The sequence below is a fragment of the Symphalangus syndactylus genome, chromosome 20 (genome assembly GCF_028878055.3).
Source record: "Symphalangus syndactylus isolate Jambi chromosome 20, NHGRI_mSymSyn1-v2.1_pri, whole genome shotgun sequence".
Taxonomy (NCBI): domain Eukaryota; kingdom Metazoa; phylum Chordata; class Mammalia; order Primates; family Hylobatidae; genus Symphalangus; species Symphalangus syndactylus.
In genome coordinates, this window is record NC_072442.2 from 25,322,893 (window position 1) to 25,566,685 (window position 243,793).

The 243,793-nt window shown below is 46.1% G+C and overlaps 3 protein-coding genes and 1 long non-coding RNA gene across 12 annotated transcripts; 2 read left to right on the forward strand and 2 right to left on the reverse strand.

Annotated features, from left to right (window-relative positions):
• Window positions 1-52,774: 52,774 nt before the first annotated feature.
• On the reverse strand, window positions 52,775-111,239 carry LOC129469882 (uncharacterized). Of its 7 annotated transcripts, XM_055257067.2 has the most exons (3): window positions 110,825-111,239; window positions 101,974-102,079; window positions 81,422-81,966 (listed from the first exon to the last, which is right to left on the reverse strand). In XM_055257067.2, the coding sequence occupies exons 1-3, from the start codon at window positions 111,237-111,239 to the stop codon at window positions 81,948-81,950; spliced, it is 540 nt and encodes a 179-aa protein (XP_055113042.2). In that variant the 3' UTR covers window positions 81,422-81,947. The 7 variants fall into 7 exon arrangements, 5 of the variants coding, with proteins under 5 accessions (XP_063484691.1, XP_055113042.2, XP_055113043.2 ...); XM_063628621.1 differs by lacking the exons at window positions 81,422-81,966; window positions 101,974-102,079 and adding an exon at window positions 52,775-52,823; XM_055257068.2 differs by lacking the exon at window positions 101,974-102,079.
• Window positions 111,015-119,611, forward strand: LHX1 (LIM homeobox 1). Of its 2 annotated transcripts, none has more exons than XM_055257058.2 (6): window positions 111,015-111,601; window positions 111,999-112,626; window positions 114,541-114,767; window positions 114,864-115,141; window positions 116,411-116,576; window positions 116,962-119,611. In XM_055257058.2, the coding sequence occupies exons 2-6, from the start codon at window positions 112,457-112,459 to the stop codon at window positions 117,339-117,341; spliced, it is 1,221 nt and encodes a 406-aa protein (XP_055113033.1). In that variant the 5' UTR covers window positions 111,015-111,601; window positions 111,999-112,456; the 3' UTR covers window positions 117,342-119,611. The 2 variants fall into 2 exon arrangements, with proteins under 2 accessions (XP_055113033.1, XP_055113034.1); XM_055257059.2 differs by having other exon boundaries at window positions 111,015-111,506.
• A 3,437-nt stretch (window positions 119,612-123,048) lies between these two features.
• AATF (apoptosis antagonizing transcription factor) lies at window positions 123,049-235,398 on the forward strand. Of its 2 annotated transcripts, XM_055257053.2 has the most exons (12): window positions 123,049-123,431; window positions 124,430-124,621; window positions 127,135-127,545; window positions 128,019-128,156; window positions 163,657-163,771; window positions 165,556-165,757; window positions 166,288-166,452; window positions 168,101-168,184; window positions 197,752-197,819; window positions 199,682-199,762; window positions 209,973-210,044; window positions 235,128-235,398. In XM_055257053.2, the coding sequence occupies exons 1-12, from the start codon at window positions 123,341-123,343 to the stop codon at window positions 235,189-235,191; spliced, it is 1,683 nt and encodes a 560-aa protein (XP_055113028.2). In that variant the 5' UTR covers window positions 123,049-123,340; the 3' UTR covers window positions 235,192-235,398. The 2 variants fall into 2 exon arrangements, with proteins under 2 accessions (XP_055113028.2, XP_055113029.2); XM_055257054.2 differs by lacking the exon at window positions 209,973-210,044 and having other exon boundaries at window positions 123,071-123,431.
• On the reverse strand, window positions 224,131-225,547 carry LOC134735212 (uncharacterized). Its single transcript, XR_010118049.1, has 3 exons — window positions 225,449-225,547; window positions 224,529-224,607; window positions 224,131-224,217 (listed from the first exon to the last, which is right to left on the reverse strand). It is a non-coding gene; the product is annotated as an uncharacterized lncRNA (long non-coding RNA).
• Window positions 235,399-243,793: the final 8,395 nt, after the last annotated feature.

Consider the following 243,793-nt stretch of genomic DNA (forward strand, 5'->3'; position numbering starts at 1 on the left):
TGGCCACACAACAAATTAGTGGCTGAGCTGGGACCAGGGTAATATTTAGACCTTTGGAAGCCTAAACAATGAAGAAATTTTGTTTTCTCCTGCTGATATAGGTGTTTCAAAATAGAAACAATATGAAGCTGTGAAACAGAGCTAATAAATATCAGCTCTGTCCAATAGAACTTTCTAAATTTTTCGTGTGTGTGTGGGTGTGTGTAGACAGGGTTTAACCATGTTGCCCAGGCTGTTCTCAAACTCCTGGCCTCCCAAATCGCTGGGACTACAGGCATGAATGCCACTGCTCCTGGCCCAATAGAACGCTCTGCAATGATGGAACTATTCTCTGTTTGTACTGTCCAATACGATAGTAACTAGCCACGTGTGGCTATGAAGCACTTGAATCATGCCCAGTGTGACTCAGGAGATAAACTTAATTTCATTTCACTTTAATTGACATTTATATAGCCGCATGATATGTGATCATGCTAAGTCGACATCACTTCTTTCTAGATTTTTTGCTTGCAAAATTCTGGTTAAGTTTATCAAAACTGAACTTTTTGGTTTGGGTTTTGTTTTTTTTGCGGGGGAGGGACCCTAAACTGCTAAGTCTAACTATTGAGAAAACATGTCCCGTCTAGAACCCAAATTTGGGCCTGTAAAAAGGAACAAATACAAAGAAAAATCCTATGGGATGATGCCAAAAGAGAGATAGATTACATCGTGGTGGGCATGGGAGGGCCACCTAAGGGGGAGTTTCATAGAGAGGGCAGTGAAGTAGACCTTGGAGGATCAGTGCAGGGGAGGTTAATGAGAGGTAGGGGCATCCAGGCAGTGGAAACAGCATAAGCAAAGGCACAGAGGCAGGAAAGGCAGAGTATGCTCAGGGTCAATGTCTAGTGCACAGGATGTATGTAGGATCAGCAGGACACGAAGATTTCCCAGTTTTCTGAGCTGCAAAGATTTCCCAGTTTTCTTTCACCTTGTGCTCAGACCATTGTCCAGTTTTCCCAGAGGACCAATGGTGGCCATCTCTGCTGGAGGAAGAGAAGACCCATCTGAAGCCATGGGGAGGGAAGGGGCAAACAAGGAAGGCAGCCAGTGTCAATGGGCCATGGTGATGGAGGGGCTCTGGGTCTCCCCATCCACATTCTAACTCTGGCAGAGACACCCGGAGGGTAGGACAGATGCTGAGGCCAGGTAGAATCAGAACCCAGAGGACCTTAGAGCCCCAAACTCCCCACCTAAGTCTGTGCCCCAAGGTCCTCAGTAACAGTATCCTGTTCCAGGTGGTTGGGAGTGAGAAGATATCCCCTCCGTGGTCAGGTTAAACATTTATAAATTAGGGATCCAAAAAACACAAACTATAAATTAATATAAGAAAGAAAAAATAGTGACCGTAATATGGGCAAAAGATAGGAGCAGGCAATTCAAAAAAAAGAAACCCAAATAAATGATCAACAAATAGAGAAAGATGATCCACGCCATTCGTTCAGGACAGTGCAATTAAAACAGCAGTGTGAGGCCAGGCACAGTGGCTTATGCTTGTAATCCTAGGACTTTGGGAGGCCGAGGCAGGAGGATCACCTGAACCAGAGTTTGAGACCAGCCTGGGCAACAAAGAGAGATTCCATCTCTACAAAAACTCAAAAAATTAGCTGGGCGTGGTGGCATGCACCTGTGGTCCCAGCTACACAGGAGGCTGAGGCAGGAGGACCACTCGAACCCAGAAGATTGAGGCTGCAGTGAGCCATGATGGCATCACTGTACTCCTTCCTGGGTGACAGAGTAAGATCCTGGCTCAAAAAAAAAAAACCCAAGAAACAGATAGCAACACAAGAACGACAAACAACAGTGTGACATCATTTCAGATCCATTAGATTGGCAAAAATGAAAGTCTGACGATACCCATGTATTGGTGTGGACGTAGAACAATCTAACACTGTTGGAAGGAGATTATTCAAGAGTTGGGAGATTAGGCCAGGTGAAATGGCTCACGCCTGTAATCCCAGCACTTTGGGAGGCCAAGGCAGGTGGATCACCTGAGGTCAGGAGTTCGAGACCAGCCTGGCCAAAAAGGCGAAGCCCCATCTCTACTAAAAATAAAAAAAAATTATTTTTATTATGGTGGTGTGCCCCTGTAATCCCAACTACTTAGGAGATTGAGGCAGGAGAATTGCTTGAACCCGGGAGGCAGAGGTTGCAGTGAGCCATGATCGTGCCATTGCACTCCAGCCTAGGCAACAGAGCCAGACCCCATCTCAAAAAAAAAAGAGTTGAGAAATTATAAATGGGGCCAATGGGTTATTAGCAAGAGTAAGGCAAGCAAGGCTTAATGAGCACTTCGCACAGGGTGGCTTGTTCTCTGGGACCCGACCTCTTGAATCCTGAGGCCACCACGCTGTGAGAAAGCCCAAGCTAGAGGCATGGAGAGGCTATCGAAAAGAAAACTGAGGAACACACCTGACAGCTAGAACCACAGGCCCACGCATAGGGTCCCGTTGAGCTGCTTCAGATGTTTAAGTCACCCAGGATGCAACCCCAGACATTGTGGAAAGAGACAAGCTGTTCTCATTGTGCCCTGCCAAATTTCTAATGCATAGAATTGTGAGCAAATAGAAGGGATGTTGTTTTAAGCCACTAAGTTTGGGGGAGGTTTATGATGCAGCAATAGATAACTGATAGACCTGTCACCCAGCCATTCCATTCCTAGTTATATGCTCCAGAGAAACCTCTGTATGTGTGCACAAGGAGAAATATACAAGGATGCTTATTATAGCCTATCAATAAATGAAGGACAAATTGAGGCATATTTCTTCATTCAATAGATATGGCACAGAGCTACTTGTAGGAACAAGAATAAAACCCAAAAACATACTGAACAAAACACCCAAGGTGCAGAAGTTTATATATGGGATGCCACTTATATAAAGTTTAGAAGTATGCAAACTCATTCAATATAATGCTTACGTATTTATAATCTGTAGTTAAAACTTGCATCAAAAGAATAAATCCTAAATTCAGGAGGGTGACTACCTCTGGGAAGGGAGGGAGGAGAATCAGTCTTGGGGGAAACATACAGGGGGTTTCCATTATACTTATAATGTTTTGTTTCTTTAAAAAGATATATATCTGAAGCAAATATAGCAAAATGCTAATATTGAACAAAGCTGAGTAGAAGATACATGGGTGATCATTATATTATTGTTTATTTTTCTTCGTATGAGAAATATTTCATAATAAAAAAGCTAATTTAGAAAATAAGAACGGGATGGGAGGCTCTGAATGGTGACAGACAATTTAAGAAGATATAGAGACCGGGTGTGGTGGCTCACGCCTGTAATCCCAGTGCTTTAGGGGGTCAAGGCAGGAGAATTGCTTGAGGCCAGGAGTTTGAGAGCAGCCTGGGCAACATAGTGAGACCCCATCTTGACAAAAAATTAAAAAATATTTGCTGGGTGCAGTGGCGTATACCTGTAGTCCCAGCTACTCAGGAGGCTGAGGCAGGAGGATCCCTTGAGCCTGGAAGGTCAAGGCTGCAGTGACCTATGACTGCACCACTGCACTACAGCCTGGGCAACAGAGAACAGTGCCAGACCATGTCCCCCCAAAAAAAGGGAGAGAGATAGAAATGGATAGAAGGTTCTGATGCCTCCTAGGCCTGGACCCAGGCACCACCTCCCCAGGCCAGCTGCATTCCTGCCCATGGTTTCTTAAGTATTCTGTGTATCCTTATCATAGAAACCCCTCTTTTATTTAAAATTTTTTTTTTTTTAAATTTTTTAAGGCTGGGCTCAGTGGCTCACGCCTGTAGTCCCAGCACTTTGGGAGGCCGAGGTGGAAGGATCACTTGAACTCAGCAGTTCCAGACCAGTCTGGGTGACAGTGAGAACCTGTCTCTACAAAAAAAGAAAAAATTAGCTGGGCATGGTGGTGCACACCTGTAGTCTGAGCTACTTGGGAGTCTGAGGTGGGAGGATCAACTTGAGCCAGGGAGTTCAAGGCTGCAGTGAGCTGTGATTATGCCACTGCACTCCAGCCTGGGCAGCAGAGAGAGGCTCCATCTCTAAATAAATAAATAAATAAATTTTTAAAAAGACTGTAAATAGTCAAGTTGCTTCAGCCTGGTGGAGAGGGTGCAGAGAAGCGGAGTGGTACTAGAGCATGCAACCAGGACTTAGAAGACCTGAGCGTGAGTCAACTCCCTCATAACTCTCTGCAGGACCTTTTGCAAATTGCTGTCTCTCTCTGACCCTCCATTTCCTCCTCTGAAATCTGAGGCTGGTGGATTAGATGAAGGAAGAGTTGACAGACAGAGCTATCAGAGCCAACAAGGAACTCCTCCACACTCAGCCAAGGGAAGGGAGAGCAGGCATTTGAAGAAGCCCCTGGGGATTGTGCTACCCACACCTGGCTGAGATGATCTTCAGGACCCTCCACTCCCAGCATTCTAGAAATCCATGATATGGCGGGGTCTACCTAAATTCTGTTAACATTGTTAGCAAAATTAATAGAACACATCTGAGGGATCTGATGGACACACTCTCCCTGCCTCTCAGGCTAGCCAGTCCACCCATCCATCCACCCATTCATGCATCCACCCATCCATCCATGCATCCACCCATCCATCCACCATCAATCCATCCATCCATGCAGCCATCCATCCACCATCCATCCATCCATCCATCCATTCAGGAAACATTTATTGAGTGCCTACTATAGGCAGGTACTGTGTAAAGTACAGTGAACAAAATAGATGTAATAATAATTAACACATTAATCTCAGGCTCACTTCTAAGTACTTTACTTATTTATTCTGAAAACAGTTACATAAAGTAACCACTCTAAGGCTGGGTACAGTGGCTCATGCCTGTAATCCCAGCACTTTGGGAGGTCAAGGGGGCAGATCATCTGAGCTCAGGAGTCCAAGACCAACCTGGGCAACATGGTAAAACCCCATCTCTATCAAAAATACAAAAAATCAGCTGGATGTGGTAGTGCACACCTGTAATCCCAGCTACTCAGGAGACTAAGGAATGAGAAATGCTTGAACCCAGGAGATGGAGGCTACAGTGAGTCAAGATCATGCCACTGCACTCTAGCCTGGGTGACAGAGTGAGACCCCATGTCAAATAAATAAATAAAAAAGTAGCCACTCTATAAGTAGCCATCTGTGTTACAGATGGGGTAACTGAGGCACAGAATGGTTAAATATCTTGTTCAAGACCACCAGAGTAAGTGGCACAGCCAGGCTAGGAACCCCAAGTTCCCACACGGCTAAGCCCTCTGCAGGCAGCTGTCCACGCTTCAGGCCTCTCTTCCCGGGCCTTCTCCCCCACAGCTATCTGTGCAGATATAGGCCTTTCTGTCACCTCCTACCTCCACCTCCCACCAAGCCAAGGCCTTTCCTCGTGGCAGGGAGGAGGGACTGTGAACCACACAGGAGCCAGGTGGGCCCACTACGTGCTGGAGGGAAAGAACGTGGTCCCTCATGTTTGTGAAGTTAGAGAGGGCCACTCAGCTCTTGCAAGGAGATGGAAGGGCAGAACCATGATTTCCAATTGATCCTGGTGGGAGTCCTGGGAGGTGGGTGGGATGGGACCACGTAAGACCCAGAAGTCATCAGTCATAGTAACTACCACTTATTGAGTGTCCAGCACTGATTCAAGGGAGTTCATGACAAATATCTCATTTAATCTTCATAAAACTCCCTTAAAGTAAGGGTAAACATTACTACTCCCATTTTATAGATGAGAAAACTGAGTTTAGAGAGGCTAGGTAATTTGCCCAAGTTGCTAAGCTGAAATTTGAACCCAGGTTTTTTAACTTATTTCATCACTCAACTAATGTTAATATTTGCGGGAGCCAGGTGCTGTTCTAGGTGCTGAGGACAGCAGTGAGCAAGGCAGCAAGGTTCCTGCCCTCATGGAGCTTCCATTCCAGTGGGAGGACGCAGGGAGTAAACAAGTTAACAAATGACAATCATCATCTCAAGTATGACAAGTGTTATGAAGACAATAGAATTGGGACTTATGATTGAGAATGCCTGAGAGACTTCCATTCCTTAGCAATACGATGGACTGGACACTCTGCAGACAACCTTCCAGTACAAAACACCTAGAAATGCTGGGTAAAAAAATATAACAAATGAAGGGCGACAGGCTAGTCAGAGACGACACCGGTGGCAGCCAAGAGATCTTTATTGGAGAGGTAGAGGTCAGGTCACGCAGAGGAGAGAGAGAGAGAGAGCTGCTGGGGCTGAGTATTTATGTCCTTTGGGGTGATGTAGTGATTGGTGATTGGTCAGAGGGCGGGACCTCGGGGCTAGCAGGAGGTGTTTCCTTTGATTGGGTGCTTATTTGGCGGGCTGTGCTTGGCGGATTTAGGGGGCGCCAAGTGGAGGGGAAAGAACCCGGAACCGATGCCTAAGATGGCGTCTTTGATTTATCCAACAACAAACATCTCACCACAGGTACAGTCAAGGTGGCAAAAAAATTGAGGGAAATCTCCAGGAGTCAAAACCAAAGAAGGCTGCTCCTGTCTTCACCTGGACTCCAGTGAAAATGAAAAAGCCACCAGGCGTGGTGGCATGTGCCTGTAGTTCCAGATGCTGAGGAGGCTGAGGCGGGAGGATCTCTCTCTCTTTTTATTAAAAAAAGAAATTGTAGAGATGGAGTCTCACTATGTTTCCCAGACTAGTCTCCAACTCCTGGACTTAAGCAATCTTCCTACCTTGGCCTCCCTAAGCAATCTTCCTACCTTGGCCTGCCAAAGTGTTGAGATTACAAGCGCAAACCACTGCGCCTGGCCAGGAGGGCCTTTTGATCCCAGGTCAAGGCTGCAGTGAGTTATGATCGCACCACTGCACTCCAGCCTGGATGACACAGCAAGACCACATCCCTAAAATGAAATTTTTTTTAAGAAAATGTAGGCCAGGCGCGGTGGCTCACACCTGTAATCCCAGCACTTTGGGAGACCGAGGCGGATGGATCACGAGGTCAGGAGTTCGAGACCAGCCTGGCCAACAGGGTGAAACCATGTCTCCACTAAAAATGCAAAAATTAGCCAGGCATAGTGGTGGGTGCCCGTAGTCCCAGCTACTCGGGAGGCTGAGGCAGGAGAATCGCTTGAACCTGGGAGGTGGAGGTTGCAGTGAGCCGAGATCGCACCACTGCACTGTAGCCTGGGCAACACAGCAAGACTCTGTCTCAAAAAAAAACAAACGAACAACAAAAAAGCCCCACACATATGAAGAAAAAGAAACTAGCTGGGTGCGGTGGCTCATGCCTGTAATCCCAGCACTTTGGGAGCCCGAGGCGGGTGGATCACGAAGAGTCAGGAGTTCGAGACCAGCCTGGCCAACATGGTGAAACCCCGTCTCTACTAAAAATACAAAAATTATCTGGGCATGGTGGTGGGCGCCTGTAGTCCCAGCTACTCGGGAGGCTGAGGCAGGAGAATCGCTTGAATCTGGGGGGCAGATGTTTCAGTGAGCCAAGATTGTGCCACTTTACTCCAGCCTGGGTGAAAGAGTGAAACTCCATCTCAAAAAAAAAAAAAAAAAAAAGAAAAGAAAGAAAGAAAGAAAAAGAAAATATAAAAAAGCCTCTCCTGGGAATTCTATAACCATCGATCTGTCTTCATATGGGGTGGGTCTTAGCTGTACACCACCCATGGAGAGCAGAAGAACCCAAGGCAATAAATGAACTAAAGCAGACCTACATTGGTAACAGCCTTAGGGTTGAGATAAATACAGATCCTCTCTGGAGAGACAAACCTTCAATACAGGCGTCTACAACTCTCCTACATAAAGCTCTTTGAGCCTGAGCCCACATTTCAAAACCACACAGCACCCAAGGAAATACACAACCATGAGTGCACGTCTGCCAAAACAGTGAGCACCCGATGGGGAGCCCTGTGTATTTCATATTGTGGAGTCATCAAACAGAGAACCCCAAAAATGTGTCTATCTCCCATGTTTAAAAAAGAAATGACATGAGACTGGTGGTCAGGGAAGAGGTTTGGAGGAAGACTCTTGAGATAGGACTTGAATGAGGAGACGGAGCCAGCCATGCAAAGAGACGGAGAAGAGTATCCCAGGCAGAGGACACAGCAAGTGCAAAGGCCAAGGCCGGACTGAATTTGGCCTGTTGGGGAACAAAAGGAAAACAGTGTTCTGGGCAGTGTGGGTGACTTTAAGGGAGGGCAATACAGGATGAGATGCCAGAGATAGGAAGGGGCCTGACCACAGTGATAGGCCCTGTAGGCCCCATGAGAGGCTTTTATGGGAAGTGGTGTGGGGGACTTTAATCAGGAGCTTGACATAAGTTGATCTGCATTTTTGTGTATTTTTTTATTATTATTTTGAGACAGAGTCTCTCTCTGCCACCCAGGCTGGAGTGCAGTGACGTGATCTCGGCTCATTGCAACCTCCACCTCTCAGGTTCAAGTGATTCTCGTGCCTCAGCCTCCCAAGTAGCTGGGATTACAGGCACCTGCCACCACACCCAACCTATTTTTGTATTTTTAGTTGAAATGGGGTTTCACTGCATTGGCCAGGCTGTTCTCGAACTCCTGACCTCAAGTGATCTGCCCACCTCAGCCTCCCAAAGTGATGGGATTACAGGCATGAGCCACTGCGCCCAGCCATTAATCTGCATTTTTTAAAGGGTCCCTTTGGTCACCATGTAGGGATGGATTGTAGGGAGGAAGCATGGTGGCAGGGTCCCTGTTAGGATCTAAGATTCCAACTCTTCCAATCTTCTCTGGAAGAAGACCCTCTTTGCCCAGAGAGGGGTCCCTGAGGAGTGTGTGTGTGAGGTGGGGATTGGTAGACAGGAAGAAACCATTGATCAGCGAACTCAGCCAGAGAGGAAGAAATAAGAAGCTGAGCCTGGTTAGCCCACTGTGACTCAGCCCCATTGCCCAAATTAATGATTTCATTGATTCACTGATTCATTCAGTAAAATGCTACTGAGTGTCTCCCAAGGTGCCAGATTCTAGGGATGCACTGGGGCTGGAGGGTGAGAGGCCTGGTCCCTGTCCTGAAGGGATTTGCAGTCACTGACAATGACAACCTGTGGGGAAAGTTCTGGGCCAGTGGGAGCGGAAAGGAAAGGTGAGTGCCCGTTCTCAGGGAGGGAGCAGCGTCAGGAACAGCTTCTCAGATGGTGACAGGAACTGCTCCTCCCCTGGATGTCAGGGACCCAGCCCATCTCCAGCTGAACCTCCTTGTGCCCCTCCCTGTAGAAAGGCAGAGTGTGGGCTGGGCGCTGTGGCCCACGCCTGTAATCCCAGCACTTTGGGAGGCCAAGGTGGGTGGATCACCTGAGGTCGGGAGTTTGAGACCAGCCTGGCCAACATGGTAAAACCCCATCCCTACTAAAAAATAAATAAATAAAAAATTAGCCGGGTGTGGTGGCACGTACCTGTAGTCCCAGCTACTCGGGAGGCTGAGGCAGGAGAATCTCTTGAACCCGGAAAGCAGAGGTTGCAGTGAGCCAAGATTGCCCCACTGCACTCCAGCCTGGGTGACAGAGTGAGACTCCATCTTAAAAAAAAAGAAAGGCAGAGTGTGGGTGGTCGCCCCTGTCACACAGAGCTCCCAGCTGGAAAGAGACCTTCTCTGTGGTGCCCTGAGGAAGGAAGAGCAGAGACAGCAGCTGATGGAAACAGCCACAAGCCTGACATCAGGACCTCCCTTCAGTTCCATTCTCTTGTTTGATCATCACAGCAATCTGAGGGTGTCAGCAGGGTGGGCACCACCACCCCATGTCACAGATGAAGAAACTGAGGATCAGCGAAGCTAAAGACCTTACCTAAGGCCTCACAGATAAGGTGTGGCTGGGCCCACACCAGAAATGTTCTCTGTTCCAGTGCTGTTGAGAGGAACATCCATCTGCAGCCTTCCTCCCGTGCCCACTGCCCTCAACCCCACTCCTGCACAGGCTCAACTCCCCTTGGCCATCAGGGCCCTGGCAGCAGAGGGAGTGGCAGTCAAGACACAGCCAGGAGCAGAGAATCTCAGGGCAGCCGTGCCCGCTTCCCAGGCTGGGCTTCCCAACTTCTCCGCAAGTTTCCTGGGAAGAGTCCCCTGGAATGGGGCACCGGGAACAAACTTTATAAAATTCTCCACAACCAGCCAAGCAGAACCTATTTTCCCTCACAATGCAATTAACGGCACCAACATTTACAAAATATGATTACAAGCACTTTGGTTAAGTAGAGGAAAGTATATTAGATAGCAGCGAGGGGTTGATCTTAATGTGCATTTTTTCGAGAGACTTGCATTTTCTTTGTGCAAATAAAGGGGCCCTAAATTCTCCATAGGCACTAAAATCAATGCAGTGGAACCATGATAACAAACACAGGCTCCACTTTTTGCTACATCCCCCAATTAATTAAGCCTTTCACGGGCATGTAATTAGGAACATTAGCAAGTCATAAAATTGCCGTGCGTCTTTAAATTATGTGCTGGCCCTCAGCAATTTGTTTTTAATTCCTTCTGAAGACAATGGCACTGCGGGGCCCAATAGATCTTCATAGCACCTACTGTGCTCTTCGTAACAGCCCTGCCCCGGCTCCCCTCCTGGCAGCTCCGGTGCCCGCATTTCAGCTCCCAGGGCCCAGGAAGTGCCTGGCAGCTTTGCTTCTCTCTTCTGTCTCTCTCTCCTGCTTCAATTCCTCCTCTTCCTCTTTCCTTGTGCTTTTCTCTGTCTCCTTTCACCTTTATTTTTATTCTCCTTTTCCTCGGCTTCTTCCTCCTCCTTTAATTCATCCTCCACTCTTTCGTTTTCCTTCCCTTCTTTTCTCAGCTTCCTCCTTCCCCATCACACTCTTCCTCCTGCCTTCTTCCATTCTTGCCCCTGGACTTGCTCGTCTTTGTTTTTACTTCCTCTTTTTTTTTCTATCTTCCCTTTATTTCTCCTTTTTTCCTCCCTGCTCTTTTTCCTTCTCCTCCACTGTTTTCTTTTCTTTGTTTGAGACAGGGTCTCACTCTGTTGCCCAGGCTGGAGTGCAGTGGTGCAATCACCGCTCACTGGAGCCTCAAACTCCTGGGTTCAAGCCATCCTCCTGCCTGAGCCTCCTGAGTAGCTGGGACCATAGATGTGCCCCACCACACCTGGCCAATTTTTAAAAATTGTCTTGTAGGCCAGGCACGGTGGCTCACGCCTGTAATCGCAGCAATTTGGGAGGCTGAGGTGGGCAGATCACTTGAGGCGAGGAGTTGGAGACCAGCCTGGGCAACATGGTGAAACCCTGTCTCTACTAAAACTACAAAAATTAGGCCAGGCACAGTGGCTCAGGCCTGTAATCCCAGCACTTTAGGAGGCCGAGGTGGGCAGATCACGAGGTCAGATGTTCAAGACCAGCCTGCCCAACATAGTGAAACCCCGTCTCTACAAAAAATTAGCCAGGAGTGGTGGCAGGCACCTGTTAATCCCAGCTATTCAGGAGGCTGAGGCAGGAGAATCGCTTGAACCTGGGAAGTGGAGGTTGCAGTGAGCCGAGATCGTGCCATTGCACTCCAGCCTAGGTGACAGAGTGCGACTCTGTCTCAAAAATAAATAAATAAACAAATAAACAAACAAACAAGCTACAAAAATTAGCCAGGCATGGTGGCAGGTGCCTGTAGTCCCAGCTCATTGAGAGGCTGAGGCATGAGAATTGCTTGAAACAAAGAGATGGAGGTTGTGGTGAGCCGAGATCACATCACTGCACTCCAGCCTGGGCAACAGAGCAAGACTCTGTCTCAAAAAAAAAGTAAATAAACAAAAAATAAAAATTATTTTTTAGAGACAAAGTCTCACTGTGTTGCCCAGCTGTGTTACTTGAACTCCCAGCCTCAGGTGATCCACCCGCTTTGGCCTCCCAAAGCACTGGGATGACAGGCATGAGCCACCGCGCCTGGCCCTCCTTCACTGTTTTTTTGTCTCTCTTCCTCCTCCATCCCCTCTTCTTTCCCTGCTTCCCCCACCCCCAGCACAAGGCTCCTCCTTGCCCTCCCTGTGACCCCTCAGGAGTGAGCCGGGCACAGGGGCTGCTTCCCCTCCCTCACCCTCCCACCAGACCCCGCTTCTGGCTCCTCGATTCCCATCCGCATTGTAAAGAACTAGCCTGACCTGCCACCCTGACCTGCCACCCTGTGATTTGTGGCATCAGTTATATCCCTAGGGAGGCAAACCCTGAAGCAATCTGGAGGTGTCTGAGGGGATGAGGGGTCGGGGTGATGACCCCTGCTCCCACCACCCTTCCTCCTCTGCGGGCCAAGCAGAGGACTGCGGTATTTGCCTTGCTGGCCAAATGCCCTAGAAAGGATCTATGTCTGCCTTGCACTCATCTGCCAGGGCCCTGGCACCCATGGGAGTGGGAGAATCCTGGCCCTAACTGCTATTTGTGGCCCTTCCAAGCCTGTTGCCACTGGCTTCAGGCCTCAGGGGAATTAAGTCTTTGGGCTCAGGCCTTCTAAACCCAGCCCCGCCCTTGCCTCTTCCACCCACGTCTCCCTTTTCTACCATCCAGAGGTTTCTTTTCTTTTCTTTTCTTTTCTTTTCTTTTTTTTTTGAGACAGAGTCTCGCTCTGTTGGCCAGGCTGGAGTGCAGTGGCACGATCTCTGCTCACTGCAAACTCTGCCTCCCAGGCTCAAGCGATTCTCCTACCTCAGCCTCCTGAGTAGCTAGGATTACAAGCATGTGCCACCACGCCAAGCTAATTTTTGTATTTTTTTTTAATAGAGACGGGGTTTCACCATGTTGGCCAGGCTGGTCTCGAAATCCTGACCTCAGGTAATCCGCCCACCTCGGCCTCCCAAAGTGCTGGGATTACAGGCGTGAGCCACCGTGCCCGGCCCCATCCAGAGGTTTCTAACATGAATCAAGATCTACTGGAAGATGTTGACCTGAGCCTGGAATAGCACCCCTGTCCCCCACTACCAGCCCCATTGGCCAATCAAACCGTTTTCCAAGGTGTACTGAAGTTTTGGTTAGAGAAGGACCGACTTCTGTCTGGGCCCCTGTCCCCTTCCTTGGTACCACCAGTATTCCACCCCATTCCTGGAGGTCACAAGACATCTGTGAAATCTTAGAATCTCCAAGTTTTAGAGCCAGGAGGAACATTACAAAAGAGTGTAGTGGTGCAATCACAGCTCACTGTAGCCTTGAACTCCCGGGTTGAAGCCATCCTCCTGCCTCAGCCTCCTGAGTAGGTGTCTATGGAAACTCTTCTTCTCAGTCTCTTCTCAGCTTCTTCTCCCAGTGAAAACCAGCTCTTTCTGTACTTCCCAATGGTGATAGGCATTGCAAGCACTGGATTCTATTTTGAGTTCTACTTGCCTTCTGCTCACACAGCAAGATTGTCTTCTCCACCCCACTGCGGTTAGTCATGGCCTTTGTGTTATGTGTGAACCAATGAAATGTGAGCAGAAGTGGTGTGTGTCATTCCGGTGGAAGTATTGAAGAGCCGAGGCACAACTCTCCATGTCTTCTCCCAGCTACCATGGAAGCACATGTTGATATGAAGATATCACGGTGGAGGTGGCCTGGAATCTCTGTCATCACATGGTGGCAGCTTCTCTAGAAAGCTGCCCAGACTCACAGGAGATTTTTTATAAGCAAAAAGTAAACTTTTGTTGTGTTAAGCCACTGAGATTTTGATGATGTTTGTTACCACAACATAACCTGTCCTGTCCTGACTAATTCACCAAGAAAGAGCCTCTGATTGGTCCAGCTTATCTTTTTGCCCAGGCTTATCATGTGAACTTGTTTGTTTGTTTGCTTGTTTATTTTCTCCTCGACCATTCACTGAGCCAGTGTGGGGATTAGTTGCCTTTAGGTCAGATGCCTACACTACCCCAATTAGGGAAAACAGTTCTTCAATGTGTAAGCTTCCCCTACTCACCAGAATAAATGTAACTTAACTTCTTCTTAAATGCAATATAATTTCTTAGGTTGGCCTACAAGGCCCTCAGTGAGCTTATGCTCTCTGTCTACCTCTCTTCAACCACATTTTCCTCTTCTCCCAACCCTCTTTCACATCTCAGGCCCCAGAGACACTGAGCTTCTCTTCATTCCCTTATCACATCAGCTCTGTCACAAGCCATCGCTGTTCCCTCTGTCTAAAACGCTGTTCCACTCACGTCTCCTCCTGAGGAGATACTGATTTTAAAATGTTTAAAAATGTTATTGTGTATATTTAAGGCCTACATCATGATGTTATAAGATACATTATCTGGCCGGGCAATGGGGCTCATACCTGTAATCCCAGCACTTTGGGAGGCCAAGGCGGGCAGATCACCTGAGGTCAGGAGTTCAAGACCAGCCTGGCCAACATGGTGAAACCCCATCTCTACTAATAATACAAAAATTAGCCGGGTGTGGTGGCGCACGCCTATAATCCCAGCTACTCAGGAGGCTGAGGCAGGAGAACTGCTTGAACCGGGGAGGCGGAGGTTGCAGTGAGCTGAGATTGCACCACTGCACTCCACCCTGGGCAACAGAGCCAGACTTCATCTCAAAAAAAAAAAAAAAAAAAAAAAAAAGATGCATTATCTATCTATCCAGATGTAGATATAGATAGTAAAATGGTTACTACAGTGGACCAATTAACATATCTATCATCTCACGTAGTTACCCATTCCTCCCCTCCCTGCCATGGTAAGCGCAGCTATAATCTACTCATCTAACAAAATTCCTGAATACACTATTATTAGTCTTCATGCTGTTTATTAGATCTTTCAACTTGTTCATTCTACAAATTTGCTACTTCCTCTCCTTTGACTTACATCTCCCATTTCCTTCCCCGGTCCTGACCCTGGTAACCAGTCTTTTATTCTGTCTGTATATATTTCACCTTTTTTTTTTTTAGATTCCACATATAAGTGAGATCGTGCAATATTTGTCTTTCTGTGTCTGGCTCATTTCACTTACATAATGTCCTCCAGGTCTATCTATGTTGTGACAAATGGCAGGATCTTTTCCTCATTAAGGTTGAATGAGGTTCCAATTGTGTGTGTATGTGTGTGTGTATATATATATGTATATGAACATCATCATATATAGAAATACACAGTGGCTTAACACAAAAAAAATCTACTTTTTGCTTTCTGTATATATATGTGTGTTTATATACATATGTATACACACACACACACACACACATATATATATACATCATGGTTTCTTTACTCATCCATTCATTGAAGGACACTGGTTGTTTCCAAATCTTGGCTATTGTGAATAGTGCTGCTGCAGTGAGCATGGGAGTGCAGATGTCTTTACAAGGTGATGATCTCATTTCCTTTAAGTATATACCCGGAAGAGGAATGGCTGGGTTATATGCTTGTTCTATGGTGATCTCATTTCCTTTAAGTATATACCCGGAAGAGGAATGGCTGGGTTATATGCTTGTCCTATGGTGATCTCATTTCTTTTAAGTATATATACGGAAGAGGAATGGCTGGGTTATATGCTTGTTCTATGGTGATCTCATTTCTTTTAAGTATATACCCGGAAGAGGAATGGCTGGGTTATATGCTTGTTCTATGGTGATCTCATTTCCTTTAAGTATATACCCGGAAGAGGAATGGCTGGGTTATATGCTTGTTCTATGGTGATCTCATTTCTTTTAAGTATATACCCGGAAGAGGAATGGCTGGGTTATATGCTTGTTCTATGGTGATCTCATTTCCTTTAAGTATATACCCGGAAGAGGAATGGCTGGGTTATATGCTTGTTCTATGGTGATCTCATTTCTTTTAAGTATATACCTGGAAGAGGAATGGCTGGGTTATATGCTTGTTCTATGTTTCATTTCTTTAGGAACCGCCATACTGTTTTCCATAATGGCTGCACCAATCTACTCTTCTGTTTTTTAAAGTCCCAGGTCAAAACACTACATGTTCTCACTTATAAGGGGGAGCTGAACGATGAGAACACATGGGCACATGGGGGAGAACAACACACACTGGGGCCTGTCAGGGGGTGCGAGGGGAGGGAGCGCATCAGGAAGAACAGCTAATAGGTGCCGGGTGATGGGTTGATCTGTGCAGCAAATCACCATGGCACAGGTTTACCTATGTAACAAACCTGCACATCCTGCACACGTACCCCAGAACGTAAAATAAAAGTTGATTAAATTAAAAAGTCCCAGGCCGAATATTACCTGCTCTTTCTAGCCGTCCGTGGTCAACCCTATCTGTGCCCGCACAGCACTCTGCACATATGGCTAGTGTAGACTTACCACGTGCACTTGAGATTATTTGCTTATCTGTCTGCCCGCCTGGTCTTTCCAAGACTGTAAGGATCTCATGAGATGAGCAGCACCTCTGTCATCTTTCCATCTCTCTCCTCACCCCAACACGTTGCCTAACAACAATGATGATGAGAAGGCCAATATTTATTGACTGCCTACTACTGCCCTGCACTGGGCGAAACACCATTCAGAGCTGATCTCTTCCAACAATCACTATTACTGCCCTTTTGTAGATCCTCCAGAACCTCTATATTCGATTCCTCCCTATGGTCTTGCAGAGGGTCTTAGTAATACTCTGTTGAATGAATGAATGTTGCCTTCATGAAATTACTAAATGAATAAATGAATAAATGAATTCTGACTTATCCGCAAAGAAGAGACCAGGAATTCATGTAACACAACCAGAAAAAAGCTAAAGATTACCTCCTCCCTCATTCACATAGGCCTGCTTTGTAAACTGCCTAGGCAGCTGTAAGCCTGTCTTCAGGGAGTCTGGACGGTCAGGGTGTCCCCAGTGAAAAGGACACACATTCCCCCTCTTGCTGGCACATGCAGGCATTCCCTGGCCCTGGCCAACAGCCCCCTTCCAGCCCCAACCAGGACCCACTCGCAGTCTCAACGCCAAGGCAGGCGGGTGCCCCAGGAGCCCAGCCTGGAGGCAGCTGCATTCCCTCAGGACAGACAGCTGTGATTGGAAGCCTGGCGAACGGAGGCTAACCTTGAGTAAGTGTTTTCTTGTTGTCATCCGCAGATCTAACGCAAAACCTGCAGAGAATGCGCGCTGGAGACATATATTACACCCAGAGCTTTTTATCTCGCACATGTGACCCTGCCCATCATGAGCTGTGCATTTTATTCTTGCTGGTGGGACAAAAACCACCTCCCACTGCAGCATATATCAAGGGAAAGAATGTTGAACTTTCTTTGCATTAATATAAATAGCTGTTTAGGCCTCATTCCCCAGCCTGGGACCCTCTGTGCACTTGTCCTTCATCTACTCTATTTGGCATCTGGTTCAAGTTTGGTTTATTTAGAGCCCAGGTCGGCGGGCTTTTACATATTAAAGGTGCATTTTAAAAGAGCATTTTCTATTCTAATTTGGGGGAGCCAAGCTCTTTAGGGCTCTCGGGAGCGGTGTCCACCTGATTTGCATTTCCCCCATTGGAGCCGAGCCACAGATGCACATTAGAATGTAAATAATAGTGATGGATACATGTATCTTTAAAGATCCGTTTCCTCTCCATTTTTTCTTTCTTTGAGGGGAGGGGACAGGCCAGGGAGAAACTGAAGTATTCAGGCTGTGGGGCAGAGGAAAGAAAGAGGAGGGAGGATGTACTGGGTTTCCTGGGAAGGCTGCAGTTCCCAGGGGACAGAAGGCAGCAGTTCAGAGGGCTGGGGGGCCAGGGTCTCTGCAAGAGTCAAGGCCAGTCCCTGCTTTGTCTGGGGAGAGGCTACTGCACTGCGATTGAGCCGGTGTTCCAATATTGGCTCCAGGCCGGGCACAGTGCCTCACGCCTGTAATCCTAGCACTTTGGGAGTGGGAGGCAGAGGCAGGTGGATCACTTGATGTCAGGAGTTCCAAACTAGCCTGGCCAACATGGTGAAACCCCATCTCTACTAAAAATATTTTAAATATTAGCCGAGCCTGGTGGTGGGCGCCTATAATCCCAGCTACTCAGGAGGCTGAGACAGGAGAATCGCTTGAATCCAGGAGGTGGGGGTTGCAGTGAGTCAAGATGGCGCCATTGCACTCCAGCCTGGGCCACAAGAGTGAAACTCTGTCTCAAAAAAAATCGACTCCAGTGTGGCTTTGGGAAGTTCCCTTCACCTCTCTGAGCCCACCAGGCCAAGGGATCATAGAAATCATCCCACACAGAGTGGCCATGAGGAATAAGTGAAGTGACACCTAGGAAACCCTGGCACAGTGCTTGACCCACAACGTGTGAGCAGCTTTATTCATGTTGGCTTTTGTTCGTTATTATTATCCTTGTAAATCTTGTCTTCTATCCCAAGCGCTGGTGCCCCGCACATGGCAGACACTTGATTAGTGTGTATAAGCTGGACTCCATTCAATGGCAAGAAATTTACCTGAGCCTGGTGCAGTGGCACACACCTATAATCTCAGTTATTCGGAGGCTGAGGTGGGAGGATTGCTTGAGCCCAGGAGCTCAAGACTGCCATGAGCTGTGATCATGCCACTGCACTCAGCCTGGATGACAGAGCGAGACCCTATCTCTAAAAAAGAAAGAAGAAAGAAAGAAAGAAAGAAAGAAAGAAAGAAAGAAAGAAAGAAAGAAAGAAAGAAAGAAAGAAAGACATTAACCCAGCTCCTACCATGGGCTGGAGGAAGATGATGATACAGATATGGTTCCTCGCCTCTACCCACTTGCCACTCCTGCCAAAGGCAGGTCTTACCCCCCTCCTGGTGGTCTCCATCTAAGCCATGCTCTCTCATACTTTCCATGCCCTAAGCCCAGGACCTCCTCTCCCCTCTGCTTCACCTGAATAGATCCCATTCAGCCCCATTCCAGGAAGCCTCTCCGACCCTCCGAGTTGGGTCAGGTGCCCTCCCTGAGGGTCTGGAGTGCCCATTACTTCCTCCCATCACGCCGCTTACCATCCTACATGGTAACTGGTACATCTGTGTCTCCTACTAAAGTCCAAGCCCCAGGAGAAGAGGAATTGTGTCTGTTTTGGTCACCTTTATATCCCCAGCCTGGCAGATATTAGGTGCTCAATACATGCTTGTTGAATGAATGAATCTCTTTATAACCAAACCAACACCTAGCACACACTGGGTGCTCAATACTTGTTTGTTAAATAAAACGATGAAGTTGATGCTTTCAAGGAGTTCACAGTCTTATCAGGGATCAATGCACGTGCTGCTATTTTGTGCAAATGGAGCTCAGAAGGAGCAGCTGGGAGAGTCAGGAGGACTTCCTAGAGGAGGCGGCAGGTCAGTAGGGTCTTAAAGAATAAGTAGGGATTGTTCCAGAGGAAGAGGGAGAGATGTTGAGCAGAGTGGAGATTTTGACAGGAGAGAGACCCTGAATGGGAACACCAAGAGAAGAATTATTTCCTGGATCTTGGGCCAGGATGCTATTGTTAAGCAATTCGGGATGGGATGTGTTCAAATGTGGGCACAGGTAGAGCTAATTGTGGGGAGCAGGGAGAGGCTGGAGCAGTGCGGTGGGGAGGTGTCTGGCCTCAGCTGTAGCTGGGAAGTGGGAGAGAGAGTAAGGAGAGAATGCCCACCCCTTATCCCTGAAAGGAGACCCAGCTTAGGTGCTCACGGCCAGGCAGGGACCAGGCCCGGTTCCCAGAGCCTCTGAGGGGCTGGGATAGTAAGGATGGAGGAGGAGATGAGATGAAGGTACCCTCCTGGCCTCGATTTCCCCAGCAAGAAGCTTGGGCTGATAGGATTGCTTCAGAAATCCAAGGGGGACAGCCTAGAGCCATCACTCAGGGGCCATGGTGGGGAGCAGTGCTGATGTCAGAAGCAATGACAGTGCAGAAGGGAAAACAAGAGTGGGGAGAAGGAAAGAGAATCAGGGACCAGAGGACCCCTTGACCCAGAGAAACAGGAAGTTAGGGTGGGGGGAGTGGGAAATGGGTGTTGGGACAGCAGGGCAGGGGTGCAGAATACTGGGGGACAGGGGAGCGCCTCCCAGGGAGGGAGGTTCAGAGCTCGGCTATAGCAGTGCTGGGAGGAGGAAGGTGGTGGGGACTCTGGAGGCGGAGGGCAGATGAAGATGTTCTTTCATCTTCTTCCTGGCAAGAAGGGGCCAGACCGTGATAGGGAGAATGACGGAAAGTCTCATTGGAGCTGTTGTTTTGAAAGAATTTGTCTTTGGACAAGCTTTTTATCAGTCAGCTTTAAAGATCAGCATTCCTTAGAGGCCGCTCCATCTTCCTCTCTCGCTGTTTCTCTCTCGCATCCCCTCCTTCTCCTGGTCCCTCTGTCTCCCTTCGCATCTCACGGTCCCTTTTCCGGCCCCGCATTTGTCTGTGTGGTTTTCTGCTCCTGGAAATCCCTTGCCCTCTTCTTCTGCCTCACTGCTCGCTGACAACAGGTCAGGCCCTGCTCCGTGTCTCCAGGTGGTCGTGGGGACAGAGAGGGGAGGGGGCAGGGGCAAGACTGGTAGAGCCACCAGTCTGTGATCTGGGCTGGGCTGTGAGGCCCTGGGCCCCAAGGAGGAAAAGGGCTGGGGAGAGCTGCAGGCCATGGGGTCCCTTGCCCCCGCCACAGCCCCCCTCTCCAAGCCAAAGTACCTTTGCTCATCACAGCCAACTGCCCAGGTATGGCCCTCACTTGTCACATGTCCACAGCAGAGCCAGGTTCGAGGAGCCGAGGGAGAGAGGCTGGTGCTTACAGGGTGTCAGGCTCTCTCCCATGTCAGCCAGAGAGGAGTCTGGGCCTCATTTTCCCCAGGGGAAACTGAGGCATCCCATGAGGCAAGTGAGGGAAGTGCAGATGGAACTGATGGCAAGGTGGGGGCTGGCTCGAAGGTCAGAAGGAAGCCAAGCCAGAAAAAGTGGGGGGCTGGGCCACCCTCCTTTTCCAGTCTCTCTCCTTTCTCATTAGCATTTTATGTTCCCCACCATCAGCGGAGATAGCCTGGGCCTTATCTCATCTCCTGCCCTGGCTGGGATGGCCTGGAGGACTCTCATTTCCCGCCCCTGGGTGTTCAAGCTGAAAAGTTAATGATTTGTTTTTCTTGCATGGGATAGGGCTGGGGGGCAGGCATGGGGTCACAGGTTTCCTTGGAGCCACCAGGAGCTTCCTTCTTTCTTTCTAGTCCAGGAGGGGCTGTGAGATAGGGAGGAGGGGAGTCCATTGGTGGCCTAGGTGTGAGGCCTGAGCTGCAGCTCCAAGAAGCCCCAAACTGGGGCCAGCAACTCTAAGCCATTTCTGAGGTGCCTCATCAGCACCCCACCCTCCAGAGCTTGGGGGTGACCCTCCGGGGCACCAGGCTCCCTCCCCACGCCAGGCCCTGCTATTCCTAGTGTCTGGAATGGGAGGGGTCTGTGCTCCGTGAGAAACAGGGAGCGAGCCAGGCCGTGTGTACAGAGAGGCATCAATTTCACAGGGCTTGCTCCTGAGTGGGTTTCACATAAAAGGATTAAAGCGAGAGGAAGTGCAGAGGAAATGGGATGTTGGACACCTTGTTAAACGGGCTGTCAGGGCTCCCAGAGCGTGGGTGCTAACTCTATTCCCTGTCTCCACAGACAGCAGGACAAGCCATTACCTGAGCGATCAAAGATAGGGCGTGTGAGTCCGGAGAGTTCTGATAGTGCCTGGAGGACCAAGAGCAGGGCCAGGCAGGAAGATGAGGCCTGGACTAGCCCCACTGCCACCTCTCAGGCCTCATTCCTGAGGGGTCAGGGGAAATGGAGGCTCAAAGCTTCCGCTTACCTGTGCCTGGGGAGCTCCTGGCCCTGGGATTAAATCACAGCACGATTTGGGCATGCGGAGGGAGGTGGGAGGGCATTTGACCTAATGATGTGTAGATTACCATTTCCTTCCTTATCTTAACACCAGGGGACATTCTTTTTCCTGAGCCCCGGAATTGGCTCAGTTTGTGAATGAGTGTGATGGGATCAGCACTTTTCCTGGAGAGATAAGGGGGTTATCAGGGTGGAGGGAGGTCTTCCTCTGGGAGGAGCAGCGGAGAGAAGGACCTGGGGGTGGGGGGCATGCCGTGGGGAGAGTCCGAGTGACCTACCAACTGGGTAGCTCACCCATCTATACCGGGACCCCTGGCCGTTCCCCCTGGTTGTCTCTCCTCTGTCTGGACTGCTTCCTGCCCACTTCACTCAGCCAATTCTTGCTCATTCTTTATATTTATTTATTTATTTTTGAGTCTCGCTCTGTCACCCAGGCTGGAGTGCAGTGGTGCGATCTCACTGCAACCTCCACCTCCACCAGGTTCGAGCAATTCTCCTGCCTCAGCCTCCCAAGTAGCTGGGATTACAGGTGTGCGTCACCATGCCCTGCTAATTTTTGTATTTTTAGTAGAGACAGGGTCTCGCCATGTTGGCCAGACTTGTCTCGGACTCCTGACCTCAGGTGATCCTCCCGCCTCGGCCTCCCAAAGTGCTGTGATCACAGGCGTGAGCCACCGAGCCTGGCCAATTCCTGCTGATTCTTTAGACACTTCGCAGCCCTGGCTGAATGTTCAGATCCCCTGGGAAACTCTACACACTTTCCCAAGCTAGGACCCACTGCAGAAGATGCAGCCGGAATCTCTGGGGGCTCTGGGCAGGGTCTTCAAAGCCCTCTTACAGGTGCCCCAGCAGGCTTTCCCTAATGCCTCAGGCTGTTAGAGACCCACCCCCTCTATTGCCTCAGCTCCTGAGGCAGATCTGCACAGGTCACACCTACCACAGGACAGGGTAGTTTTCTGTTTACCTTTCTGTCTAGACCTCCCACCCCAGACAGTGAACGCCCTGAACTTAGGGCCAGGGGCACTCACCATTGCCCCCTGGGCTTAACCCTGCACTTGGTGGGCTGCGGAGGTTGGGAATGAGAACAAGTCTTAAGTCATCTTCCCATCTCCTCTACCTGCAGCAGAGGCTGCGTAGAGCTGGTCCTGGTGTGCACATTGAATGTGTGATGATCGCATTTCATTTCACCCTCTGAGATGTGGGGATGGGAGGAGTTAGCAGAGGTCCCCGCGTCTTACCTAGTGGGGATGCAAATGGGGTTTCAGGACAACTCCTCCCCTGTCCCCACCCCAAAGCCTTTGATTTTTTTAATTTTAGTTTTTGTTTTTAGAGACAGGGTCTCACTCTGTCATCCAGACTGCAGTGAGATGATGCAATCATAGCTCACTGCAGCCTCGGAACTCCAGGCTCAGCCTCCCAAAGCTCTGGAAATATAGGAGTGAGCCACCGCACTCAGCCACCCACTGACTTTTTTTTTTTTTTTTTTTTTCGCGATGGAGTCTCGCTCTGTCACCCAGGCTGGAGTGCAATGGTGCAATCTTGGCTCACTGCAACCTCCACCTCCCGAGTTCAAGTGATTCCCTTCTCGTGCCTCAGGCTCCCAAGTAGCTAGGATTACGGGTGAGCATCACCATGCCCGGTCAATTTTTGTAGTTTTAGTAGAGACGGGGTTTCACCATGTTGGCCAGCCAGGTCTCGAACTCCTGACCTCAAGTGATCCTCCTGCCTTGGCCTCCCAAAATGCTGAGATTATAGACATGACACTGTGCCCAGCCCACCCACTGATTTTTAAATGCTTTCAACATGGGGAGATGAGAGTTTAGATCAGAGATCAGCAAACTTTTTCTGCAAAGAGCCAGGGTAGGCCGGGCATGGTGGCTCATGCCTGTAATTCTAACACTTTGGGAGGCCAAGGCGGCTGGATCACCTGAGGTCAGGAGTTCAAGACTAGCCTGGCAAACATGGCGAAGCCCCATCTCTACTGAAAATACCAAAACTAGCCGGGTGTGGTGGCACACACCTGTAATCCCAGCTACTCGGGGGGCTGAGATAGGAGAATCATTTGAACCCGGCAGGTGGAGGTTGCAGTGAGTCAAGATTGTGCCGCTGCACTCCAGCCTGGGCGACAGAGTGAGATTCCATATAAAAATAAAAGAGCCAGGGTAGTAAATATTTTAGGATTGATGGGCCATAAGCTCTTTGTCTCAACTACTCAACTCTGCTGTGGTTGTTTGAAAACAGCCAGAGACATAACATAAATGAGTGGGCGTGGCTGTGCTGCATAAACACTTTATTTACGGATGCTGAAATCTGAATTTCATATAAGTTTCACATGTCACAACATTTCTCCTGTTGATTTTTTTCAACCTTTAAGAAAGTCATCCTTCACTCGTGGCCATATACAAACAGGGCCAGGCCACCTGGAATAGGCCAATGGACCATGATTTGCAGATTCCTGGATTAGGTGAAGTTCCCAATTCCAGGCTTGTGGCCCAGCTCTGCTCTCCCCCGTCCCCTCCACCCCCACTCACTCCTGAGGTTACCAGGGACCTGGGCCACACCGGCTACCCCTCGATAAGATAAAGGTATGTGTGTGAAGGGACTGGAACAAGTGAGCGGAAATCCTGATCCCTCCAGGGATGGGGGCGGGAGTGTGAAGGCTGTGAATTTGAGAGACGTGCTGATAAGTAATGTGGTTTCACTTCAGGTCATTTCCTGAAAGTCAGATCCACTTTGCACGTGAGGACAGGAGTGGGAGCTTCCGAATTCACTCTCGGGGCCTCCAAATTAAAAGCCAAATAGGATGTAGCTTTTGCCTGGGCTGCGTCTTCATCTGTCAAGAGCAGTTATCTTCAGCGTGCCACCGGGGCCTGCTACTGTCTGTCATTCACCCCCACCCCGTGCCTGTGGGGACATGCACACCCCAGCAGGGGGAGGTATCCAGTAACGGGTCCAAGATACCACTGGTTATTCCAACAAGGAGGGAGGTGAGATTATGGGCCCCTGAGGGAGGACTTACCCAGCCAGGTCTTTAGAGGAACCTGCCACTTCTGGCCCAAACTTCTAGCCACAGTCTTGCCACTTAGGGCCTAGGCTAGACTCTTGGAGGTTCTCTCTGGAAAAGGGTTGGGAATGCTCTACAAAGGCCCAGTTATCTAGAGAGGAAGGAAAATAGCAGAGTCGGATGCTCAGAAACTGCCAGCTTCAGGCCTTGCACTGTGGCTCACATCTGTAATCTCAGCACTCTGGGAGGCCGAGGCAGGAGGATTGCTTGGACCCAGGAGTTTGAGACCAGCCTGGGCAATATAATGAGACCCCGTCTCTACAAAAAACATAAAAAATTAGCCAACGTGGTGGCATATGCCTGTAGTCCCTGCTACTCAGGAGGCTAAAGCAGGAGGATCACTTGAGCCCAGGAGGTCAAGGCTGCAGTAAGCTAAGATTGCACCACTGCACTCCATCCCAGGCTAGAGTGAGACTCCATCTCTAAAGAAAAAACAGAAAAACATGCAACAAAACTGCCAGCCCCAGCCCCTGCGGGGAGAGATGGGAAAAAAGGCAGGAAGATGGACTCAGAGAAGACCCAGAAAGGAAGGGCCTCTGAGTCACATACTCAGATTCCTAATCTCCGTCCAGACCTTGACTTGCTGTGTGACCTTGGGCCAATTGCTTTGTCTCTCTGAGTTTAAATGTCCCCAACAGGGACAGTCTTACCAGCTTTGGCCCATCTCAAGCCTGTACAGTTTAAGGCCCACAGGAAGCCCAAGAGAGCATCTTGTAGACCCCGAGTGTCATTCCTGTGCAAGACTGAAAGTCAGTGTGTCCCGGAAGACAGCCTGGATGCAGTGTGCTCTGCAGTAGGACCACTGAACTCATGGCACCCTGTTCTTTCCTTGCTCTCCCCCACAGCAGCAGTCTGGGGGCCTAGAAGCTGAGCTGACCTGTTTCTTTGTCCTCCTTCCCCCCAAAAACTCCACAGGAAAAGACACCTTTTGTAATCAGAAGACTTAGGTTAAGACTCAGCTCATCACCAGTCATGTGATCGCTGGCAAATGACCTCTCTGAACTTTGGGATTCTCATCTATAAAATGAGTCTAACAACATCTCATTGGGCTGTGGTGACAAGTTGTCTTAGGAATGTGAAAGTGCTTTGTAAAAATAACGGGCCACACCTGATACCTATTTACATTTTTCCCTCTCCTCACAGCCAGTCACAGGGGTCTCACTGTGCTCTAATGCCATCCCAGCCATGCTGCGGAGGTAGAACCAGAGTGGGCAAGGACTCTGTTGACACCCTGCCCCATCCCCACCCCCTGATTTGTCAATGCTGGAAGCTGCAATGCTGGACTCCTAGACTTGATTTTTTGGAGAATGGGGCTTTCATTCTCATTTGCTTCAACCAGCCCTGGCTGGGTCCCCATACCCTGGGTAGCTGAGCCAGGCTGGGATGTGGCCTCCTAGCCATGCTGTCTGGGCCCCATGGCCCTGGTCTGTCTCCTCTGCTCCCACCCAAATCATCCAAGGCCTTGAACCTGGCCTCCCTGCCTTGCTGTCTGAGAATCAATGGTCCCACACCTCCCAAGATGACTGAGAAGGGGAGCGCTTCTACCCCACCTTCTCCCATGTATGGGTGCCATGCCTTCTCTGTAAAAACAATCCAGTATTGTTTGAAAAATTACAAGAGCAGAATATGCTCCTTAGAAGACACTTAAATACAGGAATATATAGGAAAAAGAAAAAGAAGAAAGAAATGTGGTCTAATATCCAGAATTTACAAGGAACTTAAACAAATTTACAAGAAAAAAAACCCATCAAAAAGTGGGCAAAGGATATGAACAAACACTTCTCAAAAAAAGACATTTATGCAGCCAACAAACATATGAAAAAAAGCTCAACATCACTGATCATTAGAGAAATGCAAATCAAAAGCATAATGAGATACCGTCTCTCACCAGTTAGAATGGCAATCATTAAAAAGTCAAGAAACAATAGATGCTGGCGAGGCTGTGGAGAAATAGGAACACTTTTACACAGTTGGTAGGAGTGTAAATCACTTCAAACGTGGAAGACAGTTTGTAGATTCCTCAAGGATCTAGAACCAGAAATACCATTTGACTCAACAATTCCATTCCTGGGTATATACTCAAAGGAATATAAATCCTTCTACTATAAAGACACATGCACACCTATGTTTACTGCAGCACTATTTACAATAGCAAAGGCATGGAACCAACCCAAATCCCCATCAATGATAGACTGGATAAAGAAAATATGGTACATATACACCATGGAATACTACACAGCCATAAAAAGGAATGAGATTATCATGTCCTTTGCAGGGACATGGATGAAGCTGGAATCCATCATCCTCAGCAAACTAACACAGGAACAGAAAACCAAACACCACATGTTCTCACTCATAAGTGGGAGTTGAACAATCAGAACACATGGACACAGGGAGGGGAATATCACACACCAGGGCGTGTTAGGGGGTGGGGGATGAGGGGAGAGAACTTAGAAGATGGGTCAATAGGTGCAGCAAACCACCATGGCACATGTATACCTATGTAACAAACCTGCATGTCCTGTACATGTATCCCAGAACTTGAAGTAAAATAAAAATAAAATGAAATAGAGAGAGAGATGAAAGAGAAGAAAGAATGAACGAAAGAAAGAAAGAAAGAAAGAAAGAAAGAAAGAGAAAGAGAAAGGAAAGGAAGGAAGGAAGGAAGGGAAGGAAGGAAGGAAGGAAGGAAGGAAGGAAGGAAGGAAGGAAGGAAGGAATAGAGAGACTCACTCTTGGCCTTCCTTTCCTCTGTGTCTGTGCCCTTCTTTAGGAAACCCTGTGGACTTGCCCCTACTGGAGCCCATGTGGCTCAGCCCCTCCAGGCTCGTAGGCAGTCAGGGCAGTGATAGTGATAGGACCTCCTTGTCTGTGGCCCTCCTAGCAACAAGCCCTGTATTCAGTGGGTGCTCAATAAATGTTGCTTGGTTGACCAGGTGAGGGTATATTTCCTGGGATGTTAGTACAGTCTTGTTGAGAGCAAGAGGAGGTAGTTTGTTGCCCGGTTCTTGTGAGGCCAGGAAGATTTATATAACATTAGGGGTTCAGAAATTAAGATTTGGGGCAGAATGGCTAGATATCAGCAAAATAATGATCCTTTTAATGACAAGATGAAGATGGGAACTCTAAGGCTCTGTTTCTCTGCTATGGGGTGGAAAGCAATGTCTCCTTTGAATGGAATTTTTTTCATTCATTCATGCAGTCAGCTAATACTCACTGAATTCCTTCTGTGTGTCAGCCTCTGGGCTCAGACATGAGCAAGGAAGGCACCCAAAGAAAAAGTAAGAACATTTTGTCTGTTGATGGATGAATGGAAAAAGAAATGTGAGATATAGATATAGATAATATTAATTAGCCTTCAAAAAGAAAATCCTCCCTTCGCAGCAACATGAGTAAATGCAGAGGAGGTTATGCTAGGTGAAATAAGCCAGACACAGAAAGACAAAATACTGCACGACCTCTCTTACGTGTGAAATCTGCAATAATCAAACTCATGGAAATGGAGGTAGGTGGAATGGTGGTTACCAGGAACTAGAGGAAGGGGGAAATGGGAGATGTCGGTCTTGGGGTATAAGGTTTCAGTTACATCAGATGAATAAGTTCTGATGATCTAAGGTACAACAACGTGACTCCAGTGAACAATATTGTATTGTATACTTCAAATTTGCTAAGAGGATAGGTCTTAAGTGTTCTTGCCGCCAAAAGAAAAGAGAAGAAAATGGTACCTGTGAGGCGATGGATGTGTTAGCTTGATTATGGTGAATATTTCACAATGTATACGTCTATCAAATCATCAAATCAGACACCTAAAATATATGCTTTTTTTTTTTTTTTTGAGACAGTCTCGCTCTGTTGTCCAGGCTGGAGTGCAGTGGTGCGATCTCGGCTTATGGTAACCTCCGCCTCCCGGCTTCAGGCAAATCTCGTGCCTCAGCCTCCCGAGTAGCTGGGACTATAGGTACGCGCCACCATACCTGGCTAATTTTTGTATTTTTAGTAGAAACAGGGATTTCACCATGATGGCCAGGCTGGTCTCAAACTCCTGACCTCAAGTGATCTGCCCCCCTCGGCCTCCCAAAGTGCTGGGATTACAGGTGTAAGCCACTGTGCCCAGCCAAATATATGCAATTTTTAATTGCCAATACATCTTACTAAAACCGGGGGAAAAGAAGGACGTTTTCCTGGGGGAAAAGGACTGCAGGTGGGGGAGGTGGGGAGGGGAAGGTAGGGAGGTGAGAAGAGGAGGAGGGAGCTGAGAGGCTGCCTGTTTCCAGGAGGTTGGGAGAACAGTGTGGCCTGAGTCCTAGATGCCCTGGCAGTCCACAGTGAGTGTAGGGGGTGTCCTGCCTCCCATGCCCTTTGCTGGTCTCCTACATATGGAAACCGCCCTAGCAATGGGCGGAGGGCTGGCCAGGGGATCCCTCAGCATCCTACTCCAGGTAAAGGAAGCTGTTTCTGTCTCTGTGCCTGCACAGCACCTGTAAATGCCATCATCTTAGATCAAACTTAGATCAGACCAGTCCCCCCATACCCCTAAGCAATTGGCGGGGACTGGTTTGATTTAAGTTACCCATGGTGGGCCTGGAGGTGGGTAGAGAGAGGAGGGAATGTAGTTTAAGTTAAAACAAAACAAAGCCAAAAAACATTTGTGGCTGAGAGCTCTCAACTGGAACAGCCTGACTGGCTGGGCCCAAAGCCAGAAGACAGGTCCCGGGATCAGGTGACACCGCCATGCCCTTGGGAAGGCCCTGGGGGGTTGAGGGGTTAATACCACTTCCTCCCCAGGCCACCCTCCAGAGCCCTGCCTTTTCCTATCTTCCTCCAGCCTCATCTTCCATCGGGATCCTTAGTTTGGGGTCTGAAGGGAGGAAGGGCCTAGGCCCAAGGACTTCCAGAATGGAGAGGAGGTGAGGGTTCACTCTACAGCTAAGCCTCAATGCCTACTGCCCCTAACCCCCGCCAGGCAGCCCATCCTGGTCCGATGCCAGGACCAAGGATGCAAAGAAGGTTCTGCTCTGAGGGAGCTCAGCAGGGCACAAGAACCCCTCAAGGGGGTGCAATTAGTGCCATAGCGGTGACATTTCCAGGTGCTATGCAGGCACAGAAATGCAAACAGCTCCGTTTACCTGGAACCAGAGAGAAGAGAGGGTATTGAGGGGGGTCTTGATGGTTGAGTAGGAGTTTGCCAGACAGAGAAGTGGTTGGAGGACGTTTTCAGCAGAAGCAAAGCATGAGCAGAGCACGCAGGGGTGAGGAAGGCTGGGTGTAAGAAACAGCGGGCTGCTGTGCGGGAGTGGAGCCAGAATGCCTGGTTTGCATCCAGCATTCCAGTTCCTCTCCTTCTTTCTCTTTTCTCCCTTTCTCTCCCTCTTTCTTTCTTTTTCTTTTTTTAAATTTTTATTTATTTATTTATTTTATTTTTGAGATGAAGTCTCACTCTGTCTCCCAGGCTGGAGTGCAGTGGTACAATCTCCACTCACTCCAACCTGCACCTCCCAAATTCAAGTGATTCTCCTGCCTCAGCCTCCCAAGTAGCTGGGACTACAGGCATGTACCACCACGCCCGGCTAATTTTTGTATTTTTAGTAGAGACAGAGTTTCACCATGTTGGCCAGGGTGGTCTCGATCTCCTGACCTCATGATCCACCCACCTCAGCCTCCCAAAGTGCTGGGATTACAGGCGTGAGCCACCGCACCCAGCCTGCGTAGCTATCTTTAGATACACAAATACTTACTATTGTATTACAACTGCCTACAGTATTCAGTACAGTAATGTGCTGTACGGATTTGTAGCCTAGGAGCATAGGCTATGCCATACAGCCAAGGTATGTCATAGGCTCTACCAGGTAGGTTTGTGTAAACACACTGTCTGATGCTCATAGAGTGATGAAATCGCCTAACAATGCATTTCTCAGAACATAGCCCCATCGTTAATCAACCCACGACTGTACATGATAAAGCACGTAGAGCAGTGCCTGACACATAGTGAGCATTTGATCAGTGTTAGCTGCTATCGTTATTATTATTATCAGAGAGGTGGAGGGGAGTGGCCACAGAACAAGCTAGAAAGGGAGGAGGAAGCCTTCGTAGGAAGGGCCTTGAACACCGGGCTCAGAAGCTTAGGGTTGATACTGAAAGCAGCAGGGAAACGTTTTTTAAATAGAAGAATGATACACTTTACAGACAGTTTACTCCAGGACCTGGCAAACAGCAGGCATTTAATAAATACCTCTTGAATGAATGAATGAATCGAGATTGGAGGAGGAGAGATCAATTAGGCGGCCACTTCAGCGACCCAGGTATCCCATCATGAGGGCTGAACCCAGGGCAGCTGCCATGAGTTTTGGGGGGACCCTCAGCCAAGCACTGGGCTTCCCTGCCCACCCCCACCTGCCCACCCCCCGCCTAACCAGGACAGGCAGCTTCGTGGTCCCCACTGCTCATGTGCAGCACACAGCACCGCCTCATAACTCACTGTGCTTATGATGAAGCGGAGCGGTTGTTTAGGAAGACAGCCACTCTGATACCCAACAGCCCCCAGGGCCGTTCCTGATGTTTCTCTTCCACCATCCACTGCTTAACATGCCAACTCTCCCTCCCCCACCCTGCTCCCCACACCCCTCCAATGGCACCGATCTCTTCCCCCATTCACACACACCCCTCCGCCTGCCTCTCCAGTGCTGCAGCCGGGAGGAAATTTATTGCAGCTCCAGACTGCTATGGGCAAATACTAATAAAATGCTGTTTTGCTGCAATTTGTTTAATTGGCCACAGAAGAGACGTCGTGAGCATGTGCAGCCTCTGCCCGCGCCTGCCTGCCTGCCCGCCTGCCCAGCTCACAGATGCTCTCTCCTCCCTCCGCCTTGTCTCCCTGGCTGTGGCTACCAAGAACAGGACGATGCAGAGAGGAGAGACAAGAGCAGAGGCCAAATGAGCCCATCTCCATCTATTCTTACAGCATTTTACTGAGTGAACCTTTCACCCATGAACCTTGGGATCCTGTGAATGGCCAGACTGCCTGGGTTCAAATCCCACCCCTTATTTCCTCCTCTTACTGACGTCACCTTAGGCAAGTCATGCAACCTCTCTGTGCCCCAGTTTCCTCACCTGTAAGATGGGAACGATAGCAACACTGTTGTGAGGATTAAATGAGCTACTTCGTGTAAAACACTCAGAACAATGCTTGGTCCATAGGAGGCACAAAATCAATGTGAAAGACTTGGACTGCTTGGGTTCTAATCCCAGCTCTGCCACTTAGCAGCTGTGTGCCTTGGGCATGTTACTTAAGCACTTTGTAGCTCCGTTTTCCCATCTGTGAAATGGGGATAGTGGTTACATCTATCTCATAGAGTTGCATGAAGATTAAAGGAGTCAATCAACAGAAAGGGATTGAGAACACAGCCTGCCATGAAGTAAGAGCTGCAAAAGCATGAACCGTTGTTGCTAAACAGACGGTGGCAGTGGCAGGAGCTAAGTGCTCTGGGTGGGGGTGCTCGGGAAGACTTTGCACCCCGCGTTCCTTCTCTGGAGTGAGTTATGGGGCAGAGTCCCCAGAGATGGGAATTCCCAATGGTAAACAGTTCGAGCTGGTTCCTTGTGTCTTGAGGCCAGCGAAAGACCCTCACAGTGTGTCTCTTGTGGGTTAGGAGGTGCAGTGACCCTGCTACAGCTCCCCAGACAGAGCCTGGGGCTGTGCTGCTGCTCATGGGGTCAGCTCAACCTCCCAGCTGCTCCCCTCTTGGCCTCTGGCACCCACTCCCCAGGGGTGGGCATCTTGCCACCCGCCAGATGGCACTAGCAGAGGCTGGGGCGTGGGGGTGGGTGGGGAGCGTTAGGCCAGGCTGCAGGAGCTGGGCACAGGGGTCTTGGGACAGATGGGCTTGTGTCTGTCCCGAGAATAGCATGCCTGGGGCAGGGCGGAGGCAGCCCCATGAGGCTTTTGGGAGCTGGCTGAGGCCTATAAGATACAGCGCACATGTGCATTCATACATTTACACACACCCACGCACAAAAATGTGTGGCGTGTTTCCAGCAACCTTGACTCAGCTCGCTCAGGCACCTTTGTCCAAAGGAAACTCAGCACTCCTAAAGAAACCTTGCGCCCTGACCTCTAGATCACGAACGCTAGAGCGTGCCACAGGTTACAGGAGGCACTTACACCACTCCCACTCCGAGCTTTGCTCACCTCATCCGCAAAATGTAGAGCCAGCTTCCCTGTCTCCTGGGGAGGAGGTCAGTGGCATAGGCCTGAGAAGAGCACCCTGGAGCCAGCTGGCCAAGTTTGGATTTAGGCTTTTCTCCTGGGGATTCAACTGTGTGCCCTTGGGCAAATAACTTCACCTCTCTGTGTCTCACTTTCATTATCCATAAAATGGGGATGAAGACAATAGCACATACCTCAGAGGGGTGTCATGAGGGTTAGAAAGGAGCTAATGCCATGAGTGCAGGAAACGGGGCGTGGAAACGGGGCCTGGCACCGCAGGCGTGCCCTCTCCCTGGGCCACTTCATGACTGCTGCCCAGCGGCAGTTCCTGTTGCTGTGCTGGACTCTCTGATGGCCAAGTGTGGGGACTTGTCTCTTCCCTGGCACATGGTAGCATTCAGCAAATGCTTCTTGGCTTGTTGGCAGGATGGGTGTCCTGTGCGGGGGGTCCCGGCCTGCTAGGGTGGGCAGGTTGCTGGAAAGCTCCCCCAGCCAACCCTCGGAGGCCCTCCGCCCTGCCGTTTCATCTAGAATGGTACCGTCTGCAGCCACAGGCAATCCCATGCTATCCCTGCAGCCCTGGGCCGGATGCTCTGAGCCTCCCTCCTCTGCACTCCACCCACAAATCGAAGCCCGCCCTGCCTCTGACTGCTCCCTTTCCCAATTCAGGCCTAATCTCCCCCAAGCAGGGCTTTGATTCCGCCTCCCCCACCTGGAGCCTCTCCCACAACTCCCTGAGCTGCTCAGCGAAGTGCATATATCCTTGCTGTACTTTCTAGGCTCTTCCCCGCAAGGTGGGGGCGTTCCCAAAGCAGCCTATCTTCCATTGTACGGAAGAGAAAGCTGAGGCCCCAGAAGGGAGAACGGTGCTGCCTCTCACAGTCCTGAGGGGAGCAGCCAGGAGAGCCGGGGCTCGGGGTGTCCAACAAGGAAGGGACCATGTAAGTCAGGGGCTGGCACTGAACACCTACGTCCTGCCCCCACCCATGAATGGCCCCACATTCTGTTGACCCTCTTCCAATCTTGGGCATTCAATGGAGCAGGGGGGTCGGGGTCTGGGAGTGGGGTTGGGGGTGGAGGAATGAGGGAGGTGGGATGGTCCGGGGCAGAGCGTGCCCTCCCTGCCTCTGCTGAGGCCGATGCAGCCAGCTGTGGCGAGCAGCAGCTGGATACACACACCAGGATGCACAGTCCCACGCCCTCTGCCAGGGCCCAGCAATCAGGGGAGAGGGAGGCCAGGGAAGGCAGTGAAGTGGCTGGTGAGGCTCCCAGGAGGGGGGTGGGAAGAAGGGGAGGCCTGGGGAACGCTCAGCTGGCCCCAGGGCCCCAGGTTTCCCCCAGGAGGCCTCTGGTACTCCTCACCCCAACTCCACCAGGAGGTGGAGTAACTTTAGGGTTTCTGTAGAGGCAGACCCAAGCTGGAGCCACTCCATCTCTGGGGAGCGGGCTGCACTGTGATCGTAGGAGGGTGGTAGGAGTCGACAGGGTAGCCACAGGCCCCAGCATTGGGAGGGAAAGATCATCGTTCAGAACAACCCAGGAAACCCAGGGGCAGAGGGGTGGGCTCCATGCCCTCTGTTCCCCAGCACCAAGGACTCTCTGAGTTCCTTTGAGGGGTTAAAGGAATCAGGAAAGAGAGGTGATGTCAAGCACTTGCTCCTTCCCAAACACTAACTGAAAAGCAGCCTCAGTGAACAGGAGCACAGCCCTTGCCTGCATGAAATCTGGAGTTTAATGGAAGATATAGAGGACAAGTTCACAGGCACTTCCCCGTCCGTGTTTTCAGGGCCATAATAGGTTCGTGCAAAAGTTGGCTTGGACCAGTGGGCACCTACCTCAGTAGGGGATAGAGGAGGCTTCCTGGAGGAGGTGACGCCAAGCGAGACCAGGAAGAGGAGGAGGAGCCGGCCAGTGAGGGGAGCCCGTGCAGGGAGGACTGTTCCTCCCACTGACAGAACAGCACGTGCCATGACCCAGGGCAAGGTGTGGGGGTCATTTTGAAGAACCCGGAGTTCAGAGTGGCCAAGAGCACCAGCAGTAAGGCTGGAGAGGTGGGCTAGGACCAGGTCATAGGAGAGTTATGACCTAGGAGCATTTATTTATTTTATTTTATTTTTGAGACAGAGTCTTGCTTCGTCGCCCAGGCTGGAGTGTAGTGGTGCAATCTCAGCTCACTGCAACCCCCGCTTCCCAGGTTCAAGTGAGTCTTGTGCCTCAGCCTCCAGGGTAGCTGGGATTACATGCATGCACCACCACACCCAGCTAATTTTTTTGTATTTTAAGTAGAGATGGGGTTTCACCATGTTGCCCAGGCTGGTCTCGAGCTCCTGGCCTCAAATTATCAACCCGCCTCAGCCTCCCAAAGCGCTGGCATTACAGGCTCACACTACCGTGCCTGGCCGACCCAGGAACATTTAAGTAGTGGAGGAACAAGCTCAAGTTTGCATTTTCAGATCACTCTTATTGCAACTGGAGAGTAGACCAGAGGCAAGGAGGCCAATCAGGAGGCAGGGAGGCCAATCAGGAGGCAGGGAGGCCAATCAGAAGGCAGGGAGGCCAATCAGGAGGCAGGGAGGCCAATCAGGAGTCTGGTGCAGTAGTCCAGGGTGCGCAGCTGGTGGCCTGACTGAAAAGAAGTATTTCAGATGCAGAACTGATGGGAGCTGGGAATGACCGGTTGGTGGAGTGAGAGAGGAGGAGGTGCCAAGTGGCTGTGGTGCCAGTCACCAACATATAGGATGCCAGGGTTGGCCAGTGGGGCTGGGCCAGGCCTTGGGTCTAACCTTGGTCCTCTAGAGTGTGAGGAGCCAGTTCCTCCCGTGTCCCTGCCCCTGTGGCTTCTCCCTGGCGATGTGACAAGCACCAGGTCCCAGTGTGTGCATTCGCTCGCCAAACCCCCTCAGCGTGGCAGCAGTGCAGGGAGAACATGGAAACCTCTAGCCACCTGGTTCTTGCCCTCTGAGCTCTTCCAGTCAGTAGAGGAGGTGGGCCGTGTGCACAAACGACAGCCACACGAGGTCTGATCTGTCCAAGTCCGAACTTTATTGCTTTTGACCACAGGCTGTTTGCAAGGGCAGTAAATGATTAAGGGCCACATGAGTGGTACGGACTGTAATTGCCTCAGAGAGTCTGAGGAATGGGAAAGCCCTTCTGGATGTACAGAAGACAATTCTGGCCAGGGCTTGGGAGTGGAGAGGGACAGGGCTGCAGGCAGATTGGGAGCTGGGAGACTGGGTTCAAAGTCTCAGCTATGCTCCAACTTGGCTGACTGTGGCCAAGGACTATATCTCTCCAGGTCTCTGTTTCCTCATCTGTAAAATGGGGGAAAAGATAAAGCTTAATTAAACTCCCAGTCTCCCAGTCTGGCATGGGGTTGTAGAGTGAATGGACCTAAACAGTCTCTGAGAATGTATGTGCCACTCCTTTGAAAGGGACTGGGGTCCGCTCTGCCAAGGTCATAGGATTTGTTTTGGAAGACCAGTGTTTTTGGAGTTCGGCAGACCAGAGTTCAAATCCTGGCTCTACCATTTACTGGCTGGGTGCCTTTAGCCAAGTGACACGACCTGTCCAGGACTCGTTGTCTGTAGAATGGGTTGGCTCCCCCCGCACACAGGGTGAATAAGATTACTGACCCCCATTGGCATGGGCATGACACTGAATCTCTAGGGCAAGTTCACACCAGCCCCAAATGTCCCAGGGTAAGGAAGCCTGGGCCTGAGGCCTGCGGGGACCTTGGCCATTCTTCACCACAAATCTTCCCAGCTGCACAAGAGGGTCTTCACTGCCCACTTCCCTCCCCATCCTAAAACTTCCCACTGACTCTGCCGAGTGGGGGAGTGGGGCCAAATCTCCCGCCGCTCCCCCGCTGGCCCAGATAACACACACACCAATGGGGACCCTGGCCTGTGGAAACTGCCCAGATAAACACTGCCTGCCTCAGATAACCGAGGCCCTATCGGCTTGGCATCTTGTTCTCCAAACCACAGGCGCTGGTGATAAAGGGATTGTGTAGGGGGCTGCATCTGCTGGGGCCCAGGTGGGAGCTTTTTGCAGGTTTTTTGGTTTTTGTTTTTCTTCCTCTTGCTATTATTTACAACAAATGTTTGGCCCCTTCAGGGACAAGCCAGTCCTCTGGCAGCCAGAGTCTCCCAACTAGCTCCCCCTCCCTCTCTCAGCAAAAGCCAGACGGCCATTTGTCCCCCCTGACGGATTTCCAAGGGAGGGAGAGGAAGGCATTGGAGATGGGATTAGCGGGTGGCAGACAGGCAAATTCTGTTCAGAGCTTTTGGTGATTATAAAAAGCCTGGGAGGGAGGGTTCCTCCTTCAAGGACACCTGATACTAACCAACATTTATTGAGCACTTACTATGTATGAGGTGCAGCTTATTGGATCCAGTGGGAGCGCTAACCATCCCCTTTGTTTCCATTTTACAGGCAAGACAACTGAGGTTCAGAAGGTCACGATACCACTGGTAAGAAAGACTAGAATCAAAGGCCAGGTTTGAAGCAAAGCCTCTGCTCTTGCCCTCTGCACCCTGTTCCCAGGGGCTGCCCCTGCTCCTGGCCCTTTCTAGGGCATGGAAAGGAAACAGGTGGCTGCTCTCCTAGGCACAGAAAAGTCTGAGCCACACCTGGAAGCTGGCTTTGGGCCAGAGCTGGGATGCTGGGCTGGGAACCTGGGCCCAGAGGGATCTTGCTGGCTCCCTGGCTCTAGGGTTGTCACATCCTGGGTGGCCTTGGAGGTCATCTGGAGCAAAGGTCTCCTGGGACAGACAAGGAAACGGAGATGAAAATAGACATGCGACAGGCCTGGGATCAGCCAGCCAGTGGGTGCTGCTTGAAGACCTTGGCTCCAGGCGATCCCAACTCACTGATTTTACAGATGAGGAAACTGAGGCCCGGAGCAGGAAAATGACTTGCCAAAAAGCTACATAGCTAAAGTCAGTAGAGCTGACACTCGGGAGGCTGAGGCAGGAGGATCGCTTGAGCCCAGACGTTCGAGGCCAACATGGGAGGCTCTCTTTAAAAAAAATTAAAATAAAGTTGAGCTAGGAATCCAACCCAGGCATCTTGACTTGCAGTGCAGGGCTATTTTCACTCTCCCATATTAGCCATACACCACCAGATACAGACACAGAAAACCACAGCCACAGAGGCTAAGGCACAAGGGGCCACCCGGGGGGCACAAGACATGTGCCCACTTCCAAGTATATGTGCTCACACCTGGCACTCCCACGACACTGTGTGGGACCCGCTGTCCATCCCCCCACCCTAGGACCTGAAGGAGACCCAGCTGGACGTGCTCTCCCCTCCCCTCCCCCTCTCCCCCCACCTCTAGAACAGCACCAAGCCAGGGAGCTCCACGCTGTGCTTAAAAAGGGCACTTAATTTTTCATTCTTAAATGCTGGGATGCTCTTGTCTTCCAGCTTCCCCCAAACCCCTTGGTGGAGATGGATGGAGGTGCGGAACACAGTTATCAGAAAGATTAAGCCAGGACTTGTCATTTTTTTATATCACAGAGCAGTCAGCTTGACGAGTGATGTCCTCCAGTCCGCCAGGATGAGTCCAGAACCTTTAGTGCCAGTAGTAAAAAAGACTATAAAAAACACCATCGGAGAAAGGGTAATGATGAAATTTAACTGCTCCCGATCACACACCTGGGGTCTGCTCGCCGTGGAACCAGGGGGTTCGGCCACATCATCCTTTACTGCTGTGTCCTTGTCTGTGCATTTAAGGTCCTTCCACTGAACCAGAACATGTGTCCACGGTAGGGAGCCTGGGGCTGTCTGCCCACCCCACCCTGCATGGTGCAGAGCACAGAGAACGGGAGGGAGCAGGGCAGACTCTGTCCTAGGAGGCCTTGGGCCTGGAAAAGGGGCCGTAGGGCTGGATACCCCAGGCGTGTTGCTGAGGTGCAGGGTTACAGAGGAGCTCCAGCCACAGGGCTACTGAAAACAGCATGGGGCTAGACTGTGGTTGGCTAGAATCTTCCTTCCTTCCATTTACCCTTCCTTCCTTCCTTCCTTCCTTCCTTCCTTCCTTCCTCCCTCCCTCCCTTCTTTCCTTCCTCCCTCCCCCCTCCCTCTTTTCTTTCCTCCCTCCCCCCTCCCTCCTTTTCTTCCTCCCTTCCCTCCCTCCATCTCACTTTATGTGCCAGGTACTGTGTTACCTACATGATTGTCGCCTGAATATTCTCATTGCTCTTAGAATGCAGCACTCCGCTTACCTAATTTCTAGCCATGTCTCCCCACCCCAGCCCCTCCTGTCCCATGACCCCATACCACTCTGCCCACTCGACCCTCCCAATGCTCTATTCCAGCTGTATTGAAACATTCAAAATAATTTGCTCTCTCCAGCCTCTCTGCGCTTTCACGCATGCTGTTCCCTCTGCCTGGAACCCCCGTCTGGCTAACTCCTACTCACTAGCAGGTCAAAGCCGCAGCTTCCTCCAGGAAGCCCTCCCTGACTCTCCAATCAGCTCCCTTGCCAAGAACTCCCTGCATCTCCCCTTTGTTGCATATTTCATCACAGTATATTGTCACTGTTGGTTTAATTGTAAGGCATGTGAAGGCCCCTATTGAGGACACTATTCTGGGTCTGGGAATTTAGCAATGAACAAAACAGATAAAATCCCTGGCCGTCATGAAGCTTATATCCCAGTGAAGGTGGGCAGACAAGGACCATCTGTCTCTTTCAACCTTTGTGGACATGTCCCTAAAGGTATGGCTGAGTTTAAACCTGAAAAGGCGCCAGGTGCAGTGGCTCACACCTGTAATCCCAGCTCTTTGGGAGGCCAAGGCAGGTGGATCACTTGAGCCCAGACCAGCCTGCGCAACATGATGAAACTCCATCTCTACAAAAAAAACACACACAAAAAAATTAGCTGGGCATGATGGCATGAGCCCATAGTCCCAGCTACTCAGGAGGCTGAGAGGGGAGGATCGCTTGAGCCTGGGAGGTTGAGACTACAGTGAGTTGAGATCGTGCCACTGCACTGCAGCCTGGACAAAGAGCAAGACCCTGTCTCAAAAAAAATTTAAAAAAGGCCAGGCACGGTGCCTCATGCCTGTAATCCCAGCACTTTGGGAGGCCAAGGCAAGTGATCACTTGAGCTCAGGAGTTCAACACCAGCCTGGGCAACACAGCGAAATCCCGTCTCTACCAAAAATACAAAAAGTAGCCAGGCATGGTGGTGCATGCCTGTGGTCCCAGCTACTCAGGATGCCGAGGTGGGAGGGTGGCTGGAGCTTGCAAAGCGGAGGCTGCAGAGATTGCACCACTGCACTCCAACCTGAGTGACGGAGGGAGACGCAGTCTCAAAAAAAAGCCTGAAAAGGACTTTTGAGGTAGGTGGGATTATCCTCCCTGTGCAACAGAGAGCCCTCAGGTCACTGGTTAGGGAATAGCAGGACCAGGGTTCAAACCAAGGCCAGATGGGCCCCCTAGCTTGAGCTTCCTCCTTGCTCAGCCTGCCTGGCCTCACTGGCCCCTTTGCTATTCCTAACATGCCACGCGTGCTCTCTCGTCCAAGCCTTTGAACACGTTTCCCTCTGCCTGGAATACTCTTCCTGCTGACAACCTTAGGCTCCCCCCGGTCTCCTTCAAGTCTTTGCTCAAATGTAATTTTCTTAATAAAGTCTCCCTGACACAATTCCACACACACGCTCCTATGCGCCTCATATCCTATATGTTACCTGTTTTATTGTGTCTACCTTCACTAGAGCGTTGGTTCCCTAAGGGCAGAGCTTTTGTCTTTTCTGTTTGTTGTCATATCACCAGTGCCTATCATAGGTGCTCAGTAAATATTTGCTGGGTGAACTGATGGACACAAGAAACAGAGCTGAATCAGGCTGGGTCCCTGCCTTGAAAGGCCTGAGTCTGGCCAAGGGAGACAGTCATTGTCATCTGAGTGAATCATGTTCTAACACAGCAAACTTCCTCCTATCCTTGTCCCCATACCACCTCAGGACACAGCCCTCTCCCAAGACTCAGCCTTTCTCTGGCACTCAGATTGTCAGTCTGTGGGCAGAGAGTGCCCCGATCGGCCCCAGGGAGGGTGAGCTGGGAGGGGCGGCGTGAGCGGGACCCACAGTGGCTGACCTGGCACAGCCGGCATGGTCTCAGTTCTGGAGCAGCCCTGGGGAGAGCTGGGGAGAGAAGCGTCAAGCAGACTGCAGGAAACAGAGCCCCAGCCCCAGCCCCAGCCTGCTGATGGCATCGGCTCCTGTCCCCACAGTGCCTGTAAAGGGCCATTCCTTGGGACCCAGGAGTCCCAAATGCCAGTCTGAAACTCCACACCTGACCCACCAAGGGACCTTGAGCAAGTCACTTTCCCTCCCTGAGTCCCAGTGTTTTCTCCCCTATGGATTAGAACTGGCTGGGCAAGGTGGCTCACATCTGAAAACCCAGCGCTTTGGGAGGTGGGCAGATCACCTGAGGTCAGGTGTTCAAGACCATCCTGGCCAACATGGTGAAACCCCATCTCTACAAAAATACAAAAATTAGCCAGGCATGATGGCAGGTGCCTGTAATCCCAGCTACTTGGGAGGCTAAGGCAGGAAAGTCACTTGAACCCAGGAGGTGGAGGTTGCAGTGAGCTGAGATCATGCCATTGCACTGCAGTCTGGGCGACAGAGCTAGACTCTGTCTCCAAAACAACAACAACAACAACAACACAACAACAACAACAACAACAACCTACACAGATGGCTCCAAACCTTTTCAAGGATAAGGGCCCCTCTTTAGAATTTTTTACTGAAGCATCATAAACATACATGGTGATTTTTCACAAAGTTCATCAGCATCTTGACCGAGAAATGAAACACTACTGACCCCCAAGAAGTCCCCTTATGGCCCTTCCCAGTCCCTACTTCCCCAAAAGGTAAAGATTGTCCTGATTGTTAACACTAGATAGTTTCCCCTGTTTTCTGAACCTTGAGGCTCCCTTCGTAACTCTACAAAATGTTCTTTTGATTTTAGCCCCCAAGATGATGCTCACCAGCTGGAGTTCATGCCCATGTTAATTCCCTCCCACATCGAATCAGGGTGATCTTTGTGACAAGTAAAGTATGGCAGAGGTGACACTGTATGGCTTCTGAGGCTAAGTCATCAATGGCAGGTGGCTTCTGCCTTGCTCTATTGGATCACAGCTCTTGGGGAGCTGGGTGCCCTGTTATGAGCCATCCTATGGAGTGCTCCACATAAAAAGGAACTGAAGCCTCCCACTGGCAGCAGGTGGCAACATGCCAACCACACAAGTGTGCCATCTCGGAAGCAGATCTTCCAGCCCCGGTCAGGCTTTCAGACGACGGCAGTTTCCGCCAACATATGACTGTAACGTCATAGGAGACCCTAAGCCAGAGCCACTGGCCAAGCTACTCCTGAATTCCAGACCCATGGAAACTGTGAGAAATAGTAAATATTTATTGTTGTTTTAAGCTACCAAGTTTTGGGATAATTTGCTACACAGTAATAGATAAGTAATACAGTATTCATTGATTGAGCAATACTCAATGAACGAAGCCCCTTTGGCGTTCAGTCAGCCTTTAAAGGAATTCATTTTTTAAATTATCTGAATAGTATCAACTCACACTTGAATAAAGGACTTTCATTTTGGTCCTTTTGACAAAGACATGGTTCAGGCTAAGGACTGGCAATAACTCTAAGGTCCCTGCAGGATCTGAGGCCCCAAGTTTGGGCCAGAGTGTGGAACTAATATTGACTCAGTTGACCTCTAAGGCTCTTTTTATACAAAAACCCTGGACTCAGAGACTTTCAGGGACCTGTCTGCCAGTCCTCGCTCCTTCCATATGGTTGGTCAATGGAATGTGATAGTGAGGAACCCAGGCTTTGGGGTCAAGCAGGTCTGTGTTCAAAGCCTGGCTCCTCCTCTTCCCAATCTATGTGACCTCCTCAGACAAGTAGCTTCAAATAAGTATACTCTGAATCTCAGTTTCCTCATCAGAAAAATTGGAGAAGAGACGCCTGACTCCTAGGCTATCGTATGAAGAGGAAATAACACATAGCTTGTCCTTGTGATGAGGCAGCTGTGATGATCATCAGACCACAGACTGGCTGGGCACTCTCAGGGGTGTTGGGAGACTGTTCCCCTTTCACCCGGCCTGCCCTGTGGGTGGCTGCACCCCTCCTTTGTGAGTTTGAAGGGCCAGGTGAGCATATGGCCACATGGCAGGACTTGCATGGAGTGGAGCCTGCTTCCTCTCCCTCGTTAGCGTTGCCCGGGGGCCTGCTCTCTCCTTAGCAAAGGCCTGGATAACGAAGGCCACAGCCTATTAATTGCGGTGACAGTGATAAAGGAAGAGGGGGAGGCTGCTATTTGTCTTGCCCGTAACCTCTCGCATCATTCCAAGATGAATGAAAACTCATTTTCTGCTTTGATTCAGTCTAATTTCTCTGGGCCCCTTGAGCCTCATGGGGGGAAGGGACTCACAGCCCCTGCTGAGGAGGAATCAGGGGAGGAGGAGAAGGGGTCAGAGGTCACAGAGGGAGGAGGATGGGCTCCACTGGGGAACTAAGATCTTGGTGGGGGCAGTGATTAGAGCATTCAGTCATTAAGCGGATGGCGGGCTGGGGCTTACATAGGTGCTGACTGAGTGCATTCACAAACTAATCTGGTGAAGAGGTGAATGTGCTACCCACTTCACAGATGAGACAATGGTGGCACTTGGGAGAAAATGGCTGGCACAAGGTCACACAGCAAGTGAGGGCCAACGCCCAGCTTCAGCAGGGAGGAGAGGCTGGCCAGGGCCTTCGCTGGCTCTTTCCCGGTCAGTCACTCACAGCATGGCGTCCCGCCTGGATGAATGACTTCATCAGCACGGAAGTCCCATGGACGGGAAAGGACCATCCAGTAGGGAAGCTGCCAGCCTACCTGTCCTTTCTCCCTAGGGGACTGGAAAAGGAGAGGGTTCAGGGGATGGGGAATGGACCGTGTTGTCCATCAAGGAACAAAGACTCGCCTAGTAGGGCCTTGTTGGAATTGCCATTTTCTCTGCTGTAAGATGGAGCCAACAGTCCCTGCCTCCCAGGACCACATGGTGGCTGGAGAGGGGGTGATGGGCATGTGTGTGAGGGTGCTTCACGCCCGCTACTTCCTCTCTGTCGAAAGAGAGAAGGAAAGCAGTCGTCCCCAGATATTTGACATGCTTTGTCCTAGGTTAACCATCTCCGGGGGTCAATCTGCCCCTGAGTCCCTGCACCTTCCTGTCCTGATCTATCACCTGGGTCCCCTTTGATGGTCCAGAGGTCCCCTTACCACCTCAGGACACAGCTCTCTCCTAAGACTCAGCCTTTCTCTGACACCCAGGCCATCAGCTTGTGGGCAGAGAGTGCCCTGATCGGCCCCAGGGAGGGTGAGCTGCGAGGGGCAAGATGAGTGGGACCCACAGTGGCTGACCTGGCACAGCCAGCACGGTCTCAGTTCTGGAGCAGCCCCAGGGGAGGTGGGGAGAGGAGGGGCAAGAGACTCAGGACCCAGAGAGTGGGAGGGGCCTGGGTCTGTGATTTCCCTGCTAAAGTGGCCTAGCAGCCCCAGGGGAGCTGCATGGACTGTGAAGAAGGTGGGAGATACCCCCAGGCCAGCTGCAGGTTCACAGGAGAAACTCAGCTATGTGTGTCCAACACGCTTCACACAACATCCTCCGGGGTCTTTAGGCCACAAGGTGGAGGCGCTGTAACTGGGAGGAATTTTCTGATGGTGCAATGCATGAGTCAGCATGGGCTCTGGAGCCCGGCAGCCTGACGTGAGTCACAGCTCTACTGTGTGACCCTGGGTGAGTTGCTTTGCCTCTCTGGACTTCACTTTCGCTATCTGTAAAATAATCTTCCTCATATGGTTATCAGTTCACTTATGTAAAGCACTTAGAGCATGTGTCTAAGTGGGTTGGGACAGGCCCAAGCCTGGGTTGTGCTCTGAGGGGCTGCAGCCAGGCTAGGAAGGGCTGGTGGAGGATGTGCGTGAGAAGTAAGGCAGCTGACTCGACTCGTGTCCCCCTCGCCCCCCACCAATCTATGGCATCCTCCCATCTGCCCCAGATCTGAATTGCAAATGACCTTCCTTTCCCCACCACTCCAGCTGGAGACAGCTGAGTCCAAAGAAGATGTGTCCCTGCCCCTGTAGGGGGCCCTAGCCTTGCTCTGTCTCAAAGGGTCTGCAGGCGGAGCCCTCAGACCAGGGCCCCTTTCCAGGATCCTGAGAGAGTAGGCAAGGCCCAGTTAGAACCACCTAGCCTGGCATTCAAGGCCTTCACTGCCTGGCCTCACTCTCTGCTCCCATGTCCATCCCCATCCCCTACCACCCACCCCACACCCTTCTCCGTAGGCTCAGCCTAAGTCCTATACTAACGTAGGGAAGGTAGATGATCTTTGTTGAGTGCTTACAGGTGCTTACAGCACTGGGCGCTCTATTATAAGCATCAGCTTGGATACACCTTCTACAACTCCATGAGGTATGTGCTGTTGAGAATCCCATTCTACAGATGGAGGGACTGAGACTCAGAGAGGTTACATACCTCTAGCAGGTGGCAGAGCTGGGACACAGACACACAATCACATCTTGCTCCCTCCAGAGCCCAGCTCTTAACCATTACTCTGTCCTGCCATGAAGCAGACCTTGCATAAAATATATAGGAGAAATGAAGTCAGGGAGCCAGGACCTGTAATGAAGGAATAAAAGGAGCTTCTAGAGATAGTCATTCATTCACTGATTTGATATTTACCAAGCATCTACTAGACACTGAGCACTCAGAGATAATTATAATGATGATGAGAATAACATCAATGGTAGTAACATTAGTGATAGTGGTAAGACAAAAACTATTGCTGACATTTTCTGAGCTCCTACAATGTGTTCGGCACTGTGCTAGGTCTTCTGTTGCAGACTCTAATCCTTACAGCAGCCCTGCAAGACAGTTATTATTATTATTATCGCCACTTTATAGATGAGTCCACTGAGGCTCAGAGAGCCTGTGTCTAAATTCACTTAGATTTCAAGCATCTGAGCGAGAATTTGAATCCCCAGACTCTCTTTGAATAACGACAACAACAACACTCATGAGACTATCTAGCATTTATTGGATACTTTCCAGACAGTCTGCTAAGCACTCAAAATGATCATGTAAGCCAGGTGTCGTTATCATCTCCATCTTAGTGATGAGGAAACTGTGGCTTGGAGGTCAAGTAAACTGCTCAAGGTAATGGACTGAGGACACAGTGCAGCCAGGATTTGGAGCCAGGTCCACCAACCTGTGTGCCTTCTATTTCCCCACAATGCCCCTCAAGTAGAGGGCTGTCTAGAGTAAGCAGTTTAAGTACAAGGACTTTATTCTCTCTCTTCTGGGCTAATGCAATAGCCTCCTACTGGGACTTCTCTAGTTGCTTCTCCTCCAAACCTTCGTTCATAGTTGTTACTCTACTGACAGAGGTACTGTCCTAAAACTCAACCGGTGGCAGAGGCAGCTAACTGTCCACCAAAAGTTCATGCTGCACCTTTCAAAGGGGGTATATATCACTGGAGGGCACCACCCTGCCAGGTCCTGCATTTCCCAGAGCCCTTTGCAACCGCTTGAGGCCATGTAATTACTTCTCGTGGGTGGAATGCAGGCAGAAGTGATGTGTGTTGCTTCTGGGCCGAGTGATTAAGAAGCAACTGTACCTTCTCCACCCTCTCTTTGCCTTGTCCACCAGCTGGAAGTGGGAGATTCCAAGACCTTCCAAGATTCCTCACTCTTAGGGGTTGTTGTGGACTGAAGCTTGGGACCCCCCAAAAATCGATATTTATAATTCATATTCATAATCAAATTCAAAATTCATATGTTGAAATCCTAACCCAATGTGATAATATCTGGAGGTGGGCCCTTTCAGAGGTAATTACGAGTAGCTATCAGGTCATGAGGGTGGGGCCCTCATTATTGCCCTTATGAAAAGAGGGGACACAGTCTCCCCTGACCCACTCTGCTCTCTGCTGTGTGAGGATACAATGAGAAGACAGCTGTTTGCAAACCAGGAAATGGGCCCTCACCAGACACCAGATCCACAGCAGCTTGATCTTGGACTTCCCAGCCCCTAGAACTATCAGAAATAAATGTTTGTTGTTTAAGTCACCCAGTCTATCCATGGTTGGTTGTTATCACAGCCCAAATTGACTAAGACAGGGGTGTAAGGAGGCTGGTGGGTCCTGAATCACCATGTGGAAGAAATGACCCAGCAATCTGGAGCACCCCTATTGGACTGCTATGTAAGTAAGAAGGACACCTTTTGGGGGAAGCCACTGAAATTTGGGGGTTTACTTATTACAGCAGCTAGGCTTACCTAAAGAATAATATATTCACTCCTGGTTCATAACTTTTTTTCTTTTTTTTTGAGACAGAGTCTCACCGTGTCACCCAGGATGGAATGCAGTGGCAATCTTGGCTCACTGCAACCTCCATGTCCTAGGTTCAAGTGATTCTCATGCCTCAGCCTCCCAAGTTGCTGGGACTAACAGGCATGCATCATCACACCCAGCTAATTCTTTTTTTTTTTTTTTCTTGGTTCTTGATTTTTCATTTTTTTTTTTTTTATTATACTTTAGGTTTTAGGGTACATGTGCACAATGTGCAGGTTTGTTACATATGTATCCATGTGCCATGTTGATTTCCTGCACCCATTAACTCGTCATTTAGCATTAGGTATATCTCCTAATGCTGTCCCTCCCCCCTCCCCCCACCCCACAACAGTCCCCAGAGTGTGATGTTCTCCTTCCTGTGTCCATGAGTTCTCATTGTTCAATTCCCACCTATGAGTGACACACCCAGCTAATTCTTTCTATTTTTAGTAGAGACAGGGTTTTGCCATGTTGGCCAGGCTGATCTCAAACTCCTGACCTCAGGTGATCAGCCCTCTTTGGCCTCCCAAAGTGCTGGGATTACAGGCATGAGCCACTGCGCACGGCCCTGGTTCATAATTCTAAATGGGTTCATACTTCTAAATGGGTTCATACTTGTAAATGGTTTCCTCCATCTGAAGAATAAAGCCTAAACTCCTGGCCATGGTCTATAAGACCTTTCACAATCTGGATTCCGCCACCTTTCCAGTCCCATCTCCCACCCCCACCTTTAAAAAGAAAATGTGTTCAATCACAGAACTGCTCTATTCCCTGACACAGCATGGTCTTCATACTCATGGGTGTTTACACAGCTGACCCTCTGTCTGGAACACTATCCCGCTCTTCACTTTAGAAAATGTTGATTCACCTTTCAAGACCCATTTTCCATATTACCTCCTCATTGAAATCTTCCCTTTCTGTAGCAGAGGACATTGCACCCACAGAAACCTCCACAGATGCACTTATCAGAGTGCATTGTAATTATTCGTTCCTATATCTGATTGTCTGACCAGACTGTGGACTCCTCTGGGGCTGGACTTGTGGCCCATCAATTTTTGTATCACCAGTGCCTTACAACATAGAAGGTGCTCAGCAAAGACCTGGATTTATGGATAAACTGGTAAACAACCACAAAGTCTAAAGTGTATGCCCCAAGTTCTGCAGGGCTTAGCCTCAGGCATAAATCCCTCCACAGAGATGAAACTGGGAAGTCTGTTTCCTGCCCTTCAAAGACAAAGTGAGTCCTGGCGCAGTGGCTCACGCCTGTAATCCCAGCACTTTGGGAGGCCAAGATAGGTGGATCACTTGAGGCCAGGAGTTCAAGACCAGCCTAGCATGGTCTTGACATGGTGAAACCCTGTCTGTACTAAAAAAAAAATACAAAAATTAGTCAGGCATGGTGATGTGTGCATGTAATCCCAGCTACTTGGGAGGCTAAGGCACAAGAATCGCTTGAACCCAGGAGGCAGAAGTTGCAGTGAGCTAAGATTGTGCCACTGCACTCCAGCCTGGGTGACAGAGCAAGACTCTGTCTCAAACAAACAAACAAACAAAAACAAAGTAATACAAGCCCAGGGCCCCAGAGGGAGAAACAATCCTCTGTCCTCTCTTGTCTAAAGTCCCTGAAAATTCCTCCCATGGCCTCAACCCAGATGACCACTTAGGGCTCATTCTTAAGACAGGGGAGAGGATTGAGGAGAAATGACAGGTTCTAGACTTAAGCTGATTCATTCACCTGCTTCAAGGCCTACTGAGAGCAGAAGGCCTGGCCTCAGCCTCCTCCTGAATAATCATGGGTTGTCTCCAGGGTTAAACAGGCCTGGGTTCGAGTCCTGGTCTTGCCATTACTCATGGAACTTGGACATGTTGATCATATCCCTGTTTGAAAACAGGAAAATACCACTCTCAGGGTTGTTGTGAAGACCTACATTTCTTATTGGTTAGGTCTTACATTTTCTAACCTAACGATGGGCCTCCCAGCCAGGACCTGGGATCCAGGGCATCACAGTCCCAGGACGTCCTGTCCCCCTCCCTCCTATCCCCACCTCCACCGCTGCTGAGGCCCTCTGTCTCCCCAAGAATCTCAGCTGCTTCTGCAATGAGTTCACGCTGGATTTTTTTTTCTTTCACCAAGTTGTGAGTGGGGACATAGCTGAGACACTTGGGGTTTCAAGTAAAGAAAGAGTCTGAGACTTGGAGAGATAGGGAAGGGAGGGGATGACAAAGAAAGAAAGGAAACAAAAGTAAGACAGGAAATTTTAAAAACAGAGCCGGCCGGGCAGGGTGGCTCACACCTGTAACCCCAGCACTTTGGCAGGACAAGGAGGGCAGACTGCTTGAGCCCAGGCGTTTGAGACCAGCCTAGGCAACACGGTGAAACCCCCTCTGTCCAAAAAGTACAAACATTTAGCCGGGCATGGCGGCACATGCCTGTAGTCCCAGCTACTCCCAGCTAAGGTGGGAAGATTGCTTGAGCCCAGGAGGTTGAGGCTACAGTGAGTTGTGATCATGCCACTGCACTCCAGCCTGGGCGATAGAGCAAGACCCTGTCTCAAAACAACAGCAACAACAACAAACAGAACCAAAGACCAAGACACTAAGGAACGCAACAGAGACAGAAAGATGAAGACAAAACAGAGAAAGAGCAAGAAAGACAGAAGCAGAAGTGGAAAGGTGCAGCCATGGAGAAAGTGAGTCAGAGGGGAAGGGGAAGGAGCCGTTGACCAGCCGGGCAAGGACAGGGACAAAGTGAAGGCCCCTCGGCCCCCAGCTGAGCACGGCTTTCAGCCTCAGAGGGGTCTGCTGCTGAGAAAGCAAAGCCTCTTCTTCCTCATTCGAATGAATTTGATATTCAATCAATGAAGATTAACTCGCCTAAGGTAAGGGGGTTTTTCCATCTGTAAGGAAGTCGAAGACGATTATGCAGATGAGAAAATTACCCTGAGATGAGGAGCCTCTCGTATATGATAATTATGTGAAGGGTGGACTCCCACACTGATTAGCATATCTCCAAGACCAGACCCAGATGGAGGAGGCAGGAGGAGCAGAGGTCACCAGGAATCCCCCTCGGAGAGGTGGGTTGGAGATGTCCCAGCCCCTAATGGTCGTCTTTGGAGAAGAGGACACGTCGCCACCGTCAGTAAAGAAGAACTGGAGCCTTCTTCCCACAGTGTCCATCTAAGCTGCTTGGGCCAGAGCAGGGCCGGTCAAGCTTTAATATGAGTACGAAGCCCTGGAGAACCTCCTCAGACGCAGGCTCTGATCTGGGGAGTCTGGGTGACATTCTGCCTTTTTTTTTTTTTTTTTTGAGACGAAGTTTCGCTCCTGTTGCCCCGGCTAGAGTATAATGGCACAGTCTTCGCTCACTGCAACCTCTGCCTCCCAGGTTCAAGCGATTCTCGTGCCTCAGCCTCCCAAGTAGCTGGGATTACAGGTGCCTGCCACCACACTCGGCTAATTTTTGTATTTTTAGTAGAGATGGTTTTTCACCATGTTGGCCAGGCTGGTCTCGAATCCTGACCTCAGGTGATCCTCCCAAAGTGCTGGGATTACAGGCATGAGCCACTGCGCCTGTTTTTGTTTTTTTTTTTTTTTGAGACGGAGTCTCGCTCTGTCGCCCAGGTTGGAGTGCAGTGGCGCAATCTCGGCTCACTGCAACCTCCACCTCTCAGGTTCAAGCAACTCTCCTGCCTCAGCCTCCCAAGTAGCTGGGACTACAGGTGTCCGCAACCATACCCGGCTAATTTTTTGTATTTTTAGTAGAGACGGGGTTTCACCATGTTAGCCAGGATGGTCTCAATCTCCTGACCTCGTGATCTACCCACCTCGGCCTCCCAAAGTGCTGGGATTACAGGCATGAGCCACCGCGCCTGGCCAGGTGCTGCATTTCTAAGAAGCTCCCAGCTGATGCCAACGCTGCCAGTCCACAGGCCATACTTTAGAGGTCCTGGCTCTGTGGTTCTCACCTCTGGTTGCATCCTAGTCGCCTGGGGAGCATAAAAAGTGGACCAATGCCTGGGGCTCACTCCAAACCAGTTCAATTAGAACCTCTGCAAGAACAGCCTGAACACTGGAATTTTTTTTTTTTTTGTAAAAAAAAAAAAATGATTCTAATATAGAGCCAGGATTGAGAGCCCCTGACTTGAATGGTGCCTGGAATCCTGAGAAGTCCACGGATCTATTCCAAGTCTCCAGGGACGCTCAGGCCCTAAGACCCTCAGAAGCCAGAGGCCTGGGCCAGGGCCAGGGCAACGGCTATGGAAGAGGCAGGAAAGAGCAAAAAAATGGAGTGAGTAACCCAGCTTGGGAATGGACTGAAGACACCGCACTGGGTGTGCTGGGGAGCCTTGAACCACAAAAACCAGCTATGGTGTATGAAATACCCGCTGTGGACTAAGCCCTGCACATGTATTCTCTGTGACTCTTAAATGGAGTTATTTTTAATCCCAGTTTGACAGATGAGGAAGTTAGGCTCAGAGAGGCAAGGTGATTTTCCCAAGGTTGTAGAGTTGGGATTTGAATCCAGCTGGGTCTGACCCCCAAAGCTCAGGCCATTGCCTCCCACCCACTGGGGAGGGGCCCTGGGGGTAAGCTTATCCAAGGAAGTTAGTGGCTGGCCCTGGACCCTAAGGCCTGACTGAGCTAGGGGGTCCCTCCGGCCTGCTATGCCAGAGGAAGGCCGGCCTCACGTGATGGAGGGGAGTGAGCAAGAGCTTGGAAGTCAAACAGCCTTGGGTTCAAATCCTGGCTTTTATGAGCCATGTAACCTCAAGCAAGTCATTGCCCTCTCTGAGCATCTGACGGGCTCCTCCTTGGCCAATAGGGATGACAGAACCAACTTCACAGGGTTGCTGAGAGAAGGAGATGAGGTCAGGTGTCTCATGCGTGTGCCATGCAGTTTGGGCAGGGTTTTCTTCTTTTGAGGGAATGGAAGTTGGCTGAGCCAAGGCTCAGAGGCTCTAGGACTCATCAGAGCCCACCTCTCTGGGGCTTTGGCAGGGTTGCCACACGCTCCTCCTCTACTCTGATGCGACACCAATGGTAACCTAGGGCTTTCCAAATGACGCGCCGGGCCTGGGTCCAAGCCTGTCTGAGTCTGGTCTGGCTCATCAGCAATATCCCTCCATACAGACAGCATTGAGTGTGGCCCCTCTGCCTGGGAGACCTTGGGGCGCGGGCCCCAGCATCTCTCCCATAGCAGATGCCCCATAACCTGTTGGTGGGCAGGGGTGGGGAGCTCTATAAAGAAAGGCAGTGGGCTTGGAACCTTCCAGCACTAGCCAGTCTTCCTGTCCTCTCCCAGGAATTCCCCTTGGAGAACCACCCTGTCTCCATGGCTGCTGAGTAAGGGTGTGCCCCACCCACTTGGCCCTTGTCCACTCACCAAAGTGTGCACTCTGCCTGGAAGGGGCTTCTTTAGTTAACTGCCATGAAAGCACCCTGTGTGGCATCAGGGAGGAACTTGCCTTCTGAGGGCCTCAGTCTCCAGCTCTGTAAAATGGGGACAGTAATGGGTGCTCAGTGAAGGTTCAAGGCCTGCTCCCTCTGAACACACAACCTCTCCTCACCACCAACCCCACCCCCAGCACCCTTCTGGCTACCATTCACTCAAACAAACAGAAACCAGGGGCTGGGGTGTACTGACTCAGAGGTGGGGGGCGCCCCAGTCTTCACCCTGTGTTTCTATTTCTATATTGTTCCCCACAATCTTCCCCTCCTAGCCAGGCCAACGGAGGATGAGGATGAGGAGATAAAGAAGGGAAAAGAAAAGGGGGCTACAGTGGTGGAAGCTGGGAGTTGCACCCATGCCGCCATGTCTCTGTGAATGCTTTTCTCTGTTTTCTGTATCTGTGACTCTGTCCTGTTTCCGTCCCTCCCTCCCTCCCTCCCTCCCTCCCTCCCTCTCTCTCTCTCTGTCCATGGATGTGTTGGTGTACTTGTCTGGGCATCTGCATGTGTGTAGAAGTGTATCACTGTAACTTTGTGCCTGTGCATGCTGTAGTTGTGTATGTCTCCTGTTCCGTGTGTGTGGGTGTGCGCACCCCCGTCTCTGCATGGATGTGTGTATAGGTCTGAATGTGTGTGTGTGAAGCAGGGGGTTGTGTCTGTGTACATATGTGTCTGGACTGGAGTCTATCAGGGTGTGTATGTTTGAACGTGTGTATGATAGCATCTATGGGTGTATCTGAGTGTGTGTCTGTGTGGGTGCATATCAATGGTGTATGAAGATCTGAGTGTGTCTAGGTTAGTGTGTATCAGTGTGGAGGGGTGAGTGCCTGAGAAGGGATGAGTCAGAAGTGTGTATGTGTATCTGCATGCACCTGTGTGGGTGTGTGACAGTGCGTGGGGGTATCTAGGTGTATCAGCATCTGGGAGAGAGGGGTTATCAGCATGGAGGGTGAGTGTGTGCATATGACTGTGTCTATCTTCTCAGTATATGGGATGTAGGGTGTGTTTGTGTGTCCGTGTCTGGGAGGAGTGTGTTGGTGTAGGGGGAATATGTATCCCATGTGAGACTTGTGAGCGTATATTAGTGTGCTGGGTATGAGTATGTGTGTGTCTGTACGGGGGTGTCAGTGTGTGGAGTATGTGTGTGTATCTCTGTGTAGGTCTGAATGGGTGTGTTTCAGCATTTCAGGAGTGTGCATATCTGTGCACAAATCACTGTGAGCGTGTCCATCAGTATCTTAAAGTAGGGCCGATGTGTGTCTGCACAGGGTGTATGGGAGTGTGCAGCTGTGTCTGTGTGTGTGTCTCTGTCTGTGTATCTGTGTAAGTCTGCACCTCTCCAGCTTGGCTGGGCCCCGGCACTGTAAATCCATCAACTCCACATGATTTTGTCAATTCTGACAGCTAACTTCAACATGACGACAAATCTGGCCCCAGAGGATATTAAGCAAAGACACATGAGCCTATAATTTTCTGCTTCCACGTGTGAGATGCTATAATAATCAAAAGAAAATGAGTTTCTAACTACCCCAGCTCTTTGTGCTGTTGCCTTCATGCCGGCTGCACTAATTGAATCACCCGGCACCACTGTATCAATGGTAACTTGGGTATTGGGGGGTAATCAGGCGTGTGGGGGGGACCAGCTTGGAGAGGTGCGGGGGCTTTTGTGAAGGTCCCATCTGCCTCATGCACCAAAGCTGCCTGCCGCCCGCCTGCATTTGGCTGGACAAGGGAGTGACTGAAGGGCAGCCCCTCACCCAGGGGAAGGCCTGGGAGGGGATGCCTGGGGGAGGGGGCACCTGTACCCAGATGCTGCAGCTCAGGCCCCTTGGTACCGGAAGGAGAATTGTACAAAAATAATAAAGATCCAGGCTTTGGAGATCGGCCTACCTGGGCTCAACCCTGGCTGATAGCTGGTATGCCATTTGATTTCTGGGGCTTAGTGTCCTCATGTAGAAAGTAGAACAGCCAGTCTACCTCACAGGGACATAAACACAGATTAAGCACCCTCAGTTGCCTTGCAGAGAGGAGGCACTTGGAAGTTGTCATAATTTTTACTGTTACCAAGTATTGACAGTACTTTCCCATGCGTTATCTGCTTGTCTCTTCACAGTGTGAGATAAGGCTCATTATCCCATTTTATTTCTGAAGAAACAGAGGCTCAGAGAAATTAAGTAACTTGGCCACTTGGGAGAGACACATCTTTCTCTACCTACAATTGCAGGGGCTTGATCAGGATGTATGTGTGCTTTCTAAGAAGGAGGAGGAACAGTCCCTTACAACTTCTAGAAGTCCCCCTGACAATCCTGTGACTCATTAAAAGTCATAATCACTCACCTTGAGATAGCAGTTGCCGGGGGCACTTACTGTGTATTAACTCATGTAACCCACACAATGAGTTTATGAGGTAGAAACACAATTATCCCTGTTTTACAGATCAGAAGACTGAAGCACAGGGAGGCTAAGTAACTCTCCCAAAGGTCACGTGGTTCGTAGGTGGTAGAATTGGGCTTCAAGCCTGGAAAGTCAGTCTCCACAGTCCTCATTTTGATCTATCATTTGTCCTTCCTCTTAAAGATCCAGCTGTGCCCCACACTCACTTTTGCCCCTCAAAGTCTTCTAAACTGAATCCCATGTTTGTCTCTAAGAGCTGTCCTCTCTGTACCCAAGGGACCATTCCTCCCTACATCAGGCTGCAGAGTGGAATGGAAATCCCTCCATCCCCAACCTCACTGTGCACCCCCACATCAACGCAGGAGATTACCCCATCTTGCTCTCTAGCTCATGCCTTCCACTCTAGCTCATCACTTCCAATCAAATAGCAAGCGTTCACCAAGCAGCCGTTTATATTCCTGGACCTGGTTGGAGAACTGAGGGCTTCAAAGAGGAAATTATTTTAACTCCATACTTTTGTACAACAAGGCTTGAAGCAGTAGAAAGAGCACAGGCTTTGGAGACAGGCAGATCTGAGTTCTGATTTTGGCACTGGCACTTACTAGCTGGGGTCCCCTGGGCATGTGGCTGAACATCTCTGTGGCTCAATTTTCTCAACTATAAAATGGAGACATATTTCCCCCAAAGATCTGAAAAAGGGCAAGTATGTCTGCTTTTGTCACTCCTATTTCACATGACCTGGAGATCCTGCCCAGTGCAATAAGACAAGAAAAAGAAATAAAAGACATACAGATTGGAAAGGAAAAATAGAAACCATCTTTATTCACAGACAACATAATTGTCTTCATAGAAAACTCTAAGAATCAATAAAAAATAAAACTAGAACAATTAAGTTCAGTAAAATTTCATAATAGGTCAATATACAAAAATCAATTATACCTCTACATGCTAATAATAAACAATTGGAAGTTGAAATTAAGAACATTAATCCCACCTCACAAGATTCCTAGAAGGAGTCAAATGAAGTAATATTTATCTAGAAGTATTTTGCTTGTGTGCTTCCTGGTAACCTTTCTTGAGAGGGGAAGAAAGAAAGGCTGAAAGAGAATCACACCCAACACCCATCCCCTCCTGTCTGCACCAAAACCACAGAGAGGGAGTATTTCTGATGCATCCTCAATGGTTGTGCCTATTACAAATCTTAGGGCTTTATTTATCCACAATTTGGGAGAGGCAGGACCTGGGGAGATGGTTCATCAAAATCTGGGGCTCCCTGGAGAGCATGTTGTCATGAACACATGAGCATTGTCCACCATGGTGGTCTGCCCAGAGAGGGACAGAGAGCCACAACCTGTGTGCACTCCTCCTCCTGTCCCTCCACCTGCTCTTTTGTCTCATCTTTGTATTATTCTGCATACCTGCTGAGCTGGGCCCAAAATGTACAATGCAACCTGAACAAATCTTAGGCCGTTTGAAGCCTGGGTCACATCCAGAAGAAACCCTGATAGTCTCCAAGTGCATTGATCGGCAACGAAGCCTTTGCAAAACTCCCGAACAAGCGGCAAGGTGGGAAAAGAAACTATGTCATAGAACAGACAGCAAAACTCTCTCCAAATCCTCTTCAGGCCTGCCTTTCCCCAAAGTGTCATAGGTCGCTACACTCCCCACCCCCTTTTTTCTTTTTCCTTTGTCTCTCCTAAAACTCCAGCTCTGCTCTCTCTTGCCTCCACCTCTAGCTGACTGGATTGATTCTATTCTGATCCAGCTTTTGCTGCTAACTTTATGCTCTTTCTTCAGTGAAGCATCTTCCACTTTGTATCCGTATCTATCACCTTGATCAGCTCAGATGTGGGAACATGGCAGGAGAAGAAAGGCTGTAAATATTCACATCTTAATATTTTTGCTCGGGCTTCATCAGAAGCCTTCAAGTGGCTCACAGCCTTGTAGGAGGAGGACAAGTGTATATGGCTACACCACACCACAGTGACATTCTCCTCAAGGCTGGTCTGAAGCACTATAGATGCAAAGTGGAGGTTCAATTCCTGCAGCAGGTTGGCATCAGGAGGAGGCGACATTGAACTGGGGCTTGAAGAATGAGTAGTTATTCCCCTGATGGAGGGACAGAGAGGAACGGGGAGAGGCGGGAGCAGCTACACTTCACCTCCTCACTTTGTATCCAGTATCTTCTTTTATTTTTGAGACAGAGTTTCACTCTTGTTCCCCAGGCTGGAGTGCAATGGCGCGATCTTGGCTCACCACAACCTCTGCTTCCCGGGTTCAAGTGATTCTCCTGCCTCAGCCTCCCAAGTAGCTAGGATTACAGGCATGCGCCACCATGCCCAGCTAATTTTGTATTTTTAGTAGAGATGAGGTTTCTCCATGTTGGCCAGGCTGGTCTCGAACTCCTGACCTCAGGTGATCTGTCCGCCTCAGCCTCCCAAAGTGCTAGAATTACAGGCATGAGCCACCGCACCTTGCCCAGTATCTTCTTTACTACCCACCCTCCCACCAATAGTCTTGCAAGGTGGGTATACATGAATATTCCCATTTTACTGAATTGGAGACTGAGGCCCAAGAGGAAATGAACTCGTCGAGGTCACCCAGAGAATAGTTGGAGCTGGTAGGACTTGAATTCTGGACTCTGTGGCTTCAAAGCCCTTTTGGTGGGCAGGTGAAGGGAGAGGAGAGAGAACTTCAAATAGCCTCTGTGGTGGGAGGGTGGGGGTGGAGTGAGGAGGCTCCGGTCACCGGGACATACAGGTGAGACCAGTGAGGTACAGTCAGTGTGTACAGCACGTCACCATTTGTGGCAGAGGCAGGAAAGACTATACATATTTGTTTATTCTTGGATATAAGGTCTCTGGAAGGACACCCAAGAATCTGGGGACATTGGTTCCCCTTGGGATAGGAACTGGGAGTTAAAAGGGAGAACCAGGATACTGGGGTAGAGGTAGAGGGAGACATTCCACCCTCCCTTTTATGCTTTTTGAAATTTGTTGTTGTTGCTGTTTTGAGATAGAGTCTTGCTCTGTCGCTCAGGCTGGAGTGTAGTGTCATGGTCTCGGTTCATTGCAACCTCCGTCTCCCGGGTTCAAGCAATTCTCCTGCCTCAACCTCCCGAGTAGCTGGGATTACAGGTGCCCGCCACCACGTGTGGCTAATTTTTGTATTTTTAGTAGAGACGGGGTTTCACCATGTTGGCCAGGCTGGTCTTGAACTCCTGACCTCAAGTGATCTGCCTGCTTTGACCTCCCAAAGTGCTGCAATTATGGGCGTGAGCCACCAAGCCTGGCCTGTTTTTGTTTGTTTGTTTCGTTTTGTTTGTTTTTGAGACGGAGTCTTGCTCTGTTGCCCAGGCTGGAGTGCAGTGGCACTATCTCAGCTCACTGCAACCTCCGCCTCCAGGGTTCAAGCGATTCTCTGCCTCAGCCTCCTGAATAGCTGAGATTACAGGCGTGTGCCACCATGCCCGGCCAATTTTTTGTATTTTTAGTAGAGACAGGGTTTCACCATGTTGGCCAGGCTGGTCCTGAACTCCCGACCTGAAGTGATTCACCCGCCTCAGCCTCCCAAAGTGCTGGGATTACAGGCGTGAGCCACTGTGCCTGGCCACTTTTTGAAATTTGAATCATGTGAATGTGCTACGTATTCAAAAAAAAAAAAACTAAATTGTTCTTAAAGTAAATTTAAAAATAAACATTACACAGTCACATTAAAATCCAAACTAAAACAGTCCCCAGCCGCTGACCATGCACTGGAGGGTCACCCGGAAGTCTCGGCTGTAGCCCCCGTTGGGGCCTGGTTCCACTGCAGAAGGGATATGTGTGGCGTCTAAGTCAGCGGCAGGGCCCTCGGCTGGCTGCCACCACGGCCCGCTCCCCCTCCCGTCTGATGGGTGAGGGGTTGTCAAACGGAGGAGCAGGGGGGGCTGCAGGAGAGTCGTCCGAGATGGGACAGGACATTTGGGCAGTTGGGGCCGATTTGTCGCCATTTTCACGGGCAGACTTGTGAATTAAGTGGCATGAAATTGAGCACAGACCAGGCTCCCCCCCAGAGACGGGGCAGCCCCCGCCCAGGAGGGGAGAAGGCAAGGGGGCGGGAGCGGGAGGGGTGGCCCCGCTGCACGCTCAGCTGCTTCTGGGTGCAGATGGAGAGAGAATGGAAGGGGGAGGGGCTCAGCTCCTCCTTCCGGGCCCCTCCTCACCCTCAGCTCTCCTCCTCCAAGCAGAGGGCCTGCCGGACCCCAGCGATGGGGTAGCCTGGACTGGCTCTCTTGCGCCCAAGCACCCCTAGGAGTCAAGGCTGGGGTGGCAGCCCGACCAGACACCCATTCGGGGGGCCCCTCAGCATCTCTTCTGCTTATCTCTGCGTCTCTCTGCTGCCATTTTTGCTCAGTACTGAGAAATGACGACTAAAGGGAAGCAGGGCCTGACGCTGCTTCTCTAGATGGATAGAGAAGCTTTTGTGCCAGGAAGAGTTGGAGGCGGCAAAGCCTCCAGTGGGAGATACGAGGCTTGTGGGTTCCGGTTTGGGTTCTAACCGGGTGGCTTTGAGTGAGTTCCTTATCCTTTCCTCAGCCTCCATCTCCTTATCTGTAATAATAATGATAGCAACCCTGGGCCTGGTGTTGTTCTAAGTGTCTTGTGTACTCTGCAGCAATTCGTTCCATCGTGATAATACTTTATCCGGTAGCACTGTTATCAGTTACTCCCCCATTTTACAGATGAGAAAACAGATCATCCGGCCAGTGAGTGGTGAAAATGGGATTTTTGTTTAACACGCTGTCACCTCGGGGAGTCGAGGGGAAGATTAAATGAGATAATGAACATGTATAGTTTACCCACGGTGCATGTGTAACAAATGAGAGCTGCTGTCATCACTGCTCTGTCTGCCTCTCGGCAGGGGACAGGTAGCTCAAATGCAAAGTGTTTTCAGATCACCCAGTTTACATTTCACGGACTTGACAGACAGAAGACGAAGGCCCAGGGAAGAAAAGTGACTTGCACAAGGTCACTTGAGCTGGGCTAGGACTGGACAGACAGCTCAGTGACCTGAGTCCTTGCTCTCCAGGCCCCTAAGGACATCTCGGGGCTCTGCTGGTGGGCGAGGGCCTACTTTACTTGTCCATGAGGAGAGGCACAGCCTGGAATTTCAATTCTCCTGGGCACCGCAGGCTCCGAGTTCCTCCCCGGGCGGGAGTAGGACCTAGCCCCAGCCTGGGTGGGGATGACAAGAGAAGACAGCCTTGGTCTGCCAACCTGGGCACCTCCCGCTGGGCAGAGCTTTGTCCCACAATTAAGAAGGATATGTTTGCCTCAGTGCCAGGCCCAGTGAGCCCATGAAAGCCACAAGGAGCCCTGCAGGTGGCCAGGGGGAGGACAGGCCCCATGGTGCTTAATAGGACCTAATCTCCGCCAGTGTTGTCAGAAATGAAAATGAAAAACAGCCGCGATTTTGTGGTTTAAAAATTAGCATGTGTGCCTACATCGTAAGCCCCTGGCCTGCATTACCATACAGATTTATCCCAGGCCCAGCACGCGGCCAAAATATGTAATTACACACAGGCTCGGGGTAGAAAAGTTGCTCTCCTCATTGCTATCTATATAATATGGATTTTAAAAAATGAGAGCTAGGTCTGAAATGTTGTGAGGGACTTACTTCATGAGGTATGCTGCCCATGGCATTTGAGGAGAGGGAAGGTCTCACCCCCTCAGCAGTATGTGATGGGGGGACACGTGGATATGCCAAGTTCAGAGCCATCTCCCCGGGCTGGGGGAAGAGAACAAGGAAGGGAAAGCCTTGCTATGAAGGATGGTGCTCTCTACGCCTGGGTCCCATTCAGTGCTCTCATTTACATTCCCTCCTCCAATCTGCACAGGAAACCTGAAAAGTAGGTATCCTTGTCTTCACCTGAAAGATGAAGACACTTTGGGAGGCTGACGTGGCTGGATCACTTGAGGCCAGGAGTTCGAGACCAGCCTGGCCAACATGGTGATACCCCATCTCTACTAAAAATACAAAAATTATCTGGGCGTGGTGGTGCACACCTATAATCCCAGCTACTCAGGAGGCTGAGGCACAAGAATCGCTTGAACCTGGGGGACAGAGGTTGCAGTGAGCAGAGATCAAGCCACTGCACTCCATCATAGGTGACAAATTGAGACTCTGTCTCGAAAGAAAAAAAGAAAGAAAAGAAAGGACGAAAGAAAGAAAGAGAAAGAGAAAGAAAAAAGAAAAGAGAAAGAGAAGAAAGAAAAAGAAAAGAAGGAAAGAAGGAAGGAAGGAAGGAAGGAAGGAAGGAAGGAAGGAAGGAAGGAAGGAAGGAAAAGAAAGAAAGAAAAAGAAAGAAAGAAAAGGAAGGAAGGAAGGAAAAAGAGAGAGAGAAAGAAAGAAGAGGAAAGTGAGGCTGGCAAGTGGCAAAGCCCAAAATTCAAACTCATGACTCCAAAGACTGTGCACTTTCCAATATGGCTCCCAACTTCAACTGATGAACACAGACCTTAGTTGAAGTCACTAAGGGAGGCTGAAGGGGGTGATAGATGCAGAAGGTGAGTATCAGTGTTCAAATATGAAGACTGAAGAGAATTGGGGTCTTCACATAGGGATGGATGGTAGGAAAGAAAAGAAAAACAGAGATCCCAACCATTAGCACAAAACTGACGCATAGTAGCTATGAGAAATGAATGATTGGTGGAATGAATGAACAGAAGCCCTAATATAAAAATCAGCATCCTTGTTCCCAGCTGGGTGGGGGATAATGCCCAGATACTGAGAGAGAGGAATAAATCAATGTCCCAATGTGGGATCAATGTCCCAATCCAGAGTTGGACAGGAAAGGGAGTTCCAGTGTTGAAATCAATACCCCAATGAAGATTTGGTTGAGGCCATCAGCATCTCATGTGGGGATCAATGTCCCAATGGAGAGTTGGTTGAGAGATATTGATGCCCCCCACCATACAGATGAGTAAGAACGTCAACATCCCAATGTAGAGATCAATGCCCCAATTCAGAGTTGGTTAAGGAAAATCGATGTCCCAATGTAGGGAGCACTGTCCCAATATCCGGATCAATGGCAGTTGATGATATACAAAAGTGGTGGTAACAATGTTCCAATGTGATATCAATGATAGCCAAAGTCCCACTATAGAAATGGATGGGAGTTCATGTCCCAGTGTAGACAGCAGCTTGCCAATATGAAGATCAATAGGACACCTATTTGTGACTTCTAGGCTTCCCATGGAGCTTTTCTACTATTTGCGCTAAAGGGGTGACAATTCCCAGGGTCCCTACTCTGGCTAAGTCCTCCACTGCAGAAAATTTGGGCATCTGCCCCAACACACCCCAGGCTGGTTATCCACAGTAGTTCCTTTTGGAGTTCCCCTTGGACTTCTGTAGCCAATCTCCAGAGACAGCTTGCAAATGAGTCCAAAAGATCCCAGCAGCCTGGAAGAGGTTACTTACTTTCCAGGGATTATTTCCTGCAGGGAGACCAGGCCTCTGGCTCTTCCAGACTCAGCCCAAACCAGTAGCAAGTGAGATACAGTCACAACCACTCACGTTCTCACCCCTTGGCTTGATATGTGTCTAAAATCCACAGTTATCCATGTTACTTAACATTGCATCTGTCATTTGAGTGATTGCTTCCCCACATTTTATAGCTGAGAAAAGCAAGGCCCAGAAGAGTAAGTAGGTGGCCGCAGAGAAGTGGCAGAGATGAAACTAGAAGCCTGATCCCCACCTGCCAGCTCAGCCCTTTTCCAGCTGATCTAGGTTGATGTGGCAGAACACACCCCGCCCCCAGCCTAAGTGGGTTCTGGGAGTGCATCACGCAGTTTAGGCAGACAGGTTCAAGGGATCTCTCCCCCAAACCTTCACTTTCCTGTATCTTTCCCATCACCGCTCAAATTCCCCAAAGTTGGGAGACAAGAAAAAGGCCCCTGTTGCTCTCCAGGGTTGGCGATGGAGTTGAGGGGTGAGATGACTAAAGCCTCCCAGCTTCAGCTGCCCCAGGGGCTTAAGGGGAGGGTGCGATTTTTCTCTTGCTCAGACAAAGGCTGGGGCTGTGGCATCTGTCGCCGACTCTTGTGTCTTGCAGCTGCTCTGACAGTCAGACCCAAGGCAGGTGCCAGTTTGGGGAGGGAGGGGCATGAGCGCCCTCAACGTGCACTCAAACTCCACTTCTTCCCCTCACCCTCACGTGTAAATGCAATGTCTCCTGCCACCCTTCCCCACCCCAACAAGCCCACCTTGTCCCTCCAAGACCTAGGGTTTGGGGGATGAGACCCACATTCCCCATGGCTCTACTACCCCTTCCCCTTGGCTTGTCCTGCCAAATTCTGCTGCCATCGCCCTTGGGCACCTTTGCCCAGCCAAGGAGGAGCTGGGGGGAGGGGATGCCTGGCAGGAGATAGGGCACCCTTGTGCCTGATGGGATGTCTCTTTACTCAAGCTTCTCTTCTGGGACCAGAGAGTTTTCTGCAGGCCTCCTGAGAGGCTGGAGCCTCCAGTTCTTCACCCTGGGAAGGGGAAAGGCCAGGTATACAAACTCACAGAGATAAGCAGACACTGCTGGAAGGGGAGAGAGAGAGCCTGGGGTATTGTCAGACTAGGTGCGTGTGTGAGAGAACATGAGAACACATCCCCCCACACACAGGCATATTCATGCACATTTTTGCGGACACACATGCGTACATGTGCACACGTGCACACACGCACTCTCATGAAGCCGGGTGACAAGTTGGAAAAGTGTTTCAAATACCCAATCAGCACTCTGTGTTCTCCATCTTTTCAAAAATATGTATTTATTCACGTATTTATTAAAATCACATTACAACCCCATCCCCATTTTCTTTTTAATGTGTAAAGAAAAGCTTAAGGCAAAAAAAAAAATTTTAATTAAAAAGAAATGTAAAATTTTCATTTAAGAAGAAAAAAAGAAAATGTCTAAGGCAGCTGAGACTCCTCCATTTAGGTGACTAATTGTAAAATCTGTGATCATACATGTATTTTCCTTTTAATTCTGTGAGCAGGGAGAATATGGTCAGGGCAGCAGTGGAGCCAGGAGGAGGAAGATGAGGGTGGTGGTGAGAACGTCCCTATTAAGAAGATGATACAGGGGAAAAAGAATATTTCTGTGCAAGCTGCTTGGTGGGGAAAAATGTAAATTTCATACAAAGATGCTCCCGAGCCCCCTTCCCAGTGCAAACCTCTAGACTTCTTGCTCCCACTCCCAACCTCCCAGCCACCTCCCTCTTCTCCTCCCTGCCTGTCCCAAGCCTCTTCTTCCCTCCCTCCCTTGCAGCCCCCACCCCTCCCCAGGGCCCCCTCCTCAGATGCAATCCCCCTGCTGTAATTTCTGGGGGAATTGCTTCATCTCGGGTGCAGATATATTTGTGTCAAGGTGCAGCTGCACAGATAGCCTTCCTCTATGCATAGTAAGAGGGTTTCAGAGAGAGAGGTTGTGCCCAGAGCAAGGCCTTATCAGAGCAAGCTGCCTGCCATTTATCTGATTCCCCATCAAATAGGAAAACGGGCCTCAGGCTGCTGCTTCCACTTTCCTTGGGAAAGCCATGGGGGGAATAATAATTTACTCCAATCTTTTTGTTTCCAGTGCTCACCTTCAGCCTGACACAGCCCCTCCGCCACTCCCCGCTTCCAGCATTGCCAGCCTGGGGGTACAAGGTTGAGCCCCAGCCCCCAAGGGTCCACCCCAGGGACACCCCCAGAAATGCCCTTGCTGGTTGAGTGGACCTTCATAATGGATTGGCACGAGCTGGAGAAGATCCCCTTTGGCATCAGGGAGTGTAGGCACAGGAGAAAGGAGGCAGAGACCCGGCGGGGAGCTGGGGAGGCTTGGCCTGGCTGCAGGGGGCCTGGCTTCCTTCCCAGCCCCCACACATATACAGATCCCCCACGAACTCTCACTGTGTGTGTGTGTATGTGTGTGTGCTCACACGCCCAGATGCACATGCAGTCCTTGCATGAGGACCTGTCGGTACCTTTATCTGTGTGTCTGTCCATCTGTCTGTGTCTGGGGAGGACGTGAATGGGGGACTGGGGGCGGTTTCTGTTCTATGTCACAGACTGTGACCTCTCATCTCAGTTCACAATCCCAACAGCCATGAACAAGTCCAAGACAGGATGACAGGGACTGTCTGAAAGGGAGTGAGCAGTGGGTGAGGGAGGGGTCCCAGCCAGGCCTGGCGGTGGGTCATCTTGCCTCACCCTCCCTGGCGAAGGCTGCTCCAGGGAGCAGCAGGCAGCCCATCTGGTGTAGGAGCTGCAGAGAGGTGGGCAGCGGGGAGGGGGCTGCTCCCCACAGGCCAGCCATAAATCACAGTTATGTGGCCAGGGGGCAGGGGGCAGCCGTAGCAGCACACGCAGGACGAGGCAGAGAGGCCAGGGTCAGGAGCAGCTGTAAATTGTCACCTAAATGCTTCCAAGTGAAGGCTAATCAGAGCACGGTGACAGAACACACCCGGCCCCACCCTGCCCCGTGGGCACACTTAATGTCTGTGCAAGCACATACACACTCACAGATACAAAAGCATGCTGGGACATGTTCTGCATACAAAGCTGCACACGCAGAGGTGTCACACCCATACCTGGATACACAAAGACACACATGCTTGCTAGTGCCATGTGTGCATGTGTTCAGACACATACTCCCAGGCAGCCCTGTACCCATCGTGTTCGTTCAGACCCAAGGACACAAAGATCTACCTAACGCCCCTGGGTGGATGCGCCCATGCACAGGTGGGCATGGAGAGTGGAGAGCAGAAACTGTCCGACGCCCGGGGCTAGTATGATCTGGAGGGCAAATCCCCCAGCGGGAAGACGCAGGAATGAAAAGAGGTAGACATGCTGAGTGGAACTGGGCCACCCCAGCCCTGGAACCCCGGTGACTATGCTCTCCTCCCAACCTCTCCCTGGCTGGGCCTTCATGCCATTCACCAGCATTTCTCTAGAAGATCATTCCTCAAATGTGAAGAGCTCACACTGCACCCATGCTGGAGTAAGATGGAGTTTGGTCTCTCCCTGCACCCATGCTGGAGTAAGATGGAGTTTGGTCTCTCCCTGCACCCATGCTGGATTAAGATGGAGTTTGGTTTCTCCCTGCACCCATGCTGGAGTAAGATGGAGTTTGGTCTCTCCCTGCACCCGTGTTGGAGTAAGGCTCTTTCATTCATTCACTGCCATCTACTAGGCGTTGTGCGAGGCTCTGGCAATAGAATGCCCCACCCTCAAATGTAAAACCTAGCAGAGAAGAGACAAATGAGCAGATGCTTATGGCACATGGGGATCCTTGCTGCAAGTGAGGCTAGCTCAGGGCAGTGAGGACATGGCAGAGGGGGACAAGGAAGGCATTCTGGAAGAAACTATGCCCAAGCTGAGGCCTGACGCGTGGGAGCCAGCCAGGTGGAGAAGCAGAGTGAAAGAGGGAAGTGCCCAACCCTCCCAGAGAATGTCCATGGCAGCAGGTAAGGAAGGCAGGTGATAGGATGGCCCTTGGCATGTGCTGAGGCACCCCACAAGGCATCCACCTGTGAGCCTTGAAACCAGCAGTGAGACCACTACACTCCCTTACCTGGACCCCTCAGGGGACACCCAGCTTGCATCTCCCAGGGCTTCCCTGGTGACTCCTGTACCCTGTTCTCCATGCAAAGACAACCTGACCCAAGGGAGAACTGATAGCTGGACCCAGCCTCCAGCAGATGGCATCATCATTGGTCAGTGGAACAAGGATCAGAAGCCCTGAGGGGCGCTGAGAACAAAAGCACCGAGCCCCCTTCCCCAGCCCTCTTCTCTCAGGCCTCCTGGAAGTCCTCGGAGTTTCAGCAAAGTCTTCTCCGATTCATTCTCCATGCAGAGGCTTTTCAGATGTGCTCAGGGTAGCTCTGCGAGTTCCATGGAGCACCTGGGATTGAGGGTGATGAGGATGGGTTGAAAAGCAGGACTCCGGGACCCCAGCCTCAGTTCAGCCCTTCATCCACTTGCTCTTTTGGGCTTCCTAACAGGACTGCATTTGAACAAAGGATTCAGTGTGGGAAAAGGGCCAACCCATAGGACAAAGTCCAAAGGTAGTTTGGCATTCAGCAACCCCCAAACTTCACCCTATCTGCCCTTACTCCTGTGACTCAGCCCAGGGGTCTCTCTGCAGCCCTCAACACTCCCCTGCTCCCCCATCCCACCAGCCCTCCTATACACACCAGTCCCCTTATCCCTCCCACCCCTGCCCCACCCTGACCCTCTCCCCAAGCCAAAATCCAACTCTTCATTTTCATTTCCAAACACTCCGTGAGTACCTGCAACATACACGCACTATCTCTTGTAAGTCTCCTCTAGAGAAGTCTGGGAGATGTAGCTTCATTTTACAAATGAGAAAACTGAGGCTTGAGAACTTAAACGATCTGTGACCTTAGGAAAGCTGCAGGAAAGCTCATTCTGGGCCTGACCTAAGCCTCCAGGCACAGAATTGATTCCCCTCTCTTCCCTCCCACCTACAATGACCATAGAGCAGGGGCTCTCCTCTCCTCATTCTTGCACCAAGGCTTAGAAGAAGGCACAAGTTTCTGGGGGTCAGTGGTCAGAGGTGAGAAAGAGGAAGAAGAGGACCAAGGCATCCTCAGAAGCAAAGAGTAGGGACAGGGAGCCCTGCCACGGACCAGACACAGGGGAAGGGGTGCCTGTGGGTCACATGTTCATAAAGGGAGGCCTGGCCTGGCCACGATGGCCATTGACATCTTCAGGTGTGAGTGTCCTGTCTTTTTTTTTTTTTTTTTTGAGACAGAGTCTCGCTCTGTTGCCCAGGCTCAAGTGCAGTGGTGCAATCTCAGCTTACTGCAACCTCCACTTCCCAGGTTCAAGCAATTCTCTTGCCTCAGCCTCCTGAGTAGCTGGGATTACAGGCACACACCACCATGCCCAGCTAATTTTTGTATTTTTAGTAGAGACAGGGTTTTGCCATGTTGGCCAGGCTAGTCTCGAACTCCTGACCTCTGGTGATTCGCCTGCCTCGGCCTCCCAAAGTGCTGGAATTACAGGCATGAGCCACCGTGCCCAGCCAAGTGTCCTGTCTCTCTTAAGAGGGTGGCTCCTTCCAGTCAGGTAGAACAAGAGAGAAGAGAGCAGAGGCTCGGGCTGTCAGGCACATTTCCAAAACTTTTGGAGCCCCAGTTTTCTCATCTCCTCAATGGTACGAGAAATATTAAATAGTATCTGTCCAGGATTGTTGAGAGAACTCAGTGTGACTGTGCCAGGAGCCTGAGCAGTGTAGGCTCTCCACACATGCCCGTAGCTTCCTCCTACCCTGAAGCATGAGGGTGGGCTACGTGCTTGTTAATTGATGGAAATGCTTGGGTGGAGGACATCACATCTTGAGGTAGCTGGAACTGCACAGGGCCTCTGCTCTGCGCCTGGCCTGCACGTGACACGGTGTGAGTGAGGAGTCCTTTTTTCTTCTTCCCCTACCCACTGCCTGTCCTCTCTTGCCCTGGGGAAGGATCAGCCCCCTCAGAGCTTAAGCAGATAAAGAATGTGGAGCAGCCCCTGCCCAGCTGGTTCGGGGTTTTTTCTTCCTAGGTAGGGCTGCCCCTCGACCCACACCCCAGCCCAGCCTCGCAGAGGCCTCTGATCCCCCTCATGGATCACTGCAAATGGACCCAACGCTCTCCATCACCACTGCAGACAACAGCCTGATACAAATTGGCAGGCAAAGGAGGGGGGCAGTCGATACGGATTAGAAGGAAGGACCTCCCCTGGCCTGGAGCCTGGGGCCCCCATCGATCAGCATCTTCACTAAGGAAGGCAGCTTGGCCAGCGGCCAGTGGGCACTCTCAGGTCGGGGCCATGGCCTCAGTCCGCCACCTTACCCCGCCGAAGAGTCCTGAAGAACCGGGGACGCCCAAGTGCACTTTGTAGAGGGGGAGACAAAAAATCAAGGAGAGATCAGGGATAAGCAAACAGGCCGCCCAGCCCCAGCCCCAGCCAGCTCTGCCCCTCCAGCAGAGCCAGTTTTTCTTGGTGTTGAGAAAATGGTCAGCAGCTTGTCACAGTCCAGTGAGTCTAAACAGCCCTCTGGAAATGTTGAATTTCAGTCCCAACGCAGAGATACCCATATACATGCCTGCCTCTCCTCCTGCGCCTTCCTCAAACACAAACAGTTCTCTCATGGCTGCATACACGCCATGCGATCCAATTCCATCTGAGAGCATTTATTGAGTACCCATGTGTGCTAGGCTGCAACTATAGACAGCTTCATGCCCTAAGGAATATACATCTAAGAGAAAAGACAAACGTGACAAGAGGTCATCATAGGGCTGGGGGAAAGGTGCACCTACAGAAGTACAAGCAGTGTATAGAGGAAGAAGTGATCAACTCGGGTTGGGGATGGCACTTCTCACAGGAGATGTCTCAGCAGGGTTTCTAAGGATGAACAGGAGTTTGCCAGGTAAACGTGGTGAAAGTGAATTGTTATCATGTTGCTTCCCACCAACATTTGGCCACACATTGGGCTCTCCTCCCTTTTGCTGCCTGTGCACTTTCCATTACGAGCTTCTTTCACTCACAACACCCTCTATGCTGTTCCACTTGCCTGCAATGTTCTTCCCCTTCATCCCTGACTATTCTCTATTCAATCTGCAAGGCTCACCTTAAAGAACTATCTCGCCTCAGAGAGAGCTATGGCCCCCCTAATTAGAGGCAGCCATAGCATCCTACATCTTCCGTTTTCTAACTCTAACACACTTGTATTTGCTTGTTTGCTCCATGAGGGCAAGGACTATATTGTACCTTACCACACCCAGGACAGTGCCTGACATATTTCAAGAGCTCGCTGGTTGGTTGGTTTGCTGGCTGGCTCGTTGTTTGGTTGGTTGGTTGACTGGATGGATGGATGGATGGATGGATGGATGGATGGATGGATGCATGGATGGATGGATGGATGGATGGATGCATGGATGGATGCATGGATGGATGCATGGATGGATGGGTGGATGGTTTGTTCAAGAAGCTAAAGTAAAGAGAAATTAGAACTGCAGAGATATGTAGAGTACAAGGGAATGGGATAACTATGGTAGAATCATGGGAGATGAAACTGAAGAGTCTGCCAGGGGTGGGATTGTGGAAGGTCCTGTAGCCATGCCTAGTACACATTGACATACAAAGTGAATCCTAGAACCTTAGCAGTATGTTCTGGAGATAATAGCATCTTTGAAGGGGTAGAAAGGATATAATAGCTTTCCTCCCCATCATAAGGGTCACAGCCAAAATTTCTGTAACAAAAACCAAGTTAATAAGAGAAAAGCATTAAATGTTTTTAAGCAAAGTTTTATGTGACACAGGAGGCTTCAGAAATGAAAACCCTAAGACTCAGAGAAAACTGTCTGTTTTTACATTTAGGTTCAGTGGAGAATGGACAGCCATATAGAAACGTGATTAGACAGAAAAGATATGACCTTACAGTAAGAGACTGAGTGGGGGAGCCCAGCAAGTCCTGTCTGTTCAGATTCTTCTCGGCCTCCCTGTGTAGCGTTCCTTCCTCGCTGGTATAGGGCAGGACCCCTTCTAGAATGAGGGTCTTATGACCTACTATCAGACAAGGTAGGTCAGAGAATTTCTTTATGGCCAACTCCTACACAGAAAGGCAGGGGAAGGGTAGAGTAATATTTCTAGTTTCTATGACCCGTCTTGGAGAAGAGGAATTCTAGTTTCCATGGCCTGCCCTGGGGGAGAAGAGGGAGCAGGAGAAAAAAGACCAGGAGAAGGTCAGAGAGAGACTTTGTTTCTGAGGTCCCACCAGTGTCCCCAGTTCAAAGTACTCGGCATGCCAAAGCGCCAAACTGCGGGGTATCATTTTCTAATCCCCAATACCTTCATTGTACAAATGAGGAAGCTGAGGTCCAGATAAATGGGGCTTGCTACGAATCCGCCAGAGGGCAGAAGCGATGGCTCTGCCAAGATTATACCCCTGGGCTTGGGCTCCAGGTCCAGGGCCCTTTCCATGGCACGCTCAGCCTCCTATATCCCCGGAGGGATTAGATGTGATAAGATATGCCGTTATTTTTCATGGGTCTCCTAGGTTGGGCCTTCCTCTCTGGATATACTGCCAAAGGCCATGTGCTGTGCTCCCGTGCACACAGCACCTGTATCCATCAGAGCAAGTGACTGAAACCCAACTGAATCTAGTTTCATCCAAAAGGGGAGCATTGGCCTGTGTAACTGGGAAAGGCAGGTGCGGCTGACTTCAGGTGCAGCTGGATCCAGGCACTCAAGCAATATTGTCAAATCTTACAACTCTGTGTCTGTCTTTGTGTTGGCTACATCCTCTCCTCCTGATGGGCTTCCTTCATCTGGGGTAAGAAGGATGGGTGGGGACAGATGGCATGACCTCATGGCACTGGTAAGGTAGAGCGAGGGAAAACTTGTCTCTGTATATAAAATCCCAGCTAAATCTTCCAGTGGTTCCAGCTCAGGTTCAGTCCCTGTGATTAGAAAAATTGGGCACTATGATTCGGCAATCCTAAATTTCTGGATCTCATGTCCATGTTAGAGGCCAGGAGAGAGCATGGTACCGTGATTGACAGCTTATCCATTGAAATGGAAAGGAGAGGACAATTGCTTCTCGGCCTTTTGGCTAAGACCAAGTGAAAGGAGAGAACATTACTTCAAAGGGAAGGGGTGCTGTTCAGAGCAAGGGAGGGATGCTGAGCAGTCAAAAATGACAGATGGCCACAGCAGTCCTATTCCAGTGCCGGATAACAGGGCAGCAACTGGATGAGTCCTTGAATATAATAATAATAATAGGCCAGGCACGGTGACTCACGCCTATAATCCCAGCACTTTGGGAAGCCAAGGCGGGCAGATCACCTGAGGTCAGAGGTTCGAGACCAGCCTGGCCGACATGGTGAAACCCCATCTCTACAAAAGTTAGATGGGCATGGTGGCACCTGCCTGTAGTCCCAGCTACTCGGGAGGCTGAGGCAGGAGAATTGCTTGAACTCGGGAGGCGGAGTTTGCAGTGAGCTGAGATTGCACCACTGCACTTCAGCCTGGGCGACAGAGCAAGACTCCATCTCAAAAATAACAATAATATAGCTTTTAGAGTATCTTATGCAAGTACTCTGCATACGTTGTCTTATTTAATCTCATTTAAATTTGAAGTGAGCAGGTTTGAGTCCCAGCTCTGCCATTTATCAGACCCTGGGCTTGTCACTGAAACCTTTCGAACCTGTCTCCCGTCTGTAAAATGGGAAGAATACAGCCCATTTTCCTGGAGCCGTAGGGAGGGTTCCCTGGAAACTGTGAAGGGATACACAATGCTAGGAGTAGGAAAGGCTCCCAGTAATGCTTGCTCACTGATCCTGGGTGCAGACAAGGAACCAGGAGACACTTTGAGCAAACCAAAATGCGTTCAGGCCAAAGAAGCGATGGGCTGACTTCCAGCCCGATTCCCTGGAAGCCCTGGGCTGGGTGGAGCCCTCCTGGCCTGGCCACTCTCCACACAGGTGAGAAGGGTGGAAAGAGGAGTTAATGCATCACAGGGCTGGGCAGGAAGAGAGGCTTTTTCATTTTAAAATGTTCTGAAATAATTCATATTTGCTTTGCAGGATGGTGTTGTGCGCTGTCAGCTCTGTAATAACTTTTAGGCCTTTATTTATTGTTTTGCCTTAATGATTTCGTGTTGCTCCAGTGTCGAGAATTCTCAGTGTCTTGTAACACATAATGGCAGAGAAGACTCAGGCCATGGCAGGCATGGAGGGAGGGGGTCATGCTCCCCCACAGACCCCACTGGTCTCCAGGAGATGGCAGAGCCTAGAGCAGAAAGTGTAGGCCGTCAACCTCTGTGCAAAGTTATCTGCGAGCACTAATTCTCAACAACACCCTAGGGAGCTGGTACTATTATCCCATTTTACACAAGTGAAAACTGAGCCTTGGAACAATCACAAGACTTGCCGTCTGATCTTGTGTGACCAAGCCAGGATTTAAACACAGGCCTGTTGGTGGGTCTTCAACTTTAGCACATATAGAAATTACCTAGAGAGGGCCAGGTGCAGTGGCTCACACCTGCAATCCCAGCACTTTAGGAGGCTGAGGCAGGTCGATCACAAGGTCAGGAGTTCAAGACCAGCCTGGCCAATATGGTGAAACCCCATCTCTACTAAAAATACAAAAATTAGCCAGGCGTGGTGGTGGGCGCCTGTAATCCCAGCTACTCAGGAAGCTGAGACAGGAGAATCACTTGAACCTAGGAGGCGGAGATTGCAGTGAGCCGAGATCCCGCCACTGAAGGGATCCCACTCCTGGTTGACAGAGCAAGACAAAAAAAAAAAAAAAAAAGGAAGGAGGGAAAGAAAGAAAGAAAGAAAAGAAAGAAGAAAGAAAGAAGGAAAGAAAAAAGAAACAAAGAAAGAAAAGGAAAGAAAAAAGAAAGAAAAGAAAGAAGAAAGAAGGAAAGAAACAAAGAGAAAGAAAGAGAAAAGAAAAAAGAAAAGAAAAAAAGAAAAGAAAAGAAAAGAAATCACCTAGAGAGAATCTAAAATATGGGTCCCTAGGACCCAACTGTGGAGATGGAATTCAGTAGGTCTAGGATGGGGGCTGAAGCTCTACATTCAGAGGTGCCCAGATGAGCCAGAGCCATAGGAACTTAGCTGGTGGCTGGGACCACACTAATCACATAATCAGTGGGACCGAGTTCCTCAAGAATTATGGTCCCATGACTGGCCCATTTCTCTCACAAATGTCCCATCAGCTACTCCTGTTCCTCTGTCATTCTCCAACCTGTATCTCTGAGGGCTTGAACTGCCCCCCCACCCCCAGACCTCTAGCCCCTTCTGTGAAGCCGGGAGAGGAAGGGGAGAGGAGGGGAGGAAGGGGAGGCTTTCTTGGTTGCCATGGTGATTCTCCACCTCCCAGTCTGTGGGGGGAGGCAGCTTCATTGTGAGCCTCCAGCCAAGGCCTGGAGGGCAGCAAGCTGTCCTGGGCTGGGAGGATGCAGAGGGGTGGGAAGAGGACTCTAGTCACTGGGGAGAGGGGAACAGGGGAAGACAGGCTGGGGAACAAGGAGGAGGACCCTCGGCCCAGGGCAGCCGGAGCAGAGAGCCAGCCCCTCCAGATGCTGGGGCTGCCAGCCTTCAGCCCAGGGGGCGGAGAGGGGTGTGTGCAGGAGCTGAGGCTGACAGGGCCTGATGCTCCCTGAGCCCAGAGCTGGCAGAAGACCCGGGGCAGGTGGTGGCAGAGATGCAGGGATGGGTGAGACAGCTAGAGAGGCTGGCGCAGGACAGAGTCAGAGCCACAAGGGCTGGGAAAGACCAGGGCTCAGAAAGCAAAGAAGAGATAAAGAAAAATAAAACAAAGCAAGAGAACCCCTCAAGGACCCCAGGCCATGGCCCACTCCCACCCCCAGCGGGGCCAGGGCTGGCACAGCCTGGGGTCCCAGCCTGCTGGGCTGGGCTGGCAAACCGGATGGCACAGGCTGCGGCAGAGGCAGATGGAGCAAGGAGGGGCCTGACCCACGGCCCGCTGGGGAATGGCTGGGATTGTCTGTTCTTTGGAGCCCTCCCACTGTTCCCCAAACCTCCTGCCTCTGGGAGCCTGCTGGGGAAGCAGGGAGAAAAAAAGCAGCAACATTTCGGAGCCAGCGTCTCCACCTCCTCCTGTTCCATGTTGGCCTTCTTTCCCTGCCAGTGGCACGTGCTGCATGCTCCCAACCTGGCCCTGGCAAAGACCAGGACATTGTTGGGGGGCTGGAGAGTGATGTAGGGGAGAAGGAAAGAGGAGGGAAAGACGCTGGAAGGTGACAACTGAGAGGGGAGGAAGAGGAAGGAAAGGAGAGCCCTGGCAGAGGCCATCCCTCACCAGCAGTATTTTCGAAGCAAGCACTTACTTGGTACCAGGCCCCACTGAGTACTTCATGTGTATTCACTCATTTACTCCTCCCAACAGTCCTATTTCATAGGTGCTGTTGTTCTAATCCCCATTTCATAGATGAGAAACTGAGGCAGATAGGGGTTGAGTGACCTGCCCAAGTGACAAGCTGGGAATCAGCAGGAAGAGGGTTTGAACCTAGGAGAGGTTCAGAGGTTGCTGTCTTAGCCACTACACTCTCCTGTCCTTCATGCCCCTCACCCACGTGTTGAGTGTTTCAATATTTTTTTCTTCTTACCCATCTTTTCTCAGCGTTTCTCCAGCCAGCCCTTGTTCCTTCTGGAGGTGTGTCCCAGTTTGCCCGGGCCTCTAGGCCAGCACCAGGACGTGAATGGCTGGGAGCAAACACATCACGTGTGTGGACGCATGGACACACGGACACACATGCACGACTGCTGCGGAGTCCACCAACATGTGAATGTATGTACACATCTGTACAGAACAAGTGCGCATACCCATGTTTCTGTGTACATGCACAGGGGTCCATTCGCACATGTCCATTCGCCACCATTCATACCACACCCTGGGTGGGTCTTGAGTTCTCACCCACAGAGCATTAACTGCGGCAAAATAATCCCAAACAATGGTTGAGCCAAAAAAAGTCTGTTTGGCTTTGTACTAAAGTGCTGCTTGGCATATGGGGTTTTTGGCAATACATTTACCTTTCTAGGTTTAGCTCAGGCTGATGTGGCTTCCTGCATGTCAACCTCTGAGAACCTGCCAGATGCCAGGCCCTCGGCAAGGCACTACCCAGACAGTCTCTCCATGCCTCACGGCAGCCAGGAGGCAGGGCTTGCCATCCCCATTTTACAGACAAGAAGCTTGAGACAGCGAGTTCCCATTTGCACAGACTCACAGGGAGAGTGAGGATTCGAACCCCAGGGCAGTTCAAGGGTCGGTAAAGCTTGAGTGCCTGCAGGTGGGTTGTGAGCCAGACATGTGACCTCCCAGGCGTGCCTCATCCGTCTGGAATGTGGCTGCCTCACCGTCTGGTCACGTCTGGGCCCCTCTTCTGCAGCCAGGCTGGTGGGTATGGAGGGGCTGTGGTGGCTCACGCTGAGCTGCTCTACAGAAGGCCCCACACAGGGCCGGGTGCAGCGAGGTATGAAAAAGGCTTTTCCTCAGCGATGACGAACACGATAGTGATGGCTCAGACTATACAAAGAACAGACAGACTCATCACCACCACATAGACACAGGCATATCCATTCCTTCAGTATTTCTCAAGCACCTACTATGTGCCTGGCATTTATTGGGCTCTGAGGACCATGCAAATAGGAATCAAGCTTGGACCCTGCCTTCCTTCCAATAGCTTAGGAGAACAGTGACCAGGTGTGGAAACAGCTTTCATTACAAGGCTGAAAAAACCTGAATGCTATAAGAGAAATGCAGATGAAAAATGAGACTCTACTTCCCACTGGGGACATCAAGGTAGCCCTCCTGGAGAAAGAGGCTCCTGATGGGTCTTGGAGAGTGGGTATGATTTGATGCAGTAATGAAAGTGAAGGGGTTCTTGGTTTTCTAAAGAGCACAGTTCAAGGCATAGGATGGGATATTGGCGGGTGGACATAGGGAAAGCAAGTAGCTCCATTTGTCTGTGGCAAAACTGTGTGAAGGGAGTGGCAGGAAGTAAGTTAGGGTCAGATGACAGAAGATCTTGAGATGCTGGACTAAGAGTTTGGATTTTATAGATTTAAAATTTTATAGATTTAAGAGGGAGCCATCAAAGACTGTTGAACAGGGGAAATCCTTGGGACCTGTTTCATTTAGTCTAGACTAATCTGCAGTTGTGAACAAAGTAATAGATTGGAAATATACATGCATGCACACATACACATACATGCACATCTTCAGAAATGTGCAGACGTGGCGGACCCAGTGGCCCACACTTATAATCCCAGCACTTTGGGAGGCCGAGGTGGGGGGATTGCTTGAGCCCACAGTGAGACCTTATCTCTACAAAAAATGAGGATCTCTTGAGCCCAGGAGGTCAAGGCTGCAGTGAGCCATGATCATGCCACTGCACTCCCACCAGGGTGACAGAGCAAGATCCTGCCTCAGAAAAAAAAAATGTACAGACACACATGTATATGAATGTACACTTCAAAAGCAAAGGATTAATTCCTGGACCCAGCTATTTTAAAATTCTGAATTGTATTTGTTTATTTAAACATGGCCGGGTGAGGTGGCTCACACCTGTAATCCCAGCACTTTGGGAGGCCAAGGCAGGCTGATCACCTGAGGTCAGGAGTTTGAGACCAGCCTGGCCAACATGGTAAAACCTTGTCTCTAACTAAACATACAAAAATCAGCCAGGCATGGTGGTGAGTCCATAGTCCCAGCTACTTGGGAGGCTGAGGCAGGAGAATCGCTTGAATATAGGAGGCAGAGGTTGCAGTAAGCCCAGATTGTGCCAGTGCACTCCAGCCTAGGCGACAGAGGGAGACTCTGCCTCATAAATAAATAAATAAATAAATGTAATACATCACAGTATCTAAAATCCAAACGAAATATAAGGAAATGGCTGGGTGTGGTGGCTCACACCTGTAATCCCAGCATTTTGGGAGGCCAAGGTGGGCAGATCACCTGAGGCCAAGAGTTCCAGACCAGCCTGGCCAACATGGCAAAACCCCGTCTCTACTAAAAATATAAAAAATTAGCCAGGCGTGGTGGCGGGAGCCTGTAATTGCAGCTACGCGGGAGGCTGAGGTAGGAGAATCGCTTGAACCCAGGAGGCAGAGGCTGCAGTGAGCCGAGATCATGCCATTGCACTCCAGCCTGGGCAACAAGAGCAAAACTCCTTCTCAAATAAATAAATAAATAAATAAATACATACATACATACATATATATATGCGCAAATATGCTGAAAAATTAAGCTACTTCTCACCCCATGTTCCAGGGCCCCAATTCGTTCTGTCTAAAAGCAAGTACAGTGGCCAGTTTGAGACCTTCCTTCCGGAGACATTCTGTGTTTAGACAAGCAAATACCCAGCTACATTGTTATTACATACGTTTTTCTGCACCTTGGTTTTTTCATGTAATATACCTTGGAGATCTTTACACATCAGTGCACGGAGGGCTGTCCTGGTCTTTTTAACAGCAGTATACTCCTCCATAATAATGGGACATTTACATTATTTCTGCTCTTTTGCTCTTACTAAAAATGTTGCAATGAAAAATCTTGAACATATGTCATTTTGCTTAGTCATTCATTCAGACATTTATTGAGCACCTACTATGTGCTGGGCAGCATTCCAGGTGCTAGAGATAGAGCAGTAAACAAAACAGGCAGAAGTCCCTGCCCTCATGGAACAAGACTTCTATTGTGAACGTGTGAGTACATCTTCAGGTTACATTCCTAGAGGTGGAACAGCTGAAACAAGGCATCTGTGCATTTTTAAAATTTAGTAGATAAAGCCAAATCCCCATCCCTGCCAAGACAGAGTCTATCAATTTACCCTTGCAATGTATGAGAGTGCCTATTTCCCCATACTTTTACCAACAAAATGTTTTCAAATATTTTTATGTTTGCCAAGGTGACAGGTGAAAAACAACTGTGATGTTAATTTGCATTTCTCTTATGATGAGTGAGGTTAAGCATCTTCTCATATATTTGAGAGCAATTTCAAGGCTGGGCATAGTGGCTCATGTCTGTAATCTCTGCAGTTTGGGAGGCAGAGGTGGAAGGATCAATGGAGCCCAGGAGTTCAAGCCCAGCCTGAGCAACTTAGGGAGTCCCCATCTCTACAAAAAAAAAATACAAAAATTAGCTGGGCATGGTGGTGTGCGCCTGTAGTCGCCTCAGGAGGCTAATGCAAGAGAATCACTGGAGCCTGGGAGGTCAAGACTGCAGTTAGCCATGATCATGCCACTGTACTCCAACCTGGGAGACAGAGCAAGACTGTCTCAAACAAACAAAGCAATTTCAGGCCCTTTCCTGTCAACTTTCTGATATCCTTTGCTCATATTTTTATTAGATGTGGATATTTTTCACACTGAGCTGTGGATTTTTTTTTTTTTTTTTTTTTTTTGTCTGTGAAAGAAATTAGCTCTTTGCCTGTGGTGTGAGTTGCAAATATTTTTCCCCTAGTTTGTCTTTGGTTTTTGGACTTTGCATATGGTGGGTTTTTTTTTTTTTTTAATGCAGACTTGTAAAATGTGAAATAAAATTTTAAAGAAATTCTGCTCATGCACTTTGCCTCCTTATGGTGAAATATTTGTTAGGATTGAAAGAGATATAGGCTGGTGCAGTAGCTCACACCTGTAATCCCAGGACTTTGGGAGGCCGAGGTGGGTGGATCATTTGAGGTCATGAGTTCGAGATCAGCCCGGCCAACATGACGAAACTCTTCTACTAAAAATACAAAAATTAGCCAGGCATGGTGGCACGCTCCTGTAATCCCAGCTACTTGGGAGGCTGAGGCATGAGAATCACATGAACCTGGGAGACGGAGGTTGCAGTGAGCCCAGATTGTGCCACTGCACTCCAGCCTGGGCAACAGAGCGAGACTCAGTCTCAAAAACAAAAAAAGAAAAAAGAAAAAACCAAGGTATATAGATGCCAACAACATAATCTTGGGTTCCATTAATAAAAGCACATGTTCTGGCTGGGCGTGGTGTCTCACACCTGTAATCCCAGCACTTTGGGAGGCTGAGGCGGGTGGATTATCTGAGGTCAGGAGTTTGAGACCACCCTGGCCAACATGGTGAAACCTTGTCTCTACTAAAACTACAAAATTAGCCGGGCATAGTGATGCACGCCTGTAGTCCCAGCTACTAGGGAGGTTGAGGCAGGAGAATCGCTTGAACACAGCAGGCGGAAGTTGTAGTGAGCCGAGATCGCGCCATTGCACTCCAGCCTGGGTGAGAAGAGTGAAACTCCATCTCAGAAAAAAAAAAAAGCACACGTTCTAGAAAAGGAAGGTGAGAGTCCTGTCCTTTTCTGGTGCTCCATCTTAAGAGGTCTTTGGACAAAGAGGGGCAAGCTCAGAGGAGGGTAACCAAGATGGTGACTGGGTTTTAAATCAAGTCACATAAGGAATGCCAATAGAACTGGCATCTTTGAGCCTAGAGCAGATCGCTGTCTATGACTATCATCTGAGGCAGTGGGACTAGCCTGATGATACAAAACCGGTCCGTATGGTGGAGATTCTGGGAAGCCAAGAGTCAGACAATAGAGCTCTTTTCAAGGCAGAGCTGTCTGAAGGTGGAATAGCCTATTTTGTGAGGAAGTAGTTCATTACCAGAGATGCACGAACCGGAACTCGATGACCACCTCCCAAAGATGCCAAGGGTTAGGCCACATCCCTTTCAAAACTCCTTCCAATCCTGAGACCTCATCATTCTACAGGAATACAAGGAATAGGCCGGGCATGGTGGCTCACCCCTGTAATCCCAGCACTTTGGGAGGCTGAGGTGGGCAGATCACGAGGTCAGGAGTTCAAGACCAGCCTGGCCAATATGGTGAAACCCCGTCTCTACTAAAATACAAAAATTAGCGGGGCACGGTGGCGGTCACCTGTAGTCCCAGCTACTAAGGAGGCTGAGGCAGGAGAATCGCTTGAACCCGGGAGGCAGAGGTTGCAGTGAGCCAAGATCGCACCACTGTACCCCAGCCCGGGTGACAGAGCAAGTCTCCATCTCAAAAAAAAAAAAAAAAAAAAAAAGAAGAAGAATACAAGGAATATTAAAATTCCTCGTTTTACAGATGAAGAAAAGGGGGAAACTGACACGCATTGTGCACCTACTTTGTCCTAGGCACTTCAGCATATATGACTTGATTTTAAAGAATGAGAACCAGGAAGGTTGAGTGGTTCACCTAAGGCTGCACAGCACTCTAGAACTGGAAACCACGTCCCCAGTCTCCAACTCTAGAGCTCTCTCCACTGAACCTCCTGTCCCTGTTGAATAATTAAACATGTGTTCATTGTATGTTTATTGCATACCTATTCTGAGCGGACACTAACGTGGACAAGAAAAGCACATTGTATGCAGAGTGTTAATAAAGTCATGGAGTCTTTGCTCTGCAGAAGGTCACTGCCTAGTGGGCAAGTACAGGTGCCATCTCTGTGTTGCTTGATTTAATGTAAATTGTGTCCCCTGGAGTTGTGCAATGTGGTAGCCCCAGATAGACCGATAAGGAACTATGAAGCAATTTGGCAAGTGTTGTAATGAAATCACACACAAAGTGCCATGGGAATGTAGAAGGCATAATTAATTCTACCAGGGAAGTGAATCCAGGAAGGCTACACAAAGGAGGTGATGCCCGAGCAGGGCCTTGAAGAGTATGTAAAAAAACAAAAGGCAGAAGAGAATAATATGTATATTCACACCACAAACATTTATTGAGCAGTTCCAGGTTTCCAGGGACAGATGAATAATTCACTATTGAGTAGGGGAGACAGACAAATCACCAATAAATTGCCATAGCATATAAGTGTAACCGTGAAAACGTACTCGCCAGGCAAAAGTGGCGATAGCTCCTTCTGGAATAAAGTGAGGCATCTGGGAAAGCTCCTGCAGAAGTGATATCTGAGATTTTAGGAACAGAAATAAATATTTTTCCAGGCTGATTATAAGGCGGTTGGGAGAAAGGGAAAAGCATTCTAAGCAGAGGGAATGGCACATGCAAAGTTTCTGACTCTTGAAAGATGATTCACTCTGTCTTCAGGTGCCCAAAGCAGATCTGAAAGCCTTGAGTGGAAAACCCTGGTGTGGTGGGCAGCCAAGCAGGAGGTGGAATTGACATACAGGCGTTTAGGCAGGACCCACCAGGTTTCCAGATGAGTGGGGAAATGGCATTGGTGTGTATCGGGATTTAGGAGGCTTAGCAACCTTCCCTTCAAAGTCATGCCCCAGATTGAGAGCTGGAAGAGAAAAGTGTGAGCTATAAATCCCCGGCTCCTCCCTTTGTGCCCAGTACTACAGAGCTAGGAGTCTCCACCAGCTCTCTAGTGCCACTGCTGCGACCCTGGCTAATCCAGCCTCCTGGCCCATCTGACACACACTTCCACTTAACATTTTGTTAGCGACTCTATAAACGAGCTCTCCCTGACCTTCAATCCCTGGCTAATTGCTGGTTTCATGTACAAGACTAGCTTAATTTTACGTGATAATTACCTGAGAGTGGCAATACATATGGCATTGCATGTTCGAAATGTCAGGCCTGGAAATCTACCAAGTGGCCATAGTCAGGGGCAAAGGGAGGAGGCAGCCAGGGGCCATGAGAAGAGACAAAAAATGTGGACACCCAATGCAGACAGAACTCCAGAGAAGCAGGGTCCTGGTCTACAGCAGGACTCAGAATGCTCAGCTGGCACAGTACACCCAGGGGCACAGGCCAGAGGAGCGGCACGTGCCACAGCCTCATATGCACATGTGCCCATCTCGGAGAAGCACCAGCCAGGTCAGAGGCACGGCTCATACACACTCTCAGTCACCTTTTCAACACACGCTCACTGAGCCCCTACTATGTGCCAGGCAGTGTACAGGCAATTGCACTAGTTTCAAACTCCCACCCCACCCAGGGAAGGTAGGAAGATGTGGAGGGTATGTTTGGGTTGTCGCAATTATTTGGGGGGTGCTACAGGCACTGAATAAGCAAGGCCAGGAATGCTAAATGGCCCACACAGTCCCGTTCAATGAAGAATTGGCCTTCCTGTTGCTTGAGCCCAGGAGTTCGAGACCAACCTGGGCAACACGGTGAGACTCCATTTCTACAAATAATAATAATAAGCCAATTAGCCAGGCGTGTTGGTGTGCACCTGTAGTCCCAGCTATTCAGGAGGCTGAAGCAGGAGGATCCCCTTGAGTTCAGGAGGTCAAGGCTGCAGTGAGCTGTGTTCTTGCCACTGCACTCTAGCATGGGCTACAGAGAGAGACCCTGTTTCAATTAAAAAAAAAAAAAAGAATTGGCCTCCCCAAATGCCTGTGGTGGCCCCACTGTGAAACACCCTGTTGAAAACCATCACATCTAAGCCAGGACCCCAGCCCGGAAGAAGCCAAGTGTCCTCTGCCCTATTGGAGATTACAGTTGGGGAAGGAAGACAATGGCAAGGACTTGTGCTGCATGAGAGAATAATGGAAGGGGACCCAGGAACATGTGACAGGTGAACTGACAGAGTCCAGGGTTCAGAAAAGACCTCCCTTTAAAAGTGACGGCCGGACACGGTGGCTCACGCCTGTAATTCCAACACTTTGGGAGGCTAAGGGCGGTGGAGCACAAGGTCAGGAGTTCGAGACCAGCCTGCCCGACATGGCGAAACGCCGTCTCTACTAAACATACAAAAAATTAGTCGGGCATGGTGGTGGGCACCTGTAATCCCAGCTACTCAGGAGGCCGAGGCAGGAGAATCGCTTGAACCCGGGAGGTGGAGGTTGCAGTGAGCCAAGGTCTCACCACTGCACTCCAGCCTGGGTGACAAAGAGAAACTCCATCTCAAAAAAACAAAAGTGCCATTTCAGAACTAAGCTAGACACAAAAGGATTAACATGGCAGGGTTCCACTTCCATGAGGTACAAGAGGACCGAAATTCATGAAGAAAGAAGTAAAAGGGTGGTTGCCAGAAGCTGAGGGAGGAAAGATGGGGAGTTATTGCTTAATGGGTACAGGGTTTCAATTTGGGATGATGAGAAAGCTCTGGAGATGGACATTGGTGATGGTTGCATAACAATGTGAATGTACTTAATGCCGCTGAACTGAACACTTTAAAATGGTGGAAAATGGTAAATTTTATGTTATGCGTATTCCACCACAATTTAAAAAAACAGTGTTTACAAATCTTAGTTGTGCGCCGCCGTCTCCTGCCAAAAAGTGTCATTTCAGCTGCATTCTAAAGGAGGGGCAGGACACACAACTCATCAATTCATTTGCTGCACAATAGTTAAACAGCACCTGTAAGGCACAGGTTTTGAAGAATTTCTGTCTCCTGCATCTCAGGTTGGATAAATAAAGCAAGGTTTCTGCCTCACAGTGCTTCAGTCCAGCTAGCAAGAGAAGCACGTCTCTCTGGTACACAGAAGAATGAATCGAGAGGAGGGACCCACACAACTCAGTAGAAACACACCGAGGAGAAAGGCAGTGCATCTGGAGGACACAGGGAGATAATGCTCCTTGGAAAAGTGGCCACAACATGATATTGAGAGGTGGGGGCACTTGTATAGGCTGAGACAGGGGAGAAGCCAGCCCAGAAACTGCCTCTTTCCTGGATGACCTCTGTCCCTGAGGCCATTTGGGGCAAAGGAGCTATTTACTATAGGAAGTGAAGACCCATTTTTCTCCCAGCACCTTTGGTGCCTAGAACAGCACTTGGCACGAAAATAAGTGAATACGAAACGGTATCTGTGTGCGTCTGCACCGCATGCCACACACCTGGGCACACACATCCACTGCAGAGGGACAGCTCAGGTTCACTTTTTCCTCATCGCTCTGGGGAACAGGCAAGGCAGGGAAGGTCTAGAGCCCTATGGCAGTGGGGCAGGGGGGCATGGGCAAAGAATGAGAAAGGGTGCTCTTGGTCCCCTCGGGGGACCCTTCTGTGGGAAGCCCGTGTGCACACACGCTCAGAGGCACACAGGCCACGGGATCAGGTAAGAGGCACAGTCCCCAGATGAAGGCAAGTTCTAAAAACTCCTTTAGCCTCCTCACCCATGGAACTGTGGACTCCTAAGCTGTGTTGGAGTAAATTACTTGCTTAATGAGATTTCAATTAACAAAAACAAATTAAAATCACTTTGGTAATTAAGCTGCTGTAAACCTCGCCAGCAGCTCTCCCTCAGACCTCAGATTTCCATGGGGAAGGAGCTGGGAACGGGGGTCCACTTGGACTCAGGCAGCGGTGCTGCTGGGACCTAGGCAGGGCAGGGGGCTCCCTGCCTTGGGGCTTCCACCCCGGGAGCCACAGCTTCCTCAAGCCAGAGGTGGGTGTAAGGGAGGGTGCAGTACACAAAAGGCAGCACAGGCTCTAAACTTCCATTCACATCGAAGCCCTGCCACTTGGTGGCTGTGTGACCTAGGGCATGTTAATTAACCTGTCTGAGCCTCAGTTTCCTCATCTGCAAAATGGGTTAATACTAGTAACCTACATCATTGGGTTGTGGGAAGATTAAAGGAATGAACGCATGTAAGAATATAGAAGAGGGGCCTGTCCCACAGCAGGGGGTCTTAACTCACTTTACCCTGTGTGGTGCTATGGGGGGACTTTTCCAGCCTTTATGATTTGCCTTGTCCTGAACCCCAAACCCCTCCAGGGAAGCCCTATTTCTCTGAGTTAGGTGAATGAAGATCTACCCACAGAGGTTCCCTTGGAGGTGAGGTTTCTCCAAGTTCTGTCCCACCAGGCCCCCATCTCTTTTCATCAGAGCCAGCAGCTCAAATCTGGGAGCTATAACACTCAAATCTCTTGAAGAACAAACACTCCTGTCTCTGGGTCACAAAATCACCCCCATTCTCCCACATGAGAGGCCAGGAGGGTTAAGTAGTGCTGATGTCACTGGCCCCATTCCGCAGATGAGTAAAAGGGCTTAATGACTTACCTGGTGGCTCAAAGAGAGAAGTAGTGCCCAGGGCTAGCTGGAATCTGAGGAACCCCCATTCTTATCCAGCGCTAATGGAACTGTAAACAAGTTCAGCCTTTCTGGAGGGCGCAATGCTAAGTGTATAATAATTTGAAATTATTAAGGTTTTAGATTTTTTTTGTTCTTTAAAGTTTGTAGCATTTACACTTTTGAAGTTATTAAAGCAAAAACTACACTAAGCCTTTTGGGACAGCCGTGTGTGTGTGTGTGTGTGTGCGCTTTACATATGACATGCTTTATTTGTAGATATTGATATATATATATATATACACACATACACACACACATCCCAAATGTCATTTTTCTCTGTGGTGGTAGAAATTACAGATGGTTTTTGTTTTACTCATTCATTCACTCATTCGTGCAACAAGTATTTTTATTTTTATTTATTTTTAATTTTATGAAGACAAGGTCTCACAGTTGCCCAGGCTGGAGTGCAGTGGCATGATCTCAGCTCACTGCAGCCTTGACCTCCCAGGCTCAAGTGATCCTCCCACCTCAGCCTCCCTAGTAGCTGGGACCACAGGTATGCACCACTGGACCCAGCTAATTTTTTATTTTTTATAGAGACAAGGTCTCTCTACGTTGCCCAGGCTGGTCTTGAGCTCCTGGACACAAGCAATCCTCCCACCTCGGCCTCCCAAAGTGCTCAGATTACAGGCATGAGCCACCGCACCCAGCCAGCAAGTATTTTTATTGTCTATGAAATAGCACAATGAACAAGACAGACTTAAACCCTGTCTTCGGGAAACTCACAGCGTCTTGATGAAGATGGGCACTGAACACAAAACGACAAGGTGAATATTATAGAAGAGGAAGGGCGGGGCCTCAGAAGCCCATTACAGAAGGAAGCAATGGAGAGGGTGAGGTCTGCAATAAACATTTATTTCTTTTGTAATTAGACTAAAATAAAACAATGTATATGTTTTTTTTTTTTTTTTTTTTTTTTTAAATGAATCCCAAGGGTCCCATAATTAGTAACAGAACTGAAAGTGGAAACTAAAAGCCTTCTGGCTCTCAAGCAAATGCCTTTTTTTTTTTAACTGACACCCATACTCTGGGAAGTTTGAACAGCATCCTAGTCTTCAGTAAAAAAATATCTCAAAACTCTCAAAGGAGATGTCTGACAGAGGTGGTCCTATCATGTATACACCTCGTGTCAGATGGAGGAGATATATCCCCATTCATACATCCATGTCAGATGGAGGAGGCTTTGTGCACACACACACACACACACACACACATGCCCCTCTGACTCCTCCTGGCATGCCCTCCTTCATCTGCGTGGCCTTTCTGGATGATGAGAGATGTCACTGGGATCCAGAAAGGGTCACTCCAATTGGCCACACACATACGCCCCATGCCAGATGGTACTGGGTCAATGGGCAGTGGGTAGCTCACCACCCCTCATCTCTGGAGGAGGAGTCCCAAACATTCCTTGCTCTCAGTGGCCCCAGTCTCCCCACCAGCTGACCTCCAGTCCTGCTTCAACCCACCCTGGCTGGGTCTGCCATCTGGGGGCCAGGCAAAAGGGAGAACATCTCAGCACCCAGAACCTCCCACCATCTGCTCTTTCCCGCTCCCTGAGAAGTGCTAATCTTGCAGGGCCCTTCCCCTGCAGACCCCTTTTCCCTGGGGAAGGTCAGGGTGGTGCCATCCTCTAAGTGCCCAGCTTGGGTGAGGACTGCTGGAGCCGTGATGCTCTTCACTGGGAGATGCCACCCGACTCCATGCACCGTCCTCTCCTCTCCTCAGACTTCATGTATCATATTTTGTGCTGACTTCAGACAATAAAGGAAGGAGGACACAGAGTTGTACTTTCCAAGTAGCTGGCAACTCTTAATCAATGTTAATTGGCTCTAATTAGCATATGTTAATTAATGATATTTACTACAAATTAAAGGTATGAGTGCTCCCAGAGGGTTTCCTGTTCATCCAATTAGTGCCAATTAGTTGCAATTAACACGTGTAAATGAGATTCCATTGAACCCAAAACAAACAGCACAGAATCTCTCAGATTCCCCCTTGCACCTTTTCAATCAGCCAGAGGAGGGGGTGGAGCGTGGAAGGTGAGGGAGAGACAGGAGAAAGAGAGACCCCCCGAGGCTGATCTCTTGCAGCAAGCTGACCCTCCCACCCACCCGGAATGAGAGCAAACAGAGCCACACTGGGCAGAGCAAGCCCCTGAGCACACCTTGCTGCCCCTGGCTCTCCCTAGGGAGGGCTCCCTAAGGGCCCTGGCCTTGAGATGCTCTTTAGAGCTAAGGGCCATCCCTTGGACATCTCTGAACCTGCCAAGGCTTAACCCAGTGCATGGCACGTAGTAGGTGCTCAGTAAAAATAAAATTGGGGCTGGGCACAGTGGCTCATGCCTGTAATCCCAGCACTTTGGGGGGCCAAGGTGGGCAGATCACCCGAAGTCAAGAGTTCGAGACCAGCTTGGCCAACATGGTGAAACCCCATCTCTACTACAAATACAAAAATTAGCCTGGCATGGTGGTGCATGCCTGTAATCCCAGCTACTCGGGAGGCTGAGGCAGGAGAATCACTTGAACCTGGGAGGTGGAGGTTGCAGTGAGCCGAGATCATGCCACTGTACTGCAGCCTGGGCGATAGAGTGAGACTCTGTCTCAAAATAAATAAATAAACAGGATGAATTAAAAGTTGGTTTCCTTGCATCAAGGTCCTATATCTTTATATATATATAATTAAAGGCTGTAATGGTTTTTTTTTTAAAGCATGCAGTGTTCTCTTCTCCATAAGATCTTCCCAAGGGGCCTACCAAGGGGCAAAGTAGGATTTGCCGCTATGACGTAATTTTAATATAATCTATATATGTCCACAGAGATTTTACTTCACTGCTAATGCTATTTCTTTTTTACTCAGCTACTCTCTGAGGCCCAAACCTCTGTCATGGCCAGGGAAACCACTACCGTGAACAGTCAACTGCTACCCCTAGCCAGCCCAGAGGCTCACGCAGGTAATCCCAGCCCCATGGCTCACACCTGTAATCCCAGCACTTTGGGAGGCCCATTCGGGAGAATCACTTGAAGCCAAGAGATCGAGACTAGCCTGGACAACGTAGCAAGACCCCATCTCTATCTTTAAAAAGAAATGTCACCTCAAATTATCCACCACACAGAGCCCTCTGTAAAACGGTGATGTAAGATATAGCTCCTAATAACTTTTTTATTCCTAGCTCACTTTGGCTACACCAAACTTTTACATGAATGTTGATGTTCATTATTTTATTTTAGAGACACAGTATCTCTCTGTCATGCCCAGGCTGGAGTGCAGTGGCGTGATCTTGGCTCACTGCAACCTCCCCCTCCCAGGTTCAAGTGATTCTCCTGCCTCAGTCTCCCAAGTAGCTGGGATTTCAGGTGCCCGCCACCATGCCTGGCTAAGCTTTTGTATTTTTAGTAGAGACAGGGTTTCACCATATTGGCCAGGCTGGTCTCGAACTCTTGACCTCAGGTGATCCGCCCACCTCGACCTCCCATAGTGCTGGGATTACAAGTGTGAGCCACGGCACACAGCCAATATGTATTATTTTAAAATATTGACTGTTGACAGTGTCAGGTGCTGCTTCAGGGGCTGGGGGATACAGGAGTGAACAAATCGTCTATGAATCCCGGCCCTCATGTAGCTCACATCCCACCGTGTGCTATTACCTCCCACCTTGGGATTCGGATGTATCTAGAGTCAGAGTGACTTGGGTTCATATCCCAGTGCTGCCTCTCAGCAGCTGTAGGGTAGGGTTATTTAATCTCTCTTGGCCTCGGTTTATTTATCTGTAACATGGGTACGCTGATACCTATCTCGGAGGCATATTATTGGGAGGATTAAGCTCCTTCCCTTGTCCCATTCCCTGGTGGGGCAGAGTTTGGAGTTAAGCCACAGGAAGGTAGAAAAGAGGGAGGTAAGGGTGCAGCAAACCAACATGGCATATGTATACATATGTAACAAACCTGCACGTTGTGCACTTGTACCCTAGAACTTAAAGTATAATAATAAAAAATAAAATAAAATAAAAAACTATTAACAGAAAAAAAAAAAGAAAAGAAAAGAGGGAGGTAAAAGCCAGAAGCTCACTCTGGGCCCGCAAATGAATGTCTGATTAAGTCTCCTCTCGATGTCTGGGTTGGCTATCCGGGCTGGCCACGACAGTCCCTCCTACCTGTGCGGCACTTCACAGTTTACAAAGCTATTAAGCAACTAGCCTCCCAGCAAATTCTCATCAGCCACACGCTGCATTAGGAAAGTGGGTCCAGGAGGAAGCTGGTTTAGAAAGGGGGAGTGTTTCTGCTATAAAGACACATGCACACGTATGTTTATTGCAGCCCTGTTCACAATAGCAAAGACTTGGAACCAACCCAAATGCCCATCAATGATAGACTGGATAAAGAAAATGTGGTACATATACACCACGGAATACTACACAGCCATAAAAAAATGTCGTTTGCAGGGACGTGGATGAAGCTGGAAACCATCATTCTCAGCAAACTCACGCAGGAACAGGAAACCAAACACCGCATGTTCTCACTCATAAGTGGGAGTTGAACAATGAGAACAGGTGGACACAGGGAGGGGAACAACCCACACCAGGGCCTGTCGGGGGGTAGGAGGCCAGGGGAGGGATAGCATTAGGAGAAATACCTAATGTAGATGATGGGTTGATGGGTGCAGCAAACCACAGTGGCACATGTATACCTATGTAACAAAGCTGCACATTCTGCACATGTATCCCAGAACTTAAAGTATAATAAACAATAATAATAATAATAATAAAAGAAAGGGGGAGTGCTCCCTGCATCATGCAGGGCTGAAGCCTAGACATCTGACTCCTCCCGGCATGCCCTCCTTCATCCATGTGGCCTTTCTGGGTGATGAGAGATGTCACCGGGATCCAGAAAGGGTCACTCCAACTGGCCAGAAGCAAGGATTCACCCACTTATGCCAAGACTGAAGGTGGGTCTTTGCATGTTGAGGCGCCAGGGCCCCTTCAGCTGGAGCAAGATTGCCTCCAGGTCAGAGGCCACAGCACCCATAGCTCTTGTGTCCCCTCCTTTGCCATCTCAACACTGCCCCCACTCTTGGACACTCACACAGGGTGTTTGATCATTTCAGATTGCCTCAGCATCCCCTTCCACAAAGCAAGGGGGTATGCTGAGATGGCCCTAAAATCCTTTCGACCTGATGTTCTAGGATTTTGGAGGTCCTCTACAGAGCGCTGGCCCCACTTCTCCGCTGATAGGCAACCATTGAAAGCCTTGGTTTTCCTCCTCCTTGGGGGAGCTGTCCCACCTGTGATGGCCTAACAGGTTCTGCTCACCCTCAGACCTTTCTCACTGATTCAACGTCATCTTCCACCCCCACCCCGACCTTCCCTGGGATAGTGATGAACCACCACACATGGTCCCCAAGAGACCCAGCCTCGGAAAAATTTCTCCATCACCCTAATCAGACCAAAGTTGATCTGGAGGCCAGGGGGAGGATGGGAGCCAATGGCGTTTAGTAAAAAGAGCTCAAGTGGGTTATCTTCAGGGAGGGGCGTGTGGCTGCAGAATGGATGTCTGTCCTGAGGACTCTTGGGGCTCGCTGTTTCTTCCCTACTGCTGCACCCCATCCCAGGGCCAGCAGGGCATGTGGGAGGGAGTCTGGAAGCAAGTGAAAAGAACCCTCTGCCGAGTGCTCTTCCTCCCAGCAAAAATAAAACTACCACGGTTGGAGGCCTTCCTGGGCCAGGCACAGTGCTAGGCCATTGACTTGCATGATTTCCTTTTAAGGGGGTGGCATTTGCTCCATTTTTTATCTCTAAGTGCTGTGGGCATCTTGGGCTGGGCCTGGTCAGCTTTGGGACTGATGATCAGCCAATTCTGGCCATGGAATAGGAAGGTTGCAGTACATGGTGAGGAAAATGCTGCCCACTGTGTCCCACTAATCAGCACACACATGCACATGCGCACACACACGCACACACACCCACACACATGCATCCCTCTCCTCTCTCTTGGCCAGGTGGATGCTGGCTCCATCAGCCTGGGCTGAAGCTAGATCCAGGGAGAGGAGGCTACCACTAGGAAGGCTACAGGTGAAAAACTAAAGGAATCAGGGACGTGAGTGGGGCAAATTCTCAGCTTTCAATGACAAGAACGTTGCCTCCAAACCAGCAATTCTGGCTGCCCATGAAACTCGAGGATGGAGAAAAGGGACACTGGTGAAGTGTCTGCTTTTTGTCCCACTAATGCCTCTTGAGAAGTGATATCCCTCTAAAGCCAAAGTTCCTGAGATGAGGTTTAACATGGCCACTTTGGAAGAAAAAAAAAAAAAACAACCCTCGGCTCCAGGAATGTAACAACAGAAGATAATTAAGGTCTAATAAGGTCAGTGTTCCACCTTAACACCTTTTCAGTTCCAGTTAAAACCTCTACTAATTTGCCAAGAAAAACCAGCCTCACTTGGGTCTTATTATTTGAATCACGTCCTGTCTCTTAATTTAAACGAGAGACTCACATAAGGATTTTTTTTTTTATTTTAAATTACAATGCCGACTTTCTTCCAGTTGATTACGGTATATGACTCTCTGTTGGAAGGCCATTATTTTTTGCTATGATTTACAAAGCATTTAAAGCGAAATCAATGTAATAAATATCGAAGTATTGTAATAGATAATTCCACATATTTAACCGGAGACACAGCACAGCCCTGGTTCAGGCAGTCAGGAGATGAGCAGGGTGAGGACGGGGTGGGGGAGACACCTGGTATCCACTCTTTTCTTTTCTCCCCTTTTCTTTTCTCTGTATTCATTTAGCCAGGATTCACCCAGCCCTCCCTAAGATTCTGCACACTGGACTTGGGACTGTGGGGAGTCATGGGTGCTCAAGATAAATCATCCAGGGGCCGTGGACTGTTTGAAGAAATTCCTCTGCAACAACTGGCTCATGAATACTGGAGGCCACCATGGGCAGGAGGCCACACTAGCACCCTCTAAGGAGTTGTGAAGAGAGAAGATTTCTCATCACAGTGGAGGAGAGGTCTGGGTGGGGGGCAGGTCAGCAAAGGCTTTTGCTAGTATCTCCTCCTTTATTCTCCCTGCTCCTCCCCTCCCCTTAACTCCTCCTTTCCCTCCTTTTCCACTCCTCTGCCCTCCTCTCATTCCTGTCTCTTCCGTCCCTGGACTGAGCTATCTCTAGGCCTCTGGCGGCAACCAGCACATACTGGCCTCTGACTGGACAAGCTCAGCTTGGGACAATCAGCCCAGCATTTGCAGCCATGAAAGCCCCCGAGGAGGGGAGAAGTGTGAAGGTGGATAGGGTGCCCAGCCTTCATCTGCCCTCTCAAGTGTGTGACCTTGTGTTCACCCCTAGTGACAGAGCCCATAGCAGTGTTTGCAGGGCCAGTCACTTTGAGTCTGCCTGCCCCGGGGCAGGGAGTAAATTTCAAGCTGCCTTCCTCCCTGTGCACCCCCATCTCAGAAAGGACCCAGAAGCAGGTTCCTTTCCAGCTAGCCCCTGACCTGCCACTCCGTGAGGAGCACCCCCAGCCCCGCCACTTCTTCCTGGCCTCAGCTATCGTGTGGGGGTCACACATCTGCTCCCAGTGCGCTCTGTTCCCGGGTTCCTGGCTGGATTCAGAAACTCATGCCCACCAGTGAGGGGGCCACACATAGGCCACCAGCCTGTGGGTAGGTCCAGATAACACATCTCCGCTGCAGGTCATGTGCTCTGTCTGCAGAGCTATTCGAGTGCCATGGAGATCTTAATAAGGGCTTTGTGGACTCAATGCTGCAGCTCATGATGGGGCGTGGATAGCACACTTTTAGCAGATCCCAGAGAAGGAAGATGTATGGTCCCTTGCCGTACCACCCCAAGCCTGAACTCAAAGCCCCAAGTCCCTAGCTCTGAACAGATTTCACCATAAATCCCAGGAGGGGACGCGCAGAGGGAAAGGGAGCAGAGAAAAGAGATTTACAGCGAACTTGCTTCCTGACACCTCTTTGGCCCATCCCATAAAATAACAATATCATCAGATAAATCATACAGAGGCTCAGGGGACCTTCCCCTTGTCTTTGTGGGGTCTTTGAGGGGAGATGAGGAGACATGATCAGGTCCACCCAGCTGCGTTCTCCCTGGCAATATCAGTTCCAGCTGCCATGAGAACGCCTCAGATTCAATCCCTGGGCTATGTATGGGGTGGTGGGGTAGGAATGAGGTAGGCAAGAAGAGTGTCGGCTATGGACACCCAAGAGACAGCATGGCATAAGAGATTCAGCATAAGCTTTGAGCAAATCCCGGCTCAAATTCCTAGCTGTGTGACCTCAGACAAATTACTCAACCTCTCTGGGCCTTGGTTTATTTCTCTGTAAATGCAGGGCATGGAATATCTACATGACAGGATACGTATGAGGAGTTATTGAGAATAATACAAAGCTGGTGTATCGTAGGTACTTAAAATTCGGGAACTATCGTAGCCACAAATGTTTTCTCTCATCTAGGATATAAAATGCTGTGGCTGTGTTCCCAGCAGAGGGAATCAAACGCTGAGCCCTCTGCAGAGACACCACACTCCCTTGTCCTCCCTGGCTATTGTCTCAGCCTTGGTCTTAGAAAGGCAGAGCGCCCCATTAACTCACAATGTGACTGTAAACAAGTTTCTTCCCCTCTCCAGGCCTGTTTCGCATCTATAAAATGAGCAGGTGGAAAGTACTTGGTCTTTAAGGCCCAGTCCATCGTAAGATAAAATCTCAAATCAGGAGAAATTTCTAACTGTAACCAAAGGGAGCAGGCAGGACCCAGACGCTGCAGGTGGTGAAGCCAGCTGAGACTGGCATGGTCATGCAGCCTGGGGTGGACGCTGTTGACATCCAAGGAAGGGACCGTAGGGCTCCATCCAGCCAGTCCCACAACTCTGACCACCCCAAGTGAGAGATTCCTCTGCCTGCAGCCTGCATGGCCGTGGACACAGTCTGTGGCATTGCACCGAGGGACCTTCGTCCAGAGGGAGGGCTGTGTTTCCAGAGCTGGGAGCTGGGTGGGTGAGGCTCCATCCAGGCTCATGCGTCGTACCTGGAGCAACCTCGTACTTCCCATCCTACCTGTGCGGTCTCCTCCTCCCGCCAGTCCTCCCCAACCCTGTTTTTTCCCCTCCCTTCAGCATCTTCAGCTATTAAGGATGATAGCCTGGGCTTGGGCTCCAGCCTTCCAGCCTCTGCTCTCTCTCTCTCTTCGTCCTTCCTTCTTTCCTTTCTCCTCTTGCTTTTCCATCTTCTCCTTGTACTTCATTTCCTCCTCTCTTTCCTTCCTTCTCGGGTTCCTCCCTTTCCCTCCTTCTCTGTTTGATTTTTTCTTCCTCTTCTCCACTCTTCATTTATTTCTTTTCATCCTCCTCCAGGTCCTTTTTTCTGCTTTGTCGCCTCCTTCATTTTCTTCTCTCTCTGGCTGACTCAGGGGAATGGAGGTGGGCCTATCTGGAGGGAGTGAGTGTGTTGGGAGGTGAGGGTGGAGGGCTGGAGGGGGCAGTGATCTGGCCTGAACCCCTCCGGTATCGCTCCAGCCCCAGCCACGGGGCGATCAGGAGTTCACCCGCAGGGCAGCTGTCAGCGGCTCAGTGGATGGATGGGTGAAAGTGGAGGGGGTGGGGAGGTGAAGTTGCTGGAGAGGGGGCCCTTTTTAAGTAAAAATGAAAGGAGCTTGGTGGATGAAGTGACTGTTTCATAATAAGCCCCGCCCAAGGCACCTCTGCCAGGGGACCCAGCCCTGTTGCCCACCTCCCTCCAATCCTGTGCCCTGTCTCCATCCCCAAAGTTTCTTTCAGCACAGAGCCTGTTTGTTTCTCTGATCTTCTGGGCAGGCCAGAGAGCAGGCAATCCCCCACACTCAACTCCCAGAACCACCTCCCCTCCCAGCCTTCCCCGTCTCCCACTGTGGGGCGGCTGGGATTGGAACCCTGGGCAACCTGCTCACAGAGTGATGTCTGGGCAGATTAGCACCCCAAAGCTGGCAGGCCTATTAGGAGGCCTTTGTGGGGGAGGGGGCCAGGGGAGGTGAAAGGGATTTTCCATTCTCTGAGCAACTGGATTACACAGTCAGGGGATCAGGGAAGAACTGCTACTTAAGCTGCCTCTGCCCTGGCTCTCTGCCTCTCACGGGCTCAGCGGGGATCTTACCAAGCCCTGCCTTGCCTGCTTTTGAAGAATCTTTATGTAACTTGGGTCAGGTTTAGGGGCAAAACCAAGTCTCCTCTCCTCCTGCCCAGCCCTGAGCTATCACACCAAACAGGAGCCCAAGAGGGCTCCTCTTGCCACCGCCTCCGCCAAGCCTCACCTTCCACAGAGCCCCCAGGTCTGGAGGTGGATCTGGAAGGTGTGATTCAGAATGGTGAAGTGACTTGCTCTGAGTCACACCATGAGTGAAAGGCAACCAGGATAGCTACCTGACTGTGGACTGGATGCATGGGAGCACGTTCTCTGAAGAGTGAGCCAGGTCTATGCCAGGGACTGGAAGGGGCCCAAGACTCTGCTGTTCCCCCTACAAGAAGTAAGTTTGCAGTCTGGGCACGGTGGCTCACGCCTGTAATCCGAGCACTTTGAGAGTCTAAGGCAGGAGGATTGATTGAGCCCAGGAGTTCAAGACCAGCCTGGGTGACACAGGGAGACATCTCTATGCCAGGCATGGTGGCATGTTCCTGTGGTCCCAGCTACTTGGGAGGCTGAGGTGGGAGGATAGGTTGGACCCATGAGTTGGAGCCATGATAACGCCACTGCACTCTAGCCTGGGTGACAGAGCAACACCTTGTCTCAAAAAAAAAAAAAAAAAAAAAAGAAGGAAGTTTGTTCCTGAGTTTTTTGTCAGCCCAACGTATGCTTTAGAGGGAGGGGAACCCTACTCCCATTTGTTCTCTCAGGCTGCAGAAGACCAGACCACAGTAGATGGTGAAGAAGAGAAGAGATGTGGAGAAGATTAGGTTGAAAGAGTCCCAAGTCTTAAAGCCTACTCCCAGCCTTATCACTAACTTGCTGTGTGACCTTGAACAAACCACCTCTCCTCTACGAGCTTCAGTTTTCTTATCTGCAAAATGGAGACGAAAACATCTCTTTCAAGCATTGTCTCGAAGGGTGAATAAGACAAGGTACTAGAAGAGCACCAGGCACACCCCCTGGCACATACAGCTGCTCCATCAATAGCAGTGGAAGAAAAGTCTTTTCCCCAGGAGCTGCTGGAAGCAGAATCTTCCACCCAGGAGCTGCGCCCGCTCCCTAGGATAGGAGGCTCTGCTACACAGCCAAGCAACTGGTTCTTCCCACCAGGAGGGCAAATCCATCAGATGCAGCAAGATTGGCCTCCCCGGCCTGGCATAAGGTTACTGGGGGGTCATGACCCCATATCTTAGGTCCACTTTCTAGAAAAAGTCCACACACAAGAGGCCCAACGACCCCCACCCTAGCCCTGTGTGGCCCCTGAAGGCCTTTTGCTGACAAAGTGGTCATCTCTGACCTTCCTGATGGCCTGTGCTCCTTCCAGCCAGAAAACGTCTGTGATCCTGTGACCCCTAGAAGCCCTGCCTTGCTAATGGTTTTATGATCTTCCCCACAGAATTCTCTTTGCCTTCTATACCTCTCAGTCCCTTTCAGTAGGTCCTAGTCAAAATAAACAACATTTATGACCAGAGCAAGATTCAAGGTCTGCATTGCAAACAAATGCAGAGCTCTTTGAAGGTGCCTGGGGAATCCATCACTTCCTGGGGTGTGACGTTCCCCAGGCCCAAGGGGAGGTGGGCCCTGGGAAGGGACTCAAGCCTAGGAAGCTGGGCCCTGGATCAGAGTTTAGAATCTGAGGATCCCCTGCTGCCTCTCCCTCCTCAGCACCAAACTCATCCTCTATGCAAGAGGAGAGGGGAGGGGAGAAGAGGGACTGGGCATGGCATGAGAGGTCCGCTGTGCCCAGCAACCTCTCCTACACTATGTTCAAGGCCACCTTGGTGGCCAGGACTTGACTCCGTATGTCATCAGGGGAGAAGACAAAATGAAAGGGAGGGGGGAAAATACAGAGATAAACAAAGACACAGGCAGCAAAGAGGAGTGAATGAGAGGGTTAGAGACCAAACCCATGGGTCTCAGCCTCGATCCCTACTCTGTCACTCGCCTGGACAGAAGAGCCGCCACTGTGGCCACGTTGGGACAACTTTCCTAAAGAAAACTCATCCAAAACTCTGCAGGCCAGTGGAGCTAAAGGGAGAGAGGGAAAGAGAGAAGCAGGCTCCCGTCTGAGTTTCTCTCGGAGGCCTGAGTGAGTGATTACATGGAGGGAAAAGTGGAGGCCCTCCACGCAGAATGAAAACCCTCTCCTCCATCCCACCGCAGATGAGAGGCAGAAGCCCTCCCCCATACTCTCCTAAACATCCTCCAACAGAGAAGGGGCCTGCAGGCGGCAGCTCAGGCTGTCTTGTCTCAGTTTTGCCTTCTGCACGCTACTGTGGATGAGAGGCAGTCTTCTCTGGCAGGTGTGGTCACGGAGCAGGTTTGTTTTCAAGGGGGACTGGCCCTGCCTGGGAAACTGTTAGTGGAGAATATTAATGTGGGATTCCCAAAGGCCCAGGTCTGAGAGCAGCTTTCTAGGACACGCAGCTCAATGCGTTCTTCAGCACCATGCCAGCCTCCAGAACTGGGGCATGGGCCTGGGGGCTGGTGTTCTCTCACTCACAGCTGGGCTTGGGGTGTGGGGGGAGAAAACTTTCCTCCTGGAGCCTGTGCCTTATCATTTACCCTGCTAAAAATATTATGCCATCCAACAGCTTGGGTGAGAAGCTAGCCAGGAAATATGTGTGGGTAGCAAAGGTATCTATCACATTTATCAGATCCCCACGTATAGTATTTGTATATGTGGCATATAATTAATGCTTGATGAGTGAGTCAGAGAGAGATAAATTGGAAAGAAAACAAAGACACAGAAAGAGAGCTGGAAATGCAAGTATGAGTGTTTCCAGGATAAATATACTTTGTTTGAAATTATTCTTTGCCTAAACTGAAAGAAGAATAATTTTTAATAACTTTTAATGACCTTATACAAGTAAATGTAGATGTTTCAGCGGGTGCCCTGGTACCCAGTACAGTGCTTTTTGTATGGAAAGTCCTCCATGTCATAGAGCTTTTGGTCTAGAAGAGCCTTGGAGACCATCTCAGCCACTGGGTCTCAACCTTGGTTAAACATAGAATCACCTGGGGAGCTTTAAAAAAAAAAAAAAAAAGATGCAAGGGACTCACCTCCCAGAGATGCTGATCTAACTGGTCTGGGGTGGAGCCCAGACATCCGTATTTTTTTAAAGCTCCCCAGATGATTCCTCCGTGCATCCAAGTTTGAGAACTGCACATCCAGGCCCATTCTTTTTTTTTTTGGCGGAGGGGGACAGAGTGAAGTGGCGCGATCTTGGCTCACTGCAACCTCCGCCCTCCGAGTTCAAGCAATTCTCCTGCCTCAGCCTCCCAAGTAGCTGGGATTACAGGTGCCTGCCACCACGCCTGGTTAATTTTTGTATTTTAAGTAGAAACGGGGTTTCGCCATGTTGGCCAGGCTGGTTTCAAACTCCTGACCTCAGGTGATCCACCCCCCTTGGCCTCCCAAAGTACTTGGATTACAGGCATGAGCCACCACGTCCAGCCTGAGGCCCGTTCTTTACAGATGTGGAAACTGAGGCCTAGAGAGCAGGTTGTCTAGATCCACACAGCTAACTGGCAGTAGAATCAGGATCAGAGAAGCTGATCAGGCATCCTGACTCCTATATACCTCTCTGACATGTTTGTCAAATGAGCAAATAAAAGGTCGATCCTCTTTTGGAGGCATCTGTCTGCAGAGACTAGCTACCCAACCCCCTGTCCCACTCCTGCGTTTTCATATTATTTTCATCAGAGGCTAGACAGGCTGGCATCTTGACCCTGATCCTCCAGGCTTCCCATCCTGAAGGCCTCAGGGTTCATAGGGCAAACACACAGTTCCCAGGTCAAAAAAACTGTCCACCAGGTCTGGAGCCTCCAAGAGTAACAGGGCAGCTGCTGCTCCATGGCCATATGGAGCGTGTCAGTGAATTTTAGTGTACTCCCCAGAGCAGGGGTGGAGGAGTGTGCATGTGTGTGTGCAAATGTGCACATGCACACAAATGCACATTTCAGGAGGAGACTGGGCAGAACAGTCTCCTGCATGTGGGCACACACCCTTCCGGGCACATCAGCACTTGGCAGTGAGAGTACCAACATGTGTACACATACATATCCACATGTGGGATGATATGCATGTTGCTGTTATCATCCATCTATGCAGCAGCGTAGGTAAGTGTGTGAGAAAATGTGTAAATATAACAAAGACTTTGAAGAGCTGCCTGTGTGTGCTGCTACATGTATCTAGAATCGTGTATCAGTACAGAAATCTGAATCTACATTTCTAAAATCTACATTTACACTTACCTGTGAAGGCATGTATACGAAAATATGTACATGGCTGGCTGGCCATGTGGCTAAGTGTGACTGGCAGTCTGTGTTTGCAGGATGCAGGTTTATTGAGAGAGAAAGGTTTCTGCTGTTTCTATCACACTTCCCCTGAGTAATCACTGAGAAATATATATGTTGGAAAACTGTATCTTTCATGCTTAAATATATCTCAGCATATATAAATGAAACATGATATTGTGCCAACTGAGATGCTACACATTAACGTTGTTTATCATTGATAGAATTAAATAACCCATGCAAGGCCCTGGTAGCATTTCTTACAATTTTATTTAACACTGTTTTGGCCAAGCAGCACTTGGCAAACACACGTACACACTGTGGCTTACTGTAACAAATGCATGATTTGTAGGACATAATACACAACACACAAAAAGTATAACAAAAGAGTGTCATCTAAAAATTCCAAGTGACCCCCATCTTTCTTTGGGGCTCATCTTATTCCCCTTCCTTCCCCAAACCTGACGAAAACCCATCCCTTCACACTTCCCTAGGAGGTCTCTGCATTTGTGCTAAAGACAGATAAAGTGGAGGGTGAGGATTTGAGGTGGGGGAAGAGATAACACTCCAAGACCTGGTCTCTGGAATGTGTCTAGTCCTCCCCAGTCTGTCAGAGGCAGGCCCAAGCCCCAGCATGTGTTAAAACTGAGAGACCAAAGAAAGCATTTTTTTATAGGTTCTGCAGACCCTCAACATTCACTGACATAGTTACTCATTCAGGAGGAAAAGGCGCTTCGTACTTATCGGATTGGCAAATCCTTCATTAAAAGATTCATGTAAATAGTTCCTTCCTCTCATGTATTTTTTTCTTTCTTTTCTTTTTTTTTTTTTTTTTGAGATGGGGTCTCACTCTGTCACCCAAGCTGGAAGGTAGTGAGTGGCATGGTTCTCAGCTCACTGCAACCTTTGCCTCCCGGACTCAAGCAACCTCCCACCTCAGCCTCTCGCCCACTTTTCTTTCTTATGGGAAAACTATCCTTCCTGGAGCCTAAATGAGAACAACCTTGCACACAGTTACAGGCTTGCCAGGTCACCTTTCAAAATGCGTGCTGGTCAATGGACTAGAATGTTAGCTAAATTATGAATGGCCTGAGGGAAAAGAAACAGTAAGAGCTGGGAAGCTGAGGTCTTCATCTACACGACCAAACTTGAACATGAGCAAGATGGTAGGACCACCAATAACCATCCAGCCACTGGGCAGTGAAAAGAAATCACATTTAGTCCCCTGAATAGATGGTACTTGTAGATATTTTCAAACTTACCAAGGACTTCTTCATCTCCCAAGAGTCAGGCCAAGATCCCACAGGGAACCTCAAAGATCTGTTCCCTAGGATCTGTATTTTTGTTTTTGTTTTTAAAATTTTTTTTAAGTTTTTATTTTTGGAGATGAGGTCTCACTATGTTGGCCAGGCTGGTCTCGAACTCCTAGCCTCAAGCAATCCTCCCATCTTGATCTCCCAAAGTGCTGGGATTACAGGCCTGAGCCAAGGTGCCCGGCCCCTAGGATCTGTTTTTAACCATCCCTGGGCTTCATTTTGGCACGGCAGTACCAAGATTGAGACAAGAAACTCTTCTCTATGCTTGCTTTCCTGTGTTCTAAGTTTCTCTCACTACTTTTTCTCCTCTGGAGACCCCTTAGGACTGTAAAATAAAGGAGGCCAAGTCCAATTTAAACAGCAATTGGACTTAATTCCACCCCTGTACCCCAAATCCTCTGCACTAGCAATGAAGCAGTCATCAGAACTGTCTTTTTAGACAGCCCCCGGTCCCTCTCCAGGGACCAGCAGGGTTATCAGCCAACCTGTTTGGGGGACAGCTGAATGTCAGCACCAGAAAGTATTGTATCATCTTCGCACCGCTGGAGTCAGGAAGTGGGCTCTCCAGAGCCTGGTGCCAGGGCCTGTCTCCTGAGTGAATACAGAAGGAAAAAAAGTTTCCTAACATTTGGATTCAAAGTGAGAACGGTGAATAGCACCCATCATCACTGTGCGTGCAACCCCAACAAACACACACACGTGCACGTGCGCACACACACACACCCTGTCCATGCAGACAAAATCATGAATCATCTCCATGGCTGAACGTTTTAGCGTTCAGTAATATTCTCAGAGGCCCAAGGTTTTCAGCCAAATCCCAGGTCTGTGCACAAGGACACTGCATAAATCCCTCCCCTTATGAAAGGCCAGTCTGAGCAGATGGGACCACTCTTAAGTAAACTGTAGAGCCCTCCCTTCATCCATCTCCGAAGGAGCAGCGGCGGGCTGGCCCTCTCAGCCCTGAGAGCAGAGAGCGGCAGAAGCTGTTAATTCTTGAGGCTAATGTTCACATCTCCAACTTATCTCTCCGAGGGGAAGTGTCCATTTGACCACACGATCCTGCCTCCCCTACCCTCCCCCAAGGGGAATCAAATCTTGAAGTGAGACCAGAGGAGCTGCTGCGGAACGTGAGCATGGGAGAGCTGGTTGGGGTAGGAGGCGGTGAGGGGCCGAAAGGCTCCTCAAACCCAGTTTCTTTCCATGCTAAGGCTGGGGAAATAACCTCATGGCAACTACACTTTCCGATAACCAGCCTCATTAATATTTATTAAACAAAAGATTTTTTTAAAGAAGAAAGGGCCAGATAATTAAACACTCAGCGGAGGTAGATGGCATCAGTTGGGTTTCCTCCACCCTGTTCTCGGTGTGGCCCCCACCCGCAGCCTAAGCCAAATGTGTACATTGTACCATCAACCTCCCCAGCCCCTGCTCATCTCCCCAGGTGCGTCAGGAAGACACAAGGCAGGTGGAAGGAGAAAGAGACAGACTCGGGCACCCCAGGTGCTCACCAGGAAATGCACAGACTGTGAAATTATACCAGGGCTGGACAACTTACCACCACACTGGAACCCTTGGGGTACTGAAATAATTAACTTGCTAATCAGCTACACCTTGCTCTTTCTTTCTTCCTGGAAAAAAACAATTGCAAATCGCCTTCCCATCAGGTTCCCATGTCAGTCACTTGGAGACCAACAATGCTTTTGAAGAAATACACTCTGCCGCCATGTAGACCGAAATGGGTCATACCAAGTCAGGCCTCCTCCTCCCCAACGCTTCCCACTAGGCCTCAGGGGGCACACAGAGACACAATGTTTCTGGAGATGCAGGGTTTTTTTTTTTTTTTTTCCCATCCATGGCACAGAGCTTTTCCGTCTCCGCTAAGCTTTCTTGCTTTCAGCCCCCTTTAGCCTGCTTGCTGGCACTAAACAGCCAAGATCCATGTGGAGAAAAGAGGATTGATTAGAATCGTAATAATGATCCCTGGCATTCATCCGGTGTTAGTGTTCACAAAGTGTTTTCACACATTATCTCATTCGGTCAGAGGACGTCGGAGCTGGAAGGGACCTCAGTAATCATTTAGCCGAATCCCCTCGTGTTACAGATGGGAAACTGAGGCCCGGAAAGGCTAAATGTCTTCCCCAATGGCCAGGGACAGTATAGCCAAGTCTCCACGCTCCTTGTCTAGGAATCCTGTGCTGCTTCCGACCCTCTGAAAAGAAAGAGCGTGGTCACGTTTTTGCTCCACAGTAGATATTAAACAAGTAGATATTAATCCAAAAATTAGGAGAGTAGGACATGATAATGAATAAAAGCAACTCCTGTAAGAAATGGCTTGGGTCAGAGGGCGGCTGGAAGTGGGGAAGACAATTAGTCTAAGTCCTGAATGGAACATGTTAATTAACAAAGTTCCCCCTCTTTTTGTCCCCCTTCATCTCTCCACTTCTCTCCAGGTTTAAAAATACGAACATTATGCAGTTTGGAATCTAAGGCTTAATTCAGCTGCAGGTCCCGGGAGGAGAGGGAGTCTTTTCTTGGCTTCAGATCTGGCACCTACGCTCCCAAGGGTTGGCAGCATGACGGGCTTGTGTGTGCCTCTGTGTCCACTCAAGACATTGGATTTAGCAGTGAAAACCAGGCATCTTGATCCTTTCACAGATCAGATGATTTGCAAATTAATGGCTCTTTTCCCCCAAGGCTCTGAGGAGGTTAAAAAAGATTTCTGGTGAAGGGGGGTGGAAAAATATAAAACGGGGAAAGGAAAGGAAACTGACATTGGATTTTGTGTCAGGAAAATACTTCCCTGTGAATGGCGCTTGTGTGCATGGACATGGGTCTCTGCATTTCCATGGGGCTGTCGTGCCCCCGTTGCCTGAGCCTGTTGGAAGGTAAGCGGTTCCTTTGTGTGTTCGTTTATTACTAAGCCCAACTCTTTTCTCTCTAAAACTCCTTCTTCTCCCTGTTGAGCTGACCACGCTTCTGGATTTATGAAGAGAGATGTTTTAGCAGAAATCCCCCAGAGTGTCCCATCAGCCCTAAATCCCAGGCCCGCTCACCCCCCCAAGACCCCATGACACACAGCATGCCAACACGGCTTCCTCTTGCCTATGCATTAGCCATCCATTGTGGCAACCTGACATCTCTCACACATAAAACCGTAAGAGAGAAATAAAATATCTGTCTCTTGGCGAAAATAAAGCTTTGCCTCCCTCCTGATGTATAGGATATAAAATAAAGCCTCGGCTCCAATAGTGGGTTTTCCTTATGCTGGAGTTGCCTTTGCACACACGGAGACAATGAAGACGGATGGTTTGGGACGAGGCCCAGCCTCCTGGGGCCGCCTTCACCCTCTTTTATTATAGTCTCTTCCCCCTCCCCGCCTTTTTCTTTCTTCTTCACTTTCTTTCCTTTCTGGGTTGGATTTGCCTTTTATATGCCCTTCTCTTTCTTTCCCCTGGAACTTTATTTCTCCTGCTCACTTTCTTTCTAAAGCTTGACAGAGATGGTGGGAAAGGAGCCAAGTTTCTCACCTTCCCAAACATGCCTGCCACCTCTCCTCGCCTCCTCATCTGCGATCCCCAGCTCTCTCTGGACCACCAGCCCCTCTGACTCATTTTGCTGCTACTGCTTTGAGATTCGCTTTGGTCAAATGTACAAATGTTCCCAAGGGACAATTAAAAATGTGTTTAGTGGTTGGGGGGGGTGGATTTTTTTCTAAGGAGCTGCCCTTCCTCCCTCCTTTTTCTCTCTGGGCTGGGTGGTTTATAGATCTCAGCATTTCTTTATTTAGCCTCTGAGGAGGCCAATAGAGCAAAGCTGCCACCTCACAGGGGTGAGAGTTGACATTCACCTCCCAAACCCAAGCCTCAAAGCTGCATTACCAGACAGACCATGGGCGTTGGACCCCTTCCAGCCAACTCAGCTACCAAGGGGACCATCAAGTCCCCGACCAGTCCCCTGCCTCTTCTCCCCAGTCTGAGAACTGAGGGTGCTGTGAGGGAACATAGGGGGCTTCCCCATGCTCACACAAAGCGACCAGAACTGTCACCCTCACAGTCACAGAGACATGACCACCTTCCTGCCTCTCACACATTTGGCGCTCCTTCCCACAGTGCATAGAGGCCACCTTTCCCTCCTTTGTCCCTAGAGGCCTCTCTCTCTTGCCTGGTGGCAACTGCGCCCCTCTGCGCCTCTGTGTCTCTCAACCCAAGTCTGAGGAGGGTTGTCTCTGGAAGTCTCTCCCCATCCTTGCCCTGACCTCCCACCGCTCTCCTTCCATCAACCCCAGGCTGCTTCTCAGCCCATTCAAAACCTCACCTGCCCTAGGGGACTGCAGGACACCGCCCAGGTCCTTGGAAGAGTTAGTACTGCCTGAAAGAAGGGGGTGCAGGGTCTGGGCCCCTGGGGGAACAACATGAGAGGGGGAACTGGTATTGCAGGGAGGTGAGAAATGTCCCAGGGACAGGGGTGGCTTTCAGTCTCTGAAACTGATCTCCCCAGGTGGAGGGCGGTAGAAGGGCTTCAGTGTGTGTGACCACATCACCCTAATCTCAGGAGATCTTTATTAATGCTGCCCAAAACCTGGAAGGGGAAGGAAAGCAGCAACATCTATGGAACTCTGCCCAAAAGTGGAGGTGGGGGCAGGGCTTAGAGCTGCCAAGTCCAGAAAAAACTCAATCCCAGTCCCAAAGGTCGTTAGCTTTGGGGTTCTCTCTGTCTCCCCCCACTTGATATCTCTCCAGATATCGGCAGTGACCACCGCCATTAGGTAAGGGGAAAGAATCAGTTAGTGAGAGGATTAATTACTGTGAGACACGAGCCCCGTTTGTCTTCCTTACTGGGTGTGACTGTGTTCAGACAGAGGAACACGGGCACGCACCCAAATACACATTGTTGTCACGCCGTCTTAGACGTTTTATTTATTTGTTGGATTCCTGCCCAGAGCCGCTTTTCCACGGGCGCAGTGTCTAGCACCAAACACGCTTCCTCCTTCTCTCCGCACGCACTCGCCTGTCCCAAAGCCGCACACCCCCAGACCCGCGGGACGTCCCCTCCGTGCCTGCAGGGCCCTCGGCTCCGCGCCCGTCCCCGCGGCCTTCTTCGTGGCTGGGTCTCTCTCTGGGTCTCTTTTCTGTTTCTTTTCCTCCACCTCTTCCCGCATTTCTGCGACAGATCTTTCCTTCCTTTATCCCCGCCTGCTTTTCCGCACTCCGTCTCATCTTTTCTCTGGTTTTCTGCCTTTATTTTCTTTTCCTGTCCCTCTCTCCTCACTTCTGCCTCTATCTCTCTTTTCTGTTCTTCAGTTCAGCGTCTCCCTCCCAAGATTATCCACGTCCTGTCTTTGCTCCGCGGCGCGGAGCTGACTCGCAACTGGGATCTCCACGCTTGACCTCGCTGTTCCACCCGCTCCCTGCCCCCCCCCCCACGCCCCTGCCCCATGCCCAGGGTCCCTCCAGCGCTCGTGGGAAGCCCGAGTTGTTTACCCAGGCCAGGCACACACCGTGACGCCTCGGCCTGCCAGATGCTGCCCTTTCCTGGCCCTGCCGTCCCTGCTCCCTCTTAACCAGCCCAAGCCCCCCTTGCTTATAAAACATGGCCAGGCGCAAAGTGCACACTGGAGCGAGGTGCTAAGCTCCCCACCCAACTTCTAACCTTAAATAGTGCGCTGACCTAGGGATCTCGGACAAGCCTCCTAACTTGGGCTTCCTGGCCGGGAAAGTGGAGACAGTACCTTTCTCTTCCACCCCCCATCACCCTCTTGCTATACGGTTCAGGGGAGACCCTGATACAAGCTGTAAAGTACTGCACACGAGTAGATCATTTCCATGAGAGAGTGATGGGCGAGATTAAGGCAATTTGAGTCCGGAGAGAACTAGACGGGAAGGAGAGGCAGGAGACCTTGGCGCTCAGATCCGAGCGACCTTATCCACGCAGTTCCCTGCGTGGCATTACCGCGGCCTCACCGAGTCTGGGCGGAGTTTGCGTGGCCTCTGGGACGGCAGAGTCCAGGGGTGCTCCGGGCTGGCTATTTCCTCCCTTCTCCGGGATGGGTGTAGCAGGGTGTGTACTCCGCCTGGGGTAACCTCCTAGAGCCGGCTACGCCCCAGGCGCCTCCTTTTACGGCCTTATCACTCTTTTCTGCTCCTTGGGCTGTTCTGGAGCCGAAGAGAGAGGAGGGAAATGGCCAGGGGCGGCCACCATCCTCGGGATCAATAGCAGCCGAGAGTGCTGCAGGCTCTCGGGCAGGCTCTGTCCATGGGCCGAGCGTCATTCTGGAACCTGGAGGGGGCAGGGGCGGGGGAAGGAAGGGAGGTGGAAGTTTGAGAGGGGCACCTTCAGGCTCCCCAAACTGCATGGCAGCTGGGGAGGGCTGACAGAACCCTCTCCAACCCGGGTTCTGACCAGGGTCCCTCTGGGGCTGATCGTCGAGGAGCTTCTCAAGAAAAGAAACCTGGACTGTGAAAGTCACCTCCTAGGCCCTCTGGGGCCGTATCCGGGGGTGCCTGGGAGGAGAGTGGAAAGGAATCTGCAGTCACCGAGCTATCGGCGAAAATGATCCCCGCGGACCCTGGTCCAGAATGTACAGGTCCTGGGCGGTGTAAGTGGCTGTGGGTCTGTGGAGGACGGTGGGTAGGAAAGCGCTTGCGTAGTTGAGGATGCAGACAATAAATGTGGCCGGGAAGGTGAGGAGGGAAGGTTGGTGCTCTTCGCTGAACGGACACTGGCTTAAATGCAGAGCTGAGCTGAGCGGCTTCGGAGATGGCGAATTTAGAAAGCCTGGTCAGTTTTCTCTCCATGTCCCTGCGACCGATTATGTTTTAAAACAAAAGCTCAATGGAAACAAAAACAAAACAAAACCCACCATTAGTCTAATGTGCGGTCCCTGTGGAGGAGTTAAATCTGGACTCCAAACATAAAATCTGGAGCCAAGAGGCGCACTTTGAGTTGCGCTCCCGGCCTCCCTTGTAGAGACGCCAGGGTTGGCTCCTGCGGACCTGTTTACTGAGCCATCTGGACACCAGGACGAGCGGAGCCTGACGCCCTAGAGCGAGCGTCCTGTCCTCACCCTCAACTCCCCTGCCTCGCTGGTCCGTCTGTGGGGAGGGGCCTTCTTTCCCCTATACCTAGGTCCCAAGGTTCTTGCACCTCCAAATGGATGGAGCAACGTCCTCCTGCCCACCGGAGGGAGGTGACAGGCCTTGGGTTGGGGAAGGGCCGGCAGCTAGGTCCAGCTGTCGTCCGGTAGGTCCCACTGACGGCCCCACACTCCATCGTGACCCCTCTGCTTTGCATGAGAAGGAGCCCAGCTGGGACGGGGGCGGAGGCGAGCCACCCGGGACTGGGGCCACTATAGATTCCAGAAAGGGGCGGTTGGGTCGAGGGCGCTGGCGGCGAGAACCGGGACAGCTGCGGGGAGGGGAGGAGTGTGAGGACAGCAGGGCTGGACTGGCCCCCTCCCCGCAGTCCTCACGCAGCGCAGCAGGCTGGGAGGCGCCTGGGGGTCCGGGCGGAAGAAGTGAGGACCCCGTGCCACACGCCTCTTGGCGCTTACGGGGGTGCCAGAATCCTACCGAGTACCGGTCGTCTTCCGCCAGGAAGTGCCGGGTCCGCAGGAGGAGCGCGAAGCCGAGTCCGAGCCCGCGGAGCCCGCCCCCTAGATCGCAGAACCGCCTTCTCCATCCTCTGCCCTGCCCCGCGTCGGGGTCTGGGAGCGACCGGCGGAGGCCAGCGGCGCGCGGGAGCTGACTAGTCCCCTACCCTCCTTCGGCCCGCAGCCGGGAGCCCACATGTGTATGTGCAAGAAAGTGTGGAGAAGGCGTTAGGGTCCCAGTACCCAAGGGTCAGGGCAGAACGCCAACGAGTCGCACTGCGGGTCTCCGCGGCTTAGGTTTCCATGACATGGTGACGCCGGCGGCAAGGCGGGGGCTGCCTGTGGGCCTCGAGGTTGCTGGGCGGTGCGGGCGGAGTCAGCAAAGGGGCGTTGGCAGAGCCCTAAAACCCCACGGTTCCACGGAGCGCAAGCCAGATTCGCTGTAGCAGCTTCTCCGTTCGTCCGAAGAGGGTATTCCATCTGCACAGCGGGATTCCCTGCCAGCGCAGGCTCACTGCGACTCCGCTTCCCCGAGCATTTCCCCCATTTCAGCTTCCGTCTGGTCTGCGCATCGCGAGTGGGGTCCAAAGGCCAATTCCACAATACCAGCCAGCTCCGGAGGGACGCCCACCATCACTGCCTTCCATGCTCGGGCCAAATGAGCCTTCCTAGCACCCCTTCCCCCGAAACACAAAAACGGGGAGCAAAAGTGGGACCGCCCAGCCCAACCACCTTCAGACTCCACTTCAAGAGAAATCCTGGTTAAGCCCACCCAGAACAGGTGTGGTCGAAACGGAATTTAGGGTTTGACTTGAGAGCTCCGAAAAACTAGAGTAACTCTTCCAGACAAAGGCACTCTAGACCAGGATCTGTCCCCTACGTGTAGGCAAATAAGCCCCTGGGGGCGGCCCGCGGTCCCGAGTTCCTAGCCAGAGCGGGATTAGGGAGTTACGGGTTCCCTGAGGAGTTAGTTAACTATGGAGGGTGTGGTCTGCTGTTGTCTGGGGAAGCCGGTGCCAACCCGAAACCTGGACAGGGGAGAACTGGAATCCCGGCACACGCTGCCCATACACTGCACGCCTATCTACTGCAGGCTCTTCCTGGCATCCCGGCACCCCCCTCCTCCTTCCCTCTTCCCAACGCCACGACCACCACCCCCAGCCGCCGTTGGAGCCCCCGGTTTCCCGCCTAGTCGTTTGTTTTTTTGTACGTAAAAGGTGTCTCCGGATCACAGTTTTCTCACAACTTTCTCGCCAGGGTTGCAACTCTTCACCCGAGGCGCTTCCTGGTCCACTCCTTCCCCCGCGCCGGCGCCGCGCCTCCGGTCTCCCCGCCCCCATCAGGAAACCGCCCGAATCAACTTTGCGAGAGTGCTCTGCGGGAGACAGGCACTCAGCTCGCCCAGGACCCGGACCCTGTGGACTTTGGATGGCTTGGGGGAGGGGGCACAGAAAGAGGGACGGGAGGAGGGAGATTCTGCTGCTAAGAGCCCCCTCCCCCTCCAAAGATGTGCGCTGCGCTTGGGACAAACTTCCAGGTCAAGAAAGTACGGGGGGACAATGCCAACAGCCGCTGAATTGCAAAGCCCAGGAGTGCAGCGGAGCCGCCTGGGATTCCGGACCCGGCTGCACCCCAACCTTCCACAAGGCTCGGTCTTGGACTACCCTCACTCTACAGCAGAACTCTGGCCTCCGCCTGCGCCTATTCCCGCTCTCTCTCTGTCCCTCCCATCGAAACCCACGCCTTACCAGAGCAGGAGGGGGCCCAGGCACGGTGCTGCCCGCCGTCCGCGCCGCGCGGGGCCGCGGGTGCCGCCGCCACTGATCCTCTAAACGCGGTCTCCCCGCACTCTCCCGGGCCGGGGGATGCAGAATGGTTTACAGAGGGACCGCGAGGCGCTGATTGGTCGCAGGCCGCAGTGACGTCGGTGGGCGCTGCATTAAGGCGAGGGGGCTTCCAGAGCTCAGCCAACAGCCAGGAGCAGTGACCGAGCCGCCGGAGCTGGGGAGAGACGCACCGGGGCGGCGACTGGGCCAGGAGACCAGGGACTGAGGGACGCGCCCAGGGAGGGCCAGCAACGAGCCGCGGCCCGGGCGGCGACAGCGGCGGTCCGCGCCGAGCCGTTCCAGCCGCCCGCCTAGTGTAGCCGCTGCGCCAGGACATTTTTTTTTTTAAGCTCTCCAAGCTGCCCCCCTCCTCCCCGACTCCTCCCGCTGCAAAAGAAAAAAAAAAAAAAAAAAGGAAGGAGGCTAGAAAGGAAACCCAGATTTGCCACCACGACGAAAAAAAGAAGGGGAAAAGGAAAAGGAGAGAAAGTCGAGCGACTGTGGGGTTAGACGGAGGCAGACAGAGCGTGGGCCGAGCGATGCGGGGCTGTGTGCCCAGGCGGCCGCGAGTTGTGACTGGAGCCACGATGCACGGCCAGGCGCGGTGAGAAGCCAGCCCGTAGTGCCTCCCGAAGGAGCCCGGGCGCAGGGAGGGTCGCCCTGAGGACACGGAGGCCGCCAGGCAGGCCAAGGGCCGAGGTGACTGGGCTGGGGCGGTAGGGAAGGAGCGAGTGCACCTGGCTGCCTCCGCCCGGAGTTGTCCCTCTCTGTTTTCGATTGACACAAACACTTCTCCAAAAGCGGGGAAACCTAAGCAATAACAGCAATCAACACCAAGATCTTCCCCCTACCCTCCCCTCTTTCCCTTCTCCCGCGGTCGGCCCTCGCCCCCTCCCCCAGGCCCAGCGCGGGCGCTCGGCGCGTCCAGACCCGCGGCGCGATGCCGGCAGTTTAGGATCCAAAGCTTCTCTGCTCCTTTTGTTCTTTTCTTCCCTTTTTTTAAAAAGAGGGGGGAAATCCCAGTGGTGGGCAGCCTGGCACGAACACACTCGCCCTCATACCCCGACAAAAGCAGATGCACTTTGACTTCTGACAGCTCTACCTCAAGCCCGGGAGAACTCAGCGGCGCTTTCCTCGCAACCCGAGCTCGGCGAGTCGTCGTCGTCTTCTTCTTCTCCGTTTTTATTTATTTATTTCCGTTCCTGCCGCCGTTCTCGCTGACCTTCACTCCTCCGCGGGCTCTGAGCAGAAGGGTCGCATTCTCTCCCGCCTGAGACTTCTTTTCCTCGCCCCGGGAGCTGAGGCGGCGCCGCTCCAGCCCGGGGCCCCGGGACTCCCCGGCTGCACACTTCACTGAGACATCCCCAGGCCCCGATCAGCCTCGTTTCCTCCACCCTACTTTGATTTCCTCGTGTGAGTTTTGGCTTGCACGGCCGAGTGTGTGTCCTCTTTTTGGAGAGACTGGGGAGCTCTCGCCGGTTGTCTTCAGGAGTCATCCCCTGGGCTCTACTTTGCCCCTCTCTCTCTGGGCCTCATCAGACCAAACCAAAGACCATGGTTCACTGTGCCGGCTGCAAAAGGCCCATCCTGGACCGCTTTCTCTTGAACGTGCTGGACAGGGCCTGGCACGTCAAGTGCGTCCAGTGCTGTGAATGTAAATGCAACCTGACCGAGAAGTGCTTCTCCAGGGAAGGCAAACTCTACTGCAAGAACGACTTCTTCCGGTGAGTACTTTCCTCCCACGCCTCTGCTGCTCCCTCCCCGTGGGCCCTTCCCGGCCAGCTTCGGATCAGAGGTTAGCGTGGCCTCGCTGCCCAGTTAGGAACTGCTTCTGGAGAGGGCAGCCAAGTCCCGCGGGCGCCCGCCTCTCCGCCAGCTGGCGCGCTGGGAGCCCGGGACGCGGCCCTGCTTGCATCCTGGAAACTATGGGTCTGGGCTTGGCTGCACGTGCCTGGGAAGAAAGGATCTGAGCCTGACTCGGCCCAGAAGCCCCTTCAAGCTTGGAAGAGACAGGGCAGCCTCGGGCGTTGTAGCCCGGACTGCTGTCTTTCCCTGAGCCAAGCTCTGCAGCAACTGCATTCTCCAGGCCTTCGGGGTTGCTTGCCCTCCAGGCTGAGCCCAGGCTCCCTCCCAGCCACTACCTTTTCCGACCCCGAGCGGTCTTGGCGGGAAGCTCCGAGCCTTTTGCGTAGAGTGTCTGCGCCACCTGCCCTGTCAGCGGCAGGAAAGACCTCGGCCTTAAGGCCGATCCTGCACGCCCGGGGGTCTTCCCCAAACCCGGACATGCCTCCGAGTGCAGACCTGGGCAAACTGCTGCACTGTAGCCTGCGAAGTGCCCGGAGCTTTTTCCTGCTTCCCTGGCTGCCGAAGTTGTCTGGTGGTTCGGCTTCAGCCCCAGGCGACTCCGACTCCCACGGGCTCCGCTCAGTAGTCCTCCTAGGAAACTGCCAGCCACAGCCAGCAACCTCCTTGCTGAAACCTGGGGGAAAGCCGAGACCTCCAGCTTGCTGGTGGGGAGACTTCTCCCTACCCCGCTTATCCGTTTAGCATTTTAATTATATTATCGTACACTCACAATTTTGTCTCTCCATCTACACAAACACACAAGTCAACAGAGAAGAACGGGCACAAATGCGAATTGTAATTCCACCCTACGGATGTGAAATCTCGCAATTTACTCGGCTGACTTGGTCTCTGCTTTTCTGAGTTTGTGGTCATAGTTCAAACCAGGGAACAGGAGGAAGAGGGATTCAAAGCCACTCAGAGGGCCAAGACGCGCTGTCCCCAGTGCCGCTCCAGGACTCGTGGCTGGGGTTGAGTTGCGTGGAACCATGAAGCAAAGCTCCGTACTCGCTGGTATTTCGGGAGAACGCGCAGGCTGAGCCTCTGAGCCTCCGCGGGCTGCTCGGTTTTCCTCAAGGACTGGATCCTAGCGGGAGGGTGGCAAACCGTACTCATACCCGCTGCCAGTGGGTCCCTGAGCCTGGCTTCCACAACCCGCGGCAGAGCGCCCAGAGCCAGCTCCCGCAGCTCCCGCTTTTGCCAACCTGCGCCGCTTTAGGCAAGAGCGTGGCGGCGGCCCCGCTAAGGCTGCGGGGGGCTCTCCGCGGCTATGTTTGTTTACCAACAGCGGGACTAACCTCGCCAGCCCCACGCCTATGTGCGGGTCCTTTTGCGATGAAGGAGAGAAAAGCGGCGCTCCGCGCACGTTTATATAGCGCTCTAATTGTAATTCGACTTTTCTGAATCTAATCGGAAAATAAGTGCCCCTGTTCCCCCCGCCCACACAGGTCACTGCCTTGCCACCTTCTTTAGACGGTGCATCTTTCCTCTGGGATAACGCTGGGAGTGAGGCTGGGGCTTGGGGGGTAGCTTGGGCCCCTGGTTCTAACCGCGTGTATCTCCTCCCTGACTCTTCCCTGGTGCCGCGCTCTCTCTCCTGCTGCCTCCTCACCTGCTTAACCGGAATTCTGCCTCTCTTTATCTCTCTCTCTTCCCTTCTTTCTGTGCTCCATTCCTCCTCTCCTACTTCCTCCACTTTTTACATCTTCCCCCTCTCTCGCTGTCATCTTTCTCCCCGCCTGTCTCCCCTTGCCCCTGGCTGACCCATCCCCGCCCCCCCCCCCCGCCCCCCGCAGGTGTTTCGGTACCAAATGCGCAGGCTGCGCGCAGGGCATCTCCCCCAGCGACCTGGTGCGGAGAGCGCGGAGCAAAGTGTTTCACCTGAACTGCTTCACCTGCATGATGTGTAACAAGCAGCTCTCCACTGGCGAGGAACTCTACATCATCGACGAGAATAAGTTCGTCTGCAAAGAGGATTACCTAAGTAACAGCAGTGTTGCCAAAGAGAACAGCCTTCACTCGGGTGAGGCCCCAATTCCTGGCTGGCTAGGTGCAAGCGGGTCCTGGGGGGGGAAGGCTCGCCAAGGCCCCGGCTCATCTGTCCCTTCCCTCTTCTCAGCCACCACGGGCAGTGACCCCAGTTTGTCTCCGGATTCCCAAGACCCGTCGCAGGACGACGCCAAGGACTCGGAGAGCGCCAACGTGTCGGACAAGGAAGGGGGTAGCAACGAGAATGACGACCAGAACCTGGGCGCCAAGCGGCGGGGACCGCGCACCACCATCAAAGCCAAGCAGCTGGAGACGCTGAAGGCCGCCTTCGCTGCTACACCCAAGCCCACCCGCCACATCCGCGAGCAGCTGGCGCAGGAGACTGGCCTCAACATGCGCGTCATTCAGGTCAGGCCCCGGCGCGCCCCTCCATCCCACAGAGGGCACCCAGGCCGAGCCCGGGAGAGCCCAGAATCCAGAGAGAAGTGGGAGGTGGGGTGCCTAGACACATCCCCAGCCTGCGGGACCTATGAAATGCCTGATGCCTTCCAGCATCTAGAAAGTCCTCTTCCCAGCCCAACAGAGGTGATCTTGGCAGTGGAGGGGGAGGGAGAGGAGTTCAGCCAGAGGCTGGAGAAGGAGAAATGTTGAACACTCTAGAGAGGGTGGGGAGCCCTCTTTCTGCACACACCCCACCCCCACCTCGGGTTCGGAAGGGTCAGAGAAGTCTCAGTGTCCCCCAGAGTCAATCAGTCCCTCTGCCTTCTGCACAAAGTGAACTCCTCCTAAGTCTGAAACTCCAACTTTGTAATCGCTTGCTCCAATTAGACAAGCCCCATATCAGGGACTTCCCCTCCAAAGAGAGGTGGTTCCCCCGGGAATCAGCTCTGCTTCCAGCGGGTTGGAGTGAAATGGGGATGGGAGGCTACCTGGAGGCAGCTGGGCCTGTGGGCGGAAAGGAGGTGAGACTGCTGAAGCTCCAAGCCAGGGGGAGTCTCTGGCTCAGTGCTAGGTGTCCGGTTCACCAGGCCTGGATGCCCTGCGTGGGTGTGGGTGGATGTACCTGCCTGGGAGGCTGGCTGTGCATGTGCACATGTGTGCAACACGGAAGGCCCTGAGGCCTATAGGAGACTGTGAGAACCTGTGTGTATGAATGAGAAGTCGTGTGTCTGTGTCACTATTGGCAAGAGGCTGTGGATAAGTATGTTTGGCACTGTGAGATTGTACATGGGTGTGAAAAGGAGATTGTGGGTTTTGGTATCACAGGCTGTTTCTGTGTCTCTGTCATGGTTGGGAGGAGGGTTGCTGCAAGACACCGTGAAATGGAAACGCGGTGTGTGTCTGACATTATTTTGGAGAGGCGTAGTCTCCACGTGTGTACAGCCCCAGAGAAGCTGTAACTGTGATAGTGTGACTGTCAGAAAAACCCCAGCTATACCACAACTGACCCCTCCAGACAGGGCGGCCTGTCCAGGTCCTCCTGTGGGATTCCTGCTCACCATTGGCTCAGGGTCCTAGTCAGAGATCGCACCGTCACCACTACCGTACACACACACACACACACACGCGCGCGCGGAATGGGCTAGCCGGGCGGTGGAGGGGTGCTGGCTAGGCCCGGAGCACCTCGGGGTCGGGGGTGGAGTCTCGGTGGCCTCACCCCGCCGCCATGTGCTGCAGGTCTGGTTCCAGAACCGGCGCTCCAAGGAGCGGAGGATGAAGCAGCTGAGCGCGCTGGGCGCCCGGCGCCACGCCTTCTTCCGCAGTCCGCGCCGGATGCGGCCGCTGGTGGACCGCCTGGAGCCGGGCGAGCTCATCCCCAACGGCCCCTTCTCCTTCTACGGAGGTGGGTGCGCGCCGAGTGGCGGGGCGCCGCCAGGTCGGGGCGGGCTTCGTTGGAAGCGGGTGGCAGCGCGGGGGACGCACGCCTCGCTCTCTGTAAGCCACTGGAGAGTTGGGGCGAGTAGGGAGAAATCGGAGTAAATCAAGGGGAGGCGGCGAGACCGAGGGCCCAATTCCCGGCCCTGAATGACGGGGGTGGCTGGTAAGGGGTAGCTCCCGGGCTTGCGCCCAGCCTCCTCCCTGCACCCAGGCCCGCAAGGGCTCCCCGCGATCGGCGAGTTCCCCGCGTGGCCTTCCTCAGCCCGCCGAGGTCGCGTCTTCCCTCCCTTTCGGTCCCGCCGGCCCCCGGCCGGGCCCTGACGTTGTGCGCCCTCCCCGCCGCTCCGCAGATTACCAGAGCGAGTACTACGGGCCCGGGAGCAACTACGACTTCTTCCCGCAAGGCCCCCCGTCCTCGCAGGCCCAGACGCCAGTGGACCTACCCTTCGTGCCGTCATCTGGGCCGTCCGGAACGCCCCTGGGTGGTCTGGAGCACCCGCTGCCGGGCCACCACCCGTCGAGCGAGGCGCAGCGGTTCACCGACATCCTGGCGCACCCACCCGGGGACTCGCCCAGCCCCGAGCCCAGCCTGCCCGGGCCTCTGCACTCCATGTCGGCCGAGGTCTTCGGGCCCAGCCCGCCCTTCTCGTCGCTGTCGGTCAACGGTGGGGCGACCTACGGAAACCACCTGTCCCACCCCCCCGAAATGAACGAGGCGGCCGTGTGGTAGCGGGGTCTCGCACGGTCTGCGGAGTTCGTGGTTGTACAGAAATGAACTTTTATTTAAGAAAAATAGAAAAAAAGAAAAAAAAAAACATAAAAAGCAAGTCCCCACCCCCTTCCTCCAGCCTCGAGAACCATTCTCCTTCTGGGGAGACCGGATGGAAAAGGGGGACACGAAATAGGATCCAAATCGGCCTCGTGGTGGGACTGGGATCCGCGCACTGGCTGTCGACGTGCAGAACTGGGGCTCCCAAAGGGAAATGCAGAACTCTCCCCAACTCCCACCTGGACCCGGATCCGTAGACAGACCCCGCGGGCGTGTGCGCCTGGCAGGCGGGCGGCGAAAAGACATCCAGGGCAGCCGCGGGTGCGCACAGCCATTGGCGATGCCAGGAGCCCTGGGGAGGGAGGCCGTGAGCACAGCCGGGTGAAGGAAGTGAAGCGGCCTAGGGCGCTCCCGGGCCAGCCAGGAGGGTTCTAGCTCTGGGATATCACTTATTAGTGTTGTCTCAGAGTTCAACAGCGCGACAACAAACTCTTATAGCTTCAGAAACGCCGACCTGCCGTGCATCAGGTGGGACTATATATATATTTTTTGTCTATCTGGATTTTTGGTTTTTGTTTTTGCCAAAATTGCAAAATTCCAAATGTAAAGCCCTCCGTATCAACTCTTCTACCTTCGCAAAACTACACATACACACAAACGCACGTACACGGACACACTCGGTAGGATGGTCTCCAGCCAGACCGCTCAGTAAAATGACTTGAACATCAGCTGTACAAGAAAAGTATTCTACCTTCACACACAAAAAGTTAAAAAAAGAAAAAAAGACTATTGAACTAAAAACAGTCAACTGTTTACGTATAATGTTAAATTCAGGAGTTCGGTGTTTTACTAATATATCCTGTTTTGAAACCTCTTGTTCAAAAACAAAATGTTTTGAGCAATCAACCAAAATTGTTCCTTTTCTTTTCCTGTAGATGTTCTGACAGATTTGCAGGGCTTTCGGCTCACTGTGCTAGTATGTAAAAAGGTGTTGTTTACACGCGGCAAAGAGAAAACATGCTATTCAGACAGTTGCCAAATAGAATAATTATAGCACAAATACTGTAAAGGTGCCTGGCACCAGCAACCTGAGAAAGTGTTAAAAAAAAAAAAAAAGTGTTACAAGGTTTAAAAAAAAAAACATCTTTGCTAATTTTTTGTCCTGTTGAACATTCATGGAATTGTTAATATGACTTATATAGACCCACACAGGTTTTATTTTTGTGTCTTTAAAATAAAAGTCCAAAATATTTAAATTTTATGGTCAAATATGCAGTCAACAGCTGCTACTTTTTCTTTATATATTAAATTTCTCATGTCTTTTATTGTTCTAATAAACCTAAGCTTGTGTGACCTCCAGTGCATATTAGACCATTCACTGTATGAAAGAAAACATGTTGAATAAATTTGTGAGTTTTTAATAAAAATAGAAAATCTGATGTTTAGATAATTGGTGTGTTATTTGATGTTTTCAAAGGGGAGCCCTGATGGGGAGCTGAATGGGTCCTCAGAAGCCAAGTGGAAAAGAGAGGTAGGATTGGGGTGATATATCTGTTTTTGCCTTGGCTGTGGCTGAAACCTTTTGCTAATGCCAGCCAAGCTTTTCTTTGTGGCTTCCTGCTGTTATTAGCTACAGATTTGCATCCTGTGGATTTAACTGATACCGTTGAAGAGATGTTTGCTGATAAGTTAATATAGAATTTGAAATAGAAATCAAATCTATGGCTAAAAAATGAGTGGTCCAGGTCTGTGATTAGGCATAAGATCCAAGGCATTCCCTCTTTCACTCTCCCTGCACATGCAAAACTGGGCTTGTGAGTATCAGATACTTGTAATACATAGTTAGAGGTGGTCCTTTTCCGTTTCAATTCATTTCCTATAGATAATCCGGCTTTCTAATTTGGTGGTTTGAAAGATAATGTAAAGGCTTTCTAATTTGGTGGTTTGAAAGATAACGTAAAATGAATGTATAGTACAGCTAGAAATGAAATACTTTAATCCCTTTCACAGAACTGATATGAAATTGTTGTTTTATAGTATTTGTTACCTTTGAAGTTCCCCAGAAGGAAAACTATTTTGCCTGGCATAAGATACATATTAAGTTTCTCTGAAAGATGAACAAAAATAACTAATATCGAAATAAAATTTCAACTGAAAAGTTCTAAAATTAGCTTGATTCTTTCCAGTCCTTCATTAGACTTGGAAGAAATTTGAATATTTTATCTACTATGAAATACTCTTGTGGATGTGTGTGTTTCAGTATCAGATGCTATTAGAGTTCCAGGATTTCTTTTCCATATCACCCAGATTTCACTCTGGATTATTTATTTCCTTATTTAAAAGGTCAAAGGTTTGACATTAAATGGTATATAATTTCCAGTGCTGTTTTCAAATTTTGTTAAGACACAGCCAAGTTTATCTTTCCTGCAGAGAAGGCTTTAAAATAAGCAATATTTCACTGCATCCATATGATGGCTTATCTAATGAGGGAGGAGGCTATCTGGGAGGAATCTGGCAGTGTTCTTTCAGAAATAAAAATGTATGAAATACAGAGGAGACTTGTGAAACTCCCAGCCTCTGCATGCAGCACATTTCTTTATTTGCTTCATATGCAATCACTGGATCGGCTTGTTTTTACCTTTTTAGCATTTATACACATTAAATCCTAGCTAACTTATTCATTATAGCCTCTACTCCCTAGCCCCCTTTAAAGACATTCATTTAAATGAACTGCGCTCATTGGGAAGCTGCATTTTCCTATCAAGGCTGCTGAATTATTTAGCAGCTTTATTGTGGAATCGGGGTATTTGATAAGAAGCGTTTTCGAGTTGGGCACACGATGTGGATTCGATTCTTCTAACTCCGTGGCTGTGGCGCAGTCTCTCCCCTCGGCGCGGGATTCAGAATCCTGGCGAAAACCCGAACAGGTGGCAACGCTCAGCAGTCAAATTTGGAGCCGAAGGCCCCAAGGAGGAGGCCTGGAAATGTCAGGGCCTGTTCTCCTTCCCATCAGTGCTGTGCCGCCCACCTCTAGCCCCGAGGTGCGGGGACGCGCGGCACCATCCCTAGGCGGAGCTCCCGCGGGAGGCGCAGCAGGAGGGAAGCGCCACTGCGGTCCCCTCTCGCCTGGGAGGGCAGCCTGGTTTCTCCCCGTGGCCATCTTAAAGCCACCACCTCTGTGCCTCTCGCCACCTGCCTTCAGGGTTCCAGCAGCAGGGAGCCACCATCTGCTCTGGCGAGGGAGCTGAAGCTCACCCACCCAACTTCTCTGGGCTGGCTGCCGCTGGTGAGCTGCTCCGGGTGAGGCTCTTGGGGAAGTATTACCTGTGGAGAGCCAGGATGGGCATTGCCAGGGCTGAGACCTGAGGGTGGACAGCATCTGAGGAGAGGCAAGCGGGAACTTGGTTTTCCTAAACTCTTGAAACTCCTTGTCAAGTGAGCAGACGGTTGTTTGGGACAATTGGAAAGTGTCACCCCTTGCCCATCCTCTGCTGTGCCTAATCGCCTGCCACTTTGCAGCCCTCGGAGGGCAGGGAGAGGGATTGTGGACCGGGTGCCCCTCCACCTTCTGTGGAGAAGGCCATTCTGTTAGGGAACTGCTCACTCTTATTCTCCTCTCCCTGTTCCTCTCATCTGCTCTCATCTCTACAGTAGTCAGAGGTTGAAACTCCTCGCCACAGTCCACTCTCCATCTCCATCCCTACCCCACCAAGAAGCCCTTCCCCCACCATCTCAAGACACTGGAATGCAGGTAGGAAGAGGCCCCCAGAGGGAGTATTTGAGAGTTTGCTCCCCTATCCCTTGCCTCAACTATTCTCACTTGCATCTTAATTCCTGGAATTACTTCCTCTTCCCTCCACTTCTGGAGTCCTCTTTATACCTTCAGTATAAGGGGAGGCAAATATTTTGGGGGGCCCTGGGATGTGTGTGACAGTAGAACGGTCTTGATTCCTTGCTAAGATGGCTTCCCAAGTCAGTAGGGACCAGGACAGAGAAGGGAGGGTAAGGAAACAGGTCTATGGCATTTTCTGCTGAGTGTTTGCCCAGCACAGCCCCCAAATTGGCCAGCAGTGTTCTGTTTGCATGACAGCTTAGAGGTGGTCTCTGCACTGACTCACCTCCCTTTCTCTTTTCTTCCTTCTCTTTACCTCAAAGTCCAGGTTTCTAAACATTTTAAGTACCCAACATAGCAAGGGAATAGGATTGCAGGAGGTAGTTTCTCAAATGTGGGGTGGGAGAAACATTTTTGTCCTTTGAAGCCCCATGGCACCTTGCCAAGGACCAAGGAACACACTTTTGCTTGGGAGGCCCAGACGCAGGCACAAGACTGCAATTATAGAGGAAAACGAAAAACTGTTCTCTTAGGCTAAGTTCTCTTATGGATGGTAAAAAGCAGTTGTCTACTCCTGAGTCCCCTGCCTAGCCTGGCAGCCTGGCATTCTTTTCCTTCCACGTCTGAGGGGGTTTACCCTCAGACAGGTTCTCCTTCCCCTCTGCAGCCCTGGTTGTCTTCATTCTTCAAGAGCCACTTTACAGGGACACGGAACAGTCTCCACTAAAGTGGTGTCCTCTTATTGCTCTTGACCCTGAGGACATATGAAGATCGTGAAAGTCAGAGATCCTCTCTTCCCTTGGTTTCCATGGGAGACAGTAGAGAGCTGAGGTTCCCCATTTGTTCAGCTGTGGGATCCAACTGGCCCAGGCTGTACCCAAGGGGCACTGCCACAGTGCACCACTAACATCTCTTTTCTGGATCCTTTTGAGGCAGATTCTGTTTAGAGGGTTCTAGGTTTCTACAGGCAACCTCCAACAGATACCATAAGAATAGACCACTTTGTAGTCAAACTTATCATCCCTTATTGCAGTTTCTGTTTACATGATTGTCTACCTTCCTAGGCTGATCACCGTGGGGAGAGAATCCAACTTACTTATCTTGTATCTTATCTAGCAGTGCCTGCCACATAGTGGGCAGTCAGGGAATGCTTGATGAAGGAAAGAGGATGTAAAGCGATTGTGTCTTTCCGTGTGCCGGGTGCAATTACCTTTATACTATTAAGTCTTTATATTTTGAGTCTGCCCCTCTAACGGTAGACCTGTATTTTTCTGCATTTGTGCACCTGCTTAAGGTGTCTGAGCATGCCCTCATCTCTGAACAGCAAAGATAATCAATACGGAGGGGTATGCAGTGGAGAAATCCACACCCTACCCCCTTTTCCTTGCTCAGGCAAGGACACTTAGAGACGCTACAGAAACTATCTTTAGCCACAGCGATTCCTAAGTATTCCCATTAAGAAAGACGCCAGCAGTCCGCCGCACACTTACACGTGCATATCCCTGACATAGGATTCCCAAATCCTGGCCGCTGAAGGGCGGGAGGCGTGTGCCTGACCTCAGACTACTCTAAATTGCGAAATGCCAAACCTGTTTTGGGTCCCAGTCTTTGAGTGCCCGAGTGCGCACCCGCGATTTGAGCAGCTTAAGCTTTATTTACTCCCTCCTCCTTCCCAAATCAGCCACCGTGGGCCACGGCTACGCTACGCTTTATTCCTAAGCGAATCTCGCACAAATCTCGAGGTATATTTTGTACAAGGGGACACTGGCCGCGCACATCGCAATCCCCTCAGCGACAGAAGCAGTCACGTGCCTTGGCGCGCTTCCGCACCGCCCCCTCCCGCGCAAGCGCACGGGCACACGCGCCCTCACGGCTCCAATCCCTTCAACCTTCTGCGCGCTTCCGCCTTCATCCTAGCAACGCCCGCAGTGACGCGCAGGCCCCGCCCCCTCCCGCGCGCCTCCCGGAAGTTGCGGGTCCAGAGCTGTGGGGTGGCCTCCGCGCGGTCTCTGGCGGAGTCGGGGAATCGGATCAAGGCGAGAGGACCCGGCAGGGAGGGACCTTCGGGGCCGGGGGTTGGGCTGCACATTTACGTGCACGAAGCGGAGTGGACCGGGAGCTGGTGACGATGGCGGGGCCGCAGCCCCTGGCGCTGCAACTGGAACAGTTGTTGAACCCGCGACCGAGCGAGGCGGACCCTGAAGCGGACCCCGAGGAAGGTGAGACTGGACTGGGGCAGGCCACGTGCGGAGCGGTGGGCCAGGCCCTGTGGGGCCCGGGGGCGGCGTGGGAGGGGCGTGCGCGAGGCCGCCGGGCCTGCGCTCCTTCGCTTGGCTCAAAGGAACGTCGCCTCCCGCGAGGGTGGTCCCGGGCTCGGGAGGAGGGCTTCGGCTTCTTTTCACACGCACTCGAAACTTGGTGCTCGGCCGGATGGGTGGAACAGATCGAGGGCTCAGGCCGAGAGGAGCTGGTCTTCAGGTTTACTTGCTCCAGGCCTGTTGGAAGGAGCCAGAGAGTCTGCTAGCAAGTTGGAAGTTAGCTTTGAGGAGGCCCTTTCTGCTATTGCGTTAGAAAGGGGGAGAAGAAAGTCGCATGTTTTTAACTCTGGTTGCCCTTAAAAACTAAGTTGGAGACTGATGGAAGGATTTTCTGGTGGTGTTTAAGCCTCTTGAAGTCTCAAGACACTTGTTCAGTGGCTGACGACTGAGACTCCTGTTCTGTAAGCTGATGTTCAGAGTCTAGCTGGGAGTAATCCTGCTTTAGACTTGAGTCAGAAGTGTGAGAAGGGGATAATAAGGAGGGATAAATGCGTGTGCTGAACCGTATCTTAGGAAGATCAGTTGAAGAAACCCGGGGCTGTTTAGCCAGAATAAGCAAAGAAAACTCCCCAAAGAATGGGACAGAGTGAGGGGAGAACGTGATGGCTGATTTAAGACATTGGAGCGACTGTCACACATTGAAGAGGAATTCAACTAGTTTGATAGGATCCAAGTCATAGAAATAGATCCCACTAGTAGATGCCGGGAGTCAACTTTCTGTTTAGAAACAGCAATAAGACAGTGTTCTACTTTGGGAGAGAATGAATTTCCTATTCCTGGAAGTTGGTGGGGATTTCGTAAAGGACGTTCAAGTATGAGATAAATGGGTCGACCAGGGTTCCCGTTAAAGTTTCTGCTAACCTGGAGATTCTGTTTACTTTTCCCTCTTCCCCCAACAGCCACTGCTGCCAGGGTGATTGACAGGTTTGATGAAGGGGAAGATGGGGAAGGTGATTTCCTAGCAGTGGGTAGCATTAGAAAACTGGCATCAGCCTCCCTCTTGGACACAGACAAAAGGTATTGCGGCAAAACCACCTCTAGAAAAGCATGGAATGAAGACCACTGGGATCAGACTCTGCCAGGATCGTCTGGTGAGTAGACATTTTTGAATGGAACTTTTCTCTTCCCTAATTTTTTTAGGGTTAAAATCCTCCCATCACCCCCCATGATCTCTGCAAGAGTAGTCTGCGGATCTTTTTTTTTTGAGACGGAGTTTTGCTCTTGTTGCCCAGGCTGGAGTGTGATGGCGCCATCTCGGCTCACCGCAGCCTCCACCTCTGGGGTTCAAGCGAGTCTCCTGCCTCAGCCTCCCGAGTAGCTGGGATTACAGGCATGCACCACCACGCCCGGCTAATTTTGTATTTTTAGTAGAGACGGGATTTGTCCATGTTGGTCAGGCACCCCTATCTGTTATCTTAGGAGAGACCATTGATTTGGTATTAGAAAGGGTCTTAGAGGTTACTTCATTTCACTTCATAAGGAATCTAAAGCCCAGAGTGACTAACTTGCTATACTCCTTATGTTCGGACTAATGGCTCACCCTACAGTGGAGTGACAGAGAAGGCAGTGCATTTTGGCTACTGGAGAGGGTTATGAGCTGAAAAATCATTGTGTCTGATGAGCATGTTACCCTTGAATTGTGACCCCAGACCTTTGGTTTTCCAGGACTTGCACTGAAGCACTGTGTGATATTAGTTATTTATGAAACTCATTTTTTGCCATTCTAAAAAAATCACATAATCCTTCTCTTCCCTGCAAAAGAGTTAGGAGTCTGTGCGCTTATAGTTTTAAAGAATTGTAAGTTTCTCAGAGTGGAAGAAGGGGCTAGAAATGGTGATTATTGGGAGAATGTCATTTGTTTTCCTTTAGAAAGGTCAGTGGTATCATGTTGAGAATCCACAGATAATATAAAAGGAGCTATCATTTAGGTTATGATATCTATGATTTAGTTCTTGATGTAGTTCTGGGAGCTCCTGATAAGCTCATTTCATATTCTTTGCCTAGAGACTGATAAAGGGACCAGTCATGAGACAAATATGATAATATTTATTGAGTTCTTACCATGCATCAGGCACTGAGTTTAGCTCTATAATTCAAGTTCTAAGAGCCTGGGACACAGTAAGTCCTCAAAAAAAATATTATAAAATTACCTGGAATTAGACAGATTTTTATAAAAAATTATCACCATTATCACTACATGTGTCACCTAATTTAATCCTCCCAATTGCCCAGGAAGTTGTTCTTACTACTTAGCCCCATTTTACAGATAAGGAAATTGAGGGGCAAATTGGTTACGTAAGTTTGCTCAAGGTCATATAGTTAGTAAACAGGAGAAACACGATTCAAATGAAGGCTGTCTGACTCCAAGATGTACACTCTAGTAAACTCTGTATGAATGTTTCTTAATCTGAGAAATGGCATACATTCAAAGAATTTAAATAATTTCTGTTTACTGTTTTGACACTTAGTTTTTGTATTTATATTTTTGGCAGCTTTGTGTCTTAAGTTTATATATACCTCTTTCAAGAAGCGCCGAAGACCTGTCATGCTTTCCTAAAATCTTATTTTATTGAAGAAAGTTTTTGGAAACTGGTCCCTCTATCTTAGAATCATACTTGAAACACATGGGGCTTTTATGTTCTACTGTGGAACAGATTGGATAAACTGTAAAAACCTCTAAATATCAGATGATACTCTAAGCATAAGTCAAAGAAAGAGCCTTAACTAGCACTCTGTCTACCATAGGATCAAGTTCGGAGTCCTCATGAAAGACGAGACCCTTCCTGATGTGGTCCCTGAGCAACTTTCTAGTCTCATCTCCCATCACTTCCTTGTGCATCCTGCACTCCCGTGCGGCTTCCTGTTTTTCTTCCCCCTTCATTGTCTATGAGCTGTTGCCTTATGCTTCATAAGAAAATTATAATGTCTCCTTCTCCACATGAAACCATCCCCCACCTTTCCAGGAGAGTTAGGTGGTTCCATCTCCATATGCTGTGTACTAATGACATAATATAATTATTGGCATGCATATCTACCACTCCCACCAGACCATGAACTCCTCCCAGCAGGTATTAAATTCTATTTGCCTTTCCTTAGCCCCTGGCTCATAATGAGTGCTTAATAAGTATTTAGTAAATAGGGCACACGGATGTGATAGATTGTACATTTTTTCAGATCAGGTTTAGGAAAACTGGTAATTCTCTAACACCAGTTGAAATCTTACTGTTCTTCAAGGGCCAGACCAAATGCTAGCTCTTCCTTAGAGCTTAGCTTAAATTCACTTGCCCCACAGTTAAAATTTCTCACTCTTCTGGGTTATTGAAATTTTGTCAAAGCACTTCTGATTCTTCCTTGAGTTGTAATTTTGTGAGTCTGTCTTTCCCACTAGCTCCTTTTGTTAGGGTAGGACCCATGTTCTATTCATCTTTGCTTCTCCCTTAGCATTGTGGAGATTGTAGATGTGTAATAAATATATTGTTGAATTGAGTACAGTAAGATATTTTCCCCCCGATGCCACAGTGCTTTAGTTGAAATGAATTCTATGGCTTGGTATTTTCTCCAGGTAACACCCATTTTTCTCTTTCTTCCCTCTCTTCTTGTTTAGACGAGGAAATATCTGATGAGGAAGGGTCTGGAGATGAAGATTCAGAGGTACTGGGTCTGGAGGAGTCTGATGAGGATGACCTGGGTGCTGCTGAGGAACAGGAGTGTGGTGATCACAGGGAGGGCAAGAAGAGCAGAAGCCACTCTGCAAAAACACCGGGCTTCAGTGTCCAGAGCATCACTGACTTTGAGAAGTTTACCGAGGGAATGGATGGCCTTGGGAGCAGTGAGGAGGAGGAAGACGAAGAGAGTGGCATGGAAGAAGGGGATGACGCGGAAGACTCCCAAGGCGAGAGTGAGGAAGACAGGGCTGGCGATAGAAACAGTGAGGATGATAATGCGGTGATGACCTTCTCCAGTGTCAAAGTTTCTGAGGAAGTGGAGAAAGGAAGAGCCGTGAAGAACCAGATAGGTTTGTACATGGTTTTGCTGATTGCCTGTTTTTCAAAGTATCTGCATTTGGTCTACTTTTCATTTGTTTGTTTTTGGCTATTCTCTATCTCCTGTGTCCTTTCAATTAGTTTGTGACATGCCCCACTTACCCAGAGGCCTAAAGCCCTATTCCTGTATGCTTAGCCAGCCATTTCTGCACTGATCTGCTTAGCTGGTTCTGCTCTGGTACTTCCTGCAACTGGGGAAGATTGAAGAGAAGAGTGTTTTCTCCTCTCCTTGGGTTTTAGCATTCCCACTCTGCTGTAGCAAATACTTGCTTCATGGATACTGAATTTATTTTCTATAATAGAGAATATTTGTTTCCATGGCATAAAACTGCTAAAGCTGTGGTGCTTAGAGACTGGTGTGGTTTCCTGTTCTTCCCCGCCCCTGCCACCTCACCCTCAGAATATTTTATTATCGAGAAATAGGATTCTCTTTTCTTCTTTTCAGCACTGTGGGACCAGCTCTTGGAAGGAAGGATCAAACTACAGAAAGCTCTGTTGACCACCAACCAGCTTCCTCAACCAGATGTTTTCCCACTGTTTAAGGACAAAGGTGGCCCAGAATTCTCCAGCGCCCTAAGAAATAGTAAGAATACTTATGTCCTGTTGGGATACTTAGAACCACTTTGTCAAATGAAGACAGCTTTGATTGAAGTGGACTGGGAGCTTGAGCCATGTTTATTGTGCTTTCTTGTCATCTGCCCTTGCTCTCCCCTCCCCATCCCCGTTGGCTTTCCGAGTTGCTTTTTTTTTTTTTTGAGACAGAGTCTTACTCTGTTGCTCAGTCTCAAGTACAGTGGCGCGATCACAGCTTACTGCAGCCTCGTCCTCCTGGGCTCAAACAATCCTCCCACCTCAGTGATCCTCCCACCTTAGCCTCCTGAGTAGCAGGGACCACAAGCATGCACCACCCTGCCTGTAGAGAGGGATATTTTGTAGAGAAAGGGTCTCACTGTGTTGTCCAGGCTGGTCTCAAACTCCTGGCCTCAAGCAATCCTCCCACCTTTGCTTCCCAAAGTGCTGGGATTACAGATGTGACCTCCTGAGCCTGGCCCTGAGTTAATTCTTTAAAGCTCAGGGGACGCTGGTTGAAAACCCACTGATGTAGAAAGGGAGAAAAAGAATGTCTAACTCAGCTCATTAAACTTAGTTGTATCATATGTTTAAAAGATGCTTCCTATGTTTGAGAGGTTTTTAGAACAATGTGCTAAGATGATCTTATGTATATCTTTCTTTGAGTGGCATAGAGTGAGGAAAGATGATATGCCGAGGGAGGAACACATTTTAGAGGAGAATTACTGAGCTATAAAGAATTCTAGAAGAGGAAAAGGAATTGAGAGACTATTTGGTTCCCAACGTCTTCATTTTACACATGAGAGAATTGAGACCCAGAATGACTTGCCCAAAGTTGCAGAGCTTATTTGTGTATGGCGGAGATGAGGCTCCAACTTTTCTACCTTATGATGTAGGAATCTTCCCTCTGCATCACACTGCCTCCTGTGTGCTGCTTGCCTGTGTGCCCAGTGGCACTGAAGGACTGGGGCAGAGGGAGATTTAGGGTGAGTGTGCTGTGTTTGGGATCTGTATATATCTATATCTAGATACTCAGAGTCCTCATGAAAGAGATATCTATATCTGTATAGATCTATAAAGGTATCTATAGATATCTATATAGATTTATGTCTCTATATATATATTTGGGAGGCCTTGGCCTCTCAAAGTGTTGGGATTACAGGCATGAGCCTCTGCCCTCACCTGGGATCAATATGTCTTACTTGCATGCTGAGACTTCATGTTTTCATTTGCTCTTTAAAACTTATTTTTTTAGTATCATGGAGTTAGAGTTGGAAGGGACCTGAGGAGGATATCTAATTTGGCATCTGCCTGTAGGTAGAACCGCCTTAAGCCATTCAAGATCAATGTATACGATTTCCCGGGTAGGGAGTTCAGTGAATGTTTCTTGTAGGTAAATACCTGATGTAATTAGGAATGGCTTCCTAGAGTCCAGTTTTTGGGTTTTGTGTCCTATCACACTTGAAGTCTGCTTCTTCCCCTGTGGGAAGTCTGGGCAGTCCTTCCAGGAACCTTATGTGGCCTGTGCGGGTGAGGTGGGCCGTTTATATCCCCGCCCCTGTCTTCATCTCCTTTCTCTCTCAAATAGATGACAGATTGATGGTTTTCAAGTTTTTTGAGATTTTTGGAGCACTTCTCTGCTATTTTTAGTGCCCTAGTACCCTAATTCCTGGTATGCCTTTGGAATGAGACCTAGACTTCTCTAGATTAAATGTTTTAAATGTTTCACGATATGGCCTTTTTTCATTCTGTTACTCATTATTCTTTTTGCTTGAGCCTTTTTCATTTTAAAAAATTCATCTTTAAATATAGATATTTTAGGGGTTAGTCAGTGTCCAGTATAATGGACATATTCTTGGATACCATTTAATTTCTTTTTGTTATGAGACAGGGTCTTGCTCTGTTGCCCAGGCTGGAGTGCAGTAGCGTGATCATAGCTCATTGCAGCTTCGAACTCTTGGGTTCAAGTGATCTTCCCGCTTCAGCCTCCTGAGTAGCTGGTACTACAGGCATGAGCCACCATGCCCGACTAATTTTTTCTTTTTTTATAGAAATAGGGTCTCACTGTGTTGACCAGGCTGGTCTCAAAACTCCTGGTTTCAAATGATCCTTCCTTGTCAGCCTCCCCAAAATGCTGGGATTACAGGTGTGAGCCACCATACCCAACCCATTTAGTGTCTTTAATCACTGCAGTGTTATTTAACTTTCATTTTGTTCTGATCTTTTTACTCTTTTTGTACTTAACCAATTGCCTTTACCTCATTGATGAACCCCAATTAATCTGACAGCATCTATTAATCTGACAGGGTGGGTTGTGGTGGAGGAGGGAGAAGAAAGGAAGTTTGGTATCACATATTCTAACATGGGAGGGTAGGGAGTTTTCAAATAATGAGAATTTCTGTGCATTTGAAGAGTAGCTAATTTTTCTTGTGGCAATATGACATAATATGTTGTATACTCCCCTGTCTTGATAAACAGACTTTAAGAAAAAATTATTGGCCGGGTGCAGTGGCTCACACCTGTAATGCCAGCACTTTGGGAGGCCGAGATGGGCTGATTACCTGAGGTCAGGAGTTCGAGACCAGCCTGGCCAACATGGTGAAACCCCGTCTCTACTAAAAATACAAAAATTAGCCAAATGTGGTGGCGGGCACCTGTAATCTCAGCTACTTGGGAGGCCGAGGCAGGAGAATTGCTTAAACCTGGGAGGCAGAGGCTGTAGTGAGCCAAGATTGTGCCATTGCACTCCAGCCTGGGCGACAAGAGCGAAACTCCGTCTCAAAAAAAAAAAAGTTCTTGGCCGGACACCGTGGCTCACACTTATAATCCCAGCGTTTTGGGAGGCCGAGGCAGGCGGATCACTTTAGGTCAGGAGTTTGGGACCAGCCTAGCCAACGTGGTGAAATCCCATCTTTAATAAAAATACAAATTTTTTTTTTTTTTTTTTGAGACGGAGTTTCGCTCTGTCACCCAGGCTGGAGTGCAGTGGCGCGATCTCGGCTCACTGCAAGCTCCACCTCCAGGGTTCATGCCATTCTCCTGCCTCAGCCTCCTGAGTAGCTGGGACTACAGGCGCCCGCCACTACACCCAGCTAATTTTTTTGTATTTTTGGTAGAGATGGGGTTTCACCGTGTTAGCCAGGATGGGCTCAATCTCCTGACCTTGTGATCCGCCCATCTCTGCCACCCAAAGTGCTGGGATTACAGGCGTGAGCCACTGCACCCTGCCAATAAAAATACAAATATTAGCCAGGTATGGTGGTGCACACTTGTAGTCCCAGCTACTTGGGAGGTTGAGGCAGGAGAATCGCTTGAACCCGGGAGGCAAAGTTATAGTGAGCTGAGATCGTGCCAGCGCACTCTAGCCTGAGCGACAAGAGCGAAACTGTCCCCCCCCAAAAAAAAGAGAGAGAAAATTCTTGGGCACATTACTCTGGATGACCAATTTATACTGTGCTATATAGCTGGTGTGGAACATAGGCTGAATTTGTACCAACCCCAGAACAAACACTGGAACTTACTGTCTTTAATTAAATCTCTTTTCAATTTGCTTGGTCTTACAGAGTAGTTAAAGTCAGACCAGCTTGGTTTAGATTTCATCTCAGCAATGGATTAGCCATGTGACCTTGGGCAAGTTACTTAACTTCACAGTAAAATGGGGATAATATGGTTGCGAGGATTAAAGGACATAATCAATAGAAAGCATTAGCACAGTGTCTGGCACACATCTCACCATGAATGTTAGGTACTAGTATTATCTTTTTCTGCTCAAAGAGGCATTTGGCAGTGTTTGACCACGTGAGCAATCACTCAATAGTTATCGGTGTAACTGTGCATCACTAGTCTTCAGTGTTTTTTACTTTTTTATTAGTATTTGGATTCTTTATATAATTTAAGTTAACTAATTGTTCTGGAAAGTGTTATAGTTTACTAATACTTACAATGCAGTGTTGGCCTCTTATGACACTATGGAAAGATGGCTACAGATTTCCTTATTGCCATACCCAGCTACTACCTCCTTGAAGCGTTTAACTTTTCCTTGAGATACTTTTGTTTGGCTTGGTGACACTACCTGTGCTGTTTGGGTTCTCCTTTCTGATCTCTTCTCTGGCTCCTTTTGTATCCTCTCAATGTAAATTTCATTCCATTTAGAATCCTGTCCTCAGGTTGTGTTTTCTCAATATAGTCTCTCCTTGGCACTGTCACTTACTCTGATAACGCTAACTATTGCCTCTAAAATAACAGACTTCCAGCTGTATCCTAGCCCCAGTAAACTCCTGAGTACCGTGCCTTTGTAGCTTCAGCACCCTAAACTCTACTTTTCAGAAACTAAATGAATATCTCCTTCCTGTCCACATGCCACCCCAAACACGTGAACTTAGTCCCCGGTCACCTTGGTGTTACATGTTGGTAATTTAAACTTGAACTGTGGAAGTGATTTCAAAGACATCGTCTGATATTTTAGTGGCTGCATAAGTGGTAAGTCATGGAATAATCTTAACAAAATTAAGGGATTTTCTGTGCACAAAACCATTTTTCTAAAAGGGTTTGCTTTTTCTCTCTTTCTTTTTTCTTTTTTTTCTTTTTTTTGAGACGGAGTCTGTCTCTGTCACCCAGGCTGGAGTGCAGTGGTGCGATCTCGACTCACTGCAACTTCTGCCTCCCAGGTTCAAACAATTCTCCTGTCTCTGCCTCCTGAGTAGCTGGGACTACAGGCGCATGCCACCACACCCGGCTAATTTTTGTAATTTTTTTTAGTAGAGATGGGGTTTCACCATATTGGCCAGGCTGGTCCTAAACTCCTGATCTCGTGATCCACCCACCTTTGCCTCCCAAAGTGCTGGGATTACAGGTATGAGCCACCGCGCCTGGCCTTCTCTCTTTTAGAATTTTCTTCTGTATTAGGAAATCCGTCTTTTATGTTGGTGGCAATCATATGTAAGGAAGAAGGGAAGTTACTTAAGGAAATCTCACCATGAGTTATTTAAAACTTTTCATTATGGGATATATCAAACTTATATAAAAGTAGAAAAATAGCACAGTGAACCCCCACATGCCTTCACCAGCTTAAGCAATAATCAATTCATGGTCAATCTTATTTCATCTGTAGCTATACCAACTCTGTTCACCTTCTGGATTATTTTGAAGCAAATAATACACATCCTCTCATCAGTAAAATTTTCAGCATGTATGTTCAAAAGATAAGGATTTAAAAAAATTACACCATAATCCCACGTAAAAAACATTAACAGTAATTTCTTAATAAGCATAACTGGCCTGGTGTGGTGGCTCATGCCTGTAATCCTAGCACTTTGGGAGGCCAAGACGTGGATCACCTGAGGTCAGGAGTTCGAGGCCAACCTGACCAACATTGTGAAACCCCGTCTGTACTGAAAATACAAAAAATTAGCTGGGTGTGGTGGTGAGCACCTGTAATCCACCTATTTGGGAGGCTGAACAGGAGAATCTCTTAAACTCAGGAGGTGGAGGTCGCAGTGAGGTGAGATCGCGCTGCTGCACTCCAGCCTGGGCAACAAGAGCAAAACTCCGTCTCAAAAAAAAACAAACATACAGACTGGGTGTGGTGGCTCACCCAGCACTTTGGGAGGCCAAGGTGGGTGGATCACCTGAGGTCCAGAGTTCAAGACCAGCCTGGCCAACATAATGAAACCCCATCTCTACAAAAATACAAAAATTAGCCAGGCATGATGGTGGGTTCCTGTAATCCCATCTACTCAGGAGGCTGAGGTGGGAGAATCGCTTGAACCCAGGAGGCAGAGGTTACAGTGAGCAGAGATCATGCCATTGCACTCCAGCCTGGGTGACAGAGGGAGAGTCTGTCTCAAGAAAACAAACAAACCAACAAACAAAAAACATGACTGATTTGGATGGGTGGGAAAATTGTGAGTACATGTCTTTTTTGTTTTTTTCTTTTCTTTAAGGCGAAAGGTCCTAGAGAGTATTTCTGTAACAGGTACTCTGCTGTCTTTTTCAGAGTTTGCTCTATAGTTTTAAATGAAGTGATTAAAGGAAAGCTAAACTTCAGTCATAGTAAGTTGACCTTTTAGTGCAATGCATGTTATTAATGTATTTAATGAGATGCATTACAAACTGCAGTGAGCACCATGTTTCATTACAGGTCTAAAATGCAATATCATTAAAGACCTTTAATAGAAACAATGGTTGACATTTTGATATTTCCCGTAAGCAAAACATCCAAGAACACAGTATAATGTAATATAAATACAGAGGAAGTATTAAGATTTTTTACTTTACTAAGAGTATGAAAACAAATTTCACTATTAATAAATTATATTTTGTTTGCACCCTATTATCTTCCCACTTCATACTTACACTGTTATATCTTTGTGGTCCTTCCCCAAAAGCCCCAATTATTTTGACTTGACTAGACTAAAATTTTCTTTTTTTCCCGAGATGGAGTCTTGCTCTGTCGCCTAGGCTGGAGTGCAGTGGTGCGACCTTGGCTCACTGCAACCTCCGCCTCCCGGGTTTAAGTGATTCTCCTGCCTCAGCCTCTGGAGTAGTAGGGAGTACAGGCATGCTGCACCATGCCCAGCTAATTTTTGTATTTTTAGTAGAGACGGGGTTTTACCATATTGGCCAGGCTGGTCTTGAACTCCTGACCTCAAGATCCACCTGCCTTGGCCTCCCAAAATGCTGGGATTACAGGCATGAGCCACCGCACCCGGCTAGACTAAAATTTTTAATGGTAATTTGTCCTCAGCAATAATAGATACCTTAAATAATAATGTTTTAAATTTTGCGTTAAGCTGTGGGCAATCATGGAGTCTTGATAATGTTTTGTTTTTAAAGTTTTACTTATTTTTAAGTAGGCAGTACATTCACATGGTTCAAAATTCAAAAATACTAAAGACTATATACAGTGATAATCCTGTACCCCTGCCCCCCAGTACCCTGTCCCACAGGCAACCAATTTTATCACTGAAATCCCCCCCTTTTAAATTACTTAGTTGCCTTAGGTGACAAATCCATAAACACTTGTTTCAGAGTTCTCTCAATTAACACTTTATGGGTTCATGGCATAGTTCTCACAATGTTCTGTAGAACCTTGAAATATTTTTAATTACTTGGGATGGGTTTAAGTATTGCTTGGGATAAAGGCACTTGCAACCCCCTCTAATTGTAACACTGTGTAGGCTTAAGGACCCTTATTGCTGCAGACTTCATCTAGCCAAGATGATGTAAGATTGATCTTTTTGCTTCAGCTGATGGCTATCATTTTTTAAAATAGCTTCAGTGTTCTAATTATAAAAGTATGTCATGCTTATTTCAAAGATCAGGAAATACATAGAAGCATAAAGAAGAAAATAAGGATTAGCTGTAATCCTACTGCCCAGAGATAACCATAGTTGTCATTTTGATGAATATCCTTCCAGACCTTTTTGCATGCACACACACACACACACCACACACTTTTTAAAACAAAAAATGGAATCATATAAATATGTACTATTTTCAAGCTTATTTTTCCTACTTAATATTTCATGTCAGTATATTTAGATGTATATCAGCATTTTTAGGAGTTAAAGTATTCCTTTTTATAGATTTACTGCAATTTAGTTAACCAATCTGTATTGATGGGTGCTTAGGTTTATTCTAGCTTTCCACTTGTATAAAACATGCTTTAATAAACATCCTTGTACATACATATTTGTGCAGTTTGTCTAAAAATAGCACTGTCCAGTAGAAATATAATGCAAGCCGCATGTAATTTAAAATTTTTTAATAACCACATTTTTAAAAAGAAACAGGTAAAATTAATTTTAGACATATTTAACCCAATATATCAAAGATATTATAATTTCAATATGTGATCAATATAAAAATCTTAATGAGATATTTTACATTCCTTTTTTCATGTTAAGTCTTTGAAATCCAGAGTATATTCTATAATCACAGTTCATCTCAATTGGGACTAGACACATTTTGAGTGCTTAGTAGCCACGTGTAGCTAGTGGATACTGTATCGTATTGCCCAGATCTATATTCCCTGGAAATGTAGTTGCTGGGACAAAGGACTTGTACATTGATTTTTTTTTTTTTTTTTTTTTTTGGAGACAGAGTTTTCACTCTTGTCGCCCAGGCTGGAGTGCAATGGCAGGATCTCGGCTCACTGCAACCTCTGCCCCCTCAGGTTTAAGCGATTCTCCTGCCTCAGCCTCCTGAGTAGCTGGGATTACAGGCATCCGCCACCACGCCTGGCTAATTTTTGTATTTTTGGTAGAGACCGGGTTTCACTATGTTGGCCAGCCTGGTTTTGAACTCCTGACCTCAGGTAATCTGCCTGCCTCAGCCTCCCAAAGTACTGGGATTACAGGCGTGAGCCATGGTGCTGGGCCTTGTACATTGTTTTTTTAAAAAGGCTTTTGGAATATATTGCCTAACTAGCCCCTGGAAGAATTGTAATAATTTAAATTCTCATCTGTAACGGTTGTTTTCCTACACTCCTGCCTCCACTAGGTATTATTGATCTTCTTTTTGCTAAACTGTAGGTGGGAAATGAAGGCAATCATTTCTTGATAAATTTCTGTTTGATATTTACATAATACCTGTTAGCATTGAAATAACATATGCCATGTTTTATCTATTTATTAGAGAGTGAGTTCTGTGTAGGAAGATTTTTTGTCCCTTTTGAGCTACTACTTTGTCCAACTTAGTTAATTAGGCATTTATATAATGTAGAGAGTAAAGCTGGATCACAGAGCAAGAACTTTTCCAAAGTCACCAAGTGGTGGAATGAGGAGGGGAGTGTCAGATTCTTATGCACTGACTCTACCTACCCTGAGAGTATACGCCCTAAATGGGTCACAGACCCATGGGAGCTAAGGGCAGCTTAAAAACTACTGATACCAATCTAGCTAGAAAATGCATTTCACTGTTTTGGGGTTGGGTTTCTTAGGAGTGAGAGTTGTCTTCAGCACCAGAAACAATTTTTTTTTTTTTTTTTTGACTGCTCCATAGACACGGAGCAGGGCTATCCCGTAGGCAGAGTGGCCCAGAGTAGCTCAGAAAAATAATTTTTAATAGTAATGAGTTAGATAAGAAAGTAGCCCTGACTTGGAGTAGCTAGTAGCTGCATAGTAGGATCACTGTGTCACTATATTCATGGTGAAGTTGTACATATCATTGCACGATGGAACCTCTTTATATGTACATTTAATTAACTCAAACATAACTATATGTGCCTGGCCAAAAGAAAAAGAGGGAGAGGCTGGGCACGGTGGCTCATGCCTGTAATCCCAGTACTTTGGGAGGCCGAGGCAGGCGAATCACCTGAGGTCAGGAGTTCGAGACCAGTTCAACATGGTGAAATCCCCTCTCTATTAAAAATACAAAAAATGAGCCGGGAGTGGTGGCGGACGCTTGTAATCCCAGCTACTCGAGAGGCTGAGGCAGGAGAATCGCTTGAACCTGGGAGGTGGAGATTGCAGTGAGCCAAGATCGCACCATTGCACTCCAGCCTGACAAGAGCAAAACTCCATCTCAAACAAAACAAAACAAAACAAAACAAAAACCAAGGAGAGAGTAACTGTTTATATAGTGCCAATAATTCTGCCTGCCACTTTATTCAGTGAGCGTAGGGTATGCATGAGATGGCAGGTGGATTCTTTTATTGCCTTGGTTATTTTTTGTTCTTGGGTACCTCTTTAGTGAGCATCGATCAACAGAATATCAATCTAGTGCTTAAAGTTACAGCATGCAGTCTTTGTACAGGACGATCCCTAAATGGAATCATCTGTGTTTAATTGACAAAGTGCTGTATGGGCTAATGTTCGAGGGGAAAGACTGGCTGTGTTGAACTTACTGAAAGATAGCACAATGCCATACATTATGTACAATATGAGGGATTTTCAAAGTGGTTTTGTCAAAACTTGATTTTTTGCTTTATGCTCAGACTTTAGAACCCAACTGCTGCATAAGATGATACTCTATTGTTTATGTCTTAAAACCTGGTCTTAAATTGTTTTTTTTAAAATCACACAGGAATAAGATAAATATACAGAAGCCTTCAGGAAGACAGTACTCCTTTGACTGACATTCAGTCTCATTTTATTTGTTTTACTTCTGTAATTTTAGATAATATGTTTATATCTCTGTCTTGATTTATTTATTCTCTGATATGAAAGGTGAGACTGCTGCTAACGGAAGTAAGATGGGGGTTGAGAACTGACTTATCTAGCAACGTGGTGGGCATCCTTGACCTTGATGAAGTTTGGCAGGCTGGTAGGCTTACAGGCTTGACTGGAATGGGTTTAAGAGAGAATGGAGTGGCTGGGCACAGTGGCTCACACCTGTAACCCTAGCACTTTGGGAGGCCAAGATGGGCAGATCACTTGAGCCCAGGAGTTCAGGACCAGCCTGGGCAACACAGTGAGACCATGTCTCAATTTTTAAAAATTAATTTTAAAAAAGAAACAAAGAGAATGAGGAAAATGAAATAGTAAAGTATAGGCAACTCTTTGAAGGGTTATTGCTTTAAAGGGGAGCAGAGAAATGGGGCATTAGATGATGAAGGATGTGGTCAAGAGAGGGGTGTTTTGCTGGGTGAGTGGGGATGGAGTGGAGATGGGCCAGTGCACAGGAGTGCCTTAGATAGCAATGTGGACCATCTCATGGTGGTGGGTGCCTGTAATCCTAGCTACTCAGGAGGCTGAGGCGGGAAAATCACTTGAACCCAGAAGGCGGAGGTTGCGGTGGGCCAAGATCACGCCACCGCACTCCAGCCTGGGTGAAAGAGCAAGACTGTCTTTAAAACAAAACAAAACAAAAAACCCAATAAACTGCATTTACAGTGTAATTACCATGTAAATAAGGTAGACTACTAGGACAGGGAAGAATTGGAAGATTGTGTTTTCTTCCCTGTTTTTCCAGTCATGGCTCCTAGGCCACTCAAAGGAGAATGTTCCTAGTTTAGTTCAAGTTTTTAGTTACCCTCTTAAAATCGTCCTATTTTCAGTTTGCTTCCTATTAATTTATTTTTTCCCTTTTGCCCCCGCCACCCCACCGTAGCTCAGTTTTATCATCTCAATCCTTTTTTTCCTAAACTTTACATCATGCCATCTCTTGTGTTAAATTTTCCATTTTGAGCTGGTTGTTCTCTAGGAGTAGTGCACAGCTGTGCTCTTGGGCCTTTCATTGCTCTTCTGGGGAGAGCTACCGCTTTCGGGTTTTCAGGCTCTCTTTTGTTATCTCAGTTTACTCTGTCAGTTTGCTGCCAAACATGCATCCAGAGTAAGTTATCTGAGTTCTTGTAGGTTTGAAAATACTGTGCCCTCATTCCTCATTGATATATTCTTGTTTGATTGGGTAGACCGTTCTAGATTGAAAATTACTTTCCCTCAGAATTAGAAAGTATTGCCTGTTACTGGTTTCCTCTTGCTACTGTAACAAATTACCGCAAGCTTGGTGACTTAACAGCACACATTGATTATCATATCGTTCTGGAGGTCACAAGTCCTAAAATCAAGGTGTCAGCAGAGCTTTGTTCCTGGAGGCTCTAGGGGAGAAATCTGTTTGCTTGCCTTTTCCAGCTTTTATAGGTGGCCACATTCTTTGCTCATGGTCCTCTTCCATCTTTAAAACCAGCAATTCCATCTCTCCAACCTCTCCTTTCCTGACTCTGACCCTATTGCCTTCCTCTTATAAGGACCCTTGAGATCACAGTGGACCACCTGGCTTATTCAGGATAATCTCAAGATCCTTAATTATATCTGCAAAGTCCTTTTGACTTTTTGATATGTTACTGACAAAGCCACATTCACATGTTCTGGGGTTTAGGATGTAGATATCTTTGGGGGACCATTATTCAGCCTACTATGTGCCTTATTGTCTTCTACCGTCCCAGTGTTTTCCAGTGACAAGATATGAATCTCATTCCTTTGTAGATGACTTATTTTTGGCCTCTGGACATGTTTGGGATCTTCTCTTGATTATTTTTTCTTGTATTTTTATTTTTTATTGAGAGAGGGCCTTCATCTCTTGCCCAGGCTGGAGTATGGTGGTGCAATCATGGCTCACTGCAGCCTCGAACTCCTGGGCTCAAGTGACCCTCCCACTTCAGCCTCCCAAGTAGCTGGGCCTCAGGTGCGTGCCACCACGTCCAGCTAATTTTTTTCTTTTTTCTTTTTTGTAGAGATGGGGTCTTGCAGTGTTCCCCAGGCTGTTTTTATTCTTGATTTTCTGAAATTGCCTGAAGAGATGTCTAAGTATGGGTCATTTTTTATTTATTATGCTAAACATTTACCTTAGTAAGTATGAAGACTGGGGTCCTTCAGTTTTGGGAAAATCTTTTCTATTATTTCTTAATAATTTTCTTCCTTCCATTTTCTCTGTTCTCTTAGATTTTAAGCATGAATTAGCGTTGTGTCTCTTATGTTATTTAACATTTTCCATCTTTTTGTGATTTTACCATATTTATATTCTGAAAGATTTTTGAAGCTGATTTCCAAATTTTTTTTTAAAAAATCAATTTTTTAAGTTGTTATTTTTAAGCTGCTGAGTTCATATTTTATTTTATTTTATTTTATTTTATTTTATTTTATTAAGACAGGGTCTTGCTGTGTTGCCCAGGCTGGAGTGTAGTGATGTGATCATAACTCACTGCAGCCTCAAACTCCTAGGCTCAAGTGATGCCCCTGCCTCAGCCTCCCAAGTAGCTGGGACTACAGGTGTGTGCCACTGTGCCTGGCTAATTAAAAAAAATTTTTTAGTAGAGATGAGGTCTCATTATGTTGCCCAAGCTGGTCTTGAGCTCCTGGGCTCAAGTGATCCTCCCGCCTCAGCCTCCCAAAATGCTGGGATTACAGGTGTGAACCGCCATGCCCACCCTAAAGTTTTCATTTTAAATCATATTTTTAATCTTTAAGGGGTCTTTTGATTCCTGAGTGTTCCTTTTCTATATAATTAATAAGAGTATATTATGTAAATTTAAAGTTTTTGTTGTTGTTGTTGTAAAGTCATTTTAATTCCTGGAATTGTTCCTGTCTCAACCAGATTTTTTGTTTATCTTGGACATTTTCCTTTCTTGGTGGGGGAGGGGAGGAGGTAGAGATGGGGTTGCCCACCATGTTGCCCAGGCTGATCTCAAACTCCTGGCCTCAAGTGATCCTCCTGCCCTGGCCTCCCAAAGTGCTGGGATTATAGGCATGAGCCACTGTGCGCTCCTTTTAAAATTTGTATCCAATACCTATATACAATTTAAAGAGTCAGATAATTCTAGGAAGCTTGTTATGAAAACCAGTAGTCTGCTGCTTGGGTGTATCACTTCTGCGCCATAACCCTTTATCCTGAAGCAACAATTATATTTTAAGTTATTTTGTTGTATCTTTTTTTGTTTTTTGTTTTGAATCGATGGATTTCTCTAATTAACATGGTTTGTTTCTACTTCACTTCTCAGTTTTAGGCATTACCTGTTGACTCCCCTTTATAAAAATGAAGATTTAGCCCTTATTCCTACTGCACTCGTGCATACTTTCTGGTTATGTTATTAATTTGTCCCTTTGTGGTTATATTGTAGTTTGGTTAGATCAGTGTCAGTATTTACATTATTATGTCTGTAAACACTTTTCACAGCTGAGCCATGTAATAAATATACTATGATTATTTTCCTTTCCCACACATTGTTTTGTTTTCTAGAGTTGTTACATTTTTATTTGAGTTTTCTGTGTAGTAATTCAAGCCCAAACTTTTCTCCAGTTAGCTAAATCTCTTCTCAAGTCCTAAGTTGCATCAAATATTGTGCCAGTTAATGTTCCTTAAGTCTCTCCCAGAGCTTTTCGACCTGCTCTCATCTGGCCTGTTCACCTTCTCAGGTGTCCAGCTGTCATGCTGGGATCTGCCTTCACCATCATCCTGGGGGTTACCTTAGCGTCTTGCTTCTGTGGATCTCCTATTCCAGAGTCTTTCTTGGCTACTTCCAGTTTTTGTTGCACATCCTCTCATAGCTTGCTGAGAAGGGGTGTGTGGGAGGTAAATTTTTTTAGACTTCAGTTGTCTGAAAATACCTTTATTCTGTCATCACGACTGATTGATCGTTTCTTTATAGAATTCTATAGAATGTTACATTGTATTTCAGCTTTTAAAGTTGCAATTGGTAAGTCAGAAGCTGTTCTGATCCAGATCTTGCCTTTTTTTTTCCTTTTTGGAAACTACAGACTTTTCTTTGTCCACAGAATTCTGAAATTTCATAATGATGCACCGTAGCATAGATCTGTTTTTGTCTGTTGTCTGGAGCACTTGGAGGGCCTTTTCAATCTAGAAATTCATTTTTTTTTTTTTTTGAGACAGAGTCTCGTTCTGTCGCCCAGGCTGGAGTGCAGTGGCGCAATCTCGGCTCACTGCAAGCTCCGCCTCCCGGGTTCACGCCATTCTCCTGCCTCAGCCTCTCCGAGTAGCTGGGACTACAGGCGCCCGCCACCACGCTCGGCTAATTTTTTGTATTTTTAGTAGAGACGGGGTTTCACCGTGGTCTCGATCTCCTGACCTCGTGATCCGCCCGCCTCGGCCTCCCAAAGTGCTGGGATTACAAGCGTGAGCCACCGTGCCCGGCCTCAATCTAGAAATTCATATCTTTCAGTCCTGAAAAATCCTTTTGAAATTATTTTGTTTTTTACTTTCTGCCCTGTGTTTCCTTTCTCTCTGTCCTCTCTCTTTCTGGAAGGCCTATTATTTGGCATCAGACTGTTTCTGTGATTCTTTTTCTCTTCAATTTTTCATCCCTCCCTCTCTCTTCTAAGACATTTCCGCAGCTTTATTTTCAGTACTTTCTATTGAGTTTTTAAAATTTTCTTCTATTTTTTCTTTTTTCTTTTTCTTTCTTTCTTTTCTTTTTTTTCTTTTTTTTTTTTTTGAGATAGGCTCTCACTTTGTCACCCAGGCTTGATCTTGATCTTGGCTCACTGCAGCCTTGGCCTCCTGGGCTCAAGCAATCCACATGCATCAGCCCCACAAGTAGCTGGGACTACAGGTGCACGCCACCATACCTGGCTAATTCTTTGTAGTTTTTGTAGAGATGAGGTTTTGCTGTGTTGGCCAGGCTTGTCTTGAATTCCTGAGCTCAGGTGATCTACCTGCCTTGGCTTCCCAAAGCGCTGGGATTATAGGCGTAAGCTACCGTGCATGGCCTCTTCTATCATATTTTCATTTTATTTTATTTATTGTTTGGGTTTTTTTCTTTTTTCTTTTTTTGAGAGAAGGTCCCATTCTGTCACCTAGACCGGAGTACAGTGGTGTGATCATAGCTGACTGCAGCCTCAAACTCCTGGGCTCAGGTTATCTTCCCGCCTTAGCCTCCTGAGTAGCTAGGACTACAGGTGCATGCCATCCCACCTGGCTATTTTTTATTTTTAGTAGAGATGAGGTCTTGCTGTGTTGCCCAGGCTGGTCTTGAACTCCTGGCTTTGAGTGATCAAGTGATCCTTCTCTCTCAGCCTCTCAAAGCGCTGACATTACACATGTGAACCCTAGCACCTGGCCTATGTATTTTTGTATGTGTTCTTCCTGCAAAGCTCTAAACTGCTTTTTTTTTTTTTTTTTTTCGCTTTTGCTTTAACTCCTGTGTAACACGTTAAATGTTTTTCTTGGGTTTTTGGTGATCCTCTGCGCTCTCTGTTGATTTTTAAGTGTACCATACCAAAAAGTTGATTCGGAACTTTGTATGTTGGATGGGGCTTTTTGTCTATGGTTTCCGTTGTAAAGCAATCTATCTGCGCCAGTTTGCCATTTTGGAAGAACTCCCAGTGGCAGTATCTTTAGATCTTTGCTCTTTATGCGATCAAAATCTAGAGGACTTCCAGTTTCCTGCCTGGTGGCCAACATTCTAGGAGGTGGGTAGGCTTGGGGATCTAGGCATTCAGTCTGTAAACTTCAGTTTAGTCCCCCTGTTTTCAATATTATAACTTTGCCCTCAACTGTGATCTGGAATCTCCCTGTCCAGAGACCCTCTCTTTAGCTCTCTTCAAGGATAAACCTCTAAATTTTGCCTAAATAAGAAGGTACGATATTTTAACTGCTCCACTTGTTTTTAGGCCTGCTTTGATCTCCTTTTCTAGAGGTGCTGAGCACTGCCAGTTCCTGAATCCTCTGCATTCTGTTTCTGGACTGTAAGTGAGGTTGCTTCTGATTCTTCATTGCTAGCACCCCAGTCATCTTGCTTAGGTTAGCTAAGTCAGTTATTATTTGTCCATTTGCTTTTTCAAAAACTGGTTTGTTGAGATATAATTGACATAATAAATTGCCCATATGTCCAGTGTGTAATTTGACATTTGTGTACACTCAGGAAACCATCACCAGTCAAGATAAGGAACATATTCCTCATCCTCAGAAGTTTCCTCAGCCTCTTTATAATCTTTCCCTCTTGGCCTTCCCTGTTTGTCCCTAGGCAACCACTAAATCTGCTATCACTATGGGTTAGTTTGCATTTTCTAGAATTCTATATAAGTGGAATTATACAGTTTGTAAACTTTTCAGTCTGGCTTTTACTCAGCATAATTATTTTGAGCGTCCTCCATATTTTTTCATGTGTCAGTAGTTCATTGCCTTTTATTGCTGAGTAGTATCCCATTGTATGGATGTACCACAATTTGTTTTGTTTCCGGTTTTTGGCTATTACAAATAAATCTGCTACGAACATTTGTATAGATGTTTTTATATGGACATAGACTTTCATTTCTCTTGGGTAGCTAAGAATAGAATGGCTGAGTCGCATGGTAAATGCATGTTTAACTTCCGAAACTGCCAAGCTATTTTCCAAAGTGGTTATACCATTTTGCAGTCCCACCAGCAGTGTATAAGATTTCTAGTTGCTCCACTTCCTCATAACATTTGGCATGTTCTTAATTTTAAACATTCTAATAATTGTATAGGTAGGTTACAGAACTGAGTTGCTATCCTGTCTCTCATTCTTTGCCTTTCTTTTGTGGGTTTACTCCTTTTAAAAGTTACTTTTTGAAAAAGTTACCTTAGTCAGTGGAATAGAATAGAGAGTTCTGAAACAAATTCATACAAATAATGGGCAGTTGACTTTTAAAGGTGCAAAGTCAAGTCAGTGGAGAATGGATAGTTTCTTTATTTCTCTTTTTTTTTTTTTTTGAGAGACAGGGTCTTCCTGTTTTGTGGAGGCTGAAGTGCAGTGACACGATCATGGCTCACTGCAGCAGTGAGCTCCTGGCTCATGCAATCTTCCCACCCTAACCTCCTGAGTAGCTGGGACTGTAGGTGTATGCCAGCATGGCCTGCTAAATTTTCTTTATTTTTCTTAGAGATGAGGTCTTGCTATGTTTCCCAGGCTGGTCTCGAACTCCTACCCTCCTGCCTCGGCCTCCCAAAGTGCTGAGATTACAAGCATGAGCCACCATTCCCGGCCTGGATACTCTTTTCAACAAATGGTGCTGGGGCAATTGTGCACTCATTTGCAAAAAAAAAAAAAAAGAACTTCAACCTGTATGTCATACTTGATATAAAAATTAACACAAGACAGTCAATTTATATTAACTTAAATATAAATCATTAAGTGTTTTGAAAAACATATGGGAGAAAACTCTTTATGTCATTCAGTTAGGCAAAGAGTTTTTAAATACAATATCAAAAACATAATCCATAAAAGAACAAATTGATAATTGGGCCAAATCAGAATTAAAATCTTTTGTTCTGTGAAAGATATGTTAAAATAATGAAAAGGTAAGCTATAGACCAAGAGGAAATGTTTGCAAATCACATAATTAACAATCAGCTTGTGTCCAGAGTGTATAAAGAATTCTCAAAACTCAACAATAAAAAATACCCATTCAAAAAAAAAATGGGCAAAACATTTGGACACTTTACCAAAGACAATATGTGATAGCAAATAAGCACATGAAAAGATATTTAACTTAATCATTAATGTTTAGCAAGATGCAAATTAAAACCACAAGGAGATACCTCTACATACCTATTAGGCCAAACACAAATACACACCTGACAACACCAAGTGCTGGGAAGAATGTAGAGCAACTGGAGCTTTCATACATTGCTGATGGGAATGCAAAATAGTACAGCCACCTTGGAAAAACAGTCTGGCAGTTTTTAAGTAAAGCTAAACATATATTCATCATATGAGCCTGATCCAGTAGTCCCTGTCTTAGATATCTGCCCTAGAGAAATGAAGACATACATTCGCACAAAGTCTTGCACATGCACGTTCATAGCAGCATTATTTATAATCACCAAAAACTGGAAACAGCCCAAATGTCCAAATGTGCAACAAATTGTACATTAGTCAGCAATAAAAAGGAATAAACTTGATACATGCAAAAACGTGGATGAACCCCAAGGGTATTATACTAAGTGAAATATGCCAGCCTCAAAAGGTTTTATACTTGGAAATTCCATTTATATGACATTCTGGAAAAGGTAAAATTATTGGGACAGATCAGTGGCTACCATGGATTAGGAATGGGAGAAAGGTCTGAGTGCAAAGAGGCAACCCAGCTTTCTTCTTTGTTTTCTATGGGTTTCTATTTTCCTCTCCACTAATCTTGTTTCCTTGGAGTATTTTCCACCTGTTTTCCACAGTGGCTCTCTGTTGAACCCTTCAGCCTGGCTTGATTGTTGTGTACGTTTTGCTTGGATTGAGGGAGGGGGTATATGTGTGCTTATTCCCAGATAACTCTGGGAATATTTCTTATGGTAATGGATACATGATACAGTACTTCTAGGGATAGAGGAATGGGCTACATCAACCTATAGTGTCATTTTTGCTTGAAATATATATCCATGGTACTAAAACCTTACCCAGAAGAGAATAATAGATTACACAGAGCTTCTAGATTTTGATGTGGGTTAGAACTGAAAAATGAGATATCTTTAAACTCTTCTTCCTTCTCTCTTTGATAAGTGATATAATGTGGTTTGGACACTCAGAGATTCCTGAGATTCCAGGTTCTGGTTGATGATTTACTGCAAAATTGCTTATAAATTGAAGTAGAAAATGTTTTGCAGACCTGGCAGCTTTCTGGCTTCACACCCATTTGTCACCCAGCATTTCCCTTTGTGTATAGAACAAGAATTAATTAGGCTGCACTGCAGGAAAAGTTTATGGCTATAATTTATATAGGATGAATTTTTTTAAAGAGACAGCATTGTTTTGTAACACCTATATACATGTAAGTGTGTGTGTATAGAAAGTGTTTTTTTCCCCCTCTTAAAGCAGTGTCTGTAAGCTTCTGGAAACATTCTTTTTTTTTGTTTTTTCTTAATGCAAGATGATAGTGTAATAGATGCATTTATCGTGATTGCTGTCTGATGAAACTGTTGGGGTTTTTTGTTTGTTTCTCATTTTTTAATTCATTGTTTACTAGTGAGAACACTCAGTTTTAGGTTTACATTTTAGACATTGGTCAGACTTGTCTGGTTTCCAGAGCTTTGTATTCTTTCTGTCTCTTGGAAGACTTGGGATTCTGTCTTTTTTAGGGTCTTGCTCATTCAATTAATGTTTTCATAATCAATGCAAGTCAGAACTTGCAATTTGTTCCTGATTTGCACATTAAAGAGCTCCATTAATTAAGAATCCTGGTGTTTGGCATGTTCCCGCAGGATCTGTGCATTATTTACATGGTGAAAGTGCAAGATGCAAGTTTCTCAGTTGTAGGGGCAATTGCAGTTAATCCTGCTTTTTCTTTCTTTCTTCTTTCTTTCGTTTTTCCTTTCTTTTTGCTTGTGAGTAACAGTTATTTCACAACTCATTGAAACTCCTTAAGGATACATTGTACCAAAATAGGAACAAATTATTCGTAAGAGGGGGCTATGGTGAAAAAGTAGAAAGTAAATCCTTTGTTTAAAGGAAAACATTTTCCTAGAAGACATATAACATTTATGGGGTGGCCCCTACTTGGCTAAATGTATTTTAAAAGGTATAATAATGTTGAGTTGTAATTCTCTTTATTCTGAATTTGTGGATTTCTCCCCTTGATAATAGTAGTTGTACTGATAAATGAAGTTGCCTTTCATAACCCAAATAATCCCAGAAATGGAGACAAGTATAACCCTATGCTTATGTCAAACAGCTGTTTTGTAATATTCCTGTTCAGTTGCTTTTGCATGAAATGACTTTTCAAGAGTATTTGGGTTGTTATCATTTCTTTTGGAAGCCTTTGTGTCTAAGCCAGTGGTGGTCTTCATCTTGATATGTAGGAGAGTGTACATATCCGGTAATATTCCTGTTCAGTTGCTTTTTCTAAAAAGCAGTTAGAAACATGAAATCAGATCAGTGGTTCAGTAGGTTCCTCCTTTCCAGTTTTAACCATCGCTAATGCTTATCTACTCATAATATATTTTCCTAATACTAGCTAGTTTATCTCTAAAAGTATCACGAGAAGCTGCAAAGCATTTTCCAAAATAATGAAGACATTTTTTTCCACCTGGTATTTATGAAACTTGCTAAGAGTTTTATGGGATTTAATTTGTCCATATGTTCTTCTATTAATTATGTTGAAATGTATATACAGCAGTACATCTTCACTGTGAAAAAAATGTAAGTAGTATAGACGTATATAAAGGAAAAAGTAAAAGCTCTCCTAGTTTTCCAAATTCCCACATCCACTTCTCAGAGAAAACATTACTAACAATTTCCAGATATTTTAATATGTACATACTTTCCTTCACTTATGTTTTCTTCTGTGAAATTTGAATGGCAGTTTGACAAGCAGAGGAGGCTGGAGATGGTGGGGTGAGGAAAAAAGAACATAACCTATAATGTTACTTTTGAATTATCTGGCGGGCAAGGTGGCACACATGCACCTGTAGCCCTGGCTATTTGGGAGGCTGAGGTGAGAGTAAATGCTTGAACCCAGGAATTGGAGGCTGGAGTGAGCAATAATTGTGCTACTGTACTGCAGCCTGGGCAGCAGAGCGAGACCCTGCTTCCTAAGAAAAAGAATTATCTTAGAGAAAGTCTGTATGTCATGACACCTAAAGACATAATTATCTCTTGATTATTGTAATATAATTGTTATATTTTTAACCTGTCCCCAAATAAGTTTGCTTATATGACCTGCTTTGAAAGTTTGTTATACATGGACACACTTAACTTTAGCTTGAGTTCTTTGGTAATTTTTAATGCCTTTCATGTAATATTGATTGTTTTGCTTGGTGTTTAATCTCAAATCTACCAGTTCCTATTTTTCTTGGGACAGTTGAGTAAATTTGCCTCTGAAAAAAATCCAAAAGGCTACTGTGGTTAGAAATTTATACCAGCTATTCCCAGTTTCATAACAAGGAAAATGTTTACAGGTGGAGAAGCTGCTCAGACACTCTCTTAAGGATTCTTGCATGCTAAAGATGAGGCATAGTGTATGCTACACAGATGTCAACAGTGGTGAGGGTTGAGGGTGAGGGCAAGGGTGAGTTAATTTAACTCAACAAATTTTTTTTTTCTTTTCTTTTCTTTTTTTTGAGACAGAGTCTCACTGTGTGGCCCAGGCTGGAGTGCCATGGCATGATCTCGGCTCACTACAACCTCCGCCTCCCCAGGTTCAAGCAATTCTCCTGCCTCAGCTTCCAGAGTAGCTGGGACTACAGGCACCCGCCACCACGCCCGGCTAATTTTTGTATTTTTAGTAGAGGCAGGGTTTCGCCATATTGGCCAGGCTGGTCTTGAACTCCTAACCTTGTGATCTGCCCACCTCCCAAAGTGCTGGGATTACAGGCGTGAGCCACCGCGCCCAGCTAACTCAACAAATTAAAGAGCATTTCTGGTGTGTCCCTAGTAAGACACACAAGATAGAATAATATGAGTAAAAAGAAATAAAAAAAGGATGACATTTTGAGAATAGGAATTAATTTTCTTCTGTCTTGGTATTTTTATTGTGCAAATACAATGGTAGATGCCAGTATACTCAAAAATAACAAAAAAGCTCCTATTGTTAATTGTGCACCACTTTCCATGTACTGTATTAAGCCTGTACAAAGGTCTCATTTAGCTCTCACAGCAGCCTGTGCAGTAGGCTCTAGGAACGGTGTTGTACAGATGAGGAAATCAAGGCTTAGAGAGGTTAGGTAGCTTTTTTCAGTCACTTGATTGGTGAGAGGCAAAGCCAGTGTAGAAACTGAGGTCTGCTGTGCCTCACAAATGTTGCTCTTGGCCACACTGCCCAATGACTATGCATATGGTTTAACTTAACTCTTCCGTCTGAGGGTTTTCTCCCCTTTTCAAAGAAAGTATGAGGAAACATAGATATGGAATAAATGTCACAGCTTAAAGCAATGAAGGCAGGAGAAATACGGGATGAATTTGTTATAGGACAGAAGGCTTAGAGCACAAGAAGTAGACATGTCCTTCAGTTTTTCTAAAGATGCTATTTCCTGGATACTGTTTCATTCACTAAAAGTTAGACTTTCAGGGGGTCAGCTGATCTAGTTCCTTCTCCTTTAGGCAGATAAGACCATTTTTTAGGTGATAAATAATGTTTTTTTCTCATGATAAATTATAAAAATACAATATGTATTCCTTGTATAAAATTTAGAAAATAGCCAAACAGGCTGGGGACGGTGGCTCACACCTATAATCCCAGACCTTTGGGAGGCTGAGGCAGGTGGATCACTAGAGGTTAAGAGTTCAAGACCAGCCTGGCCAACATGGTGAAACCCTGTCTCTACTAAAAATACAGAAATTAGCTGGGCGTGGTGGCACACGCCTGTAATACCTGCCTCAGGAGGCTGAGGCGGAAGAATCGCTTGAACCTGGGAGGTGGAGGTTGCAGTGAGCCAAAATCGTGCCACTGCCCTCCAGCCTGGGCGACAGAGCGAGAGTCCGTCTCAAAAAAAAAAAAAAAGGAAAAGACAGAAAATAGCCAAGCAAAATTAAGGAAATATTTCTTCCCTAATCCTAGCAGCTAAGAGTTACGTATTTTTAATATTTTGGTACATGGTAAATATCTTTTCTAGGTTTTTTTCTCAGTGGCTGTGTACTTAGAACAAAAATGGGACTCTATTCTGTAATTTGTTTTGTAATCCATTTCTTTCTACTTAACAGAAATTATGAATATTTTTCCCTGTCATTAAATATTGTTCTGTAGCATTATTTTTAATGATAGCATAGAGTTTCTATTGTGTGGATAGTTTAACCAGTTCTTTATTATTGGATATTTGGATTGTTTCCAGCTTTTCATTTTTATAAATGATGTAGTAAACATCATTATTAGTAAATCTTTACTCATATGCATGCTTACTTTGTTGCATAAATCTCTAAATGTAGAATTAGTACATTTTCTAAGAATATGCAAAATTTTAAGGCTTTTTATCTATATGGCCAAGTTGCCTTCCAGAACAGTTAGTTGTATTTGTACATTCTCACCTTTTTATATGAGTGTCAGTTTTCCTTATCCTTGTCAACATCGGATACAATAATTTTGTTTCATCTTTGTCACTTTGACAAGTGGTATCTGGGAAATGGTATCTGTTATTTTAATTTACATTTCCCAATGTTTAATGAAGATAAACATTTTTGCTCCCTTACGTTTATTGGTCCTTGCTATTTCTTTTGTGAATCAAACAGGGAAAATTTTGAACTAGTTCTAGGGATAGATGATCTCCTTGTCAGTCAACCTTAACGTCACTCTAATTCTCCTAGTTTTACTTTAATCTGTTTCTTCTTGTTTGGTTTTCTGGAATTATATCTACCTCAGAAGACCTCTTTGTATTGTTGAAGTTTAATCTTAATTGCCTTAAAAAAATAATAAAAGTAAAACTTGTTTGTTGTGAGATGTTATTTTCTTTCAGACAATACTGAGTCTATTTCTCCCCCCGCAACAATACTTAATGAAATATGTAACATAGATTGTGAAAGTATTCTTTTTCCCACTCATAAAAGTGTCCTCTAGAGATAACCATTTTAATTTCTCTGTCTTCCAGATACTTTGTGTCAATATAAACTTTTTTCAAAACGTAAATGAAATTATGCTTTACACCTTCCCATGTCAATGCCTGCAGGTCTACTTTTTTTCGTTAAAATCAATGTTCGTTATATTTGCTTTTTTTCTTTTTGAAGCGTTTTTAAAGTAAATTACAATCATCATGCCATTTGCCTCTAAATATTTCTGTTAATAGCTATAAAAAATGAGGATGTTTCTTAGTAACACTGTCATCTCACCTAACTAAATTAATATTCCTAATACTGTATGCGTACTTCATATTCAGATTACTTCGTTTATCTCAAAAAGTTTTTTATGGTTTGGTTTACTTAAGCCAAGTTCCATTTTATACTAATCCTTTTCAACAGCTGCACAAAAAGTTACCTGGCTAAACTAAAATTAAGTAGTCCCCTATAAATGGACACTTAAGATGTTTGCAGTTTCTACCTATTATAAACAATGCTGAAAATAACATTTTTGTACCTACCTCTTTGCTTTAAAATTATTTCCTGAGGGTTAGTTTCTAGAAGAATAGTAGGTCAGGAGCTGGGCATGTGTAAAACTTTGATACGTATTGCCAGATTGCTTTCTGGCTATGTCATGCTAACTAAACTCATCAGTTGTGTATGCAGAGTGCCCCTTTTGGCACGTTTTTGCCAGCATCAAGCATTATCAGAAAAATACCCCACTGTTTTAAGTTTTTCTTTAAAAAATTATTTTTATTAGTAAAGCTAAGCATCTTCCCTGATGTACGTGGGCTTTTGAATTTTGGAGACTATTAATCCATTTGTTAACATTCTTCTTTCAAATTCAGCAAGTATTGCTTTATCTTGCTTTACTGGACCTGCTTTCCATCCATGTGGTGTGGGCTTCCTTTAGTTTCTCCACTGTTTTTTCAAGTATGGGAATCAAATTTGGACATGACATTTTAACAGAATCTCACTTGTGTTTCTTATCATGTGATGGTATTGGGGAGGGAAGTTTTGTCATTTTTTTAGTAATTGAAAATTTCATTACACTCTGTTTCCCCAGATAGTTCTGATACATAACCCTCAAGGGTACATTGATCTAGAAAATGAAAACTGTGCAATTGTTAAGCTTATAGTAGTGTTTCAATTTCTGTATCTACCTCAAAGGACTGTTAGAGGACTTAAATGAATTAGTACATATAAAGTGCTTAGGCGAGTGTGTGGTACTTAGCAGTCCTTACTGAGTATTAACTATTAATCTGAATAGTGATGGTACAGTCTTTTAAGGGTATAGCTCTTGGGCCACAGTGTTTGTTTTCCTCTTCTTGAAAGGATTATGTGAATAAAGACAGTACTATACATACAGCTAGTTCTTTGAAGACTTGAAATGCACATGTAAAAAGTACATACCAAGGAAGATATTGGGATGTTATTTTTTTTTTTTCAGTTATTCATTCAATAACATTTGCCAACACCAAACACACCCAAGTGAATAGTTAACAGTTTCTGCTCTCAAGGAGCTCATAGTAAGGTGAAGCTGCTTTTAAAGCATCATTTAAGTGTTTTTACATAAACACAACCTCTCAAAGTGTTTCATTTTGAGTTGGAGAATAAACAACCCTTAGTCCTACTAGTATGAGAAGAAACACAATTAAAACAATCTTTTATTTTCTGAGTCTCAGTGTTTCAATTTAAGCGATGGTAATTACTAAATTTTCAGAATGCATTGTAATGTGCCTAGCAAAAGTTGCTAATTGTTTTTGTTTTTAAATTCCTGTCTGGCAAAATGGTTTTGAGATACTCTAAGATAATCAGGAGTAGCCCGATTATCTTATAGTTGGTATATTAAAATAAAGAAAATGTTGTTTGACCACTTGCTTAACAAAAGGTCAGTTTGTTGAAGATACATATTTGATATTAAAGTTAGGAAGTATGTAGTCTACATTTTGTTTGCTTGTCAGCATTTAGATTTGGAAGTGGTAGTGTGATCATATTCTGCCATGCGACTTAGGCAACATCTCTCTAAATGAAGAAAACATTTGTAGAATACCTTTTATGGCCCAGGTGACATGTTGGATGCTGGATGACAGGCTGAAGCTGCCCTGAAGCAGCTTTAAGGTGGTGAAATCAGACTCACAGCACAAAATGGTTAAGTGTTGTAATGATATGAAGGATCCTGAGAGAGGAGTGATTAATTCTGCATGGAATCCCTGTTTTAGAAAGGTATTTTCTGAATCTCCATTTTCATCAGTTTTTTCCAGACTCATACTATAGAGAGAATTTGGGCATTTGTTTAGAGACGGTTTCACCACAGCAGAGGCTGTTTTTTTTAAAGACATTATAATATGAAAGAGTGAGACTTCTTAAAAATCAGAGGGGGTTGCTTGGGATTGTGGTTCTAATTTTATTTTTAATAAGTTTCCTTTCTTCACAGTTTATTTTAAATTTTAATAAAATTTTAAATTATAAAAGTAATATATGCTTATAAAATATTCAAACAGTTCAAAAGTATATCAAATAAAAATGAAACTATCCCCACTCTCCCTGAGTAACTACTGTAAGACAGTTTAAACAATTACAGTACTTGTAAATAAACTTGGTTTTTAAGTACCTCATATTCTGAACATTTACTCTTTTCTGTTTAAAGGGGGAGAGTAAATTTTCCTTTTTGGCAAAGTGCTCAGTAGCGATGGAGGTTGTCTAGGAACTGTGAAGTGGAAGGTAACTGTAGTAGATTTCAGGAAGTACATTGATCAGCTAGATTGCTGTGTCCTATAGGGCTTTTTAAGGATTTACTGACATACTTCATCAAGGTATTTGGGAGAGTATGCAGGGAAACCTAAGAAATTCTGCAGTTCTTTTCCCTTCCTTATAAATTCATGCCTGGTCAGAAATTACAGCTTGAGTGGGATGTCCCTCCACAGAACTCAAATGCACACTATCTGTCATGTTACTTAGTATGGCAGTAATGTAAAATGGTGAGAATTTTTTTTTCTTTTTGTTTCTTTCTATGAGGAGACTCACCCAACGTATATTTTATATGTGTCTCTTCAGCTCTCCCTTATTTCAACTTGTACTTACTCCCCCAATTCCCCACATCATTCTCTTAAGAGCAAAAAATAAGTTTTGTCCACTGAGTCCTCTTTCTTATTTGATTTAATATATCTTGGGTTGAATGTTTCTCACAAAAACACTTTGCATTCAGAATTAGCCTATCAAGTTGTTTCCTCCCTAGAATCCTCCATAGATCGCACGCCTTCTACTGTGGTGCCCTCTGAGATACGAAAACCCACGTCTGCTTTTGGCTTAGCCTTCATGATTTTAGAATATAAGTCTCTACACTCTGCTTTGAAAAGTTATCCTCGTGGTTATTTTGTACCATAAAAAAAATTCTACTTTTAGTCCACAGAACTCACTAACATACTGGGACAGAAGTCCTCACACTATTCCAGTTAAAACCGTGGTCCTCTTAATAGCACACATATTTATCTAAATCTGAATATATATACACACATACCTGTATATGTATATATACATTTGGATATCTAAAAATTATAGTTGGCCATATGTTGGAAATGATAGCAACTTATCCAAATGGTTGATGTTGAGGAATTTGTAACCTGCAGTCCTCTGTCTTACTGGTAACGCCATTCTGCTTGGGGAATATAGAACAAGCCCAAACAGTAATACTGACAGAATTCGGAATTATGATACAGTGGAGCCTTCACGCAATTCTTTGTTGAAGAAGTTAGGGCCTAAATGTTAAGGCTTATTGTTATTCTGAGTTGATAATCTCTGCCTTGCTTTAATAATTTTTCCTCATGCCTGGGTAGCCTGCGAGTTGCACAATAATCACTCACACAGCTTTGTAATCAATGCCCAAAGTAATAGGATTCCTCTGGCCACCGGCAATTAATAAATTTGTGTCTTTTTTAAAACACTAGCAAGTCGGGCCTGAAATACGACTGACTGGCTCTCCTCATTTGCATATTTATTGCAGTGGAAAAATTCTTACCAGATGATTGATGCTGAGCCTGCCTCTTGAATTCCAAGCAGCACATTATTATGAAATGAAAAATGCCGGCCATACAGTTGATTAAAGTTGAAGACAGTGGAATCGGTGTTTTTTAAGATTGTGGGAGAATTAAAGGCATATTTTAATAGATGTTGACAAGAAGTGAACTAACAAAAGCAAAGCAAAGGATTTGCTTGAAAAGATTTAATCAAACGTCTTTCTTGGGGGATTAATTGCCGGGGATGACTAGTGCAAGTGGCAGGCTTGTGTGGATTTGAATGAAAAGTATTGTTCTCAGGCCAATATATCGTGTGTCATTTTGACCTATAGTTTAGCTCTAGTTCTAGAGTTACTTTTGAAGGAGAAAAAAATGCTCTTGTAATCTGTAAATTCCAATTCAATGTATTTATCTGGGGTAATATGAATGTGGGGGTTTGTGTGTACTTGTACATAAATAATTGTAATGTTTGCATATTTATTCAAAAACAACTGTATAGATATTTAAAAACTGATAAGGTAAGCTTTATTTACTTTATACACTTACTCTTCCTGTTCTCGCTTCACGCCATTGCCAGAAATTGTACTCATTGGTTTATAATCTAATTAATGAACTGCGTGTCCATGCCCAAACTTATTCCTCGCTTACAGTTTTGTTTATGTTGGACAGTCTAGATGAATCAGGGAAAAAAATAAAGCTGTTAGGTGAAAATGGTTTTTAGATTGGTGACATTTTATATATAGAATGCTTGCATATGGGTAGCATATAAATGAATACCTAATATAGGAGTCTGTGAATACTGTCCAATCCTAGTACAAGCAGAGCTTAAGATTTTTACCATGTGAAATGTGATTTTTGATAGTAATATGCCTTCTGTTTTTACAGCATTTTAAAAATTCTAAAATGCCTTAATATATAATAACACAGTTACTATTTTTACCTTATTCTGTGAGATCAACAAGCAAAGGCTTGTCCACATCTTATAAACGAGAAAATTGAGACTCAAAGAGATTAAATTGGTCCATTCAGCATAACGTGACTAGTTAGTGACAGTTTCGGTTAAAATACAGGGCCCCTAACCCCCAGTAAAGTACTGTTTACATTTATCCTCTACTGAAAATTATTCCTAAAGCTGGTGGCCAGATGCTTAGGTTGAATCTTGGTAATATGATGAGGCATATGTCCTTCTTAATCTCCTCTTAAGGGAAAGACCTTTGGAAATGGACCATGTAGGGTAAAATAAACATATATATTCTTGACAGTATCCATTTGTTTTGTGGCCATGTGCCAAGAGGGAGAGGGAAGAAAGTATATGAATCCTTGCTGCTTTTCTTAACTTTTAACTCTTGTAATAATTGGGAGAAAAATTAGAGGTGAATTAGAAACTGTTGATTCATTCTATTTATTATTCACAGGGTTGAATAGCTAGAATTCAGTAGAGAGTGGTTTTTTAAAAATGTGTTTGTTTATTTTGGCTGGGAAGAATTCACTGTTGGATTTGAGTTTCCGGGAGAGAGTCTTTCTCTCACTCTTGTCAGCTCTGGCTTGGAGGAGGCCTACCACTTGCAGCAAAGGATTGTCCCATTGTCTCAGATTTTACATGCCATCTAGAAGGAAATGCAGCCCTAATATTGCAAAGAAATAAGAATTGCGTTCTGTCTTCTAAATCTCTTTTTAGGAAGTTGTCCACGTATTAGGCCACTGGTGACATTTACTTTGATAAACTTTTTTTTTTTTTTCCTTTTTTTGGTGGTTAGAAGCACAGATTTGCAGATTTCATCTCTGGTAGGTCTCTTGACACTTTGATGCATGGTAGTGCTATCCCTGAATGGAGCCTAAATACTTCAGGGCTACTTTCTGACTGGGTGAAGGGGTGTATAAAATGAGAACATATGAGAGAGTATTAACAGAAAGGCACACTTTGATTTACTGATATTGGCTCTCTGCTTTCTTGTTGGATTGATATGCTGCCTAATATATCTGCAATGGATTTTTTTAAAACTGACTTGAACAAAATAAAAAGGATCGTATAGCTACTTGAAAATGGCCCTTAAAAGTTGTAGTCTTTTGTTGGATATTTTCACAATTCTTGGGTATGCTACATGTTAGAGTAAAATTCTGACGTGCATGTTGGGGACAAGTAGCTAAAAATAATATAGACTGCTTTGCAGCTTATTCTCTGGGTGGTTGTTGATTTTATTTTTTAGATCATGGACACATAGTACTTACAGGAATTAAGGGCCAGACACTTTGCTCTTCTTGTTCTTTTAATTTTTCTTTCTTTTTTTTTTTTTTGAGACAGGGTCTTGCTTCGTTACCCAGACTTGAGTGCAGTGGGATGATCATGGGTCACTGCAGCCTCGAACTCCTGGGCTCAAGTGATCCTCCCACCTCAGCCTCCCAAGTATCAGGGACGATAGGCATGTGCCACCACGCCTGGCTGATTTTCTTCTTCTTCTTCTTCTTTTTTTGACAGTCAGGATCTCACTGTGTTATATAGGCAGGTCTCAAACTCCTGGGCTCAAATGGTCCTCCCCTTTGGCCTCGCAAAGTGTTGGGTTTACAGGCATGAGCCACGATAACTAGCCTAAATTTTTTATTGTGGTACACAACATGTAACAAAATTTACTACCCTAACCATTTTTAAGTGTACAGTTTAGTAGTGTTAAATATATTCACACTGTTGTACAACCAATCTCCAGAACTTTTTCATCTTGCAAAACAAACTCAACCCATTACACAACAGCTCCCCATTTTCCTCTTTCTCCAACCCCTGGTAGCCACCATTCTGCTTTTCTGTCTGTGATTTTGACTACTGTAGGTACTTCATGTATTGGAAATAGTATTTGTCTTTTTCTAACTGGCTTAATTTACTTAGCATAATGTCCCCAAGGTTTATCCATGTTGCAGCATGTCAGAAGTTTTCTTCCTTTTTAAGTCTGAATGATACTCCATTGTTTTTTCCGGTTTTTTTTTTTTTTTTTTTGAATAGACTCAGTTTGAAGCATTATAGATGACTCTTTTCTATACAACGATGAACTGGGATGGTGGGATTATTTATTATACTCTGGTTTGGGGATTTTTTTTTTTTTTTTTTTCCCTTGAGATGGACCCTTGCTCTGTCGCCCAGGCTGGAGTACAGTGGCACGATCTTGGCTTACTGCAACCTCCCCGTCCCGGGTTCAAGCAATCCTTCCACCTCAGCCTCCTGAGCAGCTGGGACTACAGGCACGTGCCACCACGCCCAGCTAATTTTTTGTATTTTTGGTAGAGATGGGGTTTCATGGTGTTAGCCAGGATGGTCTCCATCTCCTGACCTCGTGACCACCCGTCTCAGCCTCCCAAAGTACTGGGATTACAGGCGTGAGCCACCACGCCTGGCCCAGGTGTTGTTTTTTTTTTTTTTTTTTAAATGGTGGTAAAATATACATGACATAAAGCTTATCATTTTAAGTGGACAGTTCATTGTCATTAAGGACATTCACATTGTTGTGCAACTGTCACCACCATCCACCTCCAGAACCTTTTCATGATCCCAAACTGAAACTCTGTATCATTAAACAGTAATTCTCCATTTCCCCTCTTCTCAGCCCCTGGTAACTACTATTGGACTTTCTGTCTCTATGAATTTAACGATTTTAGGTACCTCATGTAACTGGAATTATACAATATTTTTCCTTTTGCAACTGGCTTATTTCACTTGGCCTAATTATTTCAAAGTCCCTTCTGGGAAAATTTTTTTTAGTGTTTCTTTTTTTTTTAATTTTTAAAAATTTTATTGTTAGAGACAACGTCTTGTTCTATCACCCAAGCTGGAGTACAGCGGCGTGATCACAGCTCACTGCAGTCTCAACTACCCAGTCTCAAGGGATCCTCCCACCTCAGCCTCCCAAGTAGCTAGGGCTACTGGTGTACACTGCCATACCTGGCTAATTTTTGTATTTTTTTGTAGAGACAGGGTCTCCCTACATTGTCCAGGCTGGTCTTGAACTCCTGGTCTCAAGCAATTTGTCCACCTCAGCCTCCCAGAGTGCTGTGATTACAGGTGTGAGCCGCCACATCAGGCCTTAGTTTTTTTGTTTTTGTTTTTGAGATGGAGTCTCACTCTGTCGCCCAGACTGGAGTGCAGTGGTGCAGTCTTGGCTCACTGCAACCTCCACCTCACGGGTCCAAGTGATTCTCCTGCCTCAGCCTCCCGAGTAGCTGAGACTACAGGCACATGGCACCATACCCGGCTGATTTTTTTGTATTTTTAGTAGAGACGGGGTTTTACCATGTTGGCCAGGCAGGTCTTGAACTCCTGACCTCAAGTGATTTGCCCACCTCGTCCTCTCAAAGTTCTGGGATTACAGGTGTGAGCCACTGTGCCCAGACTGATTTTTTTCTTTTCTTTTTTTTTTTTTTTGAGATGGAGTCTCGCTCTGTCGCCCAGGCTGGAGTGCAGTGGTGCAATCTCGGCTCACTGCAAGCTCCGCCTCCCGGGTTCATGCCATTCTCCTGCCTCAGCCTCTCCAAGTAGCTGGGACTACAGGCGCCCGCCACTGCGCCCGGCTAATTTTTTTGTATTTTTTCAGTAGAGACGGGGTTTCACCGTGGTCTCGATCTCCTGACCTCGTGATCCGCCCGCCTCGGCCTCCCAAAGTGCTGGGATTACAAGTGTGAGCCACCGCGCCTGGCCAATTTTTTTCTTAAGATAGAGAGCAACTGGTTAAGAATCTTGGTTTGGAACAAAGGTATTTTGAGTTTTTTTGCTGATAGTTATGTATTACAAATTCTCCCAAGTGGTATGATATGCAGATTATAAAGGATTGCAGAATTTAGAAATGATGTAATAAAGACCTTATTTTAAACAAGGAAGTTGTATTTATATAGTTTGATATGGAAGGAATGCAAAGTAGTTATTGGACCATTGAGTTCTTTCCGACTAGTCTGAGATGGCTCTCTCAGGTAGGTTGGCTCTCAGGCCTGACATTGAAATAGAATGCTATAGTATGAAATATATGGAGAACTTGTCTAACTCATGTGTTGGTGTCCTACTGATGGAAAAAGTTGGGATATAAACTAGTGAGCAGAAGCAGAAAAGAAAGAATAAGACCTAAAAATCATTTAACCTAAGTTTGTGTGAAATGTAAATACGTGAATGTCGGGATTGTTGAACGGAAATAGGGATGCTTGTGAGACTACAGTTATGTAAGTGAAAGACGGAAGGAGTGATATAAGCATGGCCAGAGATAAATGGGCAATTATTAGTGACAGTAAGAATGGAAAACACAGAATTCAGCAACCAATTAAACATCTAGAATAAGAGCACTCAAATGTGAGTGATCTATGAAAACACATTAAACAAGACAGAGAGGTTCAGGCAGAGAGAAGTATTAGGTAGGAAGAAAAGAGTTCTGTTTCTGACACAGTCTGTGTGAAGGAGTGATGGAACAACCACATGAAGATTTTCCAGCAGTCACTGGAAATGTGAGCGTTTGATTATAGGAGAGGTGTCTGAGTGCTTTCAACACATAAATGGTGACTCTCAGTGTCTAGTTAGCCCCTTGAGTAGAGTTATTCTGAAAGAGAGGGTAAGAATTCTGTTGTCAGAGGACCAGTTTTGTTTTTTTGGGGGAGATTTTGGAGACAGCGTCTCGCTCTGTTGCCCAGGCTGGAGTGTACTGGCATAATCGTAGTTCACTGTAACTTCAAACTCCTGGGCTCCAGCAATCCTCTCATCTCAGCCACCCAAGTAGTTGGGACTACAGTGCACACATTCAAAACCAGCTAGTTTTAAAAAATTTTTTGTAGTGCTGGGGTCTTACTGTGTTCACCAGGCTGGACTCAAACTCCTGTGCCCAAGCAATCATCCCGTCCTGGCCTCCCAAAGTTTTTTTTTTTTTTTTTTTTTTTTTTTGAGCCAGAGTCTCACTCTGTCGCCCAGGCTGGAGTAAAGTGGCATGATCTCAGCTCACTGCAACCTCTGCCTCCCAGGTTCAAGGGATTCTCCTGCCTCAGCCTCCTGAGTAGCTGGGATTACAGGTGCACACCACCATGCCCAGCTAATTTTTGTACTTTTGGTAGAGACGGGGTTTCGCCATGTTGGCCAGGCTGGTCTCGATCTCCTGACCTCGGGTGATCCACCCACCTCCGCCTCCCAAAGTGCTGGGATTACAGGCATGAGCCACTGCACCTGGCCTCCAAAGTTCTGAGATTATAGGCACAAGCACTGCCCCTGGCTGAGGATGACGTTTGTTCTGTGTGTGTGGTTTTTTTTGGAGATAGGGTCTCACCTTCACTCTATTGCTCAGGCTGGAGTGCCGTGGAGTAATCACTGCTCACTGCAGCCTCAACCTCCTGGGCTCAAGCCATCCTCCCACCTCAGGGCCCCTCCACCAAGTAGCTGGAACTACAGGTACGCGCCACCATGCCTGACTAAATTTTTTTTTTTTTTTTTTTGGTTAGAGCCGGGGTCTCACTATGTTGCCAAGGCTGGTCCTGAAACTCCTGGACTCAAGCAGTCCTCCCTGAGGACCAGTTTTTTTTGTTTTGTTTTGTTTTGTTTTGTTTTTTCCAGACAGAATCTTGCTGTGTCATCCAGGCCAGAGTGCAGTGGCATGATCTTGGCTCACTGCAACCTCCGCCTCCTGGGTTCAAGCAATTCTCCAGCCTCAGCCTCCCGAGTAGCTGGGATTACAGCCACCCACCACCACCAGCTAATTTTTTTGTATTTTTTTTTTTTTTAGTAGAGACGGGGTTTCACCATGTTGGCTAGGCTGGTCTCAAACTCCTGACCTCGTGATCCACCCGTCTCGGCCTCCCAAAGTGTTGGGATTACAGGCATGAGCCACAGCGCCCGGCCGACCAGTTTTTATTCTGAAAGTTTTATCCATAGACTATATACTTCATCTTGACCAGCTCTATTACAGATGCATCTTATTGGCTCCAAGGAGAACCAGGTGAGAATATATTCTCAATGCCCACATTTTTAATATACAATTCAATACTGCAAATAGAAAGTAATTAGCTTGGGTTTTCATATGTGAACAGGAACTTTTCCATAAGGATATGTGTTGAGAGATGGAGTGAAGGATGTGGCAGCTCAAACCAGAGGCACATGAGATCTCCTGGAGGCAAGGTGGAAGGTGTTGGTGGTGGGGATGCCTAGACAAAGTCCTACTCTTTAGGAGAAGAGAAGGAAGTGCTCAAGGAGCTAACTGACAAGGAATAGTCCAGGAGGTCAGCGGGTAACCTGTAGGAAGATACCTAAGAAACTTAACACCAACAGAACAGGTTAATGGTTATGATGAGAGGCCGGGGAGGAGTTTGTCAAACTTAATATATTTAAGAGCTGACAATGTATTGGACTCTTACTCTTTGCAGACACTTTTCTAAGCACTTTACATGCATGATTTTGCTTGTTCCTCACAACAGTCCTGTGAGGTAGGCAACGTTGTTATTTCCATTTGGGAATATTTCAGAGAGCATTTAGTTCCTGTGCGTATCCTGCACCTCCCCTTCACTCCCCACAGCCAGAACTGCTCAGGAGTCATGAGTTATAGGCATCACCTACTTTGGAGAATTGTAGATAATTAATTGTCCTTTCTCTGTCCTTTATTTCCCAGGTCACAAGGCACTTAAAGCATTGTTGAGGTCATTGGTAGGTCTTCAGGAAGAGTTGCTTTTCCAGTACCCAGACACTAGATATCTAGTAGATGGGACAAAGCCCAATGCGGGAAGGTAAGAGAACAGAATCATGGAGTTGCTTATTTTCTTTTTATTTGGATAGTTTCCCATCATTTATGAAAGAAAAGCTAATTCTCTTCAGACAGATATTAATGTTAGTAAAATAGAGTCTCATATTTACCTGGTGGTCAGGATGGCACATAAGTTGGTGATTAGATTTTAGATTTTTATATTTAGTTGTACCTGATGTGCTTTGTGGTCTTAGACAAAGGCTTGCCTTCTCTTTAGATCTAATGGAATTAGAAGATAAAAAGCACTTTGTTTTTTAGAGATGGGGTCTTACACTGTCATCCAGGCTGGAGTGCAGTGATGTGATCGCAGCTCACTGCAGCCTCAAACTCCTGGGCTCAAGTGCTCCTCCTGCTTCAGCCTCCCAAATAGCTGGGACTGCAGGCACTTGCCACCATGCCTGGCTTTTTTTTTTTTTTTTTGTAGAGACAGGGTGTTGCTGTGTTTCCCTATCTGGTCTCAAACTCCTGGGCTCGAGCCATCCTTCCACCTCAGCCTCCTAAAGTGCTGGGATTATAAGCATGGGCCACTTCACCTGGCCAAAAGCACATTTTTAAAATATTAATGCTTAATTAATGTTTATGAAACATTCTGTGCCCATACCATATATTGGAATCACTGGTCACAGCCATCTCCTTTGAATAAAAGCTGTTATTATGAAAGACGGAAAAATTTCAGAAAACAGCAAAATAATTTTTTCCACCTGAATTGTTACATTTGATGAAGATTTTTCCCCCTTTTGTTTACACCTGCTGTATATACCTGCTTGCTTTTTTTCCCTCGAGCTTATCTTTTGTTTCATTTTTTATCTACTGAACTAGTTGGGAGGACAAAAAGGAAGCTCACATTTATTGAGCACCTATTATATGTTGAGGTCAGTAATGCAGGGAGTGCAACTGGCAGATAGTTGGAGGTTGTATTACATTGCCATGGCAGTTGCATAGATGGCATTGCAGGTTAGTTAGTGATAATTCTGTTGCCTACTGCTTTGAGTTTTCTTCACATTCAGCTTCTCTTCTATTTGGTTCAACTAATATTATTCATCTTTCCTTAACAGTTGGTTACAGAGAGACACATTTCCCTTATTTATTTGAGGATTAAGGTCGTAGAAATATGATTATATGTTTAATTTTTAAATACTGTCCTATGATACTACAGGCCTGGTTCATACACATTTCTAATAATTCTTTTAAAACCTCATTTATTTTTATGGTTTGCTTACCTTTTAAAAAATATTTTGAAACTAGTTCTTTTAATATTTATTTTAAAAGTTACATGAGGCTGGGCGTGGTGGCTCATGCCCTGTAATCCCAGCACTTTGGGAGGCCGAGGCAGGTGGATCACTGGAGGCCAGGAGTTTGAAACCAGCTTGGCCAACATAGTGAAACCCCATCTTTACTAAAAATACAAAAAAAATTAGTTGGGCATAGTTGCACACACCTGTAATCCCAGCTACCTATGAGGCTGAGGCATGAGAATTGCTTGAACCCAGAAGTGGAGGTTGCAGTGAGCCAAGATCACGCCACTGCACTCCAGCCTGGGCAACAGAGCAAGACTATCTCAAAAAAAAAAAAGTTACACGAGTTTTTGATTGATCTCGTGAATATTCTTCTCAAAGAACAAAAGCCATCCTCATATCTTTGGTGTTATTTTGAATGGAAACAGAACAGGTAAGGCCTAAATATTCTCAGTCTTTTATGTGAGCCTAGTTTTTAAAATTTAAGTAATGTTTATTTACACTGGACGTAATATTCTTACTGGTTTTCTAGTGAGGAGATTTCTAGTGAAGATGATGAGCTGGTAGAAGAGAAGAAGCAGCAACGAAGAAGGGTCCCTGCAAAGAGGAAGCTAGAGATGGAGGACTATCCCAGCTTCATGGCAAAGCGCTTTGCTGACTTTACAGTCTACAGGAACCGCACACTTCAGAAATGGCATGATAAAACCAAACTGGCTTCTGGAAAACTGGGGAAGGCAAGTGTGTGTATGCGTGCATCTATGTGTAAGATAGGTTGTGGCAACTTGAAGAAGTTTTAAGAAATTGGAATTACAGCTCATTTATATGGATGTTGTCGTGATGTAATGGTAATCATTCATTTCTATGGCAAAATCTACTGAACTTCTGGCACTGGGGTTTATACGATTCAGACTTGGGATTTTAACTTTATTAGAAAGAATGTTTTATTCTTAAAATTGAGGCCTTGTAAGTGTTCAAGTGCTGAAAATCCAAATACTTTAAAGGAGTGGATTTCAAAGCAATAATTATTAAAGGATCAGAAGCTAATCTCTGGGTGTAGAAAAATGATATGACCTGCTTAAGACCAACTTTTTTTTTTTTTTTGAGAACAATTATAGCCACTCACAAACTCAGTCCTTTATAGAAAGTCCCTCCTGAAAAGACGATTTTCTATCTCTCTGCTGACACAGAAAGATAGAGAAACCAATGTAGCTTGCCTTCAGCACTGATTTTCTGCATTATCTGACACTGCTTAATGTTGTTGCAGGGTTTTGGTGCCTTTGAACGCTCAATCTTGACTCAGATCGACCATATTCTGATGGACAAACAGAGATTACTTCGCAGGACACAGACCAAGCGCTCTGTCTATCGAGTTCTTGGCAAATCTGAGCCAGCAGCTCAGCCTGTCCCAGAGAGTTTGCCAGGGGAACCGGTAAGAACTCTGTAATGCAGAGTGATTATGGGGAATAGTTTCTATGAGGCTTATTAGCTGAAAAACTTGTAGCTATTACTTGTTTATATAAGAGGTTAGTGAGAGAAAGGAAAGCAACACTACTGGATTATTGAGAGAAACTTGAGTGTATGTGAGAGGAGAGAGTTTTTAAAAATGGGGCTTCTATTAACTCCTGTGTGTCATCTTCCCTTAATTTTGAGTTTGATGCAGGAGTCTGGTAGTGGAAACATTCATAATCCAATTTTCAAAATTCAGTTTTAAAGCTACTTCTGTAGAAACGTCAGTATTGAAACGAGTGTGTACTTTAGGCTCAACGTTTGCCATTTAGGTACTTTAGAAAGGGTGCAGAAGTGGAATAGTCAAATTCTTTTGTTTAAAGGAAACATTTAAAATTTTTTAATTATAGAAGAAATATATACTTAATGCTTTTTTAGTTTATAGCAACTTAAAATGAAAAGCAAAATAATCTGAAAATTTCACTCCTGAGATGAAATTTTTTATTCTTTTTTTGTCAGTTGCCTGTTAACTCCTGAGGTGAAATTTTCAGTATTTAGTAGTTGTAACAAGTTTACAGTTAATAATAGTTGTAACAAATTTTTGGGTCTTTTCTATTTGTGTAACTATGTGTGCAAATAACAAATATATATGTATAAATATGGTTGCCTTTTTTACTAAATGAGAGACATTTATGTATGTATAAATATGTAAAATATTACAACTGTATTTAAAGTCTTGCAACTTTTTTTTTTTTTTTTTTTTGTGAGACGGAGTCTCGCTCTGTCACCCAGGCTGGAGTGCAGTGGCGCAATCTCGGCTCACTGCAAGCTCCGCCTCCCGGGTTCACGCCATTCTCCTGCCTCAGCCTCTCCGAGTAGCTGGGACTACAGGCGCCCGCCACCACGCCCGGCTAATTTTTTGTATTTTTAGTAGCAACGGGGTTTCACCATGGTCTCGATCTCCTGACCTCGTGATCCGCCCACCTCGGCCTCCCAAAGTGCTGGGATTACAAGCCTGAGCCACCGCGCCTGGCCCAAAGTCTTTCAACTTTTAAAATCTAGTAAGTCCTAGATACTCTTTCCATTTCATTACCTAGAGATCTACCTCATTTTTCCTAATGACCACAAAGTATTCCATTGTATGGATATGCACTATCATTTATGCAAACAATGGATATTATGTTGTCTCCAGTTCCAGAAACACTGCTACAGGAAAGATTCCTGTACATTTATTATGTGTTCGTATAAATATATGGGTAGATTTCTTGAAGTGGAAGTGTTAAAGAAAATACACCAAATTCTGATAGTTATTGCCAAATTGCCTCCAAAAAGGCTGCATTAATTTCAGTCGTAGAGGTGAAAAATGGCATCTTCTCATTATAATTTACACACATTTAATTTGAATGAGGGTAAACATATTTTCATATGATTATTTATGGGGTTTTTTTTGTCAACTGCCTGTTAATGTTTTTGCCTGTTTTCATATTGGACTGTTTTGTTTTTTAATTTTAAGAATTTTTTATATCTGAAGGAAAACAGTGCTTTGACGGTTCTACATATTATTTATAGTAGCTACATTAGTTAGATAACCTTATTGGGATTCACTCTTTTCTTACTCTTTGTTAACATAGGAGATCCTTCCTCAAGCCCCTGCCAATGCTCATCTGAAGGACTTGGATGAAGAAATCTTTGATGATGATGACTTTTACCACCAGGTGAGACTTCTACACTCTCTTGTTACAAATCAGGTTTTAGCATTTTAAAGCAGCTTATAGAATTCTCTGAACAAAGAAGTTGCTTATTTTGGAAGCATAGTCAGACAGTGAGTTAGAACTCCCGCGTTCAAAATTGACTTACAGTGTTATCGTGGATTATTTGCTTTTCTTCTGTTTTATGTTTTCCTTTTGAAATGAAAACAGCTATAGCTACTTTGTTGTTGCTTGAGTGTAAATTATCTGTAAAACAGTTTCAGGTTTTTTTCTTTGAGTCAAGTGGGTTCTTCTTTCTGAGCCATTTTTGATGATGGAGGATTTATTAGTTATTTGGTTTCTCGTCTCATTACTATTAGAATGGGATGTGGAGCTGGAGGGCTGGGATCCCAGAGTTCTTGAATTGCGCTACTGATTCTATTGTCTGTTAAATCTTGTTCTTAATGTCTTTTTGTGCCTGTTGAAGTCAGTTAAGTATGTATTGAGAATGTCTGCAACTGTTGATTATAATAAGAGCATAGTGCTTTTGAAGACAGAATTGGTAGAAGTTGAAATATAGACCAGTTCTCAATATGTTTTCACAGACTCCCCTACTTCTTTCCCTGACATTACTTTCTGCTGGCATGCTGTTCTTTTTAATGATGCCAGAGACTGTTAAGATAGACTAAACATGTGGGCTCTTCTAGAGAACTGAAATAACTTCCTGTGTTCCTGAGTCTCTTGATAAGTTATACTTTTTTTTTTTTTTTTTTTTTTTTTTTTTTTTTTTTTTGAGATGGAGTCTCGCTCTGTCACCCAGGCTGGAGTGCAGTGGTGCAATCTCGGCTCACTGCAAGCTCTGCCTCCTGGGTTCATGCCATTCTCCTGCCTCAGCCTCCTGAGTAGCTGGGAGTACAGGCGCCCGCCACCACACCTGGCTAATTTTTTGTATTTTTAGTAGAGACAGGGTTTCACCGTGTTAGCCAGGAGGGTCTCGATCTCCTGACCTCGTGATCTGCCCGCCTCAGCCTCCCAAAGTGCTGGGATTACAGGCTTGAGCCACTGCACATGGCCAGATAAATTATACTTCTTAATAGAGTGTGTGTTAGGCTGTACCCTTTCTAGCTTAGTGTAGAATCGAAGATGCTGTTTAGCGGTGATATACCAGTTATTGTTGAGCCATGGTTTATCAAGATAAGTTTTTCTCTGTCAAATTTTTAATGTGTTAACTTTTGCCAAGTAATTTGGGACTGCTTGTTGAGGGTTTAGCCATGACTGCTGTACTGTGTATATGGATATGAAGAAAAGAACTTCTTAGGAAAATTACATGTAAAGTCAATATAGAACAAGTGATTTTATATTGGGGATACCGCTGGTTTTGCCCTAAAAAGAGAAAGAGACTCTCTATTAATTTTTTTTATTCATTCTGTAATGTTTGGTAAAATTATTGCCATAAGTAAGTCTTAAAAGTAATGACGAGAGGGTGTAGGAAAAAAGATTGGTGTGGCTGCAGCTGTTCCCTGTCAGAGGTCCTGATTCTTTTTCCCTCTTCTCTTATTATATTCATTTGTCAGAAGAGTAAGGAACTCTATTTTGTTCTGGAGTGTCTAAGGAAGTACCTGATATGGGATATTAATGCTGTATAATTGTGTGAGATCACGGGAGACAATCAAAAATGTTCCAGTCCTCATTAATTGAAGTGTACATTGTTCGATGGAAAGTGCATCATAAATTAAATAGGCTTAATAAAATAAACTGAAATTACTGGGGAGAAGTTGCCTCTGTTGGCAATCCTTAGTCTGAATTTTTTTTTTTTTTTTTTTTGGCCTGGAGGTCTGTTTAAAAAGAAATAGCACTACTTGATTGGCCCTTCATCCCAATTAATAATTTTAACTTCGATAAATTCTGATTTCAGAGTTATGACTAGTCACATCTTAGCTTTTCCCCTTGCTGGTTAATTGGGGTGCTGGGGTTAATCTAAATTAAAACTTAAACTAATAGAGGTCAGCAAGGCAGCTGAAACACCTGGGTGAAACAAATGGGGCTGCCAGGCACAACTTTATCTTGGCTGTTTCCCAAGAGGGAAGTGGCAGCAAATTGGAGTTGTTTCAGCCTTCTGTAAAGGTGAATGATGGGTGACACTTGTTAATGTACAGCATCTCCGGAAGCATTCCAGATTGCTTTGCTGCTATACCAACTGCTGCCATCCATGCACAGTCAGTAGGAACTGGACCAGTTGCCAACATCTGGCAGCACAGCAAGGAATGGGTGCAAGTCTTGAAACCCTGCAGATTCTAAATATGGTGCTTAGAACTGTGCAGGCTTTAATCACTTACCACTCTTTGGCAGCAGGCTACGACAGCTTATCCTAGCCTCGTACATCACGTTCCGACATCTGCTGAGCTGCAAGGCAGCTGCACATTCATTTTCTTTTCTTGCCTTTTCTCTTTGCTTCCCATTCCCCTTCTTCTTCCCACTCCCCTCACCCTTCAGTTTTCCTCCCCGTCCCCAATATGCTTCTTGGGAGAGATGATCTGTAAAGATTACTGCTTCATTGTGTGCAAGTAATTGTGGTGATGCCAGGCCGTTGACAGACACAAGGTAGCACCTGTTCTGCTGACCTGGTTAATTTCTTCTGTTGAGTGGGATTTGCCAGAGATTGGAGCTGAAGCCAATTCAGTGATAAGGCTAAAGAAAATGGCTGTATGTTTTCTGTCACCTCCCAATTAAATTGGCTTCATAAAATGCTTTCCTTTATTTGTCAGAGTAGTAAGCCTGAGCTAAGTGTTGCATTCAGAAGTGGTTCAATATATTACAATGGGCCTGCGAGTTTTCATTTGTGTGTGTTTTTTTTTTTTAACATGGTTATATGGAAGACCTGGGTGGTGAATATAATACATTCCCCCTTTTTGAAAACCATACTTGAAGCCAGACTCTTTGGGTTCATGTTTCGTAAGGAAGAGATTATAGCCACATTGAATTTTAATGTTCCATTGTAAGGGTTTAAAGGCTTACTTGGTTAATTCAGGTGTCTTGAAGCTGTGTGAATGCCCTAACTATTGAGAATGACGTGTGGGGTCAGAACACTCCCCCTCTACACACACATACTCATTCACACTTTCATTCTTTGTTTCTTAATGGGCTTTAAGTTACCATATCTTTCAAAATATATTTGTGTTATTTAATAAAGGTACATGTATATGTGTGTGGGCCCTAGAAGATAGTGTCTGATATCATAAATAATCTTATCATTTTTAGAGCTGAAAAGAACCTTAGAATAAACTGAGACCCTGAGAAGTTAAGTAACCATCTGACATCATATAGTAAATGGCAACACTGGTAGTTAATGTCAGGACTTCTTAGACCAAGTCTTGCTCTGTCCATACCTTTATTTCTTAAATATTTCATTCTTGAGCCATAAAGAGATTTCACTGTAGTATTACAGTTTTCAGTTTGTAAATAAATAAGCTTTATTTTCATAGAACCAGAAAAAGTATTTTGTGTTAGAAAGTAATTTTTTTCCTTAGAAGGCAAATGATTTATTGAACTTATGAAAAAATTAGCTTTATAGTTTTGTTACCGGTTTATTTGGAAACTGGAATTGCTGAAAGCGTGAAGTATAGCCAATGGTGAAGGTTTTATGAGAGAAACTGTTCACCTGCTTCAGAAAAGCATTGCGGGATTTTACTTCCAAACAGGATTACTTTACAGTCGGCCTATTTCTTGTGAAAGCGCATTCCTAAAGGCAGTTTCACAAAACATGAAGGTTGTAAATGACCACGAAGGATGAGCCATTCAGAAATGTTTTCAGTGTCTGTTATTGTCATGATCCTATCTGCTACTTCATAACATTCAGTTCCTCTTCAGATCTGTTGTCTGCATCACCATTTAAGGCTTTTGTTTTGTTTTATTTTTTTAAACCATCAGATGATCTTTGACTTGATAAGCCTAAGTTTTTAAAGAATCAGGGAAGGACCAGGATTTGCTAAACACTAGTGGCATGCCAGTCCTTGGACTAAGTAGATAGGTACTTGGCATGTGTCTTGATTAATCCTCACAAGATCCTCGTATTGTGATGTAACTGCACTTAGCAATAAGCTATATGAAGTGACTGGTTTTATTCTTTTCATATCCCAGATCGCAAACTAGTTTCTTGTCACTTCATGAGCTATTTTGTTCTGAAAGGACTAATTGAGCTTAGATGTCGACAGATCAATACCTGGATTTCTAAGAGTTCATTAGGATTTTGTATGTTGCTTCTAGCTCTGTTTAGTTTTGATCTGGTTTGTCCTGTCACTTTGAATCTAGCCAAGAGTATCTAGAGAACGGCATAATAGGTTTTGCTTTTTTGATGACCACTTTGATGGGTTAAATTTCTTCTTTCATTTGCCATCAATCAGGACATGTCTATAACTGACCTTGCCACATGCTGAACTTTTGTGCCTAAGACATTTGATAATGCCATAAACAAGTAATTACTAATTCAGTGAACTATTAAAAGTCGATAATGTTGAGAAATAGAGAAGAGGCAGGCTTTTTGACATGACAGTTTAATTAAATTGGTGAGTGATTAATATGGACAGGTGATGTGGTGGAATTGTATGCATTTAGATGTTAGTGTGAATAAGAGATGTCCCAAGCTACCCTTATGTTAATGGTGATACGATATTTTTTATATATTTCTTGTTTTTATTTATTTATTTATTTTGTTTGTTTGTTTGTTTTTGAGACAGGATCTCACTCTGTTGCCCAGGCTGGAGTGCAGTGGTGTGATCTCAGCTCACTGCAACCTCGACCTCCTGGGCTCAAGCAATCCTCCCACCTCAGCCTCCCAAGTAGCTGGGACTATAGACAGGTACCACCACACCCAGCTAATTTTCGTATTTTTTGTAGAGACGGGGTTTTGCTGTGTTGCCCATGCTGGTCTTGAACTCTTGGGCTCAAGCAGTTTGCCCACCTTAGCCTCCCAAAGTGCTAAGATTACAGGTGTGAGCCACGGCACCCAGCCTGGCAGGATGATATTCTTACTATTGGCATATATCTTTCCGGTGGTTCAGTTGATGGTTAATAACATGTTTTTAAGTCTGATTTGAACCTGCCTCTGTGAATGAGTTGTTGGACTCATGTCTTCTGTTCAGGGCAGTATTTTGTTTTTAGTTTTACTTTAAAATGTTGCTGTTATTTGAGATCTGTGGATAGTGTTTCTTAAAAAGTTTGATGAAACTTATTACACATAGATATTTATGGTTATTTTAGAGAGAACATATGTATGAAGTACATAAATTTTAAAATTGGCCAGGCATGGCGGCTCACACCTGTAATCTCAGCACTTTGGGAGGCCAAAGTGGGTGAATGACTTGAGCCCAGGAGTTTGAGACTAGCCTGGGCAACATGGCGAAACCCCGTCTCTACAAAAAATGCAAAAAAAATGAGTCAGATGTAATGGCACTTGCCTGTAATCTCAGCTACTTGGAGGCTGACGTGGGAAAATCATCTGAGAGCAGGAGGTCAAAGCTATGGTGAGCCAAGATTGCATCACTACACTCCAGCCTGGGCGACAGAGTGAGACCCTGTCTCAAAAATAAACAAATAAATAAATAAATGAAATAAAAATTAAAAATTGAAATTATGATTGAAGATACAGCATGGAATTAGGTTTCTTGGGGCATAGTAATGGTATTAAAAACAACTCAAAGCAAATACCAGGGCCCAATTAAATTTCAGTTTTAATGACTGCAAGATTATTTTATATACCTCGTATAAGAATTTTATTGGAACTACATGGTAGTTGCTGCTTCTTTAAGACATTTTCCACCAATAATGCTGCCATTGTATATCTGTCAGTGTTTAGACCCAGGTATGTCATCAATATCAGCATTTGGTTGCTAGCTTGGGCTCACTATTGTGGAAGCTGCACAGAACAGGAAGCAAAAGCCACATTTTAAATGCGAAGTCTAGAAATTTCATCAAACAGGAGCGTCAAGGTAAGGTGCACATGACTGGCCCTCATTTCTTTCAGCTTTCTTGCTTTAAAAAACATCAGAGCATGACTTGAGTACTACTACTTCTTTTAAACAAAGGTAAAACCTCAGAACGAAGCCTAAAACAGTACATTTTACAGGGCCAGCTAGGAAAGAGATAAGAATTGGCTTAGAAGTGTTGAAGAAACTTTTTCAAACACAAATGGTACCTGGAGAGTTTGCTAGGCAAATATGTAGCCAAAATTACCCTTTTTGTACTAATAAGCCTAGTGTCAGCCAACTGAGTGTAAATTAAACACAGGATCCCAGCAGTATTTTAGTAGCCTCAAGTATAGAATTTGGCACTCCTCAAGAAATGGAGACATTACCTCTTCACTAAAGTAGGCATGAGGTCTTGGTATTAATGTGTTGCTCCTTTAAAAGTAACATATCGGAAAAATGATTTAGCAAAGAAAGGGGAAGTTTATAGGCATCTTCAAATATGCATATGTATTGTGAGAAAATCTTCACACTCTATACATCTGACAAAGGACTGATAGCCAGAATCTACAGCAAACTCAAATCAGTAAGAAAAAAGCAATCCCATCAAAAAGTGGGCTAAGGACATGAATAGAAAATTCTCCAAAGAAGATATACAAATGGCCAACAAACATGAAAAAATACTCAGCATCGCTAATGATCAGGGAAATACAAATCAAAACCACAATGCGATACCACTTTACTCCTGCAAGAATGGCCATAATAAAAAAATCAAAAAAACAATAGATGCTGCTGTGGATGCAGTGAACAGGGAACACTTCTATGCTGCTGATGGGAATGTTAACTAGTACAGCCACTGTGGAAAACAGTGTGGAGATTCCTTAAAGAACTAAAAGTAGAACTACCATTTGATCCAGCAATCTCACTACTGGGTATCTACCCAGAGGAAAAGAAGTCATTATTTGAAAAAGTTACTTGCAGATGCATGTTTATAGCAGAACAATTCACAATTGCAAAATCATGGAGCCAACCCAAATGCCCATCAATCAACGAGTGGATAAAGAAACTGTCGTATATCTATATGATGGAATACTACAGAGCCATAAAAAGGAATGAATTAACAGCATTTGCAGTGACCTGGATGAGATTGGAGACTATTACTCTAAGTGAAGTAACTCAGGAATGGAAAACAAACATCATATGTTCCCATGGATATGTGGGAGCTAAGCTATGAGGACACAAAGGCATAAGAATGATACAGTGGACTTTGGGGACTCGGGGGGTAAGAGTGGGAGAGGGGCAAGGGATAGAAGACTACAAATATGGTGCAGTGTCTACTGCTTGGGTGATGGGTGCACCAAAATCTCACAAATCACCACTAAAGAACTTAGACATGTAACCAAATACCACCTGTACCCCAGTAACTTATGGAAAAAAAAAGTGTATTGTTGATCTAGATAAAAACATAATCATTTTAAAGTTGGATAGCATCTTTGGAGACCTTCAAATCCAAACTCTCTTTTTACAAGTGCAGAAAATGGAGCCTGAAGGAAGTACATGACTGTTGTAAGATTTACCCACTTAGTGAATTAGGACATTGAAACCTGTGTTCTTGCTCCCAGTTTGATTTTCTTTCTTACACATTATACTCCCTTCTGATTGGACAAGTTTGAAAATCCTTTGAGAATTTTATTTTCAAATCTATATCTGTTTAGGAAATTGGAGATCTACTGTATCTTTTAGCACTCTGACATTCACAAGTATCACTTTTATACAGTTATAAACTTTATTCAGTTAACATTTATTAGTCTGGGCATGGTGGCTCACATCTGTGGTCCCAGCTCTTTGGGAGGCCAAGGCAGGAGGATTACTTGAGTCCAGGAGTTCAAGACCAGCCTGGGCAATATAGTGAGACCCTGTCTCTAAGAACAACAATAAAAACATTTATTATGCCAGATGCTAGTTTTATAAAGGCTAGTAAGACCAAAATCCCTGCCCAAAGAATTTGTGTTACCTAACAAGAGTGAATATCTGTGTAGTCACAAAATTAAGAGTGTGACTTTAATAAAATTAAGGTGGAGAAAATAAATGTTGAAAAGAGCAATCAGGTATTTGATATAAAAATGCACATGTGGTTCTCTAGGGTTCTCACAAACATGCCTCAAGCATTCATTAGCCTACTGGTTTACCCCTCAACATACACCTGATCTAATTCTACAGTAATTTCTCTATAACTTGTAAAAGGCCTTACGAGGCACTATTTGACATAAACATTGGATAATACAAATTCCATATTTTCCAAGAAGGTAATCATTGTTGGAAGCCATATTGAGTTGCTGGTATCCACTGTTACTTATTTCAGGGTAGAAGAACCTTCAGATTGGTGATAGGTAGAAGAGGGTTCATTTTGCTATTGTCTACTTTTGTGGATGTTTGAAAATTTCTGTAATAAAAAGTTAAAGAGGAAAAAAGTCATATTTCTTTTTTCCTTCCATTCATTCAACAAATATTTGAGTATCTACTGTGTATTTATTAACTACTGTCCTAGGCTGTGCTGTCTAATGTAGTAACCGCATGTGGCTGTTTAGATTTAAATTTTGATTAATTTAAATAGAATAAAATAAATGGTTCAGCTCGTCAGTCACACTAGTTATATTTCAAGTGCTAAGTAACCACATGTGCTAGTTGCTATTGTATTGGATAGTGCAAATGTAGAACATTTCCATTACCACAGAAAGTTCTCTTGGAGCTCTGTTAGAGGCTGGAAGAAAACAAAGTTCCTGCCCTCATGAGCATTCATTCTAGCTTAGAGGTAGGATGAAACAGGGAACTACATTGTGACAAATGCAGTAGAGAATGATGAAACTGGTTATGGTGAAAGCGAGCCCTAGGATAGGGAAGTGATGGTTACTGTTTTAATTTAGGATGTTTAGGAGATAAAGATATTTGAGCAGAGACCTGAGGAAATGACAAACAGAGCCATGCAGTTGTCTGGGGGAAGAGCATTAGGGACAAAGGGGATGGCAAGTGCACAGACTGTGAGGCAAAAGAGAGGCTAGCGTGTTCCAGGAAGATCAGGGAGGCCAGAGTCATGGGGGTGGGTGGGGGAGTAGGCAAGAAAGACGATGGTAGGAGAGGAAGTCAGAGGTAATGGGAGGCTAGGTCCTGTTGAGACGTGACAGTGTGCTGGCAGTCCTCACAGCCCTCACTCGTTCTCGGCGCCTCCTCTGCCTGGGCTCCCAGTTTGGTGGCACTTGAGGAACCCTTCAGCCCACGGCTGCGCTGTGGGAGCCCCTTTCTGGGCTGGCCAAGGCGGGAGCCGGCTCCCTCAGCTTGCAGGGAGGTGTGGAGGGAGAGGCGCAAGCGGGAACCCGGGCTGCACGCCGCGCTTGCGGGCCAGCTGGAGTTCCGGGTGGGCGTGGGCTTGGTGGGACCCTCACTCAGAGCAGCCGGCCGGCCCTGCCGGCCCCGGGCAATGAGGGGCTTAGCACCCAGGCCAGCAGCTGCGAAGGGTGTACTGGGTCCCCCAGCAGTGCTAGCCCACTGGTGCTGCACTCGATTTCTCACCAGGCTTTAGCTGCCTTCCCGCGGGGCAGGGCTCGGGACCTGCAGCTCGCTGTGCCTGAGCCTCCCCACCCCCTCCATGGGCTCCTGTGCGGCCGGAGCCTCCCCGACGAGCGCCACCCCCTGCTCCACGGTGCCCAGTCCCACCGACCACCCAAGGGCTGAGGAGTGCGAGCGCACAGCGCAGGACTGGCAGGCAGCTCCACCTGCAGCCCTGGTGCAGGATCCACTGGGTGAAGCCAGCTGGGCCCCTGAGTCTGGTGGAGATGTGGAGAACCTTTATGTCTAGCTCAGGGATTGTAAATATACCAATGAGCACACTGTGTCTAGCTCAGGGTCTGTGAATGCACCAATCGACACTCTGTATCTAGCTACTCTGGTGGGGCCTTGGAGAACCTTTATGTCTAGCTCAGGGATTGTAAATACACCAATTGGCACTCTGTATCTAGCTCAAGGTTTGTAAACACACCAATCAGCACCCTGTGTCTAGCTCAAGGTTTGTGAGTGCACCAATCGACACTCTGTATCTAGCTGCTCTGGTGGGGCCTTGGAGAACCTTTATGTCTAGCTCAGGGATTGTAAATGCACCAGTGAGCACCCTGTCAAAACAGACCACTCGGCTCTACCAATCAGCAGGACGTGGGTGGGGCTAGATAAGAGAATAAAAGCAGGCTGCCCGAGCCAGCAGTGGCAACCTGCTCGGTTCCCCTTCCACACTGTGGAAGCTTTGTTCTTTCGCTCTTTGCAATAAATCTTGCTACTGCTCACTCTTTGGGTCCACACTGCTTTTATGAGCTGTAACACTCACCGCGAAGGCCTGCAGCTTCACTCCTGAGCCAGCAAGACCACGAACCCACCGGGAGGAACGAACAACTCCAGACGCGCTGCCTTAAGAGCTGTAACGCTCACTGCGAAGGTCTGCAGCTTCACTCCTGAAGCCAGCGAGACCACAAACCCACCAGATGGAAGAAACTCCGAACACATCTGAACATCAGAAGGAACAAACTCCGGACACGCCGCCTTTAGAACTGTAACACTCACCGCGAGGGTCCGCAGCTTCATTCTTGAAGTCAGTGAGACCAAGAACCCATCAATTCCGGACACACTGTGGGACCTTGTAGGCCACTGTAGCACTTTGATGTGGCTGAGATGGGAAACTACCAGAGGATTTTGAATATAGAGGAGTAATATGATTGGACTCATATTTTAAAAGGATCACTGATGGCTGTGTTAAGAGTAGACATGAGAGAATAGGGGGCAAGGTGGCAGACAGGGGAACAGTTAAAAGACTCTAGTGATAATCCAGGCAAGCGATGGCAGTGGCTTAAACTAGGGTGGTTTTGGAAGAGAGAACTGGTTGGATTCTGGATTTATGTTGAAGGTTGAGCTGACACAGGATTTGCTGATGGGTTGTATGTGGTATATCAAAAGAGAGTAGCCAAGAGTGACCATTAAGGTTTTGGCCTGAGCAGTTGGAGGGATTAAGTTGCTATTTACGGAGTTGGGAAAAAACAGTGAGAGAAGCTAGTTTGGAAGATAAATCAGGAGCTCGGTTTTGGTTATATTGCCCCCTCCTCCCAACCCCTGTGGACCTATGTTGGCTTTATTTTGGTTACAGATTAGTTATATTGTTTATGATACTTCTGCCACATTCGTGTGGAGTTGTTGAAGAGTTATATATATACTTTTGGAGTTCATGGGAAGGTCCAGGCTGAAGGTATAAATTTGTGAGCCATCAGCAAATAGGTTGTATTTAATACCATGAGACTGAATGAGATTACCTAGAAAATGAAGGTAGAGAGAAAAAGAGATTCGAAGCCCACGTCCTGGAACATTCAAACATTTATAGATTGGGGAGATGGGAAGGAGCAACCAGTGATGTAAGAGAGAATAAAGGAAGAGTGATTTTCCAGGTTGCATGTGAAGAAAGTGTTTCAAGAAGGAGGAGATCGCTTGAGCCCAGGAGTTTGAAGCTGCAGTGAGCTATGATCATACCACTGCACTCCAGCCTGGCTAACAGAAGGAAACTGTCTCTTACCCACCTCGCACAAAAAAAAAGGTGAATTCAGTATTATCCTGATACCCAAACCAGACTAAAACATCACAAAGAAGAAATTACAGGCTGGGCACAGTGGCTCACGCCTGTAATCCCAATACTTTGGGAGGCCAAGGTGGGAGGATTGCTTGAGCCCAGGAGTTTGAGACCAGTCTAGGCAACAGAGGGAGACCTCGTCTCTATAAAAAGCAAAAAAACTATCCAGCCATGGTGGGCCATGCCTGTAGTCCCAGCTATTCAGGAGACTGAGGTGGGAGGATCTGCTTGAGGTTGGGGGGTCGAGGCTGCAGTGAACTGTGATTGTGGCACCGTACTCCAGCCTGGGCAACAGAGCAAGACCAAGAAAAGAGAGAGAGAGAGAAAGGAGAGAGAGAGAGAGGGGAGAGAGAGAAAAAGGGAAGGGAGGAGGAAGGAAGGAAGGAGGGAAGGAAAGGAAGGAAGGAGGGAAGGAAGGAGGGAAGGAAAGGAAGGAAGGAAGGAAGAAAAAAAAAAAGGAACATAAAAAGGATTGCACACCATGACCGAGAAGGATTTAGCCCAGGAATGCAAGGTTACTTTAACATCAAGAATCAATTAATGTACTATAACATATCAATAGAATGTGGAAAGAAACCACATGATCATCTCAATAGAGACAGCAAAAGCCTTTAACATCTTCTCATGATAAAAACATTTTTAAAACAACTAGGGATAGAAGGAAACTTCCTCACCTGATAAAGAGCATCTGTGAAAACCACAAATAACATCATACTCAGTGACCAGAGACTGAATGCTTTCTCCTGAGATTAGGAACAAGACAAGGATGTCTGCTCTTGCCACTTATTCAGCATCATACTATCTAGCCAGGGCAGTTAGGCAAGAAAAAGAAAAGACATCCAAATTGGAAAGGATGAAGTAACACTATCTTTTATTTGCAGATGATATGATCCTATATATAGAAAGTACCGGCTAGGCATGGTGGCTCACGTCTGTAATCCCAGCACATTGGGAGGCCGAGTGGGTCGGATCACCTGGAGGCCAGGAGTCAAGACCAGCCTGGCCAGCATTGTGAAACCCTGCCTCTACTAAAAATACAAAAATTAGCCAGGCATGGTGGTGTACGCCTGTCATCCCAGCCACTTGCGAGTCTGAGGCAGGAGAATCGCTTGAACCTGGGAGATGGAGGTTGCAGCGAGCCATGATAGCACCACTGCACTCCAGTCTGGGCAACAGAGGGAGGCTGTGTTTCAAAAAAAAAAAAAAAAAAAAAGCTAAAGAAGCCACCAAAAAACTACTAGAGCTAATTAATAAATGAATTCAGCAAAGTTGTAGGATACAAAATGAATGCACAAAAATCAGTTGTGTTTCTGTATACCAGCAATGAATGACCTAAAAAGGAAATTAGAAAAATAATTCCATTTAAAATAGCATCTGGCCTGGCGTGGTACCTTACACCTGTAATTCCAGCACTTTGGGAGGCCAAGGCGGGCAGATCACAAGGTCAGGAGGTCGAGACCATCCTGGCTAACACGGTGAAACCCCGTCTCTACTAAAAATACAAAAAAAAAAAAAAATTAGCCAGGCGTGGTGGTGGGCGCCTGTAGTCCCAGCTACTTGGGAGGCTGAGGCAGGAGAACAGCGTGAACCTGGGAGGCAGAGCTTGCAGTGAGCCAAGATAGCACCACTGCAGTCTGGCCTGGGTGAAAGAGTGAGACTCCATCTCAACAACAACAACAACAAAAAAATAGCATCTAAAATAATAAAATACCTAGGAATAAACTTAACCGAGAAGATGAGATATTTAACACACTGAACATTATAAATATTGCTGAAAGAAATTAAAGACCTAAATAAATAGAAAGCTGTCCCATGTCCATGGATTAGAAGACTTAACATTGTTAAGATGACAGTACTCCCCAAATTGATCTAAAGCTTCAAAACAATCCCTATCAAAATTCCTGTTGCCTTTTTTTTTTTTTTTGCAGAAATTAACAAGCTGATTCTAAAATTCGTGTGGAAATGTAAGGACCCAAAATAGCCAAAATTATCTTGGAAACAAAACAAAACAAAATTGGAGCATTCACACTTTGCAGTTTCAAAACTTACCACAAAGCTCCAATAATCAAGACATTGTGGTACTGGCATAAGGCTAGGCATGTAGATCAATGGAATGTAATTGGGAGTCCAGAAGTTAACCTTTACATTTATAGTTAATTGATTTTCAACAGGAGTACCAAGACGATTCAGTAGGCAGAAGAACAGTTTTTTGTTTTGTTTTTTAACAAATGGTGTTGGAGCAACTGGGTATCCACATGCAAAAGAATGAAGATGGAGCCTTCCCTCACACCTACACAAAAGTTAACTATAGTGAATCACAGACCCAAACATAAGAGCTAAAACTATTAAACTTTTAGGAAAAAAACAGGAGTAAATCTTCATGCTGCAGGTAGATCAGGTAAGATGAGGGCTGAGAGAGAATTGATCTTGGTTTAGCAATGTGGAAGCCATTGGTGACCTTGACAAGAACTTTTTTTTTTTGAGACAGGGTCTCATGTCACCAGGGCTGGAGTGCAGTGGGGCTCACTGGAACTTCTGCCTCCCAGGCTCAAGTGATCCTCCCACCTCAGCCTCCCAAGTAGCTGGAACTAAAGGCGTGTGCCACCACACTCGGCTGATTTTTGTATTTTTAGTAGAGATGGGGTTTTGCCATGTTGCCTAGGCTGGTCTCACACTCCTGATCTCAAGTGATCTGACTGCCTCAGCCTCCCAAAGCGCTGGGATTACAGGTGTGAGCCACCATGTCTAACCAACAAGAACTCTTTTAGTAGAGTGGTGGAGGGGGTTCAAGAGAGAATGGGAGGAGGCTGGGCATGGTGGCTCACACCTGTAATCCCAGTGCTCTGGGAGGCCAAGGTGGGCAGATCACTGGAGATTAGGAGCTTGAGAACAGCCTTGGGCAACATGGCAAGACCCCATCTCTACTAAAAATACAAAAAATTAGTAGGGCATGGTGGCATGCGCCTGTACTCCCAGCTACTCAGGAAGCCAAGGCAGGAGAATCGCTTGAACCCAGGAGGTAGAGTTTGCAGATCTTTTTTTGGTAGCTCCCGCCTGTAATCCTAGCACTTTAGGAGGCCGAGGCAGGTGGATCACTTGAGGTCGGGAGTTCAAGACCAGCCTGGCCAACATGGTGAAACCCCATCTCTACTAAAAATACAAAAAATTAGCCAGGCGTGGTGGCGGGCGTCTGTAATGCCAGCTACTTGGGAGGCTGAGGCAGGAGAATTGCTTGAACCCAGGAGGCGGAGGTTGCAGTGAGCTGAGATCGCACCATTGCACTCCAGCCTAGGCAACAAGAGCTAAACTCCATCTGAAAAAAAAGAGAGTGAGAAGAAATAAATTGGAGACAGTGAGTATAGACAGCTTTGAGGTTTGCTGTAATGGGAATAGAGAAATGGGACAGCTGCTGGAAGGTTTGAGAGAGAGTTTTAAGATAGGAGATGTATTTTGTGTGTTGATGGAAATGATCCTGTAGAGAGGTAAAAATGGATGTTGCAGGAAAGAGGTAGGAATTGCTGGTCAGTACACAAGTAGGGAGGGCTTGGTGTGACGGATAGAGGGAAGGCAGGATGTATGAGTACATTTGCAGGGAGGTAAGGGGTGAGAACATGTGCAGAGTCCTCATGTGAGTGCTTCTGTGTTATTTTATGGTATTTTTTATGAATGAAGGAGACGAGAGTGATAAGATGTAGGAGGAGATGGAGGTTTGAGAAAAGAGAGGGTAAGAAAAAGTGACCTCAGAGAGTGAATGGACTAGGAAAGTGTAGTTGCACTGTCAGGTAGCCTAAAAGACCCACAGGTTACTGGTAATATGAAAGTGAAGCCAGTTTGCAAGATCTGATCTTTCTCTCACGACATTCATCCATATGGATGCAGGTACTGAGATTTAACATGGCTTGGGGTTTTGCCAAGGAAGTACAGGTAAATAATCCCTTGCCAACAATTCCAAGATTAAAAATCTGAAAACTCGTAGTTTTTGTTTTTTTTGGTAACTTTGGCAAACTATTGTGGCAGCACCTGATCTGAATGAGCATGAAGCTCTTTATAGGCTGTATTTATCACATATATGTGGGAATATATATTTTGCTACCGAAATTTTGTGTTTGACTTTGGAGTGCTGCCCCAGACTCTGCTGACACATTTATGACATATGCAGTGTATTACCTTTCTAAAATATGAAACATTCTGAATTCCAAGATACATCTATCCCTAAGGGACCGTGGGTCTGTACGACAAAAGGACAGCTTGCAGGGGAGTTCAGGGTGTATATCAAGCGTGATTATCCTGATGGATTCTGGAATCCCATTCACCTGGGTAAGGAGGGAAGTAAGCACAGGAGGAGAGGAAGAGGGATGCTGAAAAGATGGCAGGATTGATGGTTTATTGATTCTGGTGGGGCTGAAGAACTATTGGCATCTGAAGGCTAGAGGGAGAATGCTGGAAATATAGGGAGAGATTTATTTCAGCTGGGCTTTTGGTTCTTAAGGGACATAATCACAGAATACAAGTTAGTACTACCCTTTCAGTTTCTTACTTGTGAATCCTTCTCTAGTTCAGAATGACTTCCTCTTTATTCGTTAAACACAAATGACATAGTAAAAGAAACCTTACTAAATAAAGAATGCTAAAAAATAGTAACTGAGCTGGTATCCGAGAGGATCTAAAACCCTTCTTCCTGCCTTTATTATAAATGGGAGGGGAGGTACACACCAAGACATCCAGCTAGTGACCAATGGGCAGAATTTTTGAAGTGGGAACTCTTGGAAAATCTAAACAACAGCACCTTCTGTACATTGTTACTTTTAGTATGGATTAGAAAGCATGGCTTGCTGGGTACAGTGGCTCACTCCTGCAATCCCAACACTTTGGGAGGTCAAGGTGGGAAGATTGCGTGAACCCAGGAGCTTGAGACTAACCTGGGCAACATAGTGAGACCTCATCTCTATAAAAAATAAACAGTAAAAAAAGTAACCAGGCATGGTGGCTTGCTCCTGTGGTCCCAGCTACTCAGGAGGCTGAAGTAGGAAGATTGCTTGAGCACAGGACCTCAGGGCTGTACAGTGAACTATGATTGTGCCGCTATACTCCAGCCTGAGTGACAGAGCAAGACCCTGTCTCAAAAAAAAAAAAAAAAAAAAAAAAAAAAAGAGGTTTCCTTAAATTTAAAAAAGAAAAAAAAGAGGGCCAGGTGCGGTGGCTCTTCCCTATAATCCCAGCACTTTGGGAGGCCAAAGCGGGTGGATCAGCTGAGGTCAGGAGTTCGAGACCAGCCTGACCAACATGGTGAAACCTCATCTCTACTAAAAACACAAAATCAACTGGGCTTGGTGGTGCATGCCTGTAATCCCAGCTACTAGGGAGACCGAGGCAGGAGAATCGCTTGAACCCAGGAGGCTGAGATTTCAGTGAGCTGAGATCACACCATTGCACTCCAGCCTGGGCAATAAGAGCAAAACTCCGTCTCAAAAAAAAGAATTGCGTAAATCAGTCACTTAGTCCTTGTAAAATTCCTTTTATTTGTTGGAAACAGAAAAGCAAATTGGCAAGTTTTTTTAGCATTTGAATTGCTTTAATTCTTACTCTGTCTTCACTCATCAGGGCCTAATACTGATAGTGATTTACTTACACTTCTAGTTAATAATTAGACATTGGGAGACACTATATATCATGCCTAATGGAAATATATGGGGTCTGATGAGAAAGTTTTCTGTGTTGACTAATAAATTTTAACCCAAATGGCCAAGCTTAGTGAAATATTATGGCCTTTGAAGTATTTTAGGGCTTGTGCTGAGAAAATAGTACTGCTTTATTCAATGAATGAATTTATCATTTCTTCCAAATCATAGGCCTTAGCGCTAGCTCCAGAGTGGAGGCATGCTGCAATGCAGAATCAAAAAGTGGAAAAACTAATCAAATCCTTAAAGACCAAGGGCAGTGAGGCAGAATTAGGCTGACTTTTTCAGTGGTAGCCTCTAGCTATACATTCTCTTATTTGAGTAACCAAAGGTGGACTATTTGTAACTTTAGTATTAAGATGCTTCTTAGACCTTATTCGCATAACCTGATTTCCTTTCATTCTTCCCTGTATTATTCTGTAAATATTGCACTTCCCCTTGCAAAAGAGTGGCTGCTTTTCATGCTTGTTGACAAAATCTAGAAGACTGCTTGCTACTTGACTCTTTGATTTTAGGAATATTATTTTGAGATAGGGTCTCACTCTGTCACCCAGGCTGGACCGTAGTGGTGCAGTCATAGCGCACTGCAACCTCACAGTCCTGTGTTCAAGCTATCTTTCCACCTCAGCCTCATAAGTAGCTAGGACTATGGGTGTATGCCACCACACCTGGCTAATTTAAATTTTGTTTGTTTGTTTGTTTGTTTTATTTTGTTTTAGCAGCAGGTTCTCACTGCGTTGCCTAGGCTGGTCTCAAACTACTGGCCTCAGGCGATCCCCCTGCCTCAGCCTTCCAAAGTGTTGGGATTACAGGCATCAGCCACTGTGCCCAGCCCTTAGAAATATTATTGAATAATCAGTGTATGCAAAGGCAGTGGTGGAGTTCCAGGTATTAGGGGTGAGAGTTTCAATCAGATGTATCCCCTGCCTGCAAGAAGCTTATAGTCAAGCAAGCAAGATGACATAAACATAAATAACCAGAACGCTTGGTGAGTGTGTATCGAAGAATTCAGAAGAGGGAGAAAAATAATAGTTTCAGGGAATTAGAGAAGGCTCCAGGGAAGAGGACATGGCATTTGATCTGGGCTTTCAAAGAAGGATAGCCAGGATTTTAGATACTCTGAGGTTGGGAGGAGGCCTTCTACCTAAAGGAATTGTGTAATCAGGGGATTGTGGGGGCGCTGAAGGTCAGGGAAAGAGAATCGCAGATAGTTCAAACAGAATAAATGATAAAGGAGAGGATGACTTTTGCTCCAGTTTCTCATGGTCTAGTTTGGAAAAGCCCTATAACCCATAGCATACTTTTTAAATGTATGACTTACCATTTTTGTGGATTTTCTATACTTGTTACATTTTTATCCTTTCACTCTTATTTGTTACACATCTTATTTGTTACCTATGTTTGAAAATCAGTAGAAAGGAAAATTGAATTACTGTACTTGTTGATTGTTAGCAGCTGTGGTGATTTCGCTGTGGAAGATGATTTATTTTAACCTAATGGGGTTTAGGGATTATCTGTGAGCATGATCTGATGTTCCCCAGTATTTCTGTTTATTGAATACTTACGTTTTGCTGAGTGCTTTACTTTTATCATCTTTTTAAGTCCCGAAACAACTTTGTGAGGTATAATTACCACTTTATAAGATGAGGAAACTGAATCTCAGGGAGCTCAAGGAACTTAAGCTACACAGGTAGTAAAGGGCAGAGCTGGAATTCAAGACAGGTAAGTCAGACTCTTGGCAGATAGTTACACTTAGATTGAACTGTGCAGTACACACTTCACATAAGTGAAAATTCATACCTAGAAGCATTAGCTCTTAGAGAGTGGGAGATGGAAACCTGTAACTGGTATTTGACAATCCTATTTCATAGATAAAAGATATTTAAATAGAAAACCCTGTAACTAGGCTGGGCATGGTGGCTTATCCCTATAATCCCAGCAGTGTGGGAGGCTGACGCAGGAAGATCACTTGAGGCCAAGAGTTCAAGACCAGCCACGGCAACATAGAGAGACCCCATCTCTACAAGAACTAGAAAAAATTAGCTGGGCATGCATGCCTGTAGTCCCAGCTACTCAGAAGGCTAAGGTGGGAGCCTGGGAGGTCAAGGGCACAGTGAGCTGTGATCATGCCACTGCACTCCAGTGTGAGCGACAAAGCAAGGCCTTGTCTCAAAACCACACACACTGTAACTGAAATTAATTCAGACCTTTATTACAAAGATGTCAAGACATCTGTCTTACAGTAAAAGGACCAACTTAAAGAGACTACAGGAAAGGTTAAGGGTTGTGGGAGTATAGAGGAAGCACCAAAGATGTGCTTGCTCTCATTTCCTGAGAAGAGCCAACTTTTTCCTTTAGGAAATGAGACACAAGACAGAGTGTAGATCTGTGTCATTTTAATAGTCAAAGAATTAGTTTAAATAGTTAAATGGCTTTTTTGTTTTGGTTTGGTTTTTGGGTTTTGGTTGTTTTTGAGATGGAATTTCACTCTTGTTGCCCAGGCTGGAGTGCAGTGGTGCGATCTCGGCTCACTGCAACCTCCACCTCCTGGGTTCAAGTGATTCTTCTGCCTCAGACTCCCGAGTAGCTGGGATTACAGGCATCTGCCATCATGCCCAGCTAATTTTTTTTTTTTTTTTTTTTTTTTGTATGTTTAGTAGAGATGGGGTTTCACCATGTTGGCCAGGCTGGTCTTGAACTCCTGACCTCAGGTTATCCACCCACCTCGGCCTTCCAAAGTGCTAGGATTACAGGTGTGAACCACCATGCCTGGCCCCAGTTAAATGGTTTTTTTTATTTTAAATTCAAGTACTCTTGGAATGGCCGGTGGGGAGGATAATTCTCATCCACTTAAAACCGTCCAGGTTTGTCGAATAGACCAGTCTATGTGTTTGTTGTGTAGGTCATCTGGCCTATGTAAGACATGTGAGAAGGAGAATATTGTGTGGGGAAGTCGTATCATTGAAAATGGCAATGACAAAGATATGTTCAAAAACAACTGACAAAAAACAGGTAGGTTTCTCTATTCCTAGGTCGATAATGGTGCCCTGGATTAGAGCCAGGTTATTGTATATTGACTCCTTTTGTGTAAAAACACTGAAATGGTATGTGTGTGGTGGGGGAAATGATAAAGCAAACACAGATTTGCTATTTTCTCTCAGAAATAATTGTTTTCTGGCTGGGTGCGGTGGCTCACACCTGTAATCCCCGCACTTTGGGAGGCTGAGACGGGCAGATCACGAGGTCAGGAGCTCAAGACCATCCTGGCTAACATGGTGAAACGCTGTCCCTACTAAAAATACAAAAACAAAATTAGCCGGGTGTGGTGGGGGGCGCCTGTAGTCCCAGCTACTTGGGAGGCTGAGGCAGGAGAATGGCGTGAACCCAGGAAGCGGAGCTTGCAGTGAGCCAAGATCGCACCACTGCACTCCAGCCTGGGCGACAGAGCAAGACGCCATCTCAAAAAAAAATTATTATTATTATTTTCCCCTCTGTGTATATATGGAGCTCCTTCAAGGGGCCCCTGAAGGGGATGGAGTGGTGATTGTCTTCAGATGGAGCCTCTGCTCTCACACAGCATACAGTCAGCAAGGGGAGGAGGTAGACGTTATCAAGGAGTCCATGAGTACAGTGTACAGTAAGAACAGCAAAGGTATGGTGCGTTGTGTGTGAGTGCAGCTGTGGTTAAGAAAGGTGTCTCTCAGGAAGAGATGATGAAGCGGAGATTTAACAAAGGAGTAGAGGAGGAGGCGTGGGAGGTCAGTGGCTAGGGAAGCCTGTTCCCACAGTGCATATGCAGAAACAGCCTCTGGTGTGAGGGCCCACAGAGCATTTCATGTACAGAATGAAGCCTGGTGGGACTGCAGCACGGAGGCGGAAGGTGGCTTAGGTTGGAGAGGTAGACAAGGGCCCTAGTGGTACCCTGTTAAATGTCCTGACACATTTGCTTTTTGAAAATACTACTCTGAGTACAATGAGGAGACAAAAATGGAGGGACAAGAGTAAATGAGAGGAAATCATTACACTGCCTCAGGCGAGACCATGTCTGTTTTATTCTTGTTTCTCCGTGTACTCAAAAAATATGTATGAGGGCCAGGTGTGGTGGCTTACACCTATAATCCCAGCACTTCAGGAGGCCAAGACAAGTGGATTACCTGAGTTCAGGAGTTCGAGACCAGCCTGGCCAACATGGAAAAACCCCGTCTCTACTAAAAATTTATACAAAAATGAGCCCGGTGTGGTGGTGCACGCCTGTAATCCCAGCTACTCGGGAGGCTGAGGCAGGAGAATTGCTTGAAACCAGGAGGTGGAGGTTGCAGTGAGCAGAGATAGCACCACAGCACTCCAGCCTGGGCGACAGAGCGAGACTCTGCCTCAAAAAAGAAAAAAAAGGGGGTGAACGAAGCTGATAGTAGCCTGTACTGGGTGGAGGCAGTGGAGTTGGAGAAAAGTGGACAAATTCGTGACTTGAGATAGTTGAGATATTGGGTGTAAGGGAAGAGGAATTTCCAGGGGTAACTCTTAGGTCATTGAAGCCTTGAGAACAGAAGGAAGCTCTTAGGGGAAACCCTGTGGAGTGAAAAGAAAATAAAGATTGGAACTGAGTCGTGAGGAGTGGCGGTATTTAATGTCTGGCTAGAGGGGCTGGCTGAATGTGGAGTAAAGACAGAGAGATGCCTCACTGATACTGAGAAAAGAGTGTTTCAGTGAGGTGAGAACGTCCAGTGTCAGTTGCTGCTTCAAGAAGTCTAATAGGACGAGTAGTGCCAGGTGCCCATTAGACATGGAGATCTTGAGACCTTAGCACAGGTTGTTTGAATAGAATAATGGAAACAGAAATATTAGGTGGTGGAGTTGTTGGTTCAGGAGTGAATGGGCAGTGTGGAGTGGGAACATATAGTTGGGGAGTGGGTCATTTTGTGCCAATTTTGTACTATAGGCATGTATAGTAATTCCTTCCCAACTATTTGAAATTATAGTATATGCAATTTATTTTTTGTATGCCTCAAATATGGTGTATAAAAATTGCAAGGGGCTTCTTTTGGGGATAATTTTTTTCTTTTTAAGTTGGAGTCTTACTCTGTTGCTCAGGCTGGAGTGCAATGGCGCAATCTCGGCTTACTGCAACTTCCATCTCCTGGGTTCAAGCGATTTCTCCTGCCTCAGCCACCCTAGTAGCTGGGATTACAGGCATGCGCCACCATGCCCAGTTAATTTTTTTGTATTTTTACTAGAGATGGGGTTCGCCATCTTGGCCAGGCTGGTCTCGAACTCCTGGCCTCAAGTGATCCGCCTGCCTTGGCCTCCCAGAGTGCTAGGATTATAGGCGTGAGCCAACACGCCCAGCCCTTTTGGGGATAATTTGAAAGACTAGGGAGCTGAGAACCAAAAAAGGAGGTAGAGCAAAAATAGATACATTTTCACTAAGAAGTCTTGCGGGAGAGAGAGGGAATTCACAGGAAGCGTAAACCCAATCCTTTGAGTCTGCTTTTGTATCTCCCAGTGAGGAAGTTTGAGGAACCCAGACTCAGCTAGGCCAAGTAAGTTCGATAGAGGGTTGCCCCAAGCTTTTTCCATCTCAAGCATCTGTGGCTATGAACTGTGGAAGCCTGAAAAGTAGGAATCAATAACTCTGGGTCACAAATTCAGAAAGCCAAGGAATATGTGGTCATAAAGCCAGAATGCTTTTAAAATTACTTGGTTTTTCAACAAGGGTGCCAAGACAGCTCAGGGGGGTAAGTAGTCTTTTCAACAAATGGTATAATTGGATATCCATATGTGAAAGAATGAAGTTAGACCCCTATATTACACTATATATAAAAATTAACTCAAAATGGATCATAGACCTAAATATAAGAGCTACACTATTAATTATAAACCTTTTAGAAGAAAACGTAAGAGTAGAGCTTCATGACCTTAGGTTAGGCAGTGGTTTCTTAGATACAAATCAAAAACACAAATGACAGAAGAAAAAATTGGACTGTATCAAAATTAAAAACTTTTCTGCTTCAAATGATACTATCAAGAAAGCGAAAAGACATTACAGAAGGAAAATGAATAAGGGACTGGTATCCAGAATATATAAAGAACTCTTACAGCTCAATAACAAAAAGGCAAATAACCTCATTTTAAAATGGGCAAAGGGTCTAAATAGACATTTCTCCAGTGAAGATATACAAATGGCCAGTAAGCACAGGAAGATGCTCTGCATCATTAGCCATTAGGGAAATGCAAATCAAAGCTGCAATGAGAATATATCATACCTGCTAGGATGGCTGTCAGTCAGTGTTTACATTATTATTACTAAATAAATGTTGTTCTCAAATGTCTTAGTCTGTTCTGCATTGCTATGAAGGAATACCTGAGAGTGGGTAATTTTTGAGGAAAAAAGGTTTCTTTGGTTTACTCTTCTGCTGCTGGGAAGATTGGGCTTCTAGTGGAAGCCTCAGGCTGCTTCTGTTCATGAAGGAAGGCAGAGGGGAGCTGGCGTGTGCAGAGATCACGTGGCAAGAGAGGAGGCTAGAGGACTGAGGCATGCCAGGCTCTTTTCAATAGCCAGCTCCCGGGCTCTAACAGAGCGGGAAGTCACTCCCCACAACCAAGGAAGGACTTTCATCTATGCATGAGGGATCCACCTCCATGGCCCAGACACTTTCCATTAGGCCCCTCCAACTTTGAGAGCAAATTTCAGCATGAGGTTTGGAGGGGACAAACATCCCAACTATAGGAACAAGCGCTATATTATGATTACATTTTTCTTACAAATTTGTTTTTTCCTAGAGCTAATAATGCCTGTTTTTTTGTTTGTTTGTTTGTTTGTTTTTTTCGAGACAGAGTCTCTCTCTGTCGCCCAGGCTGGAGTGCAGTGGCGCAATCTCGGCTCACTGCAAGCTCCGCCTCCCGGGTTCACGCCATTCTCCTGCCTCAGCCTCCCAAGTAGCTGGGACTACAGGCGCCCGCCACCACGCCCGGCTAATTTTTTGTATTTTTAGTAGAGATGGGGTTTCACTGTTTTAGCCAGGATGGTCTCAATCTCCTGACCTTGTGATCCGCCCGCCTCGGCCTCCCAAAGTGCTGGGATTACAGGCGTGAGCCACCGCGCCCGGCCATAATGCCTGTTTTTAAAAGATTTGCTTAGTTTTCTGTGTAACTATTGCTGTTTTTCCCTATATACTCCACATGCTTTGAATATATAAAATAACCTATCCTTTTACACCTCCCTTCTACTTTTTCCCCTTGGAGACCTCATCCTAGAGCTCTCTGGACTCTTCTGGCGTGGCTGCACACCAGGCCTGCTGGCTGTATTCTTGGGACTTGCCTTTGCTTCTTCCCTGAGTTAGACCTCTCTTTCCTAATATCTTATGTCTTGATTTTTGTATACTCATTTACTGAAGTACATCTTCCTGTGAAAGAGTACACAAAAAGTAAATTGTTGAGTCCTTACGTGTTTGAAAAATGCATTTATGTAACTCTCATTATACTTGGTTAATAATTTGGCTGAGGAGGCAGAGGCTGCTATGAGCCGAGATTGCACCACTGCACTCCAGCCTGGGTGACAGAGCAAGACTGTCTTAATAATAATAATAATAAGGCGGCTGTATGTGGAATTTGAGTCTGGAAGTCATTTTCCATAGAATTTCGAAGGTACCTTGCTGTCCTCTCCTATCTGCTCTTGCTGTTGAGATGTCTTTTCCCATTCAGATTTCCATTCTTTAATATGTAGGGTGACCGTATAATTTATTATCAAAACTGGGACATGTAAGGTGCTAGCCTGACAGCATATTAGGACAACAGGTATAAACCAGGACTTTCTTGGTAAACTGGGACATATGGTCACCCTCTTTATATGTAACCTGTTTTTTCTTTAACTGCCTAGGATCTTCTCTTTACCTTTGGTGTTCTACATTTCATGATGATGTGTCTCGACAAAGGCTCTTTTTTATTCATTGCACTAGGTCTTTGCAGGTGTATTCCTGTTCTTTCTTTGATTTGGGAAAATTTTCAGTATTACTTCAAACATTTTCTCCCAGCCTTTGTTAGTTAGATGTTTGACTTTCTGGATTATCCTCTAAATTTTTGTCTTGTCTTGCAAATAAGCAAGGGAATATTATCTTTTTGCCTTTTGTCTTTCTTTTTGTTTTATATCAGAGATTTTCATTCATTTAAGTTCTTCTGTTGGATTTTTGAAAAATTTCTGTTTGGTGTTTAATTTCTCATTTTAGTCTTTTTCACAGCATCCTGCTCTTATCAAAGTATACCCTCACCCACTCCTGGGATAGTCATTGTAAGTTTTGGGTTTTTTTTTTCTCCTTTTTAAGCATTTATTTTGTTCTCTGCATTGCTTCCTTGAGTCTCTTTTCTATTTGTTTGGTTTGTGCATGAGGATTCCCTCAGATGCAGGTGATCCTTAACTGTCTGTTCATATTTAAGAGTAAAGCATTAAAGGTTATTATTTGGAATCTCTGAAACCTGGGCAGAGCTTTTTGCCTTCTTTAAATATAATTATGCTGTGAACTGACCTCTTTGTTAGAGTAGCCTTGGATGTCAGTTTGTATTTGTTTGCTTTGTTTTCTATATATCTATTCGTTTGTGCTGCTATAGTAAAATACCACAGACTGGGTAATTTTAAAAGAACAGAAATTTATTTCTCACAGTTCTGGAGGTTGTAAAGTCCAAGAACAAGAAGCTGGCAGTTTATGTTGTCTGGCGAGGGCTGCTGTCTGCTTCCAAGATGGTGCCTTGATGCTGAATTCTTCTGAGGGAATTCACATGGCAGAAGGTGGAAAGGCAAAAGGGACAGACTCCCTCCATCATGCCTTTGTAGAGGGACGCCTAATCCCATCCACGAGGGCAGAGCCTGTGTGACTCAATCACCTCCCAAAGGCCATTCCTTCCAATACTGTTGCACTGGGGATTAAGTATTCAACATGGATTTTGGGAGACACATGCAGAAGACCATAGCAACTTTGAAATCTAATTTTGGGGATGGGAGGGCAGACACCAGTCAATTTCTTCCAGAAAAGACTCCTCTGCTTTCCTGCGTGGGAAATTATAGAATGGGCTGTTAGCTTTCTACAAATAAGGTGGGAGAAAGGGAGAGGTTTCAGAGATTAACATAGAGCTTTTCCCTTATACCTCATTCCAGCCTTCTTTGCCTGGTATCCTCTATTCTGGAGCTTCTGTGGTTGAATTTTTCCAAAGAATGAAATTTCTTTTCTCTCACGAGAGGAGGTGGGTGGTAGAGGTGGTTTCGTCACTTGGCTGTGTGGGATAATGGAGAAGGCCCAAGTGGTTCTGCTCCTTCCCTTTTTCCCACCTTGCGTGGTAACTGCCAGAGAGCTGATCCTCACAGGAATTCTGCGGCCTAATACAATTAGCTTCATCTTCACCTTTATTCACTCTGGGCATTTGGGTGATAACTTCTCCATCTCCTTACTGTCTTGGAAAAATTTATGAAAATATGCACGCATTAGCGCTCCCTTTCTCTTTTTTCTTATAAGTTAATATTTATTTTATTCCTCAACTGTCTCTTAGAGGGGTTGAGAAGAGATAAACTAATGTGTTCAATCTGCCATTTTTAACTGTTTCTAGCGTGCATTTTTCCTAGTGAAAGTATTATAAATGTTGATCAGATGCTTAATAGTACTATTAGTCCTGTTCCTCATGTATATTCGTATGGGTTAAATAGGTTTCTGTGGCCGACCTGAAAACCTAACTGTGTCTATGATTTTCCCCTAGAACTAGAGGTATAATCAAGCCTTTCTGAATTTATTATCTGGAGGAATTTTAACAGACTAGAGCAAAAACATTTTATCTCTCTCTCTCTCCATTTTTCAAATCACATAGAAAATTACTACAAATACTATATCATCATTGTTGAAATAAAAAGCTCTAATAATTGTAACAGAAACTTGAATTTTAGTAGAAAGATTTGTTTGTAAAGTTAAAGCTATACAAATTAAAATCAAAAGTAAAATTGAATTCTTCAGCCAATATCCTCAAATCTTTTTTTTTTTTTTAGCAACTTTTTTGAAAGCAATTTTCTAATTAAATTTAAACCCAGTGATAGTGGTAGCTTTGGGAAAATAGTAATAGCCACGGGAACCATTTGTTTAACTGTATTTTTTGTTGTTGTTGCTTTCTTTTTCTTACCATGGACACAACAGAATCTTCTGAAATATTGGACTGAATAAACTAGACCTAGTTAGATAGACCAATAAAACAATCTTCCAAGTCATGAATGAGTAAAAATAGTCATGCAAAGCGCTTGTGTGCGAAAACGCAGCTCAGAATATGTATAGTACACAAAGTGCTTGAAAGTAAATGCTGCACCCACTTGGTGTTGGAATTACAGAGACCACTGCAGTCGTGAGCTCCAATTTCCAGCCTTCGGCAAGGGCATATTCTTCCCGAGGATCGCCCTGTTGTGTTGGGGCAGCCTTCCATGAGCACTTGCTCCCCGGTGACCCTGACTGCCCAGTCTCAAGGCATCTGAGAAAATTAGGAAAAGCAGGAATATGGTTCTTGTAATCTTTTGTATGGCTGGAACGACGTAAGGGCAATGAAATGCAGTTATTCCATTATTTTCCTTCCTTCTTATTTTTCTTTCTCTTTTATTTCTTCTTCTGTATTATTATTAACCACTCCCCCTCACTCCCCCTACTCCTTGCTTTTGACAGAATATTGACTAGGAACCAGAAGCCCATTTCTGCTTAGCCTTAAGGGCAGCTGTTTACACAGCAGCAGTGTTACACAGGTTTACTGTGTCGTATGTCTGTGTAACACTGGATTTGGATCTTGTATTTAGCTGCCAGAAGTGACTGTGATGAAGTAGGAGAGATAAACTGATAGATTGGCTGCCAGAAAGATGTTGGGAATCAATCAGATAAACAGGGTAGAGAAATAGCTTGCTGTTTTCTAGTGATAATAAAACCAGCGGCTTCTGGTCCCTGCATTCTTAAACATAATTGCTGTGGTAATAATGTCCAAAATAAGCAAATGAAAAAACATCATGGGAGGTTTTCTAATTGCAATTGAGATATCCTTTTCCCTTTTGCAATAAAGATTCATCTTTTGGAAGTGAATATTTTTTATAAATTTGTTTTACTTCTTCCAGTGCCTACTTACATAAACATATGAAATTAGAAAGAGATCTTCTTTCAGAGGAATTTATTTCTCTTTCTTCATTTGAACCACTGAAGCCCACAGGCTTCAGCTATTTGATTTGATGGAACATCTCTCTTGCCACCGTGCGTCACCTACAAAATCATTGCTAATTTTTATGAAGAAACAAGTTTTAAGGTCAAACCTGGATTATTGACAGATGATTAGCAGAACTAGTTTATCTTAGCGTCTTCTCTTAAATTTCTCTCAGAAGATTTTTGGAATTTTAATCTCTGTTTCTCTTTCTCTGCATATAGCACTTGTAGTTCTATTATCATAATTTAGGGTTTTTCTCCCTTAGTGTTTAACTTTTAAAACCATTGCTTCTCTTCGCCCAGGACTTTAAGATTCAGTGCAGATTCGTAAGTCTGTACAAAAGGTACAGATGTAGATTTCAGCTGGGTGCAGTGGAGTCAGGCTTAAAATGACAGTGGGAGAGTCATTTAGAATAACTCCCATGGAGTTAATTGTATGGGATGAGAGACTAATCCTCTGTGGTATATTTGCAGTATACAAATGACTTTCTTTAGGTTCCCTCTTAAAATTTGTGTGGCTATGAATGTGTTGGTATCATGTGTGGCTAAATCACTTAATAGCAAGCATGGTAGAGTAGCAGCTATGGAAAACAAGAGGATGATGCCCACACTTTTAATTACATACAGTAAAGGCTTTTTGCCTGAGGAAGACCTTCCTGACTGTTGGAGGTTATAGTTCCCAAGTTATCCTTGCACCATTATCCTGTTGGTGAGAAGCTGATGCATTTCCCTTTTTGCCACACCGCCCTTCCCACCTGACCTTTTAAAGATTCTCCATTGATATCAATGGAGTGGACAAAACTAATCATAAAAATAATGAAGGGAATGTTGCACACTCATTGATCTATTTGAAATGAACTGCAGTACAATGAGTCTTCCAAATGGACTTCTGTTCTCAGCTACTGCTATAGCCACCTTTTTAAAGATATATAACTATGAAAGGGTTAATGGGAATTCAGTAATGCTCTTGCCATTGGGTTGTCCCTTATTGATTGTAGTTTTAGAGCTGTCACTATGCCATTCAGAATTCCTTCTCTGCCCTTTTAAAGTCAGTTGTACTGGAAGATGATAAATAAATTCGTTGCTTTCCTTTTTCCCCTAGCTCCTTCGAGAACTCATAGAACGGAAGACCAGCTCCTTGGATCCCAACGATCAGGTGGCCATGGGAAGGTAATCTAGATACAGCTTTCTGTTCATGCAAGCAGCCTATGTAATAGTTTCTCCCCTTGAGTCCCTTTAATTCTACCTGCAGAGCAATGATTGGTCCTATAATTATTGAAGTTAAGCAAGATAAGAGCTAGAAAGAAAATGTGACTAATTGTTTACCCTCCATTGCCTAAAGTGCAATTTGTAAAGAAATTATAAAACACCTATGTATTTGTTTTTAGAGTTTGTTTTCCAGTCTTTCTTATGCTCTTTGCTCCCTGGTTTGCATTGTGATTGTATCCATATCAATCTGTTGACCAGTGGATACAAAGCAGCCACCCAAATGTGAGCTCTCAGCTGTCAGAACATGGCACTGCGCACAACAGGTTCCTTGCTCTCAGTCGAATCTGCTTTGTTAGAGTCTGCCCTAATTTAGACCTCCACCCCTTCAGTAAAAGCTTCAGCACAATTAGAAATGGAACGTGGCAGCATTACCCAGATGTCAGGGCAGAATGTAAAGTAGTGAAGGAAGGCCCTTGTGTGTATGCTTCATCCTGTGGTTGGAAAATAAAAAGGGCATTTAGAGTGCTACCTAATGAATAGTGTACATTTAAATAGCCATGAGCCATAATTTGCAAAAGCATGAAAGGAAACAAAAGCCGCAAGTGCCAGAATGGGATTCTGGGCAGAGCAGCCATTCGAGAAAGCAGTGAAAAATTTGTGTTGATGAAATAATTTTATTTGAGTAAAATATTATTTGAATTTTAGGGTAGGATGTTGATATTTCCTTTATCTCTAGAATGTTATAGAGAGCTGTTCGCTATAAATTTAATGTGATAGAGCAAATTGCATTTAAGTGGTGATTATATTATACATTTATCTGACTTTACAATAAAATAGATTATGGTAATTAAGATTATATTAAGATTACAGTAATTGGATTTCCCTAGATTTTTTTTTCTGGTGTTGAATTTTCGTTGTATAAATCAGGTAGGATGACTAGCTGCTGCTGCTGTTTCTCCTTCTTTTTCTTTTTTTCACTTTAGTTCATATGAGCAATTTATGAAGATTTTCTTAGCCTAATATCCCTTATTGAAAAATTAATTCCTTCTTATATAAAATGACTGCAGAATATGTGAATCTTGTTTGGATTCTGATCCAAACAAGCCAACTGTAAAATTGAGACATTCCAGGAAATGTGAAGACTGACTGAATATTTGATAATAAAGAATTATTGTTGACTTTTTGTTTTAGATGTGGTAATGGTATTGAGATTATATTGAGGGGAGAAGAGTCCTTATCTCTTCTCTTGTATAGCAACATGTACTGAAATATTTATAGATGAAATGAAAATTAACAATTTAAAAAAAACAATTTAAACAATGTAAAACAATTAAAAACTAGTATCAGTAGTGGATAATTATTTAAAAATTAGCAAAAATTGGAAAGCACAAGAAAAAGCACTGGAGGATTACCAAAGAGAAAGTTAGATTTTAAAAATTCATGCATTCAAACCAACCAGCAGTTGCAACATTAGTAACAGAACGTGCTGCATAGCTAAAACATTAAAAGAAAACCCAGGCAGCTCTACTAAATGTGATGGGTTTGCCTGCAGACTGGTAGATTTAGTGCTTGTCACAGCAACTCCAAATACTAAGGAGCATTGTGAACCAAATTTGCTGTAGAATTTCCCAGCTGCCGTTTGTTTTTTACCATTGCACAAATCCTGTTCAATTGATTAGTCAGTTTGGCCCCAAACTAGCTTGAGGAACTTGATGAAGGTTGATGATTTCTTTCTGCAGAGTTGTTAGAATAATTCCAATTTGTCAGTATGTATAACTATTTCTGTTAGTGATGATGCATAACATTGCTTGTGAATTTTCCAGGCAGTGGCTTGCAATCCAGAAGTTACGAAGCAAAATCCACAAAAAAGTAGATAGGAAAGCCAGCAAAGGCAGGAAACTTCGGTGAGTTACTTTTCGGAAAAAATGTCAACATATACTGTATATGTATCTCTTCTCTTGCATTCTGGCTGTTATGTCATTTTTCTTTTTCTTCTGATGATTCTGTTTTTAAGGATCAGAAAAACGAACAATATTTGAAGGTTTGTTGCAACTCAGTTTTTCTTATTCTAAAATGCAAATATAGTTTCATTGACTTTTGTGCTGCTGTTGTGAATAGATGGGTGAAATAATATATGCATTCCCTTGAAAGAGAAAAAATAAGAAAACAAAAGTAAGATAGTTGAAATTATATTAATTTTAACAACTAATTTCTATAGAATAATATAAAAATGTTATTGCCAGGCGTGGTGGCTCCCGTCTGTAATCCCAGCACTTTAGGAGGCTGAGGTGGGCAGATCACTTGAGGTCAGAAGATCAAGACCATCCTGGCCAACATGGTGAAACCCCACTAAAAATACAAAAATTAGCCGGGTGTGGTGGTGGGTGCCTATAGTCCCAGCTACTCAAGAGGCTGAGGCAGGAGAATCACTTGAACCCGGGAGGCGGAGGCTGCAGTGAGCCAAGATCATGCCACTGCACTCCAGCCTGGGTGACAGAGCGAGACTCCATCTGAAAAAATAATAATAATAATAAATATAAAAATGTTCTTGTCTTATTGGTCCATTTTTATGATGCCATATGTGCACACAGTATGCTTAAAAGATATAAGTGAAGGACTACAGGGAATGTTAACAAAGTTATTAAATGAGAAGACAAATAAAATGTTTATGAGAAAATAGAGCAATTTCTGACTTTAGGAAAACCCTCCCCTGTGAGCTCTTCAAGGAGTTTTATAAGGGTACAGATAAAAGAAGGAGGAAGAGTGGACACTGACCTCGTTATACCTTTAGACTTGGTAACTGTCGTCTGTGTGTGTGTGTGTGTGTGAGAAACACAGTGTCATCACACAAAGTCTCAGTGTCAAACTACCTATAATTCAGCTGCACACTGAGAGAAAATCTTAAACTTGTGTTAGGATAGTTTTAGGCAGGTAGTTAAACCCACATCCTTATTAGAACCTGCCTATCATTAAATTCCCTTTAGACAAGTGTGGGTCTATCTGATTTTTAAAGATCTTCAGAGAAGTAGATTTCTCAATTACTTTAATGAACTTGTTTTAGTATTTAACACAACTCATCAGGAAATGCTGATTTTTCTTTAACTTTACAGCAGTACACATTATCATCGGCTTTGCAAAGTATCATCCTTTGATTTAGGGTCGCTTTTTTAAAATCTCAGGTTAAATTGTTATGATTTGTTTACCTCTTTTTATATCTTGAAATTTCCGAACCTTCATAGTTCTCTAGGTTCATTTTTAGAGGTGAAGAGCATGGACTTAAGACCCAGACTGCCTGAGTTTGAATCCCAGCTTTAACATTGATTAGTAGTTACTTTGGGCAAGACCCTTAAACTCTGTGCTAGTTTCTTCATCTGTAAAATGGATATGATAATATATCAGCCTTGAATGGTTGCTGTGACGATTAAATGAATAGGGTATGTATGGCTCTTAGAATAGTGCCAGGTACATAGTAAGCACTGTATAAGTGTTTGTTGCCATTATTACTGTCATTATTATTGCTATCAGTATTCCAAGGTTGGGTCAGTCTCTTTTCCTAGTGTTCATTTATTTGTTTACTGACACGTCTCTTCCATACCTGTCTCCCCCGAGCCGCCTTCAAGGATTTAAAGAAGAATGTTACTAATAGTACTTCATAGGTGACTAGGCGGAATGATTATCTTATTTTTTATTTTTGGGATCAAATTTTTCTCCAATACTGTACTTTTAAAATTGTAATTTTATGAGGACATAAATTTCTCTAGAAGGAAGAGCTTAGGATTTCAAATCACAAGACTTGCATTCAAACCCTGGCTCTGTCTGGTGATATGATTTTGGTTGTTCTTTATTCTCTGGGCCTCACTTTTCTCATTTACCAAGTGGAGGTAATAATCCCTGCTTTGGGGATTTGGTATGGGAATTAAATGAAATCATGTGTAAATATCTGGTACATAGTAGGCATTCAAAAATGTTCGATATATCAGTTTGAAAGGAAAAAACCAGGATTTTGTTTTAATGGCAACTGCTTTTTATATTAATGAATTCAACTAGCTTCATTAAACTGTTCATTACAGGTATGTGTCAATGCAATTAGATACCTTTGCTTTTGCAGCATTTTGATAGCAGTGGAGATCCCCACATTCTCATATCCAGAGGCAGTAAAATCTCATTCTGGCAAGAGGCATTCTTTTTAAACAGGGTTAAACATGAAAACATAATAAGTGGTTTTAGTGTCCTTCACCTTCTAAGAAGATGGTCATTAGGTGGTAGTTAAGACCCAGACTGCCCTCAGGGAGCATACACAGTCATCTGTGCTATCTGGAGGATTGGTTCCAGGACGCACAAACAGTCCCACACCCCCACCCCTGCAGATACCAAAATCCACAATGCTCAAGTTCCTTATATAAAATGGCATAGTGTTTGCATATAAACTACACACATCCTCCCTATACTTTAAATCGTCTCTAGATTACTTATAATACCTAGTTCAATATGAGTGCCATGTAAATAATTGTTACACTACACTGTTTAGAATAATAACAAGAAAAAAAATTGGGACATATTCAATATAGACACAGTCATTTATGTCTTAAGTATTTTTGATCCATGGTTGATTAAATCTGTGGATGCTGAGCCCACAGAATCAGAGAGCCAACTAGTCTGGAGAGGATGGCAGACCCTAGCCGACTGAGTGCTGTGTGGGAGGTGCAGCAGTAGACATAATCCTGCTCCACCTCGAGGGATGCAGACTGCTCAGGAAGACTTGCACAAGACGACTTCCTCACTGAGCCTTGAGAGATTAGTAGGTGTTTGCCCAGTGAAAAGCAAAGAGAATGTGTGCAAAAAGGTTTGTAAGCTTGAGAGAGTCTGGGGCCCATCTTGGGAACTGTAATTAATTTGTTTTGGCACAGACTTTTGTAGCAAACTGGAATTTGAACTAATTGGTCTGATTCCAGAGCCTGTTCTTCTAACCTCTGGCTGTTGAGTTGTTTTACTGGCAGGACCAACTGGCCTATACAGGTACCAAAAGTGAATATGAGAGAATGGCAGGAGATAAGGCTGCATGCATGGGTGAGTGCTAGATCATGGCCACGTTAAGAATTTTGGACTTTATTCTGTAGACTGTAGTGAGTCATTGAAAGATTTTAGGCAGAGGAATATTGTCATCACATTCACATTTTAGAAAGATAATTGGCTGGGCGCAGTGGCTCACGCCTATAATCGCAGCACTTTGGGAGGCTGAGCAGGTGGATGGTTTGAGGTCAGGAGTTTGAGACCGGCCTGGCCAACATGGTGAAACCCCGTCTCTACTAAAAATACAAAAATTAGCTAGGTATGGTAGCGTGTGCCTGTAGTCCCAGCTACTTGGGAGGCTGAGGCAGGAGAATCGTTTGAACCAGGGAGGCAGAGGTTTCAGTGAGCGGAGATCATGCCACTGCACTCCAGCCTGAGTGACAGAGCGAGACCCCGTCTCAAAAAAAAAGATAATTGTAGGAGATTTTCTGTAAAGGACTAGAAAGTTATGACAGCAAGGCCTGGAAGGAATAGGAGATGACGGATCGAGAGACATTTATACAGGTGAGTAGTTCTTACTTAAGAGTAGCCACACATGAAGAGGTAAAGGAAAGTGAGAAGGTTGGAATGACTCCCAGGGTTTCAGGGAACTAGATAGGTCTTGGTAGTAATCATTGATATGTATAAGAGAGAGGCTGCAAGGAGAACATCTTTTTTGTTGTTGTTTTTTGAGGGAGGGAGTGGATTCAGTTTCTGAATATGTTGAAGTTTTACACAACCTTCAGAAATCCAAGTTGAGATATTTTTCATTCGAGAGGATGATATAGGTATTTATTAGTTGATAGTTTGGCAACAGCTTAATTGCTATTTACCCAGGGAGGGTATGGTGTGACAAGAATACAGAGTGACAAGAGTAGAATCCTGAAAAATGTCAACATGCATGAGATAGGGTAAGAGGAGCCCGTAAAGAATGCTGAGGAACAGTGGCCATTGAGGGAGGAGGGCAGGAGGAGGTTACGACAGCGGTGAATACAGGAGTGTTTAGTAAGGGGTCAGGAGCATCTGGTGCCTCAGAGAAATCACAAGGGGCAGCATCATTTCATTTGTGATCACATTTCTTCACATGAAATGCCTTCGGTTACTGAAGAATTCCAGAAACCGCAAACTAAAACTTTCCATACTTGAAAGGCCTCTAGAATTTCTGTGTAAACTTTTACTATCTTGATTGGTTTGTCTCATAAAAGCCTTTTGGAATCCACTTGTAAAGGGAATGAGAGAAATAGAAAACCACCACCAGGGAAACCCCAGAGTAATAATTTTTGCAGGCAAGGTCCACAATAGATGCTAAAATCAATGGGCAAAAATTTGAGGAGAAACTGTTTGGTCTCTAAGTATCTCCCCCAAGATATTTGTCCGTTACAAAGAGAAACATAGTGGCTTTGCAATAATCTAGATCAAGTGTTCAAGATGAAGCACCAGTAAAAAGACATATCTACACCCCCTGTGTCTTCAGTAGAAAGATACAACATCATTTCTGTGGTATTCTTACCAAAAAATGCCTAACCTTAATCTCATCATAAAATAGCATACAAATCCACATTGTGAGACACTCTACCAAATAAATGACCGGTACTCATCAAGTGTCAAAGTAATGATAAAACAAGGACTGAGGAACTGTCACAGATTGCAGGAGACTAAGGAGACATCACAGCAAGGTGTAATGTGGGGTCTCAGAAGCCTAAAGTTATTACAGAACAAAAAGTTTTTAATATAAGTTCATGTGTGTTGAATTGGTTTTGGTTTTGTCATCTATACTCACCTGGCTCATCTTGAGACCATAAATGTGAGGATGTGGTCAGAATCAGAGAGTAGTCTTTACTCATAGCAATAGCGTAACAACTAACATCTCCAGAAATCCCAGGTCAGGCACTGTTAAGCAGTTTACATGCAGAGGCAGAAAGAGCATAAGCTCTGGAGCCAAACTGCCTAGGTTTGAAAGTTGACTTTTCCATTTCCCAGCTTTGAGACTTTGGACAAATTACCTTACATCTCTGTGCGTCAATTTCCTCATCTGTGAAAGGAGTATAATCATAGAAGTGACATTTCATAGGGTTGTTATGCAGATTAAATGAGCTAATTCATGTGCAGTAACATCCCCAGTGTTACATAGTTAGTAAGTAGCAAACTGGGATTTGAACTAATTGGTCTGATTCCAGAGCCTGTTTTTCTAATCTCTGGATATTAAGTTGTTTCGCTGGCAGGACCAACCCTATACAGGCACCAGAATGACGTCTTGGCTACCTTAGCATCCTTTCCTAAGGGGTTAAACCAAGTGGCCCCCCAGGCTAGATGAGAATATTATAAACAACTTTCTTGAGTTAGACTTCAAGAACAGACAGTGTATGCCAGCTGTCATCACTGATTACTAAGCCCCACCACTGAGCACTTTTCGCTCCTTGTTTGTGATAGGGTTGTATATGTAAGACTTCCAGGAATGTTGTAGCAAAGATTAACATTACCTTCTGGAAACAGTTTAAATAATAACACTTCATTAGCTTAAATGATACAGCCTGGTCAGACTTGCTAATTGGATGCTAGAAAATAACGTTTTTTAAAAAAAACAAATATTTTGGTTTTTGGAAATACAGTAATTATAATTATTGATTATCAGCATTCTACTCAGCATTACATATGAGTGAATTTAGTTATGATTTAATCAGAAATCATAATGTAAATGGATCAAACTCCCAAGCCTTTAATAATATGTTGTCTTACTGTGTTGGTCTGTTCTTCCACAACAAAATAATATTTATCTTTTCTTAGTATGGTTGGTAAAAGGTGATTTAATATTAAAACATACACCCATTTTCAGTAGCACTGAGATTAGATGCTAAGTACAGATTACTAAATGGTCTTTAATCTGATTTCTTCCTAAAGCCTGTATTTCATCATGTAGTTAATAGTTATTAACTATGTTGTATTAAATGTAAAGATATTCTACAGAGCAGTACCATCTAATAAAAATATTAATACGTATTATATATGCAATTTTAAATGTTCTAGTAGCCACACTGAAAAAGTAAAAAGAAAAAGGTGAACTTAATTTTAATAACATTTCATTTAACCCAATATATAAAAATATTATTTCAACAATTTACTATTTTAAGAATTATTAGTGATATATATTTTTTTTTGTCCCAAGTCTTCAAAATCTGGTTTATATATTATACTTAATTACAGTACATCTCAATTCAGACTAGCCCCATTTCAAATGCACAGTAGCCACGTGTGGCTAGTAGCTACTATATTGCATAACACAACTGTAGGGTACAGTTCATAGTCTTTGTCCAGAAAGTGAATTAAACCCACCTGTGGACACAGCCAAGAATAGTAATCATACTTTCAGATGGACACTGAAGTTTAGTGAGGCCTAAGGACATTAAAAGATATATTTAATTAACAGTATTTTTGGTTTATATTTAAATAAAAAGGTCATATAAATATTTATGCTCATACATTGACATAACTTTTGGGAGGGCATTTTGACTCTGTCAAGTTTACATATACATACCTTTCAACTCAGCAATTTCACATCTAAGAGTTATGTATTGGCCAGGCTCAGTGGCTTATGCTTGTAATTCCAGCACTTTGGGAGGCTGAGGTGGGAGGATCACTTGAGTTTAGGAATTTGAGACCAGCCTGGACAATATAGCAAGACCCTCTCTCTACAAAAAAAAAAAAAAATTTAAAAATTAGCCAGGCATGGTGGCACACACCTCTAGTCCTAGCTCCTTGGTGGTGGTCAGGACCAGGAGGCAGAGGTGGGGGGGTGGCTTGAGCCCAGCAGGTCAAAGCTATAGTGAGCCATGATTGCTGCACTCCAGCCTGAGCAACAAAGCAAGACCCTATCTCAAAAAAACAAAATAAAACATCACCAACAAAAAAAGGCCTACATAGAGGCCTTTTTTCATTTTATAAAAAGTGAAGAATTAGACTGGGCGTGGTGGCTCACGCCTGTAATCCCAGCACTTTTGGAGGCCAACACAGGTGGATCACTTGAGTCCAAGAGTTCTAGACCAGCCTGGGCAACATGGTGAAACCCCATCTCTACTAAAAATACACATATTAGCTGGGCATGGTGGTACACTCCTGTAGTTCCAGCTACTCAGGAGGCTGAGGTGGGAGGATGGCCTGAACCTGCGAGTCAGAGGTTGCAGTGAGCCGAGATAGCACCACTGCATTCCAGCCTGGGTGACAGTGAGACCCTGTCTCAACAACAACAACAACAACAACAAAAAGTGAAGAATTAGAAGCAATGTATGTGTTCAAAAATGCGAAAATATGGTACTTCTGTTCCTACGGTTATATGCAGCTATTTATAAATTGTTTATGGGACATTGCTTATAAGGCTAGGTGAGAAAATAATTCATTCAAAATTGTATGAATATATATATATATATATAAAATGATCATTATGTGAAACAAACATAACAATTGTCTATAGGTAGAAGGATTGTGTGTGGGATTTGTTTTTGTTTTTGTTTTTTAGATAAGCTCATACTCTGTAGTGAGCCATGATCACACCACTGCACTCCAGCCTGAGCTACAAAGCCCAGACTGGAGGGCTCACTGCAGTCTCAACCTCCTAGGCTTAAGCAATCCTTCCACCTCAGCCTCCCGAGTAGCTGGGACTACAGGCACATGCCACCATGCCTGGCTAGTTTTCTTACTTTTTTATTTTACTTATTTATTTTTTTGAGACAGAGTCTTGCTCTGTCACCCAGGCTGGAGTGCAGTGGCCTGATCTCAGCTCACTGCACCCTCTGCCTCCTGGGTTCAAGCGATTCTCCTCCCTCAGCCTCCCAAGTAGCTGGGATTACAGGCACACACCACCACGCCCGGCCAATTTTTGTATTTTTAGTAGAGACAGGGTTTTGCCGTTTTGGCCAGGCTGGTCTTGAACTCCTGACCTCAGGTGATCCACCCACCTCAGGCTTCTAAAGTGTTGGGATTACAGGCGTGAGCCACTGCACCCAGCCAGTTTTTTTACTTTTTGATTTTTGTTTGTTTTATTTTTGAAAGAAAATCTCTCTCTGTTGCCCAGGCTGGAGTGCAGTGGCATTATCTCGATTCACTGCATCTTCCATCTCCTGGGTTTAAGGGTTTCTCCTGCCTCAGCCTCCCTATTTACTGGGATTACAGGCATGTGCCACCACACCCGGCTAATTTTTGTATTTTTAGTAGAGATGGGGTTTCAACATGTTGGCCAGGTTGGTCTTGAACTCCTGACCTCAGGCGATCTGCTCCCCTTGGCCTCCCGAAGTGCTGGGATTACAGGCGTGAGCCACCGTGCCTGGCCAGTTTTTTTTACTTTTTGTAGAGACAGGGTCTTGCTGTGTTGCCCAGGCTGGTCTTGAACTCCTGGGCTCAGGTGATCTTCTGCCTGACCTTTCAAAGTGCTCAGGTTATAGGCATGAGCCACTGTGCCAGGCCAACTGTATGTGTTTTCTGTGTGGTTTTTTTTTTTAATTTTCTGTATTTTATCTTTTGTATTACTTTTTTTCTGGGTTGGTGTGGGGGTATAGACAGTGTCTTACTATGTTGTCCAGGCTGGTTTTGAACTCCTAGCCTCAAGCAATCCTTCTACCTCAGCCTCCCAAAGTGCTGGGATTACAGGCGTGAGCCACCACACCCTGCCACTATTACTTGTATAATAGGGAAAATCTTATCAGTATTATTCTTGTAAAATTCATTTGTTGAAATAAAGAATTACCTTTGGGAGGCTGAGCTGTGGGTGATACAATAAATAAATTATTTGATATGTGTAAAAATGTTCCTAAAACTTTAAAATATTATGTATTAAATACATGAAAATACCACATTTTGTTTTATGGATAGTGTTTTGCCCTAGTAGAGTTTTTTGGGTTAGAATTTTATTTTATGTATATAGAGAGGGCACATTATAATGAGTAGAAAAGGATACCCCTTTGAATTATCTTTGGTATGATTTGGTCTGTATAAGGTCATGTATTTTCTAGAGCATCTCAAACACATCATACAAAATATTTTTTTTTCCATTTGGTGGGAAATGTAGGTGATATAACTTAAACTTCCATAGTACCTAGACTGAAGATCTAGGAATCAAACTTACTGTGAATTCAGTTGTGTTTCTCCATTTAAAGGTGGGGGAAATGAAAGAACCCCTGGATCTAGTGCACGGAGATGACGTGGAATTGCAGACCCCTTTTCTGCCTTGGGGAACCAGTGGCAGTGTGGGTGGTGTTGGTGAGGTGTTGCCTTCAGATGCTATACCACTACCTGTGCTGCTGCCAGTAGATGGCTTTTGTGACATCTATTAAAATGGAAAATGCTTAAGATATATGTAGAGGAAGAAAATGAGGTAGTCAATTCTTCATTGTCTTTAGTCTGGAATAATGTTTAAGGGTTGTATATTGCTCAAAAGCACAAGTGTACCTATTCTTTTTTGGGGCTGTGCTATAAATGAATCCTGTGTTGAACTGTCATTTACAGTATGCTGTTATCAGACTTTTCTCCTGTAGCATTAAGGAAAAAGGGAAAAATGTACAGTCAGCCCTACATATTTGTGAGTTCCACATCAGTGGATTCAACCAACCACAGATTGAAAATATTCAGGCATGGGGAAAGGAGCGTTGTGTCTGTACCTGTGAACAAGTGCAGACTTTTTTCTCATCATTATTCCCTAAACAATACATTATAACAACTATTTACATAGCATTTACATTGCATTAGGTATTCTAAGTAATCTAGACATGAGTTAAGTATATGGGAGCATGTGTGTAGATTACATGCAAATACTATGCCATTTTATATAAGGAACTTGAGCATCCGTGGATTTTTGTATCCATGGGGAGTCCTGGAACCATTCCCCCACAGATACCATGGGATGACTGTAGTTGGTCATCCCAACGACAGTGGTAAGTGCCTATGAATTTTTCCCTATCCCACTTTGTAGCCAAATGTTCCAGTGATCAGTTCTGGAGTTTGTTAACTCATGGAATGTGTTTCCTCTCCTAGGTTAACAGTTACTAATGTTGCTGCCTGTTTGCTTCCTGCTTTATTTAGGTTTCATGTCCTTAGCAAGCTACTGAGTTTCATGGCACCTATTGACCATACTACAATGAATGATGATGCCAGGTGAGTAATAGATTAATTACGTGTCTCAAATGGCTTCATGACAGCCTGATATTGACCTGCTCTACAGCCTTCGCCCTCTCCATTTCTTCTTATCAGTTAACCATTTGTCATTGGCATCATAGTAAGCGTCACATCTCTTCACCCTCATAATTACTATAAAACCAAACCAAAAACTTCCATAAATCTCAGTGCTGCCTTTGGTGGTTTATTTTTCCTGTTTTGTTTTGAACTTTAGCCCAGCTCCCCGGGACATCTGAGCTCTCTAGGACAGGGCAGGTGGCCCATGTACTTGGGGCTGTTGTGCATATGCTCTCACTAGTGGCTCTAGTGAGTGCTCTGGAGATGTGCGTATGTTGTATTTGTTGGGGATTGTGAATGTTTTTACAAAAAATGTGTATGCTTATTTTATAAAGCTAAAACGAGAGAAATACAGAAAAAAAAGTGTATGCTCATAATATTACTGTTCAGGGATAACCTTTTTAAAATAACAGTTTCTTCTGTATCTATTAATTGGCATTCTATAATGAAGAACTTCCTCTTCTCCCTCATTTATTTACCATTTATTTATTTATTTATATCAATATGGACTCATGTTTTCCTATTTTATTCAATGAGTTATATTTATTTTGATGTTAAAATTGTCCCAGATAGTGGAAGTGCCTTCAGACTGGCTTGTGTCCTTCAAAGTTGTCTTCAGTCATTCTTTGAGTACTTCCTTACTTTCTGGCACAACAAGATGTTTAATGCTCATCTTAGACTTTCCATCTTCCAGCCCTGAAATCAGTCTTTCTTGAAGGAGCCCTGGTTCTTTTTAGTGGATTGTGGTATTTAGAAACCAAGATCTAGGTACTAGGGGTGCTCCTTGTTAGTGAGTATTGCTATTTCTAGGCCTGTCAGCAGAGATAGGAAGTGTATGTGTATACACTCACACATACACAGAAGACAGCCACTTTTAACATCTCACAGCATTTCATTTCAGTTTTTGTAAGTTCCCTTTCAGTATGTTCCTGTTTTTCTTTTTTATATTGAAATTATATTCAGGAAATGTTTTATATACTGAGAGCATTTTCATGTCATTAAAATAATTAAAATTTTTCAATGACCAAGTAATATTGTTAATAATATTTATTTAGCCATTCACTGATTGTTGGACATTTAAATGGCTTTTAATTGTCACTGTTGTAAATAATGCTGTGAGAAGCATTTTTAAACATATTTACCAAGCGAAATTATTGGTCATAATATAGGCACAGGTGGTTTTTGCCAGTTTTATCCCTCAAACTACATATAACCTTTTTATTTTAGAGTATTTTGTTTGCTACCAAATGCCATCAGATTTTCCCTTCCTTGTCTAAAAAGTTTGAGATCTGCAAATTTTGACAAATATTATTATTTTTTATTTGGGTTATTCAGTACTTTGAGCACAAAACAGCTTATGGATGGTTCTGAGTACATTTATATCTGGCTTTGTGACCACATCTGCTATCCTGTGCTTTGCAAGTGAGTGTCTAGATACGGCTGTGGTTTTTTGTTCATTTCTGGATCCAGTCTGTTTAAAAATTGCAGAGTAAAGTGAGTGCATTTTAGATTCCCTGTCAGGATGCCGTGAAAAAATTACATCAAGAAGAAAGCAAAACTGGATTTTGCAAATTAAACCAAACCCTTTAAGTTTACGTTATTATCCCAGGCATGAAATGAAATCTGGTTTAGATATTAGTGGTATCTTTTGATCACAGTACTATAAAGTCATTCAGAAATCAACTTTATGCCATTCTTAGTTGGAATTTTACTTGAATCCCTTGAGGGGTACTTAGTTTTTTCCAGAATCTTACCAATATTAACTCCTAATTTTTGAAGGTCTACTATTTGCTAGACATAAAAATTATTTGAAAATGACTCTATTAGGATTAATTTGGGTATGGCCTATAAAAATATAAAACCTGACTACAGAGGCATAAGGAAATGGAAGTTCATCTTTCTGACAGGATAATTCTAGGGGTGGTAGGCACTTGTTGGCCATGGCTTTTGCTTCTCGGTGGTGTTAGGGCCAACATCTCTTGGTCTTTCCCCTGTGGTCCTAAGATGGCTGTTGCAACTATGCCATCAAATATGCATTCAAGGCAGGAAGAAGCAGAAAGAGCTGTGCCAGCCATACCTGTTTGTTTTTAATCAGAAAAGTAAAAGCTTCCCCAGAATTCCCTTCAGCAAACTTTCTGTATTTCATTGGCCAGAACTGTGTTACGTTGCCACTCCAGGTAGAGCAGGCAAGGTAGAAGGGGTTAGGAATGTGTTTGCTGGGTGACAGTCCTTGTGACATTTATAAGGAAAAAGGGCTATCGCTTGTGGACTGATTCCTAATTACCAGCATTGTTCTCCAGCTGGTTTAGCTACTTAAGGAATGTAATAATAGTCTTGTGTTGAACTGAACATTTGTTTTTACCAAAGTGCGCACCATTCTCATTGTGTTTCCTAAGGACAGGGAGACGTGTCCATATCAACTGCTCGTGCTTTATGGTTTGAATAGGCCAGATTAACTATGGGTACAGTAAATAGGCACTAGCTCTCTCTCCTAGTATCAAAATTTTTAGGGCCAGTAGGTATTGTTAACTTTATCTTAAGTAAGAAGGAAGCAGTAATAGCTTATCCTCGTTTGTTTTTCTTCAGTGGAAAAACAAAAGTGGAAGTAATCTAGTACTATTCTATTCTGTGTCCCATTTGTACACCACAAATAGGAAGCTTTCGTAATTGTTAGAATATCAATATCACTGCATGCTACTTTTCCTCAAGTGAATACTTTTGGTTTTCCTAAGTTATACATATGGCATTCTTGGTGTGCTGGGGGCATAGAGAATTTTTTTTAATGATTTTAAGGTAGTGAAGGACCTTATAAGCATGACCACAAGGCCAGAAACTAAAAGGTAAAATATTAATAGACCTGACTACATAAAAGTCACATTGAAAAAGACATCAAAAACAAAGTTAATAGGTAAATGTTGAACTTGAACAAAAAAATTCCAGCGGATGACATATTTTTCTACTATGTAAAGAGTTTTTACAAATCTCTAAGAATATCCCAATAACAATAATGGACATAGCATGTCAACAAGCAGACTTAAAAATCAAAAAAGAAGGTCAGGCACAGTGGCTCACACCTGTAATCTCAGCACTTTGGGAGGCTGAGGCGGGCGGATCACGAGGTCAGGAGATCGAGACCATCCTGACTAACACGGTGAAACCCCATCTCTACTAAAAATACAAAAAATTAGCTGGGCGTCGTGGCAGGCGCCTGTAGTCCCAGCTACTGGGAGGCTGAGGCAGGAGAATGGCGTGAACCCAGGAGGCAGAGCTCGCAGTGAGCCGAGATCATGCCACTGCACTCCAGCCTGGGTGACCGAGTGAGACTCCATTTAAAAAAAAAAAAAAATCAAAAAAGAAAAATTTCAAGGGCCAAAAACCATAAGCACTTTCAACCTAATCAAAGAAATGCAAATTAATATAATGAGATTTCTTTTAATTTTTTTTTTTTTTTTTTTTTGAGACAGAGTTTTGCTCTGTCACCCAGGCTGGAGTGCCATGGCACCATTTGGGCTCACTGCAACCTCCGCCTCCTGGGTTCAAGCGATTCTCCTGCCTCAGCCTCCCGAGTAGCTGGGACTACATGCATGCACCACCATGCACAGCCCCCCTCCTTTTCGTTGTCCTTATTCAGTTGGAAAATATTAAAAGGATTAGTAATACCCAGTGTTGATGGTGTAAGAAAAACGCACTTTTGCATACTGTTTTTGGAAATGTAATTGGCAAAATCTTTTGGGAGGACTATATGACATTGTGTTTCCAACTTTTTTTTTTTTTTTTTTTTGAGATGGAGTCTTGCTCTGTTGCCCAGGCAAGAGTGCAGTGGTGCAATCTTGGCTTACTGCAATCTCCGCCTCCTGGGTTCAGCAATTCTCCTGCCTCAGCCTCCCGTTGGTCAGGCTGGTCTCTAACTCCTGACCTCAGGTGATTTACCTGCCTCAGCCTCCCAAAGTGCTGGGATTACTGTCGTGAGCCACCGTGCCCGGCCCTGTTTCTGACTTTTAAATGTGTCTGTTAACACAGAAAAATCTACTTGTAGGAGATAGCCTTTAATAGTTGCCAAATACATTTGTGTCAAGGATCTTTATTGCAGTATTGTTTGTAGAAAAATAAAAAATCCAAATGACCCAAACTAAATAATCACAGTAAAATCATTCAATGAATTTATTATTTTTTTTTTCTTGAGACAGGGTCTCACTATTTGCTGGGCAGGAATGCAGTGGTGCAGTCATAGCTCCCTGCAACCTCCAATTCCTGGGCTCAGGTGATCCTCCCACCTCAGCCTCTTGAGTAGCTGGGACTAACAGGTGCACACCACCACACTCCACTAATTTTAATTGTGGTAAAATACATGAAACAAAATGTTCTACCCTTTTGACTTCTTGTTCCCAGAGGCACCTCTGCTTATGGTTCTTAGCTTACCCACATCTGGAAGTAGAAGCCCTCTTCTTTTCCTTAGTTACTCATTGGTTCCAGTTCATCCTTCCACACGCACCTAAATTGGATTAATCCTCAGTGGTTTTGGTGGGGGGTGGCGTGTCCAGTTGCGTATCCTTGAATCCCCCCATATCCCTTTTCCAGTTTGAACTCAGTAAATTTGTCCTTGGTTGACTTAAATTGAAACTGGAACGTAGCTCATTAAGGGAGAGAGAGAGAGATCTTTAACACAGGATATTATCCTGGTGGTGTATCCTGGTGGAGAAAGAAATGCTATCTTTGAAAGGATAGTGGCATCTTCATTTTGTTTCTCCTGTTGTGTGGTCTGAGTAGTGTTATCTATTTAGTTAATTTCTGCTGATACAAATTCTTTTCTCACGCTAAGAATTTTTCTCTTCAAGCAATCTATTTTGTTTTAAACCTTTTAAAATGCAAAGTAGCCAAGTTGTGTCCCTGTGTTACCAAATTTCCCTTTGGGGCATTTCCTTCTAGGTAGATGTTGGATATTGATTTAATGATTTCGGATCTCTTTTGTTAGTGGAAATCTTATGCAACCCCCGATACTTTCTATGTGCTGGTCTAGTAGATCTTTACTCTTCTCCAGTATGAGGTTTACAGGTGGTTTGTATTGCATGCCTGATGAGCATTCCCAATGTTGAAAGAAAACAAAAGAAAGCCCAATTTGTCCATGTATTACGTGTTTGCCTGCAAGGGAGGAGGTTACTATGAGCCTAAAAATGATCCCTGGCTTTGCTAAACCCTTGATGCTCTTGACACGGGACAGCTCAGCTCCCAGGACAGCAGCATCTTTTTTTTTTTTTTTTTTTTTTTTGAGGCAGTCTCACTCTCTCACCCAGGCTGTAGTGCAGTGGGGTAATCTCAGCTCACTGCAAGCTCTGCCTCCCGGGTTCAAGTGATTCTCCTGCCTCAGCCTGCAGAGTAGCTGGGACTACAGGCACAGGCCACCCCTCCCCCGCCTCCACCCCCCCGGCTAATTTTTGTATTTTTAGTAGAGATGGGGTTTCACCATGTTGGCCAGGATGGTCTGGATCTCTTGACCTCGTGATCCACCTGCTTCGGCCTCCCAAAGTCCTGGGATTATAGGCGTGAGCCACCACACCTGGCTGACAGTGTCATCTTTAAGAGGCAAAGGATCACTTGTTTTTGTAGAGCCAGAGCTATCAGTGGCCTAAGGAGAAGAAAAGGCTTGACATCTCATTGGTAGAGAATCCTCTAAGCGTATTATCACCAGCAAGAGCAGGTCAGTACTTTACTTGCATGATTTGCAGGGCTGTTGTTCACTTCTCTATTGAAGTTATTCTAAGCTCATCTAGGACCTTTTAGAAACAGTGCTTACATTGCATAATGTGAAATCCCACCTGCCCCATGCCATTAGACCAGAGGGGGTATGATGTGACCATTAAACATGCTATGCGTATATCAAAATGTCACATGCACCCCATAAATAAACACACATCTAATCTATCAATAAAGAAAAAGAAAAACCAGTGTTGGATACTGATATGGTTTGGATTGGCATCCCTGCCAAATCTCATGTTGAAATGTAATCCCCAGTGTTGGAGGTGGGGCCTGGTGGGAGGTGATTGGATCATGAGGGTGGATTTCTCATCAGTGGTTTAGCACCATCCCCCTAGTGCTGTCCTCATAACGGTGAGTTCTTGAGAGATCTGGTTGTTTAGCAGTGTGTGGCTTCTCCCCTGTCCCCACTCTCTCTCTTGCTCCTGCTGTGGCCTTGTGAGGCGTCTGCTCCCCCTTCACCTTCTGCCATGATTGTAAGCTTCCAGAGGCCTCATCAGAAGCTGGACAGATGCCTGGTGTCATGCTTCCTGTACAGCCTGCAGAACCGTGAGCCAGTTAAACCTCCTGTCTTAATAAATTACCCAGCCTCAAATATTTCTTTACTGCACTGCAAGAATGGCCTAATACAGGTGCATTCCAAAAATGAAAAAAAATAAATGCAGATGATCTCTCACTATAGTTCTAATAAAGTGAAGAATTTGGGGTTATAGAAATAAGCATCTGCTTTTTGCCTGTGTTTTTGACAGACCCTCTGAGGCAGACTAAGTTAATTGTCATTTGTTGTGTGGATGTAAGTCAGTAAAATGCTAGTGTGACAAGACAAATACTGACTGAGACCCCTGAGACAGGAAGAGATGTGTTCCTCAAAACTGGCCACTGACTCAGATTTGGGAAGGGGCATCCATGTGAACCTGCTCTGTTGGCATTGGTTTTGGCTGTCAGGATGGAAAGGGTCTGGTGACGGCAGTCAGCTTGATGTGTGCCAAAGAAAATAGGTGTTTGCCTTGCATTAAATGCTGCTTCAAGGAGAGGATATTAGATAGATTTGATGCTGGTACTGTCTGTTAAAAGTGTAGGTATTGAATTTTTCTAAGTAGATTCCCCCCCATTCCAAAAATGATAGCAAGATTAACATTTTGTAGGTACTCCATTCCTTTGCAAATAACTTAAAGAAATTCTCAATATGTACAGCAAGAGTTTCAATTTTAGCTCCCCATTCTCTCCCCAAAAATAAAAAACCACCTTTCCCACTCCTTTTATAAAGCTGCTGGCATTAAAAAAGAGCAAGGAGAGGATCCTTTAATGATAAGTACTGAGCACCAAATACATTATTGTTTTACATCTGGAGTTTTAGAAAAGAAATGCACAAATGTAATCCAGCCTTGTAAAGTGCTTTGTCAACATTACTGCCACGTTGTTGTTGAGATGCCTTGGTATAATAGAATTTGTACAGGCAATTTATCTTCGGCTTGCCATTTTTGTGTATGGGTCTGCACCCTAAATATGGGCATACTCTACCACTCTACTGATGGTATTCTTTTCCCCCAGTTGGTAACCCAGAAGATAGTTAAACCATTTCTTGCTCCCCCCTACCTATATTTAATAGGAATATGCACTGAATCATGGTGAGATATTCTGGTGTAGCTTGCTCAGCATTTGAGAACACATCAGCTAATAACCCCTGAAATACCCTCCATAGAGCATTTTCTGTTGGTTAAAAACTTGCAAGCAAGAATGGCTAAAGTACAGATGTTTTCTCTGAGGCTTCTTATCTCCTAAAAAGACACAGGTTATTCTGACAGGTGAGACAAGCCCGGGCAAATATGCAACATTGATCTAATCAGCAGGAACAAGAGCGATGTTTTAACTGGGGCTACCTTTTACCAGCATCATTAAAGGCTCCCATTACTCTTTTATTAGAGGTTCCCTCTCTTCCTTATCAGATTACAGAATGAACATAACTCATGGCAGTGATTTGATCTCTTGTTAAAGAGGATTACAGCTTTGCATTAACTCGGATTGACACAGTTTATAATTCGCTTGTTGATTCTCAGGCGGGTAGCACCACACGTTTGACTCCCCAGCAGTGCTGAGGGGAAAGGACCCGCATATATCATCATTAAAGATGGCGTCCAGCACAGAGATAGGGGCACGGGGCCTTCTTTCTCCAGTAATGTCAGAAAGGACAAAGGAAACACTCTCAAGTTCAAACCTAAGGCTTGGGCCAGAGTTTTAAAACTGGGTTGGAAAAAAAACACTGCTGTTGTTTCTTCTATTTTTCCTGATTTGCTACTGTTCAGTCTCTTATTCTAGAGAATTTGCATTGTCAAAATGAAGCCTTGGCTCCAAGCAGGAGCTAGAGTGATAAAAGCACATCTTCTAGAAAGAGATTTGTAGATGCTGAACAGATAAATCCTTCCTCAAAATGGGCCTTTTTGACTATAGTTCTCATTTCTGCACTTATATTCTCATTGCTTCTTCAAAGGATTGTAAATCCTCTTTTTTTCCCAAAGGGATATTTCACATTCTTTAAAGTGTGTGTAAATGTTTCTCTTAAGGACTTGTTTTTTAATTTTTATTATTATTGGCTTTCTAAATATATTGCAATATCTTATAGATATTGTATTAATCACAGCTAAGTAACTTGCCAGTTACTTGCAAGCGGGTAGGCAATAGCTAAGTTTTTCACCTTGATTTACTTAGTCATAACCATGTTATTAATGTTTCCCACAGTGATCACTGAGCCAACAGTCGATTGCTAAGATACCATTTCTGTTTCTAAGTGCAGTTATCCTTCGCTCTGATTTATCCACTGTAAGTCTGTCCCCTGTGTCTGATGGGCAATGAAATAACATAGAATAATCATATCATATTTCACTTACTGAGAGTTTACTATATGCCAGACATTGCACTAAGCCCTTCACATATATTTTCATTTCTTCCTCATAAAAAAAAACCAGTGATTGATGTTATCTGCATTTTATAAGAATGCTAAGGCATAGAACAATTAAGTAACTTGCCTAAGTTGAACAACAAGTAGTGGAACAGGTATGTGCATCTAAGAGTGTGGTCCCCAACCCCCACTGCTATTGCCAGGAAATTAACAAGCTTTTAGAAATATTTGGGAATAATGTGCCACAGGGAAGCCCCCCACCCCCACCTCTAGCCACTCTTTCAAAAACTTATTTGGGGGGGGAAACTTCATTAGATTAAAATGTTCCCCCCCCCACCCTTTCTTTTATAGGAGAGATACTTTCTATACAGAAAGGTTTTGCCTGTCAGTCATTCATATGTTAGTGTGAATCACTGGATTCCCAAACCTGGTTTTATGTTACATCATTCTGGTTACAAAGACCTTAGACCTCATAATTAGCTTTGAATCCTGATCTAGTATATTTAGTCAGTTTATGCTTGTAATTCTGTTCTCTGCCACAGTCAGACAACTATCACCTGCTTTTCTTAGAGACAGTATATTTTTCCCATATAATAAAAATAGTGCATGCTTATGGAAGAAAATTTGAAAAATATAGAAAGGACAAAGAAAAATTTGTCATCCTGCTATTGAGGGTAGAACATTATTAATACTTTTACATGTTTTCTTATAGAATTTTTTGTGTATGTATTTTATACAGATATATACATATGTGTTTGAATCTTTTTTCAGATTAACTTATAGTATAAGCATTTTAATGCCTTAAGTACTTTTAAAAGCATTTTAATAACCTTATAATCTATTATGGAATGTTTATTATTGTGGGACATTTAGGTTGTTTGTAGTTGCCTTTCTTTTCAAGTAGTGCTGCAGTGACCATATATATACAGAAATCTATGTTCTAGGTTTTGCTGTGTCTTTAGAATAGATTTCTGGGTCAAATATCTAAACTTTCTAATGACTCTTGATGAGTTTTACTATGTTACATGACTCTTTTCTTTCCAGCGGAGGCTTATGTCATTTTATCTTTGCTAAGCAGGAGAGCTATCTTTTTTCTTTTTTTTTTTTTCTTTTGAGACGGAGTCTTGCCCTGTTGCCCAGGCTGAAGTGCAGTGGTACAATCTCGGCTCACTGCAATCTCCGCCTCCCAGGTTCAAGTGATTCTCCTGCCTCAGCCTCCCAAGTAGATGGGACTACAGGCGTGTCCTATTACACCCGGTTAATTTTGTATTTTTAGTAGAGACGGGGTTTGCCATGTTGGCCAGGCTGGTCGCCAACTCCTGACCTCAGGTGATTCACCCGCCTCGGCCTCCCACAGTGCTGGGATTACAGATGTGAGCCACCGCACCTGGCCGAGAGAGCTACCTTTTAAAAAATATTTCCTATTTAGATATAAAAGTTACTTATTGTTTTTAAGTTCATAACAAATGACACCTTATTGAGGGCGTATAATATGGTAGGCAGTGGGCTATAATCTAATGTTTATTTTCTCTTATAATAGTAAATTTGAAGAGTATTAATCATGTATTTGTATCATTTGTAGTTGTTTTTATCCTTTGCCCATTTTCTTTTTGAGTTTTGACTTTTCTTTATGAATTTTCTTCCTGTATGAATTTTCTATATTATGGCTATATTTATGGTTATATAACATTTCCTGGTTTTTGTAGATTTTTGCATTTTGCTTACCTGTCAATATTAATGATTTTTATTGGTCACATAGAAGTTTTACTTTTTAACCTAAATAAATATATAAGAACCTTTTTGTGGGGGGTGTTTTTCATTGTTTTATGATTAGGCAATCTCTCCTGTGTCCTAGAACAATTATTCACCTATATTTAATTTCATCTGAATTTTTTTTCTTTTAATCTACTTGGAGCATTATTTTAATATATTGTTCAATGATCTTCACTTTTTATTTCTACTGCCTCTGTTTTTGAGTCCAGATCTTTTTTTTTTTTTTCTTTTTTAACAAAAGACAAGGTTTTACTCTGTTGCCCAGGCTGGAGTACAGTAGCACAATTGTAGCTCACTGCAGCCTCGAACTCCTGTGCTCTAGTGATTCTCCTGCTGCAGCCTCCCAAGTAGCTGGGATTACAGGCACACACTACCACAACCAGTTTTTTTTTTTTTTTCTGTAGAGACGGGATCTTGCTATGTTGCCCCAGCTTGAACTCCTGGACTCAAGCAGTCCTCCCACCTTGGCCTCCCAAAGTGCTAGGATTACAGACATGAGCCACCACTGCACCTGGCCTTTTATTTTTTTATTTTATTTTATTTTTTTTTGAGGCAGAGTCTTGCTCTGTCACCCAGGCTGGAGTGCAGTGGCACCATCTCGGCTCATTGCAAGCTCCACCTCCCGGGTTCACGCCATTCTTCTGCCTCAGCCTCCCGAGTAGCTGGGAGTACAGGCACCCGCCACCATGCCCGGCTAATTTTTTGTATTTTTAGTAGAGACGGGGTTTCACGGTGTTAGCCAGGTTGGTCTCGATCTCCTGACCTCATGATCCGCCCACCTCGGCCTCCCAAAGTGCTGGGATTACAAGTGTGAGCCACCGTGCCTGGCCAATTTTTTTTTTTTTAATTCCCACATCGACTATTACACTAACAGCGTATTAACCAATAGTCTCTATTCTCATCAGTTCTGTGTTTTGTTGCCAGATTCACCTTCCTCCAATATCACATGCTGCTCTTTGCCTCTAGCATAAAACCCAGACTCTCAAGCCTGCCAGTCAAGGCCGTCGATGACTTGTTGCCTTGCTGCCTTTCTCTCCTTATCACCTATTTCACCCCGTGTGCTGTCCAGAGCAGACACCTGCAATCCCTGGGACGCACTCCCTATTCTGCACGTCTGTTCATTCTGCTCACAGCCTGCAGCATCTCCCACCCCCGTCTCACTGTTGTTTCCTGTTGAAATATTCAGTCATGAGGTCACCAGCCTTTCTAGGGAGACTTCAGATTCTCCACCGCCACCGAGCAGGTGGCTTTTTCTTCTTTGAACCCATTCTGTTTGTTCCTCCCTAACAGTTAGACTGTTAACTGTATAACAGTTCACAGACGCACTTATTGGGGGTTTTTTCTTGCTAAGAATGTTAACTGAAAAGTCAAAGAAGTATGCCTGTGTGTACTGTAATCTTGTATTTGGTATTATCGAGATTTTATGTTCATATATTTGGAATAATATATTTAAATTTCAATTGTAGTATTTGCAAAACACTTCACTTAAGGTCTTTTTCCAGTTATTGGCCTCCTCTGAGCTCGGCAGCTGACTCAGTATTCCTGAGCACCTTATGCCCTCGCTCGTATGCAGTGCCACCCTGGGAAGCTTTCTTTGTGGGCCGTGGTTTCTTTCTTTTACATAGTGAAAACAGGCCTCTTGTTCACTGGATTCTTGAGAATAAAATGTTCTTTTTAATTTTTTAATTTCTGAGAAGGACTATTTTAAATGGAACCCCTAACAGATAATTATTTAAATAAACAAACTTTGTGTTTTCACATCTGTGTATTACGCCACTGTCCCTCAGCATGCAATACAGACATAGCCATTTCTGTGCAAACCCCAAAAGAAGTTGGGTAGAGGCTTCCTGTCTGAGATGCTTTTAAAGGCCTCCAGCTTGTGGCCGCGCACGGTGGCTCAAGCCTGTAATCCCAGCACTTTGGGAGGCCGAGGTGGGCAGATCACGAGGTCAGGAGATCGAGACCATCCTGGCTAACACGGTGAAACCCCGTCTCTACTAAAAATACAAAAAAAAAAAAAAAAATTAGCCGGGCGTGGTGGCGGGCGCCTGTAGTCCCAGCTACTCGGAGAGGCTGAGGCAGGAGAATGGCGTGAACCCGGGAGGCGGAGCTTGCAGTGAGCCGAGATCGCGCCACTGCACTCCAGCCTGGGGGACAGAGCAAGACTCCGTCTCAAAAAAAAAAAAAAAAAAAAGCCTCCAGCTTATACATTTGTTTACAGTTTGCCGTTTACAAGATTATTTTTGCAACTGCCCTATAAGATGAAGATGAGTTTCTTGCCTCTTTTGCTGAAATCTCTCCAAATCATCTCACTTCTTTAATATGTCTTTCTCTGCTTCCACGTCACTTTGTATAGATCCATATTATATATAGCGTCTACCACCAGGTTGTTTCCTAATTATTCATAGGTTAGGTCTCCATGCTAAACCATTGCACTGCTTGAGGGCCAGCTCCTTATTTTGTTCTTAGCTCATGGCCATGTTGGAAAAGACCCAGAATGAAAGGTTCTCCTCTGGGACTTCTGATTCCCAGCCCTTTGCTTAGAGGGTTTTTGGGGTCATTTTCACTTAGGATTGAACCCTGGGAAAGGCTCTCTCAAAAACACTCTTACATTTCCATCGCTTCCAAGACCCTAAACTTTGTATACACTATAGGTTTTCTCCTGCTATATACTATATACTGTAGGTTTTCTGTGCTATTTAAACCAGGTTTGGTTCTGATGGCCTTCCTATAAATTATTACAGGTCAAGTGTCACCTATGAGGAATTCTTGGGTCCAGAGGAATTTCGTATTTCAGATTTTCTAAGATTTGGAAATATTTGTATTATCCCCGTTCAGCATGCCTAATCTGAAAATCTGAAATCTGAAGTGCTCCAGTGAGCATTTTCTTACAGCATAGTTCGTGTCGGTGGTCAAAAAGTTTTAGATTTTGGAGCATTTCAGGTTTCAGATACTTGGATTAGAGACACTCACCATGCAGTTACTATGGAGCATGAAGAACCTCAGCAGGGCTCTGCAGTGATTTATAGCTTTAGGTCAGTGTTCTGGACTCTGCTTTCAGGATTTTTCTTTAGGAAGAAAACAGTTCTGGAATGGATTCTGTAAGTGCATTAACAAAGCATAAAGGCCTGGCTGCTTTGTTATTTTTAGTGTTGGTATTAAGTGTCAAGCTAAGAAAGAATATTTAGATCGAGGACCTTACCTCGTTAGACTTGGAGTTCAAGTTGCTGGCAGCACCTGGTCATGGGAAGCTCTCACCAGCCACCCTCAGAAGTGAGGTCTTGAATGAGCCACAACCACACCCTACGCTTTACCACTGTCTCCCTGGGGAGCAGAACACTTTATAAACATTAATTCTTTGACCCCCTGGGCACCTCCACTTACAAGGTAAATAAGACTGAAGGCCTTTCTTCTACAATATAGATGAGGAAACATCAGCCCAGAAGGGAAATTACTTGATGAGAGACAGGCGAGCAGGCGTGGGCCCAGGGGTGTTTGGAGTCTCAGTAGCTGACCTGCAGCAGCACTGGTGGCTGCGGACACCCAGGAGACACAGTCCTGTTCTGTTCCCCTTTCTGCTTCTCAGAGGGTAGTGGGGGTTGGGCCTTTTGTCTCTTGTATGGAATGTGAAATGCTGCAAAGACGAGCAATTGTTCTTCAATGCTTTGTGCTCCCCTGTAAGAAAGAAGAAATCAATACACATTTTCTCATACACACACTTGGCAGCACTCTGCCTCCTCTTTCACAGCTCGGTCCTACAGGGGGAAGCACAACTATGCAGCCAGGCAGACTCTTCAGGGTTCAGGGGAAGAAATGCAAACTGCTCACTTTGCACTTAGCAGTCAGGCTTTTTAGAGCCAATCGTATAACTGGCTGAGGTAATCAAACTGCTGACTTCAGGGGCTAGCTGGTGAAACGAGCAGGAGGGATGCCCTGTTGCAGGCCCCCTGTTGCAGGCCTGCTCAGTGCTGCTGGGGAAAGCTCACCTGGCAGGTGTTTAGGACAGATGCTCCTTTTGCTGAATTTCTGATTTGCAGAGGCAGGAAGGAAGTTCTTTGAAGGATACTATTAAAAACCAAAAAAATACGGACAGATTGAGAGCAGCCTTTTTTTTTTTTTTTAAACAATAGGCATACAGTCCGAACAAGAGCCCCATCTCAGACTGGATTTTATTTTTTCATCAGAAAATGTGGTATCGATATCTGTAATTTTGTCTTACAGCTCACTGCCAGTAAACAGTAGTGTGGGATGCGAATAAAAAAGAATTTGCTGCCCTTGTTAGGAGAAATGGTAGCTTGGGTGTCAGAAGAGCCTTGCAGGACAGGAGATGAGTTTAGGGGGAGGGCGGGGAGCGGGGACTCGGGCTTCGGGGTCCTTCGCGCGGAGGAGACCATTAGACCATTAGAGTGTACGTGGGATCACGGGGCGGGGGGGTGTCAAGAGAGGAAGCCAAGAGCAGAACCTGGGAGAAGGAAGGCAGAGGAGAGCCAGGAGAACACATGCTCCTTGAACGCCCTGGGGGAGACTTCCGGGCAGGGCAGCTGGCCAGCAGCTGGAAGGGCTTGCTCCCGAGGCCCCAGCGGTTCCTCTGCAGAGCTGGCACTTTGCATTTGCTCACTTAGTAGTTGCTTCTTGTGCGTTTTGGTTGGTACCGGATTTCTAAGCAAAAGAAATCCTCCAACTTATTACCAGAAGTAACAGCAGAGTGCCTTGCCGAAACTCTGTGGGTTGACATTGAATACCCTCACTAATTCCTGCATGTTGAAGTTAAGCTAGAGCTGAGCAATGCATCCTGTGCTCCCCCAACACACACACACACACACACACACACACACACACGCACATGCCCTGAGTTGTTGGGCAGCATCTGATACGGATACAAATGTAACTGGAATGTCAGTCTCACCTTCTGTGTGGTTGGGGGAAGTGATTCACGTCTAAGCAGTGAAGCATCCCCTGGCTTTTAACAGGAGCTGTTAGAGGGGCTGCTGTTTGAACAAGGAGCTTCATCTTCCTGAAGCCAGCAGTCACAAAACCGTAAACACAACACCAGCCAACTCTATTGCGGGGACCGTGGTGGCTTGATGTTAATATTAAACATCTCCAGCAAGGCAGAGAGCCCTGCATCCCAGGTCCGGAATAAAAACAAATAAAAATAAAGAGAAACCCTGCTAAAAGCAGTGTGGTGATTTGTCGTCTTTCCTTTGTGAGGCCATTTGTCTTCTCTCACATCAAATCTGTTATAAAACAGTCAAACTGTGAAAGTGGAAATCATTCCAGGAATATGGAATGTTGATGCGTGGAAGGAGGGGCGCCCCTTTTGTCTGAAGAGTGGCTCCTCCCCCACCCCCCGCTTTTTCGCAAGTCCGCTAAGGTAAATTATTTTTCTTTAAAATAATGTGGAAGATTTGAAGCTAGTAGTAGGGATGGTGGAAGTTTTGAGTATTTTTCTTCCTTTGTTAAAGTGCAGGGGATTTGTAACTGGCTTGAGTAAGGAGGAAGCACAAGTGAGAAGAAAACCTGTCCACGTGCAGTCCCCTTCTCGCCCCCATCCCTCTCCCCTCTCCTGCCTGTTCCCCAGCCTCTCAGTTCATTTGTTTGGGGCCTGAACCTGCTTCTTGGAACATTTATAAATCTTGAGTCTGTCTGATCTTTAGGGGACAGGCCAAAGGCCGTGTGTCACCATGTGTAATTTAGAGCTGTAGGGCTAAAAGCTTTTGCAGAGGTTTGAAGGACCTAGTTCTGACCTGACCAAAAGAACGAATTGGAACAGACCTTCTAGAGTCTCCTTCAAGCACTGGGGAGGATGGTGATGAGAGCAGACACACCGGGTAATTTATGAGCTGCCCTGACTGTTGGCTGGGTCCACTTAGAAATGAGTCATGTACTGCCACCTTGTGGCAGATTTGGCGGCTGCGGTTTTGTTGTTTTGGAACCTTGTGAAGAGTTCAGCTAGTGTCGGTTTGGGCATGATTTGCCTTTTATCTAGATTTAGGTAATTAGTGATAGATAAGGGGTGTCTGTGAGTCATTCTTATTTTGCTAAGTTGATCCTGTTAAGAAATAAGTCTTCGCTGAAAAAAGGCTGCTTTCTTTCCCCTTTACCTCCTTTCTTCTGCTTTGTGGTTTTTTTATGGGGGTTTTTGTTGTTGTTCAGTTTTGGTTTGTTTTTTGGTATGGAATTATGAGATTTCAGGAGAGAAGCCTGTGATCCTCCTTTGGTTGTTGGGGGATGTTAAGAGGAGAGTGAGGGAGAGTACGTACCGACTTTTTGGCTGTATTCAGAAATCCTAAGTTTTCTACTATAGTGATTTTTGTGTCATTCTGACTAAATAGTAACTCCTTATAAGCACTGTGTCTTTTTACTTGGATTACTTTCCCAGCAATCCAGCCCTCTTGGGGAGCTAAGTTTTTCTTTTTTCTTTTTTTTTTTTTTTTAGATGGAATCTCACTCTTTTGCCCAGGCTGGAGTGCAGTGGCACAATCTCGGCTCACTGCAACCTCCGCCTCCCAGGTTCAAGTGATTTTCCTGGCTCAGCCTCCCAAGTACCTGGGATTACAGGCACCCACCACCACGCCTGGCTATTTTTTGTATTTTTAGTAGAGACGAGGTTTCTCCATGTTGGCCATGCTGGTCTCAAACCCCTGACCCCAGCCTTGAGGAGCTAAGTTCTAATGCGTTTCACCCTGTCTGGGCCCGTTCCCATGACATACACAGGGCTGCCCCTACCACACAGCTCCAAAGAGCACAGGGCGATTGCCTGCCATTTGGATCAGTGTTTCTCCTTTTAGGTCATAGAGACACTTCTCAAATATCTTTCTCTCATTTGTAAAGTCACTGATACAGAGTAGGATGGATTTGGGTCGGGGAAAGCAAAGGAATGATGAAAGGAGGGTGCCATTTTATCCCTCATGTTGGTTGGGAGCAACCGTAATGCATGCACACAGGTCCTCAGCATGTTGCTCTGTCTCATTCCGTTTCTCATGATCATAGATGACGATGCCATTTATACAATGGGGACTTTGCTTAGTGCTATAAAAACAGTATGTTTAAGGAAGATATTGTCACCATCTTACTGATGAGGAAGCTAAGATTCAGGGGGGCTAAGCAATTTACCTAAGGTCCTAGACCCAGTAAGGACCTGAGCCAGTCAGAACCAGCTCTGACAGCACCTTCCAGCCCCTCTGCATTTGTGATGCCATGCTCTATGCCATATAAAAGCATTCGCCTTGTTCTATTTAACTGTTCAAGATTTCTATTAAGCTGGCTTCTCTAAGTATATAAGAAAAGAAAGCTGCTGTCCAAGCCGGGCACGGTGGCTCACGCCTGTAATCCCAGCACTTTGGGAGGCCGAGGCGGGCGGATCACGAGGTCCGGAGATCGAGACCATCCTGCTAACACGGTGAAACCCTGTCTGTACTAAAAATACAAAAAAAAGTTAGCCGGGCGTGGTGGCGGGCACCTGTAGTCCCAGCTACTCGGGAAGCTGAGGCAGGAGAATGGCGTGAACCTGGGAGGCGGAGCTTGCAGTGAGCCGAGATGCCGCCACTGCACTCCAGCCTGGGCGACAGAGCGAGACTCTGTCTCAAAAAAAAAAAAAACAAAAGGAAAGCTGCTGTCCTGGGGTCTGTAGACATTTTTAAGAGGAAAATGGAGGAGTGAGTAGCCTTTGCCCTTTGGCCTACTTTGGTTTCTGGCAATCAGAATGGAGGCACGTGCTTTATTGGAGAAGGATCCCTTTGTTTGGTGCTGTTAGCACGTGCCAAGTGATAATTGGCAAGACATCTTTTTCCGCAGACATTTGGGAGGCCCAGATAGAACAGAAGAGAGTGGAGGCCTTGGGAAGACAGAGAGAAGTATGTGTTCAGAATGCAGGAGAGATGGAGTCCTGCTGCACCTGCTTTGGGCTCTTGAGGGCTGCGGGTTCCGAGGACCTTGCTTTTGGAGCTTTAGCAAACGGAGGGCTCATAGGAGTGCAGTCAGGATGGCAAGCAGACTCAGTCACAGGAGGAATGGAGGGAACTGAGGCCACTGAACCTGGAAAAGAACAGATTTAGTTAGAGGAAGACATCAAATAGTTGAAGTGCTGCCACAGGGAATAATAGTCAGCCTTACTTCTCTCCTGGCTTTAGAGGGACAAGAGCCCATGGCTGTAAGTCCTAAAATGACAGAATTGGGTTCAGCAGGAAGAAGAATGTTTGTGTGTCTCCCCAAATAGAGTGGTTTGTCTGAGACACACTTACTGCATGTATCCACCTTCCCGATCTAGCTTCTGCTGTGCCTTTCATGTCTTTGTAAACCTCCACAAAATCTAACAAAGTTTAAATAAGCATTCAAATATTTTTAATTAATTGATTATACCTGTAGTATGTTAGGTTTTGAGGCCAGGAATCATATACATCTAGTACATGTTTAAGCTTCCACCACACTAAGCAAATTGTTTTCAAAGACAAACGTGAAAAAAGGCAGCATCAGTACATCACCAATAATGTTAAAAGCACACATCTGTCATCGGTGACCGCGCTGGTCAGTGCAGAGCAGGTGTGTGTGTGAATCTCTGCGCTGACTGACCATATCTGGGCGGACTCTACTTGTAGGGTTTCAGATCAGATCCAGACCCTGCTAGCTGTGAGCGCTGCTATGATCGGAACCCTTTGTCTGACTTGCCTGCCGTGTGCTTTCTTCTTTTCCCTTGATTCTGCAATGTATGTATGGGATTGAGTTAAGGCAGAAGCAAATGCTACAGCACTTTTGTGTGCAGTGTGGGAGAGGTAGAGGATTAGAAAGGAAGGAAGGGCCACGACATTCTGGGATGTGTCTTACGTATTTAGGGAGACCCCCCACCCCTAAGAAGCAACAGATGAACAATTTTTAATTAGTCAAAGGCAAATTATGTGTATCACTTTACGTATTTACTTACTTTTAATAGAGACAGGGTCTCACTGTGTTGCCCAGGCTGGTCTCAAACTCCTGGGCTCAAGTGATCTTCCCACCTCAAACTCCCAAAGTGCTGGGATTACATGAGCCACCATATCTGGCCTGTGAGTCACTTTTAGTCTGGAAAGCAGCAATATGGTCTCCGCCCGCTCCTTTGGAAGACTGGCGCATAATACTTGCTCGGAGACCATGATGCCCTTTGGGAGGCTGCACGGGCTTTTTTGGGGAGCGGTGGAATGGCTGTGTTCTCTCCGCTGTCCACCTGTCTTTGTCCACAAGGGTGGGTAGGTACAGCTCAGGGGTGTCTTGGAGGCCTGGGGCTTCCAGGGCCAGTGTAGGAGGAGTGTGGTTTTCTGTAGAGTGGGTGGTACAATTCCTTCAGAATCCCCAGTGCTGCAAGCTACTGACCTAGCAAATCGAAAGCCCCACACAGATCATTTGCAGGTTTAATATGCTCCTTTGTACTGTTTGCCCAAATGACGTTGTGAAAGACAGTGATCTGTGTTGTGGTGGGATGAGTGCACATGTGGAACTGAAGGGAACATATTTGGGTCCACACATCGGTGAGGGGCTGCATTCTCATACACATACACCCCCATTTCACTTAGAGCTTTTAAAACCTTACCTGCCACTCAAGTGATTGCAGTTCACAGCTAGCTACAATGTGCGTACTTTAAGTCTCTTCAGAAGAATCACATAATAAGCCAAATCCTAAGACAGACAGACACACACACACACACACACACACACACACACACACACGCACATTCTGTCTTTATGGAAAATGGCTGCTAATCCATGATCATTTTTTTCCTAGAAACAGGTTTTATGATAATATAGTAAAAATATTAAATTAGAAAATGCCTCACTAAGGGTTATAAAACCTTACTGCACTAGAGATAGGTAATTATCCCCTCTACAGCCTAAATGACAGTTTAAAAGAAATAAAAATGTTAGTGCTCATTACTTGCTTTTGTAGGTTGCAATAAAGGGTAAGTTAAATTTTAATTCAAGGAAGAGCCCCTGCTATCGACCTTCTACCTCGGGTCCAAGTCCTGTTAATTACTCCGCAGGCCACTCCCCTGCATGATACCAGCATGAACACATTGTCTGCAGTGGACACTCCTACTGACCATGAGTGTGTGTGTGCTGGGGGGTGGGGGGATTACAGATCAGTGATTCGCATCTTGATGCTTAATGTGATGGGGAGCAGGAATTACGTATTTTTAAAAAAAAGTTGATTATGCATAGCCTTAAGGGGACCTCAGGTATGAAACTATACACTTACCCTGGAGAATCCGATGGAACAAGGTTAACCTGGAGGATTGATAGTTTAGCTTCTCCACATGGCTAAATCCCAGTTAGGAAGATGCAGCCAGGGGGAAATGTTCACGCAGTGGAAGGCAGTCTGGCCCTCGGTCCCATGGCACCTTTTTGTAGCCTCATCTTTACTTGCAGTTTTTCTTGGGAGGGGGTAAGGGCTATGGACGTGTTTTGTTTCTTTTCAGATGTCTTTGCCTTTCCCTAAGCACCTAGACACCTGCCTAGGTGTGAGGGAAGAAGAGCTCAGTGCACCCTGCGGCTCAGTCTTCACACTGGGGTATGCAGAGACTTCCCAAGGGGAAGGTAGACATGGATAGTCAAAGAGTCAGTCTCCAGACGTACGTTCTTTCCTAAAGCTGTCTGCCCCAGAGCAGGCCTGTGCTGGAGGGCCAGGTTCTCCTTTTACCCTCGTCCTTCTCCAGCCTTGAAAAGCCTCCCTCGAGCCCATCCTTAAAGTGACATGGACCTTGGGCTGCCACAGGAAAACCTCCAGGGCCCCAAACACAAGGACAGCTGGAAATGTGGGTACAGAGATTGAGAAAGGAAACGCTTAAGGACTAGATGACAAGCCCTGTGCAGGCCAGGTGGTTTCCGGGTCTTCACTTCCAGCAGAATCGCCAGAGAACACAAGTTGAGTTGAGTTGGCAGTTGGTTGACCGTTAGGACTAATGTTTGGTGACGAGTCACTGTGTGATTTTTTGTGTGTGCCATATAATTCAGAAAGAGCGAAAAGAATCAAGTGGCATTGCTATGCCAGAACTCTGTCATTCCTTTCTGCTTGTTTATATGACAACGTTTCTCAGTGCTTATGTCTACAAAAAACAAAAAATAGAGTAGAATTGATGCTGAACCCTCCTTCATTCTGGCAATAAATAATATTCCTCCATGGATCCATGAACAAATGGAGGGAAAAGCCTCATCCATATCATTAAGGGATGCATTTCCAATAACATTTTACACATGTATGAATACTAAATTTTCACTAAAATTAGGATATATTGTATCATGTTATTATATATTGATTATATCCTAATAATAATCCAGAGGAACATTTTTAAACTACTTAGAGCCTTATAATGTCAAACAATTAAAATATTTTCATTTCAATTTTTTGAATTTTAAAAATTTCAAAAGTGTTTTTATTTAGACTGATGTGGCCAAGAAGTATGATAAGGGTGATTAATAAAAGACATTCAAGCATGAAACCATTATATTAGGACAAAACTCTGTAGGGGAAAAGTCAGGTGGAAATAAAATTTAAAAAGAAAAAGGTGCTATAAAATGTCTAAGTTAAAGAGTTTATGTGTGGCCCACGCCTATAATCCCAGCACTTTGGGAGGCCAAGGCGGGCAGATCATGAGGTCAAGAGATGGAGACCATCCTGGCCAACATGGTAAAACCCTGTCTCTACTAAAAATACAAAAATTAGCTGGGCGTGTTGGCACGTACATGTAGTCCCAGCTACTCGGGAGGCTGAGGCAGGAGAATCGATTGAACCCGGGAGGCGGAGGTTGCAGTGAGCCGAGATCGTGCCACTGCACTCCAGCCTGGCGACAGAGCGAGACTCCATCTCAAAAAAAAAAAAAAAAGTTTATGTGTTACTTGAATGAACGATGAGTATCAAATCATTATGGCACGTAGGTTCCAATTGCAGGCATTACAAAAGTTAATTTTCACAACATCCTGGTCATTATGTATTTTGTAACTATTTAAACTTACTGTGAAAAACGTTATAAAAATGCGCAACCCTCCCTTCTCCAACCTAGTAAAGAGGCAGGAAGGGCTGTGCCTCCCTGTACTGCCCAGCAGCTCAGGGCAGGAGCCAAAGCCAGGACCTGGAAAGAGGAAGGGCTGAGGCCAAGCTGAACCACTGGAATCTACGGCGGCGGGGGGGTGGGGGGGGGGCAGGGATCTTCATCCCCGTGCTGCTCCTGGGCCCCAGGGAGGGTCTGCTTTGTCTGTCTCAGAGAAGGGAGTGGAAGATCAGCCAGGAGGTTGTTGCTATGTGCTTCGTGAGAAACGGTGAGATCTGACCTAGTGGAAGCCTGGAGGAGCTGTGAAGTTTGAGATGCTTTGAAGGGAAAAACGGTCACCAGCTGGTGATAGTGGGTGAGGAAGACGTAAAAGTTGAAATTGCTTGGGGACTTTTAGATTGAAATAATCCCCTATTCATATTCTCTCTCTCTCTGAAAATATTTTAAGAACCCAGACCACTCAGCTTCCCAAGTTGCTTTGCCATGAACAGCTGCATATGTTTGTCAGCTTTGCCCACCTGAGTGTGAAATGATGTTCTATGAAAACATGGGTTTCAGCATTTCACTCTCTGCTCCTGACACGTGAACCCTGCTGCGGACAGTAACTGCTGCCTTCGGCCCAGGCATTGCACTGATATTGCGCGCAGAGTGGAAGCATTTGCTCAATGGTAATGATGGGGTCTGGTGCAGGCAAGCACGGCGAGGCTGGAAAGGGTATGATTGTGAAGGGCTAAATAGCCTCACACTTCTGCATTTCCTTCTCATCAGATGTTGTCATCTTAAAGTCACACTGTCCTTTTGTTATGGCAACTCTCCCTTTCACGCCATTTAATTTTTTGTGTGGAAACAGCTAGAGAGACTTGTCTTTACTGGCAAATAGGCAGGCCATCGTGTGATGAAGTGGAGCCTGCGCCGGGCACTGCAGCAGCCATGTGACGGAGCTGGTGATTTGGAAGCGTTGGTTTGCATTTGGTCTGGGGCTGCCTTCCGCCGTGGCAGGCTTCGTCTGGGCTGATTGAGGCTAGTCACATGGATGTGTGTGACCGAAGAGCAGAAGAGGTGGGTGGAGCCAAGGGGGAAGCTGTGTCCTTTGTCTGTGGCCTAGGGGTCTGCTGGGTGGTTCAGGGTGAAGGCATCAGCACATTCTTGGAATAAAATTCCTGTAATAAAATTGGAGGCCTGTTGTTTTCTGGCCTGCACTTTCCCTGCCTGTCCGTCCCGCGGTCCCCAACATGATAAGGCTAGCTTACATTTGTGGCTTCTGTAGTTCTTCCTTACGATGTTTTTCTTTTTACTTTTTTAAAGCTTTGATACTCTGTTCCTTTTGCTGGATTTCCTAATTGTAGTACCTTTATTCCTATCCATAACTATAGTAGGGTGACTTCAAAAAAAGACCAATAGTTTTTTGTGTTGAAGCCTTGCTGTTTGAAAGGTGGGGTTTTTTGGTTTTGCTTTTAAAGTCAGATGTGCTGATGCCGACCCTCAGATAATGAGAGCACTTTTAAAAGCTTGTTTTCCTAACAAGATGGCAGGCTAGAATTTGAGTTCCATCTTGAGAATATCCGAGCAGGTATAGATTTCTTCTGGGGCTCCTGGCCCATGACCTCAGCCCTGTGTGCGCCCGCCCTGTCTCTGTGAGGGCTACTGGCTGGGCCTTCTGCAGAGCGTGGACATGGATGGCTGCCTCTGCGGCCACGTGCTACACGCCCACCTCCCTGATGACAGGGACGTCCTCACATGGGTCTTACCTGCATGGAACCTCATGGGTCCCTCATGTCTCTGCAGGGAGGATCTGCTCTGGATCCGCAGGGGAAAGTGTTCTGGAGCTTCTGTCTCAATGATAGGAAAGATCCCTGTCCCACCCAAACCCCTTTTAGGTTTTCCAGGCCTTGGCAGATGGCTTTGGCTGGATGTTTGTGTGTGTGTTGCATTTAAAAGAGTTTGAAAGTGGTCATTTACTTTTCTTTTAGGGGCCCAAGACCCTGGCATGTTATTGTTTTAATGTCAAAACCCAACTTTAGAAATAAATTAGCCAATCATATTATTTATTAGACAGAATAGAGACAGGGCAGCTGGGGAGTGCGGAAGAAGCGTGGTTCTCTTCCTGAACGACTGCACAGATGATAGTAATTGGAATCGTGTTGCTGGCTCATTCTCATTGTTTTTCAAGTACTGCCAAGTCCAAGAAAATGTATGAAAACTAAATTATATCCCCCTACATCCCATGTCTGATTGAATCCTCCTTATCGGGTGGAGGTCTCCTACATCCTATTAAAATATTCAATCTTGTTTTCTTACTTGAAGAGCCTGTCTGCAAAGGGCAAACTTACAGAACACTCATTCCCTGGAGACGGGTGTCCAGCCGCACTGGACCATTTACATATTTTACTGTTTGATTGGGTTTCTTCCTTCTGTTGTGTTTGTGAGTAAGAGCTGTGGGATGCATTTTTAATTACATGGCTGTGTTTTCAACAGAAGAAACAGAGTGGGGTATTTTCCAGCTTCTGCATTCCTTTTTAACCTTGAATGGTGAACCAGTGTGTTAACCAGTTTGCTGTGTTTGTCTTTCAGGACAGAACTGTACCGCTCTCTTTTTGGCCAGCTCCACCCTCCCGACAAAGGCCATGGGGATTGACATCGCCCACCTCCGACACCCAGTGGGCGCCTTGGCTGGTGCGGCTGCTGGTCCAGATGGAAGAAACCAGTGACTTTATGGGGCTGAGCTAGTAGGGAAGCCCCTGGGAAGGTGCTGCCTTCTGAACCTGTGCCTAATACGTGCAGGGGTGCTGCCCCGCCCAACCCCGCCTTTAAACGCCGCAAATAAAGCGCATTGTTACCACCACCCCCGCATGTAATTTCTTAAGAGGCTGAGAGTCAGTCTGGTTTGGTTCTAGTGGATGACACGTTTACTGAGCTTTTTTTTTTGCTAGTCCAGTGGCCTCCTCATACAATGTCAGACTTGACGTTTCCTTGACCCACTCACCCTGGCGGACATGCAGATTGTTTGCATAGCGTGGCTGTTGTGGGTGAAATGAACGTGGGAGTGCAGGTGTCCCTTCAACACAGTAATGTCCATTGATCTGTATATATACCCAGAAATGGGATTGCTTGATCATAGGGTAGTTGAATTTTTAGTTTTTTTAGTAACTCCTTACAGTTTTCCATAATGGCTGTACCAGTCCATGTTCCCCCCGGCGGCGTGCTAGAGCTCCCCTTTTCCGCGTCTTTACCAACACTTGTTAACTTTCGTCTTTTTTAAAAAAAGTTTTTATTGCCATATAATAGTTGTATACATTTTAGGGGTTCGTCTTTTCGATAGTAGCCATTATAACAGGTCTGAGGTGATGTCTCGTTGTGGTTTTTCCTTTTTTTTTTTCTTTTCTCTTTTTTTTTTTTTTTTGTTTGAGACTGAGTCTTGCTGTGTCTCCCGGGCTGGAGTGCAGTGGCGCGATCTCGGCTCACTGCAACCTCCACCTCCCAGGTTCAAGCAATTCTCCTGCCTCAGCCTCCTGAGTAGCTGGGATTACAGGCGCTCACCACCACGCCCAGCTAATTTTTGTATTTTTAGTAGAGACAGGGTTTCACCATATTGGCCAGACTGGTCTCGAATTCCTGACCTCAGGTTATCCGCCTGCCTCGGCCTCCCAAAGTGATGGGATTACAGGCGTGAGCCACCGCACCCGGCCTCGTTGTGGTTTTTCTATGCATTTCCCTAATGATTAGTGAGGCTGATAATTTTTTAATAAGCCTGTTGGCCATTTGTCTGTCTTCTTTTGAGAAATATCTGTTCAGATTCTGTGCCCACTTTTGAAATGGGTTGTTTGTTTTCTTGCTTTTGGGTTTCTTATATGGATAAGGGGTATAGGTGCCTAGTGTAATACTATTCGGCCTTAGAAAGAAGGAAATTCTGACACTCGCGACGATGTGGTTGAACTGGAAGACATTATGCCGAGTGAAATGACTCAAGCACAGAAAGACAGAGACCCCCTAATCTCAATTATACGTGGAATCTACAAAAGGCCAGCTCGTGGAACTAAAGAGTAGAATGGTGGTTACCGGAGGCTGAGGGGGGTGGGGGAGCAGGGAATGCGACATGTTGGTCAAAGGCTACAGTTTTACATCAGAGGAAGTATTTATTTATTTCTTTTGAGATGGAGTCTTGTTCTGGAACCCAGGCTGGAGTGCAGTGGCACAATCTTGGCTCACTGCAACCACTGCCTCCCAGATTCAAGCGATTCTTCTGACTCAGCCTCCCGAGTAGCTGGGATTACAGACACCCGCCAACACGCCCAGCTAATTTTTTTTTGTTTTTTTTTTTATTAGAGATGGGGTTTCACCATATTGCCCAGGCTGGCTTCAAACTCCTGACCTCAAGTGATCCGCCCACCTCGGCCTCCCAGAGTGCTGGGATTACAGGCTTGACCCACCGTTCCCAGCCAGAGGAGGAAGTTTTGAGATCTGTTATACAGCAGGGTCACTATAGTCAATAATGTATTTTTCAGAGTAACTCAGTAAATTTCAAATGTTTCACCATAAAAAATGATAAGCAAGTGAGGTGATGGATACATGGACAGGCTTGATTTAATCGTTCTACATTGTATACACTATCAAGACATCACATTGTACCTCATAGGTGGATACAATTATGTCAACTTAAACTATTAATTTTAAAAACACTTAAGGCCAGGCGCTTTGGCTCATGCCTGTAATCCCAGCACTTTGGGAGGCTGAGGTGGATGGATCACTTGAGGTTGAGACCAGCCTGGCCAACATGGTGAAACCCAGTGTCCACTAAAAATACAAAAACCAGCTGGGTGTAGTGGCACATGCCTGTAATCCCAGCTACTTGGGAGGCTAAGGCAGGAGAATCACTTCAGCCCGGGAGGTGGAGGTTCCCGTGAGCCAAGATCACGCCACTGCACTACAGCCTGGGTGACAGAGTAAGACTCCTTCTGAAAAAAAAAAAAAAAAAAAAAAAAAAACACTTAAAAGGAATGATTCTGGGATAGGATGCTGCTTGCTTTTAATTTTTTTAAAAAGAAGGTTTCAGCTACACTGGGCACACTCTGCCTATGGGGTACCCCTGCTCTTCAAGGAGCAGTTTAAAAAAATAAATTTAAAAAGGTTTTGTGTGTGTGTGAGACAGGGTCTTGCTCTGTCTCCCAGGCTCGAGTGCAGTGGTGTGATCTGTGATCATAGCTCACTGCAGCCTCTACCTCCCAGGCTCAAGCAATCCCCTCCCACCTCAGCCTCTCAGGTAGCTGGGACTATAGGTGTGTGCCACCACACCTGGCCAGGATGCTGCTGAGTGGATCATGTTTAGTGGTTTATCATAGCTCTTGAGGAGCAGAGACTTCCCCAAAAACCCAGGGGACTTTGTAATTTGGAGGCATTTGCCTATTGTCACAAATGTACGGTTGTTTGACTTTTTTTGTCTCCTCTTTTCACCTGTAAAGATTCTTCCAGAGTCCTTTTCCATGCTCACCATTCCTAAATCACTATTGATATTAGCTCTGGTGTAAATCTGGCAGAAGATGATTCACTTGTTTTTCATCCAAAGGTCAAAAGCTGGAAATTAAATCCCCATAAGGGGAATTTATTGGCTTGCTGTGGTCAATATGCAGTGAAGATTATCTTGCATAAGTAGTGTGCGCATATGGGTGGCCAGCAGGCTGGCCTGAGCATCTCATAGGTCCTTTGCCCAGCTCTTTGTTTAGAGCTATGGGATTAGAGAAGGCATGTTGGATCCAGGCAACTGAGTTGAGTTGTAGTTACTATAGCTACTTGTTTTTTTGTTTGTTTGTTTGTTTGTTTTTTGAGACAGAGTTTTGCTCTGTCACCCAAACTGGAGTGCAGTAGTGCGATACTGGCTCACTGCAACTTCCACCTCCCAGGTTCAAGCGAGTCTTTCATGCCTCAGTCTCCCAAGTAGCTGGGATTATAGGCTTGTGCCACCACGCCTGGCTAATTTTTGTATTTTTAGTAGAGATGGGGTTTTACCATGTTGGCCAGGCTAGTCTCGAACTCCTGACCTCAAGTGATCCCCTGGCCTCAGCCTCCCAAAGTGCTGGGATTACAGGCGTGAGCCACTGTGCCTGGCCCTAACTACTTGCTTTCAAAGTTGGGTTTTGATATTGCTTTGAAATGTCAAAACCAAGGGACAGATTTTTGTCCCCAGGAATCCTCTATATCATTGCCTTGGTGTCAGGGACAGCGGCACAGTGCCTTTGGGCTGGACTGCAGAAGAAGTGAGGCCTGATGTCATCTGCATCACAGTTGCGTTTTAACATAAATGAATCTGCTGAGCTCAGGATGGGGCGGATAGGAGGGAGGAGGGTTTCTCCATCTCATATTAATTGGACCTTGGTATGCAGTGACTTTTCTTGTCTCTACAATCACCTCTTTGGCTTGACTGTCAGGGAAATGTTTACTTTTCAATGTGTCTCCAGTTACCAAAAAAATCAACCGAAATAGGAGAGTTCCCCCACATTCACTGCTTTCAAAATGATCCCCTTTTAAAATACAGAACATCCAGCGTTGTCCATCTAGCCGTGAGGGTTCTAGATGATGCTTGGTAGGACAGCAAGGAAATGACCTCTTAGTACTGAGGTTTCTATGAGCCTGACGCCAACCCGAGTTTCCTAAACAGAACCTTTGTCATCGTTACTCTGATGAAGAAAAAGATTTAAACACGTCCTTCAAAATATTTGGAGTCCAGCAAGTTTAATTAAAATGAGTTAAAAATGAGAGCTGAGAAAGAAGGAACTGACAATTTTCACTGAAGGGAGGCTTTGCATTTTAAAATTCAGAAGACCACCCTCCTTCCAGCCAAGAATAAATTGGAAACTATTTTAATTGACACGGATACTGCAATTCAACTGTTACTAGAAAGACAGATTAGTTGATTGATTTGCATTTTAATAAAACTAATACTTTACATTTTGGTAGCTAATGCTGATTTTCAAATGAGTTGAGAACAGTTATCAAGAGTTTCAATCCAGAGCCCTTTTTCAGTGTTGACTGAAGCATTCCTCTCTTTTGTGTGGAGTTTGCGTTTATTTTATTTTTGCCCAGCTGACTGCTTCACACAAGACACTCACAAACCATAGACCTTAAAGATCTCACCAGTACGGCGAGGTGGTGAGCTGGTCACGCTGAAACGTGGCTGCAGCCACAGCTCCACCCTGCCCAGGTGTGCACCAGAGATGGGAGCTGGGAAAGAGGGCAGAGGGCCTCCCTTCAGGGTACGGGAAATGCTAAGGCTGGCTTTTTGTCTTATTATTTTATTTTTGAGACAGGGTCTTGCTCTGTCACCCAGGCTGGAGTGTAGTGGTGCAATCTCGCCTCACTGCAGCTTTGACCTCCTGGGCTCAGGTAATCCTCCCACCTCAGCCTCCTGAGTAGCTGGGGCCACAGGCACGCACCACCATGCTGGCTAGTTTTTGTGTTTTTTGTATGGACGGGGTTTTGCCATGTTGCCCAGGCTGGTCTCGAACTCCTGAACTCAAGTGATCTGCCCACCTCGGCCTCCCAAAGTGCTGGGATTACAGGCGTGCGCCACCACACCCGGCACCACTTGTCATCTTTAGTATTTTGGGGTCCTCTTCTGTGTCTAGAAACAATCATACAGAATAGCCCCAGTGATTCTCAGGCAGGAGAGGAGCCAGGGAGCAGTTTGCAGGGAAAGACTTGGTTTTTACTTCTGGACTGTTTGATATTTTTTACTTATCCTTAAAAACGAAATCCTCATGCAGCCATGTCTGCCACCCCCCTGCACACACGTATACCAGCTGAGAAGCATGGCGCACAGTGTTCTGCATTTTAATATTAATAGTTCAGTCAGGTGATTCCCATGTGTTCGCAGATGTCACACTTTGATTACTAACTAGTCATTCCATTTGAGGCCTGTATCAATATTTCACCAAATCCCCTGTTTGGGGACATGTACATTGTTTCTAGGTTTTGCTCTTAATGTACAGGATAATAGTAGAGGAGAATATTTGTGCATCAAGCTTGTTTATTGTGGTTTTTGAGACTTTTGTTTTCCTTGGTGTGTATCTTTAGGAGTAAAAGGAACCAAGTGAAAGAGTCTGTGTGTTTTTAGGGCTCTTGGAATATCGTGGCGGCGTCGGGGCCCTTGTCCACCCCCACTTGCCTAGGCCAGGCCGTCTGTAACCCACGGCGTGGAGGAGCCAGGAGGACACTGGCCCTGGAATTTGGTCCTGGGATTTATTTCTTGCTCCCCAGGGACCCCTTCAAATCAGCATGCTCCTCTGGGAGGATTAAAGAGCTGCTTCCTACAATGTGCTTTGAAATGATGCTCCAGTGAAAGATGGTGGATAAATAGAAAGTGACACCATCATCTCCCTCCCAGGCGACCGTATTTCTTCCTGGCCGCTGGATCGCGTGTAATCTGCTCTCCACGAGCCCCTCTTGTTTTCATGCTCTTGCTACTTTCGGAGCCTTCACCCTGGGGTCTCCCAGGCAGGTTTTCCTTGTCCTCTAGACTTCTGGTGTGCAGCCATTTCTCTCCAGGAACGCTGGCTGGGGCTCCCTATTGAGCATCATTTGGAACCCCTGGGCGTGTGAGAAGACATGGGAGAGCCAGCCCCCAGCTCACTCCAGCCGCTGACCCTGCATTGCCAGCTTAGGGATGCAGTTTCCTTTTTAGAAGTTGACTTCCTGCTCTCCACATGCATTGCTAAAACCCTTACGACGTGATTGCCTCTCTCAGTCTTACCATTTAATCCAAAGAGAGCAGAGTTTGAGGCTTAGAATGAATCCAAATGTGATGTTGGTCATAAAGGTTGGTGCCATTCCCCAGGAATGAAGCAGTCTCTCTGTACATGGAATGTGTTAATGCCAAGATCCGCGTCTCCCCGGATCCAGACGTGCAAATGAGGTAGGCGCGTGCCTCAGCACAGCTGTGCAGGTGGGTAGAGGTGAAGGGTGTCAGGGAAGGGCCCGAGGCTGGGTGCAAAAGCATGGATGTTTTATGCCTGGGCCACTGCCTGCCCCTCTGGCGACATCAGAATAGTGCCACTTTCTATCCTTGCTGTTCTATTGCCCATGTTTAATAAACAGACACAACAGTGAGCCTGACCTAAAAGGAATGAACTTTGTTTTCTGCATCTCAGTTTGTGTTTTTCCTTTTTTGTTGTTGTTTTGAGTCAGAGGCTCGCTCTGTTGCCCAGGCTGCAGTGGCGTGATCTTGGCTCACTGCAACCTCCATTTCCCAGGTTCAAGTGATTCTCGTGCCTCAGCCTCCCAAGTAGATGGGATTACAGGCATGCGCCACCACGCCTGACTAATTTTGTATTGTTAGTAGAGATGGGGTTTTACCATGTTGGCCAGGCTGTTCTTGAACTCCTGACCTCAGGTGATCCGCCTGTCCCAGCCTCCTGTGTTTTTAATTTTTATGTATGTGGCTGGGCGCAGTGGCTCATGCCTGTAATCTCAACACTTTTGGGAGGCTAAGGTGGGAGAATCACTCGAGTCCAGGAGTTCGACCTCGAGATCAGCCTGGGCAACAAAGTGAGACCCCCCTCTCTACAAAAAATAGAAAAAAATTAGCCAGGTTTGGTGGTGTGCACCTGGAGTCCCAGCTACTCAGGAGGCTGAGGTGGGAGGATAGTTTGAGCCCAGGAGGTTGAGGCTGCAGTGAGCCATGATTGTGCCACTGCACTCCAGCCTGGGCAACAGAGCGAGACCCTATCTCAAAAAATAATAATAAATGTGTGTATGTGCATGTATATCAGGGCATTGTGCTAGAAATTAAAGCTTGCCTTCGTGAAGAGAACCATTCTCCTTTAAAGTTTACCTCTTTTACTTTCTTTTCTTACTTTCTCTTTCTTCATAACATTTAAAAAATAATTACCAGCAATTTGGTAAGTTCATTAACTAATTCTCTCTTAAGTCCAGGCTGCACATCGTCCTGCTGATTTGTGTGGATTCAATTTGTCCAACAGTTCTATCGATGAAGTCCTCATTATCCGCTCCTCATGTGTGGAGGGGAGGAAGGTTGTAAATGCAGCCTGAGTGCGCCTTATCTAACTTTTGTTTTTCTCGTAGATGTATAGATTTCCTTTACGTGCCTTTCTTGCCCCTCGTGTGGGGTCTGCCAATAGGATCGTTGCCTCAGCTACATTTATATTCCTGAGAAGTTTACTCCATTTATTTCTCCTGGTTCCGGGTTCTCAGAGTTCATTTGTTGAGGTCAAGGACACCATGTTCTCAGGAAAGAAAATTTTAAAGAATGTGGAAAAAAAAAAAAGCAACAGCTGCACATCACTGATCGGGTAGAAAAAGAATATAAGGATCCCAAAAGGCATCCTGACAGTAACACATGAAGACTCCTGCCCACCCCTCCCCGACATCTGCCTCTTTACGACTGGATTGGAAACGAGCTCCATGTGTGCTGGGCAGGCAGGTTCCTGGCACCGGCAGCTGGCCGCTTCTCTTTTCTGCGATCTGCGCCTCCTGTGCCACCAGGTTCTAAGAGGGACTTAAGAACACATGGCTAGTGCTGGCTTTGGCTTGTGTGATGTTTTGAGTAGAGGACACGTGTGATTGAAGGCTGGATTCGTGGAGAGAATCGTGGACTAGAAATCAAGTCTGCTGGGGTCTGACCTTGAGGAAGTCGCTTCCTTCAGGGTCCTTATTAGTGATCTGAGGGTCAGTTCATGGCTGCTAAGGACTTTCCCATTCTGAAGCTGCTGTTTCTAAGTAAAAGCAGCGTCGCAGACATGGGTTAGTGCGGTGTGAGAATGCTGTTCAAGTCCATTCCTTCAGTTATTTCTTGACCTCCTACTGTGTGACAGGCACTGGGGGAGGCTTAGCAAGGGGTTCTTTTGGCAGGTGACCCAGTCTCTAGGTGGTTTCTGTTGCCCTCCTCTTTTCTTCCATAGGGTTCTCTAGACTTGGGTCTCATCAAAAACCGCTGCCCCCACTGCAGTCACTCTTAATCTTGGCCGGAACTCCTGGAAGCTCAGGCTCTGGACCCATTTTCAGGCTTAGCATCACTTACTTTCCCAAGGTTCTGGCTCTCCAAGGTGAAAGCACAGCCTCAGGGGAGGGCGGTAGCCCTGGTGCTCAAGGCCCCTTACATCCTGGGCCTTCAAAGTCTGGCTCTGAGAGACCGACCGCCTGCGGGAATGCAGGTGCATTAGTATGCAGGCGTGATGATACAGAGCACAAAGCAATTAGCCTGCTGCTCTGCAATTTCCACCTCTCCCCAG

Coding starts and splice junctions, on each gene's coding strand:
- LOC129469882 (XM_063628619.1), bottom strand. CDS start 111,239: ATGTCCTGGCGCAGCGGCTACACTAGGCGGGCGGCTGGAACGGCTCGG. Junction 110,452..110,824: donor CTGGGCCCCCTCCTGCTCTG/GTAAGGCGTGGG, acceptor TGTCTCCCGCAG/AGCACTCTCGCAAAGTTGAT.
- LHX1 (XM_055257058.2), top strand. CDS start 112,457: ATGGTTCACTGTGCCGGCTGCAAAAGGCCCATCCTGGACCGCTTTCTC. Junction 112,627..114,540: donor TGCAAGAACGACTTCTTCCG/GTGAGTACTTTC, acceptor CGCCCCCCGCAG/GTGTTTCGGTACCAAATGCG. Junction 116,577..116,961: donor CCCCTTCTCCTTCTACGGAG/GTGGGTGCGCGC, acceptor GCCGCTCCGCAG/ATTACCAGAGCGAGTACTAC.
- AATF (XM_055257053.2), top strand. CDS start 123,341: ATGGCGGGGCCGCAGCCCCTGGCGCTGCAACTGGAACAGTTGTTGAAC. Junction 123,432..124,429: donor TGAAGCGGACCCCGAGGAAG/GTGAGACTGGAC, acceptor TTCCCCCAACAG/CCACTGCTGCCAGGGTGATT. Junction 199,763..209,972: donor AGCAAAGGCAGGAAACTTCG/GTGAGTTACTTT, acceptor TGCTTTATTTAG/GTTTCATGTCCTTAGCAAGC.